This window comes from Plectrocnemia conspersa, unplaced genomic scaffold (genome assembly GCF_051122295.1).
Source record: "Plectrocnemia conspersa isolate PC_06_02 unplaced genomic scaffold, ASM5112229v1 ptg000010l, whole genome shotgun sequence".
In the NCBI taxonomy this organism is placed as follows: Eukaryota; Metazoa; Arthropoda; class Insecta; order Trichoptera; family Polycentropodidae; genus Plectrocnemia; species Plectrocnemia conspersa.
Genome location: NW_028277174.1, coordinates 15,802,488 through 16,090,845, shown reverse-complemented (window position 1 = coordinate 16,090,845; position 288,358 = coordinate 15,802,488). Strand labels below are relative to the sequence as shown.

The 288,358-nt window shown below is 28.9% G+C and overlaps 6 protein-coding genes and 1 long non-coding RNA gene across 11 annotated transcripts in view; 3 read left to right on the top strand and 4 right to left on the bottom strand.

Moving 5' to 3' along the window:
* LOC148230741 (facilitated trehalose transporter Tret1-like) overlaps nt 1–4,682 on the top strand; it is a 7,333-nt gene extending 2,651 nt beyond the window's left edge. The window contains exons 5-9 of the mRNA XM_088194413.1: nt 520–682; nt 797–978; nt 1,829–2,024; nt 3,441–3,624; nt 4,086–4,682. Coding sequence (XP_088050539.1) covers nt 520–682; nt 797–978; nt 1,829–2,024; nt 3,441–3,624; nt 4,086–4,283 — 923 coding nt within the window. The 3' untranslated portion in view covers nt 4,284–4,682. The remainder of the gene's footprint in view (nt 1–519; nt 683–796; nt 979–1,828; nt 2,025–3,440; nt 3,625–4,085) is intronic.
* A 23,632-nt stretch (nt 4,683–28,314) lies between these two features.
* Nucleotides 28,315–31,031, top strand: LOC148230740 (uncharacterized). Of its 2 annotated transcripts, none has more exons than XM_088194369.1 (5): nt 28,315–28,414; nt 28,490–29,827; nt 29,889–29,986; nt 30,296–30,321; nt 30,387–31,031. In XM_088194369.1, exons 1-5 carry the CDS (start codon nt 28,406–28,408, stop codon nt 30,824–30,826), a joined length of 1,911 nt encoding a protein of 636 aa, XP_088050495.1. In that variant the 5' UTR covers nt 28,315–28,405; the 3' UTR covers nt 30,827–31,031. The 2 variants fall into 2 exon arrangements, with proteins under 2 accessions (XP_088050495.1, XP_088050494.1); XM_088194368.1 differs by having other exon boundaries at nt 29,889–30,078; nt 30,295–30,321.
* Nucleotides 31,032–34,763: 3,732 nt separating this feature from the next.
* On the top strand, nt 34,764–35,493 carry LOC148230739 (uncharacterized). Its single transcript, XM_088195700.1, has 3 exons — nt 34,764–34,880; nt 34,951–35,127; nt 35,189–35,493. The coding sequence occupies exons 1-3, from the start codon at nt 34,764–34,766 to the stop codon at nt 35,330–35,332; spliced, it is 438 nt and encodes a 145-aa protein (XP_088051826.1). The 3' UTR covers nt 35,333–35,493.
* Nucleotides 35,494–35,620: 127 nt separating this feature from the next.
* LOC148230738 (uncharacterized) lies at nt 35,621–61,116 on the bottom strand. Of its 2 annotated transcripts, XM_088195094.1 has the most exons (14): nt 60,995–61,110; nt 58,548–58,783; nt 55,601–55,667; nt 52,532–52,822; nt 50,901–51,245; nt 49,142–49,236; nt 47,698–47,917; nt 45,671–45,884; nt 43,762–43,902; nt 43,487–43,701; nt 41,598–41,836; nt 39,651–40,014; nt 35,943–36,063; nt 35,621–35,875 (listed from the first exon to the last, which is right to left on the bottom strand). In XM_088195094.1, the coding sequence occupies exons 3-14, from the start codon at nt 55,656–55,658 to the stop codon at nt 35,740–35,742; spliced, it is 2,439 nt and encodes an 812-aa protein (XP_088051220.1). In that variant the 5' UTR covers nt 55,659–55,667; nt 58,548–58,783; nt 60,995–61,110; the 3' UTR covers nt 35,621–35,739. The 2 variants fall into 2 exon arrangements, with proteins under 2 accessions (XP_088051220.1, XP_088051219.1); XM_088195093.1 differs by lacking the exon at nt 58,548–58,783 and having other exon boundaries at nt 60,995–61,116.
* Nucleotides 61,117–77,100: 15,984 nt separating this feature from the next.
* LOC148230737 (leucine-rich repeat-containing protein 40-like) lies at nt 77,101–84,600 on the bottom strand. Of its 2 annotated transcripts, XM_088195359.1 has the most exons (11): nt 84,331–84,600; nt 80,939–81,126; nt 80,663–80,866; nt 80,073–80,196; nt 79,373–79,542; nt 79,128–79,270; nt 78,867–79,052; nt 78,657–78,800; nt 78,406–78,594; nt 78,150–78,341; nt 77,101–78,081 (listed from the first exon to the last, which is right to left on the bottom strand). In XM_088195359.1, exons 1-11 carry the CDS (start codon nt 84,497–84,499, stop codon nt 77,976–77,978), a joined length of 1,815 nt encoding a protein of 604 aa, XP_088051485.1. In that variant the 5' UTR covers nt 84,500–84,600; the 3' UTR covers nt 77,101–77,975. The 2 variants fall into 2 exon arrangements, with proteins under 2 accessions (XP_088051485.1, XP_088051486.1); XM_088195360.1 differs by lacking the exons at nt 80,073–80,196; nt 80,939–81,126; nt 84,331–84,600 and having other exon boundaries at nt 80,663–80,800.
* A 3,499-nt stretch (nt 84,601–88,099) lies between these two features.
* Nucleotides 88,100–220,624, bottom strand: LOC148230735 (uncharacterized). Its single transcript, XM_088194884.1, has 7 exons — nt 220,389–220,624; nt 208,830–209,162; nt 111,092–111,303; nt 108,266–108,401; nt 90,387–90,646; nt 90,178–90,313; nt 88,100–89,025 (listed from the first exon to the last, which is right to left on the bottom strand). The coding sequence occupies exons 2-7, from the start codon at nt 208,969–208,971 to the stop codon at nt 88,928–88,930; spliced, it is 984 nt and encodes a 327-aa protein (XP_088051010.1). The 5' UTR covers nt 208,972–209,162; nt 220,389–220,624; the 3' UTR covers nt 88,100–88,927.
* Nucleotides 169,517–171,900, bottom strand: LOC148230736 (uncharacterized). 2 transcript variants are annotated; one of them, XR_015811040.1, is made up of 3 exons: nt 171,225–171,900; nt 170,666–171,158; nt 169,517–170,594 (listed from the first exon to the last, which is right to left on the bottom strand). It is a non-coding gene; the product is annotated as an uncharacterized LOC148230736 (long non-coding RNA). The 2 variants fall into 2 exon arrangements; XR_015811041.1 differs by having other exon boundaries at nt 169,517–171,158; nt 171,225–171,293; nt 171,361–171,403.
* Nucleotides 220,625–288,358: the final 67,734 nt, after the last annotated feature.

Here is a 288,358-nt window from a genome sequence, read left to right as displayed (position 1 = left end):
CCATATTATTTTATAAAACTCTAAATGTATATGATCTATACTTCATTTTTGTTAGTAATAATTTAATATTTTTCCAAAAACGATTTCTAAACCATGAAAAAATTTTTTTTTATGTTTTTACTTTCTCTTTTTTTGTATCCATTAGCCTCAAGGACTTTATTAACAATTTTAAGCTCTTGAGTTATATTCTCTGCATCTGTCAGTTTTTCTACTCGTGTCGATGCAGTCACCGCTCTGATTCCAGTTGTGAAGGATGATGATGCGACTTGGCATGTAGTTATCTGTTTGTAAAAGTGATTTTCCTAAGAACTGTGTGTCCTAAGGAGCCATCTGGTTTGTGTGTATAACTATGAAAGTGAGAGATTTTTTTTTCTAGTTCTACAGTAAATTTTATAATAATATGTATGCTGGTAAAATATATCAGAAACGCGTTTATATACATAATCACGTTTTTTTAAAACTAATCTATTATTAAATTCATGGAAACCTTTGAATAAATATATGCATTACCTATTTCAGGTTTAATTTTCGTTTTCCTATTTCCGCTACCTGAGTCTCCAATATGGCTATATATGAAGCACAGGTATGTGGAAGCGGAAAACTCATTAAAGTGGTTAAAACTTCCTTCGAATCACGAGTCTATGGAATTGGAGCAGAGGAAAAATGACGCGGAAAAAAATTGGTAATTACTAAACTTTATTGTTTCATTGCTATAATACACATGCATATAACTCGATATTGAATCGTTACGTAGCTTAGTGTCTTTAGTTTAATTTTTAATTTTTTCTGAGCGCAGGACGGAAGGTCGCGGGGTGGAAAAGTCTGAGAAAAAGGAAAAAGGTCTCTTCACCCGAGAAGTTTTCTTCAGTTCGGCTGTGCTGAGACCCCTCGGTATAGGACTCGCCCTCTTGGCATTTCAACAGATCAGCGGAATAGATGCTGTAATCTTTTTCACTGTGGAAATTTTCAAAAGTTCAGGTAATGCATGCATTAAAAGTAATATAAGTTTTAATTTAAGTCGCGAGATTAACATCACTTTTGCCCAGCGCAACCTTTGACCACGAAGAAGCGCTCTTGTTTGATTTTCTTCAAGCCAATTACAAAAAAAAAATATTCGCCCCGGGCAAAACAAAGATGTAAGAGAAAAATGTAAATTAAAAAGAGCTCGGGTGTAATTATTTACAGTAATGAAGCTGAATTTATTCAACTTTCTGATTAAGGAAGTTACAATAAGTATTAATAATATTATATATTTGTATATACATTTTTATACATATTTATAATTAAATAGTAATAAGGTCATATAAAATGTTCACGGTTTGTTGCAATATAAACAGCTTTAGTAGATTAAATATTTAGATTGTTAAAATACATTTTTTTTAATTAAAATATATTTAATAAATAATTAGTTATGCAACTAAAATAAATATAGCAATGTTAATGTATTTCAAGAGAGCTTTTAAATCATACCATACACGTTTATATATAATGTTTCCAAAACTAGTTCAGTAATTATTCAAAACTATAGAGCCCTAAATAATGTAAATATATTCCAATAAGAGCATTTTTCATCAAGATAATGTACGTCCCAATACTAGTGTTCTTGCAATACCAAGTAAGATTTGCAGTCATAATTAATTGATATAATTTTAAGTGACTTTAGTAATATATTTAATGCCTAGAAGTACTAAAAGTTTAATAAATAATAATAAATAAAAGTAGTGTAATAATAAATAATAATTATTAATTTAATTATTAGGTCGCGAACCTTTCAAATTACTGAAGTATTTATTTAGGCATTACATCAGTGATTTCTGTTTAATTACAGGTAGTACATTGAACGACCATTTAGCTACAGTTATTGTCGGTGTAGTACAATTAGCTTCCAATAGCGTGGCTTTGCTATTAGTGGACAAAGCTGGTCGACGTCCTTTGCTTATGGCTTCTGGTGTTATCACCTGTATAGCAATGGCAGCTATGGGGGTTTCATTCCACATTGATCTCAAACAACATCCGCTACTTGGGTAAATACATAAATTACTTTATATACCATTTATGATATGTAATAAAATTTATTTATTTTTTAATTGATATTTGTATTCAGTGTTATAAATTAAAAAATCTATTGTCCTAAAATAAGAATTTTTAGGACAAAAATATACTAATAATACTTTTTACTAAAACTTATTAAACTTATTAAAATAATTAATTTAATTAATTTAAATTTAGACTGAATTGTGTTAGTTGTACTTTAATTATTAATAGAAAAATGCCCTTTATAATAAAAAGCTATGAGCTATATCTTTTATAAAATAATTGTTAAAAAATGTTTTACTTGTTAGGCAGTAGCTCTTAAATAATTATTAGAGTTAGCGCTACAAATTTTATTATAATAAATGCATTTTAGGGATGCTCAAGCTCAACATATACTTTAAAACTATCTTAGGTCATTGGTTATTTTCTCTACTTGAGTCATATGGGCAGCCAACTTAATGTTTCTCTTCTTTAGATATGTGTATGTATTGTAATGTAGTATTTTAATAAAAGCTATTAAATTAGTTTTTAAGACCAAGTTGAATATTTGATTATAAAGGCCAAGAATATAAATTACCGGCCAATAACATGACATCAAAACCAGACATATTTTTTGACTTTCTAATGACGTAGTTAATAAAATGCCGATCTAATAACTACGTCATTTTTGTTAATTGTTAATTAATAAATTGACCACATACAAGTCACGGGTTATGTTGTGAGATAAAAGGGTCTTACAAGTAGTAATAATTAACTAAAAGCCTTTTACATATATATATACAAAATCAATTACTCGTAAACATATTTTAATTAATTTTGCCAATAACAATTGTTGTATTTTAAAAAAAAACGGTTAAAATTATGCTAAATTGATTATGAAAATTAGTATTTTATCATAATTGCATAAATTATTTTATTATTACCATATTTGTACATATAAATATAAATGTGTTTGGATAAAAATTTAATATTAAGTAAGAGTATTTGTCTTTGTAACTAGAATAATTCAATATATTCAGTAATAACATAAGTTTCACATAAGTACGTTCAAATTTGTTTGAACTACAAGCTCAAATAAACAGAGCTATAAACCTAATATGTACTTCATTTCTAAATAAAACTATTTATAATACACTCATATTACTAATCTTAAATTATTATTGAAATGTACACTCCAACATGTACCTAATATATTATGATCAAAATTATAGGGAAAAAACACATTATTTATTTTAAACAGACAGATTATCACTTGTAATAATCCACTATTCTTAATAATGGGTAAATAAAACAAAAATAAAATATGTGTATATTCTCAATTATGTTTATATTATATCTCTATGTAACTAATAAGTTGGGTTCAAAACCTTTCATTTCCACATTAACGTGATATTATTTCATTTTAGTTATCTTCCGCTGACAAGCCTCATAGTGTTTATGATAGGATTTTCATTGGGTTTCGGATGTATTCCCTTTCTGCTCCTCGGTGAACTATTTGCTACGAAACAACGCGGAGCTTTAAGCGCCTTGGCTGGTTCTTTCAATTTACTCGTCATGTTCGTCGTGATCAAAACCTATCACACTTTACAGGTAATTAATTAAAATATTCGATCAAAATGTTGAAAACATAATCAAGGCAAGAGACGTACCTTTCGGATGTATACCGCCGAACCATTAATCTTAAGGCGTTGAAAATACGAACGCAGAAAAGCACAACATTACATGGACAAAAGAGATGTCATTTGCACTTTACGTAGAACTCCTTGTTAAATGACGTCTTTTGTGATAAAAAAAATACTATTATGTGTGTATAGGATGGGTAAAAAACGATACCAGGTTTTCCGGCTTTAATAATACAACAGTAAAATAAATAAAAGAGCTTATAGGTCACAGGTTAAAATTTACATAAAACTCGATTGCTTAATTATATATACATTAAATATATATTATTCTCAATTTAATGCTACTGAATTTATTTTAAAAAAATGTATTTTTATGTGTATATTTGACTAGATGTGCTAGTTGCTTTACTAAGTTTAGTCTTTTTTTAGGTTTTTCTTACGTCAGCTGGAACCTTTTGGATGTACTCATCGTTCTGCGCCGCTAGCGTCGTTTTCGTGGCTCTTTGGGTACCGGAAACAAAGGGAATACCCCTAGAGGAAATCGAAAGGCACTTTCAGAGTTCGACTCGAACTTCCGAGAGTAAAACTGTCGAAAAAAAAGGAAAAGATAACCTTGGTTTTCAATAAGTATTATAAAACTCTTTTTGAATTAATTTCCTTATTTAACATAATTAAAGTTTTATAGACGATTATGTGATATAGTACAAATTTAATTTCTGACAATTATTGTGCCTAAGACGAATAACAGTACATTTTAAAGAAAGCAAAATATTATACCAAATTAACGTAAAAGATTTCAACACTTATATAAGCCATTTACACTTAATAATATTAAAGAGATCACACAATACATACTCATATTAATACGACCTACGAATTTATAATATTTCAACGTTCAAATTCAGAATTAATCAAGATTTAATGCAAATGTTTACATTTTTATACTTTATGACTAAAGTTAATGTTGTTAAATGAAAATCTAAAATAAGATATTTTTATCGAATAAACATGACACATATAAAAGTTGTACTATTGTTGATTATTTTTACATTTTTTAAACTTATTATCAATTTTTAAGGTTTTATAAAAATTGTTTGCTTGTATTTAATGTTAAACAATATTTTTAGGCTATATTTTATGTGATATGTAAAATATGAAAAACTCAATAGAAAAAAAACATAACAGACATGATTGTAAACGTATTATTTATGTATCATATAAATAAACTTATTTTTATTATATATCATGGATCAACGTATATCATGAAATTTAATTTATTATATAATGTAATATAATGTTTTTTTTTTTTAATATTCCTTATTAACTGCAGGACAGTAAGATTGTAATAGAAAATAATAATATTAAATAAAATATTTCATGTGATAATTAAAGTATTTATATTTTTTGATAGATATGGCATATTTATTATTATTAAATAAAAAAAATCACTAAAAATTTTTATTTATGGTTTTGTGTTGTAAATATCTAGATATTAAATATTGGTCTAAAAAAACATTTTAGTGCAATCTACAACACAATCTGAACGATATATTAACCTAAGTGTAAAATTGTAATTAAACTAAAATTTAATGTTTTTAAATATTATAATTCTTAGGACAATAGTCAAAGAACAAAATGTAAAAAAATTGTGTTTAGAAAGCGTATTAAGAAAATTTAATGTTTGTAAAAAATATTCCGAATATTTTTTGTAAGATTCTATTTTTTGTTAAATAGTTAGTATGAAATATATTATTTTTTTGCGCACTTTCTTTAAAATTTAACTTGTAATAATATATCTACTTGTAAATTTTGTCTTTTTAAATATTACTTTAGTTATATAAATTATTTAAAAATAAAAAAAGATACTTATGTTCGTCCATCAATTTTCTGCCTAACTTTAAAGATTAGTATACAAAAAATGCTCGTAAACCTAGTGTTGAATGATTTTTATTTAAGGTTTAGTGGGTAGATATCTAGATATTAAACATTAGTCTGAAAAATAAAATATTTTGTCTTCGTTTAAACAAAATAAAACATAGATGCACGTGTGTACATATATCAACAAAAATAATCGACACATTACCCATACTAAATCCCATATTCAATGTCAGAGTTTAATAAACATATGTTTCAGAAGATATATACATATGTATATATTCATTAAATATAACTAATATCTTTAAAATGTTAAGATTAATTATTGTTATTTTTAATAACTGCCCACATATCTGAAAATATAAGAAAAAATCATCAATTCTAATAATTTGGTGTTGATTAATAATCCATATTCACATGTACAGTTTTTTTAAACAAAAACCATAATCTTTATTTAGGTTATTATTTTACATTGAAACTTAAATAAAAAAAATCATAATTTAAATGTAATTGTTTAAAATAATTCAAAAAAATCTTTTTTAAAAATTTATTTTAATTTTAATGATTAAAATACAATTTATTTTTTTATTATTTAACCACTTCCCAAATATTTTTTAAATTCAATTAGCAATAAATGTTTTGATGCAAAATAGTTCGAAAGCCCCTGTTTTACATTCTCTTCGTTTAGCTTTTTTTAACTAAGAAATGTTACATTAAACGAAATAAATGGTAGTCAGAAAAAGCAGAGTCTGAAGAATAGTGTGAATTCAATAAAATCTACCAGCCAAGTTCCTTGGTTTTATTGAGAGTCAACTTCGTCACATGGGGAAGCGCATTGTCGTGTTGTAGAACTATTCAACTTGTGTTTACAATTGCCGGCCTATTTTTTCACTTCCCTGTTAAAACAATCCAGCTGATCCTAATATAAGCTTGATGTTATTGTTTAGCAAAGCTTAGGAGTATTGAAATGTACAGTTTCACCATACACAAAAATTAGCAAATATTATAGTTTCAAAATCCAGAAGCTTTACACTGTTGAACCAGATTGGTCGAGTTCCTCAGCCAGTTTGTACAATAAACAGTTTTAGTAGGATATGCTTACATTACTTAGACAGGACAGGCTAGTCTCGCACATCTAAGATTATTTTTACATCATATTTTTCTGTTTAAATTTCTTAAAACCATCTTTGTCATTTACAGGTTTCTAATAAATCACCTAGATTTTCTTAAATGTTTTTTGTGGCAATTTTTTTCAAGAAATTCATATTAAATGCAATTTCTTATAAATTTTTCATTTGGTAAAAATTATGCCATCGTAAATTTTGTAGCCTATTTTTTGTAAATATCAGAATATAGAGTAAACACTTATTTAGGTTTCAAATGCCAAAGCACAAGGGACTGTTTAAAGCTGAATTGTGATTACCTAATATATAATATTTATTATTAATAATAAGCAAACAAATAGTTTTTCATTGAATATTTTTATTTACACATTTTTTTGTAAGAGATTAGAATAATACAAATGCAATAACATAAACTTTTTTAGCAAATTAATAAACTATATCTAACATAAAACATAGCTTAAATAAATATTATATGTATTGTAAATAGAATTAGAAGTGTGTTTTAATAAACAATTTCATAATTATGCGTTTTTTATATATTTATTTAAAAGATATATTGTAGAATTACAGTAAAATATTTAATGCCTAATATTAAAATTGAAGTTTTCGATAAAACAACCTTATAACATAATTTTGTAAAATATATTTAAAAAAACATACTAGTTTTATTTAAAAAAAATATAATTATAATATTTATGTTATTTTAAGATAAACATAAAAAATATTTATATATAATAAATATGAAATTAAAAAAGTATTAATTGTACCACATTGCTTCCACCATTATGATACACATTGTAAGAATATCTCACACTTAAAATGTAGCAATAAACATTAAAATCCATTTCAAGAAAAAGTGACAATTCCATTGTCACGAAAAGCAACATTTCGTTGTCTGACCTGTCAGAAAAGAACGAATTTTATCACTATAAAAAATAGCGGGATATATTAAATAACTATAGACAAGGCAAGGTTTTTATTTTATTGTTAACTCTTGAAAATCCAACTTCAACGTGAAGTGAGTTGTTAATTATAATTGTACGGTTTACAACACAATCCGAATGATATGTTAACCCAAGTGTTCAATTGTAATTGAAATAACAAAGTTTTCAAATTTTAATAGTTCCGAGGACAACCGTCAAAGTATACATTTTACGATGACAGTTAAATCTAATTTCTAGACTATTAGGACCCTCCGCAAGTTGGAGTGAAGTCGGTATTATTTACTAGACGGAAAACGTGGCAAGTTGTATTATTATACAGCTTGAACAAATAACAACAATAAAATTACTTTAAAACTCTATAGCTGTAGCCTGGGGCGTTCATATTTACTTTAATATTGACGGTATAAATAGATATTGTACATAAGATACACTTTAATTAATGCTATTTAGTTTTGTTGTTCATATAGTATTTATGACAAAAATAAATGTTTAGAAAGTTATAGTGTATACACAAAAATATATATTATAGGTTCGTGTAACGAATAAATTTTATTTCCTCCATATAATTCAAAGTATAAATCTTATCGAGTCAAGAAAACTTCGACCGTTGTTATTAATACGCCGTTTTTTCGGTTCACCTGCTTTTGTAAGTTCAAGGTCAAATGTCAGGGAAAACTTTGGTGTCAACGTACTCTTTTTTGTACCTTGGAGATTGAGAAATAACGTAAAAGAATTTAATTGATTTTATTTTAAAAAAAAAGTTTTAAAAGCTTAAACATATTTTAATATATGTTTTATCTAGAAGGGTTATTACGACAGGTTTTTATGTACATAAAAATAACAAATTATTAATTGCAATGATTCGTTGCTAATTGCAAACCATCTAAGAATAAATGATAAATTACCTTCCTGTATAAGAGTCACGACGTATATTATATAAATATATCAAACAAGATTTTATATTATAAAATACAAAAATATAACTTTCAAGTTGTACATAATGTCAATATTACATAAATATTTACTATAATAATAATACATTTTATTTGAACCATGTTTAAGTATGAATTATTTTTTTCACGGGCTTAAAGTTTTGAGCCTTAAACCGTTCATTTTCGATGCATTTTTTTAAAACAATGATTATCAAAATTAAAGACATTTATAGTAATTTTCTACATATCCTTAAATAACGTAGAATTAAATTTAAATCATTTCAATTTTAAAAATATAAAAATATAAGTATGTAATGGTTTTAAGTTTATTTTTCCTAATTGTATCATTCATTATAAGTAGAGAAATCAAAAATATATTTATTGTAAATAAATATTAAAATAATATATTAATATACAACCACATAGGGCGTGTTCGCGATATGCTTTCAATTTGTTCAAAATCTTAATTGAAGTGGAAAATTTCGATAAAGTATCATTAACATCTGGATAAGAAGGAAGCGGAAACAGAATTTCACGCGAAATGAGTTCGGAAATTAGCCTTTGGGCGATTCAATCGCTAATATTAAAAGGGAACACTTCGAACATAATTGAAATTTATTTTAGGCAATTTTCGCCTTTTGAATAATGATTTTAAGGCCAAGTTGAAATTTTACTACGTCGATTTTTACTACATAATACCAAATCGGCGAAACTCGATTATTATTTTAACGTTTTAGTTTCGCCACGTATTCTAGAATTAGGTTTATACCTTGCAAAAGAATAAGACGTACGACATATAAGTCTCTTAATTAATCCCTTCTACGGTTTTATTAAGATCGTTAACAAGACAAATCTAATTTCGTACACGCAACTCGAATGTTACTACATATACTATAAAAGCTTGTTTAGTTTCGTCTTCAAACTATCAACCTGAAACTTAGTATAATAATTGTGTAACTATGGCTTAAAAATAAAATGTTAAATACTCTTTTTGTTAGGATTATATGATATATCTTTATATATTACACAAACAAGCTTGTTTAATACGATGTTACCGATATGGTAAAATAAGATTTAAAATTTTACCCATTATCAATAATATTTTTTTACAAAATGGATATTTAAATATAATATAAATAAATTTATGATTTTAAATATATGGTATTCGTTGAAATTTATTTTTACTCGCAACATCAATAATCTATTATATTTTACCATAAAATTTATAAGAAACCTTTAAAGGCACATTTTAGAATCAACTGTACCACGAAGAAAACACTACAATATTTTTCTCTAAAAGTATTATAATATATCTAAATAAAATAAGTATTCTTTGAATCATATTAATATATTTTTAAAATACATTCAAAGCATTATTGTTCTTTTAATCGTACTTTTCTTAGAAAGTCGTTATTAAATTGCAAATAACCTTTGTTATTTGCAATTAAATGTATCTATTAAGTAATTCTAGTGTTTTTTGTATCTATTAAGTATGGTAAAAAAAAATCTGTTTGTTATTTCTTTATTTTCATTTTGTAGGGTTCACAATTTTTTAATACAATGACACGAGAAATGTTTGAAATATAACACGGCAGTATTAGAAAAATATATATGTGCTCAGCCACTTAAAATTTTAGTTTAACATTAAAATGGTCGTCAAATATTTGCGGATCACCAGAAAAATTCTATGGACTACCAGTGGTACGCAGACCACCGGTTGAGAAACACAGTGAAATGGACACAAAGGCAAACAAAATTTGCCAATCAATTCTAGATCAAGTGTGTTCACTATAATGTGTACAGAGATTTGCTCTATATTTTTATAAAAATCTACTTTATTATATCAATAACAACATTACTATTCATATAATAAATTCAAAACAACCTTGTTGCAATATTCTTAATTGCATTATCTAAAAAAATAGTTTAAATAGCGCATTCGTGAACAGTTTGACCGACTTATTTTAGTACTATGACTCAAACAAAAATTAATTGAAATATTAAGATGAATATTAGAAGTACTACTGTTACTGTGCAACACATTGCCGCTTTTCACACTGTGAAAAGCGGCAATATAAATCAGGGTTAATTAAACAATCAATTAAGAAGCATCCGCGAGTACGATTGCATCAATTCGCATTAAGAAGATGCACAATGAAGAAGCTGACGGTCCATTCCCACGCACACAGCCCAGAATCGCTTCTTCTTCTCTACTTCAGATTCGCACCGAACCCATTCTTCTATCACCATAAATTGATATTGCCCAACGATCGTGTTGCCGTTGAAAAGACATCTTCTCGAGATGTTACACAACGCCAACCCATGAGATATTGTCGGATGCACGTTCTCTTTGTCATCAATACGTAAGGTTGCTCCACATATCCTCGACGGGGACACGATTTTGCACACAAGAAACTCTTTATCTCTTTATTCTCAAAAATGGGCGCTAACAGCGCATATTAAAGGATGCTGCAGCCAAGATGTGGATCACGAACGCGCTAATTGATATTCGTCGCAATCACGCTTCTCTTCTCAACTCATGCGTGCATTAGATGATTTCATTCTTGAAAACCAAGGTCACTTGGTGGAAAACGAATTAGCAAACTTGCCATTTTGTTAACTATCAGGAGTGTTTTATTATATGAATTTTTTAGCCGGTGTCTAGACGAATATGATGCGACGCGACAGACTAGAAAGGATCTTCGTTATACATGATGGATGACTGGTTGTTAATAGTGTAGTTTAAACATTGTGACGCGAATGAGTAAGCAGTTTAAAAGATGGCAATTAATTAGAATTTTAACGCTAAGCAAACATAATATTAAAGCCACGATCTAATTAGTTTTTATAAAATATTAAAATAATAAAACATTATTAAACTAAGCATATTGCTCGTGATGTCTAAAAAAATAGCATTATATTTTTAATAAATTTGTTCAAGGTTATCTAGTTATTTTATAGCACTGATTATATCAGTAGCTTAATGTATAAATACTAATTTAAAAATAAAATAATATTTTTTTCCAATATACATACATATGTATATAGCTTATAGAAAACATGTATTTGCAATGCATCTAAAATATTAATGATCTGCAAGAAAATATGATGAGTTTTATTACAACAAAGACTCATAATTTATACAATTATGCGCATATATTTACATAATTACTCTCTAAATAAATATAAAAAAATCATTTTTAAACAGGTAAAAGAATAAATGCTATATATAAATACAATTAGTAATGTAGTGAAAGATAATATATTTATATAATAAAATTTAAAAAGTTAGACTGTTAACATATGATACAACAATGTTATTACTATATTTTGTAAAAATAGCCATACAAGAATATTTAATTTTATTATAATATTAATAATAACATTTCTTTGTAGGGTTGAATTACTAATTTATAAAGAATGCAACAATAATATTATTGTATGGCTCAGATAAAATTTATATATTCAACTATGATGTATAAAAATATTATGGTTGTATTATGTAAAAATATTGATTATGTTTTTTTATATGTATATATATTAACTGTCATTATATTTTAATATTGTTAGAAACTATTTATAGACATCTATTAACATAAATAGATAATCAATTTATACACTAAAAAATATTAAAAAAGAAAATTTATTAGTCTCTAATTAACTGTTAATGCACATGAAAAACTGTGTAAATATAAATATAATATTAATTCATAATATATACATTTTTATCTTAATATCAAGTTAAAGTATTTGTGTTTATAAATAAAAGCCTTTGATGTATTCAGTAATAACAGGAGCTTCAGATAAGTGTGTCTAAATTTATATGAGCTTCAAGCGCAAATGAACAATGTCCTTATACCGATATTGATTAAAATTTACAAATACAATAATTCACCTCCTTTCAGACTACCCTTAGAATTTATACGTTAATCTGTCGTTTTAAATAAAACAACATATTTATAAACTGTTTTTTATGGTTATCCAAAAATAAAGTAACAAAACCTACCACAACAAAAAAATTGTTTTTGGTGGGATTGCAAAGGAATTGTGTATTACGATACAGTAATTGTGATCATCTAGATCAGGGGTGGGGAACCTGCGGCCTTATGGTTCTTTTGGTGCGGCCCTTTTCAATAAAAATTCAATACACCTTTTTATAGTAATGAGATAAGTATAAACTGTGCTACTCCACGGTGGGTGTAATTAAATATTTATAAATTAAAATTTAATATTTTATAGCTGTATGCTCTTTTTATCAAATATCGGTCCTGGTTCCGCAATGGCGGCTAGCCCTTTAGAACGTAGTTCAAAAGTATGTTTATCGAATTTAAGCTTCGAGTTTAAGTGAAATTCTTTAGTTTTATATTTCATGTTACTGTCCCCTTCATTTAGGACAGATAAATATTGATTAAATTTGAATTTTTGTAAGCTCTAGATTAAATAATATTATTTTTTTAATCGTCATATTTGTTATTTTTATTTTGTTATTATTGTAGATAGGTATTTATTGAATCAAGGTATTTTTTAAGCTTTTGTTATTGAGTAGTCATTTTATTTTTATTGCATTACCATTCGAAGTGATTTAATTTTTATAATTCATATTAAGTGGTTAATACACCTGCCACGTGTCAATCAACTACCGCATAATTTGTTCCATTAGCCACCGATTAGGCACATATTATTTACTAGTAATAGAGTTTTAATTCATCCGCCTTCGTATCGCTTATCTTACGTAACGACGTGGGACATTTCTCGGTAACACGAGAGCATGCTTTCCATCTAATTCGAAAGCAATTAATCCATCGTTCTGATTGCAACACATAATCTCCCCCGATCGCCATTTTGCTTGATTGCTTTATCAAGTCAAGTGTGGAAGTTTAATTGTGAAGTCACGCCACTACGGTAGCCTAATATGACGTTAGGTCCGTTGGGTCGATTAACGAAGATGATCAGTGACCTTAATATAAAATACGTAAAAAAAATATATCTGGTTTATCAAACGTAATGGAAATTGCTATTATTGCTGATAGGATTTAATTAATCTTTATAAAACGCTTAAAGGCAATATATTATAGTTAAAATTTAGTTATAGCAAATCTATCAAATTTTACTTTAAACGCAATTTGATTTAAGCAATTTATCACCTTTTAAGTCTATTCACTTAACAACCAATGTAGTTGGATAAAAAACAGGTAGTAATACATTTAAAACTGCTCGTTTCTTGAAATATTAATTTTTGTATAGCTTAAATATTTATCTAGAATTAAAATAAATATGTACATCAAATTGAAATGTGTACTACATAGCATTGCTGGTTCTAAAAAAATATTCTGAAAACGAAAGTCTTGAAGGTAAACAAATTCGTGGACCTTGTTTTTTTTTATTTTAATCAGTCTCAGCCATTTAAGACCTTACACAAAAGTTAAACAGATCACTGTTACCAAGTTTTCTCTGCGCAACAGTAACAATCTATGTTTAAACGTATTCTTTATCGTACGCCCCAAAATAATTTGCGTAACCGAAATTACACCTTCATTAAATTATTCATAAAATGATGGTGCTGTTAGTCTGCACTTAAAATTTATTTCATTTTTAGAAACCGGGCAAAAACATTACAGCTGAGTGTTATTATCATAAAACTGAGATATCAGCTCCCTGCACTAAAGATTAAAATATCTTGCGTGACAATGCGTGACCAAATATTGCACGATAGACACTGTAAAAGTAAAATAAGTTGGGGTATAAAATATGGACTAATTAACATACTTGTCTAATAGCTTAAAAATAGATTTTTACAATTTAAAAATTTAAAATAAAATTTTACCACATGAACAGAAAAAAGCGAAATAAAAATAAATTAAAACTAAGAAAAACTAATTCAGAGATATGCAATTATTTATTTTTCAAGATTTTTATGTATATTATTACAAAATAAATGTAAAGCATATTTATTTAATAAATAAAATAATAAAAATCCAAGTCGAAGTAAATAAAAATCTCTTATGAAACACTTTTTTGTTCTACTAAGTGATTGTTTTCATCTTTCTTATAAGTCAAATATTACAGTTTTTTTTGGTTGCATTAAATTTGGCAAGAGTACTTAAAGATATATATATATATATATATATATATATATATATATATATATATATATATATATATGCTAAAAAAGTTCAATGTGTTTGAGCAATGAGTTCTATTGGTGTTTTTTTCCACGCTTTTTCTGAGTCATATATTACGGTTTTTATTGGCGACGTTAAATAAGACATAGCAGTACTTTAAAATATAAATATTAGTGCTAATTTGCGAAAAGATTGCAATATTTTTTTGCAAGATTTGACAGTTGAATGAGTTTTATAAGTGTTTGTTTTCATATTTTCTTACGTCACATTTTACAGTTATTGTTTACGGCGTTCTAATGTGACATAACAAATGCAAAATATATGTTAGTTAATGTTTAGTCTTCCTACGCATATTTGTATTAACAAATTTACTTTCGAGTATTAACATACTCAAAATGCATTACATATTTTGGAATCTTAGTGTCATTTACTAACGCTGGCAATGAATAAACGTAAGTTAACAAAAAAAAATTTAGAATAATAAATGAAATTAAATCGTGGACTTTGTTGCTTAAAAATACATATATAAATATAAAACATTGACCAGACCCATTTTGATTTATCGATATTGGATCACGACCCTCACCGAGTCTGACGAGCTATAAGTTGACATATTTAAGAAAAAGATTCTATAGATAATATTTGTCGCAACAAATAAAAGAAAATTTAATGGTACATATTGACAAACTAGGAGATATAAAATCTTCTTCAGAAAGAGACAGTCTTCACCGTCCTTAGATTTCGAAAACTCCAATGGGCAGCCCACGTTGCAGAATTGGAACCCACTTAACTACCTTGGCAACAACTTCATAATAAATAGGCTGCCAGAGACTATGGTTTTTGGATGATATAACGATAGATGCTATAGCAGCTTGAGTCAACAACTAGAAAACATCACGCTGGATCAAATCAATTAGAGAAAATTATTCGACGAGTCGAAGATTCATCTTGTGTTATTAGAACAACAATTATAAAAATAATAATTATTTATTATAGAAAATTTTAATAAATTACTTTCTTTATATCTTATAATCTAAAGCAAAGAACAGTAAACATTTATCGTTAAAATATTTTTTTAAATGATTTAAATTAGCTTATCATTAAAACGGATCTTTATCATAAACTTTAATTTTTTCCCAATAAATTTAATACTTTATTTTGCTATATTTTGCATGTTTATTTTTCCATTTCAATAAGTTTGAATTCTAACAACAAGTTACATAGTTTTTAGAATATAAAAAACTAATTAATTAATGAACCAAGTAACTATCATCTCGGAAATAACATTGACACAGGAATTTTAAAAACACATTGCAAGCACAACATTGCTTTGATTGATGTCTAGTAAGTTCTTCTAGGTTACACCCTAGTGTAATCATGTAAATTAGTCACTTCTTATTTTTGATAAAAATGTATTTCAACTGTTGCACACGTTTTGTAATTTTAGGTTTAATGAATTAATAATTAAAACAGTTTATATGCATATTTAATAATACAAAAATAAATAGAGTTTTTGTGTTTTTATAATAGGTGTATAAACATGTACATACATATATTCTTTGTATGCGCTTTTACAAATATAAGTTTTCAATAGTAAAGCGTCTTAAGGACCATCTGTATATAGCCTGCAATATCCTAAATAATATATAGGAATACTGCATTACTAATCCATTGAATTGCTTCATCAATTCTGCGCACGCGTCTGCATCATCTTCGATATACCTACCTCTTCGCTTTTGTGCACATTTTTTTATATCTCTCCAACTCATTTCTATAGATTTAGTTTTACTGTATAATAATGCACATTTGCCAGAACCGCATATGCGGCTATTGATAAGATTTGTGTGAAATCCGAATACAACAGTGTTTAATAAACTGGGACCACAGCTGCGTCTGCTTTATGCACACTTCCCTTTTGCATCGCCATTTTGTTGCCTCATCCCGCAGAATCCTTTTCCGTTTCCTTGCACAGACAGCAGTACTGCGAATCGTAAAATTCACTGAATAAATCCAATTATCCTTATTATGCATTACAAGCCTCCGTTGGTGCATTAAATCGCGCACCAGTTTGGTTCGCTCGTGATCCGCTTACCAGAGTTCAACAGACGATTCGTGATTTCCTCGGTGACTTACATTTCATTTTAAAATAATCTATACTAGACAACAGTTCCTAAATTTTATATAAAGTGCTACTACTTGCTTTATGAAAGTTTATGTATACTATAAAGCATTTATTGGCTCCGTCTTCGTCCACCTGTAAGTCATTAGTTGACAGTATGCCAAAAAGGGTTGCAGCAAAAATTAAAGCTATGGGTAGGTCTACTAAATTTTAAAAAGAAGCTGAAAAGAAATACTTTAACTACCTTGATCAGTTTTTTATTAATATTTATTATGCCCCATTATTATGGCCAAGCCTATATATTTGACTATGCGCGGGTGGACGTCGATTGTAGCAATATATTTATATTTTTTGCAATATATTTATATCAATATATTTTTTGAAATTGTTGTTACCGTACACGTTTTACTATCGACAATTATATTTTTAATTATTTTTTTCTATTACATATTAAAAACAGATTTTCAGACCTTTACGTAGTATTTTTTACATTTATTAAATAAAAATTATAGAACGAATCTGTGTTGTTATTATTTATATTTAAATTAGAATGATCTATAAAGTGCGACCTCTACTATTAAATTAACTTTTAAAAGGTCACTTTTTGATATATGCGTCTAGGTTTTAAAATACACAATGCTAGATGACCGACTGAAAAAATGGCATTCATTACTATAATACAAGTATACAAAGAAACACATTCACAGTAGCGTAATGACCACATAATGTCTTAAAAAAACTAATGTCAATTGTGATTGTAGATATAATGGTAAAATTTAGCGTTTAAAATAAACATAACCTATCTATTGAATGTAATTATAAATTTTATATACTTAAACTGATTTTTATATGTCACGGGATAAAATTGGATATAATTATTGTTCGTGTATTTCTAAATATAGATAATTTATCAATAACCGGTATCATTAAATATAAATATGAATAACATTTTCAATTACGTTCGAATATTTCAATCACCGTTTATAATTGATTTGTTAACACTGAATATTGAAATCGTAAAATAAAAATATATGCAATCGATTGCGCTGTATATTTTAATATTTTTTGTAGCATAACTGATTTTATGAATCCTGTTGTTGTAAAGGTTTCGATGTTAGTGAAGTATTTCAGAAAATTCAGCGACTTATTTCAGCTTCCAGGTTTAAAGTTTTCGCAGAAAGTTTCGGGAAGGGTTTGAGGTCTTACGATTTAGCTTCTTGCGTATTTATGAACTTAAAAGACACAATATAAAATATTCTGCAATCTGTACGAGCTAGCTGTGACTCAGATGAAGTTTGATATTATCAGTATTTTGACTGACAGTTTGGTACAAAATTGAATATGATTATGCTTTCGAAACAAAGTAAAATGACAATTAAGACATGTTCCAAGTAAATAGATGTTATTTTATCTTAAAAACTGTACAGTGCTTCGTTTTGATTAATTAAAATCGAGCTAGGTTGCACATATTATGTTTTAAAAATTAAGTACATAGAGGATATCAAACAGAAGTCCAATTTGACCAAAATTAATAACAGAACAAAAAAATATTAAGCCCCTCGCTTATCGAGTAATTCGCTTAACGACCTAGTCGTAGGAAAGAAACTCGGTCGATATGTGAGGAGTACCTGTACTCGTATGTTTTACAGTTCCAGAAAAAGTTAGTAATGCTTCATGCTAATTGTGTTTAAAGACCATTGATATCAATTTATATCACATATACAAAATGATACCCAAGTGTTTTTTGTATAAAATTTATTTCATATAGTATATATTGTTTTTGGTTCCTCATGTCTTGAAAATTTTATTTACCAGATTAAAGCTTGTATAATACTGCATGCATTTACGTACAACTTTGACACTTTCCCTATACTTTATACGACTAATTTTAATATTACACTAAAAATGTGAAAGTCTTATGTCATAAACACACAGCATATTAAAATGAAAGCCGTAAAAGTTCCATATTAAATTTTAATTTCATTATAAATTAAAACGCTCAACGCATTAAATGGAAATTAATATTTCTTAAATTATTTACGAAGGCAAATTGATATTTTATCGAATAAATAGGTGAATAAATAATTTGAGGCGAAACATTTATTCGCTCAATAAAATTACCAAAATAAATTATAAAGTTCATTTAAGAACGACTCTGTGAAAGGGACTAATAAAATAAATCAATTAAACTGAACGAGTACAATTAATGAAGCCGATTGAGTACGAAAAGGGCCTTGAACGAATTGAGTCTACCTTTTTTGTTATATGAAAAAAAATATACAACGATCATTATGGCTATAACTTTAATTAGGTTTGCGAAATTTAATGTTGCGGCTAAATTTATTTTGAACATCTTTATTTTTTGCACTTTGCAATAAACGCTCGCATTTGACATACCATTAATCTTTTCAATACGCGCACAACACCGTGTATTATTTGTTTGCTTGTATACTCATCATATGAATAATTTATCATAGTCTCCTCACGATGGTTGTATCAAGATTAAGTTATTACAATATACCAATTAGGGTTTTCACGGCTGCGCATAGTGGTGTAAAACGTGGTTCTAATTGAAAATATTACTAATTATTAAAATTAATAAAAATTACATAAATCGGCAATGTCACTATATGATTATGTTCTTGAAAATAGTGATGACTAAATATAATATTATATATACATGAATACCATATCTCATCTATAAATAGGCTGGTGGGTCATTAGACAGAAATTTATTCATTAAAAAATGTTTAACTGTCGTATTTATGTCTATATAAATAACATGAATAGCAGAGGACATAGGTAAGAACCTTGAGAAGCCCCTAAAGGTGGGTACTACTCTTTCGAAAATCGGCCGTTATAGGTTACAAAACGTCTACGACCGCTTCGATAACCGAGTTAAATCATCCGATGAACCGAGGTCCAAAATTTTTGTTCTAATAAGCTCATGAAAACATTTTTTAAAGTTCTCTTTAAAATCCGTATTTACGACGTTTACTTGTAGTATATATTTAAATATTATTTTTTTATTATTAATTCAAGTTTTTTTATAAAAAAATATTAATGAATATCGTACGTTTTCTGTATTTCTGTGTTTTATTTAATAGCATTTATAGCATTTTCATTAGAAACAATATTTTTTTTATAGCTACGCGTGACGCATAACGAATGTTACTATTTACCAAGATTTTACAGTTTTTGCCACACATATCTTATTTATATTGAAAATTATGCACTGATGCAAAGTCTGATATTTGCTCTATATCATATGTAACTTTTTTGCTTCCAAAAACTATATGAAAAAATTGTATATAATAGTAAAAATCTTTATAAAACTTCGCAAAAATATATGAACACACTAGAATATACCATTTATGCATTAATAAGCATTGTTCGCATGCGTAAAAATCCTACGATCGTTACTCTTACTTTCATACAATACCGATCCGGATCGTGCTCGGTTCATTCACGGTTTCATGGCTCTCCACTCTCGCTTTTTCTCACGATTCTAACCCTTCGGCGAGGTGTAATGATGATCCGTTGCATCTCGCGCCATTCATAATATTATTCAGACATTGTCAAAGATTGAGTACGTTCGAGGTCAATTTCGTATTTGACCCGATTTCGCCGAGATTTTTCACTACTACACATTACGAGAATTCGTGCAAGATTTTAGTTTTATCATAGGTAAAATAATGTTCTATGTAATACCTCACACAGTTCTTAATTGATGTTGATCCTGGTAAATCGAGATGTGACCCGTGATTGCGTAAGACAATATGTGCTCACTTATATATGTATGTATGTATGTACACTGCCACTAAACCACTCACGAAATTGAAATTATTGTTCTAGATGCTATGTACTTATAAGTTAAGGGAAAAGTATGAAATCGTGGCATTTTATTTAATATATGTCGAGTAATATATTATTTTTATTTATTTAGTTTTTCGACATTTTCTTTTTTTTCTTGCAAGAGCGCTTTATTGTCCTCAAAATCTACATATATTATGTATTAAAGATTGAATAACTTTATTATATTATTTTAATATTATAATTTTGTAGCAGAACAAACTATTTTTTTATATTGCAACAGCGTCGTTCACAAGGCGCTGAACTGATAATCCAGATTTTACGGGTTCCGGTGCCGCAGCAGACTCTTATTTTTTTTATAAAATAAACAAATAGTCTTTTCTAACCCAGCTTTAAAATATTTAAAGCTGTATTGTAAGCTGTAAATATATTTTTAAATCAATAAAATAATTGTCACTTATTTACAAACATTGTAATTTTTTATTATTTTGGATCGCGGCTATCGATTTACAATTAAAGAGTTAATAATTAAATATAAATATGTACCTCCAAAGTGTTTGATTTAAATTATATTATAAAGTAATACAACCCAATGTTTTTGATATAACTTCAAAGTATCTAGTTCTTTAGCGAAGCAAATTGCCATAATATTTGCTACATAGTAATAGTGTTTTATTTTACAAAATAGTTCAAATATTTTATCTAAGAAAATTTTCAAAAAATATTATAACGAATCAAAAATAAAATGAAAAACCGAAAAAGTTGAGGGTCTACTACACACACACTCACGAGCTGCGGTACCTCACGGTAGTGAGGTACCGACAGCTAGTAGGCTATACCTATTGCAATACATATTACACATCAATATGTTTTTAATGACTTACTTGCAAGTTGTGTTTTTATTATGTATAATTTGTTGCAAAATCATTTTTTAAGGCATTTTTGTCACCCATTTTCGTGCATTTTATGATTATTTTTACAAGTCTGTATATATGAACGTGTAGGCTTTTATAGTTGTAATTTAATATCAGCCGTTTAAATATTTTTCTAATCCACAATATAGTATATATGTTGAAATATTAAGCTTTATAGCATACCTATCCTAAATTACATAAATGTTAGTGTTAAGAATGACATTATTTTGCTCTTTATATACCCTGATGTTTTGATATAATATTTTTTGGGATTCAAGGCCACATGGTCAAACTTTGCAATTTAATAGGCACCAAAAAAGATGTTAAGTTTAGTATTACGAACGCGGTTATTAGTCTTTTTAAAATTTTTTTTATTAGTTTTACAAATTTGGCCATCATGACAGATTTCTTCAATGCGTATTGATGGCCAATTTAGCACCACCCCACATAATTTTTAACAAGTCCATAGCTATCGCCGAAAACATCTTTGTGTTTTCAAACTCATTGATACGCTAGATGTCTTGTGCAAAAGAAGCGTTTTCAAGCGCCAAAGTCCTGTGCGCAACTGGCAAGAATAAAGGACGCGATTGCGACTCTCTAGTAAATTATTTTTATTTAATGAGTTGTCAACAGTGACCATTAGCAACAACAAAGAATCACTAATAAAGTAGACGATATGCACAGAATGCGACGAATTGTATCACAACACTCCCAGAAAAAGTGACTAAGAATCGTATTTGTAGGGTGAGTCGCTGAGTGCTAGTAAAGTAAATAGGATTGTCGTCGGGATGTCGTGTTCTTGTTATGCTATCTGTACGACCTACTAAAGTCTCTCGTGTTGAACTACCTCTGCCGCTCCGTTGCTATACTAGTGTCTGCCCAAGTCTCTTCCAGACTTTTCGATGTCTCTCAAAAGTCTGCCCCGATGTAACGACGTGTCACATATTTTATATCGATCGTTCGAGACAACTCAGGTGAATCGCAGAAGATTGATACTTTTTATTATAAGAGATTTCTCTTTTCGTTGTTTAAGTAGTCGTTATGATAATTTATTAATTTGTGGTGTTTAATAAATAAGGCAAAAATTTACAAAAACAATAAATAATTATCATGTGATTAAAATTAGATTTTTTAATCAGGTCACCGGGAAAGTCAATTATTTTTATTAAATTTATATTTAATAAATAATTATATAAATATAAAAACTAAAAATTACATATTATATAGAAAACTTATAATTACTTAAATAAAAATAACTCTCTGAAAAATTTTGAATCAATTTTAATTGAACACAATTGCTTTTAAGTATGTTACAAAAAATAATTAAAAACAATTTTAACGTTTATTCTGAATAAGTTATTTTAAACTCTGTTACTCACGAGTAATAAATAAATAATTTAATTACGTAGCTTTGTAGTGGGATATACTGTCAAAATATATTATTTTTTTAAATTATGTATTGTCATAAGTTATTTTTCATTGTAAATTTAACTAATGGTATGAATATTATGTGATTATGTTTATACTTTTATAAGGCATTTTAAATAATATCTAAACATAACATAAGATTTCATACATTGCCGGTAACGTATTCATCGTACGAGAAAACGTTGGATATACACACAAACGAGATTACGATTATCTCGATTAACAATGAGAAATTTTACGATGCTATTTTCCTACTCTCGCGTTGTATTTTTTTTCTGTTCTCCCTTGCCGATTTAACTGCACGTAGTAATCCCCTAAATGGTTTCGAATCTCGCAATTCCGGCCGCATACACACACTACGAGCGTAATATAAAATTTGAAACGTAGATACAAATCTTTATTGCATCGGGGGCTGAGCATAAATTAAGAAATTTAATTTTAATCTGCGGCCCCGGGTTTAATGCGCCCTCGGAGACGAAAACGATATGAAAATTCTGCAAAGGGCGGTTAAATCCGATTTCATTCGCAGTATTTGTGTGTGGTTGCGCATTCAGTTTTAATCTAAATGTTTATATGAAAAAAAGTAATGAAATATAGTATGTATTTTTGCAAATTTTGAATTTAGTAGCTGTGGCATTTAGCTACGCCGGGGGCAAACTAAGTTTTTTACATTTATGAAGCGTTAATACAAGATTTAAGATGCAAAAATAATATGTCTTGTTTTTAAAATATCGTATATGTTATTATTATAACTTGGTACTGACTTTTTCTAAGCTGTACTATAATATAATACGGTGTGTAGTACATATTAAACTTAAACGCTATTGGCTCTACAGATTTCATAGTTCTATTTTTAAAGGTATGGAAAGGGCTATAAAAATATCGATTACAAATATTTACATTTTAGCTAAAAATACGTCATATGTAGTTTTAATGAATGCTTTTACTATTTATCAAATTAAATAATTTAAATAAAAATATTTTGCTTAAGAAATCGCTTTGTAAGTAAATACATAACTCAAAGACACTGTCTTGAAATCTTGCTTACAAAAAAACATATAAATCGAGTAATTTTATCTATGTGCCAAAAAATTGCATAATTATTTTACGGTTTAATTATGTACTATATCAGACAGAAGTTTCTCATGTAATAACAAAACAAAACATATATCAACTAGTAGCATGAGAACCTTCACCTCTCAGAATCATCATCAGTATCCAATGCGTACCGCACATTCACGCACGTGCGGATATTAGCATCATCATGTACACATAGCTACACCTTAATGACGAACCATTCCAGAACTATTTATTACACGCTTATGCTCGTTTATCAAGTCGCTGTTCTTCGACTCTAAATATTAAATTTCTCGCCTCTGTCTATGTAGTGAGTACGTACTTCATCTGAGGACAAAAACCGAGAGATGCAGCGAGAGTGTTACAGCATCCGTCGTCTCCGAGGCCATTATGTGCAATGTGATGCACGAAGTCTGCACGTAATCGGTCCACGGCGGCGTCATCAGCGATTCACGCCGTCCATGACGAGATTTATTACAATTTCGAGCCGAGTCTAAAATTGTAAAATAAATAATGGCTGTCTGTGAAAGACAAGGCGAGAAGGACAGGAGAGCCGCGTTCTGTTTTGTTCTCCGTCTTCATGGAGTTCATCTTTGAACTATATATTATACAATACATCCTGGAGGGTTGACAGTTATTCCGTGTCAATCAATGACAGGCGCATGTCTCTGTGTGGGTATGTTTGTTTTAACGGTACCTATGCGTACAGCCTGTCCCGTAAATATCTATATATGAATTGCGTCTATATATCAGTTTCCGGACGTGCACGACTATGAATTAACTTTAGTATTGAAAAAGCGTATATGCCTTATAATACAATATAGAACATACTGATGAAATTCATATTAAAAAAACATACATGTGTACGTAGAAAATTACATATCTATTATTACTAATAAAGCAATGTAAATAAAATAAAATTATTTTAAGCCCGTTCAAAAAATAAAAACAAAAGATTATGCCATTGCATGGAACCTAGAAACCATTTTTCTAGTACATTTTTAAAAATAAATTAAGGTGTAAAAATGTATTCAAAACTATGTGAGTCTGATTTAAGTCGGCTACCCTGGAGCTACGCGGTAAAATGGCAAGACTGATAAGCGGCAACAAAAAGAACCACCTGGCTTGACGACGAGATATAAAAATGCGTTAAAAATATTTTCTAGACGTTGTATTTATATTTTATTTACCTTGTGTAACATTATGATGTGAAATTAAATATTGTTTTTGGGGTTTAAATGCTCATATTTCGATATATTTTTAAAATTGTATAAGATAGAATTTTATTATTTTATAAGATAAACTTACATATAGTATAATAATAAATATACACTAATACAAAATAAGTATAGAATAAATAAATTATAATGTAAATAAAGAAATACATACACAAAACGAGATTATTATATAGTTGATTTAAAATAAGATCGTACACAAGTAATTTTTAGACAAGAACATTTTCTGAATTGAAATCATCAGTTAAATTTAACTCAAAGATTATCAATTTTCACCTTAAATTTTATCAAGTAATTATGTGTATTAAACCTTTATTTAAAACTCAGATACGAGCTTGACATAACTGTTTCTGATAAAAAATCACGATTTATTATATGTTACATTGAATGTGTGTTACGATTGATTTATAATTTCAGTGCTCAGTATCAATAAAACTGTATTTGTTCCCGAACAGATGATCTGGTACATATACGTACTTAAACATGATCAGAAATTCACAGAATTGTGCATTGTTCGACAAAATATGATATTACAATATTTCAAATAAATTTTAATATTCTATTAAAAGTTCAAAAACTATAGTTTGCTTTATAACTTTCATTAGAATTGAGTTGGGTCATCAAATTCAGTTTAATAGAAATTTTAGAGCAGCATATATTTTCAATAATGCCTATCAGTTAATTTATATTCTCGCTAGTTGAAATATATATCTACCAAAAGATTGTATTGAAACTTTTATTATCATTTAAAATTGAGAAAGAGATGTTTAGTTTGGGTATACGCCCCTGCTATTAGCTTTAAAGCACACGATACGGATATATGTTCGATATAATGATCATTCTGTTTATATTTTAGGCAAATTTATAGAAATTAAAATCATTAGTAGTTATCAATCAATCAGAGTAATAATAAATATATAAGCTTTAGAGCTAATAGTAGGGGCGCAAACCCAAACTTGCCATCTCTTTTTTAATTATGAATAATGATGAAATGTATAGCTCTCGAATTGACTGTGTTAACGCAAATATAGTATTGTAATATATACATATTCACGGTAACATTTTTGCATCCATAAATTTTATATTTATTTCAATGTCAAAAATGGTGAAATTACAAATTAAGATAAATGAGTTTGCCGAATTGAAAAAATTACCAACAAAAATATGTAAACTTGTACAACAAAATAAATAAAAAAAATTAACAAAAATTAAATTTTATTAATACAAAGTAATTATTGCCGGTAATTTAGTATTAAAAAAATGATCCGAATATGAAGATATCGAAATTAAAAGTTTGATTATTGTGCAAGATAAGAAGAATAAAAAAACTAAGATGATTTTAAATATACATATTTTGCCTTAATCTGATTAATATTTAATTTATTATTTGTGTATATAAATACATTTTGAAAAAATATTAAGAACGCACCTTGGCCCAACTCTGTGTTTTTATGACGATCGCCATCTTAAAAAGTAATTCATACATAAACGTCTAAACTTTTATATATATTAGATATATTGATTATTTTTTTAACCTGAAAACGCTAAAAAAATTATTTAATTTTACTTATTCTTAACTTGCGAACTGAAAACTGTATTGTCATGTTTTTTAGACAAATAATAAATGTACCAAAAAACTATTTAAATATTTTTTTTGATAGCAGTGAATTAAAAATATACAGAAATAAGGCAAAAATTACTCCTTGAAGTAATTTTTATTAAACTTTAACTTTTAACTATATTTTTTAATTTAATTTTTACTAATATTAAACATAAAATAAATAAAATACCATATTGAATGCAATTTAGGGTTAAGGTATGAATTCAAATAACTTATAATAAAAATATAACATAAATTTAATATAAAACCAAATGTATAAAATAAAAAAGTAGATTACCAGATCTGAATGAAAAAATATTTAATTATTTTACAATAATTACATATTAATATATATAATAAATAATGAACCAAAAAAATTGCAAATAATATTTTTATTTTTATATTTATTAACCATTTAACAAATCAGTAAAAACAATATAAAAGAAAATTTAATTTTTAATTACTTTTTTAATAAAATTTGATTACTTACAAAATATTTATTTAAAAATAAACTATTATTATTGTGAAATAAAATAAAGTAATACTTATTTATTAAGAATGCATTGTTTATAAAGAAACATTGCATAGAAAATGAACTAGTCTATACTACTCTATAATATAATCGAACTTAAATAGCAAATATTATATAATTACCAACTGTTTTTTAAAGCGTTTAATTAAACAAAAAACAAATTTAACCTATAAATATGTGTTAAGCATTTTTATATTTAAAATGGCTCCCAAGGATTTTTATGTAAAGATATAATTAACTGTCCTACTTACTAGTGAAATATTATATATCACATACTCGTGCAAGTTCTAATGATGTTGCATTGTAAAGTTTGCTTTTATTAAAATTTCTATATTCATATTATCTCCATAGTTCCAACCTTGATTTACGGAAAATGTAGGTATATTATAACGGGACATACTGTGTGCATAAAATACGTCTCTATGCGAATAAATTAATAACACGTACACAGCCCGCCGCACGAGAGTGAAATGCAACACTGTTTGATGCAGAGACTTTATTACATGAATATTCAGATTAATGTGGAAAAATACAAATCATCTCTCTTGCTTGTGTATCAAATAAATTAAAATATTATTTTTGTACAAAAATAAAAATACAATAATTATAAAACATTTGTTATATTTATATAGGGATGTATATTTACATATTTAAGTTATTGGTCATTTCCTAATTCACTACACAATTTTCTTATGGTTGTTTTTATTACGAATATATAATTGTGTTTAATTAAAATTATTATTGCAAATTTTTTAATCGCTTTCGTGATCGAGTAATAAAGTGACTGGCTTCGGATGATCAGTGCAAGAGTAATGTGTGTCGTATTTGGGGAAGTTGATGCAAGTACCAATATGAGTGCAAACTGAGGCATCACGTTCTACATTCAGATGGTGGGTATATAAAAGCCCCCTGCTGCTCCAAATCATTAACATTCGATAGTTGTCTTTAATTAGCTCAACACATCCACCTAGAGCTGAGCGAAGCTTGAAATTTTACAACAAACTTTAAGAAGATTTGCAAATAAAGGAATCGCCATGAACAGAGTACAATATAAAATAATATAAAATATTAAATTTAAAAGTTGTAGTATTACAGTTATTATTTATTTTAATTTTTAGTGGTGTATTCTCGCCTTGGCTGTAGCTTTAGCTCGCGCCGAACCACCTGTAAATTCTTATCTTCCACCATCAGGCGGCTCTAACAGACCATCTGCGGAATATGGAGTGCCTGGACAAGGACAAGGAAATCAGGGATTTGGGGGTAACGCTCCGAGTTCTTCTTATGGTGCACCAGGCGTAGGTGGCGGAGCACCTTCAGATTCTTATGGCGCACCAAACCAATTCGGACAGTCTCCATCAAGCCAGTATGGAGCTCCTGGGCAATCTAATGGAAAGCCATCGTCTTCCTATGGAGCTCCTGGCCAAGGAGGAAGCAGGCCATCATCTCAATATGGCGCTCCAGGAACTGGTGGTGGTAATGGTGCTGGTGGAAGACCGAGTTCTTCATATGGTGCCCCGTCGCAAGGATTCGGATCGTCACCAAGCTCATCTTACGGAGCTCCAGCTGCTGGAAATCAAGGTTTCGGTGGAAATACACCTAGTTCTTCTTACGGCGCTCCTGGTCAGAACGGTAATGGAGGAAGACCTAGTTCTTCTTATGGCGCTCCTGGACAAAACGGTAATGGAGGTAGACCAAGTTCATCTTATGGCGCTCCCGGTCAAAATGGAAATGGGGGTAAACCAAGTTCATCTTACGGCGCTCCCGGTCAAAACGGCAATGGAGGCAAACCAAGTTCATCTTATGGCGCTCCCGGTCAAAACGGCAATGGAGGTAAACCAAGTTCATCTTATGGTGCTCCTGGTCAAAACGGAAATGGAGGTAAGCCAAGTTCATCCTACGGTGCTCCCGGTCAAAACGGAAACGGAGGAAGACCAAGCTCTTCTTATGGTGCTCCTGGACAAAATGGAAACGGCGGCAGACCTAGTTCATCTTATGGCGCTCCTGGTCAAAACGGAAATGGTGGAAGACCAAGCTCTTCTTATGGTGCTCCCGGACAGAACGGAAACGGAGGAAGACCGAGCTCTTCTTATGGCGCTCCTGGACAAAATGGAAACGGAGGAAGGCCTAGCTCTTCATATGGTGCTCCAAATGCACAATCTGGTTTCGGAGGAGGTGCTCCAAGCTCGTCGTATGGAGCTCCAGGCGCTGGTGGTGCTGGAGGACGTCCGAGCTCAACATATGGTGCTCCTGGTGCTGGTTCTCAAGGTGGATTTGGAGGACAGGCCCCAAGCTCGTCGTATGGTGCTCCAGGACATGGCGGAAGTCAGCCAAGCTCTTCATACGGCGCTCCAGGTGCTGGAGGTTCTCCAAGCTCACAATATGGAGCACCAGGATTTGGTGGTCAAGGTGGAAATGGAAATAACGGTTATGGTGCTAACGCTGATGATGGTAGCAATGTAAGTAGATGTTTTCTTGAAATAGTTTTCGAATATACCAAATTCTTATCGATGTTGTCAGGAACCAGCTAAATACGAATTTAACTACGAAGTAAACGATCAGGAGAGCGGAGTCAGCTTTGGACACTCAGAACAGAGAGACGGTGACACAGCAACAGGGGAGTATAACGTCGTGTTACCCGACGGCAGGAAGCAGATTGTCGAGTACGAGGCTGGCACTGATGGATACAAACCCCAGATCAGATACGAGGGTCCGTTCAATCGTATGATACTAACCACTTGGTGAAAGTCGACAAGCTTTACGCGACTTAAGGCAATGCTTTGTAAAATTTCGTGGTAGAATTGAAAAAAATAATAAAAAAAATTGGCGTCGCTCTTATTCGACAATTTGCTTGCTTTAATGCATATGATAGAAAAGTTGCCTGATTGTTTTGAGTAATTAATTATGATATATTTATATTCCACAGGAGGCAACGGTAATGGCGGAAATGGAGGTATTCATCGTGTGATTATAATACGAATAGTGTTAGTTTTTACTATTAAGCAATCGAAATTTTAGGTTATCCATCTGGAAGACCCGGACAAGGTGGTCAAGGCGGTCACGGAGGGCAAGGTGGATACCCAAGTGGTGGACCACAAGGTGGACAAGGAGGGTATTCAAGCGGTGGATCACAAGGTGGACAAGGAGGATATTCGAGCGGTGGACAACAAGGAGGATACTCAAGCGGCGGACAAGGAGGATACTCGAGCGGTGGACCATCTCAGGGTGGAAACTCTGGATACCCAAAAGGAGGCCAAAATAGCGGTTCGGGAGGAAACGCAGGCTACCAAAATGGTGGTTCTGCTGGTGGTTACCCAAGTAACAATGGCAATTCTGGCTACTCGAGCGGAGGACCAAATGCTGGTGGCAATTCTGGTTATTCTAGCGGTGGTCCAGGTGGCAACGAAGAAGGATACCCAAGCGGAGTACCAAATGGACCAAGAGGCTCTGGATTTTAAAATATGTTTCGGATTTAGTTAAGTAATACGGGTACGACAAAATAATACGAATGGTCTTATATGATAATAATTTATTTATGTGCTATATGTTTTGCCATCAATGTGAATGATTTCCATGATCTTGATTTATGATATAAGCTTTATGAAAATTTATTGCCTATTTATGTTTTATTTTCATTTCGATCTAAACTACTATATAAATGTACAAGTCTAATAAATAATATGATGTAAAATAAAATATATTTAATAAATATTATATTAATAAAAAAATGATATTTGTCTTTCATTAACAGCTTTTAATAATACCATTATTAATATTACACTCAAGGAAATCAATTATAATTTAGACTATAGAGTTATTTAAATTTATGATTAATATATTATAATTAACGTTTATCACACTGCCTTTATTTAAAATATCTGGGTCAAATAATTAACGCATTCGAGAGTTTCCACAATAAAATTGTTGTGGTTTATAATAAAATATTTATTAATTTTGCGTACTTGCGTGAATCGAGAAATAGTATATGTTTTTTGACATTATAATGGGCTTTATATCTTTGTATCGGTGTTCTTTGTTAAACAAAATCCCTTTATAATTATTAAAAGCTCTATAAACCGAGCTCGTTATCTTTCCAACAACTTTTAATTAATTTTATACAGAAATATGTACACCCAAATTTAAATACTAGTGAAACTTATGCATACATATAATTATTTAAAATGAATATAATATGTAATGTTTACTATATATATTTAACCGCAAGAAGTAAAAATATCAATATTTTAAAATAAATAATATGCGTTACAATTCAATTCATTATTAAAATATAAAATAATTATTGAATTATTTTTCTCAAATAAGATTAGATATCAAAGAGTTTATGTAAAATAACATGACCATTCGTAAGAAATTAGTATCGAGTTTTACCTATAAAAATACGCTACTAATAGAAACTAGCTCCAGCTTTACATATGTTGACATATATTATTAAGATTTAGCAATTTATTTATATACATGTCAGTTATGTAAATACATAATGAAGTCAAATATATTTGAACCCTAACTTAATGAATTTTAGATATGTATGTAAATAAAAAATTCTCAACCTTTCCCTTATGGTGTAAAGAAATCCGCGCGCTCCGATAAGGTTCGTATTCAATATTTACATCCTCATAATCACTATCATCGCTTTACTTATTTTCTAGCTTTTTAATTTTATTGTAATATATCTTAAAATTTAATATAATTAGATATAACCTGATCTTTTAGTAATTGAGTGATACAAAAAATTTCTTTGCATTTTAATATAGTTCATATTTTTTTCAAAGTTTATCTGTGACATATGACCAATGTTTCTCGTAATCATTTAAAGAAGAAAAATTGTGCATTCTTTGAAAGAGGACGACATCAGAAGACACATGACTGACAACAGCCCTTAGATGGCGTGTCGCCAAGGGTGTGTACCCCTAGATAATGTGCTCCGTAACACCATAGAATTTGGTAAGCTTAGGAAGTTTAAAAGATACATGGGAAGTGATTTTCTCATGCCAACCTAAAATTCAATATTTCACGTTTTATTTAAATTTATTACCTTAACCATTTTTTTGTTTAATGACTTGTCTATATTATATATATATATATACTACTCACAGAAAGACTCGCTAATACAACATTTATGATATTTAAATACTTTATCAGTGCCACTTTATATAATTTTTTAGCACGAATCAAGCAATGTTTATAAAAAATAAATAATAATATTTTATAAATTAAATAATAAACTTTATTATTTATTTTAAGAATAAATTCACTATTACCAATTCACTTCGCAACATCACCACAGTTCTTGGCTGCAATCCTATAAGGCAAATTGCATTGTCAAGCACGACCTATTGCACCCTCTGCGGTTTGAGCGCCTCTCGGCGGCGAGACGAGTAACCAACCGTTTCGCTTTACGACATTGCCTAATTGGAATTTTAATTAAAAAAATAAAACGAAACATAAAATAAAAATACACATACATATACACATACACACACAACAGGCGAGAAGGCTCCTAGCGACGTGTCGGTCTTTGCGCCACTTTGACGCGCGAAATTTAATTTTAATTAATCCCCGCAGGTGACTTTGTCGCAACAAAAATTAGCCGAGTTTTTCTTTGGTGCTCTGCGATAAAAGAACTTAAGCGCCGCAGTACCTTAGAGGCGCTTAAGGCCTTTTATGTGCCGCTAGGAGGTGGCTGATGTTGGGCAAATGTTGGAAGCGTTATTTTTTCCATCCTCATCGTTTTACGACTATATAAAAGGCCTGAGTTTGGACTCTCTTTGTCGTCTTTTAGAAACACTTGGTTCTGGGCCTGTTTGCTTATATTATCTTAGATATGAGATCGCTCAATTCGTACGGAAATATTAAAAACGTGATGGTGAGTTGTAAAGAAAGCAAAATTGTTATAATGTATAACGGACGGTAGCAATAGTAAAAAGTAAATTCATAATAATATAATACGTAACGAACAAAGACTGCTTTCATCGTGAATAATTATTTAAAGCACTCCAAGTCTCAAAATATTTACATTATTAAATTTAAATATTTAAATACTAATTTGTTACATAATATTTTAACCAGCTCAACATATCAGTCGGAGACTAATACCTGAAAGACCTGGGTCTGACATATGAACCCTATTTTTTTAAATTATTATTGGGTCTGAGAGATCGTAATTGGTAATTATTATATTATTGTAGCTCCGAGAAAATGCTGTTTTACTTAATGGAATGGAAATTAATAATCTCTTTGTATCTTCATTCTCTAGATTCGCTAATCTTATTTTATTATAACCATCAGTGACTACATCAAACACGTGATGGTTAGGCGAAATCTTGCTATTGATGTTTTTTCTGCTTCTTATAAATCTATAAAAATAAGCTTTTATTTTAGGGAATTCAGTTCTTCGATAATATTTATCTCGTTGTCAATTCTTCAATAGAAAGTGTGATGTATCTGTAACATCAGTGCTTTGGAAATGGAAAAAATTGAAGTCTTCATAATAATTAAGTTCTTAACAGTATTGATACAAAAGCCGCATGAGGGAGTGTTGTGGGCCGCGAAATAGACACCTTTGATCTAAATGGGGAATAATATGGGCAACAAATACGTTTCTGCGATACGTGATATTGTATTTGTTTCGATGGACATTCCATTACAAAAAATGTCACTCGATGGCCCATCGATTAGTTTCATAAAATAAATACTAGGAAATACAATAAGCCTAATAATATAAACCTAGTGCAAACGTATCTCTTTTACTCTCAATTGATTTTAAAACACGCAGGGCAAATATTTTTGTAGAAAATTTAATTTAATATTCATTTAATATCTAAGTAATTTTTGAAGCTTTTAAAGTGAGAATTAAACTATTTTATTAAATATAAATGTATTAAAAGGTAATATTTTAAGCATAAATCGTGGATATCTAATAAACAATATATGCATGTAATTTTATGTATGATCTGAGTTATATTATCATTGTGTTAAGGATATTTTTTTGTTATATTGATAAAAATATGATATGAACATGTGTCTTATTTAAATTGATATATGTTTATTTTAAATATTTGCATTAAAATACTTGCATGCATCAGTATAACTGAGCTCTTCTGTGCGCTTACATAAGAAAGTCGATAAGGTAACCATATAAAACTCGGCATAATTTGCCGCAAAATAAAAGTGACGTTATCTATATCGTTAATACAACTTTTTTCTTAATAACATTTTTTCCTGTAAAAACTTATTTATGTCTATATTTTTAATAATAGATGTCTCTTGAAGTTATACGCGTATTTCGCGCGTAAAACTTTACGACTGGGCGACCATCAAAGTTTTTATGTTTTTTATTTTGCATCTACCGATTTTTTATATTATATTTTTTCTCAGATGTGGTTCATCCTGATGGCTTTAACTTTGAGTGGGGTATGTGCCTTTCCTCAAAGCAAGGATTATTTGCCACCAAAAGGAGGCAAAGGAGGTCGCGGTCAAGATGACGGACCTAGCGTAAGTGTTTATTTGACTATTAATAACATAAGATCTAGAGAGTTTTGCTATATCATAGTATTGATCATAGGAGCCGGCAAACTATAATTATTCGTATGAAGTGCAAGAGGCTGGAATTAATCTAGATTTCGGTCACAATGAAAAGAGGAATAACGACCAGGCGTCTGGATCTTATCATGTGTTACTGCCGGACGGACGGACCCAAATTGTCGATTATGAAGCGGGTCCTGAAGGATATCGCCCACAGGTTTGAATCTCATATATTTATGTAGAATAAATCGAAGGTATTTTTATAAATAAATTTATAGATAAGATACGAGGGCGAAGCCACCGTGGGCGACGGAAAAGGAGAGGGAGGATATAACTATAACGCAGCTTCGAATCAAGAACTAGTTAGGCAACCAGCTCCTGTGTCGTTATCATCAACTGCTAACAAAAACTCCCAAAATTAACCTTAATCGATCGTAATAAAATATCTAGATACAAAAGTCTGAAAATCTTAGCTAAATAGTTGTGTAAATATGAGTTGAAAAAATAAATATTTCATATTTAATATTGTTTATTATTATTAATGTTATAAATTATTATAAGAAATAATTTATAAATTATTGCTATATCATATAGATGTCTCCTTATTTGCATACGCGTCAAAAAGTAAATTATTTATAAAAAAATAAAATATTTCGCCCACAGATGGCAATACATACCAACATTGAGGTTATTCAATCAATTATATAAAATTGTTTTAAAAATATTTAATCGATATAAAAATATATAAAATTTGTACATTATTAACTAAATATAATATATGATTCAATGGTAACTATTATAAATATATTTTGGTATGTTTTTATTAACTTTAATTAGCATGTAATATATCGACGTTCTGATCTGGCCAATGCACTCTTCTGCTCGCAGATATCGAATCAAAGCCTAAATTATCGAAAGAATGATAGTTTTTTTGATATCTACTCTCTTCCGCAAAACTTCTATATCTATAAAAATATTTAAATGTTTAAAAATATTTTCAAATAATAATCAGATACAATTAAAATATTTTACCTCTTCACGACTATCATGCATCCAGCTAAAATCAATATCTGTACAATTAACCACACAAAGGTTATGGATATAAACAATGCCTCGTGTATGCAAATCATGCTTGGGTTACTTCTGGGTGATGCTGAAATTAAAATAAATATAAATAAACACATAAACGGTTATTTAGATTCGAAATTAACGATGGTTTATGCCGTTTAACAGTTCACGGTTATAAATTACGGGTTTAAGCCTTCGGGCGACGGTACACCATGCTGAAGATAAAATAAATAAGGAAATGGGAAAACAAGTGAAAACAGCCACGGATATTAGTGGGAAGAAAAACAACTATGACCGCATATATTTTACGGACTTTAAGGATTAAATTTACAACCGGCCGAAATGGGTTTTGCGGCCTCCGTACATGCAATGCAAACATCAACGGTTCGATGTCGGCTTTTCGGTATGTCGCTATAAATTTATATACGCAATATATATTATTTTAAATATTTAAATATAGTAAAATTTAATGTTTTGATACATGCGGCGTACCATAAACTATTAAGCAATACATTTAAATTTTTAAACCATGATAAAACATATTGATCTCGCATACATTTTATTAAGACATATATTAGCATACTACTTAAATTAGAGACATATGTATAAATCTCAACCCTTCTAACGCTAATAACTATTTATACGATAAAGACAAGATTCAGATGGGTTTACGTGTCAATAATACTTACATATAAATGTTAAGAATAGTAAGTGACTAAAAATATGTTAAAAATAATATTTATAGTAAACTAAAATAATTATATTGCAACGATTACTATAAACTTATATTATTGAATGGTTGCAATTAAATTTATAAATATGAAAGTAGGGAAAGTTAATTACAAAGAACGTTTTATGGCTTTATAGTTTTCTATAATTTAGATTATTGTAATTAATATTTCATAAATATCAAAGTATTATAATTTTTAAATGTCTACCTTTTATAAAATCACACTGTATTATGAACCGAAACAGCAATTAGCGTATTTTTTATTTATTATATCAAAATAATAAATATTAAAATACAATGATAATTAAACCATGCAATAAATTACTGCAAAAAAAAACATATAAAACAATACAATTTTTCTGTATGAGCACCGCCGCCCATTTGTAGCGAAAATTATAACATAAATTTTTGCACTAAGACGTTTTTAACCAACCGCAATTGTTCGTGGCTAGTTACGGGCTTCTTTCTTTTGTGTTAACGAGCTTTTTCCTTTGTTATGAAATTTTATTTTAAACGCTCACTCGAAACGATTAAGAAATTATTATTATGCTGCCTGACGCATGCACACCAGATTCGAATCGCACGAAACGTTTTATTTTATGCTTCACACAAAACCATCTACCGTGTGCGCCTGGCACTCGCATTATTTTTATTTTATACTTCCACTATGACATATTATATTTAAAGAATTTTTGTTTATAAATATTTTAAACGTGGTTCGCAAAAGTGTAGTGACTCCTCGCTTTTAGCTCCATCAATACACGAGCCACTAGCCGCGTTATACAACAGGTAAGGACTAGCAACACAGCAATGTGCACCAGGCGTCCGCCCCGCCACTGCCAGTGCCTACTGTCGCCAGAGCTGACTATAACTTTGAGACAAGTCAGTCTCAACCAAACAAAAGCAGTAACCTCCAGGGATGGCCTTTATCAGCAGCAAAATATAGTTGACTACCCGTCTGTGGACGCGACTCATAAGGATTGGGCGAACCCAGATGCCGTTGAGTTTTTGCTCACCGCCTAGAGACGCAGCCCCAGCATCAGCGTAAGCTGACGGCAGAGCACTGTGAACCTGTGCAATTTTTTGCACTTCGCGCATTTGGCTAGCGGACAATAAGCAGAACGGCATTTTTTATGTGAATTATAGCTATGTTTTAGCCGTCTGTTTTTTTTATTATAATCTCTTATGTCACGGCAATCAAATAACTTTATATATATATTTTATAACAAACGGGTAAATTAGATAAATAGAAAGCTTACCCTAGAGTCTTTCAATATATATATTTATTTGTGGCGACCACACAAATAGGCACATTTAGAAGGGCGATTGTCTCATTATTAATGACCGTGACCAAAAACGTTCATGCATTAACAATGAGACAAACATCATGTCACAAGAGGGATTTCCTTTGACCACACAACACGGGTCGTTAAGAGAATCCCTTTTGTGACAAAACGGTACGGACGCAATCAATCACCACAATGCAAACCCTTTCCGAAGAATTCGAAAGTCAAAAAACTTGTTTTCGAAAACGCAACATCTGATTTCTCGAATTCTAAGAAGCCACTGCAGCGATTGGCTAGGAGAAGAATGCACAATCGCGATTGACCAGCTAGCGTGCATCCCCCTAAATCAGTGGTCGGGGAACCGGGGTAAATTACCCCAAATGGGGTAAAAATGAAATTTTTTTGGGTACTAGGGAAATTTTTCTAATATATAAATTGCTATTGCATAAACGTGTTAGTGTATTTACAAACTTAAGCAATATGTAAATGTAAATTAATTTAATAAATAATGTTTATTTAAAATTTACATTGTTTGTTTTCTTTTCAGAATGGGAGGGGGAGGGGGTAATATCGACTTACGCAAAAATATTTTGGGGTAATGGTTCAAAAAGTTCCCCGACCACTGCCCTAAAGGATATAAGCCTGGACTCCAACGAGGAGAGGGCAGACGGTCCGAGATACGAGACGGCTGAGGCACGAGAAAAGAGACGGCCCAGAGAGCAGAGCCAGCGACGCAGACGGCCAGAGATCCAAGATCTACCAGCCGCCATCCGGAGAAACCAGCCACGCGCCCTCACCGACACCTGACACTCGTAATCATCCATAGTCAAAATTGTAATTATAACTTAATAAACAATCTAATAGGATTCACCGAAGAGTCTCATTGGCCGCGAGGTCAATCACCCCTAGGGCTACGCCCCCTAAATATTCTTTAAATATATTTATATTTTTTCAATGTCAATACATTAGCGACTTACACCTAAAAAACTAACTTGATATCAGTAATTATACTTTTATTTTACATTTTCTTTTAAAAAGATCTTATGACCCGTGTCTCCTAAAATTTTAGTTTAAACTTATGAGTGCGTTTGCATTTTTTAGTATCTGGACCCAATCTTGTAAACTTTTACCTAATTGAAGTTCACAGGATTGAGACAATCTTGATTTACAACACAAATCATAGTGTTTTTTTTATAAGTTACCCAATATTATCATCATTTTTTTTAAAATAACAACACAAATTCAAGTACTTAATAGGACTAAAGAATAAATTTTAGAACTGCTTTGTAATTTCTCAGTTACATATTCGCGATACAGACACTGTTATGACTTATAGATGTCAAAAACGTCACTAGTGTTATGAAACGTTTTGCTGTCAAACACGAAACGAGGTTCCGACAGCACGTCAACATCAAGCAGATGCAGCAGTCAATGTGATTAATTAAAAAAGAGAGGACTTAAGTATATTTTTACAAAATATTTTTGTAATATTATCCTTACATTAACATTTTAAAAACGTATAGAAATTAAAAAAAATACTTTGATTTTGTCTTATTGAATTCAAGTTATTATTTTTAAAACTCTAAAGGATAAAAAATCTCATGCATAATCCAACAACACTTCTCATGAAAGATTTATAATAAAATATATACTTACCAGTGCCAGCTACTAGTATCTTATCATTTTCACCATATATCAAACTATCCGACGTAAATACGTCGTTAGATGCCACAATAAGCGAAAGTTCCAGCGGTATTTTGCTCTCACGACTTTCGTTAATTTCCCTGCAAATTTCTCTAACTCTGCCTCCAGTTTCACTGGAAGCTACCACAACGTGCGCATTCCGCATCGACTTTTCTTTCATCATGAAGGGCTCCAAAAAAGACACTGTGGCATTTTCGTATAAATAATCTTCAGTGTTATTATTTTCCATTTTCTCCGAGGTATAGCTTTCCGTGCTACTCTTGAACAAAACTCTAGCACTTCTAATGTTTCTAGAATTTGGTGTATCGCAAGTAATCTGTAATTAAAATATCAATACAATAATACTATTTTAAACATTTTAAAATTAATTAAAAAATATCTGTGATTAATTCATTATTAGTAGAGGATCAGGGAGTAACGGTATCTATATTTTATGTATGATGCAATGTATATTTCGTGAAACAATCAATGAAATAATAGGGTTTATTTACGAAGGATGTGTTAAAGATTTATCTGAATCAGGCTATGTGGAACCGTGCACAGAATAAGTGTAATTTGATGAAAGGTAAGAATACGCCTTTAAGTTGTTGAATTTGAGCATTAAAATTCTACATTAGATTTATGGTTCAAACTTATAATAAATAAAACATTATTATTTGGTCACTAGACCTTTACTAATAATAATATCTAGCGTAAAACTCCCCAAGCCCTGAGTTATACAGGCTAAACATGAACACTGTTTTATAGTATACTATGCATTATGTTGGATACAGTTGTATTTCGCATTACATTTCACTCAAACTATCTCGAGCATACAATATAAAAACTTCTCTCGTATTTTCAATTTTGGCAATGATAAACTTTAGTAAAACTGCGAGAGACGAATACAGTAGTTCTAAAAAAACGTACACGAAAACACTCTCAGATGCACACAGGGTATAAAAAGCTCACAGTAAAAATATCACATAAACGAGCCTTGTAAAAGATTCGAGAAGAAGGGATTGTCTGCAATGCTAAGATGCAAGCAGCCAAGACACGCTTATAATTACAAAAGTTTCTTGCTCTATCCCCGAAAGTTTTTGTCTGGAGAGGAAGCAAGGCGCTGTACCAACACTGCTTGCTCTCTCGGGTTGACGCTACGTGCGGAAGCTAATTCACTGACGTCTATGAACAAACTCGGCTAAAGACACTCCTTAACCATTCCGCGGAGGAAGTTGGTGTCTTGCGAAGAAAAAAAAATAAGTGGCAACAAAAGCACGTTCCACTTAGACACCATCTCCTGTTTAAATTTTTGAAGGGGAAAAAAATGTGTAAAGTGGTAATTGGTTTTCAAAGGTTGGCGTTAAAGGCTAAAGCGAAGTTTTTCTTTGGCGCTTAATTAATTTAAAAAAGTTTAGTAGCAACCTGGTATCCAAAGAAATTACTTTATAAACAATCTGTTTGTTGACTTGCATTTACATGTAGTGGGGAAAGAGTTTGCAATTTGAGCGAGGGACAATGTTATAAAAACGAGTCCTTCAAAGTTGCAAAATAATTATACAACGGAAATCAAGTAGTATACCCTACTTGAAAAGTAACGGCAAACATCACTACATAATAAAAATTCGCCATAGAGATTAAATAGCCAAACTAAATATATTAAATTTTAATGTTTGTTTAAGTTAATCGGTGGTTTTATATCGTGGGTTAAAAATTAGGCCTTCTACTACAGGCGATATTGAATTTTATCCATTTTTAAACCACACTAAGATGATATTATTTTAACATATATTGAAAAATTAAACAAATATTTTAGTTAGGTCGCAAACTTTTGGTGTCCCAAGTATATAATAAACTTTGTTTATTTGATTAACTAGCGAAGTAATGATAGTGAAAGATAAACATTAAAGCATTACTCACTGGTCCACAGGATCCGGCGCAAAACTGAACCATCACGCTGAATTTGACGACGTGCGAATTGGGAAAGCGGAAGGCCTTAAAGCGGGAAGCCAACCGTATAATTCCATTTGATTCAGTTCGCCGAAGAGCTGGAAAATCCACTTGGCCGGTTGGGCACCCTCGGCCGTCCAGCAGTAGCACCGAACTGTCTCCCAGCTGTGAAGAGGCCACCAGATGGTACGCGTGGATGTCGATGGTATCTAAAAATCGAGAGTTGCAAACAAGTCTAGACAAAACATACAATGTAAAACTTGGTCATTATAATGGGGCACCTTAAAATGTTGCATAGTGCTATAATATAAACCATTTGATATATTTGTAAATCTCTTCATTTAAATAATTTAAAATAATATTTAAGTCTGGAATTAAATTAATTTAGTTGCGTAAAATTACGAAGTCATACAACATAAAAACTAGTTTCTGGAAACCTTTTAAACCCTTTTTTGGGGAATTTTTATCAGTTGCTAGTATTCTTATTGTATTCGCATTTTTTAAGTTTACGAAATATATAAATAATAAAAACAGAATTTGTAGGATAATTTCTAATGAAAATTAGATCTAAATCTTTTTTTTTATTGAAATAGACTTGCCCCGGTTTCAAAATCAACGGCTCATATAAAAATGTAAAAATATTTAGAAAGGCCGCAGATTCAACAACTATGTGACGAAGAACAATGATTACAAATTATTTAATTATTAAAAAAAAAACAGTCATAAATATTCTCTTATATTTCATTACAACTTGTGTGGAAATGTTAAAGCTATTTTTGCTTGTAAGTATATAACTGTTTGCAAAATTTTAAAATGTTTTAATAATTAATATATATAAAAAAAAAATAAACTGAATATTTGGAAGCAATATTTTTGTTACATTTAGATGGTTGCATTTAAACTTTTACCAATATGTGATCTGAATACAATTGATCATGGTCATAATTGCATATTGGAAAACAATATTCAGTCTTTTATCTCTAGAAATGTTGCTTACGATAATAATTTATTATACTATTATCCTTTCGATAAGCATTTGCAAAATTCAATAAAAAATAATTCTTACCCATCGTAAGTTTCTATTTAAAATCTTCTAAAATATTTTATTCATTAACATAGAAATAAATATTATTTATAATTAATTGGCAATCAACTGTAGTTATTAAAATTGTGCGCAATTATTAAGTATAATAATATTTGAAACATTTTTAAAAAAAATATTTTTTTAAATGTGCATAAATTATCGTGTGCGGAATATTCTATGTGCGGTCAATCGGTCAAATATTGACCTTTGGCAGATGCGTACAAAAAGGTTAAAATTACGTATATGATTAATAATAAAATACACGAAAATCTACTCTACTTTAATATTAAATAATGCGATCATTAAGTCAAAATGTATTAACGATACTATAGATTTTTAAGCATAGAACGCAAAAATACAATATATAAAATAGTTATTCAATACCACAGTATGTAACATTAAAGATATACTATTATTATTAAAAATGCTCTCGTGGATGGACAAGAGCATAGACTATCCTGAACCTTACCCACTTATTCATAAAAAAAATTATGCTTTGGAAAACATTAATGAATCACAACTATTTTTACAAATTTATATATAAGGTTCAGGTGTATTTTAATTTATGTATGATTGTATTTTAATTTATTTTTTCTGTAATTATTACGCAACTAAATAATGCTTATTTTGACTAAGATTATTTCTTAGTCTGGTTATTGGCTCACAGTCCGGAAGTCTCTGGATATATATTAAAGTTTTCAATAATCTATTAATTTGCACGTTTTTAATTTTTTAACATGTGACAACTTATATAAAAAATACCAACAAAACCTACCTGGCGCAATTGTATTAGCCTCAATCCTTAGCTCAATCGTTTCTCCTAGAGCGACTGCTCCTCCCGAGATTTGACCCATTTGCTCTCGCACGTCAGGTTCATTGATTATGTACATCTTTACTCTTGGGACGTGAGTTGCGCTCGTAGTGTTGATTATTGACGACGCGGGTATCGCTGATGAGCTGCTGCCGCTGCTGTCTTGTGTGTTTTCATCGCTAAACAACGGCACAATTAGATAACAGCTCACAAAATGATAAATTAATACCATCACACACCTATCGTTGCCGACGTTTATGTCGGTTCCCAATGTCACATTCATCGCAGGTACTGCCACACAGCCAGCTCTGATGAACCGGTCGCCTTGAGCTTGGATAATAGGATTGTTTTGAATCACAATCATCGTATACATCAACGTTCTATTTATATATAAAAACAACAATAAGTAAATTTTGAGAAGTAGAATTTATAAGGCAATGTGCCAAAAAGTTCTGCTTGGTTTTAATTGAGAGATCGACAAAAGTGCATTTATTAAGATAAAAGTCAGTGCGATGAAATCAATTATTATAGTTAAAAAAGTTTGTAAATATGAAGGAAAATCAAGTGTAAAGGGTTATAACCTTTTGTTCAATTGGTTATAATTGAGAGGTTACTCTAACGACAATTCAAACAAACAAAAAGAGAGATCATTCTGACTCTAAAGTGAAGCCACCAATAAAAAATATCTCGTGACTAAATAATTGCGTTAATATTTGGAAATATTGCACAGACCACCTAATAGCATATCTATCCCAAAACACTAATTACTCATAACTAAGGCCGAAACAACTAATCTGTATTTGGAAAGGACGCGCGCTATTTAATACATTCTATCCTGCACATAATACTATTGTTTTTCTACCTTTTGGTTTATCTTTTAAGACGTGAGCACATTTCATGTGTGTGTTTAAGAAGCGATGCAATTGGCTCGCGAACATCCTCATCTGCGTTTTGCCAGAGCTGTATCAAACCAGCATTATAAAATATGTTACATTTGGTCACATAGACAGACGACTCGGGAAAGAGCAAAATAACGGTGTAAAAATAACAGAAAAAAGCCAGGAGACTGCATCAACACAAGAGACATCAGTGCACTGTCTCAAGAGAAGCATGAGAACACATTACGATAGTTCACAAGCCGGCAATAATACAACTCAATACGCCAGCGAAAACTTTTCGACTTCCAAGACCTGACATTTCAATCCACTGCCTAACGGCGGCATATATATTTATTTATATTTCTGGTAGTTAATATATGTTTATAGAATAAACTATTACCAGCTTTTTGGCATATATTTGGATGAAAAGTTATATCTCTTCGACTTTTGTTTGAATGAAAAAAATATATGTACATTTAAGGTATTAATGATGGTGCTCATACTTAAAACAAAGGTTGTATGAAATAGTGCTTAAAATCAATAATTTAATTACAACCAAAGAGCAATAAAATACTTTTAAAACGATAGATAAAACTATTTGGTAATAATTGTGTGTGGCGGCCAACATGTGTAACATGGATAGGAAGAAAGAACGAAATTTCAATTACGCAAAATAGCAATAAGACGATTTTCAATCAATGGTAATTTTAATAATTCATCTCAAATAGGCAAATTTGAGTCCATTCTTGACAGATTTAGAAACCTGATCCTTTTCTCCTCAGTCGTCCAATGCCCACATAGCATATATAAATATACTATCTTAATAATTATATAAATAATATAGTGAAGTCATTGAACGAAAATATGATTGACATTGATGGTGGTTAAAAGTTAATAAAATAAAGTTAAGCATAAAAAAGCGAAAAAAATGCTTTGTAATTGATTTGATAATTAGGTGTATAAAAAGCAATTTACCATGGAGTATATTAGTTTATATAAAGGTAAAGAAAAGGTTGATTTATTAAGAAATATACTAAGGTTTATTCAAGAAAATTGTAATGCAATTATTTTCAAGGAAAACCTACTCTTTTAAATAATGTTGTTTATTCAGAACCATCTCATAAATACTTTTAATATACTATATCTTCGTTTGCTTGCTAAGTATATTAAAAATGATTTATATATACTACTATTTCAGTTCTTATATTGTTAGTCTTTTATATTAATTGATAATTTTTCATTTAACTCTGATTAAATAAATAAGACTCACCTGTTTTCGTTTATGTTCTCATCAGATAGGGCATACGCTTGGTTTACTCCACAGGCAGACTTGTTAAATGGTATGACAAGTCTAGTAGGAATATTTCGACCCTTTCCATTAATTGTACAAGTGTCTGAAAATCCATTGACGTACAGTCTGCCTCGAAAATCAGATTTGGGCCAATACGTCACTGTCATTGAATTTGGCGTACATTCCACGCTAACTGTAAAGAAGCCATATCAAATATTATTATCTATTTTTATTTAAAAAACTAAACAGATTCTTATAAAAAATATGTAGAACCATTCATCTAAATAAATTTCTTTTACAGTTCAGTTTGCAGATACTTACTGTGAGTTACCTGCAACAGATGGTTTCGCTAACGGATAAATTTTCTAAAACTCGAGTGCCATGTATTGCTTGAACGTTTTAAAATTCATGAGATGGAATTTATATTTATCATATTCAATAAGAAATTATATATGATATGGAACTTAAAAGATTTATTATATATTTTGAATACGAATAAATTGTCCCATCCTGTATTATGTTAATATAAATATGTGTGATATTAAATTACAGTATTCAATTAAATGATAAGTTAATACAGAAAACACAATTTAAAATAAAGAAAAAAATTATATAAATTGTATCATGAGCCACCAAGTATATTTCATGAGCGGACCATTTATTCAAGTACCTTGAGCCAACACTTGAATTAATAGCATGCGGTTTTTTGGATTGTGCACATAAAAAAAACCATTGAAACGTAAATTTAGTTTTAAACTGAAAATGTATATAAACCTTTCGCTCAATATGCAAAGCGACGCCACTCGTCTAATTACGATTCTGAAACGAGGCATTTCAATGCAAAATAATCACTAGTCAATTTCTGAACCATAATGTTTTTTTTAATAAAAATAAAATAAAAGTAATTTAACATTTTTCTATAATAAAATATTTTAGCTAATTTTTTATATGAATTAATAAAATTAAATTATTAAATACTAAAAAAATATATTTTCAACAGTTATTATTTAAAAAAAATATTTTCAAAACATTCATAAAATTTAAAGGAAAAAATATACCGTTGAAATGGCGACAGTTCTAACGCACTCTTAGCAACTTGTACATATATTTTAAAATGACATATATGTATCAATATTTTATATTTTAATATTAAATTTTTAATAATATTTTGCATTCTTTCATTTATTTTTCTAGCTTTGTTTTGGTTTCTACGTTATTTTAAAGATATTGCTAAAATAAATATACTAATGTTTGGGCTGTAATTATAGAAAGAACAAAATGTAAAAACCGATATCATTATTTTTCTCTTTTTATTTTAGACGTGTACACCTATGTATTGTATATAATCGTATAGGCTTTTATATTTAGTTTTTCAGTACCAAAAAAAATGTAAAGAAATACAAGAAAAAAATAGAATAATTACACACACTGGATGAACCTGTATTGATTTTAGTTATTCGTTTTGAGTCTGGTTTTATAAATTATAAATAAAAACATGGATGGATTCACAGGTATCAGAACAACAGCGTGACGGAAAACGGACGGAACGTGTCAGTTCCGGTTATCAAATATACACCGGGTTTACAATACATATGGGGTTAAAATATATTTTTTCATAACTGGAGTACACACTGTTCCACTAATAATATTTTTTATAACATCCAGACTTAAATCAGTCGCTGATACATAGTTATATAAAGCATTTTAAAATTAAAATCAGAACCTTGTAAAATATCTGTAGCAATTTAATGTGTCATTGTAAACTTTATTAATAACTACCGCATCGTCTTTAGAACATGTCAATTAAATTACGCTATTAATCACATCTATTGTTATTATGACCTCATACCAATCTCTACTCATCCCATATAATGTATATATAATTTATTAGCAAAACTACACACGTTCACGAGCGATTAAACCGGTCCGATTAAAAATGAAAGATACAACAACACCGTACACAACCGGCGTTATAAATCGACAAGATATAATAAATAATAACTCACTATTTAGACACGGCACCCTTCTATAATAAATGGCTTCGACCCTTTTGGTCAAAAGCCACGATCCTAAGCTAAGGGTATCTTCGCTGTGTAACAGGCATATTTTGACATCGGGCTCCGTAGTAGAACTGGTGGTGAAATGGTAATAAGGCCTACTTTCGTAAGGTATAGTGGTGAATCCCCGACAGTTGAAGCGGTACTCGTTCTCGCATCGGCGTTTGCACTGAAAATGTATTAAAAATATTCACAAAATAAAAAAATAAATACATAAAATATATTTAAATTTAAAACAAGCTTAAAACATATTAAATATAATATAAAACGCAATGGAAAATTATCCGTTAGATGTATTTACAAACATGTTCATAAAACAACCATACTTCAATTTTTAATTTACATAAGTACCTACATCAACAGTTTTTTTCTCAAATTGAACCATTTACTGCTGTCTGTCTTTCTAGGTTTCGACTATCTGTATGATCAATTTAGAAGTCATTATAACGACCATATAAAAACAAATAAAAAGAGAAACCATCTCGTCTCGAAAATAGGGCGTAACAACGATAATTAATATTTTTTTATTTTTCATGAATCAGATAATAGAACATCCGTCCTGAAAAGTTAATTACACGTAAGTACCGAAATAACTATAGTGTGTAAAAAAGACAATGCGTTCTTCAATGCAAAGAATACTATTGTTATTCTACCGCCTCTGTTAATGATCGCCGGGGTGGCCATCTGGTCATTTAATTTTTAACGCGTAAGTACATTTCATGTGTGTCTAAGAAGCGATGCATTTGACCCGCTAATTGTATCGCTTTTTGGACACACAGCGACTTACCAGAGCTGTGTCGAACCGACTATAAAATACACTTGGTCACAAAAAGGGCAGACGGAGGAAGATACGACCAGAGACGCGTAAATAAAGACGCAAAGGATCACCCAGCATTATCACAGGAATACAACATGACAAATTACAGCTGACAATAATTCAACTCGACACTTCAGCAAAAACCAGAGAATAAAAATAAATCGAAGGAATGGTTCAGACCTTATTATTTTACTTAAATTATTATTAACTATTTATATGCGATTCTGGTTATATTATTACCCACTGTTTTAGAGTTTCGGAAAATCATGAAACGCATCCCTAATTTTTCAACGTGAGTCGTGTTTTTTTTATGCGGTATCCTGTGAAACGCAGCTACCGTATAAAAACAGAGTGTTCTTATCATAATATAATATTTATATTTTACCTAACACTATATTATCATATAGTATAAACTTTTGTAAAGTGAGTAAAATTCCACTTTAATAAGCTTGTTTATTATTTGCTATACTTATGTAATATTATAATTTAATGCAGTGTGATTAGTTTATAAGATACACTAAGATAAATATATTTATACATCTGGGCTTTTATAAATATTATATAATAATTTATTACCTCATTTGTCGTAATACTGTGTACAATGACATCGTAGTGTTTAAGCGTCTGATTGTAGTATTCCTCGTACGAGCACCGATCAATATGTTTGGCATCTAAAATAAATAAAAGTATCAACTTGAAAAATGTTTCAAAGTGGTGATATAAATTCAAATTGGTATTCAGGCTATGTGTGAAATATAAAACGTGAAACGGTTGAAACTATAACAAGAATGTATGAAAAATGACATTATATCGAGGCCCAGCAAAAGACGAGTAACGACGGGTCTGGATTTTCGTCATATAAAATAAAATAAAATATGTTTATATTTATTAAAATAAAATATTAATGATTTTTAAATACTGTATGTATAAAATGCTATACAAGCATGAAATTCTAAATTGTCCCTTTTATCTAAGCTTGACTATAGTTCTATAAAAGCACGTCTAGACATCTATCTAGATGAAATGAAAAGGGGTTTCATTTTTTTTCTTGAATGGCTGACACAATGCTCGCTAGGAATACACGTGTTGAAGTATACCTCATCACAAACCTGACCTTTTATAGAAAACCTACCCCTCAAAACCTTCGAATGACAGACTATGCCATTCAATTTCATATTTTAAATGAAAAGCCACCACATTCTCTAGTGTTTGTCTTTTCCTTGTTACGAAGGGAACATTCACGAGCATCCTCAATGATAATGGATTTTTATCCTAATGAAAAATTCCCTTGCATTTTTACCTAAATACATGAACATATACATAGATTTTAAACGACTTATAAATGACGATCTATTTATTATACGTTATACAATTGTAAAAAATATTAACACTTATATCAAATATTTGTTTGTACAATAACGTGTTTAATTGTATTGTAAGGTACTTCTTCAAATCAGTTATTTAAATTAATATATATTTTAATTGTATTATTTTGGTGTAGTTTTAGTAATTTAATAGTAGAAAATCATAATTTTAAAATTAATTTAATACATAATACTTTGAAGAGAACACTAGATATTGAGATTTTTATTTTTTATAGTAACAGCTTTAATATTTTAAAACATACGTTTTCTTGAATTATTTAGTAGATATGATAGGCTGGAAGAAGGAAGAAAATACAATGTTTCGATTAATTTCGGGAATAGTTGATATTGATAAATTGTATTAACTTTTATAAATCAAATTTAAAAAATAAGTCTATTATTATTATTTACCATCACTGATTTATTGTTGTTAACTTGCTCGCTATCCATAGGTTGATGGTTAGCACCGCTAGCAAGAGATGTGAGCAGATTTTAAAATTATAAAGTCCCAGTTTACTTATTATTTGTACGTATATTAGCAATAAACTTACTTTTTGATGTGTTCAAGTCGGTTTAGAATGCTATGGATAAGTTGAAGTACTTCAAACACTTGCAAAATGCCGCGCGCAAACGCTCGTAAAAAATATGCATACCGCTTCTTTATTTCAGACGTACTTTATTTCCTTACAAGCTCTAACTTGAATAAAGACTACTTATATTAATCAGTGTCTGTATAAAAATACATTTAAATACTCTATATTTGTAAAATTACCAGAGACTCACATTTTTTTTGTAAAAATATCGTCTGTTTCATTTCATATTTAAACAACAATATACTTTCCTATAAGGTCTTATAATTAAATATTTTTAAAATTAGTAAATATTTTACTATTTAAAAATATTCAATAAATCATTTTAAATTACGTATTTACTGTGTAAATGTACTTTTAATAAAATGAGTTGATACTAACAATCTTCGATGCACTGGTTCTCCTTGTACTGGACAGCGCCATTGGCAACTCTGAACGACTCTGGCTGCGTGAATTTATTCTCGACGTTCAGGATGCACTTTCCTCTGTCGGTGGGAATATTTCCAATATCATTTCCATCGAAAATGTATCCGTTGGTATCCGCTTGAGGCAGCAGAAATTGCGACGATCTTATCGGTGTGCCGTCTTGGCGCTGCTTTGTGAGCAACCCGGAGCACTCTTGACTGGTCACGTTATAGACAGCCCCGACTTCGGAGTCACGGCTGATAAGATGGTATCCCGGCGTACTCTCCACGGTCCACAGCTTCGGTCGACAGCTATCTGAGACTAGAATATATAATGGTTATTTTTTAATTGATCGAACTCGGGTAGATTTACGTGGAGTGTGAGGGTGAGTCAAATAAAGATTATAAACACCGTTACATTGTCCAGTCAGTTGGCGGTATCCTACAGTACAAATGCAATAGGTGCATGGATTATTTTAGTGGTTTATTATTTTTTAGCCTTTTTACGGCTCTCAGTACGAAACTTCCAGCAACTTTAAGCCAAGAATATATTCATACAAGGGTATTACCGGTAACCCAAGAAGCGATTGAAGAACCAAAATTCGAGGAGATACATGGTATAATTGTTTCTTCAGTTATTAGCTAATTTAGATTATGGAAAAGTACACGTATGTATATAAAAAATCATTACCAAGCAAAAAAATTAAATTATACTGAATATTACTTAATGGAAATTCCTGCAAACATAACAATAAATAAGTACACTTTTGAATGATCTTCATACCTTAATTTCACTAACGACGAGTGTGTGAAAGCTTTTAGGGCTCGAGAAAAATGGCAATTCAACTAAACTAAAAACTGTAGTAACATTAAGAAAGACAGAAAAATTTGGAAATAATTATTTTAAGATAAACAATCGGTGATCAACAATTTAATGTTTATATTTATTTACTGTTCTTGAATGACTACACTAAAAACAGTTTCATAGTACACTATGTTGTTTACCAAATTGGGCTTTGCCGCAGTAAGGAAAAATCTATTATATACATATATGAAAATTTATGTTTTACGCCCATGGAATTTAATGGAACATTATTCATAGCTATCGAATAACTATATTATTTGATCAAAATATTTTATATAATAGAAAATAATTTCGAACCATGTTGCCTCTGGTTATTAATGGATTTGTGAATGTAAATGTATATTCGGAAGTATTTTTAAGTAGTACGTGTCACAAGCGTGGCTTATAATATCAATACAGTCGCTAAGGAAGTCTAATAAAATTATTACAACTTAAATCATTAAGAATATAGTATAATTATCATACTGTATATACATACATATGTACTATAAATTTGTAAACAGAAAAAATATAGCAAGAAACACTTATTTTTAGAATTTAATAAATGCTTTTAATTTGAGATAAATTTATTAATTTTTGTTTTTTTTAGTAAAAACTTAAATTATTATTATATAAAAAAAATGTATAACTAGATATAGACAGACAAAGTATTAAAAGCTTTTCGCACGCAGGTGTTTGCTTTTCATTCTTTTTATTTTCATATAACCTTTCGTATGATATTTTGTAGAATAAATTACCCTTACCTTCCATACAAATTTTGACGAAATAACTCGCGTCGTTATCGACTCTTAGAATTTTCACCTCACTCTCAGGCAAAGCTATACACTCCATAGCCTGATACAATATGAGCACTGAATGACAACTCTGTAGCATGTGACACTTTTTCACACATTCAATAGTCAGCCAGTCGGTGCTCGGTGATTCGCCAGGTCTGTATATGAACACTGGGTTGAGCAGTAAAGAAGTATTCGATGGTCGGACTCCTATTTTCTTTTCAAACGTCATATGTTCATGTAGCGGACATTGAAGAGCTCCTGAAATATGATAAAAATATGCTTATTCATATATTATGTATAGGTAAAGTCAGATAAATATATGCTTCCGACGTTTTCTATTGGCAATTAACGTAGTAAATGCGATAACCGATAGATAGCAAAATTCGCTTTCGTTTGCCCCACATGCGTTTCGCTATCGATGAAACCATTAAAGGTTGTGTTAGTCGGTCAAAGAGTCATTGTTTAAGAAGCGTTTTGTTTATGAAACATATTTAGGTGCCCGCATGAATATGGATAAGATATATGTGACAAATATGAATCATGAAACTTTCACATTAGATTTTTTCCATAAACTAGGAAAATGAAATTCAAGATTTACAATTTTACAAAAAAATTTAAATCGTTTTACAAATAAAAACATTATCTTTGTAATTTAAAAAATATTTAATAAAATTTATGTTTAAAAATTAAATATTTAATAACAATTAACTAAAATTAAAATAAACGATAAAAATAATAATGAATTGGAACAATCATCGTTTTCAGACAGTAAAAACTATAAAAAATACATAAAAAACCTACAAAATAAATATGTTTTTGTTTATTACTTGATGAACTTTACAAACCTCTACATATCTGTATTTTTATGTATTAAATTATGTTGTTATCAGAAGGCCTTTTTGAACGGTCTGTTTTTTGGTGAAACTCTTTGCTCCCCATAGGTGATAACAGAGTTTCTAGAAAGCACTTTAATAATATAAATTGTAATAAGACCTTTCTAAAAAATCTAGTGCTCGTTGAGTTATTGCTTGTTTCTAGAAGGTTCGGAAAAAATATTTTTTGCGAGCCATGCTAGAGTTGAACCAAAATAGACAGGACATCGCATTTTATTTTATTTGCCTTGAGGCAATGGTTTTTTAAGGTCTGATAGCATGTCAACACCGTAATAGTTCTCGTCCTTGGCCGGCTACCCCATTAAAGCACCCATCGAAGAGGGTCCACCAACGGTGCTCTTTGCTAAAACTGCAGATTTTCGAGTTGTTTTCATGGATCTAGGCGCTCTTTATAGAGCCAAGAGTGCGTCACCTCATCTTTCTGAGGATGACGACAGCAGAACGCACCCCGCCAACAACTAAATGACGCATCACCGTTTTTAAAGAAAATGGAAATATTTTAATTGATTTTGCTCTTGATGGTTACACTGTTCTTTTTTTAGTAATTATACATATATTTTTAAAGTGAACATTTTGTATATGTATACTTAACATGATGGTCAAAATATAATAAAAACTAAACGGTTATCTCATTGTTTTTATAGTAACTAGGTTATCAAATAGGTAAATAATGTATAAGCTTAAAAAATGAGTGCTAAATATTATATATGGCTTCCGTGAATTGCATATATGCAAATTTATTGAATAACAGTTTATCGGTGCATGGATTTTCATTTCGCATGCCAAATTTAATCATGATATGCAAATCAGAAACCGGTGTAAAGCTTCAAAGCGTCCATGCGAGTCCGATGCGCTTGCGTCAACTGAAGTTACTAAACTTTCCTAAAGCGAACTTTCCACCAAATCGTAAATTAATGTCAAAGGCAAAACTTGGCATAGATTGACGTCCGTTTATATTAAAAATGCACAAATGAAATTGCAAAAAACTATATGAAACAATCAATCAGTAAATACATCGCGTAAAATATTTTATTCATGAGTTTGTAATGATCGGTAAATAATTAACAACATTTGCCAGTAAAATAATAAAAACAATCAATAGTAATTATCGTTGGCAAATTCCCATGTTATTTTAATGTCATTGTAAGGTTTGTACATTAAGTCGACGTGAATCACGTTTATGCATATTAATATGATAGTAATTGATTCTCATACCGGGAGTTTCATTAAGAAACTCCTTTTTAAAATTACATAAAGTCCAAAACTAACTTCTACAAATTAATTTAAATAAATTAAAATAATTGAAAAAAGAGCACAATGAATTTTGCCATTTATTTATACCATTAGTATTATATTATCATGGACCTTAATGCGATTTTATGTGAGTTTCTTGATTCCCAATAAAGTATTTGATGGCGTTTATTATGTTCTTCGATTTTATTAATTAATTTTAATAATGAGTTCATCAGTGACAACGGACTCCTATCATCATCATAAATATAATTTATTTTTTTCTCAAATAACAACACGCGGACACTAACGAAAACGACAACATTGTCAGTACGGTTAATTCATCACTTTCATTTTTTCTTGCCTTACATCTGAACTTTCATTATATACATCGTATGCTAGTGCTCTATTTTCTGAATGGAATACACGTATATTCATTATTTTATATTACATCATATATCCGAAAACAATGATATTATTTGTAAATCTCGGAAACGTGACAAAACATAATAATTTTGAAAGATGACTGTAATTAAATTAGTTTCGCTACGATGCATCAGACCAAATGACATTGCAAGTGACACGTGACATGTTAAGCAATCTAGACCTTCATGAATTATCATGTTCAGACTGATAATCGCATAGTTAATAAAATACACATATAGCTTTAATTAAATGACTATCAATATATATATATATATATACATATATGTATAAAATACATATTCAATTTTATAGTTCAGTAACTTATTCTAAACAAATAATAAGTTTTCCTAATTGACTTATTTTATTTGCAAACTTATTAAATAAATAATAACTAATGTAATTCTGAAAATTAAATAATATATATTTTACTTCCCTAATGGTGTATATATTTATATTTTTTAGAAATGTGTATTTTTTTATTACTTACCCGTTGTAGAAAAAATGGCACCCAGCAGCGTCGCGACGAAATAAAGTTTATTTGTCATCTCCAGGCGCTGCACGACATCAAGCGCCGAATATTAAAATGAAGAAAAAATATATAAATGTGTATTTTTATATAAATATAAATTATATTGTACATAACTGTTCTGAGAATTATATAAAATAAATGTTTATAATTTGGCTTTTTGCTCTTCTCGGATTGAGTCTTTTGAGTTTACCGCAATACAGTTATGAAAATATGATTTTAAAACCATAAAATAATATATCCATTTTCATTTACGTATTATTATTATTTGCATACGTATTTTTACTATAACTTATACTTTTAATTTAATACTTTTGTAATATCCCACACGTGTATATTAAAATTTCAATAATGGTAATACCGCGGTGAACTATTTACTATAATAGTGAGATAAAGGAATAAAATTACATTTAATACACCAATTATTTAACCAGATAATATGTCTTTGGGTGCAAGGAAAAACAATTAAGAGCAAACTAATTTAAATATTATAAAGAGCAATCACATGAATTAAGTATTTATATAGATTAATTCATTACTAAAAGTTAGACACTCACATAAAATGAAATATTACGCGGTTTGGGCAAATTATCAGCCAATTACTAGAATAAGACAAAAGTAGATGTTTAATACATAATTATATTGTGAAAAAATATATTTTGATCTACTAGTTTTAAATTTTAATTAATTTTCAATATATATAGCAATAAGGTTTTAATTTTTTAATAATATAAAATATTTTTCATTTTATAAAATAAATAAATGATTTTATAAAGTTATATTATTTTCACACATCTTAATCGATTGGTAGGATTTTAAGTAACTTTTTTAACATGTTTTCTAATAAAAATACATATTCTATAAGTTTATATAGTATATATTTAGGAATAGTTTATAAATATTTTTTATATTTTTAAACTATTCCTAAATATATACTATATAAACTTATAGAATATGTATTTTTATATTTTTTAAACTCAGATATGTATTATAAAAAATAATATTTTCTATTAATAATAAATTTGTTTATATTCGTAACGTTCACTAAAATGTTAAATTACATCATGGATAGAATTAGTTAAAATAATAAAATATAACTTTAGTAAGCTTTAATAAGTTTACTGAAGTTATATTTTATCTTTTTTAATTTCACTATATGTAGTAAATAAAAAAATTGCAAGAAAATATAAATTAACTAAACATTTTTGGCACAGTGAAGGCTAAAACTATATTTATTGTATATTATATTTAAATGCTGCTAAATATCAACGGATAGTTGAACATTAATATATTTTTACAAACATTTGCCACTTGCCACTTCAATTGTGTTTTTGTAGTTAAATATATTTGTCTATCTGGGAATATAAAACTACTCAATTTATTCATTCAAAATTAGTGTTGAGGAGAAAATATTGCGCGAAACCGTCAGCAATATTTTGTTATCCGTACAGGTTGGGCAAAAATTTTTGCACTTTAAAAAAATAAATTTCAAAAATCTGTTTGAATTTTTATTTCACTGAAAGAACGCAATTGGAGAAATGTTGCCATCTAAATTTCCACCATACCGCCGCTGGTACTCCTCGACGCCCTTGACGATTATTTGCCTCAAGTTGGGTTATTGTGCTTGGTTTATTTAAGTGATACGACATTTGAGTAAACCCCATAAAAAAAATCAAGAAGTGTTAAATCTGGGCTGTAAAGGGGCCGTGGGGTTTCTCCTTTATTTGATATCACTTTGTTAGGAAACATTTCCTTCACCACCGAAAAGTCACATCGGATATATGGCAGGTTGCCCAATATTTCACGTCCAGTTTCCAAAATTCGACACAAAGTTGATCTTTGTATTGCTATAGCAGCAGAACATTTGAAAGTCGAGAAATCTGAATCTTTTCATACAGACTCGTAACTTGCGAGACATTTGCATCTCTTGCTCCGTGGCTGCCTGGTTCTGTTCTTATTTAGCGTTGAATCGGGGTCCTCGAACTACTGGAGCCACGATTGAATTTAATTAATATTCGGACAATTATTTATACTGTGTAGTCGGTAGTGAGCGTGAGGCGCAGAATAAACACTAAAGAATCGATGTTTTTGTAAAACTGTTTTATGCAGAACCCGCGTTGTTCTCCCATGAAGCAAGCCATTGCGATTAAATTTCCAAGAAGCAAACTCTTGCGCGACTCCCGCTCAAAAGAGATTTAAAAAGAACAAAAACTTATGGTCCACCCTCAATAAAAATGCTACAAAAATAATATAATGCTGTTTCAACCCATTACTTTGCTTTAATGTAACACTAGTTTTGCTTAAGTTAAAAATTTGACGGTAATTTGTAGTTTGTGTAAAATATTATTAATTACCAAAAGTGTAATTTTAATCTTGAATATTTATATTACTGTATTATAATAGACAAAATGTTATTTTATGTAAATATTTTTAAATTATTATTAATGAACTTTAAAGTGTTAAATTATATTAATATATGATAGATTAGGTTAAATTATTTATTAATTTTCTCGCTTCTAAATACAAAGATTTACAAATTCATTACAATAATGAATCGGGATCACAAAAAATAAATAAATGTTGAGAGCAGCGCTCCTTGTTCGCAATAATGATATATAATCGACGATATAGGAATAAAAGATCTAAACAAAGTTCTCTAATTATATGTCAAAGAAATAAAAGAAAATAACGAAAAATAGTATCATATTTTGGCTGGATCATTAAGAGTTTAAATGTCACTTAAAATGTCTAGTAAAAAATAACAGCAAAATACTTATTTTATTATTATTTAAATTTTAATCTAGGTAATAAGAACTTACACATTATTAAGCACCCCTTAGAAAATTTCATTAAATTTTCATTTCTCTCATAAATTTCCTTTGTTACTCTATTTATTATATATCCGTACCGTAAAAATGTATCTAAAGCGGCGATGCGCAGCGATCGCCAACAGCTGGCCGGCGAGCGTTGAAGGGTACTGTTTGCGAAATAATAATTAACGCTCAACGAATATTGGCACTATTCGCGAAAATTCCCTTATTTATTTAGCGCTTCTGCGCTAACTCCACACGGGTAGAATTCAATCGCAGTTTGATTTTTTCACAAGCACTGCACTGCGATAATTGTTTTTTTACCATTTCTACACTAAAATCACAACACATTATACTATATCCACAACGATTAAAATTGATATTATTTTTAATCTCACAATATAAATTATTATTTTTTTTAATCTCACAAAACATTTTTATACTTTGCACGTTTAGATATGTACACGCGTTAAAAATTACGGTAGTTTCTTGCGCCTATAAACTTCATTGAATGATAATATAATTATATATAATATAAAAGTTTATATATAATAAGTTGACCAGACGTGAAGTAATATCAACATTTTTTAAAGTGATCCGACTAAAGATATTATTTAATTAAATTTACTTGCACTCTAAAGTAGGTTTAAAAACCAATACCAGATTCCTAGATAGACATTTGAATAGGAAAAGGCATCGTAAAAAACTATATAAAGTGAGAAATAAATACTATTATTATTAATCTTATGATTAACAAACATAGCTTAATTTGCGTAAAAAATAAAAATTCTTCGCTGCGTAACTCTAAAAATATTTTCATGTTTTTTTGGTCTATTCAATTTTGAGTTTTTGTAAAAAACGTATTTTTTGGGCTAAATAATGCATTTAAATATTCGACAATAAATCTAAATAATACGAATAAAACCCAGAGTTGGATTTTTTAATTTAAAATTATCACTAGCACAATAAATAGTTGTTTTTTACCCTTGACATGGGTTCAAACCCCATATAGAACTTTGTGTATTTTAAATTCCTACCTTATCTGAGAGATTATTAAAAATTAAGTTTTCCTAAATTTTTCTAATCTTGTAAGTTAATAATTTGAATAAAATGAAACTAGGTTTTGCCAGTGACAGTTATTAATAGTTGTGATAAAAATTTTAAATCAAAAATGTACAGAATTTTTTTAACAAATGGTAAAAATATACAGAGATGATTTTACCGCCAGTCTAAAAATACATATATACGAATGCCTAGAACTGTGTTTTTTATATATTTTAATATAGCGGTTAATATATGTATACAAAATTTAAAATACCTAGCTGCTTGTACTGAAATATTTTAGAATTGACGAAATATGAATAATTAATTGTCTACTCCAAAAAAAGGTGATGTCTATAATGGGTCGTATCCTTTCAATTCACATTTAAAAGGAGTGATTGAATTGAATAAATATTCTAATATGGTACTACCAATAATGGTGGTATTAATGTCCAGAGATATTTTATGTAGTTTTATAAACTGTTAATGTTAAAGAAAAAATGCTATTTTTCGTTTACCCTCAGTTATTTTTATCAATGTTATTTTTAATAGAGCTAGATTTAGATGTCTTAATTAATTATACAAATATATGTACATAAATATCTTTTATGAAACATGAAATCAGTAGTTTATCAAATTTGTGTTTCGTCATTCTCCTTAATCCATAAATAATAATTATTTAAGCATCATATTTATCTTACCATTAGTAAAATATTAATTCAGGCGGTAGACAAAAAAATATAGGAAACATTTGCGATAAGAAGTCTAACATATAGTTACAAGTAAATGCGCCTTCATCGTTATCAGTCATGTATACGAAAGTGCTATACTTATTTCATAAGTAACTGCAGTAGCCCATTTATAAAATTAATATTTATCTTTATTCATAAACAATATTTTGTGATAAGGTGGTTCAAAATAAATCTAAAATTAAATTTGATCTTATCTATATAATATAATTATGATTTGAGGTCTACATAAATGTTATAAATTATACAGAAATAAAACAGCTTTTTTAAAAAAAAAGATATATCTAAATGTTTTTTTTTAATCCATGGGAAGAAACGTAAAAGAAACCTACATGTGTAATGTCATTCAATGTTTTAATATACTATATACAAAATTTTATAAAATAAATAGAACCACAATAATTATTCTTTCAATAAAAATAGTGAAATAATCATACAAATTTTAAGTTTATATTTAAAAAATATGTTTGATATTTTTCTAAACGAAATGACCTATCTAGGTTTTTTCATTGCGTTACATTGGAAGCCTTGGATAGCACTAACTTAAATTAATAATATAAACTTACATTGTTTTATATTTTATATTAAACAAATTCAAAACCAAAAACAGAATACACTTAAATACTTTAAATATTAAATTAGTTAATCTATTTCATAAAATATTAATTTTATATATTATCATCATATGAATAAAAGTTTTAAAATATATAAAAAAAAACTTATAATTTTTCAATTAATTTTAATATTTATATTACATTCGAATATCAACCGTCTAGATTCACATTTGTCTTAGTATGTTTAAGGGTGCGTTCACACCCCAAGAACAGTACAAGTTATGGCACGCGCGACTGCCCGCGGTCTATTACTGACTGACGATTGTTTGTACTGACTACCGCGAGACTCTTCTGTCATCGCAGGTGTTTCCCCAGCTGATACATTCACGTGAAATAATGAATAGGTGTGTTTTTTCTTGTGCAACGTCATTTGCGATACCGCAACCGATAGCACACACACGTACAATAGTAAATATAAAACTCTTTCAATAATGCCTTTGATGGGTAAAGAAAAATAGGTAACTAGATTGTGACGCGTGTGACATCGATTTGGCGGTTACGAAATACCCGATATTGTCAGATTTTTTTAGGATGTCAGACATTTTCAAATATGGCTTATGAAACGTGGGTTAGTTAATATTATGTGATACTAATATTTTGCATTACACAACATTATTTCAAGGAAGTTTATGACAAGCAAATTTATTTTTAAATTTTAAGCTTTTTTTAAATCAAACATGCACGAACTATTATTTGTTCATTCAAATATAATTAAATTTTAAGCTATCCTTTGTGTAATTAAAAACAATATATTGTGAAATATAAGAAAACAATTCAATTAATTACAATACAATTATAACATTACCATATAAAGAAGTAAATCGCAACGCATCTTAAATCGTTTTGTTAAACATCGAATCGCAGATGTAGATGTTTGCGATCCAATTGCATTGCGTTTTAGACACCAAATATGGTAACGCCTTTAAATGGAAATGATCTAGATGGTCACTACGGCGATCGGTAACCGAGGGTAAATTAACAATATTTTTATGCACACATTAAAATGTATTATTTAGCGTGCGTCCTTTCCAAACAAAAAGTATTTTTTTAACTATACTTTTTAATACAATAATTAACAATCCCTCGGGATGTATGTCCTATTCGATGGTTCGTGCAATATTTTTAATTAATAAAACAATTGTTTGGTTATGTGATCTCTATTCCGTTGTAAAAATACTGTTACTTTACTTTCGAAACGGTCGTTAAAATGACTTTTTAATTACAATAACAATTACAGGTGGTTAAAATCTCAAAATTTATACTTATATAGTATATTATAATTCTACACCATCATTTCCCATATAAATAAAATATTGGATAGTTACTCATTAGGACCCTGTTACACACATTGGTAGTAGTTTACCTATTGTGGCTCTCCCACCCCACTCTATTGCTCTTAAATATTAAATTAATTTAATTAAATGATTTAAATTTAACAATTTCTCCAATTGAATTTTAATAAATCCAAAATTAACATTTCGTTTTTCTTACCCACACTTACGCATCTCGTGCATATTTTACAGATTTTTTATTTTACCGTGTATCTATTTAAAGGTTAAATACAGACAAAAAAGATAAGGCTTTACTAATATAAATCGCTTTGAAGTCGAGTAAACTGTATTTGCTTATTTTTTTAAGCCCGTCTTTGAATCCGTGTATGTAAATATAACAAGAATGTCTTTCTCAGATTAATCACGGGTTTATTTGCGTTAAATCTTAATCCTGGGTAAAGTCGAATACGGACCGCTAGTTAGTGTGACAATATAATTTGTTTTAGGTGTGTGAATAAATTAATTTATATTGTAATTTAAGAGCATACAATGCTGTGTGACTCTTTAGAATATATTTAGATATATTTTTTTCTCTTAAATCAACATAGTTGAAATGCTTTTAAGTAATATCCAATTTAAGAGAAATATATGTAATACGAATGATTTATATTTAAATCACATTGATACATGATTAGTGTCACAATTCTTCGAATCAGAAAACGGACACGCGCGCAACCGATTGTTAGCAAAGTAAGCACCAACTGTAATAACACTTTTTGTTCGACGATCAATGAGCGGAAATGAGAACATTTTAGCAATAAAGAATACACATTCTTCTTATAACATTAGTCAACAGCTGTATGGATAAACCCAAAATCCATATTAATTCAAACCACAAATATAATAAGTACTTGGCATATCAATATCGACCTTCGTACATCGCAGTTTTGCACTGCACGTTACCTTAAACCGCACAATCACGGTTCAACTCGACTAACCCATTGTAGTTATTGTACAGTCACGGTCAGTTGGACCATCGCTGGGCACGGCATTGTTACAATTGTAACGTCAAGATAATGCTAGAATTTTTAATTAGCAGCTACCATAATAGGTCGTAGGTTACTCGGAAATAATAACTGTCTAAATAGACGAGTTCGCCCTTGACATTTTTTATCTGGAATTTCCGGGTCTTGTTGATACAATGAAAAAAGTACAACAAATCGATAAAATATCAATTTTCCCACGAACACTAACGCAAATGAGGGCCATTGAATTTATTCTATGACCGGGAGCCCGTTTGCATTTTTCATGTCGTTTTTCGCGCAAAAGCGAGTCCGCATAATAAATTTGTGTCTCTCGAACACAATAGAGGAATCTGACAGAGTGTATTATGCAAATTTGATATATTTATTATTATGTTATTATATCTATTATATTGGGAAAAAATAACGCGTTCAAACAGCGGACAAAGTGCCGGAATCTATTGACACTCGTCTTGATATGAAAGAGAAAAAATAATATAAAAATGTAAGAAATAATAATGTGTTACGCAAAAAAACAATCAAGTTGTTATTATAAAAAATATAACTAAATAATTTTTGATCTGAAACAACTTTATAATTTTCTGGGTACCCTTAAATTTTACCGGTATTTATTAAAATATTTATTAATAATATTATCTTAATATAAAAAGTTTGATTATCACTTTTGCATTTTAAATTCATGATAATTTATTTAATTATTTTAATAACTCAGAAATAAAAAAATCATAAAGAAGTAATTTGAGTAATCAGAAGTTCGTTCATTTAAATCGTAGAATTGATTTACTTATTTAAGTGATCGTTGGTTGTTGTCTGAGACTTTTAGTTTTGTGACATGCACTTAATATTTCAACCACAATTATATGTTTGCTTAAGGAGCAGTTTCGAGCTGGCACTCATTTTCAATTGAATATAAATTATCATAATAGTGTAATATGATATAAGGTTCATCCCCTATTATATCATGTTGCGCTCTGATGTTTTGAATTTCGGTTTAATTGATGTGGGAACGGGCATTTAGATGTGATTAAATCAAATACAAATTAATAAATATTAGCATTTAAAGTTAATGAACGTAAGTACTGTAAATCAATTTCTAATCAATGCAATCGGTCATTATTAGGGATTCCAATCCCGGGATCCCGAATTCCGGGATCCCGGGATCCCGAACGATTTTCAATACCCGATGAGTCCCGGGATTATAAAACATAATCCCGAATTTTTCGGATTGGTTGATTTATCAAGCACAATCGAATTATTATTGACAACATCGTTATATTTCGTGTACAAGCTTGCGCGAGCTGCACATGTCATCTGTGAATCTTTGAGGCTGTGAGTCTGAGCGTGCTTTTTCAGCAGCAGGCTGCTTAGGAACCATAATCAAATCAAGGCTAAATGATAAAACACTTGATGCTTTGATGTAACTTCGTGAGTTCTATTCAAAATAATGTTTTCAATTAATTGTGTCTATGAATGTACATACCTATGTACATTCATTGTCAAAAGTTCATTTTTTTCTTCTCAAATAAATATATAACCTTCCCTTTTTTATTTTTATTATATTATTTTTTATTTTAAGTCCAAGACTAAAATTATACGTACTTTATACATTGTACGTTATAAAAAAACAGATGTAAAAATATATTGTATTATTCATTTTAAATTATTTTTATCGATAAAATAACATGAAAATTATCCCGGGACTGGTCCCGGGATCCCGGGATCGACTAAATGCAATACCGAAATCCCGGGATCAAAATTTTGGCCCGGGATTGGAATCCCTAGTCATTATCATTATCTATACTATAAAACAGAAAATAAATGTTTGTCACAAAAACAGCAGCGACGTGACATTTGCATGTGTCATTCTGGCTGTCGTTTCTAGACAATGAAACAGCGTCGTGCTGACAACCGATTACGAGCTACTGCAGTACGGAAATATAATACGTACAATAAAAAAACATTGTAATAAAAGGATAAATACAATACTTGCAATAAAATGAATAAATAATCTCTGCAGAGTATTAAACCTAGTATACATATATGAGTATGTATGTATATGTCTTACTTTAAGCAAAGAGGATCTTTAAGTTCTGTCAATATATAGAGGTACATCACAATACAGGATCATCGTTTCGGTTCCTTTTGTGGCTTTTTTTATTCTAATAGTATTCTTCAGTTAAATGGCTCAGTAGTAATGTGACGATGAAGAACCGTGGGCGGATTGAGCCCAAAGCTTTACGTTAAAAACGGTCTACTTAAATGCAAGAATCTGTATTCTTTTCAGACTCATAAACTACAAATTTAGTTGAATTATATAATTAGCAAGGAATTCATTTTGCCAGTCTTATATTTTTAATTGTTTACATTGATTTGTCATTTTCCTATATGAAGATAAACTAATAGACAGCTAAAAAATTTACGAAGTTACATTAGTCAATTTATATTATAGTTTAATTAAATCACGAGATTTATTGGGATACAAAATGAGTTTTTCTTTTTTTTTTAAATATTAAAATTAGAATTAAAGCATGACGAAGTATTAAGCTGCGTCGCTCAATTTTTAGGATACTTATAAATTGATATTTTACTCAAAAGAAACTTCGAAGATCAATTAGTCGCGCAGTGTGAATTTTATAAAATGCTGTTATTTTACTTTTTAAGTATGCAAATGATTTTTTTATTGAATCTTTAATCTTTGATCAAGTTATTAAATTATAGTTCCATCAAAATTTTCACTCTCGTATTTTCTTGTACTATTTGCTGCTATTGAATAATACATTTCACGATTTTAAAAATTTAATATTCAGAGTATTGTTTTTAGTAGTTAGTTGCTTCTGTTGAGTAAATAATTTTGCGTCAATCATTACTTTAAAATTTGTTTTGTGTGAACTATATTAATTTAACGTTTCTAGCTGGTTGATGAAAGATAGAGTTGGCATTTTTACGTTTTCATTTCACTAAGTGAAAGAATAATATTAGGTAGTAAAATCCTAACCAGCGGAGCTACTTTTCAAAGTATACACGCCAGTGCGACTTTATTTTATTTCATAATAATTTTAAAAAAAAATCGTAGGTCAATAAAATTTTAGGAAATGTATACAATCTTATTAAATATACTGATGAAATCCGTAATCCCCATTATTTGTTTTTATTTTTTGTAAAAGCATATCAATGCGAATTAATTCCTCTCGAGTTGTTCTCAATGCATAAAATTACAATTTGTAATCAATAGATTATCGAATATATTTCACTGAATAAATTTAAATAATAACAGGCCCAGGTATGTACACCGCTAATTACAAATGTTGGTCACATATGGCCCCCATTTGTTGGCTTTCATCTCGACTTGGTTGTGTAATGTTAGCGTTGATAACACTTGTACAGGTATGCTTGGAACAATAACGCGCCGAAAAGAGGTTAACTCTATCTTCCCGTTAAACAAACTTTACATTATATTATATTATAACAAGTAATGTTAATCAAACCATGAATTAAAACGTAATCAGCTCACTAATTCAAACGAACCGAAAGCAATTAATTACGAAAACCGAAGATAATTCGGTCCTATCGAATTTCACAATTAATTTCAAGACGGTTCTATTCGAATCCGGCGAACGAGGTGTTTTCCACGCAAATATGTACAGTCGGTTCGCCATTGTGGATTGGAAAACTAAGTCGGGATCCGATTTTGGTATTTATCGAGGATAAACACGTAAATTGGTGTTAAATATTTTCACTCTTGCTTGTGTGTGTACGTAATCGTAAACCTTTATTATATACTACAGCTTTTTGATACACATTATTAATTTTGATAAATTGTTGACATGCTGATTGTAAACAATCTTGAATTTACACTCGAAAACATACTGGCGATTTTGTATTAAACCCTGAAAGGAACGCTAAATAGTAGATAATAATCACTTTTTGACACATAATTTGACATCATTATGTGTCAAATCATTTGACTATATGTATAACAAAAACATATCTAAAATATGTAGTTAGTCTTTTTCTAGTATATTATTTTGCTGATTTTTTTTTTCGCTATTTTTTGATGTAATACATTACATGAAAAATGATGATGAGTGGCTTTATGGATGCAGAATAGAGATTTTTTAAATACAGCTTAGACTTAAATACAGTTGGTAACGAAATATTTAAAGAAGCTAACATTTAATATTTACATGCTTTGAAATATCCCACAATCGAGATTGAACACTCCAAAGACTCAATTAAGTAGGAAGTGTAATAAAAGCCATAGATAACTAACTGTCAAATACAATATTGAAATAGAAAGCAAGTTACATCAGACTACAACTACTCTGGATAAAGTGGCGTCAAATTCTGCTATTGAGAATTAAGTTTGTGGAAAAATTCATGACTAGATAGGAAATTACATTTTATTCGGGTGGTCCATATAAATGTTTCAGCGCTACGACCATGTAAAATAAATATAAAAACTGTTTTAAGTTTTATAGTTATAATGAGTAAACACATTTAAGCTACGAATATAACGCAGGGTACCTAAATTGCAGCTTACTGACAGTATTTAACTGTATAAATGCTCTAAATTAACATTTTCCATACAGTGTTTTTTGCCACCCTATATCGGTATGCTAATATGTCACTAAATATATTCTCCTGTATATTAGTTCATACACGTGCGTGATCATAATTGGGTATTATACTCCCTGCGAGAGGTTTTAGGTTCGGTTTCGTATTAAACTGTTAAAAAAGGCAAATTTATATGCAAATTCCAAATTGTGAAATATGTTACAAAGAGATTCAAATTAAGCCCGAAAAAGCTCAGGACCACAGCGGCAACTTTCAACCTACTGTTTTCAGATTAAACGAGATGTAATTAATGTACCCATTTACGCATACCTATACGTATGAGCCCTATGGTATAATATATAGATACTTTAGAATTGAAGTTTTCCTAACAGAAATTGTTATTTTTTTTAAGTATAAGAGACCTACATATTTATTAAAAACACCAATATCTTTCTTTTTAAAAAATACTTTATGTTTAATAAAAAAGTATACATCAATTTTTATTTATTAAAAATCGACAAAATATAAAAAAAAATAGATAAAAAGTCGTATATTTTTAGATTTTTTTTATCGGTTGCACCCTTGTATTTTATTACATATGTATTTACTATCTGAATTATTTTTTTAAGCAAATATTACAAAATAAAATTTCTGAAATCCATTCAATATTATTCTATGCTTCGTGAGCATCCGTACATCGATCTTAATCACTCTAAAGATTATTATATATTTTTACTAGTTGGTTTAATACATTTGCCTATTATTAAAACAATGATATTACTCTATAATATAAGTAAAAGTCATAGCTTCATTACTTCATTATCTTTAAATGCATGTTTATTCCTAGATTTATTCCTGTTTGTTACATACTAATGTTAGAAGGGAAAGGATTGGTTTGAATGGGGTAGTGAAGGATTTGCAGATAAACTGTCCCGTATATTTCTAGATTATCTGTGAATTTGAAAAACTGTGGATGTCGTCATTAGGGTGGGCCAAAAAGTAATCCTTTATCCAAGAGCTTGGATCTTCCAGACCGCATTGCCTGAAAAAAGTTGTCATGAGCCTCATCTATATTATTAAATTCTATAACCTAATTTTTATTTTCTACAATGTAACCCATTATACTGTTTAAAACTTATTTTAAATACAAGATTGTTTTTTTTATATCAGTGTATCAATATCTGATTGAATAATGGAAACAATGATGCAAAGATTATTTTAAATATGTTTGTCTGAAATTTGGTTTTAACTTTACTTTTTGTAATCTTTAAACGTAGTATTCAAAAGAGATATCATTCAACATGGAAAATTCTTAGAGTGCAGGATATTTTTCATTATGCAGTTAAAAACTTATGTAAGTTAAATGTAAACACTTTAAATCTATACATAATATCTATTATATTTAAATACATAATATATATTATATTTAAAATCTATACATAATATCTGCAAATTCGCATGAAATATGTTTATTTGCAACCGATAATAAAGTAGCAAATACAGTTGCTGCTTTCTTAAATTTTAAAATCTGCTCTTAGTCATTTAATAAGACAGTAATTATAGCCCCATATTTTTCTGTTTACGTGGCTTTATTCAGAAGGTGTTTTAAAGTGAATATATTATTAATCCTATTTTTAGATAGTCACAACTTCAGTTTAATACAGATAAAATATTAAAATCATTAACTAATTTTTATTTCAGAGGCGTATGTTCAATTCATTTAAATGAGTCGTGATATACCCTTGAAATCTTTAATAAACCAAAATCAAATCCTAGTATAGTCTTTATTTTTAAGTTTTTAACTTTATCATTGCCATAGATAGTTTCCAGACGATTCTGAAACTTGAAATTAATGTCGATTTAATTATTTTGATTTTTAATAAATTTATTTATTACTTTTTAATATTGCTTTTTCTGATTAGTAAAAATCTGTGAAAAAACTTGGTTTTTAGTGAAACTAGGGAATGTTAAAATCATTGTAAATCTCTTGAAATAAATTGAACCATATCTGAAACGTCAGTGATTTTATTCAAACCTATGGAATAAGACTAAAAAGTATTTGTATGTTTTTAAAACAGATTATTTCTCTACGTTTTCAAAGTATCAAATTCATACTTTATAAAATTCATCGTCAGTTTGCAATTGGATTTGCTTTGTATATAAATTAAATTTGCTACCATATAACTTACCTTGACTCGAAATAATTATTGTTGAATTGTCAGATTTTTTCCGGATTTTTTTTTTTTTGTACATGGCACGTTTCTTGCAACTTATTCAATTTATATTTTGAAAGGAATAGAATATAATTCCTTTAAAAATTAGGTTTTATTGCATTGCAAAAATATTGATTTTTTTTTTAATAAAACGCTCTTTTGTCGTATATTAAGTTTTCGGAATCTAGAATCCAAATTAGACAGAATTGCGTGAATTTTCTATATTTGCTAAATAATTCTGTCACTGTTAAGCATAAAAAATGCGAGAAAAGATAGTTATATTTTAACTGGCTACAGTCTGATCAGTACAAACTGGCAAGAAATCACAGATATACATCCAGTTCCAAGCGTGCTTTCCGCAAGACTGTAACTACCTAATTGCCATAAAAAAGCCGTCAAATACTATTTGATCAGACCTGGATCATTCTTAAATAAAAAATACAGATTTTCTGATATAAATTACATATGAACAGCTTTATACGTGACGTTCAATTGTAGTATTTTTAGAATTGGTTAATTTAGTTAAGCTCTACTCTAATCGACGTTTGTGTGTATTTTCCTACAACAATGGCGCGAAACACGTTAACGACCTCGAACAAAATTTTATTACGTATTGACCCATTGACAATGGGATTGCGAGCGTATAAACGTAGCATTGCATGCTATAAAACGAGAATTACAAATGCATTATAATATTTAATGTCATATCATATAGTAAAATGTGCATAGAAGACGTGTCAACCGTCACACTACGCTAGATATCACATATTAACTGTAAATATATTAAAGGACAATGCAGACGAAGCGAATTTTTTTTTCTTACTCCCGGACCTACTAAACTTTGAAAGTCTTAAATTAAACATTCTAATTTTTCTGCTCCCCCAGTTTTTCACGCCGTAAAAGCTTCATTTTTTTGTCTCTACTCGAAAAAGCGAAGTTTAATTAAAAGTGTCTGCAATCGTAACGTTCAACTCAACCTTAGGAGTACAATTTTATTTGTATTCTTTATTTATGATTATTGTATGAAGCGGAAATGAAATCTTAGAATAATAATATTTAGTATTAATGTACAATATTATATTAAAAATATTTTATAATTATTTATGACGTTTTACAACTAAAAAATATAATAAATTTAAAATCCTAGTTTTATTTTAATATAAAATATAATATTATTAAAAAAATCAATGAGATTCTAGATACTTACTGAACTGGCGTACAAATTTACCATTATAAGGCTAAAATAAGTAGCGCTACACGCATTGCTAACACTGCTATAGGCTGTGTGGCCCATAATCTTGAGGTGAATATTCGTGATACTATTTTAGTTTGAAAAAAATGTTGAAAATGTAACCAAATAAAAATGAATCCAAATGTCAACATACCTTAGCTTTACTCACATCCCAAATACAAACCTCGTACAAAATACAAAACCTTAATAATCATATTATTATGATTATTATATACGTCATGGTTACATTAGGTACTTGGAGTAATAAATTAATAATTTTGCCAGCTGAGCGTGTCAAATGTATTAGCGTGAGTGGTTTCAACGCCGATCCGTCGTGACTTAGGTATTCGCTAACGATATTTTGATAAATATTCGTGACCACGCCACCTGACAGGGTCTTGTTTGTTTAGGCATAAAATAAGAATAATACAAAATTGTATTTCACTTCAAAACCCTTCGTGTGTATATGTACATAAATGTATGTAATATTTCGCGGCTAAAGGAAAAGTGGGTCGCCATGTTGCGACATTATTGATGATAGACGCCGGCGACGGCAAAAGATGTATGATGGACGATCGTTTCGTGGTTATCAATGTAGAAAATTGGGGATTTCCTTCACACAAAGATTATCGTGGCGGCTTTTAGGAAGCCTTTTCGGCCGGGGAGTCCACTTAAGTGAAAATCCTCGCACGCCCACGTCCACGGCTTACTGGCTCGGGATGGACTCAAATTTATGACCTCTTTGTGATTGGACGGAAAACGGAGGAATGGTATTTGAGGGTGTAAAATGATATTATGTACTGACGACGGATGACCCTTGGCGCTTTAAAAATCATTAGATTGCCTTAGACTAGTGAGGTTCCTATGATATTGTGCGTCCGGGAACGAACTACACAGATGCCCCTCCCCCCTCTATTTATATAATAATTATTAAATAACAAATACATAAAATTCTAGTATGAATTGAAATGATTATAAATTAAATTTAAAATCGCAACCTATTTTATAAGATTGTAATCATGATTTTTTAAATGAAAAAAACAATGAATAAAAAGTATATATTTTTTAGGTTATCATTTAAATTCTTAACTCTTAACAAGAGGGAAAACAATACCTAAATAAAATATAAAGCGATATAAAAGGGTGCAGTATATGTCCAGTCATCATAGCAGCGTTGTGACCTGTATGTTGCTGTGTAGTTTTCTGTATTATACATATGCATCTACGATTCGCTTTAGCTGTATCGAATCAGCATTATAAAATATGTCGGTTACAGAGGCAGAGACGCAGTAAGAGTCACATCAAAAGAGACAATCCAGGAAACTGCATTAGCACGAGAAACATAATCGGATCGCCCAGAAAGCATCTCAAGAACACATCACGACAATCCCAGCTGTTTTACGGAATCACAGGTGACAATAATTCAACTCGACATGCCAGCGAAGACTCTCCGACTTCCAGGACTCGAGATATCAACTCCACCGCTTGATAGTGGCATCTACATTTCCTTTTATACATGGTCATTTATATATGTTTATAAAATAAACTGATTTTGGCTGCAAATTCACATCCCTCTGGCCTCAAAACCAAAAAACACATCGGTTCTTTGCATACTAGAATATGAATATATAAGGTTTTAAAAACAATCACTTATTTTTTATTGAGTAAAAAAATATGTTATTTTTTATTTCCATTTGGAGGTTTTTAACAACAGTACAAGAGCATTTCATATTGTATTGGTTGTGGCGATCAAAGACCTTTTAAAAAAAATGAAATCTTTGGATTATCAATCTGTAAGTAAGTGACATATAAATATTTATTCGTGAGATTAAAATAATCTAGAAGAACCTTATATGTGATGGATAATCAGAAATTAAATTAAATGACTAAGTAAGATCTACGATAGAAATGGAGAAACAAAAGCGATCATCTGAGATTCGAACCCAGGTATTTCGTGTATTAGACACCGACAATATTAATGGTATATTGTGTCGGTCAAATACAATATTACCAAAATAAATAAATCTAGTTAAGCTACTAAAAATTAACATATTTGTTTTTAAAACTAGATACCACAAATAATGCATGCAAATAATTACTTCTGAAATTGAATTACATTTTAATGAATTAATTGTTGTAATTTCTGCATCCAAAAGTCAAGCTTCATGGATGCATAAGTTCCCGCATACCTTTTGCAAATCTCACAATTAACATTTGCGATCGGCGAATTATGTCTGCGATTGCGAAAAAGTTGATCGGCTCTCAGGTCGCAGTTTTCCAAATTATTAATCGTCTATTAAAATTTGCCGTCAGATTTGCGAACGGACTCGATTCCTCGCTTTTAATTAAAATTGATGAGACGTTCGACAAAATGTTTGCGAGGATAATTAAGTCTTTGCAGTTGTTCCAGTCGCCAAGTACGTACTTAAGTATCGAACGTCCGTAGAGTGCGGAGAAATTTCCTCGGCGGCGCTGTCTCCGATCGAACCGATCCCACCAGATGTTCCCTATCGGGATAACGTTGTGCTTAATTAAACAATTTTATGCCTAATGACGTAATAAAAATATATAGGGCGCGACTTCTCAAACTTTTGCCGAGCAAAAGCGGCGACAGAAGGTTGCGGAATATGTCACTAGACGTAATGTATAGTATGTGAAATGAAGTTTTTATTAGGTGTAACATAAAAACAATTATTGTTATTGAATAGTACAAAAGATACTGGCAATAAAAATATGGACAGCTATACACTTAGTTTGAAAAATGTTTTTGTTTTATTATTGTACAATATACGCATTTACATTCATCGTGGATTGATTATTAACGAGGAATTACTAAAATCTAAAGATGCAAATGTTTTATAAATATTTTATTTTAAGATTGACTTTATTTATTTTCAACAACGTCAGCATTACGGCTGGCCAGAAGATTGGTCGCTTTTAGAACTTGTGGGTTAAAAATAAATATATTCAAATTTTAATTATAAAAACTAGGGATTGCTTGCCTATATTTTTTTATCTTAAACAGCCATTTTCCGTGAAGTAAATGCTGAGATAGGATTTCTCTAAAATTAAATTTGGAGGCTTAATTGCAGTGCATTTTTTCAGGATATTTTTCTTAAATTCAGTTGCCTTAACAACTTATCATTCAAATACAATTTTAAATCCATTTATGTATGTTGTATTTTCGGCTTTTATTATTATTTGCATTAAGACTTTTATTATAACCAAAAAGTGTTGTTTATTAGCCAACAGTGAAATTTGTTTGATTCACCTGTTATATTTGATTCGCCGCTAAACTTTACAATATTTGATAAAATATATAAAATCCAATAAAATAATATTCCATGTCGTAAGGCGAACACAACAAAAACAAGTGCTTGTATGAAAAATCGTGTCGAAGAAAGATCAGAACCCCAGTTGTCAGCAATGAGTTCCAAAATCGCCCTATGTCGCATAAATCTGACTATACATAAAGGTCAGCAACCCTTTTTGGAACCCTACTGGAGTTTACCACTGATAGCAGTAAAAATAGGTATAACTAAAAATAAATTGTATCGCCGAGAAAACGGCCTTTTTGGCATTCAATAAATAATGTCCCCTTTCCAATCACTAGAGTCCTGGGTGCCTTGCATCTGATGAACCCCTTTCGTGGCAATTGTTGCTATGAACCTCATTGCATTTGGTAAGCCCCGTAATTTTGTTTGTTTTTATTCTAAGGTCATATACATTTTGCTCATGTCTTCTTGCAGCACCTAACGCGCGCAAATACCCTAGTAGTTGTTTTTTTTTGTTTTCATCAAAATTAATGGATTTGTAAGCATCCTGCAATTTTTTAATTATTATTATTTTGAATTAGCACATCAGTGACAATGTATGTACTTTCACTCATTTCTTTATCATATATGTCATTTGCTTGTTTTTCCAATCACACCATTTTCAAAAGTTTTTTTTTTGCACTGATAACACGAAACTATAAATAAAAAATTCAGATAATGCAGACCTTGATGACGGATACGACAATAAAGCAAGCTCAGTGAAAAACATATCTATCTGCATTACAAATTTCCCTACTACATAAATAAAATGACTAAATACACGTAAAATATATTTGACGTCTTGAATCAATATTGGACAAGTCCATATGTTTGATAATAACTTTTTTGACCTCGAGAACACTTCAATGTGTGTAATTTGTATACATAATTGCATGCATTATACAAAAATACAACTATAAAAATTTTGGAAACACTGGTTGGTTAAAACTAGTTTAAACATATGATATTAATTGAAATTCACAACAAATATTTTTTAAATATCAAATCTGATAAAGTTAATCTCGATGGGAGCCCTTTATGAAGGATGCTTAAAATGCTGCCTAGTATGAGGGCTGCAATGCTGGCCCGACAAGCTGAGGATTTTAAGAAACCCCGGCGTCGGGTCAATAATAAAAGAAAATGCGCGGCCCTCTCTTCACTGCCTAGCGACCCAAGATCAACTGTCCAGCGTGGCTCACAATTGTTGCTATTCCTGGCGCAAGTAATAGGACTTTCTTGGAAGCACTTAGAAATGTGTGATAAGCCAACGATTGCTATTTTGTTTTAGAAAAGTCTAAACATGCGTTCCTATCTCTCTCAAAAACACATTTCACGGTGGTTCTGAGAAACGTCATGCTTGCAAATGCTCGCTATATTTATTTATATATAAAAATTAAACATGACATGACAAATTATTTTATACAATCGTTCACTTTGGCGTTTCAATAGCATTGAAAACAAAATTTTGCTCACGTTTCACTAACAATAGTATACTACTTCTTTACTTATATTTTTTTCTACTTAATTATGTTGCACTTACGCCTTCATGGACAAGTGGGCAATGTTATGCTATTGTCCCTGCACCCTCTCATAGATTCAGTCCTGCAAAAGCAGCGTCTGGCGCCACTTTATCTAAGGCCTATTACGCACTGTCGACTAGTCGCCGGCGACTAGCCGCCTGGCGACTAGTTATGGTCTGCTACAATTAAGTTTCTACTTTATTAGTACCTTAGATTTTAGCTGCAAGGTTTTTGAACTTTGGCAATTATTACAATAAGAAAGAACGTAATCTGCTGTCATAAAATATAAAAAAAAATGTATGTGGGATAATCACAAGGAGCTTAGTTTGTCACAATACAACAAGGTTGGATCATAATAAAACATTAAATATTTTTAGCATTTTTTCTACAGTATATCAATGGTGCACAATTGAAGCTCTTTAGTGCTTAAAAAGTTCATGGATACAACTATAAAAAATATTTTGCTTGAATGCGCAGTTACCTGTACACCCTCTACTACAAATCTTGGTCGGACCTAAACCTCTTACCTCCATTCGCCTATTTAAACGATCCAACGATTGTCTAACCATATATGTAGTAGTCAATGTGGTGATCTATGGCTCATCTCTAGAAGTTCTTATTCGTCTGCCTTCGTCATTGTAAGTCATTACTTCCATACTCAAAAACGAATGATAGAGCACTATCTTTCCGAGGTGAATGTTGCAAGTGCGATGTCTATTTTAAGCTACTGTTGTGCCATCATGTTGCATGTCTGAATTGAATTTTGCTAATTTTAAAATCAATAGAGCGTTGCTTTGAATTTTTTCATTTTACTTTCATATTAAAAATTCAATTAGTAGTATTACAAAATATATAATATGTATTATAATTAATTTTAACACTTTTGGTTTGTTTGAGCTTAAGAAGGAAGAAAATTATCAAATATATGCATAATCCAGTTCCGTTCTCAATTGTCATAATTGATAATAAGATTCCGTTTGGTTTTAATAAGATACGAGTGTTTTTAGTCATAACTCCATTAATTTATGTTGTAAATACTTACCTATCTTCTATCATAACCTTATTGTTATTAAAAATTAATAGATAATAAATAAAATCACATTTTCAACTTCACACTTTTTTATTCATCCGAAAGCGTGCATTTACAATCAAAACAACAAGGTCCTAGAGATAAATACATAAATACTAATATATCATTTGTACGATTAAACTATAACTACGGTAACATTTCTTTAATAATTATAATCAAGTTTTAAAATAGTAACACCAAAACACCGATAACAAAAAATAAATATATAAAATAATACTGTGCTTATATAAAAATAATAATAAGAAACAGTAACAGGTACAAGAAAAAAATATTTTGTACTTATAAGTTTTGAACTAACATGGTGTTTATTATAAGAAAATATATAATAATTCCTCACAACCAATTTAATTAGTAATATATTTTCATAACTGTGTGTATATATAATACATAATATTTAAAATATATTGTAAATATAAAGATGAAAGCTATATGGCATAACAAAACATTAGTTTCAAAAAACATAACTAAAAAATCGTGACTAAATAAGCGACTAGAATTATTGATTTAATATATTAATTAAAAATATGTACTATAAATATATGACTCAATATGATCATATAAGCTTATAAAACATGGGTATGTTAATATAAATATAAATAATTAATTAGCAGCAAAAAATAATATCTGTCGAATATTAATAGGTTTATACTTAATTCAAAATTGTATATGTCAAAAAATGTTTATGTACATGGTATTTATATGTATAAATATAAATGTATATGATCTTACGATTTTTTGGCCACAAAGTTTTACATGCACTTGAATGTACATTTTTATATGGCACAATTTAGAAAAGCTGCTTTAGCGATTATAAAAAAGCAAATATATTATCTTATGTAGTTGTCAACTTAATTATACAATATATTTTATATAAAAATATGATAAATTAAGCTGGAATTCTATCTCTTAAATATGACAATATTGACGGAGTTCCTTTTTCCAAAATAGCATGCCGGGGTTGTTTGAACGGATTCCCAAATAGTTGTAGAGATCTTTTTTAAAAAACAAATTATCAGTAATACACAATATATTTAATAAATATATACTTAAATATACTTACTTCAATTGAGAGAAATTTCCCAATTCTGGAGGAACAGACATTATGTTATTGTTTGAGAGTTCAAACACTGTCAAAAATTTTAATTTTGAAAGAGCATCAGATGAGACGTTTATCTCGGTGATTTGGTTATCGGCTGCCAGTAATATCTCCAAATTTGACATATTGTAGATGCACGTCGGAATTTTAGTCAATCTGTAGAAATATTAATAAACCATTAAAAATAATAGTAATTTAAAAAGAATAATAATAACAATACCTATTAAACGAGATGACGAGCTCTCTCAAGAGTTTTAAAGAACCGAGTTCTATTGGCAAATCTGTGATCTGATTTTTGCTCAACTCTAAATACTGTAGATTTGAACATTGAGATAGTTCGGAAGGAATGTTCGTAAGTTGATTACAACATAATACTAATTCAGTCAAGTGATCGGACACTTTGATAATACTAAAATAATAAATCATACAATTTTATCATCTTTAAAAAAAACTGAAAAAAATAATTAGTACCTTAATGGAAATTGTTTAATCTTATTCTTCCCTAAATCAATGGAATGAACATTTTCTGAAGCAGCCGCTTCGAATACTTCGTCTGGAATGACTGTCAAATCTTTTCCGGCCAGTAGTATAGATTGATTTTTACGCATAGCGTATCTAAAATATGAATTAAAATTGATGCTCTTAAATATGATATTACGACATAATAAAGAAAAAATTTACTTGTCGGGCCATTTATTTTCCATTTCGTGATCAGGATCAGCTTCATCAGGCGATATCTTATCACGTAAAAATTTAAGCACTTTACTGGTGCCACCTTGCATAACACCTCTCCTCAGAGCCAGTACTTTATTGCCTTCCAATTGAAGGTTTTGCAAATGAGCCAATAGACCAAGATTACTCGGTAATCTAATATATAAAAAAAATGTTAAAATGATAGATTTATATAATCGATTATATAATAATAATACAAAAAAAACTGACGCAGATAAATTGTTGTTAGTTATGTCGAATCTAATCAAGTGTTGTAATAGAGAAATGTTATCGGGTAACTTTTCAATTTGGTTATCTCGCACATTCAAAATTTTCAAATTTTGCATCTGTTCGCAAAATTCATCAGTTACCTCCTATGGTAAAATAAAATGATTGTAAATTCAGGGCCTTTTTATACAAAAATACTTATTATAAATTGAAAAATTGGGTATTTGTACATATAAAAAGATTCAAACCTTCAAAAAATTATTAGCCATATGTATTTCCCTCAAAGCTGTGCATCCGTAAAAATCTGGCAATTCTTCAATATTGTTATGATTGCAATGCAAAGCAACCATTCTTCTCAATTCGCTCATTGGTGGTAAACATTTTAATTCATTGTGTGTTACGTCCAGTTTTAACAAATCTAATATAAATATTCATATTTAAAATATTTATTTGCTATTTTTATATTATATATGAATACTCTAGTTAATCTAAGAATGTATCATATTAAATGAAAAATTAACTCCTGCAAATGACTCACATATCTATTACGTCATCACAATGAAGTGACTACTCACAAGTCACTACAAAAATAATTCACTTTTACTGGTGAAGAAAAATAAAAAATGTAAAGCTAAATGTAATGTAATAATTATTGTGAGGATACATGAGATGTTATTTTACGCGAATAATAATACATTCTTAGAACAATTAGTGTATGTACATAAAGAATAATTCACCAATGATATTACAAATAATGTGAATATTTCCTTATTGTTTAATTATGTGTTAAACATTGTTACTAATATATATATATTTTTAAATGCTACTTCATAAAAAAACAAAAAAGATATTAACATTTATTTTGTAGAAATATTTGTTGAATAATCTTCACATTAAATAAAAAATATTATTTATTATTATATACAAATTTAATTAAGCAATACAAACCTCTCTGATTCACAATGTCTGGCGGTAACTCAGTTAGTTTGTTATGAGAGATATCTATCTCAGTTAGACGTACCAAGTAACCCAAGCCAGGTGGTAGCAAAGTCAAATTATTGTGAGAAAGATCCTGAATCCACATACATAGTGCTTATTATTATTATTCTTACGAAGAATATAATTAAGCTTTCGTTAACTACATTATGTATATAATATAAATTATCAAAACTAATTATAAATGTAAATATATGGCATTAAGTAATAAAGAAGATCTAGTTTACTTTTTTTAATATAATTACACAATAACTACAGTATAATTATAAAAGTGACCGAATCCGAGATAAATTGTTGATGAATTAAAATGAGTGTACAGAGAGGTACATATGAGCAACACTAAATGGACATCAAGGACAATTGTGAAACAACATACTATATATAGTACATAGATCCAATCACTTTATAAATTATAAATGAAATGTACCACCTCTATCTTTAAACAGATACTTTTAAAATAAATTAAATTACATACTATAAATAAATATAAGCGTATTTTAAATATATACAATAGATATCCAACACCACATTATCAATATTACCAGTTTATTCAACATAATCAAATCTCCAATGTCCGGCTCGAGACTTTCAATCTCGTTATGGCTTAAAATGAGCGTTCTCAATTCGATCATTTTGAAAAGTTCTTTAGGTAGAGTTGTCAGTTTGTTGTGACTCAAATTGAGCATTTTCAACATTCTCAATTCGCCAAATTCGGCCGGCAGTTGCGTTAATGAGTTGTTTTGCAACTGAAATATAATATATAATAAATTAAAATATAATGCAGAAATAAATAATAAAAGCGTTGAATCAAAGCTCACCATTAAAGTGGTTAAGTCTCCGAGATTTTTGATGTCCGGAGACAGGTCCAAGATGGAATTTGAGCTTAGGTCTAAATAACATAGTGGCTCGGTATGCCACCATGGCTTATCGCTTGAAGTTCGATTAAAATCTAACTCAATGTTATTTTCAATAGGTATTTCGTTGATTTTCCATACTCGCTCGGGTACTTTAAAAAATAAATTTTGTTTATATTATTTTAGAACGATACAAGCTTTTTTATTTAAAATTGTATAATTTTATAATCCTTTAAGCATTTTACTATGGTGTTTGAAGAATATAGAAAAAATAAACCTATTAAAGTATTGTATTAAATTTAATTACAATTCATATAATTGTTTTCTGTAATTATTATAAAAATATTGATGTATTGAATTATATAAAAATATTTCTTAGAATGATGTATTAAATTCAATTGTACATATTTCAAAGCATGATTTTGATTGCTGTTATTAATAACTTTAAAATAATTAAAAACATTTATTTAAATTAAATAAAAATATAATTTTTTTAACTATTTAGCAAGAGAATATTTTACCTATATTTTAAATTCTAATTTCACATTGAGGGTGCAATTTTGATACCGCATTTGCAACTCAAATTTTTTTGATACCAAAAGAGCTGCTAAGTTACTTCTTTGGTGTCAAAAGATTGAAAGAGGCAATCTCAATTTTGCTTCATTTGAAGAGATAGTTGATATTGTATACATAACTTCTTCTGTATGCGAAGATTTTGTGACTCTTTTTAAAATGCTATTAGGATCGTTTGATGGATATTAAAAAAAAGTATCGTGTAGCAGAGCTGAATTAGCGAGTCTTGAAAATTCGTCAGTTCGAGAGTCTTCGTCGAGCAAGTGGTGATCTATCGATGATGAGTAATTATCGACCAAGAGTAAATTTACTGAAGTCATTGAAAGCTTAGATTGGTGGTGAGTGACTGCCATCCGTCGAACGATTAGTAATGGATTCATGTTGATCGACTGATTGTCAGTGATCCTTGTCCATCAAGTGAGACGATTAATAATGGGACGCAGTGTCACATATTTTATAAGTCATTGGACGCATGGATGGTAAGCAAGAATGAAAACCAGTCCCATTAGTTTTAGCTCCACCTTCAAATCACCCCGTTCAATAAAAGCTAGTTTAAAGTGGTTGTATGATAATTACGAAGAATATTTCAAACAATGATGATTCAATGCAAGACCATTGGTGTTTTTTATAGACTAATTTCAAAGCTTATAAATAAATTGGTTTAAAGAGTTTTTGTGATAATTGATGGCTTTCGAAAGACTTCGTGGCTATTGTGCAATCCTGGTTGATTTCTAATATTTCATTATTTCTAAAGCGATTGTTGAAACTCTCACAATCATATTTTTCTTCGCCATTATGGCTTTCCCCAATGCCAACTGAATCTGTCACATAACATTGGTGAACAGGGGTAAGTCAAATGAAAACCTCAAAAATTTGTTATCTCATATTTTATTGAATAGAAAAGTTATACAATAACAATTATCTACGTAATCCCCAGAGTTTAATATAAGTTTTCCATTGTTTAGAAGGTGCATATAAACTTATAAAAAGCAAATATTTCAGTTGATTGTGCAGCCAATCGTACACTATCTACTGCACCTTTTTGTCAAATCTATATGTCTTTGAAGGGATTGAAGATGTGAAAAATCACTGAGTACATATTCAAGACACTCAATCATTGCAACCATCAAACAGGAAGTATAGGGCTGAGCATTATCATGTGTCTACAAAATACCTGTATTCAAAATCTATAGTCGTTTTGATTTGATTGAAAATTATTGAGAAATTATGAGTGTAGCACTAGTACTGGCGTTTCCCTTGGGGATCATGTGCTCCAAAATAACAATTACTGGTAGCAATAAGTCATTTGTAAATTTTTTTGATCAATTCAGAGGCTCTCAATATTTTTTATAAAATTAATAATAAATATATTTTATTGTGTTCATTTATTTTATACTTTTTAATTTATTGGTAATATTTTATATAGAAATCATTTACATTAAATTAAATTTAAAAAAATATTGTATAAATATAATGTTTTTTATTTATAATTTTTTCAGTTATATATGAAAATATATAACCATCTGAGGTACCACAAAACAGTGAAAGATTGGCCACCGTACATGTACGGCGATACCGCTCAAAGGGTTAAGGCATACTAACATTAATCTTCAACCAGCTAGGTATTTTTAGGAACATATCTAAATGGTATATGTTATGGGAGTGTCGTAGATAAAGCATTGCACGTGGTGTTAAAGAGCAATAAATTATTTTTTTAGTTCATAAAAAAACGTTTAAAAGTGACTGGAAGCGTGGACTTTTTAATTATTTTTCAGATAAATATTTTAGGATTGTAAAATAATTTTTAGTCTTGCTTATACAGAATATAAAATCATTTAAGACGTAGCTTGTGACTTGCACATGTCTGCGAAATTTCGTTCAATAAAATAAGCCGGCCTGTGTCAGGCACAAGGCTGTGCGTTAAGCAGTTAATGCTATATAAAATCCTACAAAATTCTTCATTAATAAATGCACTAGATATAAAATAAATCATTAGATTAAAAATTAGTTTCTTAATGATAATATACAAATGTAATTTTAAATATTAAAATAGAAACAATATGGTAAAAACAATTTTTTTTATACACACCTGCTAACCCTTTCAACAACAACAGTCTAAGCATCCTAACGTAATAAAGAGTGGTTGGACTCATTCAAATCAATAGATAATACTATTATTTATCGCCACTAAGTCATTATGGCTGACTACACCTGAGAAGTCTCCTTAAATAAAATACAGTATATAGAAATATTCTATATACTTTCTTCGGAAGTTGAATAATAAATAAAAAAATTATGCCTTGTTAAGTTCACCCTTAATATCCTATGCACGCTATTTGTCTCACCCTCGTATATTTTACATGTATTGCGCTACATTTTTTTAAATATTAAATAAACCGACATATTGCTAGGTAATATATAAAACTAAGAATTAGTAGAAAAAATGTACTAAATCTTTTAAATATCTAACTTTTGATGCAAAAATGCAGTTAAATAATACCAATAATAAAAATAAATTTTTAAGCCATACAATTTAAAATAATTCACCGCTTGCGTCGTTATATTATATTTTATTAATATATTTGTTTACATTGTCTCATATCATTTAATAAAAAAGGATGTCAATCGTTAATTGTATATATCAAAAAATACATTCATAGATTAGAGTAGAGACGATATATACAATATGCCATTCGAACCAAAACAACAATACAAACAACCCCATAAAATCAATATCCTGTATGAAAGTACTCGCTACTAGTAGTAAAATCGATAGACAATACCTCTCCCAAGGTTTCTCGCCGCCAAGTTTAGCTGCCCTGTCCTTTTGGCCGATTTAAGCAGCGAAGGTGACAGCTCGTCCTCGACCGCTTGTTTGTCCTGTGCGTGAAACACAGGATTGCATTTTTGCTCCCTATACCTCGATTTGATTTTCGTCTTTGTTGTGCTCATTTTTTTATATCTCACATGTGTGCTATTTGCGCAATTAATTGCGACGCAAATCGCGAACGTCCGCTCCGCGGCGGAGCAAAAGTGACATTAGCGCTAGGCGTTACGTCGGCCTAGCGGAGACCTGTTTTATCGACTACAACTGTCATGGCCAAAAGTGAAAACGCTATTGTAGATAGACGATAGTAACACTGTTATAACTGAAACAAAAATCGGACCATTTACAGATAAAAAGGATAAAACGTCATTCTATGGGACACTTTAATAATAGTAAAAAGTATTGTAGATATTTAAGATGGTTAAATTAAATGGTAGTTGATAAATAAGGTCTTCTCAAAATTTTTGTCTTCTTTTTGTCCTTCTTTTTCCTAATAAAACAAAAAATTTCGAAAAGATCTTCCTTTTTTGAGCTTCTGAAGCATTTTGTCCTCCGCAGTTTTTGAACAATAAAATTCCGTGATGACTTTTTTATAGCTCTCTCAGGAATTGTCATCCAAGAAATTCGATAGCCATTGAACAATAATTTTCGAAACCACATTTTTTTTAGAGTTCTTTGATATTTATAATCTGGTAACCTTATGTTAATTAGTATGGCGCTACGCTCAAAAACCACCAGTTTTACTCCCCACAGCGTTACCCGTGACACTCGGTGTGGAATATGAACATATTTTATAGTTATCAAATTGACAGTTGCGAAACGTTCATTTACTTTTTAAACCCAAACCTAATCTAAACGAATATGATGATTCATTTGTTTAAGTTATGTTTGGATTTGAACAGCTCGGAAAACGCAGTGGGGATTTGTTTTCATACCATATAATAAATTCAAAACGCTCGAACGCCGTGGCCTCACTGCAGGCGCGCATGTGGACAGTGCGCGCAGTGTTGTAAATGCGTATATTCTTTACCTATTATATATTCTTTAGTGTATTAATTGTATTTGTTGAAATAGTATTGTTTCACAAACGTATATGTTATATCAGACTCTGCAATTATATTCACATTAATATATTTGTATTAAAAATACTACATTATTGAAACATAAATACAATGAAAATAATTTAAAGTATTTTAATGTACATAAACATAAACAATAACATGTTAAAGTAAACATCTCAGTAAGAAAATTAATTAATAATGCTTGTTTTATTTAACTTCTAAGCTGTTTGTTTAGGGCTATGATATATTGAGTATGTTAAAAGAGCTAATGAATTATAAAAAACTGTTAAACTAAAGTTAAAAATTGAAAATTAGGACACCATAACCGCGGCCAATAGATTGGAATGTTTCCTAAGCAATTTTTTTAAACGGTAATGAATTATATACAAATATAACTTCTAAAAAAATGTGGTAAAAAGAGATATTATTGAAGTAATTAAAATCGTTAATACATGTACTGCGATTATATTTTCAATAAAAAAACTTGTCTAACTTTATGAAAATACACTATGAATAGAATTTATATTATCTTTAATCTTATCCTAATATAATAGATCAACAATGACAAATAAATATATTTTTAGGAAATCGCGATAACACTGGAGGGATTAAGGAAAACATTTCACTTTTGGGTCTAAATGGCTAAAGGAAAAGGTTATTTCCCAGATCGGCAACTACGTAAAGAAACCGTGGAAACTTGCACAGGTGTTCTTATCAAGATAGGGGCTAAAGCTCACTCGCAATATCATATAACCGTAACATGCTAATCGATGATATTTAATTTCATGAGTTCTATTTTATTTTTTCAGTTACAACACTACTATTCGACGAGGGAAAGTTTTTATTGCAGATCCACTTCATAAAAAATAACTATGTTGAAAAACCAGTAATAGCTATAAAAAATAAATTGCAGATTACATCATTCAGTATTTGTGTAAGAGTTTTTGCAATAAAAACGAATTTTAGCCGTATAGTTTATTACTGCAAATTCATGAGCATAACTGAGCGTTGTAAACCTATTGTTTTTATTATCAACTTGTGTTAAGTTAAAGTTCTGTAAGAAAACGGATAGCAGCAATAATAACACTAAGAATACTGTTAGCGTTTGTGTTTTGTGTTTGCATTTTAACTACGGTAATAAAAATGAGCGTTTTTACTTTAAAAATAAAATGGACCTACCTAGCTCTGTGTTCCGGCTTCAACTTACTTGATAGTATGATCTGTACTTTGCATACAGGATGGTAAAATATATTTGTTTAACACTCACATTTATTTTATGCACTAATATAGATAAAATAATACCATATTATTAGGAAAAATTTTAACCAGAATATAAAAAAATGCTATTATATAAAAAGTTGTCGTAGACATCCAATGCGGTCGTAGCTTTATATCAAACTCTGCATTGTAGTTATTTTTACCTTAATTCTATATTTAGAACTGTCCCTGGAGTTATAGTAGTCTAATTATGCTACAGTTAATATTTTTTTTTGTTTTGAAGCCGAAGGAGTGTGCTTTTTGTCTTGTACTATGATTCCATGGCGTCCCTCCTGGTACGTCTTCCTCCGTGTGCCTGTCTCTGTAATAAAGTGTCACATATTTTATATTGCTAGTTCGAACAGCCCGGCCAATCTCAAATGAGGATGACGACATGTTGTTTCCTTTTTGGAAACACTCATGAAATGTGTTTGTGCTTGAAAAATGTATCTGCACTCCAGCGATCGTTAACAAAGGAGTGGAAAAACAATAGTATTTTCCGCAGGGTAGAAGGCATTGTTTATTACTCATATTTTTCAATCCAATGGTATTTTTTCCCGGTACTTACAAGTGATTATTATGTTGTTACAGATTTGCTAATTGACGGTCTGTGACATGTTAACAATTATTAACGCAATTTTTCTATGATTACTCTTCCCAGTGTTGCCCTTAATTTCGTTGTTAGAAATAGTCGTTTGTGCAGGTGGTCGAAACCTCCACAATTTCTACATAGGAAGTCTAAAAAGCTGCTTACAATCCAAATGAAACACATTTTTTGCGCATCCATGTAGATCTGAATATTTTTTTTAATTAGCATTAATTTTGCGCTGCGCCACTAATTAAATCAAATGACATTTAATAGGTTGAATATACCAAAATTCTGTACTACGCGGGTAATTAAATCTTAAGAATCAATGCATAATTTATTTATAGATAAAATGTACTACACGGCTTAATGCGCCCTTTCTTAGGACATAGCAATTTATAAATATACAATATACACACTGCATGTCCAATTAAATCTCAGCATTTTATTTCGATATATTTCAGCATTTTTGATTTATTCAATTTATTAGTAGAATATCATTTTCAATGTTGATTAAGTGGCTGAGATAAGTTGAAAAATATTTACATTTTATATTAATTTTAGTTTTTAGAGGCAAGAGCAAAAATTATTATTTAGGCTATTTAAAATTTTTTAAATGATATATTTAAGATTTTTATATAATATATAATAATATATTTTCACAAGTAGACGATGAATAAAAAATACATATATTCAATAGAATTGATTTATTTTTATGATTCTTACATTATTCACATAAGAGGATCGGAATAATCGATTTATGAAGAATACAATTCAATGCGTTTTATATACCTAATAATAATACATATAAGCGGGGAAAATACATATATCATATTTACAAAAGCCAAAAACGAATTAAATAAAAAATAAAGGGTATATCGTATTGTTTGTAATATATTTCTACATATATTTATTTACAATTTTTCGTATATTTATAGCACATTTTACATTCATAAAATTAATTAACAAACATATGTAATACTTAACAATATATTATATGTTATTTTTTGGAATATATAAATCATGTATTTTATAATAAAACATTCATACGAAAAAGACACACACACATTTATATATATTATATATATCTATATATAATTTAATATAAAAGCTATTTATCACATTTCTTCACTTCCCCTTTTAACCAGAAACCTTTCATAAGAATGAAGAAAAATGCTTAATATTTTTTTAACAAAACCTTGCAAGTGACTAAAAGAAATTAATGGTTTTATCTGTCACGTGTAATTTTCAACGAGAAATGATTAATGATTACATCCGATGAAAAAAAAACAGATTTTATAAATTACATGATTGCGTTCTAGTTTGTTTTACGCTTAATAAATTTTTATACATTTATATATATTTTCATAATAAGGTTTTACCTAACAATAATCACAGTTACTGTCAAATCAGCTTTGTTTAAAATGCAATTATACAATTTAATATAAAATTTTCTTTATATTTTAATTAAATTATAATTAATTTACAACGAATTAATTATGTACACAATGTTTCGTTCGTTTAATTTGTGACTTAATTTAAGTCATATAAAATTAAATGTTCAATCGATACTCCAATTAACAATGTAATAAATAATAATAACGCTCCGAACTATTTTTGGCAATGCACTATTTTTAACAGTTTATTGGTTATCTGACGTTATCGTTGCCAATTGTGAAGAATATCCTACAAACTATTGACAGGACTATCAACCATCCGCTGATCGACGCTTTCACGTTGCTACCGGCTGTAAAATAATAAATAAAATATAAATATGGTAGCTAATGGCTAATTATGTTTTGTGAATAAAGGCAAAATGAAAGTTGGATATAAGGTTTCCCCTTTCTTTGTTGAGCTCTATGATAAATGTCCCAAGTTCCTTAAAGCGCGTTGGATTTCTTCCTGCTAAGATTCAGACCACATGCACAAGGAGAAATATATTGGTAAAATTTTTATTATAGTATGAGGATATGCCGAAACTTGCCTCCATACTTTGCGTCGTTTATCAACTCCGGGATTTTCTTCCTTTTCTGGTTGTGCGCTTTTTTGTCGAAATTATGCGGTAAATATTTATACGGGCTTAATACTTTTTGTGTATTTCCTTTGTTATTTATCCGTATCGTCCATTGAATACTTAATGCTTCGTTTAAACTTGTTACCCTTCCTTTCAGGATTTACGTTCAAATATAAATAATAAGTGTTTTATAATATTATATTATTTTTGTGTTTTATGGGATGTATATTATATACTATATATAAAATTTATATTTATAATGTTAAAGGATACTTTGTGTAAAAAAGAAGTTTTAATTATTGTGTCACAATATTAGAATTATATTTATATTTTATTTTTGTCTTCAAACAATAAATTATAAACCTTTAATTTTAACTAATTTTTAATATTTTTAGATTAGCAAAACAATAATTAATATAGAAAAAAAAATTAAATAGTAAAAAAAAACATACGATTTGCTATTTTTAATGATATATATATTACTGTGCAAAAGAAAGAAACCACTTGCTCCGGTAACCTTATTTGAATAATGACATCACAAGTGTAATTTAAAAGTGAACTTGATAGAATTAAGTACGTATTACAGGGCAAATGGTAGATATTCGCGATTTTAGTTTTAGTTGTGATTTATATCCCTTAAAAGTATAAAAGTTTTGTAATTTAGGGGTTGTACTAATATTAAGTAATCCCTAAATTAATTTTATTTTATTTAATTACACAGAAAAAACACATATTTATTTTAATTTTAATGATTTACAATATGATATCATTCTCAGGACTTTCTCTCACTTCATGGTAAACATATTAATATTACTTACTTTATTTTATTTTTGCTTACAATACTGTGCAGATAATTTAATACGTAATGTATACATGTTTACTAACCTTGTACTCTATCTGCTCTTGTGTCTCCTACCACCGCGCTATCCCTGCTTTCTAAAGCTGGAGGACGAGATAGCCTCTCTCCTTCGATACTCTCTTCTTTGGTACGGTTATACATTGAGGCAATAGTGGCGATACACTACATTAAAATAAAAACATAATCAATAAAAATACTTTATAATTAAAATATCAAAACAAAGTTCAAAACCTACCTTTATTTTCATATCGCCGTTCTTAAAGTGTTTCTGCTGAGCCTTGAACTCAACTCCCAAACTAGCCACGAACAACCCATCCTCGCTTTCTTCTTCGTTGGGTCCTCTCAAATATTTGTCATCGACTTCTTCTCCGTTCACCAGCCAAATCAGATTGGCAGCCGGCCTCGACTTTCCGAAAGAACAGTTCAACTTTACTGGCTCGTTTATGTGATATCGCCTCCTGCCCCCGATTATTTTCGGACTTTCATTGGGTATATCTGAGGAAAAATAAATAAATGGTTGTATTATAATGATGAATCAAAATTCTCCGTGTTCGCGTTTATTAATCGTGTTATGAGTCACGGGGTATTCGTGTGTGAAATTACAGGGGTGAATTAATATTTGCGTGACTCATTTCAAAATTGCATGTATTGCATATTTGTACTAATCAACGTCATGTTAAAAGTAATATAGTTGCGAAAATGTATAACATATAAATATAGAGTGATCGTTTTTTTAAATGTAATGTAATATAGGCCATGTTTAAAATTAAACGGCGATAGAATTAAGACCCCTATTATATTAAACGAGATTGTAAATATAATATATAGATTTTTTAATACAAATTAATATAAATCTATACATAAAAACCAGCAGTGAATTGGAAATAGAATTGGTACATATATTTTTTGGTAAAAGTTTTATTAATAAACTAGTTTCAGACAGATAAAAATCAACAAAAATTAGGGTTCATATGAGATTTGAACTAGGGTCCTTCAGGTATTACTCACCTACTAATACATGAAGACCATTAATTATTCTGCTAAATTATTTGAATCCATCAATGAGAGCATCTAATTGATTTCTAGCGATTCGCCTTTTTGTTTCAGATAACATTTTTCCCAATTCGCCTTGCATTCGCCACAATAATAAAAAGTCTCTACAGGTGAAATGATTGATTCTCTTATGGTTTGTCTTATGTCACCTTCGAACACCAAAGGCCCTATGGATATTAGCAAATGCGATATTACTGAATACGAAATATTATCTCCATGTCCAAAACAAACGCATGCTTTACGGATTCAATTTAATGGAAATCCGACAACAAATAATTCACAGTTCAAAGCTTAAACCACGAGATTACACCATCTGCTGAAAATATTATGAATATTAAGATATCTCATTTTTTAATTTTACCACTAAATTATATAAAATTCATTATTAAAAATAGCCAAATATTTTTTGCCCTTGCTCTGTTTTACAAAATTTTCTAATGTAAACCAATCCATATCCGCCGGCTTATTTAATTATGAATTCCGAAAGTTTATTTGTACGACAAACTTTGAAATGGCACTCGGCGAGTTCTTTGTGTTCGAGGCTCATTTTTTGTATCTCCGCCGCGGTATCAAAGGGAAACCTTAATGTTTCCTGTATGACGGTTTTCCAAATACTCACAAAGAAAACTTGTGCTTGTCAAAGAGCGAATTCTCCGAGGTGAAATCTTCGCTTGTGTCGTTGAGTTAACTTTCGCGCAAGAACTCTCCCCGTCTCTCGTTGTGAATATAACGCTTTCAAAAGATTTCATTGTACGCTCCTACACAGCGGGGATTAAGTTTGCAAATTAGCCGACACAATTAAAAAATTAAAACCTGCCATAAGTATAAATAACAAAATGGAAAACACAAAATTCAGAGAATTTTGAGAACAAATACTCGTTGAAAAAAGAATGAAAGATAAACAAATACATAGGCATGGGTAATGCGCTGTAACAAACATAATGTTAATTTTAACTTGAGTTTTTTTTTAAATTATGTAATTATTTTATTTGATTAAACACAAAGATTTACAAATCTGCTTGTAAAATAAAGTATATGAAATATGCAATTGATCTTTAATTTAGTTAGGCATAAATGTTTTTCAGCACAATAAATATAAGTTCATTGTTACTTAGGTATACACTATCTAACATTTCGATAATTCAGAAATATTATTGCAGTGTATCAACATATGTAACTTATGCTTAATATTAATTTTATTCTTAACATTGAAAGCAGTTCAATTTAAATAAAAAACAAAAACGATGATTGGGCTTTTTATTTTATTTTTAAAAAACTTTGCAGCTGCAAGTAAAATTGATTTTTCCCTGAAAAATATTGTAGATTTCCTCAAATTTATTACCAATAATTTTTTCACTGCTGCAAATATATTTCTACTGAAATGGTGCACATTTTTTATGCTTATGTTACAAAAAATAATTGTAAAGTCCAGAAAACACTTCTCAATCATTTTATTTTAAATAAGAAATTTTATATTATTGTGACATTACCGCATTTAATAAGGTTAGTAATAAGTTTTAGAAATTTTGCACCTACTCTTTCATATTATATGATTATCGTTAAATTTTTTATACATTATCTTAGGCTTTAACGCATGTAACTATTTTGAAAAATATTGGTGTGTCTTTTGATATTAAGCTGGGCTAAGTCATTAATATGTCAAATTAAGAAAACCGCAATATTTATAAGCTACTCCAAGTTGAAAAACTTAAATTAGTTCGATTGCAGAACTAAATCAATATTAAAAGCAGCAGCTAAAAATAAAATAACCATAAAGATTTTCAATTTTAAGGAGAATTTTGGTCAAACAATAGGATTGACATCAGTAAGTTTGATAATAAACAAATTTTATGAAAAATAAAATAGCTCAAAAATACGAGAGAATTCGTCTGTGTGCTTCGTTTTATTGAAATTTCCTGCTAAATAAATAGCGGCCATCAATATATATTGGTATCTCTATATACATGCACACACGAATGGGACGTATAACCACTTATCATGTTATAAAGAGTACATGCAGCTATCTAGTATCATATTATATGAGATATGTTTCAGCACACGTGACATATTTACGAACAAGAGAGAAATGCCTTGCTGGGGTAGGAGCTTTTGCGATATTGCAATACTCGCTGTTAGACGATTACGCAATCTTGTAAACGCGATGTTAACCCTAAGGAATAGTTTATTTTTTACAATTTAGATAAATGATTTATTATGTATTACAGAATAAAATTTAAATAATTACCAATGAAATATGCGTATTCATAAAAATATTCAGATCAAACAAATTTTATCTTAGTAGTGTATTTGGAAAACATTTGCAAGAAATAAATCATATATTTTGCTGTTCAAATATTGATTGTTCTAGTGCTGGTATTCTTTAAAGGAGGAAGTGTATTATGGAGAACCATTCGAGACATTTCGTATACAATTTTTTTAGTTATCTTTCAGTTGTCTAATATTAATGTTTTTAGCGAGAGCTATGATGAGCTAGAGCAATGCACCACAGTTATTTTTTTTAAATATATAAATTCATTTTTAATAATAATTTATGTGTTTAGGTGTTGGTGTATGTATGCATATTTATTTAAATGCATGTTTGAGTTGATACATAGTATTTGCTTTTGTGTATATTGGCCATCATGATGCACTTGTGAAACCTGTCATTATGGTCAGATTTATAAGAAAAAAATAAGTAAAAATAAGGTAGAGCTAATTTTATTTTTGAAATAGATAATTAATATTTTTTAATTAAAGTTTATTTGCAGCTTGATTAAAATATTTTTTGTTTTATAAATAAATATGGTAATAGTTTTCAGTGGATAATTATGTAAGGTATTTTGTAAATATATTATAGATTAAACCATACGTTATTTATGCGTATAACGAAGAAAAACCATATTATTTGTAAACTATACCAAACTAGAAAAACGCTTTCAGTATAGTGCTTTCCATCATCGTATTGGGACGAGATGAAAAATATGCTGACCGAAATTTCGCTAGTGGCGCACATTTTTCATGAAAATTCGCCCTCCAGTTCGGGGGGTCACGAGGTGAAAGCTTTGCCATTTTCAAAGTTTTCTTTTTTCTCGTGTTTTACAGCGAGTTTCTGGATTGCGATTTTAACTAGATACCTCGCCCTGGATTAGGAAAGTAATCAAGAATCTTGGGTTTGTTAGGGGTAAAAGAAAGAAGAGGGAAAAACTGGCGAAATAGCGCAAGGTCGTTTTCGCTACCTATTATATCGGTATGCGATACCACTTACAAGTAAATTACTAATAAAATTACAAGAATCTGCTAAAAAATATGAAATAAATTAATAAAATATACGTAATTCATTAAACCGTAAATAGTTCTACACAATTTAATTCCGTTTCTCAAAAACAATTCAATATTGATTAATATTTTTTCTGTGCAATATAAGGTTTAAAAAAATGGAAGATTGTAATCTAACATTTCAAAACACTTTTTGCATCAGAATTATTCGTATTTCTTGACTTTATAAAATCCAATATTATGTAAAAAGTTATTTTATTTGCTTGTTTAACAATACGATAAAACATTAGATTCTCGAATTAAAATTCAGAATAAAAACTATATATGTTCCATAATTTAATAACACAAATGGATATGGATAGGTTCGAGTTTTTTTAGCCTATGATTGATTAAAAAATGTTTTTACCACAGCTGGTATAATTTTTTTTTTAATTAATATTTTTCTCAATTCTTTTTAAAAAATAAAAGTATTTTTTTATTAGCAATAATTGACAATTAATTTAAGCACAATTTACTGAACCTTTAACTTAATTCTGACCATATGTTTTTTAACATCAACAATTGTCCTTTATAGCAATAATTTATTTTTTAAATATTACTTTATGAACTTGCTGGGATAAAATAAAATAAAATAATAACATACATTATTAGCCTTGCAAACATTTATTTATTTATTTTTAACAATACGTCAAATTTGCTTTTTCGTATATATTGTATACAATGTCAACAAGGCACTTCGGCTTACCCTTTGCGACCTAGAAGGCCGTCGCAATGCAGATTCTGCAATCAATATCTTTCAAGCCCCGGTTTTGAGTCATTAGTGATTCTCAGATGATTTATACTAATAATTGTAATTTGTGAATTCTCAAATTCAACTGACAAATATTTAATAATTTATTACATTTAAAAATTCAGATATTATTTATTAATGTCACGTATTAGAATTGAATAATTAATTTTAAGAAAAATTACATCATAATTATTTATTCTTGAAAATGTCTCGACATTAATCAAGCAAACAAGGTTATTTTTAACGAGAAGCAGTCTCTAAGTAAAATTTATTTCTTTATGATAATAATTTTCTTCGTATCTAAATTCGTTAATTTTACCAACAACAAAAAAATATAGATATTTTTTATATAATTAAATATTCTTATAAAGTTTGTGCTAAAATACATTTAAGCTATGTATGCAAAAAGTATTTTAATAAAATACTATTTTACGAAAGTATGACTTTCAAAATGTTCAAATGTATGTACACATGAATGTATTTACATTTTGTAAACGAGTGCAAATAATAAATTTTCACTGATACAATGTAGCTTGGATTTCCATTATGTAATTTTTATTAACTTTATGCTAATCGAAAATATAAGCGTATTAACATACTGTATTGTGTAAAATATAAAATGTTATATGTTTCATAATTTTTTAATCATTTAAATTATTTAAAGTATATCAAATGTATTTAAATAAATTTACATACTGATATTCGCTTTTTCATATAAGTTGTGGAAGCAAAGTTTTCCTATCATATTTACTATCTAAATATATAAAAGAGTTACAAATATTTTTTGATAACCATAACTTATCACTTAGTTTAATATTATTGGTTTTCAAATTATCATGAAAATACATTGGTCAAAATTTCTCTTAATTATACACTAATAACCAGTTCTATGAAATTATGGTTATAATAACATTTTAATTTAATTAAAATAAATTTATTATTATACGTCGCAAAATATATTATTCATTAGAATTTTGTTTGCGTGGCTAAGCTGAGTGCACACCTACATCAAGTTACTTAATATAATTTTAGGCTATACAAATTAATAGCGAAGCTTATTTCATAACTAAGACGTACGCGTCAAAATTGAGATTGCGGTCGTAAATGTTATTACCTATATAAGGTAAACCTAAGGAAAACAGACACAGTATATTAAAATCGATTTTTAAATTATTTTCTAATATATATATCGTTTTTTTCTTATACATATCTTAAAACTACACTAAAACCTATTTTACAGAAAAGCTTATATTCAATTAGCCAACCATTTAAATATTAGGTTAAAGAGTTATTTCAAAATTTGTTTAAATATAAAGAGCGCGTTGCTGACTTCACTGATATGAGCTGTGTGGCACATATTTTATTTTTGTTCAATAAAATAATAATATACAAAAGTGTGTCGATAGTATATGTGAACAAACAAATATAAATTTAGTAAACATGCAAAAAATGCGTCGCGGTGAAAATGTTAAAAAAAATGTTTCTAAGTTGGTGTGATATACTTATAAACTTTTAAACTTTAAATTAAAGAAAAAACGTTTTATTAATTTTTTTTAGCCCCTCAAGTAATATTAGTAAGGAGAAATATTTCCATATTGGAAAATTCCGCTCTTGTGGGTTCCCATATTTTTTATGAAAAATACAAGTAAACTTGTACGTTTGCCGCAAATCTATTTTCTTATTTAATACTTAATAAGGTATTTTATTCAATATTTAATAAGGTACATATATTTTTGTTAATACGTTAAGATACATACGTAATTATTGTAAAAAGCAAGTCCGCACATTCAGCGACCGTCTAAATCGGAGAGATTAAAGCGCTTCAGCGCTGCTGGTGTTATCGCAAAAAGAATGACTACAGCAACCTACTCATCTCTACGTTTTGGTTGTCACTCTCTTCGTTTCTTCGTCTCCCTCTATTTGCTTCCTCTACTTCCTCTGCCCCTCATAATTAAATATACATACAAATGGTAGCGGTAGTGTGCTTTTAACGAAAGCCCCAACGTTCGCCCAACTTCCGCCTTATTTATTAATCAAAAGTGCAATTTCCTTATCGTTCTTGTGTTGAATTTCGGAACGAGGAATATTATTATCAGTGCTCGAGTATTTGCAGGAAGTGGCTCGGCGCTAACGCTATTAGGTAACAATCGAGCAAATGGAAACCGTTCTGCGATATAATTTCGCGGTGAAGTTGTAAATGTTATGACACGGTATGTATATAAATTTATAATTATTTCGATATTATCATATACACTTTAAGGAAGAGCTAAATAAATATAGAAAAAAATAAACATGCACATACATATATTATATATGATACATGATCCATGGGTATGTCAGGAACAAGTCATTAAAAATACACAGTATGTTGTACTGTTTGCATAATAGTATGTAGTTCAAATGCCAATTTACTTGGTTGACAAATTCATTAAGTGCTTCTCTACAAGAAAAATGTGTATACAATCTATCACAAATATTGCTTTTGTGAAGTTTAATTTTTACAAAACACCTGTTCAATTTTATCCTATTATTTTTTTCTTTAATTGCAAAGATTGATCACTTCTACTATGAATAAATCAATCAGATCTTGTTGTTTCCATGGAAAGCGGCTGTTAAAAACATTCATGATAAAATATTTATTTATGTTAAGTTTCGCTTAACACACCTTTCTAAGTGCTTCTGAGAAGTCACCCCTATTTTCCGCCAAGCATCAGGAATTTCAACATTACTAAGCCAAACGTCAATTGACATCAACAGAGCACTCTTATTATTGGCCTGACATGAGGGTTTCTTTGAAACCTCATAAAAATCCAGCACCCCGTGGGCCGCCATTTTGCCAAGGTTGTTCTTGGCCAACGACCCTATAGAAGACCTCGCCTTCGTCGATACACCTTATGATGTATCTAAGACGAGTCCCCGCCAGAAGTCTGCGCTACCTCGTCTTTCTAAGGATGACGACAGCAGACGCACCCCGCCAGCAAAGCCCCTAAATGGCGCGTCGCCGAGGGTTTGCGTCCCCAGATAACGTGATACGAATCTTCAGTGATGTGTTCATTTGTATTTTTCTTATATTGTATGTATATAGTGTAATGGTGTATTTTTAATAAAAAAAAATAATTAAGTTTAATGAACAATATCAATAAATTGAATATTATTTGATTCACCGGCATAGTTAAATATTTTGGCCAGGATCCTCACAGTTAAAACTAATTTTTAAAATAAAATACTGACATTACCATCGCTTCTTTTCACCACATATTATACTAATCATACATGTATGTTTTGTTAAGTCTGGTAAATAATAATTAATTATTGTTAAATATGTTAGCCACCCTGTACACGAATAAAACTATGCCAAACACATTCCTACACAAATAGACCAACAGCAGCTACAGTGTCGCGTATTAAAATTGCTCTTTCTCCTCATCCCTGTTCGGAGAGAGTGCGAGAGAGGGTGTCTTATAATTTCGTCCATGCTCCGACGATTAGCAAATAAGAGGCTTAATTTAAAACGCCACATCCCTTAAGGGTGAGTCCATGCCCGCATTCAGAGGTGTGGGAAGGTGAGCAGATGTTCGGCCACGGCGCGGGCCTTCAGATTAAGGGTAGCAAACGTTTCACTTGCGGAAAACCTGGGCAGAAGGGAAAATTTATTGTGATACCTCTCTGGCTCTGTTTAGGGGTCTTAACCGGTGAAAATATGCGTTTTTGCCCGAAATTCGTGTAGCCCAAAACACTAGGCACATACAAACCCACGCTCGTCACTCGGCCACCTTTGAATGTTTAAACACACATACCCTCAATTTATGATTATGTTTTTTTTGTTAGAAAAGCGTGACGATACTGAAACGGGATGACAGTTATTAACATTCTGAAACGCAAACTCTGATGCAAAATGTTTAAAATAAACTGAACACTACGATTATAATTAACGCTCTTAAAACTCTGTGGAATCTGAGTCTACGCAGCGTTGACAACTATGGCAAAAGCATTTCAATAGTTAACTTAAACAAAAGACAACCCAAATTCTCACTATCCAAATATTTTATGGTTTTTCAACATCACGATACGATTTTTACAATAATGAATTTTTAGCATCACGATATGATTATTTTTATTGACAACTACCTAAGCTTAGGATGCACACTGCATTTTAACTGTTTATCACATTCATATGGAACAATATATCTATATATAATATTCATATTGACTTTTGAAGAGAACGCTTGATTTACTTTTCCTAAACTGTCACGCTGTTGTAGCACAGCACAAGTTAAATATAATATGTTCATGTCGGTTTTATGATTAGGATTTGCTTGTTTTATTAATATATTGTTGTTGAAAATCAAGGAGTTGGAAAGTTGTCATCTGATTCTCAGCTATTTTAACTCTTTCTAGTCAACTATACTTGTTCATTGTAATTGTAAATAGATATGTTGTTCATCAGTCGCTTCTTCATTATTCTCTGCCATAAATCTGGTTCTTAAAAATATATACTACTTTATTTAGTATGTTGAACCAATTATCATCTTCCTACATCTTGACAAGTTTCAATTTTCATAAAGTGAAGGTATAAATATTTGACAAAAATGCTATTATGCGACTCATGGGCTATTTAAAAACGCTTTCCAAATGATCTGTGTATATGCATATAAGCTTTTTTATTATTACTTTTAATATTGGCTTTTATTTAAAAATAAATAAATAGTATATTTCTTATTGGTTAATTTTCGTTTATAATTCATTATTGGTTCATTATAAAGATAGATAGTAAATATGTTCTTAGTTGCATGTTCAATGCAGTTTATTTTTGTATATTTGGTCCGTCAAACGACTGACAATATAGATAAGTTGATAAATACATTTATGTCGTTTCTATAAAGTTCATCAATAAACCTGGAAGCTGTATAGCAGTATTTTTATTAAAATACCTTAAGCACTACTCTTTAAATCTGTAAGCTGAGAATATTAGCCATGTGCTATATAAGATTTTAGATTTTCTTCGAAACCTTCACAATAACAGAAATCATCAAAATATACGTTTCTGGCATTATTAGGCTTCATAAAGAACCGCAAAAATTTATAACAATATTGTAAAATATATTAGGCTAATGAGATTTAAGCAATTTATAAAGTTAATGGTAAATAAACATAACGTAGTTAATTATTCCAAAATCTTAATCTTAAATATACAAAAATCAGCAAAAAACTATTTTTTAAAACAATACCTTTTATTATTACTATAATATTAACTTAATGGAAAAAATAAGGCGGAAGACCTACGCATATAAAGTATGTTCCTGGAATTTCAATTATATTAAAATACAATTTCAGAACAAATGTATATATAAAGTTTTAACCATGGGTCGGCAACCCGCGAGTTGTTATTTTCATGTATTACATTATGTATCTGGATCTAGTGAGGGTCATATTAAGAAAAGCTTTGAATGGATTTTTTTTGATATATTTATTTATTTAAGAAAGCAATAATATTAATTATATTCTTTGCATTGCAATAGTGGCAGAATTTCATCGTCTTACGAAAATAAATTAATTTAGATTAAGACAATCAAAACAAACTTCAAAAAACACCATCTAATTATCTTATTTTTTTCTATAAAAAAGTAATAAGTTATTTGATTGCAATGATTGATATTTTCTTAAAAGTTTGATTGTTTATTATTTATAAATAACCATTCAACTAAAAAACAATTAGTAGTACTAAATTTTGCAGCAAGAATGTCTTCTAAACTTTGCTTATTAATTATTATGGATTGCCTCAAGTGTCACAAATATATTCAATACACTAAATTGGCAAAGTAGCACCACAATTTATTTTAACACAATATTTAAATTATTGTGTTTGATGTTCTTAGTGATGGTCTGACATTCAATTATAACGCCATTTTTATTGTTTTACTATTAGCAAAATATTAAATATTTTGCGTGTATAAGTGTTATCGAGTTTTTAGATGACCCAATGAGATATTTTTCGAATCTAAGTTGAAAATCGTCAACAATTTATTGTTTGTCATTCGCACTATTCATAAGAATACCTCTCTAACTTTGGAGTGCCACGAAAAATTTTTTTTGTGTCCATTGCTGTATATGATGTTTATAAATGACATAAAATGACATATTTTAATCAATTAGAGTGATTATTGATTTATTATCAATACAATATATTATTATTATTTAAATTTTAAGTAGTGATATATTTTGGTTTGGATTGATTGTGTGGTAGACTATTAATAAATGTCATGTTTAAACATATTTTAAAAGCTTGAGATTTACGCAGACAAATATTTCTCAATATTCTAATTAGTAAATTTGCGAAATAAACTTATTAAAACACGCGATTCACTGATTAATTAGGTACAAAGTGATCTACGAGTCTAAAAAATTTGTCACTCTCTGCTTTAAATTGCTTACTGTGAATAGTAAGAAGAGGTACACAATTAATATATATAATTATTTCATATATAATACTGTGAAAGCAACTAGAGCATAACAAATTGCTTACTAAGAAATTTAGTAAAGAATATTTTTATAAATTGCATGTAAAATGTGTGTTAATATAGTATTATATCATAAGTATTGTATATTATTATTATATTATATATTATGAATATGTATATCCGAAAATTTTGCATTGGTAAAAATGTACCTAGTTTTAAATTAAAAGTTTACCAAAATATTTTTTTTCTGTGCATGTAGGTATAAGTGAAACATGTATGTATATATATATTTATATGTTTTAAATATTTTATAATTTAAAATAATATATGTATAAACATATACAATATTAATATTCGAATAGGGCAGCGGTAAGATTATTTCTTTATTATCGAATCTGTCAAATATTTCAGAGATGCTATCCGGTCCGGTTTTAAAACAATTTGGAGATTTATAATCAAATGAAAAAAATCTTCTTTAAAGGATTTTAATTATATCATTGTCAAAGACGTAAAAAAATAAAGTATTTGGTTAAGGCACAGGTGTTGAATGAGCGACATATTTTTATGATGACAACGATCAAACAATTCCCAACTATAAACTTTAATTTAAAAATAATCTATTTCTCTAAATTTACCAATCATAAATAAATCAGATTAAACATCACCTATTTTACACTTGAGCATGATTTTATCTCGCTCGTTAACTGCTATAGGGCGTTGCAATTGACCGACGACATTTACACGTCATTAATTATCTCCGGCTATCCATCACCGTGGACGAATCAAATGAATTGTTCAAGGGTCAAACACTGCCATTTCTCGATCTTTTAGATCAAGAATAATAAATTGTCCACGTCATAAATTTGATAGATACCCAGACAGGGCCGAACTGAGAAATTAAATTTAAAAAAGCGCGTGGGAATCGAGTGGGCCGCGGTGGAATCGTGTAATTAACTATATGTCATTTGAACTTATTTATTACGTTTCGCTTATATACGCTTTGTGCTTACTACGTAATACAAAATAACGAAAAAAAGGCAAAATACAAAAAAATCGTAAAACGAATGCTTTAAACGGCTTTTAAACCTTACAAATTCGTCGGCGGTAAAGGGATATTTATTTTGTTGGAATTAATGACTCTTGCGGTTTTTTAAGTTTTTTTCTACACATTATTTGTTCAAATACAATAATTTGTAATAGTCGTAATTTCACATAGGTCAGGAATTTTATTCAGAAAGCTGAAATGGCATATTTTGAACGTTGATTCTATTGAATTTTCAAAGCTACAGAAAATGACTATATAAATTTGTTATATGTTAAAAACAAATAAAAATAATTAAACATAAAAAGCCCTTAATTATTATGTAAAAATACAAACAGCTGTTCTGCAAAATAAGGCGTTTCTAAGACCTTAAAATTAATGCAATAATAACATTTTTAAGTATTTTAAGGAATAAAAATTCGTTGTTTGGTCAACTTATATACCAGTTTCTTAAATAATAATTTGATGGTATAAAAACACATTGTTTTATTATTAGTATTAGTATAATTCATATTCATATTTATTATTATTTCATAAATATCCGTTTAGTTTTCTGTCCAGGCCATACAATATGTGTGAAATTAAATTTGACGCGTTAAGCAGAACAAGCACGACAAGGCTTTTATTAAGCTTTTATTATCTGGAACAAAGGGTCTTAAAGTAAATTCTTAATATTTAATGTTTGTATTTTTTCTGGCAGACTTTTTGTTCACCCCGGAAGGACTGAGCCCCATTATACTGATAGGGCGGTGGGTCGGACAACAATGGCGCTATGGGTTGATAAAAGTTTAACTTAATCCATCCACGAAAAATAGCAGAATTCCGGCTATAAAGTGCGAATGAATTTTTAACACCCTCCCTTAAAATTATCACCCATGAAGAAGAGAAATATGTGTTGGAGCGGATACTATTAATGTTGGCTAAATTAGCGAAAGAACCATCTTGCTCTCGACGATGCTGTTAATTAGCAGCGTTTCATATTTCATATTTTATGTTTGTTTAAATTTAACATTATATATAAAGTATTATTTAAATTATATATATATATAAACGAGAAAATATTATTAAAGAATACTAAAAACATTTTAAAAAATTGCAATATTTTTTTATGTTATGTAATCATTTAAAAATTGTTGCAAACATTTGAAGATCTAAGAAGATGAAAAGTAATTAGTATACAATTAAACTAATATATTCAAATGATCATGTTGTTCACCATTTGACAAATAATTCTATATCAGTCAAACTATATATATAGCAATCGTATTAAAAAATATTTACTTAATCAATTGGCACTGACACAACATCAGTGAATGAACGTGAAATCTTCTTTGAAATCGGACTTTAGTCTATCAAGTTATCTATGCTATGCTATTTTTAGTTGGAGATTATAGCAAACTCTTTAATCACATATTATAAATATATTACTAATATTTTTAATTTTGACTGATTTTTTGCAGTGTCAAAAACTTTCTCTAACTGCGTCTGTTTGGATATAGACAATTGGTAATGTGTTATCTGTCAGTCACCAAGTTTCTCTAGCATAAGAATCAAGAAAAAGAGGCTAATAAAATGAATTAAAATTTGTAGTAAATATATAAAAAATACTAAATTGATTCAAAAATAATTTCAAGATCTTAGTAATATTATATATCTTGTATTTTGTTTTAAGCGAAGCAATGCTCAACCTTATTTATTTGGTCAGATAGCTCAAATGAATAAAAGGATTCTGTTAGATATTGCTACTATATCTACGTCATCTGTACAGTCGTACACCTTATATTATATGGTGTATTCGCAATTTTCAAGAATGTTTTCGTAAATTACTATAATAAGGAACATCCAATGATCCAAACAATAAGAATCTCCGTCAAACTTAGATTGCCAAGCGCATGGCTCGCATCAAAGCTGAAATTTTAGAAACAGTCTCGAGATTGATGCGGCATCGTCGACGACTCCATTGTTGTTCCGCGTGTAATGGCGGACCGACAATGAGCTGCGAGACAACAATGCGCTCTAGATAAAGGATAACGATCTAGTCCACATTATGTGTATGTATATAATTACCACTGCCTAAATAAGGGTGGAACCAGCCGGCGTCAATCAGTTTCGCTTATCGGCTAAACGACCCGCCGTTTCGCCGGCACGAAGCTTTAAATACGAACGCGAGCAGAACAAACGCGGCGAGATCCTATTAAGCTTTCATCGCTGGGTATAAGGGGTTCTTTAGCTACAACAAGCAAATTGTTAATATTTAATGTGTGCACGTTTTTATTGCGGAGGAGTTTGTGTAAAGGCGAATATCTGTGATTTTAAGCTGAGAATCAAGACTACACACTTAAATATCAGACATCTAAAATAATAATAATATTAACAATGTAAAAAGTACAAAAAACTACAGGTACTAATGTATATAAAAATTATCCTAGGGTTTTTTTGCAAGAATCAGATTTTTTGTAAAATACAGAAAAATAGTTAGCTCCATAAAACAAATGAATAATCAATACACTATGTACTTTATAATACAATCTATTTGTCAATATATTTTACTGAAACATTATTTTATTTAATAGCTTGATATTTAACACATGTTATTGTTTTATATTATATTCATAAATAATATGATATGTATTACACATACGTATCAGCATATATACGAATTTATGTATAGAATATTGATTAAATAAATGCCAAGTGAACTTTGCCACGTGTTAGCGTTAATAATAGTCAGCGTTAAGTCTAGCATGACAAAACTCGCTAGTTATTAATTTATTATGAAAGTATGCACTAGTCAACAAGGTATTGTTAAGCCTTTAGAAAAATACACTAGTACTTTATATGCACGACGGAAAAAAACATTTATGAATTTAAATTACGCCACTTATGCATTTGCGATAAACTGCAAAAATATAAATATTTTAACTAACGGCAAGTGCTTTTCTATGAATCGATGTGTGTATACTATTTATATGACTGCTATGATTTAAACTTTAATGAAATAAAATTTTTGATACAAATAACCATTTATAAAATGCATGACTTTATAACTGGTCTAAACAAACTAATATCACGCACATATATCATAATTTAATTTATTAGTATTATATATTAATACGATGTTTCATTATTGTAATATTTTTCGAACACGCGTTTTTCAATACATCTAATTATGAAGCAGTAATAAAGATAATAAATATTTTCTCTATCAATTAGCTTAATAATTTTAAAGGGAAAACAATAACTACTTGTCATTTGTGTACTATTTCTACGTAATTTCAAGTGAAAAGCTCGCCTTAATAAATTCGTCAAGTAGCATGACGTGACATTGACAATGTAATTATGTAGGCTGTACGTTACTGCTTTGTGTGTATACATTGAAGAGTGAATTTTATGTTAGAATGTTTGTAACTCAAGAACTGAATTGATAATGTAACACGACGATTTTTTTCACTACAAAACGTTTCCATTAATAAATTTATTTGGTTAACTTAAACACGAAAATCCCTTAATATTAAGTCTGTTTGATATAATACAATAGTTCTTGACAAAAATATATTTTTTATTTAATATAACAAAGTGTTTAAGATGACGATATCAATAATATATTATATTCCTAATAAACAAAAATGTATTTTATGATATCTACAATTTACATATAGACCACTTGCTTATAAAATGCATTAAAAATGGGTTCTAAAAAACAGCGTAACAGTAATATTGCATAAGTAAGTTGAAATAAAACAAAAATGGAATACTAAAATTTAAAATATATAAAAAAATCACACTTTGTATATTCATTATATCCCTATGCAAAGTATAATACAATATGTAATTATACATATTTATGTAATATGAGAACAATCTATATAGCAAATAAATTTATCTGTCTATATGAATATGAATATGAGGGATGGTAAAATGATAACATTGCTTATTTAATTCATAATAAGAAAAAATATGTAAAAGTTCATATCTTCTTTCATTGTGTTCAATATATATTTTTCAGCATTTTTAATGTGCGTTTTATTTAAATAAATTACTAGCTTTTTTGAAAAAATCATAGATTTTGCGCTACTAAATGAATCGTGGCATTTCCTACCTACAAAAATGAATTTTTGATTATTTTAATTTTATCTGTGTCAAGTATATAATGATACATAACTCAAGGGTAGCAAGCCTTTATCATATAGAATTTAATATTTATCTCTACAATGTTACATTATTACCAATAGGTTAATTAAAACAATTTTTACACAAAACATAGTAACCTAATATTCTTAATGTGGACACTGAGCTTGTTTTTCGATAACAGTACATTAATATCTGGTTTAACAATAGAATTAGCAATGCAAAAAGTATTATAAAATAATGTAAGCTTAAGAAACACTATTACATAATTTTCTTTAATTATGAAAATTTACTTTCATACATAATTTTCATTAATTATGAAAATTATGTATGAAATATAGTTGCTGTTTTCTGAAATTTTAAATCTTCTCTTTAAGTCATGTGATAATATAATAATTATAGCAGCATATATTTTATGCTATTTACGTGGCTTTGTTCAAATAGTATCTCAAAAGTGGTTTATCTCTTAGTTCTTATATGCTCAAATAGTCACAATTTCAGCTTCGTTGATGTGAACTAGAAATATTAAATCAGCTATTCTTAAATTTAAGTGCAGGTTTTTATTTTGAGATTATGACTTTACTACAGTAAAGTATCTATATATGTAGTTTATTCATAGTTAGTTTCCATAGGATTCAGAAACTTAAAATGACTATTAATTCATTCCTTTTGATTTTTATTAAATTTATTTCGTTATTGTCGACGTTTGTAATAGTGTCCATTTTTACCGTCATACTTCATAAAATGGAAATTATAATATTTGTATTATTAGGAATATTAAAGAAAGTTTAAAATATTTATAAATATAAATATATAAAACAAAAGGCTAGTTATAATAATAATTACTATTTCATTGTTCTATAAATAGAATTAGAGCAACTCTTGTTTTCCTGTTTTTTTTTTCTTTTTGCGAATGTATGAACGTAGTTTTTCTGATATGCGGCGGATCTCATATAGAGTAATGGAAAATTTAAGAATTCTAAATTATCCGCGGTAATTTCGGCGCTCTCACGAAGTAGTGCCCGGAAAGAAAGGGCTTTTACGAGAGTGACAAAGTGAAAGGACGTGTTTCTCTGCCTTAAGGCTTCTGGCGGTAAACAAAGCGTCTCAGTGTGTGCATTATTCAAAGCAATACTGTTTTTTTTTTGTTTTCTTCTTAGGCCACGACCTTATTTTCAGACCTAACCGATGTACTGCGGCGGAAAGTGAAAAATCTGACGCAAGCTTCAGATTTTCCCGTCTAATGTCCCCGCGGGACTGCGAGAAAATGTCTCTTTCCGGCGATACGCAACATGATGTGTGTATGCATATTACTTACACTTTTTATCTTGAAAAAAAAATAGAAAATAGAAAATGGTTTTACTCACGAACAACAACCATGTCTCGATGTTGAGAAACCGTTTGGAAGAGTGGTGCTTCCCCGGATACTTCACAGCGATATCTGCCAGACGATAAGAATGTGATGGGACCAATTGTTACCGAGTTCTCGGTGCAATTTGTTTCCTGAAACAGAGAAATCTTTCACTGAAACTTTTGTTGAGTTATATTAAATGTTATGTAATGCATGCTACTGTTTTATATAGTATGTCTTTATGATATATAAATATATTTCAGTATAAATTTATATTTTCAATCATTCCATAAAAAATATTAATTTTTAATATCAAATAAGTTACTTAAGCATAATTTTACCATACGATTTAAATAATATGTATTATGTATATTACATCCAATGTGTCTTTAGAGATATGTTTTTAATGTTTAAATTATAAAATAAAAAGCAAAAATATCTACATATTCAAAATATGTGTCAAGGGCTATCCAAAATTTATAAGGTCGATTTTGAGAGAAAAGGCACTTGAATTGATAAAAAATTATTTACATATTTTTCTAATTTAATTTTCTAAATGTTTTCGTGTATTTTAAATAAGCTTCTCAGTAGACCACGCTGTATAATCTATAGAATACATAGGGAAACGTAAATCAATATCTTAATAAGAGGCTAAGCGTTTAATTAAATAGAGGCTTGAAATGATTTTAATTAAAGGTAACGATTTAAATTTATGAAGAAGATATTTAGTCAATTATGCCATTAGTGCTAATTTATAATAATTAAGAAAATAATGTTTTCTTTTTATTAAAAATCTTTTTTTCATGTTTTTTTCGGCCTCTTTTAAATTCAAGTGGAAGAAATCCCAAAATATCTTTTCACTCGAATTGTTATTTTCGCTTTAGCGAATATATTATTACTATCTCAAAACCATGTTATTATTAGGGTTCGAAATATGTTTATTATATTTTTACACAAAATATCGAAGGGTTCATATTTCAAGATTCAACCACTGATATGTAAGAATTTAAAACTGAAAAGTCAATAACTATGTAGATTAAATAAGATTATACTAAACTATCAAGAATATATTGAATCAAGCTTATTATATATAATTGTTTATTAGAATTAAATTTTATTTTAAAACCAGAAAAGGTAATGGAATAACATTTTTGATGGTAAATAGTAATATATTAGCATATGACCGCATTGATTTTCAACGTCATATTAAGGTTTTCTACAATCCTCAATGAAAACTATTGTAAATAATACTTCAATGTCATCAGTAAGAACATGGAATTAAAAATTGTTTATTAATATCAATGAAATACTGGTGAAGCAATAATGGGTTCAGATTAAAATATTTTAAAATTATTTGCAAATTTGCAAATGTTGTGTTGGTATGGGTAGCAACAGCATCTTTATCAAAATAATAATCAAACACTATAAACGTGGTATAAGTGTATGACTATTGCCCTGAAAGACCTAAGTTCAAATCCTATTTAGTATTCTGAAATTTCTATCGTGTCTGTGAGATTATAATTAGTGATTATTATATAATTTAATTCCAATCGATCATCATAGATTAGGTTTACCTAAATTATCCTAATCTCACTAATGAATATCGTAATAATTAATTAAAGTTAAGCTATATCGCACGTATTATGTATTAAAAGTTTTTAATAATGAGCTACTTTAGTTTATAAAGAATATCTTGTATGTATTAAAAAAATGAAAATCGATTTACTTAATTACCTTTATATGATTTTACTTGAATAGTAGATATAATATTTAAAAATGATGTAGTAAATTCAATGATGTGAGAAAATAGTGATTTTTTAAAGAATTTCTCAAAAGAAATGCCAAATCAGGCATTTTCAATTTGCTGATATCTTGAAAATTTTCATAGAGCCTTTTTATGGTAAAAATTAAATTTGTGCGAATATTTTTCACGATTTTTTTCTACTACTCTAATTGTTATTATCATACCTTATCGCTAATTTTTGCTTGAAATCAGCAAATTAAAAAAAGGTATGGGACTTGTGTTTCTTTATCTTTTTGAATAAAGGAATTTATAAATTTCTCCTTTTCTACAATTTAAATAAGATAAAAAATAACTAAAGTGTTGATATGTGCCACACAATCCATAGTAGTAAAGTCAGTAATTCGTGTGCTTATATTAACAGGCTCACTGCATATATTAACAGGCTTATATTTTTTATTTTATTTCGAATTTATACGTAATTCTATCAAGCTTCTTTGCCAAGTAAATCCATGATTTTATTTTAAAAAGACTAGACCAATACGTTTAGTTTGAATATAGTAAACAAGTGTATAAGCAGAATTACAAGGGGACGGCGTCGACAACTCGTCGAGTTCCCTAAAGAGTCACGATTGCATCCTTTTTTCCTGTCGGTTGCAGCCTCAACACCTGTGTTCAAAAATGCTCATCAAATGCGTGACATACCGCTTTTTAGTGATCTTAACAGATAAATTGATATTTTGATTCAAAGCTACATTTAGCTGGCCTAATTCATAAAATGGGGTATACATATTATTAGGTGTGCGTCAAAATTTTGTTTTTATCATTTTAAAATTTAATATGTACCTAAATCACATAATAGGTGTTTGTATAATATGTGTATGATATAAGTGATGTATGTATATAATACATTTGTAGTGAATAAGTGTTCAATGTGTATAAGCCATCATGACTCATAAAGAAAACCTGTCGTCATGATTGTTTGATTTCCAATAAATAAATTAGTAAGTTTACAATATTCTATTTTTTTTACATATTACAATGGTACACTTCAAATGAAGACATACTTTAAAAAAGTGAACAATTTGTGTATTGACTTACGTCAATGTCAACTCCGGGCAGCTCGAAAGCCTGCGCCGGAGGCAGATCCTTCGGGACGTATCTATAGAATTCGTTTCCGTCCTTGTACCACTTGACTGAATAGAGCGACTCTCCCGGTTCCAGCTTGTATTTGCACTGCAGCCTGAGGTAGCTGTCCTTTGGGGCACTAGCCGGTATGGCCACCGTTTCCAGCTGAAGACACGTGACTTGACCTGAAACGGAATACATATATACATTTAAAGGACTTTCTTAGAACTTTGCAACACAGTCGGTGAGGCCTAATCAAAATTTACAATCCCCTCGAGATGTTTGTTTTTGACGTTTGAGGTATTTTTTTAAGCATAAGTATGTACATATATATCATTACTATGTATGCATCGTTTCATTTTCAAGGTATTAATACAATGTAACGAAATAATAAATTATATAATAAATATGAAACGCGTTCTCATGCCGGGAATACCATCACTAGCATTTTGCCAAATTAAAATGTATGATACTATTGCTATTCAGTAATGTATAATTGTAACATATATTAGTTTTGCCACATTGTATAATATATTAGTTATGCCACAAATATAAAATAACTCGATTGATTCATACAATTTCACGATGACTTAAGCTGTATCATTAGTTATTATATAACAACAATTTTGCTTCGACATAATAAATATTATATTAGATAGTATATATTAAATTTGTTTGAAGTTTAGTTTCGTAATATTTTATACTTTAGATATTAAAAGTAAAAAAATAATTTATTACATGGTATATATTATATTGATTTAAAGCTGGGTTTTGTATTATATTATACTCAAGATATTAAAAGTACAAAAATAACTACAAAATTCGCTACGAAAAACACTTACTTTACATTATTTTACAACTATAAATTACTAGGGATGCAAATATCGCAAAGCTATGGATATTTTTAGGTATGACACGAGACCCAAATTATATGAAAATTTATCACTGGTATAGTTAAATGTTATCAATAAAAAATAAAAAAATTCTTGAAATAAAGAAATGCATAAAAATGATTATTAAAAAAGTGAGATAAATGTCTAATTTAAGATTTAAATCTTCGCTGTCAACACCTTGAACAGTGTAATAAAATGTTACGTTTAGTTTTCTTTATGAAAATAAATCGAATCGAGATAATTGCATTGTCTAATTCTACTCCTATTATTTTCTACTTGAATAACCTAATTTAATTGGCTCGTTAGTAATACTTCTAATTAAGCTTTTTATTTGTTTACTAATTACTGTTGTAAAATGTAATGCTGTTAACTAATTATCTAAAACGGCAAAAAGTATATTTAATGTTGCTCTTTGAGTTTCTTATAGATTATTATTTTCATATACGTATTATATATAAGATATAACATCAAAGTCAAATTAACGCAGATAAAAATAAATCGCTTCAAATAAGAAGTTGTTTATGAACGAGATAAGGACGCGATTCCTAATATTTATTTTTAATTATAAAAATATAATATAAATATTAATATATATATATATATATATATATATATATATATATATATATATATATATATATATATATATATATATATATATATATATATATATTATAAATTAGCTTTTTTATTTGCTTCATAGTGATTTAATTAATCTGTCTACAGAATTATTATTTGTATCTTAATATAGTTAAACGAAAAATTACAAATTTGAGCTCTGCGTTTTGTATTAACTGTATTTAAGACCAATGGAATTATACTTCTATTTTTTAATTTAACATTTATATTTACTGTAAAAAAAGTTTTTATAATAAATAAATATAGGCTAAATAAACACTTTATTAAATATTAAACAAAAAAATCACGATCCTTATGGATTATTTCATATTATATTGTCAGAATATTTTATAGATGAATTAGTACGATATCTCTTGAAGCGACGTTATCAAATTACCGAGTCAAACTCATATGCTATTCTCTCCATCGAATGCTTCTAAGCAAAGATATGAAATGGTTGTATATTCACCGAAAAGGAGCCACTATTAGCGAAGGGATAACTATGCTAATATTTGCTACAAAACCGCAAGCTCCAATTAAATATTCGCAGCTCCCTTGTATACGAATCGAAGCGATATGTTGAACAACGCCATTGATTAGCTACACAATGCATATGTAACAACTTAATATTGCAATCAGCTCACAGTACAGTGTCAATGGCCATGAATAAAGCAAGGTTGATATACTGACACGCTTCCATGGGCTACTGGACGAACAAAAAACAACACTGTGTTTATAGCTGTGTTGAAATAACATAAAACTTAGATCAAGCGAACTATGATGGGAGAGAAACTTCTACTATGTTGTGTTAATGTTGATGATAATAAAACTTAAAATTATGTGTAAACCGTATTTAATCATTGGGGTTATTAATTGAAATTAATTTAATTTATAATAATAATAACGATTACACAGTAATAAAAATAATAAAATTATATATTTGTTAATACTATTGTATCACGTATTTTAATTTTATTATAGTTTTTAAATATATAGAAAAATATGTATATATTTAGAAATAACAATGTAAGGTTTATATATATGAAATCAGAATTATTGAGTTTTGAGTTTTGGCAAACTAAAAAAAAAATGTTGCATATAATTTATCTAAGATCTGAGATTGAGATCAAAATAATATTAATATAAAATTGTGTCATAATATATCGCAAGTTTTTTGACAAGCGATAAGTGTGAAAAAACGAAAACTAAAAATTGTTTATGTCTGAACGAATATTTTAAATACAGTTTTTTATTTGATAATAAAGAGGAATTAAACTAACAATATATTCAGGTATGCTTTCCAATTAAATTTAATTAAAAACTGTAAACATTTATAATAAAAGACTGTTATATTGCATTGTATGTATCTAATAAAAAAGTCTTTACTTTTACATTTGATATATTATGTTTGACTTTACTCCTGTCCTCATAAGCAATGCTACAATAACCCAATAAATTGTATACAGTGTTATAGTAAACACTAAGATTTGTCTGAAGAAAACAATAAATATAAATACGAAAGCGTTTATTTTCCCTCCGGCAGAATCGCATACTTTAGCAAGCAATAAGAAAGCGCTTTCACACACAATTCGGCAAATTGTGCCATATTCCCAAAATCAACAACGTGTTACGCATTCTTTCGACTCTACTCGCTTGTCCATAATCACAAAGAGGCATTCTCATGGCTGAACACTAAATCTTTCGCTGGGTATTAAAGAGAAATATACACCGGAGACACGGCGCGAATACGCAAAGGGCGACCGTCTGCTTAAAGGGCTATTATCGACGCGCCGAATTATATCCCGGTCGCATTTTTTGCGCCCATTACACACACTCATATTCGGGAATTTATACAAATGCCAGTTTTTTTATTGGATCGTTATGCTAATGCCGCCACCCTCACAGTTCACTTTTTCGCCAAATAACTTCCCTAAAACGGCTCGAGGCGCAGTACGTACGACACTTACGCGAGACGGCGCCGCGAGCTTTTGTCTCTCCGGCTCGTGAGCTTTTCTGCAAACGTTTTTATTTATTTCGTTTTTTTATATTATTTTTTGAAAAGGCGGAAAATTTGCAGTATGAGACGCTCTTTACGACACTTCTTTATATGTAAAATTGAATATTTAAATTGTACATATCTTGTGCTAATTTGCTTAGTTCTACATAAATAAAAGTGGTTTTTACCCCCTAATAATTGATCCGAAATAAAACATTATTTCTTGTCTGATTGTAAAATATGTTTATTGCTCTATTACCGTGACATTAAAATAAAAAAGAACTGCTTATAATATATTAAGTTGTTTTGTTGCTCTGTGTAATGACAGGTCAGGTCGGAGAGGGCCAGATACACTTATAGGCTGACGTTCGAAGTCGATCGGGCTCTGGCAGCTGTTCATTCTCTGAAGATTTAGTTGCATTTATGGTTGGGTGTTGAAAAATTTAATTTGAATATTATGCATATTATATTTTAAAACCTGAAGAAAGTGAATAAAGAGCTGTAGATGGTCTACGATTTTTGTTTTGTCTTGGTTTCAAGAAATAATAACACTACAGAATATAGAAACTGCATCTTATATTATTATTACCTGCGGTTCATTTTAATTTAATTCTAAAATATATAACTAATACTACTTTAATATTATTTAAAAAGAACAACTTTTTGTAAAATTACATGTATTTTGCCAATTTATATTTAAGGCCATCGATAGATATATCTCTGCCACACTCCTGATTGATTAAGAGCTAATTAAAAAAAAATTATAAATAAATTTTATCTACGACTGATACTGCATTTGTTAACATTACACGAATGCAGCGTGTGTGTAGCTTAATATAAATTGACTCATTAAGCGAATTGGTGCAGTGTTAACGTTTTCTATGGAGAGCTTATTCTGGAAAGCTTTCGCGGGTTAACCTCCGCGGTTACATCCGAAAGGCGGTTTCGAACTTATTCAAAGAAGGCAATAAGTTAGCGTATCTGCCAGTAGGCGACGGCTCGTACATCCCTTGGATGAATAATGTGCCTAAATATACCTACACACAGCCGAGTACATTGACTAATATCCTTTCATTGCTCTTTGTGCTTAATTGCAAGCGAATGCGGAACATTCTCAAATAAACTGTTGCCATTCAAGAGGAAAGTCACTCGTATCGATATATGTATAATCAACTTTTAATAACATTTAAATTTGCATATCGTCGACTAAGATCCAACTTTGTTAAAGTAATATGATTAAAGTATACATATAAATTTACATATATAATTAAAAATTAAAGTGCTATTGAGATTGATTTAAACTTATTTTAAGCAATCTATTCATTATTATTTTATTTTATTTTAAAACGTTATTTAATATTTAAAATACCATTTTTTCTTTATATATTTATTATTAAACTATTTATATAATTCATAATCACATGTAATATGCAGAATGCATTTTAATGGCTATAAGTAATTTATTTTCCTAGAAGCTCTAATAGTTTTAAGCCGTGTGTATATATAATAATAATGAAACACATTTGAAACATCAATTATAAATCATATGGAATTGCTTTACACTTATATTGTATTTATGGTATTGTGGGTAAACATTTTCCGGATAAATTCGCGCTTTATGAGAATGAAGGAAAATTCGTATTTGCAAAAGCAAACACGGGGAATAGAAAAATCAACGTAAACAGTTGAAATGGTTGTTTGAAAGAATTGAGGGTCAAAAAAGCGAGAGAGCTTAAGTCGAGTAAGTAAAATTAGGTAAAGGTGTCGAGATATATAATGCGGATTGTTTCTACTCTTAGCGTTATTATGCACAGGATAAAAACAAGTTGATATACGTAAAATATGTTAATGATATTTAAGTTCTTGTAGCATATCTTTTAATTAACAATAATTATATTTAAAATAAACAGAGAGTTGTTTTAGAATTAAGAAAAAAATGTGCACTACAATGAATAATATTGACTTGTAAATATTTTCAAGCTTTGCTTCATCGTATTGTTTCATTCAAAACTCAAGTTAAGATGTTCATTGTATCCTAATAATAGAGAATGAAATAAACTTCTCGGTAAAGTTAGTATCTAGTTATATCTATCTAGTTGTATATATATTATTTGGGAATAATGCATTTTAGTTAATTTATTGCTTTGTGTATATAACTAAAATTTAGTTTTAATAAAACTATTAGCTTAAATTGTACCTAATAAATAATGTTTTAACCACATCACATGTTAATAAACAAAAAGCATATTTGGAAATAAATAATGAATTATGTCGATAAAATTAAAAATATGTGTTATACAAAACTAACACATTCTGACATTATGTTTTATAATTAAAATATATTTTTTTAGTAAATATAAAATTAGTATTTGTAGAATTTTTATTTATAAAATAAAAACAACGTTCAGTTAGCTAATCAAGTTAAGCTTAAATTTCAGTTAGATATTTTTACATGCTAGACAAGGAACTTATCGGCGATATCTGGAATCGAACATAACACCAGAAGAATATATATATAAGATTTTACTAGTAAAACGATAAATTTACCAAAATATTAACGGGAAATATTTAAAACAATTAATAAAAAGTGTTGCAGTAAGATTTAAAAGTTCATTAATTAGTATTTAATTATTTTAAATTATAATATTGCTGCTTAAATATAAATCTAACCCTTTGTGCCATAACAGCAGCATTTATCTTCTGATTAAATTAGGGTTTAATGCTAATTTTCCGATAATTTGTTCTACAGCCTCATGATTCACATACACACGCATAGACACCTCCGTGACGTTATGCAATCATGTAACGTGATACCTGATAGATTACCTGTCGTCGAGAGTGTCACGACGACACGAGGCCCTAGTACTCGACAACAGTGTGACAAGAAAAGTGTTTGTAATAGGTGAACGTGCGTGTGTGCGCCGTCGGGAGCTTACACAAACATACGCCTTAGCCATTAAGCCTTTTTACGGAAAAGCTCACACGCGTATATGTTACGTGCAAAGGAAATGACTGGTTCGTGAAAAGCGACCAGGATAATGCGATAAGCGTATCAATAAATATTATATATGTATGTTTAAAAAATGTATAAAACGTAAAACGCCTTTAACATCGATTTTCCGTTAGGTGTAAATAAAGATTGCTTTACATATAGGGTATTATATGCATTGGAATTATTTATATGATGAAGGGCAAGTAATCTTCTCAAAGAAGGCAATCAGTTTGTATGGAACGTATGTGTTATACATATACATATGTATGTACATATATACAGAAAGCTCTATAAGTTGTGTGGTAACCATTTGCGGCTTATATTTTCAATTCAAAGTTCAGTGCAAATAAATGTATTATAAAACAATAGGTGTAGATGCACTACAAATTTATTATTTAATATAAATCTTAAGTGTTTAAACAATATTTTTGAATCAAACTGTACCATATATGAGACAGCAAGTTTAAAAAGGTTTTACCGTGAAATCTCTTTTCGAAAATATTATTTAAATATGCTTAACGTTATCTTAAAAGCTGCGTGTATTTTTGTATATTTAAAAAAAATATCTCTTACTTCTTAGAAATCTTTATATCTCTTTCATCAAGATTTTCATCATAAATTTAAAGAAATTCTTTAATTTCAAAAAAAGATTAGTTTTTATTTTATTTATCCTTCTTTGTAAATGTTTTTATATACTAGTATGTCACTAAATACTTCAACTTATCCATGAATTAAATTTGAACGATGAAGCATATTCTATAGGTATTCGTTTTTTCTGATTAACCCAGCACGTTGCAAATCATCGATCCTTGTTGCTGGAAATGTCTAAGCCAGTGAAGGATCGCTTTTTAAGTGAGCTGATTTCTGACACGTTACAGAAATGTTGCAGTGATTTAGCATCAATGATTATATTGCAGTTTACTGTTGTAAATTTAAAATATATTTTTTAAAAATAATATAAAAATACGTTGTTTCTTTAAACGGTGAAAAAAGTGGCTTATGTACTAACTGTACTAATAATGTTTCCGATATCGTAACATAGCGTGACCAACGATTGAGCTGTGCACATATATACTTGTTGAATAAAACATACATACAAGATGGCCCTTTCATGACCCTTTCGACTGTTGTAAAGGTATCAGGAGAGTTATAAAACCTGCCGAGCCAATAAAAACTTCCACTTCGTGCTATTTTTGCACTATAACAATATAAATGTATCACTAATGTCGGACATCGATGTCGAATCAAATAGATACGAATTCCTTTGAACACTTAACTATTAATAGACAAGTGTTTTTTTGCAAGATTAAAAAAATGCAAGAATAATATCGATTCGTTTTAAATTTATATCCGTCTATAAAAAAGATGACACATGGAAAAATTATGTAAATATTTTTTTCATACGCATTTGGAATATTTATATCGCGTGTTGATATTCGTGCGAACGAATGTTTCGACCGTTTGGGGAAAAATACGGTACATTGTTCAGAAGGCGTTCTTCCCAGGGACATTTTTCATTTTCCGGGTCAATAAATCATTTTTTTTAATTAGTGACCTCGAGCTTATCCAGCGACATCACCCGAAAGCCGGAGGCCGGTCCCTTGAATTTCGCAGAAATTTGAAAGTGGCGTTGTGCATTTGAAATTGCGTCCAAAATTATATCCAAGGGACCTTTGCGTGATATATAATATACATATTTTTTAGAAAAAATGTCACACTTTAATCATTTGTTTAAAAAGCATAAAGCGTGTTACACTTGAGCTATTTAATTATTATATGATCGATATCAAAGAGTTGCTGAATGAAAATATTTAATTAAATACTTTAGTATTATATAACACATACGTATGTATGTATAATAGATAAAACTGTTTTCATGCTTTTATACAAAGTAAACAACACGGGCGTAAGTGTATTTAATATTTGCGTTAGTAATATTTTTGAAAAGAAATCTGTTAAATTAATTAATTTGATTGTACTAACATTATGCAATTGCAGTATCTGCATAATATGTGTTGCTATTACATCATATTTTATAAAAAAAATCATTGAGTATATCTTGTTCTAAAAAATAATATCTAACAATAATATAACTAAATAAATAATAAAATAAATGTCTTTAGTAAAGATTGGATATTTGAGCGCTAAAAATGGGTAAAAAAAACAATAAAAATGCCAAATTTTACACATTATTTATACACGCAAAAATGACGGATTAAAAACTTCATTATCTTGTTATTATTTGTTGAGCTTCTGCATAATATTTTTAACTCCTGGAATATTATAGTATCTCGAAATATAATCATGGCACTTTACTGATACACTATTATGAGTTTGGTTCTAATATTAGTATGATAAGTAATGTAGTAGTTTAATAGTATGCAGTTATGTTTAAATATGTAAATATCAAACGGACACTTTGCTACCGTAGATGTTAATGTTGTGTTTTGTAATAAATTAAGGCGAGATAAATCTGCAGAGCGAAAAATATGAATTTTTATGGCTTGTTAAATTTTCCGTAGTGAATTTAGCTCCCTTTTAGTCGGCAGGATCCGTTGCAATCAAGTTGCACGGAGCTTACGGCCCAAAAGCTCATTAGCATCCGAAGTGAGGTTAAAAGCTCGCATTTTCGCATCAAAGCGCCCACCGCCTGTCCGCGAGAAAAAAATGAACTTACTTTTATAAATCTACGAAAGAATATTTTACGTAAATACGCATTATAATATATAAACACAGACCATTTTTCTGAAATTATTCCAAATGGAGGGCATCACCAACCAGCGGCTTGATTCGTCGACGAAAAAAAACATATTTTTCTTTCATAAACTCACTTTTCACACAGAGCTTTATGCAAATAGATTCCGCCACGCGTGTCAGAATATATAATGGTGCTCCTTTATTTCTACGCATCATCTCCCTTTGATGTGATGTTTTTTTTTGTATGAAAAATGTATTATTCATTAGATTTGTCTGCGAGGCGAAACGTGGTAGGACTCGTTTTTTGCGTTATTTTATTGAAGAAAATAAATGGTTGTTTATTCGATTTAAATGACTTTTCGAGGCTGTTGAATGTTTCAAAGTTGTCACTTCCAGCATCAATATTTTTATTCATTTTTGTGATAGACATATCTTTTTTCTGCGGGTTTTGGGAAATAATCCAGTAGCTTTTGCATGTCAACTAGACGTCTTTTTGTTAATATCTTCGAAAAAATAAAATATATACATTTAAATAGATATTTACATCAAACTACTAAAAAAATCATAAGTGACTTAATCATTTTCCTTTTAACAAGATTTATGACATAAAAAAATGGGTTGTGCTTCTGCATATAAAACTAAGCATAATATATTTAAAACAAATTTTATTAAATAAACTTATCAAGAGTTGTTAAATAAAATGAAATAAATAATTTGGCGTCTCTAAATAATTATTATTTGAATTAAGTTCTTCAGCTTCTTTTAGTAAATATATACCGTAAAAAAAGAAAAAAATTAGTTCATCAGTAATAAATCATTTATACTAGCAAATTAATTTATTTACTAAGTTTTCATTTTAAAACAATATATCCAAAATCAAAATAAACTAAATTGGCTCACTGATTATTAGAAAGTAAATTCTAAAATATAGTTTAAACATTTAATTCAATTACTGTGATCGTACTTTTTAACATGATTTTAATAATGCTCGAAATCAATAAATTAGGGCTTATTAAAAAACTAATTAAAAAAAACATAAATTTTAATTATAGTTCAGTTACCGATTGCTGTATTTTTACAGCTAGTTAGTCGCCGGAAAAGTTGCTTAATTCGCAGTTAATTGCACACGAACATATATAATTTATAGCGATATATTGTACATACATACGTAAAATAAAAATTGAGCTGTCAGTATTGAACAGCTGTTTTAAATAAGGAAGAGTTATAGTGACTTGTAATTAGTTTTTTGAGAATCTGTTGAGTCGTCAGCGGTCTGAGAGTATTTTTTAAATAAGTTCGAGAGCTAATTCGTCTTGTTAATGCGAGAATGATTCGCGATTAATTATTGATGTGACGCGTATGCGATTCATACTTTTGTATGCGATTTATACTTTTACGCCACTTTTACGTCAACTGTGCTATTTTCAGCATTCAACTTTTAAATTGAAAGTTAAAAGTGGAACTCAACAAGGACATGCTGACGACCGATAACGTGCTACTGCAATACGTCAAGACAATAGACTAAAAATGTTGTATATAAGGAATAAAATTTTTGGATGAATCTATAAGCTAGTTTTTGTATATATATTTTTTACTAAATATTTAATTTTAATATATTATGTTCTTATAACAATTTGTATTTAATATTCTTAAACAATATTTATCTTAAAGTTATTACTTTTAATTACTAGAATTATATGTTTTAATATTTTCTATAATCCATATATAAGTATAAGTTATTTCCTTAAATTTATGCGATTTTGGTTAACATTTATGTTGCATGTATATATTATTTTGTTAATTGAAATATTAAATCTGCAAGTTTAATAAATTATTTTTATGATAATAAAAAATCGTCAGAGAGGTAATTTTTCATGGCAATAATAAATACCTACAATAAAAAGTCACTTACATATAAGCAATGCTAACAATATATTATTAAAAGCAATTTATACTAAAGCTTGCTAACGTTCATACCTAATTATACTAATAATATATTTATTTAGATTTCTAATTATTTACTATCATGAAATTTAATAACAATGTGATTTTGTCATAGGTATTTTTAAAGTTTTTTAATAACAAATATCTGAAAAATCTTATTGTAATCTAACTCGCCAAATACAACTTTTTCAGAGTGATATGTTTGTATTTAGTAAGATTTCGTTGAAAAAATTACCAATTAAGAGCTAATTATTTAATGAAATTTACTGCTTAAATTGTCTCAAAGTATAACTGAGGCAACATCTTTTTTAAAGCAAAATATTGTCTTTGTAAAAAGACAGTGAAAGAAAAACTGCGAATAACATTTAAAAAAGCTATTTTGGGCTCCATAAACTGCAGCTAAACCATAAGTACATACAATGAAGTTTTCATTCCAATTCAATCTTTTTACATTAAAAATAAAAACACTTAATAAAATACATTGTTATTTGTTTGCAAAATGATTTGTTACACCTGGATATCGTGCATTAACCATGAGTTGAGTTACTTAACAATATAAGTGGATTCTTCATGCGAATTTTAAAATAACAAGAGTTTATTTAACTGTAATTATTTGTACTTTGTTATTTTAAAACTAATATCTGACTGTTGCCCTTTTAACAAGTTTATTTTTGTATGTGATACGTATTATATACATAGAAGCTGGATTAATAGGATTTTTCCTAATGGTATAAGACTTCTTTTGCTTTGCAATCCGCCAAGCAACATAATAGGAAGCAAATGTAGCTTGCCGAGTTTAATGTACAATGCTGTTGTTTGGAGCATCGAAACGCTTTCTTTCGACTAAAAAGAAAATGGCGATGTATAATAGTAAATGTCAATGTTTTGTGTTTCTTTTCAAAATATATTATATATTAAAAGTTTATTCCATTTAATGACTTCAGAACGAAGTACACAATGTGATATATCCACTGCAATCATAAATTCGTGTTAATCCAGTCTTTAAAAATTATTTTTAATTTTGAAGCTTTGCCATTATGTATGATTAAATTTAATAAATTAAATGCTGAACATAAAACTAAATAGAATGCCGAGCGCCAACTGATCCCATTAACGGTTACATTGGTTACACAGTAATTGTATCAGATCGCTTCCAATATATAAGCGCTCTCTAACAGTGTTGCTATTATCCCTGAAATATTGATTTTGTTGCCAATATGTTAATAACTTCCGAGTTAATATTATAATTTTAATGAATATAAAGAAAGTGTCAAGATCCAAATAATCATTAAGAGATTTGAGATATTTCACTTTTAAACTATTATGAGCATAAAATAAAATGACGAGATCTAATTATCAATGCAGTGTCAATAACAATATTTAATATAAGCTGTTATTTTAATTTTAAGTAAAAACTTTATTTCAGTAAATATTCTAAATTAAGGAAAGAACAGATATCCTTTTGGCAGAACACTCAGAATTTTTTTTATAACTGCAATTTTAATAAAATAAAATATAAATGCCTAATTAAACACAAAGTGAGTTTTTCTGTGAATTTTACTAATAAATTTAATATTTATTATTCTGATATAAACGTGTTTTTTTTTAATAAAACGATACATCACTTTAAAATATATACTTTTATTTTAATGATTAAAAATATAATTTCCTTTTTCCATCTCTCGGTCAGGAAATCCAACTCTACTCATTATTTTTTACCTAATAGAAAGATAGGTAGCTAGTTGTTGACATTTATACTGTATTCGTATTTTTGCTGTTAAAACGTCAAAGATTCACTTGTATTGATAAGAACATCATTGCTTTGTCATTAAAAACACATACTTATTTATAAACATATGTGTAACATTCAAAATCATAAATTCTAAATACATATTCAAGCCAAGGTCCAAGAATATAAACTATCAGTCATTCCCAATTAGAAATTATTTAATTTTATTCAATTTGATTACAAAAATAATTTTGTTTATTATTGCACTATCAATTTACACGTGTTTTTATAGTACTAGTATAAGTAATTCGGTAATATTTAAAAAGTAAACTTTATTAGCCAAATACCAGGAAGATTAATGTTTAGGTTTTAATATACACAGCACATCCGATTATACAAGAAAATTTTGACATTTAATTATAAGGCTATGGTTTAACGAAGGCTTCAGACCCGCGGTGTATATAAATGTTAATTATGTTCTTATATTGTGTTGAGTAATTTTCTCTCAGAAAGCCTCGTTGAATTTTCTCGTTAGCTGATGCGTATCCAGTTTCATCGTTCTTATCCTGATTAAATACGCGTCTGCAAAGAAACCGATCTTTTCGATATTCTCATACGATTATAACGAAGATAATTTAATGATGGCTTATATAATATTCATAAAAAAACGTTATTATAATATAATAACGACTATGGAGTCTTACGCAGCTAAGTAAAAAAATATTGTCAGCGTCAGCTTTTAGCTTGTTAAAATATAGTATACTTCACCCTACTTATGTCGCATTATCCCGGCGAACGTATTAAATATAAAGGTATGAAATTACCGTATTATGTTCCGCCCCCGACTTTCTAAGGGTTGCGCACTGTTATCACGTATGATAAAGATCGTAATTTTACCTCGAAAAATGTGAGTTATTTTTCGTGATAAGGGTAATATGTATAAGAGGACAAGTAGTAATGTCTCGCAGCGCGTTCAAGGTGACGCTTTTATAAATCTTATTTATGTAGAGTATTTAATATATGTAAATATGCATACCTATTAGGGGTCATTCCATTTACATCATATGTTGTATAATGTAATGTGTGTAATGACACATTTAATATAACCCCTAATGGAGAAAATTACCCTGTACGACAAGCTTTTTGTCAAAAATATAAAGCAACTCGACTCACATGTAAAATTACGAATAAATCAGTTACTCATGTTAAGATTTAGATATTGATATTGTAGATATATAATTAATGAATTTTATTTTCTTTCAACTTTTATTTATTTTATTTAGAAATATGTTTCTACAATCATCAAGTAATTTTTTAGTGATATTTCACTTAATTGTCTTATAAAAAACACGAATCGTCTTCAGCAAGTCTTAAAAACACTATAAACATTTCCAAAACTTATATGTCTTACAAAACAGTAAATTTGACGCTGTTGAAAATTCACTTTGTGATCATACGTTATTTGAAGAACGTTTATTTGAAGAAATAAGTTTCTAAGAGTAAAACATATGTATGTATATATACGTATAAAATGTACTAAATATTCTTTGAAAATGCCAGGGATTATTTGTTTAAAATATCAGTTGTTTAGAAAAAAAAATTATTTTCCTCTAATAAGTTAGCACATGATACATGAGTTATTATTTTTTAATTATTACAGTGATATATTAGATCACTAATCTAGTTTGATACGTCAAAATTGTCATGATTAACGGTCACCCTCAAAACTTTTAATTTTCGTAATAGTTTCGCACGGCAGAAGGGTATAAACCTATCAGAGAGGGAATTAACGTCAGGGCGTTTTCGGGTTACCCCCAAAACTTAATTGGGTGGGTTGGAAAATTTCGGAAAATCCAATTTAATATCGATATAGCCGTGTTATAATTATGGGTTGCGCATGAAAGAAGGAACTGCCGTTTTGTGCCAGACGATAGGTATTATTTATGTGTGGCAACAACCGGCGATTAAAATCGCCATTAAGACTTAGATAACTTTTGACGGTAGCTGGGTAATATTTCAATTTTTCCAGTTAAACCCGACCGTAAACATTTTACGCTTTGGAAAAGCGATTGGAAATATAAATTATAACTGTCACTAAAAAAATCATACTTCCCAAACTAATGACAATAAATTTTTGTATTTATATTCTAGTTTCAGATGAAACTTTACTTTTAAACGCTCTAATTAGCATTTAACTAGCAAAATTAGCAAAATAGATTATATAAACACTAATATCAAAAGAAATAAAAAATCTACGAAAAGCGAACCTAACATGCAATGAAATAGTTACCATAAAATAACTATTAACCTTATATTTTAATTATATAAAATCAACATATATAAACAGCCAACCTAATTATTATTATACAATTAAATTTTAAAGCAAAATAAATTATTTTATTACTTTAGATATTTTAAATACAAATATTTAAAGTAATTTCGTGTTTTACAAATATTTAATTTCAATCTTCCGATCCTGATTTTAGCTAGATAAAAAATATAAATACAAAATACACTAGTAGATCTTATCTTATAAAATACAACAATATTATTTTAGTGCGTCACAATTGATTAGACAGAATTTATATAAAAGCATATTTGGTATTATAATTACATTTTAATATATCTTTCGTGGTTTATAAATGTAGGTAACATATGGTTGATACTAGTTGTGTGGCTTCTATTTTTACAATATTATATCTAATATATTTATTATTTATATTATATGTAACCTTAAATAATTCAGTGAAAAAGTGTCTCTTATATTCGGATTTGTATTTAATGGATCAAACCAAAATTTGTCTGTCAGATAGTGAACTTCTTCAAGCATAAACCAACTTTGACACGCGAATGTGAATTAATGTAGACGTCGAACGACAGGATACGTTCTATCGTATAAACAAAGTTATGTCAGCGAACCTCGCTTTGTGCAATATACATATACATATACATACATATATAATACAATATATCAAAGGGAGTGAGCCTTATAATTTATTTAAAATGTATATACGTATAAATGTATATAACTCCGTCAATATATCAACTTAACGCCGCATCTACGATAGTATCAGTGTAAATGTATCGGCTCAACGTTGATAGTGATTGATAGCATATCTATCACTAATAAACGAGCCGATTCTGCCCTTAAGGTCCCCTAGCCGTGGAAGATATTACCGAGACCCTCGTCCCATCTTCACAATAAGGTTAGTCGAGCGTTCTACGACACCGGGCAATGTTAGTGATATATTTATGAAGGTTGAAAGAAAAAGGACGTGATGGAAAATTTTGCTATACCGCGCCAAGGAGGAAAGCTTTTTTTCAGAGAGTTTGACTCAAATCCTAGGGGAGATGCTCAGTGGCGAGGAGGGAATATTTTATAATTAAAATTATTAAAGTTTAGAGTTCTGTGTGATCTATTAAAATTTTAAATAATAAAAAACTAATACAATCAGTTTATATAAAGAAAAATAAATTAGGTTTTTAATTATTAATTAATGACGCTAATCAATTATTACTTGCATATAAAAAATAGATCAATAATAACGTGTCCCAAATAATAAGTTTTAGCATATATCACAAAAATTAATTTTCTCGAAAGAAAGGGATATTTCTTTGAAGAAATTTAATTATACATTATCATCTTATAACCATTATTATAAATTATTTAAAACAATATTTTATAAGCAACAGTTTAACAAATTGAAAGTTATTCATGCGTATAAGATATTCTAAATATATTTTCACTGAAATTATTTATTTTTAATTTTAATTGTCTTCAATATAATAAATGCTTACATTTCTAGTGCAAAATCAACAAGCAAGCAAAAATAAGCCTGCTTGTTATTTTTAGCAGTGGTAGGAGAAAATTGTGTTATCAAAAGCTGCGCCTAAAATATACATATATACATACATACATTCTTTGAATTTATAAATTCGATTTACTCGTACCAAAAAAGACAGATTTAACTTAATATATATCACGTAAATGATATTATTATAATTTGTATTTGCCCTAAGCAACTTTTTATTATTACACGATTTTTATATAATTGGAAAAATCAATAGGTTATAGTATATACAAATTGAACTACATATCAAAAATATACATATACATATATATAATTTATATAATTTTGGAAAACTTCGAACGCTCTGATTTAACTTGATCTAATTTAACAGACAATATATCACGTATATGAAATTATTATGTTTTTAATTGGTCCTAGCCGACATTTTATTACTTTGAAATTTAAAGTAAACAACAATTTCTATATAATTGTTAAAATATATACAATTTATACTACATCCATAAAAATACCTTTTTTTGGATGTAGTATAATAAAAACCTTTACCGAACTGATTTAACTCAAACTAAAATAACTGACAATATACCAAGTTAGTGAAATGAATATAAATTTAATTTTACATAATTGACTTTTTATTACTTCATGTTTTTAAGTGATCCTCATTTTAATAATATAATTTTAACGATCAATAAATCAAAATAATATATATACAACTTATACCACATTCCAAATAATTATATATTTTTTTGTAAGTTGTAAGGGTTAAATTATACCACACTCTAAGAAATTATATATTTTTTTGTAAATTGAAAGGGTTGGAATGCTTTGATTTGCCTTTACCAAATACAATCAATAATATACCATGTAAGGGAAATTATTATAATTTTTATTTTACCTTACAAAATTTTATTACTTCACTATTTAGTGTAATCCACAATTTCTATATAATTGAAACAATCAATTGGTTAAAATATATACAAAATATACTATATAGTAATTTACAATAATACATGTTATATATAAAATAATTTAATGTATGCAATTATATTTTAATTTAAAAATAAAAATAACTTAAAACCTTTGTTTTGCTCCTTAAAACATATCCTTTCACGTAAAATTACTTGTATTACTTTGTAATTAAATAAACGTAGTTTTTCAATAATGCACGATAATAAACAAAATAATATGTAACAACTTTTATATACGACTAAAATTTAAAGTGTATAAGTAACACTTGTTTACAGCGATTTTGACCCATGACATTAGTTGTTTATTTCTTATTTAAAATTGTATACTTTAGCTCAAAAATCAAAAAAGTAGTACAATTTTCTAGATATTGCTATATTGTAGGATTTTTTATTCTATTTTTTTTTTATTAATTTCAAATATTTCTAGTTCTAGTTACCTGATTGAAAATTATTTTAAGTAATATAAAATATAAACAACAGTTTATACAATAATTTACAATAATATATTAGTCTAGGCACTATTTATAAATTTATGGATCATATGGCAAAATTTATTTAAGAAAAAATTTGACATTTCTGTGATTTACACAAAGAAAAAATGTTTGGTCGCGGTTTCTTTAATAAATATTGAAGATCTATCACTAAGAAAATAAGCGCCTGTTTATCAAAATCAAAAAGAAAATATAAGATATAAGCTTTTGAAATAAAATACAGAAATTAAATTTTACCTATTTTTATGATCAAATAATATCAAAAAAGTCAAATTTGCTAAGTTTTGTCCATTTCTCGAATGAAAAACTCACTATAGTCACCTAGCTAACTATAGTCACCAAACTAACTATAGCCATAGCTTCGTCCTAAAACCATTGATAGCGACCTTCCATGGTCTTTATTTGCTGTTGAAAATGTTCTCCATGCGCATCACTTTCATCGCCAATCAAAATGAGGGTGGAGAAAATGAATCTTTAAAGACATATATTCTTTAGAATAAAATATATGAAAATTTAGCAATATCTCGAAAACTGATTTACTATATTATATTTATTGATTTTTTAAGCCAGTGTAATTAAATATAATAATTATAAGCATTTAATATAAATATTGTATTAATAACGATTTTTAAGTTCAAACTAAAATAAGTTTTAAAATCACGTATTAGATTTTAAGATTTTTTGTATATCTATTTTGTATTGCCATTTTTAAATATTATACATAAAATTGTAATGTAATAATAATAATAAGGGTTAAGTTGGGTTAAAAAACCCAATGTTAGTTTCATTTAAATATGTTTTATTACATCAAAATATCTATATTATTTTTTTATCTTTAATAAAACATCAGTTTTATTCAATATTTCACGATTGTAAGGATAAAGTTCGGGTGTTTCACCGAAATATTTCACTAATGTCAGCAGCGCTTTGTTCGTTAACCGAACGGTCATGTTCAATTCAAACTTTGAAGGTCGATTTTCGGTACACGTGAGATGTTACAAGTTATGGTTAAATTTAATTTAAACTCGAAAGTTGCCGGTGTTCAATTTGGTACGGCCAAAATTAATATTAATAAACTATGCAACCCAGCTTCCCAAGTACTAAACCTTACCTGGACTTTAAATTAAACGTGAAGATTGAAGTTTAGCTATCGACTTATTTTTTTTACTATATATTATATTTCATTATCGGACGCCTTTGAAGCAATTTCATTATTAAAAGCCATTTCTGTTGAACCTTCAAAGTTCGGACGCATATTTCATACAGAATTTAATATAACGAGGCCATTAAAGTATGCCTATTTTTTAAGTGAAAGTGGATTGTTAAACTTTCGAATCACCCCATGGGGCGAAAAATCGGGATGAGCACGGTAAAAAACGAGTTTTTGATAAGGTCATAATGTACAATCAAAAAAGGGCAAGTGGAGCGAAACGAGCGTCGGTATAAAAGTGTTCAGACACACCTTTGCTGTGTCAGAAATTCATAACTTGTTGCTGTCCACAAAATCCTCTAAACAATTTAAGATCGTATATAAAACGTTTAGTGGTAAAATTGAAGCTCATCGATAAATTTAACTAGATTAAATATATAATACAAAACACGTTTCGGTTCGAGTGACTCTATACTACAAATTCACTTTATCTACTACAAATCCCACAAAATTATACATTCGAGCAATAAAATAAATGTACAAACAAGTGGTTTATATAAACTCAAGTACATATTCGCCTCTCGTGTTGTTTTAAATAAAATATGCAAGGATATATAAAATAATATGTGTATATAAATATATGTAAATGGGAGCAGTTAAAATTTTAATATTACGTTTCCAAACCCAAGCCTCGTTGCTTATAAATTAAACGAAAGTATCTTTATGTCATTATTATTCAATTAAGCCCAGTCTGTATACTCATATGTATTTGTAATAATAATCCGTATGTCAATGAGGATTACGAAATCGTGGGGGTGAATATTTAATATTTCGGCGGTAATGATTTTGCCGCATCCAGTGGCGTATTGTACATATATGTAAAATAATATTATGTAAAGTAAATATATTCGCATAATGGATTTGGCTGGGTTAATAATATAATACTGAATTTAAATTTATTATCAAATACAGAATCTCTTTTGAAATGTAGACTTATCAGATTATAATATATTGCAATATTGATCATGGAGCAAATATACGTATCTTTTGATTGACTTGCAAATATAATTATTTAAAAAAGTAGTGTATATTATTGTAATAAATTAAAAGAGTCAATGATGATTTACCATACATCTGCAATTAAACTTATAATCTTATTTAAAATTAAGTTAATCGTAATTGATGCAATAATTTTCTACTAAAACAGCGCAAATCACGACATTCAGCCAAAATCTGCTCAATTATCAAATAACAACACGCGGTTTATGTTAATGCAAGTTAATTTTATGCGGTTTCAACACGAACCCATAAGTATAAAAGGTGTAACACTAAACTCAGCGCCAATTTATAAATAATTAAAATTACTTGCTAACTTGTGTAGTTTTTTTACATGTAAATTTTGCGCTTTTGTGAGTTTGCAATAATTTAGTGCTGTGTTTTGCGTTTCCCCGGAGAAAACGTAGCAAGCTTTGGCAAGCGGGTCACGTTTAAAAAAGCTCCGTGTTTTCATCTTTGGAAAACGAAATGTGTAAAACTAAAAACTGGATGAAATAATAATGCTTGCACAATCCCAGCTTTTTAAACACCGACACAGTGCTGGGGTCGCTTGGTACCCCCTGTCTCAAAAGCGCGCGAGCAAAATGTGTACCAGTTTTCCCTCGCAGATGTCTCCGCATTTTAATGAATACGAATGTTTTGCCTACCCCGTAGAGTTTACACGAAAAGGCTTTTTTGTCTAATGCTGAAACTCAAATCCTGCCATCCAAATTTTTATATTTATACTCATGCAACCAACCTATGGATGTATCTATCTACGTTTACATGAGTGATACGGATGTACCGTTGGCACACAATACATATGCATAAATAATCTTATTTAAATCACACTAACTATAAATTTGTAAACTAAACTTCTACTGCCGTCATTTTAATACATTTATGTATGTTATTGCTATGTTTTTGTCACTTGAGTTAAATCTGGAAATAAATAACTACACATCGTATATATGTGTACATATATACATATATTAAATATTCATGAAAATATTTTATGGATAAAATATAAAAGAACCTTCGCATTATTTGCGCGTGCAATTGAATAGCTCAGCAGGATTCATCAGAGGATTTAGATCTATCAAGTTAAGCGGTGGTTAGATTATGTGTCAGATTGTGTGTACGTGTGCGATTTGGCGTTTATTACACTCATTGCTGATCAGTTTCGGGATTTTGGTCGCACGCTCCAATTCGTGCTTATCGCCCTGAATCAATGATGTGGTCGCTAGCCGAAATTTACGGTTATTGGCCCTTAGATTACGAAGCGTAAATCTAGACATTTTTGTAGTCCGAAAGATTATGAAAGGTCAACTATTAATTATTTATCAGCTAGCCATAACAACTGTACAAGTTCATTGTTGACAACACAAACCGAGTTTTCATTAATTATTTTCATGTGCGGTGAAATTGAATAACATACTCTAAATAATTACATGTCAATTTTTTCAATATATGTATTTTATATGCAGACATGTAAGGTAAATAAATAAATTTCACATTCTAATATTAAAGAATATTCATAGGAAGTATATTATTAAAAGTTATATAAAATTCAGACAAATAAAAACAATCAATTAGATGTCAACAATCATCTACCACAGAGAGAGATCATCAATAAAACTAATAAAACATCAAATAAAAAGTAAACAACTCAAACAATCAGGTTTAATAACCGAAAAAGACAAAGAATGTTATGTAAATCTACACAGAGAAGCTTAGAAAAACTGTATACATGACAAAAACAAATACATAAATGATATCTGTGCCAAAATTGCAATGCAAATACAAATCAAACAAGAGATCTATTTAAAACGATAAAATTACTGAGTTGTGAGTCTCATTCAAAACCATGGACTATTGAGGATAGCTCAGGAAGCCTCATTATGGATCTCGATAAAGTTTTACAAATATGAAAAGAACATTGCTTGAGATTCGTAGGGAGTGTAACTTCGTAATCAGTAAGACTCGGGGTATAAGCTAGTTAGAGTTTTATTACATTTTATTTACATATGTTGCGACAGACGATAAATATAGCGAGATTTTTTTCTTAGAGTGGTGGTGGAGAAGCTGGCGGAGGGATGATGTTAGTGGACGATCCTCAGAATTCTGATTAGTGTAGCAGTGACAGTATATTCTCCGAGCAGTGGTGGAGAAGCTGGCGGCGGGATGTGTGAGTCCACGATCGTATGTCGCCCGAGGGCGGCGGGCGTCTGCTAGTCTCTTCGAGTGTCTGCCTGAGTTTTCGAGTGGTTTCTGATGCCTGCTGCTGGTGCTGGTGACTGCCTTATTTTCATCAGAGTCCAGGGCTGCAAATCTTGTTAATCAATCGCAATTATGCAGAAATGATCCAGCCAATCGCTGCAGTCGCCTCTTAGAACGGCGAAATAGGTACGCCTTTAGAAAGCGACATTCGCATGATGGGCATTGTCCAAAGTCGAATTGAATTGCAACAAGAATCTTGGATGCGGTGATTTATTATATGATCATTTTGCAACAAATAAATTTTCTCTCAATAACTGAGAATATTTACAGTAAGAACAAAACTAGTGTTATTTATATGGTCGTAAAGAGGACTGTGTGGTTCAAATCCTTAACGGTTTTGTCTTGTTTTCTTGTTGATGGATAATTATTTGGTCACAGTATATTAACGCTAGTTTTGAGACAAATACCCTTTCAAATTGTGTGTGGTCGCCACTCAGCACTTTAAACAATTTCAGTTTTGTACCAAATATCTTACATATATGTAGAAAATTTTTAAGCAATTAAAAAACTTAAAATGCACTAATTACTAGGTATCAATAAAGTTCTAGCAAAAATGATAAATTAACTTGAACTGACATGCAATAAAATATGAAAAATTGCGGAATCCAAATTTATTTCCTTGTACTAAAAAGAATCCAACAAAAATTGCACAAATTATAAAACAATTGCGCTTATATCCCACATCAGTAAAAAATATTAAATTCAACAAAATAAAGATTGCACTATATATTATGACAAATAACAATAAAAAAATCTGGATTTGTTACAGGAAAATGAGCTAGAGAGGAAATAATTATTATTCACCAAATTATTGAAAAATGTCAGGAATTCAATAATCCGGCAGCTTTTTGCTTCGTATACTATACAAAGGCATTTGATTGTGTGCAGTGGGAACGCCTATAGGACATATTGTCATGTATGAGAGTCCCAACATACCTTGTCTACATATTTCAAAGCTAATACCACAGCAGTACTGCAATAGTACGAGAAAACTCGATAGCAAATATGATAGGTTCGAAATTGGAAAAGGAGTAAAACAAGGGTATATCTTATCACCTGACCTATTTATTATTTACAGATAATATTTAATAAGAATGGTACTGAATGAATATAATTGTGGCATATCATTGAAGGAGAAAAACGGTTGAACTTGAGATACGCCGATGACAACGCATTAATAATGAAAACTACAGACGAAATGGCTTAGTTATCAAATTGCCTGTAAATATAGAGCAATCTCCTAGGCTTAAAAATGAACAGGTACATGACCAAAGTCATAATTATTGATAAAAGTAATGTTCCATGCAGGGCTGGTCCTGAGCAAGCTAACTTTTCGCCGCCCTCTTATTTCGTTAAAATAAATTTTGTGAAAATGCAAAAATACTCATATTTCATGTTGGATAGGACGAACAAATATTTTAATATTAAAATGTATTGTTTGTACAAAAATCTGTTTATTTATATAATATTTACATACACATACAATCGTCAAAAATAATAATAATCTTTTTATCTTTTTTAAATATTATACAATTAAAATAAACAATTATTACAACAATATTTTTTTAAAAACTCCTCTGAGTTTTGATAAATCTATACTTTCTGATATATTATATTCAAAGGATATTAGTGCTAGACTAGTTAAGCTTTCCTAAAACATCGTAGATCGGAGATAATTTTTAATTAATTTGTGTTTTGAAAAACGTTTTGGCAACGGAAACGTATAAGAAAAATCGAAGGGCAACGGTAAAATTTGGTAAACTTGCTATTTTATCTACTTTTACTATATATCATATAGATACAATGTTTGTAAATGATTGTTTGATAACGAGGAATCAGAGAAAATTTCCCGGTAATACAGTATTTAATTTAGTAACTAGATACTATCCAGATCTTTCTTTAAAATATTTGTTTTGTCTGATTGTAAGTGATATAACGATTATAAATAGTTTTATATGACTATTTTACTTCGTTTGAAAACATAAAATATTCACAAAAACTCTACATGATGAAAGCATTACCATGCTAATTAAGAGAAGACGAGATAGGGCAGTACTTTATGATATTAGCTTCTAAAATGCAGCAATTTTACGGCTTTAAATCAAAAATTACACGAAAAGGGTCAAATAGAAATTTTTAAGAGCACATATACGAAACTGTACAATAAAATTTGTTTGGCGAATATGTGCGTCAATTTCTAAGAAACGAAAATATGACGATTTAGATATCTTCAAAAGCATATGGTTTTGGTACTAATTGCATCAAAGAAAATATAAGTTCAGTTACAAAAAATACCATTTTATTGTAATTTGGTTTCAAATTAAAATCAATAAGATAAAATTCTTTATTAAAAAAAGCAATAATCTTGTATATTTAATGTTTCTTATAAGTTTTGTAACAATACTATTTTTGATTACACTTTTATGATTTATTAAATAAGTCTCACAATCATGACTTGACAGGTTTCCTCAATGCATCGTGATGGCTTTCATTCAAAATAGTTTCATTCAATATTCCATACACATACATACATACTATGTATGCTATCCATCAACTCAAATATACGCTCATATACATATAATACACACTTTTACACGCTTATTTTTATCAAAATAAACACAAAATATTAGAATATATAATATTAAAAAGTATTTAAAAAAATATTGTGGCGCACACGATTGTGTAAAGGCCATCCTGATGCACTGAAAGGGGTGGGGGAGGATCAATCTTGTCACGGTAATCAGATTTGAATTAAAAATATATATTTTAATGCATATGTGAATATTACGCTATTAAAACGACATTCAACCTACTCCTAATGTATAAAGTAATATTTTTTTTATTAATTTGTGTACTCTAGTTTAAGAAAGACTAAAACGAGAATTGACTTAGTTTATTTTCTGGTCAACATACATACATATATAAACGCAAGTTGTGAAAAATTAGTGTGATACGTCTAATTGCGTTTGGGAATGGCAATGGAATTTTATCACCGGCATTCCTGACAAACACCGCCAGTGGCGTGGGCTATCGCCGCTAATTACATAAATCTCGCCAGGAAGTATATAGTGGATGTGAGCAAGCCAGTAAAATGGATTACCCAATATCACGACATGTTGTGCGAAGCTTTTATCTGGAAATCCGTAAGCAAACAACGAACCACCGTGAGCCGTTACAATGAGTCCTTTCTTCTTTAATGTTCTAGCGGGTGCGAAATTCGAGATAACGCCTAGCCGAATATAATGTGGGGGAAGATCTGTTAGAACATAATAAATTTCGCGGATAGTTTAGCCCAGAAAGTTGGTATAGTTAATCAGATGGGCTTGAAAATTTCAATAGGGTCGAGTATTTAGTGGTTTATATCAAAATTTAATGTATTGTTATTATATTAATATAATATATGTAAAGGGATTCCACCATTACTTTTTATTTGCAGTCTAATATTCCGCCACAGCAGTAAAGAATGCAATTTTATTTATTTATTTATTTAAATAAAATTATGCCAAACGTAACATAACAGGTAACCCCAAATCATCACCATTATCAAACTAGAATTCATAGTATCATATTATCTCAAAACACAAAAAAATTATAATAATAAAAATAATACACAAAAATGTAATATATTGTGAATTAATAAAAAAAAACTCTTAGAATTTTTTTAATAAAATCAAATAAAATAAACTGGAACAGCTCCTCGTAGCTGACATTAATTATATCAATGTGCAATGCCAGCGTATTAAGGAGTCAGATGGCGACAATTAAAGGCGAGTCTGCTAGTGCAGACGTCCTGGTCCTAACGGGAATCAAAAGAGAAAACAGTCGTGATTTTTTAAGATATTCCGAAACCAAAAAGTAGAATTTCTCATGAATAGTTTTATTGGTAGCACACTTCAGTAGTTTGAAAAAATGCTTAGCGACATATAAATTTCTGCAAGAATCGTATCCCGATGCTCCTAAAAGAAAGGCGCTGGCTTACAAGAACGGATAATTAGCAAATATTCTTTTATAAAGGTATTTTAAGAACATTTGTATAAACTTTATCGGATATAAAAAAAAGTATTTCGATATTCATGGATTCCAAATTATAGATCCTTATTCAAAAACGATGCGAATTAGTGTCATAGATGAAGCGGAGAACTGACGGATCGTTGAAGTGAAATACGTTTCTCATAACAAAGCTGAGCATCTTGGAAGATTTATTACAGATGTCGTTTACGTGTAGAGCGAACCTACAGTTGCTCTCAAAAGTGAATTCGAGATCTTTAGTGAAAGTTTCTTTAGCCAAAATTTTCCCACCGAGATCGTAGGAATAAATTGATGGTGAACGGGATCAAGAAAATGACACAGTATACCACTTTCCGACACTAAAAACAGACGATTTTGCGGATGATTATCTCCATAGAGAATCCCAATCACTCTGCCAAAGAAAAGAAGTCCGCAACACACAAAGGAAACTTAATTTTTTAACTGCTGTAATGCCTATCTACGTGTTTGATCATCTTCGGTAACTTCTGTTAATTTTGTTTTTTATTTGTCGTTTTAACTTCATTTATGGATTATATTAGTAGTTATAACGTGTTCAATGTTTAACTCTTGATAAGGGTCTTATTGTTTTTAATTATTTTTCAGAAGCAACGGTAGAACAATTTGATGACCTATATGACGACAACGTAGAATTGTTATATGTAAACAAATAGTTAAAGTCACTGTCAGCAAGTATTATCTTTTTATAAAGAACATACTACATAAATTTGATGTAACTTAATATCTTAAATTTGGGTGTTTCAAAAGAGAAATGATTACACAGAAGAAAAATTGATAAAATACCATGACGTAGATACATATTTTGCTACATCGAAATTAAAAATAAGCCACTGTTAGATATTTTGACTATCGATTTTTTCAGGTATGCAATTGCATATTTATAATCATTGTATAATATCGTTTATTAGATAACATCCAAGAGACTACACATTTATAAGCGTTCCCACTGCGATCGACATTAACTTTCAATCCTCGTACATATTAAGTACCTAGTTTAATTCTCATATATACCTGGTTTATTTGCAATTCGAGAAATTATAATTTGTCAAAGCTAACGAATATGTGCATTAAATTAGAAGCAATGATAATATTTATGTATTATAAAAGTAAAAACTCACTTTTCGGCCTCGGAGCCCGTCGACGGTAATTCAAAATTTGAAGATTTCATTAGGAAGATTGTTTTTTGATTGTTTATCTAGTTTAATCAATGTATTTTTATAATCCTTAACATTATGTATATATTTCATTTTCATAGTTATAACATACCTAGTTAATTTGCAATCCGAATATTTATATCCAGTCAAATCGAACAACGCACATGACGAGTTAATGAAAATGATTGTCGCGTAGCAAAATGTTATTAATAAATAATAATTATTTTAAACGGTTGTCACGTTGATGTCAGCCATCTTGTTTCATATTTTTCATTGGTCGACAACAAATGAATACATTAACGGAGGCTCAAAAATCATCGTGGCAACTCTATTTTTATTTTTATTAAATAAAATTAGTATTTGCTTTGTTTACGTGTATTATTATATACCGTTCATACAAAGCGATTAGATTTACAAAGTAGAAGATTGAGCATATAAAGTTTCATTTTAAAGCGTGCGCGTCCGGAAGCGGAAGCAATGGCTTAGAACAATTATATATTAGATTAATAAAATAAATAATAAATAAAATGAAAAAAAGTATTATATTTTGTAAAGTTTTAATTGCCATCAATATTTATCACTATTTTCAATGCACATCTAATATTTTTAAGCGTTTAATCATCGCACTGTCTCAAATCTAGACATTTACAAAGTCCACGAGGATTATGTATGGCGAACCATTAATTATTTATAAGGGCGGCGAGCCATAAAAACCACCACAGGGCCGTTGCGTTGTCGCCAATACAAACATGTCCCTTTTTTATTTTACCATGACGGCGTGTTTGCGCGCCGCTAAAAAAACAGCGGTACAGAAAGCTCGATGGATTAGGTGAATTTGTGTTGTTTGCCTTGCCCGGTCAAAGGGCCGATGGGCATCGGATGGGATTAAGGGCAACGGCGTCGTTTAAAACGATGCTTTTGTGATTTCGGTCAACGAAACGGACGTTGTGACTTTTTAAGTATTCAATTTTATTTATTAACTATTATCTATAATTATTACCTATAAATAATTTATTTTATTTATAGTACACAATTTAATTTAAAATGTATGTATATGAATGAACTGCTCAAACAATCTGTTTTATCTTATTAAAATAGAATTTGCGTTAAAAATATAAATACATTTATATAACGAGCGATCTTGTATTATACTTAACGTGACCTCTCGCAGATTTGCGCGTCTAATCTTTCAAAGTTTAGAAATTGTCCCATTTGCTTTCGAATAGCAATTCAACAGCTACGGGAATATTTGTAATAGCGGCTTAGCCCAAGCTTAGGTTTACCAAACATTGTACACAGGTCTGGGAAATGAGGTGGGTGGGTAGAAGTACCTCTGTCAGAATATGTCGTGGAATGTGTACAAGTGTATGCTGAAACATCTAAGAGATCATCACGCTTTGTATATTTATAAAATATAGTATTTCACTAAATCCTAGACATATGTTTAACACAAAAAAAGATTAAAGTTACAGCAATCATAAATCAGAATATATTATTTGGTACAAATTTTGCAGTCATAGATTATAAAATTATTATTATTTTTGCAAAAGTTTTAAAATCACACGATTTGCATAATAATATAGATACGTGTTTTTATCAAATCCTTGTCTGCGTTTTGTAGATTATTATCGTAATTATGAATTTAGCTAATTTAAAATTATTAATGCTGCTCAGTCGCTTCCTTGTCAACGTACTTTTAAGAAATTTAAGCACTCAGATTTTAGTTATGGCTTTAAGAAGTTGAAGAAGGGACGTTTTTTGGTCCTGATTTATCTGAAAGGTTGTGGAATTATTTTTACTGCTCCTCTAAAGCGTACTTTCGATTAAGACATTATTTCCTTATCTTTGAAAATTAATTTTAGTTACTCCTATTTATAAAATGTGTTAAAAATTGTTCATCATGTACTGAATTGTCACCGATTGTCGAAAAATATTTTTATAATAATTATTATCTGTACTGTTATTTTGCTCTTCTATGGAAATGGCCTTCTGTCAACAGTCTGCCCTTTAGTGTCGTAAAATGCCACATTGGGTCATTTTATTGATCCCGATCGCAATCACATTATTTCCACGATCTTGGTGGGAAGTTTTTGGCTAAAGAAACTTCCAATAAAGACATAAAAACCCCTTTTAAAAGCACATCTACACATAAACAACGTCTGCAAAAATCTTTCAAAATGCTCTGCTTTATAAGGAATGCGTTTTAATTTGACAAATTAACAGTTTTTATGGTACTCTTGGTACATTAGTTTGAAGCATTCTTGAATTGATATCTGTAATTTAGAATCCCCGAATAACCAAGTAATTTCTTTTAATCTAAAAATTTCAAAAAATATTTAAATTTCCTCATATTTTCTAAATAAAAATAAAAATATTTACTAAAATAAATAATTATCTTTCAATTTAGAAAATAAAAAGTTATATAGTTAAATTCTCACAGAAAGTCGTATGTCGCTAAGCATTTCTTTTAACTATTAAAGGGTGCAGTTGACAATCTAACTATTGTCAAAGAGTTCCAGTTTTTGTTCCAGAACGTCTTCAAGAGTCATGATTGCGTCCTCTTCTGAAGCCCGTTAGAGCCAGAACTTGCTTATGGCTGTAGCCAACCGGCTCCTTTATACGCTAGTATTGCACATTAATTTATTTAATATCAGCTAGGAGAAGTTGGACTAGTTCGTTACATTTTATTTTAATATTTCATTTTTCTCTTTTTTACACTAAGCTTTGCTAGAACATTCCTACAACTAAAGGTTATGTACTTTTAGGATTAGGAAGGTGAGGTTTTAGAATAAAAGTGCATAGAAATATTCTTTATGACCAGATCACATAATTTTGTATTCTAAATGCATCTTCGCGTATTGTTTTTTTAAGTGTAAATATTGTTAATTTTTATTTTTGTTATCCCTCTAACGTGAACTCCTGTAACGTGATGTTTCACTACAAATACCTATAATTAGTTGTATAACTATTATTAGTCCTACTTGATGTTTATATACGCAATTCCATGAATGTTTCAGTGTCTCTAGAGATCGTATGACTGTAAAGTGATATCTAGAGATTTTTATGATTATCATTATCGTTTAGAAGAGGGCTACTGCTTTTCTGACCGCTCTGCAATAAAGAGAGGGTGTTTTATGGAGACGCTTTCGTCTGCGGCTAAAAGAGCGCTTTCCGTTGGCGTGTTCACCAACTATTAGCACGTTATTTAAAGCTCATTATCCGACATTAAGCACTGCCAGCTGGAGCACGACGAGAAAACGAAATTTTCTTAGGCGCAAAATGAATTCGGGGACGTTTACAAATACGGTGCGCCCATTTTTGAAGGGCGCCATAAATATTGTGCGGCGGGAAAACTGCCGGTTAATGTCTATGTATGCAGGGTCGAGAAGCTACAGGGGAGCGCAATTTGTTTTTAATTTGATTTAGATTCTGCAGAAATAATTGAGGTTTTTTTTGAGAAAAAATATGTTGTGTTTTTTGAGAAATATATATGTAATAAACGTATTTTGTATGAAAGAAACCAATTTTTATTCAGACGTAGAGCGTCAAAACCAAATAATAAAAATGAGTGAGTATGGTGAGATAATATTCTTTTGCTGTTTCCTGGAAGAACCAAGTAGGTACTTGTTTAAATAATAAAATGATTTTGTAATATAATATACTCGCTGGTTATTTAAAAATTAATATGAAATAAAAAATTAAGCTTTGTTATTTTTATGTAGTAAACCTGTCAATTATAATACACAAATTGTTACTTTATAGGTTTTATTTTTTCTTATCATTAATAATGTTTTGCAATCTGTTGTTGTAATCAGAAAAGCGTAAGCTAAATGCGTTACATCTAAGTCAATAATGAATACATATTAATTAGGAATTAACCAGCAAACTTTTTAGTCTGGGGATCAGTGACATCTATATAAATAATAATAAATTATATTATAATTAATAGCTGTATCCTTGTAGCTGAGACTGGTCTTACAAACTATTCTATTTTTACTTTAATAATGACCTAAAGAATGAATTTTAAAAGCTTGTAACTATTTTGTGAGCATTGTTCTTTCTTCTTTCTCTGTTACATTTTATTTTTGTTTTTGTTAGTGGTCTGGTTTTAAAAGAAAAACCTGAAACTTTCTTGTCTTAAAATGATGTATCAAGCTCATAATATGATTCAGTAACTGAACAATTTTGCTAAGGAAATGCAGATGGTTTCACATTCAACTCGAACTTGACATGCGGTGAATCAAGTTCGCGTGCAAACTTTTGCCCCACCGCTATATATAAACTCTTACCCCATGGGAAAATTTCATAGTAGTTGAGAAAAGCTACCGTATTAAGGGAACATATTAAATACACTAACACGAATTTACTCAGCTTTATTGATTATTATTTACTTAAGCCGTTGACTGCATTTAAAAATCTACTCATCAAAATCGTCACATATATCGTTCATGCCACAACAATCATATCACTGTAATATCCATAAATTTGTGTGCTTTTTAAAAAAAAATCGGAAACTGAAAATGAATTATCCTTTATAACTCTACTTTGCTCTTTTACTTCAGTATACAAATTAATCTATAGGGTTGATTTATAAAGTAATGATCAATCAACCATATTGTAATAAAAAAATCCAAATACATCTTATTGCAACGTTTTATTAAAATACTAAAGACGATAATTAAAAGTTCTTGAGGTATAATATCGTTTGTTTATTAAGGCATGTGAATTTAATGATAGCAAATTATTATTGAGTGGTAATATAGTTTTATTACATTCAAAAACTTTTCAATATTTTCAAGAAGTTATTTATAAACCAATTTAATAAAACACGACGGGAATAAATGATAGGCAGCCGAAATAAGACAGCTCTGAAAAAACGGAGAGAGTACGAATGAAAACAGTAATCGTTTCTTATCTCGAAAACATATATATTAAAATATTTTTTTCAAATAGAATTAGGGGTTATTTTTGTAAAAAATATATTATAAATTTACATTAGAGACACCTTAAGCTGAAATAGTAATATAAGAGTCGAAGGAAAATAAATTATAAATTTTAAAGATAATACACACAAACCCCAACAAAAATAAAAATATGACATTAACTATGAGTTATTGTAATATTTTTGCATTTAATTAATTAATTATTAATTAATAATTAAATAAATGCTAATTAGCAGTCAAATGATAAAGATAGATTTAAACATTTTGTCATTATTGAAAATATGAGCAGTCAAATGATAAACATTTGGTAAATGCAGGCTTTTTTATTGAAAAATATTATATTTTTATATTTATTTTACAAAATATAACCACAAGCTAATTAAGAGTGAAATTGCTTTTAAAAACTCCCATCGGCCCTTTTTTACAACAAAAGAGATCAGAATCGATAACCTTACGTTAAAATGCCTCACCTGATTATCAATTAGCAACGTTCGAGAGCACCGTTCCCGCGGGGTCTCGGCGTCAGTTATAAACAACCTTTTAGCGCGTGGATCCGCCTAGTTGAATTTCGTGTGTGTCGTGGATGGGCTGCAATGGAGGCACGTAACGCACGTTTCATGTTTCGTTTTACAGGATTTGTTAGATAAGTTTAAGGGTCTGAATTAGTTTAATTAACTACAAACATTTGTACGTGTGCAATAATTCTTAAGAGCTATTGTTTTTTTGCACTATCGTTTTATAAAATATTTATATTTTTTATATATATTAATATTATATATTTTTTCATCGACTCATCTAGAGAGTCAGCTGATCCAGTTGTTATAAATGGACTGAAATTTATGGACAATTGTTATTCACAGTGATACTTTGTACATGTTGATGCTACTTTTGGCTTGGCCAACTAAGGGCACTGCCTTTCCCTAATATCGACGCACATAATTCGACATCAGCTTGTAGGGGAAGTCAAGAAACCGTCGACCTCTACGACCCCATGGGTTTGACATGGTTTTGGACTTTGTCAACGTTTGAAAGACGCAACCATTATGCTACAAATTTAATGTGATGAACGACAAACTATCAATATCCGATTCTGCTACTGGCCATTAATTTGTATGACGATTCATTATATTCGTATGCAGCAATAAAATTATATAATATTTCATCACACATCTTCTTTAAATCATTCTTAGCTTTAAGTAGTTAAGATTATAATATTAATCTTTACACTAAAATAAATGCTGTTATATTATCATTTGGCAAAACATAAAGTTTGTAAAGACAAAGGAAAAATATTTTTATATCTTGACGTATCCACTAATATATTGATGACGTAAGTGCTAATCAATCATCGTTCCCGGGAATAAACCACGAGTCATAAAACATTGCCCCAAAAAGATACATGTATCTATGAAAGTCTTAAAACAAAATTTAATTTAAAAAATAGTGGTAAAAAGCAAAAGGTGTTTATTTATGTTTTATTACTTTAATTTAAATAAATATAAATAAAAATAATGAACTTTTTTTCGTGTTTTAAATTTAAAAATATATATGGGTAAAAAACACTATAGATTATAAGTCAAAAATAAAGAACAATATTCTCAATTTCTCTACCACCATTCTGATACATATAATATGAAAACCTATAAAATAATTTATCCGTCACGGATCTGTAAAAAAAGAAAGTTTTGCTAAATGAATTAATGCATGCTTCTATGATCAATCTGTCCAAGCTTAACATATCTTGGGCGAAGCGGGGGACGTTAGTACCCCAATCAATATATTTTTTATGTTTTGAATTTTTAATATTATTCAAATTACATTTTATGTAATCCTGTAATAAAGGGTTAATATGTAATGGTTTTAGTAAATTATTTCTGATTTAAAAAAAGAAGCGAAAATCCCACTTGCATATTCAAAAACATTAAACTTTCAACAAAATTTAATTTTTCATTTGTAGATCATAAATGCCTTAATATTTTTTTGAATCTTGAAAAATCTGAATCCCATATAACAGATCATAGTTAAAAATCAATATTCTTAATAATAATATATATGTTGCCAGTTTCCTTAAAAAAAATATACACTTATTTTTTAACAATTGACCAACATTCTCGATATACGGAATAACTCTTTTTTTAACCCAAAAAAGGTAAAGCGAGCACGATTTACCTGCATATATAACACATTGTAGCAAAACTAAATCCATCCCCGTATCCAAGAAGGCCGCCATTGTGCAAATATATGGTCAGGAAAGTTTCCAACCAAAGATGGATATTTGCTACTCTTGGGCGGTTTCGCGTTTCAACAGACAAGATAATGTCCGTGGGGCACGAGACCTCGACCTTTTGCGCTCGGGGTGTATCTCTTCTGTTCTAACGATTAATTCATATAATTAAGCCGTCGATATTGTAAGAAAGATCATTTATAATGAATAATATCAACTCGAGCTCCATTGCTACTAGAGAGCGCTTACGCCCAACCTTCGATGCCTATCTCAGATATTAGACGATGAACACGATTAAAACGTGAAGAGTGTACACTCTAACGGCCAAAATGTACTCTACTCGTTGCTTTAATTAGAATTTCAGATCAGGATGGTTATTACAATTTTATTAAGCACGACTGAGCACTCTAAAGCTCTGTTAACATAACAATATTTTCGTATTTTGGAGAATAATATTTTTTAAATTAAAATAAAACTGATATTTAGAATTATGTTCTTTTTGAGTTTAGTACCCAAATCTTGAACAAGCAATTTTAAATACGGGAAATATTTTATGATTGCAAAAATATCACATAATTTATTATAAAACAGTGCTTTTCAATAATAATATTTAATTTCTTTATTTAAATTTGTGAAAAATCATTTAGGAAACACAATATTGGAAGAAAGTAAGAAAATGGGTTTGGTGCCTAAACTTTTAGAAGCTTTTAAATAATTTTATAACTTGGTAATGATTATGCCACATATTCATATAAAAAAGTACATTTCTTGATATTTAAGTGATAAAAAGTAATGCGTTTTATATTTTCATGCAAGACAACATATTTTTATTTTATATAATTTAATATATAATGTAAAATAAAAATATATTTATTGCTTTTTTTGTGTTTGTTAAAAACGCAAATTATGCTTTTTTAACAAAGACAGTAAAATCAGTTTAAACATTAAAATTTGTTATTTACTGATTTATTATGTTCAATTTGAAATTACATCGCCGTTTTAAAAGCGTTTTTGTAGCAATAAATAAATTTTATTTTTGGTAAATGGCTGTACCGAATAAAGGTCTCTAATATACCACTGAAGAAATGCTGATTATGAGGAACGAAAAGCGTTTAGGAGTGAAAATATCGTTTATCGTAAACATAAACAAATTGATCCTGTCAAAGAAAATGATTAATTATACAATAAATAACATGACGTAAGAATCATGGTTTACAAACATTTACAAACCATGTTTTTTAAATCCTGTTTTTTTTTTGAAATCCACAAAAATATTAATATTTTAGACACGACTTGACTAAAACATGTAAATATACAACAATATATGGTACAATGTATTAACTAGATTAATACAAAGGATACATGCAAAAAATAACTGTAGAGATCGTACATATTATAACAGCTAATATAATTCAGCTCTAAATATAATAATTAGTATTTACAATTACCAGTAAGAAATTCAAGGTATTTTACAAATAAATTAGAAGAAAAAAGACAGCATGTATCAAAAAAAAATAACAACTAACAATAAATATTCATCCCAATAAATTGTTAACTCTATGTTGAGCAAGAAAAAATTTCATAACTTTACGAGCAAATAAATATTACTCATATCTCTAAAATTAAGAAATCACCTCAAAGACAATTGGTAAATATACTTAGTAGATGCGTACTAGATTTTAAATAGGTAGATCCTAGCGGAAACAGCAAAAATCAAGCCAAATATCGTTATTTAATAATGTCTTGCATTTAAACACGTTCAATATTTTATAAAATATTGTAATATATTATATTCTTAGTTATATTTAAAATACACCTTATGCAACAATAATTATAGATTTGTTACTAGCGTTCTCGTAATTAGTAAAGTATGATTTGCTAATTTGTGTTAGTACAAAACGTCCGGAGAAAGTTTTATAATGTAATTGCCAAAACTTTATGAATTACCAAAATACGGTTAGGCAACAAAAGGGGACAATTAGTTAGTTTTCCGTATACAAATCGCCTAGGTAGAATTCGTGTCATGCTTAGGATTATCGATGGTCAATCGTCCATTAGGCAGGGTTCACATTTCGTGTTAATTGTAAACTTTTTTTACGTTCGAATATCGTGATCGTACCCCACAACATTGTTCCCTAAAGTGCCTTGCGTAATATTTTTTATGTACATATTTTATTAGGCAATATGATCCGATATTGATGGCGAATTAATATTGGGTTTTTATGGCTAATTATGTAAAGTTTTTAAGAGCCGCCTTGTCTTCGGACTAAATGAAAACAAATATAGGTTTTGTATTTAGACGACGGTATACACAAAATGTATATTTAGGCTTTGAACACGTACTCCGAGGAACCGTGAAAAGGTTTCACCCGTAAAGCTAGCCCTCCGAATTGAATCTAAATATTTGCAAAACCAAATGGGTTAGATTTTACGTATTGAATCATAAATGGGAAAAGTTAAATTGAACGACTTACGTTGCGCAAATAAATGCCTTAACTTGGTTTTAAGTTTGTGCGAATGCGCGATAGATTTGAACATTTTTATAAAACCACATATGCGGTAGAGATTGGCTTGAATTTTCAAAGAGTTTTCCTTGAAGAAATCTGATAAATGCAATATAAATCATTTCGTCTGTACGTATGCATTTTTCGCACTTTCAACGTAAGATTTTAACAAAACTTTATAAAGCAAAAAATGTATGTTAGTTTAAGATTAATTATTATTATCTTGAGTTTTTAAGTACATCACATATTAAACCTCAATTAAAAAAATAATATCTTAAACTTTCGCTTCAATTACCATTTTGTTTTCGACGTAATATACAAAAGTTTAATTTAAATTAAAATCAAGCGACACTGAATCGATACAGAAGACTTGTGCCTGGCTTATCAATCGAACCCCTCTAGTTGAAGAAATTAACTCATGTTATTGAATAATAAACAATTGCAGTTTGGATTGTTATAAACCGTTTTAACACTCTTAATTTCTTAGTGAAAATGTGACATCACCCTGGGGAACATTTTAACAGCTTAAGTCACAAAGTACCCAGCATAAATCAGAAATTAAAATATTCATTGCCCCCAAAACAGCCGTTCATAATTTTCCATTAAAAAGCCAATGGATATTTTATAAAAACATGAACGCAGGCAACCACGAATCACTTTCTCTTAGACATTTCCTCTGAGAACTTATATGAGATTTATTTTACTTGCATTTACACTTAAGAATCCAGTTCAGAGTTCAGGGCTTCGAATATTTAAGATCTATCTAACTTGGTCCAACTCGAAATTTATACAAATGCATTCACGAAAAACATATATTAATTTTTGCACAAGGATTTAAAAAATTAACCGTCTGACTAGATGCTTAAAGCACTGCAAAATCTAGAGAAAAGCAGGCGTTTCTACTTCGATCATCCGATATGATTCAGCCAAGCAGTCACCTTAAATCTCTGAAAGCCAACTTGATCTTTAAAGCGACTTGAAGACTTATATGATGCATCACCATGGCACACAAATATATAGCTCGTATATATATCACAACGGCTGTACAACTTAAAACGATTAATTAAATCCTAGATTTTTTTGAGAAATTTTTAGTTTATAAGTATGTAGTAACTGTTCGCCAAAACACGATAACGACATTTTCATGACAAAAATAACTGTTTTTAAGCGATTAACAAAACCACAAACCAACAAAAGTGTTTTAAAAAAATTAAATAAGCATTAGCGTATCTAGAAAAAAATTGTTACTCACATGTTTATAAGTGCTTCCGAAAACCCCTTGCTCTTGCCAGGCGCCAGGGATAGCAATAGTTTTAATATACGCCAAAGGGTTAATCATGGGTTGTTGACCAGAGAAGAGAGAACAGCGCACTTTTTCTTAGCCTGTCGTAAGGATTTATTTTGGCTTTTCGAGTTGCCTTTGCAGTTCTCATAGCTGTTTCGCACTACAGCCTACGATGCCACCTCAGAGTGAGGCTTTCCTTAAAGTCAACCAGGTCAGTCAATTTATCTTTTTAATGACAACGTCCTCTTAATATAAGTAAAATAAACAAAAGATTTTCATTGCATAAGTAATTATATTTTAATTTTTCCCTAACGAGAAAAACAAATGCACAAAAAAAACTGCTGCCAAGCAATGGCAATTGTTATTTTATTAATTAAAAGCTCGTGTGTAACAGATGTAAGTTGTTTTCTTAAACGTCATTAATAATTTTAGTAGCTGTTTTTCAGCATGTCCATGAAGTTTTCCTTTGATCTACACACTTTGATAATACATTAATATTTAATTAAAAGCATTACTTTTAATAATGAATAAAAATAAATGCATATAAATTTAAATTCTGAATAAATAAAACTTATATGTGTTATTTGATATACTTTGTAAGAATATTATTATAAAAATATATAGTGCTCGCTTAACTAATCAAATATTTGTTTTTTACGGTAACAAATAAATTAAAGTGGATATGAAAAACTTGAACTATGGTGTTTTTCAACTCCAGGCCATTATCACCGGTTTAATTAGCTGTTCATATATTATTTTTTACTTTTTCTAACGCGCTTTTCTGGTTAAATATCGGTCTTGGAGATGAAATTTTATTGTTGACTTTTAAGAGGTCGAGGCAAGGAAATGTCTCTGACGGATTACTTCAATACGCTCGCGAAAGTAATAAAAATACCATTCTAATTGTAATAATTTGTTTGTTGTTAGCTAGCTAATTATTGTCATTAAAACATTATTTTTATATATAATATTTTGATATTATTGTAATATTTATCAACAAACAAATGTTTTTTGTTTGTTGATAATTATTGTTTATAATATATTTTTATATTTATTATAAACTTGATACCCCATAAATTACATAGAATGTTCTATATGAAGTAAAATGAGTGGGATGATTCGATTGACACCATATTTAATTATAATCCAATTTAATTATACTAGGAAGTGGCTCTTATCATATTATGAAGCTTTGATGTTATTACGTTTGGCATTTCGCATATTTTACATTGTCCGCGGATAGTTTCGGATTTAACCCGTCGCTGTGGCGAATTTAATACGCTATTACTGCCGGCTAGGAAACGTTTAACCGAAAAAATGGATATTAGGCCGAATTTAAATTGTTAATGCGCCGAGCCGGGGCGGTTATTTTTTCTTTGATTTATGCGCTCCATTAAAATTATATTTACGGCCACGATTCCGCCGCGTCGGAATTTTTATTTATTTACATTTTCGCCCCGGTTTTGTTTTCGCCCCCGGATCCGGACCTGGGGCCAGTTAACTGTAGTTTAATGAACGTGCAAAATTTTCCGCCCGCGGGCGCGAGGTTTTCTCTCGCTTACAGAGAGAGAGAGAGAAGTCAGTGTTTGCCGAAATTCTGACCTGGCTCGCCGGGCAATGGTTTGTCCGAGCCATTAGGCAAATTGATATTTTCCGGCCATTGTGCCTTCTTGGCCTGTTGGACCCGCACAATGGCTGCGTAATGCGCTCGGACCTCTGCGACCGCACGGACCTGAGGACCTCGAGTGATGTGGGTTAAACTTTAACCAAAACTCCGGTTCGTTGTCGGCCTGAGTTGACACATTTTGAAACATGGCGGTACGCGTGATTTAATTTTTCAGCTTACCAATTCCATAATAAAATAGACGCATAATTCATTATGAAATATATTAGGGTAATATCGTGGAGTATTGATGGGGTTTTACACTGGTTTTATCGCCACGTTGATCGTCCATTATTACGGGAGCATGCATTTCAAGTATAAAATTACGGAATAAAATGGCGTACTTTATATTCACATCGTTAATTAATAGTTTATTAGAGAATATATCATTTAGCCAATAGTTATTTTTTAAAGTATAAACCTGATAACAATAATTGTACCAGCTCCTCGTAACTATCGCCAAAAACTTACTTTTTTTATTTAATATTTTTTTACGTAATTTCGCATAAATAACAAATTACTTATTTGCTACAATAAAATTAACAAATTTATACGTATACATAAAGAAAAATATAATAAGTACACTTAAAATATATACTAATAAATTTTAAAAGTACAAATAAGAAAAATTAAAAGCATTAAAAAAATAACCATTATATAGCGATATGTCATATGTATTATTTATTAACTAATTTAACTTTAATAAAATTGCATGAATTCATTAGAAAAATATTTTTTAATTTATTTGCAAATATTTCAAGTTGATTTTAGTAAATCATTAAAGGTTTTAAATATAATATATTTCATAAAATTTCTATCAAACTTTACAGAAAATGTGTAAGGGGTGTGTAAATCATCGGCAGATGTAATTTCATAATTATGTAGCTGTTTTCTAAGTTTAAATTTAGTATTAATAATCGATTTTCCCTCTAGCATATTTTTGATTACCATTATTCGTTCATATTTTGATAGAATAGTTATAGGCAAAATTTTAATTTGCATATGTCTTGCGTGTGAGCATCGAAATGCAAATTTAACATTTATTTATAAATCCCCAAACGCTAGACTAATGTATATGTTAGATAACCATGAATATGTGCATAATAAATGTTTAATCTAGTTTAATACGATAATATGTTTTGAAACTTGTATAAAAATTTTGCCATTGGTAATATTTATTTTATTATATAATTAATATTGGTATAAAAATTTAATTTCTTATCTCAAAGTAGCTTTTATTGAATTTTACAAATCTAACAATTATTTTTTGGCACGTTTCTCAAATGTGTCATGATGATAATGATAATAACAAATAAAAGAAAAACAGTTATCGTACACACTTAAAGTAAATGAGCACTAACCCAAATTTTTTTATTTTCTCATAGCCATCGCCAAAGACATCCTTATTGTTAGGAAGCTTATAGAAAAGGATCTTGCAAGAGAAGCGTTCTCAAGCGCTGACGTCATGGCCGTTCCAGGAAAAAATAAGGTACCTGATCGCGATTTTAGGGCATTCTAAAACTCGTATCCGAATGTCACCAAGCATTGCCGGGTTGCCGACACCGCCCCTTAACAACTTTAGAAAGTACTTAATTTGTTGAGAATAATAATAATTGTACTCAGACGCTCATAAAAACGTTCTATTATAGTTTACAAATACGATTATAATCTGAAATTTAATTGCTTATCGCAAACCATGTTGATGTGTATACTAAATCTCTATTCTTTATTGTACGTCACTCGGTGAATCTGCCAGAATAATTATAAATGGAAAAAATAATGATATGACACTTTAAGTTGCTAAAATGTAGACGGTTATCGGTCGACCACTTCCACAGTGACTTTTGCTACTTTTTTTTGCCAATCTTAAATCACTACCTTTTTGTATATAGAAATAATTTACAAGTAATACACTACCACTGAAAAATGTGAAGTTAAAAATATTACGTCTATGATGTATATAACTTTAGCTCCTTGTAATAGTAAAAGTTATCTAATGAGCTGCGGTTGACGCTATTCTTGACTAATCTCAGAGTAAAGTCATGTCTATAAAATGACAAGTATTCTACTTGTATTCCCCGACAAATGTCGTAGAATACGATGCATCATCCGAACCCTTTTTATCAAACATAAATAGTACTTTACATAAGAATTATACTGTGACCTTTTAAATACGGCTTAATTTTTTTTCCTTTAGTATATTGTAATATATGATATACTTTTGCTAGAACTTCTAAATTTTATATAAATAATCGTGTTGATATATATATAAATATCATAAACAAGTAAACCAGAAGTGAAATCCTAAGCGTCGAGCTCGAGCTCGCCGTATTAACAGTTTAATTTTGTCCTAATATCCATTTTTTGGTTAAACGTTTTCGAGCCGGCGGTAATAGCCCATTAAATTTGCCCAAGTGGACAGCGGCCCGGGGTTAAATCCCATACTATCCCTAGACTAGCAATATTAGCCAAACGCTATATACTCGCGGATTAGCCGCCCTCATTCCGAAATACGCTCCAAAACTTCATTTTTACGGTCGCAATCGGATCAATTTGAAATAATGCCGATTAACACCATACATACTATGATTTTACACAATTAACAACAGCATAAACTAAAAAGAATTAAATGAATTCGCTTTATACAAAAGCTCATATAAAATATTGCATTCGTTAGGTTTTACCACTTTATTAACTAGTTCGTCTATGATAGATTTCATCACATAACATATTTTTTCACCTATAGTTGACCTAAAATGTCAACAGTTTTTATTCTATGTATATCAAAAAATGTTTTTTAGAATCATTTTTAAGACATATGGTTGTCTAACAGAGAAATGATTCAGGAAATTCATAACGTAAAGATATTGATTTTTTGACCATTAAAATGCATTCTCTTGTATCAAGATTCTCTTATTCAAAGTAGATTCTTTGTTCTGATATTCTTCAACTTTAAAACATTTACATAGGGACGCAATCATAATCTTAACAACTTATCTAAGCAGATATTATGCCTTAAAAGTAGCTTTTTGAAAGAAAAAAACTTATAATAAAATTAATTATTTATTGCAGAATTATATTGATTAGCTAAAAAAATACTATAAGCTTTTACACATGAGATGTCATTTTCATGTCATGTTTATATTTCAATTTTTTTAATTAGTATACACGTTGAATTTAATTAATCGGATATTGCAAATTTTAATTTAATTTACCGGGTTTTGCAAGTTAAAACTCACAAGCATGCCTACAAGTGGTAAATATACCGATGGTAGTGTTTGTGAATAATTAAAGTTTTTTAGAAATGGGATTTTCAATATTTAATTTTAATTCGTAATAAATTCGTGGTCTAATGATTGACAATGTTTTTTCTCTTTAATTAAAAGTCTGGTATTATCTACGACTTAACCATAACTGTAAACTGAATTTGCTACATTTATTTATTGAAATATCCATTATTTTAAATGCGCACTGATAAATATTGACAATGGAAAAAAACCCAGAAAAAATATGCTTTAACAACTATTAGTACTTATATAACATTTTGTATTAATATATACATACATATGTTTCAGTAAAAAAATCATTAATTGCTGGCAAATATTTTTTGTTGCTTTTTTATTAATTTGTTTTGTAATTTCTCTTTTAATAAAAGCAAATAAAAATTGCTCAATGACCTTAAAATATAACGAAGAAAAAATATTAATTTAATTAATTTTTTTGTATCCATTTATTTTCAATATACTTTTAGGTTGTATTTTTAATTTATTTAATATTTTAACCCTAATAATTGCTCAGTTTTCTCTACGTAGAAAACAATTATCAATATACATATTGTATCGACGTTATAAGAAGTCATTCAAATCATTATTATGAGTATGCAATTATAATAAGTCTGAATTTTCTTACGTTTCACGGAACACCATTTGTATAGAATCATTAAATTCCAGCAGGTTTTCTCAAGCCGTTTCTCTTTATCTTGTATAAAAATGAAATTCCAAAAAAATACGTGTTTATCAATATAAGCCGACGATACATTTTATTGATAAGCGCATTTAACGAGTTTTTACCATCACAATTGTATTGCTTGTAAGTGATTTGTAAAAATCACATATTTTAATAAAATACATAGGTGATTTTTCAGTGAAAAACCAATGATGTATTTATTAATAATCTGTTTTAATATGACCCCCACTCATTTAATGCGTTAAAACGATAAAAACAACCAACAAATACACGTAGGTATTATGACGTGATTTTGGAAATCAGTGACATACTTTTATTAATAATTTTAAACGAAGGAAATAACGCTTTAAAATACTAGATTAATTCATTACGGAAACGTGCTTGTATTTCAAAACACTCGCAGCCAGTAAGACGCAAGTGGAAACTAGTGAGAATTTTATTAGATTATATTACATAAATTGTGGCTACTATGAATAGTGAGATGTTTTCTCCAAGCAGTGGTGGAGAAGCTAGTGCAGTGATGATGTCCGTGTAAGATCCTCATGGGTCTTGTGGGTGCCTGTAGCGAGAATGTCTGCTGCAATGATCAGATCATATCTTCGCGTCTGTCAGGCGGGATGAATCTGCTAGTCTCTTCGAGTGTCTGCCGGAGTCCAGGCCTGCAAAGCTTGCTGATCATGCAGTGATCATTCAACCAATCACTGTACTCGCTTCTTACAATGAATGAAAATAGTATACGTCTCTTTAAAGTGACATTTGCTTGATGTATATCTCCGAGGTTTATATTCTGTATATGTAACAGGAAATATTGTGACATAACGGTGCTTTTTTGTCTTCCGGTAATATATTGCTTCCCATGACCATTTCACAACAAACAAATATTCATTAAATGCACCAGAGAATCCTTGCGTGTTATTTTTGAGAGAGTTTAGGTCGTAACGAGAGTCTGTGCGAGAGTCGCACTATTATTAAATACTCACTTTTGGCCACAGTAATTACGCGAGTTTCAAGGATATGGTACAAACGTGGCTCTGTGTGGTCCCCACAATGTTAAATTAGAAATAGCAATTTATATATGTATGTTACTATTATAATAAAATATCATATGTCAAATTAAATAAATTTATGGTAATAATTATTGAAAAGCTTAGATCGAAATATAAATAAACATAACTAACAATATTTGCTAACTTTCGATACAATTTACTATTCGGTATGTTCAGAAACGGGTCAAAAATAACTACTTATGTTGTATAAATGCCATTTTGATGGAAATTACGTATAAAGTTTGCAAGTGGCACACAAGTTATATCGGCATTCACGGACCCATGGTGGTCAACTTCAATTTATACATCAAACGTGTCCCGGCATTCAGATGCGTTCATTCGACTAGCTAGTTCAACGGCGTTTCGTTGCAGTGGTTAGCAAACTTTTCAACTATTCGACGTGAGGATATCGATTTTTGCCTTTAGAGTATTATTCAAGGAAAATATTATTTAGAATATTAAATTGGATTTAATAATATAAATTCTTGTTTTTCAATATTTTTGTATGGCTCAGAGACTATGAATCATAGTTTATGAAATTTGATGTTATATCTATGTATAATCAGTGTCTCTTTGGCATAGGGTAAAACGAATTAATGTGTCCATAGAACAAGTCAAAATTCTAAGAACGGCTTTCAGTGATTTGAATTCACAAGTTTTAGGAGGTAAAGCGCTAACATTTAAGTCACTGAAAATGAGAAAGAGGAAATATATAATCTCCTACAAGACGGAGCAAAAGCGCTCAACTTTGTGTAGCAAGAGTTGGAGAAGAATTGTGTAATATATAGATTGTGGTTTTTGATCTTTATCAATGAGTATTTTTTATTATTATTTTATTAGACCAATCTAAACATCGTTTTAGTGTGATTTAAATATTTTTTACTGTTTCTGGTGTATTTATTTTAAGCGAAATTTGCTTCAGTAGAAGAAGCAAAATTTAATACATAAAATGTATTTCAAACAAGAAGAAAATTTTAGTTAATTGAAAACATCAAAGTTTATGGATTTTAAAATCCTGTTTTTTTATAATCGTGATATATGGTATCATATTTAGGATCACAATAGGAGCGTAAATTTACCTTACGCTACAAATAAATTCAAGTTGACTAAAAAAATAAGCTGATATTGAAACTAATTGTTCAATCTAATCAATAGTCTTAATTTTTTATATTGATAAAACCATTCCAAAGATTTGATCATTAAAAACAGCTTTGCCTTTTATTCATTACCCTGCATTAAACAACTGTTCAACGCTATGTTTTAATTTAATTTGTATTTGTCGAGAACCCCAGGTTGACAGCATCACGATGACATGGCACGAGCCAAATAATAAAACACGAAACCGACCTGTCTATCACACGTGTTTGTTTTTCTATCAAACGACCCTCCATAAAATATTATCGACATACTTTTTTTCCGCCATTCACCGTCAGTCATTTGTTCGCTGATAAAATAAAGTGATACGTCATGGCGTATGTCGATGGCGTGCGCAATATCGGGTTGCAATTTCTTTTATTTATTTTACCCAAGTTTGTATGGAAATATTGGGACGGCGTGTCGCGGAATCTTCGAAAAAGGAGGCAAGGCACATCAAGGAAGTTCTTTGATATGACAAAAAGGGAAGAGTCCCTTTTGGATGAGTGCCATAATATCTTGTAATTTGTAATACATATTTCATTAAGGACAAAAATATATATGTACATATGACATTACGCGTGTTTAAAAACATCGCCAGAAAAGCTTTTCCATTTTCTGAAAATTAGTATTTTTGCACTCAATAATTAATAAAAATCTAAAACCATTTTCTTTTAATTAAAAACAAATATTATTTATGTGCTAAGGTCTAATAAACAGTTTATTATATAAACACAAACAAATTAAGTTTAATATAAACTATTACGGCGCGGCGGTAGTTTTAAAAAGTTTCTTAGAAATGCCTAACAAGATTACACGCAATGTTTGAAAAATAATGATACACGGCTAGTTACATATTATAGAAGGGATTTTTTACTTAGTCGGCAGCGTTGCAGTACATGTTTAAGATATATAAAACCTAGCGTCATTCCTAGCTGACCGCGCTGCTTTTAATACATACTGAAGCAGAAATGCTGCTGGGCTATTAAAGCTCAGATGTTTTTTCTGAAGATGAGTAGACTTTAATTGTAACAATCGTGCTGTAATAACATTTTGTAAATATCGATTCTTATCAGATATAAATAAAACGCCGTTTGTATAGATACGGTTTTCTTTGTTATCAACATATTCTACCGGAACCCGTTTATTTTTCTATGACCGGCATTTATAGATATGGTCCAAAAATACGCTATTTAAAACACATCAACATTGAGTTGTTTGTTTGATGTATATCGATTATATCTAAGAAAATACATTGCTTTTTACTTCTATGGTAAGCCAACTGGCGTTAACCTAATGCATTACAATGGAGTAAGCAAATCAAATATAATGAATATTTACAAGAAAGTATAAACTACCAGACTTGTGAGTCTGAGAATCGGTATCATTATTGTAATTAAATATTAATTACTATATGTAATAAAATTTACATTCAATTAATGCCACTTTACCAGCTTAGGTTTTCATTTTTAATAATAGCTCATTAATATAAATAAAAAGCTATTCTAAAACGCTATTCTGACCTAATCAAATTTGGCTCTATTAAGGCTCTGCAAAATAATTTTTATGTTAGTGATCTTTTATTATATTATTGGACGTATACATATATTGTCGTCACAGCATGAAATCGTATGAAAAAAAGGAAAGTAAAGGCATCCTTAATATCTTATATAAATACTTAATTTGATGTATCACGCATTTTTTATAAGGATAATAAAAAAATAATTCGCCGTTATCAGTTTTTCCGCCAATTTACCTAATGCAAAAACTATACTACTCGGCCACCAATCTGAAAAATATTTTTTATAAAAGTGTAAATTCTTAAATATAAAATTATGTAAAAAGCTTAATACAATTTTTATAATATCGTAAAGTGAATTAAAAACTAATAATAAAAATACTCTTTGATTATATCAAATTATGTGTATTAATAGCATTTATTTTAGTTGTCTATCTTGTATAGATTTTCTTTATAATTTATGCAAAACATGCTATAATTTAATATAATCTAATCTCTACTTACCTTATTTTAAATATTAATGGACCTCCTTTGTTAAATAAAATCAATAGCTGATTAAAAATGTGAACGTCCTTATTATGTAGGCGTAAATTTTCAATGTATAAAAAACGTTTAAATCATTATTAATTATTTATAAATACAATCTAGTGCAAAGTATTTAATCTTTATTAACATAACTTTTGATTGTAGTTGAAGCAACACCAATTAATTTAGACCCACCACACATCGTTTCTAAAGAGGTAATTTCAGATTTGAATATATAAATTAAGCTACTTGTATTGCTCACTATATTTGATAATCCACGTTAATAGAACGTTTATAGTAATTTACTTGCGCGCTTCAATAATAATTTGTCATTAATATCCAATTTAATATTGTAAATTCACTGATCCACTTAAATAAATACAGTAAACTAAACAGTTTATCTTGTATATTTAAGATGTACAATTTAATAATTCATTATATTTATATTGAATATTTAAATATTTTGTTGTATAAAAATATATGTTTTATTAATCACTTAACTTATTTATAATCAATATTATATTAACAAAAGGTTTATTTTTTATAACTTATAAATAAAAATCGTAGCCAATATGTTTAAATGTTTCTCGGTTTAAAATTGTTTTTTTAGGTCAATTAACTTCTCTTGTACTGTTTAATATATTTAAAAAAACGTTTACTTTACAATACACAATTCTAGTCAACGCCCATCAGATAGAAAACAGCTAAAAAGGTTTTTAAATTCACCTGAATGTAGTTTATTTATCCAAAAATACATAGACTGTTATTTTTTAAATCTAAAAGTGTATAAGTAAATAGAATATGATTTTAAACAAGATGGTTTAAAAACATATATAGACATTAAAAAATACGTATACTACTATTTAATAATTAATAATTGTATTATTAAGTATTTTAAATTTTATATGAATTATACTTAAATAAGCAAATTTTTATCTTTTTCTGATGCTTTTATTCAATGGAACTCACAGATTCCATGCAATATTTTAAGTGTAAAAATTGTGTATTTATTTAAATTAAAATTAAAAAAATATTTTTAAATTTGTCACTTATTTAAAAATAATCTTAGCTTATATTTTACTTATATAACAGACAACAAAATATAAAGTAGTAGGCTCATAAAACCAACATAAGGCTTAAAAAGCTTGTTTCACCTTTTGTGTAGTGTTAAAGGAGCCTAAAAGATAGATAAAATTGTCTGTTTCCCGGCTTGTCTGCACCGCAGAGGGGCGTTGATGAGCCCGCACCCGCTTCTATCACTTACAATATATGAATTTATTAGTGTGTATAACGTTGACATATGTTGTGTTGTAATTATTATATTATTATAAGCATAGGTAATTTGTATATATTATGATGAATAAATTTGTTGTAAAAAGTTGTAATTATTTTAATTACAAAGTGATTTTAATATTTTTTATGAAGGCCATATATTTTAATAAACATAAGTAAAAATGCTTCATATTTCTTTTAAGGAATATTTTCATGTTTCTATCTAACTTAATTATATAAATATATTTTGTCGTAAAAAACCTATATTGTATTATTTATTAGATGTTTAATTTAATACTTTTTTTGCCTTTGGTTCATTTTAGTAAACCAAATGACAAAGAAAACAAATCATGTTATAGAAATGTACCTAAGAAATGTACCTTTAATAAATAATTTAATTTGAATCAATATTTTTTAATAGCTGTGAAAGCTAAATTGTAATTTTTCAATAAACACATTTAATAGATTTATTATTATAAAAAAAAATCATACGTTAAACATTAATTGTTTAAGTTTCTCATAGTTTGTGCTGAAAGCATGTTTTTATTAGCAAGCTCATTGAGAAGCTAAGTAAAGAGAGAGTTCTTAAGCGCTGACGTCTTTGCCGCGATGGTAAAGAATAAGGGACGCAATCATGACTCTCTAAGACACTATCCCGCAACTGAAAACCATTGCTAGATTATCGACATTACTTCATAACAACTTAAAAAAATGCTTTAATAAATAAATGTAACGCTGAGAATGCAATTTTTTATATACAACTGCTCCTACCAAAAAGGAACTACTAGATACAACTACTGATATGACTCCGTACTTCCTCATGTAAAGATTTCTAAGAAATTTTCTTTGAATTCTCTCCAACGACAAGTATTTTGCTTCGCTTAAATTTTAGACAAAAGAGCCATTTATAGGACGCTTTGAACTAGCGTATGGTACAGAATTCAAAATGGCAATACATTATTTAAGTATTCCGCATAAGAAAGCCCAGCATCCTCGACGTCTTATTGCTTGTGACGAAATGTGCATATATTATTATATTCATTTCTACTTGACGCAATGTGCATATATTATTATATTCATTTATAATTGACTATTTTTTAATTAGGATTTTTTTATATGATATAGTAGATCAACTGTCATAGTAGTCTGCCGTGTCGCATACCATCTCTGTGGAGCTGAAGTTTTAGCGTATACATTTCTGCCTTTCTATTATTACTGCAGATTACGCACCTGCGTATTTTCAAATTTGTCGCTCTTAATAGTCTGCCGCGTATGATTCTTAGATAAAATTTGGTACTCTAGTACTTGTCTTACGAAATAAGATTGATTAATAACACCGTAATTATGCAAAGCCACGTGTGGCGTAATACGAATGTGCTCCGGCCGGAAACCGCATATTGCGAGCTACGTACGAGATTGTTTCGCGCCAGTCAGCACATCCCATTCTTTGACGTCTTCATCACGAAATTTCATCAAAGCGAGATACTCCGCAGCCATTTTGGAAAACTCAAAATTCAAATTTGATTAAGCGACAACGCGCCGCAGCGCCACCTTAACGAGCTAATTTAATAATTCAACAAAACTCTCGCAGGTTATTTGCATTTCGTCGTCGGTTGGCTGTTTTATTAAGTCGCCCCTGGGGCGCCCAGATTACAGGGTCGCGGATTCGGTTTAAACATTTCGGCCTATTAATTTCCGTTTTGGGCTGCCTAGTAATCCCTCTAAGAGTATCTCTTTGCGAACGCTTATCCGTTTTGCGTGTATCATCAATCCGGTGAGATCGAAGGCGCCGCAACAATGCGAACAAACAAAACTTGCTGGTCATTAAATCGCAACGGGATATAAATCACGAAAGAATAACATAAATACGCTCCGGTGTTTGTGCGTTATATTATTGCTCGGTGAAAATTGATATTTAGCTGTTTGCCGAGTTATCTAAACAAGGTTTTGCGCGGTTGAGCGGAACGTTATTGGGCCAAATTAAATAATAATTTGTACGATTTCTTTGTAACTGCGTCATTGCGGCAAGCTTTCGCGTAAAAGCAAAAAGAACAATAAAAATGTATGTTCTTTAGTTAGAGTGCGAGGTACAAATATTGTTACAAAATAATGTAAATATCTCTGAAATATTTTTTATTATAGTATTCAGAGAAATATTTTCCTTAGCAAACAGAATTTTTACACAGCAAAAAAATATACTTATATATAGCTTAAATCTAAAATTTTGAGAGACGGAGAAACAAAGCTTTTAGTTGCTAGAAAAGCTTAGTGCATTTGATCAAAAATTGAATTGATACAACATTTTAAGCGCTGTAGTAGCTACACCATTAAAATCTTTAGTGGGAAAAAAAACTTTGTAAGAACTAGTTTTATGTATTAGAGTGAAAGACTTTGGTTTTGCGCTTCAGTTTTTTATCTTAATCATAAATTCACGGACAAGAATTTACGATATTTTGTAGTCTTGGCCTTCATATTTCCACAAACTTCCTTACCCCCCCCCCCCACTCTCAAAACCAAACTGTTTTGGAACTTTTAAGGGACAGAACATATAAAATGTATAGAATATCGCGAAAAGTGCACGAAGCAGAACCTCGAATTATCCTATATAACCTCGAAATATCCAGCTCGATAGACGACTGGTATAAGTCCCTGACTATTGGCTTGAATTCCATACGGATCCTTGTATATTTTGAATTGAATAGTTAGTATTTAATAATTATAATTTCGATCGATCATTACAGGTTTGGTTAGCCTAGATTTTCATAATAAATTGATTATTTAAATCCAAGCTTACATATTCGCAGAAGTGTATATATAATTAAACACTTCTGGAAATTGCTCAAAGGCATCGCACCCTTCCGAGCAGCTGAAAATGTGGGCTCCGGAAGGTGGTTATAGTTCTCGGTCGCGTCCACTGTTCTTGCCTGTAAAGTCTAGAACTGGAACACTTGCCAACTCTTCTCTGGCAAAGGCCATTCGTCTACTCAATACTGTGCACAGAGAAATTGACATATTCTCGTGCAAATATGGGGTTTTGTGTCTGTTCTTTTATCTTGTTTTCGTGTTTTTACTTATTATAAAAAATAACTTCATTCAAAAATAACTACAGTACGTAGAAACCGTTACGCTGACTTATTTCAAACAATCAAAGATTAAAAGCATATTAAATACGTTGGTTACTCACAAGAAACACTAGCAGAAGTTCGTTATAATCTAGCATGAGATGTTCATTATATAAGACACGTAAAAATAAAAAAATATACTAGTATATATGTATGCTTTTTTACATACAAGATAGATACAAACAAAAAATAGCATATAAAACAAATTGCGGTTACTTTTTTGTCTCTTTTTCAATCTGAAAGCATAGCTTTTTTAAAAGCATTAACAAGACATACGAGCTCGGCATGTAAATGTAATAACGTCTTAAGGGATGGCAAACGGCGCTTGCACCGCCCGTTCATATTCGCAGAATCGTTACGCCTCAATCACCCCGTCCACGAAATATATTCTGTGGAATTATGCATAAATAGGCATCTTGGAACCGGGCTATCCGATCTAGGGGGGCATAAAAGAGAAATATTTCCGCGAGGCAGAATGCAAAACGGCCACCGTTTACGAGGCGCGCGGCGGCCGTAAACGCGAAAATAAAAAGTCACTTTAAAATTCGGCGAAATTGCCGCGGTGCACTCGTGTAACTACCATAACTATCAAATATAAAGAAGGCAATTTGGTGCGGCAATTGTTGCTGTATGGCGTTTTTGGTGCGCTGCCCTGCGGGACCCATAGCCGGTGCGAAATCTCCGGAATGACTTTGAGAGCGAGGCACCGTTACTAACCCATTCTTTTTCTGTTGTATTCGGAGTAAAACTTTCGTATGATGGTAAATAAGACAAAAACATTGTGTATCAAAAATGTAATTCAAAAGTCTATGTTTATCAACCAAAAAATTTGTGGATTCGAATCAAAATATGTGGATTGTATTTTCAAAAATAAAAAAAAACGTTGGATGATGAATTTTTTGTTTCTGCTTCCTACTTATTTTAAGAAATATAATACAATATAAGTCAGCATATGCATGAAATTAAATTGTACATTTTATACTACAAAATAAAATTTATTATATAGATATAGTAAATACAGAGCCCGCATTTTGTGCATTCCCAATATTATTTTATCCAAACGTTTGGGATATTCAAGTGATTTTTTATGTGTGTATGTATGTAGAAATCTGATTAATATAAAAATGGGCAAAAATTTAATATGTTTGGGTACGGAATTTTTTTGTATGAAAATACATACATAAATACCTATATAATAAACAGTATGAATTATATTTTTATTATTACAGTATATATTTTTGAATTACAATATATTATCAGATATTCCTCATTGCTGTTTAATAGTTTGAAACGTGAATTTTTAATGCTTAAAAATTTTGGTTATAATATAAAAGCACCATTAGAAATACAAATATATATTAATTAGTAGCAAATAAAAAATAGCAAATGTTTTCCATACAGGTATGTACGATTCAATTCTCATTTATTCCGAGAAAAAACATCATATTTTTTATTCAGGTTTTAGTATGTAAACTTTGCATGAAACTGCATATGTATATATAAAATATTTATCAAATTCCATAGTAAACACTAGACCGTGGCCATTATGCGCGGACGTACAAGTTTGGAAACTATCACAGGCAAACTTCACCACCGTTGTGAATCCGCGAACCCACTGGATCGTACGCGGTTCAAAAAGGTTTCACACAGCTGAACGTGTTAAGATGGGGTTGCTCTGGCGCTTGCAAAATAATACCGGTGTTGTTATTTTTATATTTTAATAAAAAAAAAGATTTATTTCAAATAAATTTTATTCTTGTTAGATACCTAGATTTTTTTTATTATATAATAATAACTGTGATTAAGAAAAAAAAATATTAAAAGCTAAGAAAAAGTTTTAATATGCTTTTAATGGTTTCTTCACTAAGGTACTAGCGAATTAACTATTTGTCGAATAAATTAGAAAAACCTTTTTATATGTAGAAAATGAATGGTTACACATAATATTACTTATTATTATTTATAAGATCTAAATATATAAATTAAATATAACATTAAATATTGAATAAAAGTCAATCAAATCCTTAAATGTTTTTGTGTTAATTTAAAATAAATATTGTTTCAAAATAATCAAAATAATATATCAGTACCTTAAATTCTATACACAAAAAATAATGTATTAAGTTATATTAACATGTAGCAAAATAATAAAAAATAGAAAATTAATGAGTATCTAACAATATATGATCATCGTTACTGTAAAAAAAATTTCTTGGCCTATTTTAAGAATGTGGAAATGTAGTGAAGATCACAAATAATATTACATTTTTTTTTTAATAATAATTGATTGATGATAGTACGTTGATATATTTGCTTATGCGTTTTAAAACATTTTTTTATGATATAGGAAAAAGCATTTAAATCCACAGTTTGTGAGATATTAAAATTTAAAGCATTTGGTTTATTAATATTTGTTTTTAATAAGTACACAAACTATTCCTCTTTTGAGAGATTCATCATTCGTTTGATAACATTTTCAACGATGCAATATCAAACGTACAATCGCTACAAACATTTACAGCTTTACAAAATTGTTAATATTACATTTTCAGGAATTTCGCCAAAGTCAAAGACTTAACTGCAATGATAAATTAATATCCATTATTAAAAAACCAATGCATAAAATTTTAATAAAATATATTTCTTATTAAACTAATTAAAACTGCAGAGTAATAGTTAATTTAAAAAGATCGTTACCTTCATCGACTGATGGCAAAACTTTTTCAGTTAATTTGCATGCAAATAGCTGCCGATTTGACGAAACCAGATTCACGAAGTTCAATTCGTGATTTTTTTTGTAACCAAAACTACATCGAGTAATGGCCATGCGAATCGTGCATGCCTTTTGAAAGCCCCTTTGGCATATAAAATAAATAAAATCATCTAAATTTTTCGTATAAAAGCATTGACTTTGAAACAATGCATCTTAGAGCTTCCAAACTTAGATTCGCCATTCATTTATTATTAAATTATATGCGGTTGACCCTTTTCATGCGGACGTTTTAAGAAATATAATTAATATATGCTATACATACATGAAATGCGATTAATTATCATTCGGGTTACGTTTGCCGAAAGCCGCACGAGGCCCGTTGTATATAAATCATTTGACCTGCGTTAAAAATTAATGACTCGCATATTCCGCATGTGCTGAAGACAAACGAAAACGTTACTTATGTATGTAATGTTATATGTAGTGAAAAGCCACATTTTTTGATTTGGAATTGGATAAATTTAATGATGTGCGCATGGATTTATTAGAAATAAAATTATTACTACAGTTTTTTTCTAAATTAAAGTATTTTATTAATAAAATAATATGTTTTAATATTTAAACGTATCTAAAATATTAAATAAGCGCAAAAACTATGGAAGAAAAATAGCGTCAGGATCAATATATAGATTCTACTCACGTAGCATTCGCAATCGAAAGAAAAACATACCCTTTGGTAACCCTAAATAAACAAGTCCTCCCGTAAAGTAAAGAGTTAAAAATCTAGGCATACACTTTGACAAAAGTTAAACGCAATACATTCATATATAAAAGCTAGCCAATAAAACTTGTGTTATGTAAATTCTACTGACTGGTAGTGGCAACGTTTTTTGTTACATATATAACATATATGTAACAGTTGGAGTATTTTTATCTGTCAACGCATACATCAAGTAAGCAATGTATACATTGACGGGAAGTTTTAATAAAAATTTACATTATAACAAATAATGTATACTTAAGATAAGAACAAATCAATGGTCCCTGATCCTGAGCACTTGATCCATTTTATTTAAAAACAAAATTCTTTCCCTTAATTTGTAAGTAGTTTTAATTTTTTTTACCTTGAATTGTAACTAGTTATGTTTCATTTTGTATTATATTTTAGCCTATATTAAGCCAGTGAACATAAAAATGGTTATAAACTAGTAACATATATTGTATACATTGATATGTTTGTAAAATTAATTATAATATATTTATATTGTATACTATGTCCATTTAGAAAGTGCATACTTTGCCTAGTCAGTAACTACGTGTTCACTTTGACTGTAGCATTTACACATATTTACAAAAAATATTGATTATTAAGATGTAATCTTTTATAATAAACTAATTTAAATTAGAGTAATTTAAGTGCTTTTTACACTCCAGGCAGGGATTAATCGTAATCTGTGAAAGTTACCATTAATGTATTGGACCTGCTAGTTGCACTTCTAAGGCGTAAATATATTTCGTGGCTGTGTCTAATTAATGATGCAATTGGCTCACCCACATCCGCATCTGAAATTCGATAGAGCTGTCTTGAATCAGTCATATAAAAAGTGCGACACTTGGTGATACCAAGCAGATGGGAAGGAATAGAAAGAGAGAGAGAGAGGCTAATAAAAGAAAACGCTTCTGAGTCTCACTTGATTTTATAGCTGCAATGTAACAACATGTTTTAAATTATTATGTCTCATTTAAAATTGCCATTATATTTTTTTGTTGTATATCAAAGAAACGCTCATTTCACATAATTAATTTAATGATAATACTTAAGTGTATACCTTTTTATTATATTTATTACTGAAAAATCCTGAATGATAAAAAACATGCACGCTGGCGTGACGCCAGCGATACTGTGTACCCGCTCTCTATCTAAAACACATAGCAAACCTATTTATTTTGACATATTTTTTCCAATTTTCCACACAAACATTTTAGCTATTTTTCACACAAGTTTCATTTTTTGCACACACTATCACCGTAAATGTGACAAAAATTGTATATTGTTTGATCTAGTTCCTTGACAAGTATTTATCGAATGCAGATTTTTTTCCGCGCTGAATGATGAATGTTTGGCGTAAACTTTTATAACGCAATTTTTCACAACATAATTTCAGTTGCATGTCAACAGTTTGTTGAATAGTACGCGACATGTTTACGGCAAAAAAACATACCGAAATTAAATTAAATTTCACGGATAGAAAGCACGGTGGAAAAAATGTGTTATATGGTGAATATTACATTTCCATCCGACAAATCGATGCGAATGAAAAAAAACTGTTCATCGTTCACTTAGTTGTAAGCGATATTAAAGAATGAATAAATTATTAACATTGCGTGCTGGTCTACGTATAATGTAGCATATGTGATGTATTATTCAAGATTCTTACTATTTACGTGGAAATATGTAATTTATTATCTCGCACGCTTTTCTTCACGTTTTTCAAAAGTATACATATATGTAACTATTTACCCCCACGAGATTACGAATAGTAAAGTAACAAAAAATATTATCTGCGTGGTTGATGTATTTTACCTTTAGATATATTTTTTTATCAGAATGTAATTTTAATAATATAAATATATATATAGCCGTATTGCCTACATTTGTATATATATAGAGGTATCTTATATATAATTGTTCTAAGCCGCTTCCGCTTCCGGACGCGCATAACTTTAAACGAAACATTCTCCGTTCAATTATCTACTCTGTAAATCGTATCGCTTTGTATTAACAGTGTGTAACAATACACGTAAACAAAGGAAATATATTTAATTATAATAATAAATAATAATAAAAATTAAAATTGAATTTGTTCCGATTGATTTTCGAGCCGCCGGTAATGCGTTCTGTTGTTTCGACCAATCAAAAATAAGCATTCAAATATTCAAATAGCGTCGACCAATGAAAAATAAGCATTCAAATTCAAATAGATAGTACCGTGACAACACTTTTAAATAATTATTATTTTAAAATAAAATTTTGCTACGCGACAATAATTTTCATTAATTCGTCATTTGACTGAATAAAAATGAAATATATACATAATGTGTTAAGGATTAGAAGAATACATTGATTAAACTAGATAAACAATCATAAAATAATCTTCGTAATGAAATTTTCAAATTTTGAATTCCCGGCGACGGGCTCCGAGGCCTAAAAGTGAGTTTTTGCTTTTATAAATAATCGGATTGCAAATTAACTAGGTGTGTTATAACTATGAAAATTAAATATATACATAATGTGTTGAAGATAAGAAGAATACATTGATTAAATTAGATAAACAATCATAAAACAATCTTTGTAATGAAATCTTCAAATTTTGAAATCCCGTCGCCGGGCTCCGAGGCCGAAAAGTGAGTTTTACTTTTATATTACATAAACATTATCATTGCTTTCCGATTTAATACATATATACGTTAGATTTTAAGAATTTTAAATTAACCAGTTATGTTTTAAACATGAATGTGTAATATATCCTTAGTATGTGAGGATTGAAAGTTAATGTCGATCAAATCGGCGCTGTCGGACAGCTTATAAATGTGTAGTTTCTTGGATGTTATCTAATAAACGACATTTTACAATGATTATAAATATGTGATTGCATACCTGGAATAATCGATAGCCAAAATATCTAAGAGTGGGTTATTTTTAATTCCGATGTGGCAAAATATGTACAATTTTTGTTCTGTGCCATCATTCCTCTTTCTGAATAGCCAAATTTAAGATATTCAGTTACATCAAACTTATGTAGTATGTTCTTTATAAAAAGATAATACTTGCTGACAGTGACTTCAACATGAGAAGATTAACTCTTTGTTTATATATACCAATTCTACGTTGTAGCCATTTAGGTCATCAAATTGTTCCATCATTGCTTCTGAAAAGTAATTAAAAAATAATAAGAGTAAGCATTGAACACATTATTACTACTATTATAATCCATAAATTAAATTTGAACGACAAACGAAGAACAAAATTAACGGAAATTACTGTAGAGGATTAAACACGTAGATTGACATATCTTCATCTTCTTCAAAATAGTCGGAATATGTCATACATTCATTGTTTGCCATACGTAAATGTTATTAGATCTTTCATTGATTCTGAAAATTGACTGTAAACGATACTATATATTGGGTAAAAAGTAACTTTTTGTTTACACTAATATGAGATTTTTCATTATTACTACCATTGTAATATGTTTAATTAACTTTGGCATGTATATCTTCAATTGCCAAATCACTGCTGTTTGTCTTTTAATATTAGATCCTAGAAAGTCAATTGTAATTTTGTTAGAATAACCGTGATATAGTATTCATATAACCAAACACTTACTGGCACACTCATAATTGATAATTTCGATTATAAAGTCTATAATTCCAATGGTAAATCACTTTGAATCATCTACAATTGTAACTTTTTAAGAAAAATGCTGTGATTATAACATATTTCACTGTTTATTTAATCGCACTAAGCTGTATCCCGGCGCGCGCTTGACCGATGACAGAAGAACTGTCACATATAAGAAATTCCGGGGAATACCGGTAATGGTATTTCCCCGGCGCGCTTGAGAACGAACTACGAAATTGATTTTATCGATTTAAATTGTAAAACACTTATCAATATATGTATAAAAATCATCAAATTCTAAAAAAAATATTTTTTTAAAATATGTTAAGTTTATACGGTATTTAAAATATAATATAAATAATGTAAATTTTTTATTAGCTTCTCTTAACAGAAAAAATGTGTACTTAAATTTTGGCGAACGTTGCCAATTTAAAGTAATAGTTTTTAGAGAATTTTTAAAATTTCCTTTGAAAAAACATTTTTAACAAAAAAGGGCAAAGTTTAAAAATAAGTACTATTCGTTAACAACCAACTACTAAACACATAGTGTTGCAAAAATCCCTCTTACTGACACCTTTGAAAGGAAACTACACAAAATTGTATAACACTAATTTAAATATTTTTTAAATTATAAAGTTTCAGAATAAAATTTCAATATTTATTCAAAATATTTTTTTCAACTTTAAAAATATTTTTTATTTTTTTATGGATTTTAAATATTCTTTATTTTTTATAGATTGTAAAAAAATTTAATTTATTATTAATTTTAAATAACGTCAAAACTTTTTGCATTTATTAATTATTAAAATATATAATACTGCGCAGAAAAAACATTTAGTTTAAAAAATATATAAATCAAAATAAGTCAAAGTATTTTTTAATAAAAATAGACAAAGGTCTCAAAATTATTAATATTTTTAAAGTGCATTTTTGGTCTAAAGTAACATATTAGGTGCTTGATATTTTCAGTTTCTTATATCTTTCTAATTGGCTTTTATATTTACACATAAAACATATAAACATATTTTTTTAATTATAAAGTAGCTTATGGTGTAACTAAAAAACGTTCTTATTACTGAAATTTTAATTTATGTTATATACAGCGTTAAAACGAGCCGCGAATTCTCAAAACACTCGCGTTAGAGCGCCATAGTGACGTCACGATGAAGTTTTACGCCGGCGTCAAAATCAGTTCCACAAATACTCACAGGCGTCGCTTCATACGCCGCTGCGATCGCGGGATCGGTTAGTCATAGATTGGATGATTCTGGACAATTACAAAATATACCGAAATGAGAACAAATCAATACAATATCATTAAAAAAAGGTTAGGTTGTTTGGTTTAGATTTATCATTAAATATGTAAGTTTCAATATAACGATAAAATCTAACGTTGTAAATCTAATAAATAATATAAAATGTTTTCTTCTTTAAATATTTAGTCAAGTTGTAAACCTATTTTCAAATGAATTGAAAATGTTAAGTAGTTTTTTATAGATTGAACTATTTTGTCTATCATTGAAAATCCTAAATAGTAATGTCCAATTTGAACCATTAAATTTTAAAAAATATTTTAAAAAATCAGAACGAAGCAAAAATTATATTTAAAACCCAAAAAGTTGAGGGTCCGGTATTCGCACACTCGCTAGCTATCGGTACCTCACGATAGTGAGGTACCGACAGCTAGTCTAGATAATTGTGTCCTTGGGATTTTACTTAGCAAATTGCTTCATTTTAAAGCAATTAAAAAATCATCTGGAAAAAATATCAAATCATCTGAAATCAATACATTTGCGTATTGGAAGTATGCAAATACTATACAAGTTTTTAATTAGAAAAATATGATTTAATTTTAAACACATTTTCGAAAAAAAATATTTTGTATTTTTACATCTAAGAATAAAACTAGCCTAACTAAGATTTGTGTGTATGCCGCCTTATGCCATTTTCTATTTATAAGTATATATATATACTTGTGTCCATAAATCACTTATAATATAGTGTCCTTAAATGAGATTTTGTGCGATCATAAAATTTTCTCTATTAGTTTTGTTGTTTTGATTTAAGACTCAATGTTATTAATATTTAAAACTAAAATAAAACTGGATGCTAAGATTTCTGTTATGTATTATATTATAAAACATCAGATAAAAATATTTCATAGAAAGACAGAAGTAGTGCTTAAATACTAAAATAGTACGCATTTTATATCATTAAATGATAAAAAATATACCATTCGGAAATGAAATACAAATTATATAAAAATATTAGTTGTTTTATATAACTTTCTAAAGTAACTAGAGTCCAGAATATGCCCTAATTTTCAGAGTATGAAGTCTTATTAAAAAATATCCCTAACAGCAAGAATATTGTTCAAGTTTATAAATCTTCCTGCTAGGTATACTTTATTACATTTATATTACTCTGTGATTTCAAGTAATTTATTGTATCTTTATGTTGTAGATGGATTTGGCCTAAACATGAATGAGAGAAATTACTTATCTTAGAAATAGAGAAATAATTATTTTTGTCAATTTGTATTATTAAACCAATATGACTAAAAATATACCTGATTTTAGAATGTCTGAATTCTAAATAGAAATATTAATTCGACTTTCTACAACAAAAATAAAATCGGTGATCAAAAATCTATTTTTAAATAAGTAGACACTTTCACAACATAAAAATAATTAAATCTAGCAATAAAATTAGATATAATATTGATTTGATTTATATTTTAATTTAATATCAAAAGTTTTTAATAATCTTAAAAGGAATGAACTTAAGGTTTATTTTAACGTTTAATTAAGAAAAATATTGTTTGTTGTTTTTTTAACATTGTTTGTTGTTGTAAGTTTATTTTATTTTTTTTAAATTTAGTATATTATTTTATTTAGATCATATTGATATAGATACAAATATAATAAACTTTATATTAATAATTAATTTATTGTATTTGATTTAGTTAAGCTAAGCTTTGTATAATAGCGGTAATACTTAACCCTTTATATACCTATGTATATATAAAAAAGTAGCGAATCAAAATTTTAATTTATTTATTTGCATATTTAAAGAGGACACAAAGCGGAAATTTCGAGACTGCAAGACCATAAATTTTTCTCACACGATCTCATAAGCCAACGTCGAGTCTCGACAGAAACGTAAAGCATTTCATTCGTCTTCTTGACACTTTTATACGGAATTAAAACCATATTCGAATGCAACAAACTTCAATGTAATATTACATCAACACCGACATCACACATTACATTATTATCATTTTGTGATATGTGGAAATTTCAATCAACCCCGAACGACGAACTACTACATAAATATATTATAGTATATAGCGTAATAAATATATTAGTATTGTTCGCTCGTGAAACTTTTATGAGAGTGCGTCAAAAAGGAGGGTCTTGATGGATGAACTGTATCCTGTACAGATCATGACCTTTACAGCGTGAACAATCAGGACATTTACAAATTGTGTGTCTATTTGTTTAGGAAAAACTCCTATCTACTAAGAGAAGTTTACACGTGTTGGAAGATACAAATCAAGGTAACGTATCATTCAAGAATGACAGTTAATTTTTATTTTAGCATTTTTTATTTTTTCTAGTACAATAAATAGTTTTAGTAAAAATACATGTCTAGCATTAACATCTATTGTATTGTACATACATATTTATGTACATTATTCATTGTTCTATATTTTAATTGTTTATCGATTCAAACGCTTAATGGGTTTGTTTGCGTTCCATGTAAATTCATATTTGATGAAATTCGTTGTGTATATTGTCGAGTATTATTTAATAATGATTCCAAGAAAAATCTCCCGATTTATTTTATATAACGTATTTTACCTTGAATGTTTATCGTTTTTATGTTAAACCCCAAATCGTAACAAATAAAAACTGGTTTAATAAATATTAATATTACTTTATTATTACAAAAACATTAAAAAAACAAGGTGCACGTTTTTACATATAATTCAGTACAAATAACATAATATGATTCTTTAAGGTAAAATATGTAAGTAATTTTTTCGTAAATTTTTTTTAAGAAGAAATAATATGTGGTACTGAGAATTAGTTATTGTATTAAAACTTTTATTTATGTAGAATATAATTCGTTGAAGAAAAATGGCATCTTTCTTGAGTTTTGCATAACCTATATATGTTTATTAAAAACGTATAATTAAAATGAACAGTAATAGTTGTTTAAAAAACACTTTTTGTTTATATATGCGTAATTATATTCTCAACGGAGGTTTTATGAACTTTTTCTCGTATAATACAATTAAGTAGAAGTTTGCTTAATTAGTTTCTCATATTCAGCGTATATCTATGAAAATAAACTTAGCCTATTACTTTAATAATATTTTTATTAAATAGGTAATATGTATATTACTTAGTCAGTTTTTGTTATATTGTTGCATTCATATTTTAGGTATTGTATTAATTATATAAAATCTACAAATTTCAAGAATAAGCTTTCCGGAAATATTAATTATACTATGGTTGCAAACTCTTTCATACTTGATAATTAAAAAATTTTAGATAATTCATACGAAAATCAAAGATTTATTCATAAATTGTCTTAACCAAGTTGTCAGCGTGTATTTTAATATAAGACAAATTTAAATTATTACATAAAAATTATATTCATGTAAAATTCGTTTTAAATAATGTGTATAAGTTATGTTATCATGGCCTTGTCTGTATTACATAAGATATAGTCAATCTTGATGATCAGATTAAACTTCAAAATATGGGACCTGGGTGAACGTGAAGAGGGAAGCGGTAGGTCTTGTCTTCAAGAAGACTTTAAGTAAGTTTTGGGCAATGTTCGGTATAGCTCCACTTAATACAAGCTTGAATTGCCCGTTTTTGAATGTTACAAATCAAAAGCAACTGGTAAAATTTATTGAAAAACATATTTGTCAGAAGTGAATTTAGAATGAAAGTAAACGATATGTGCTATGTTTGCGCTTATATATAATTGATATAGATGGAACAGATTTATATCTTCTTACATCTTTCGACGCTTTTTGTGATAGAAATATATTTATTTATTTCAATCATCTTTCTTATAAGAATTGTTGCATGACCGTTGGAGTTTGAACAGGTGGAGATTTGGCAACACTGCATTAATCGTTCCAGTAAGGCTTATTTTTTCTCAAGCTCTCCACATTGTCATTATTTTGTGTTCATGAATGCACTGAAAAGCTATGTTTATGCAATCTCTGAACGTCACATAAAGTGCTTATTGGTAAGATTTTCATAAAATGTCTAATCAAAAAAGATTATTTTTCGAAAAATTTCATCAAACCATTTTTTGGTAAAAAAATAATATTTTACAATTACTGCATAAGAAAGAGTTGATCCGTTTCAGATGTTTAAAAATATGCATGCTTTCTTAAAAGCTTTTGATTAAGGTCAGAAGTATTTAAAGGACAAAAATTTTTTCGGTTTTTATTTACTATTCTTATCAGCTATTTTTTTGCTCTGGTAATTTATAAACTATATAAATAATCAGATAAACCGCAAATTAAAAAATGTGTAGGGGCCTTCCATACAGCTACGTGATAAAATTTGTCTGTCGGCGAATTTATATCTTATTTTTTCAATAATTTAAAGAAGCTTTTCATCTTTATCCTGTACAGAATATGAAAAATATAAGTAGCAACGCTGTTGACATTTTTATCTATGATACGGAAGCCCGAAATTCATAAGGACTGAATAGCGTAGTCCGTAACATCTTAGACTAGTAACTTTGAGGTTGCGGGTTCGAGCCTCTGCAGCGGCACTCGAACTTTTATTTATTAAAATGCACTATTAATAAAAGATAACCATTCCCAGCTACAGTGACATCTACTGATTATAAATTATATAGCACATAATAATTTATAATTAGTAATTAAAATGTCATTGATTATTCGACTTTCAGTCTGGTTGTTAACACTTACTTGTATGTATTCATTATATTTGATTGACTTACTCAGTTGGTACAGATTATACTGTTCTAACGCATTGAGTCAGATTACAACGCAAAGCTTAATACAAAATATAAAAAAATATTTGTAACTTGACGCTGTATAATAAATCAAAGTAAATCGACCCGTTTCCTTTTGAAGTTGCTTCTCTTCAACGATCATCTAGTTCTCTGTTTATTAATATTTTAAATACATTTTAAATAATAAACTGTATTTTTTGTATCATTCATCACTTATAATACATTTTTTTTAAATTCTCGAAGAAATCGAGAAGTAAAAATGAAAATTTCATTTCTTGAAAAAGCAGAATGCCTAATTACACACAAATTTACTTGTCAATATAACGGTTGCACACGTCGAAGAGTCGTAAATACTAATACCATTTTGGTTTATTGCGCTTTTAACGCTTGTGTGCGATAAGTTCTTTCTCAGTGCGTTTTTGCGTCAAGTACATTTTACTTGGCCGGGTGCTCCTCACAAAAAATATGTATATTAATCTCATTTCTGAATAATCAATGCTAATCCAGGATAGTTTGAAAATCTATTTATATCACATTAAGCGATCAGAATGTTGAGTAATAAAGTAAAACAGCTATTAATAATTTAGAGTAGATAAAAAACAGATCTAATATTATTAGGTATTTAATTAAAGCAACGCATATCATGGCTAAGGAAGTTGGTAGTAGTAGAAAATGCGTGGTAGATACTATAATTTTTTTATTATTATTTATATTTGTGTGGCTTATATATTATATAAATCATCTGGTTTTACTATTGTGCATTGCCAAGACGTCGACTGCGAAGACATTAAGTAACCCGCGGGAGTAATATCGTCGAATATGCCATAAAAATACAGCATGCAAGTTCACATTTAGAATGTGAAATATTAACTGTTCTTAATAATAATATTATACATTTTTTGAAACTATATCTTATGAAATAAATACTGCAGAAAAATCATTATCTTTAAGAATAGACAGATATTTTTTTTATTACACCTATGTATATATAAAATAGATTTCAATCAATATGGAACATTTTAAAGATTTAAACGTTTTAAGAGCAGTGAAGGCTACTATTGACATTTAATATACCAATGACTTGTGAGACAGAATAGAAAACCCTTTTAGACTAACAATTTGAATGATTGTTTTTTTGCAAATTGATAACTAATATCAACTTTAGCACTATCATAATTGCAAAAAAAAAATATTTTTGCTGGTAACTTGTTAACCATTTTTAAATATTGCTACATGAAACCATATTAAAATATTATTTATAAACTTAAATTTAAAACCTTATCTATATTGCTGCTTAATTTAACTAAAATTAGTATTTTTTTATAAACCTTGAGAAGCTAACAATTATAAAAAATAAAAAATGTCAATGGATTAAATAGACAAAAATTGGCCTTTTTTTCGATAATGTTTTACCATTCATAATATTTTAATTAAAAAAGTTGAACATATATTAGTTTATTATTTAAATTAAGAACTGTACATTATCATTGAAAGTTTAGACTCCTACAATTATCATTAAATTCTATTTACAAAGCATTAAAGTTGCAATTATTTAATCGCACTACAACAATAATCTCTGGTAACAAAAAGGTTTCATAAGTATACTTCTTCAAATGACGCGATAGAAATAATAATTACGAGTATATCTATATTTCTATAGAATTCCTGACTTTAAAATTATTTTAAAGAACGTTAAAATTTATTAGGCATGAACCAGCACGTCAAAATGTATTTTATATAAACAAAGTATACCAATTTATATAAAACAATATTCATTTTGACATATTTAATATTCTTGAAATGCCACTTTACTATTACTATTACACGTACAAAAGCATTTATATTGAAATATGATAGTTAACAACCCTCTCGGGGACAATTTATATCAACAAATATCAAAATGTAAAGCATAATACATGCCTTGGGTTCCACGTAAAAAAATGTATATATTTCCATTACATTTATTCGTCGAGATACCGCTTTGTCACAGTAGTGTATGTACATTTTCATATCTACTGATATATATCCTGTCAGGACGTACCAGGATTCCACTACACCACATCACCTTTACCCGGGACGGTTCTAAATATTCATTAGGTTATTTTTTCAGGAGTGCCCGCGACGCTCCCCTGGGCTCACTCATCCATCATAAAAGCCCTGAAAGGACATGTTATTCGCTTCAAAATACGATCATGCACCCCTGTCATGCACCACTTTTTTCCATACATTTTTAACTCCCCCTTTATCTTACCCCAATCAATATACCTCTCAAAAATGATGATATGTTGCTTTACGTTATTTTGATTTTTACGTTGGTAAATTTAAAGACTTTTTATATCATGTTGTTCTCTTGCAGACAACTAAACAAAGGATCCGTAAAGAGCAACCCCCAAGGGGTTGTTGTGGTCTTAAGTGTAGGCAAAATTCATAACATATTTACCATGCTCCGAAGAGAGCGTCTTGTTTTTTTATAGATTTATTTATAAAAAAATATGTTTTTAGAAAAAAAGTCATATGTGAGCTTTTTATTGAATGTATAACTGATGTTCGAATATTTGTCTCTCTAAGGAATACACTATTTGCTATTTCGCCAGTCGCATTTTCCATAACAGTTACGATCAAATTATTTATTGATAATAAGAATCTTGAAACTCTTGAATACGTGATTTTTATTTAGATAAAAAATAAATACAAAGTTTATTTGTATAATAATACGTAAAGTATGATTTTTTTGTAAATTTTGCAGGTATTACAAGTTATTAAAAGGCAAGTTAACAAACTCTTAGATACTATTGAAGAAATAGTGATGAAGTTATAAAATAAAATTTTAAAATATTGTGTTGGTTATTTATGATTAAAGGGATTAACTTATGCTATTATATTATTAAAAATATGGTCAGACTTGTAATAAAGCGTTTTAACCGTCTAAGACACCACCGTGGGAAGCTTTTAATAGATTTATTCAGAAAGTACCGTCATAAATCAGAAAAGATTAAAGATAACCTTATTATAATTTGGTATAGCAGCCATCGGCAATTTATATCAAAAAATTTGCCACCCTTTTATAATTGGCCAACAAACCATAAAAGGGGACGACAGCAAAATCTTTTTATTTAAATCAGGAATCGACTTATTTTACTGACATTCACACTTTAACGTCTACTTTGGATTTTAAGGAAGTAGATCTTCAAGAGCTCTTTAACTTGGGCTTCAACCAAGAGAAGACCGACGCAATTTCAGACCAACAAACATTCCGAAAGCCATCGCTTCTCTCTTCGCATCCACTGGTCCAGCTCGACGTCCGGGATTCAGTGTGAAACTTTTTCGAAGTCGCCTGGAAGATTTCTCAACTGTTGCATAACTTAAGAATTAAATAATAACAAATAACTTTATCTTAATAAAAATATAATCATTTGACCTAAATATTAGGAAAGCTTAAGAAATGGTTATATTTAAAAAAATACAAGTAATATTATTTCCTAACTTGTATGGTTGAGAAATGTATTTTGGCTCAGTTTCACTTTCAATCATCTTCTCTGCCTCGTGGATATTTCATCCTTATTTTCTGTTATAAGTATATATTAAATACATATATATAAAATACCATTAATTAAATTTTTTTCTCGGTTGCGTTCCAAGTCGATGCAATCCATTTCATTCCTCTCACCACACCCTTTTCTTATCAGAAAGTAATTTAATAAGTTTGCTATTCTTAATTGCTGCTTTGAAACTAATGCAAAACTTATACGAGTAAGTTATGTTTCTGTACCCATTATGTAAACTGTTCTTTTATCTATGTATTTAAATATAAAGAAAATTCGCTTAAACTACTTAACTACAATCATAATTAAATTTATAAGTTTAGTATTGTTTACACTATCAGAAACATTTTAGAATTTACCTAATATTTAAACCCAACTTTTTGATATATTATTGCGTTTTAATCAACTTTATCAAAAATAATAAAATTAAATATGTATTCGATTTTGTAACGATTTAATATGTACCTCATATTTTCGCTAAATATATTATATATCATTTTTTAACCACGTTTACATGTATCTATAAAAGTAACTGTAATTTGAATTTGTTTTTTTATAATTTTATTTTTTATAAAATATTGTCATTAATATTGACAGTCATTTTTATTGATGGATATTGAGTTTAATACGAATTATTTTTTTAAAGATACGATTACATGGAAACATTTATAGATCTGTGAGCTTAACGAGCTTTGAACCACGGCTGCATCCTCAATAAGCGTTCTGAAATTCTACATTTACTATCTGTTTTCGCGAACTTTAGCGAATTCTACTTATTCTCTTGGGTTTGCCATTTGAGATAGAACTGTATTTGATATAAAGCATTGTTCAACCTTTCTCCGACTTATAGATTTCTATAATTGCAGATAAGTATACAAATAATTCAATATATAACTTTAGATTAATAATTCATTATCATACAAAGGGGAAAAACAGTATTTTTTACAATAACAGTTTATGCAATTTATTTAATTTAAATCTGAAATATAATAAAATATTACATCATAATATCATATCAAATCATAATATTGTTTAAGCTCCCGTCTTTTTACATTAATGTTCAAAACAAACTCAGTGAAACATTTGATTTGGTTCAAAGATCCAAAATGTTTTTAGCGAAATTATTATATATTTTTACTTTACCTTTGTTGAACAGTCTTAATCCTCCCATAGCCCAAATCATCAGTGAAACAAAAGGAGCTATTCAAAACATTTCTTTCGCTCTGGTATTCCATCCCCCTTTGATCGCGCTTTCTTTGAGCTCTCTTTTTTTAATCATCGGTCTTTCCGCCTGCTAACATAATGCCCGCATTACATATATATTAACCTTTTTTTGCCCTCTTAATTCAATATACATACACTTTATCTCATTTCGCTCGCTACGTAACGTATTGTGCGTATTTTTTTTTGTAAATCGCAATTTCCACGATCAAGGAAACCAGAACACGTTTAATATTCATGACGTAAATACGAGAAAAATGCGTTACAATTCAATGTAAAAAATGGATAGCAGAATTTTTAGTAGTTTTTTTATTGTGTTTTTTTTAATACAATATTCCATATATTTGTTTACCGTTTGGTTGTCGAATACGCATATGCTTTTGATGTTATTATCGGTTCGTCGAATATAAAAGCTTTCACAATTTCAACATGTTTTACAGCAAACAAGCGAAATACTCTTAAATCGTTATATAAAATATTTCAAGCGTGTAAAATTGCTTTTTTATATTTTTGTTAACACCCTGCATGTGAGATTTTTTGCTGCATAATAAAGGGAGTAAGTATACATATAAAAAAAATCGGATGCTTCAAAATAAGAAAGTCTTGAGTTTATCTTTATCGATTATGTTCAATAGATACATTTATATCTGAGACCGTAGTTATACACTAACATATTTATAAATTTGGTTTCGACTTGCTGTTACATCTACGACTAAATATGCATACTTACTTGATTTTTTATTCGTGTATTTAATAAATACAAAAGCTTTAAAGCTCAATAAATTTTTGTTCATAACTGTGTAAGCATGTAATGTACTCTAATTGTATTATACACATGGCATATTAATATATGTACAATATATTAAAACATACAGATATTTTATAAAATACAAACATTTATTGAAGCATTTCAGAAATATTTACGATATTAATAATTCTATTAAATTTAATTATATTTTACATGCGTTATAAATATATTGTATAGCAAAAATGTATTAAAACCTTTATTTATTATGTTAGTAATTTCGTTTGATTTTTCTCCATATTTGAATAATTATCAGTTGCTTAATAATTCGTGAATATATTAAATTTTGGTAATTATAAGGTACGTTTTTTTATATTAACAGAGAGAAATATTATATATTGATGTACTTTAAATGGCTCTGTAATTTTGGAATTTACATGTAATAAATAAAATGATACTTTTGTTTTCACTATGACTAGTCAAAAACCACGATAAAATAAAGACTTACCAATCATTAAAAAATTCTGATCGTTTGATTAAAAAGCTACCAATTATTAGTTTCCATTCGAATGTGCCCATATATTTATATATGTACATTGCAAATTTAATACATAAAGCAAATTAAGCAAAAAAGCAAGTAAAATAAGGATATTATTTCCTCGCATAAAACTACTTATGTATACCATGTATGTGCTGCCATACAGTTTGAAAATCAAGGATGAAAAAAACATTGTTTCACATATTTGAGGTAAAAGTTATCTGCATGATATATGGCGATATAAGAGAGGCAACGAGTGAAAAAAAACAGGAGCTTTACAATCTCTTTAAACGGAAGAATATGATGATTCCGGTCATCAAAATTGGATGATTCCGATCGCCAGGTAATTTATGGTAGAACTTCTACTGTGTTTTTCGCTAGAATTAAAAATATAGAAATACTTTCATTTATAAAATAAAAAAAAATATAATTTTTTTGATAAGCAAACTTTAAAATAATAAAATACCATTTTGAATGTATATTTATGAATCGGTAAATTAAACTAGAATCAGGCTAATAAATATATTCACACCCCATACATCCATCCTATATAATGGAAACTGGCTCCAATGTCATGTAAATCTTATCGTGCCATTAGGCAGATTGACTGTGCGATTCGATAGTTAAACTAAAGGCGAGCATGATTGATGTGCTCACCTGTCTCGCAGCAGCAGCCCACGCGGTTTCGACAATGAATTGTGTCTCCCCGAATAACCCCCAAAACAGATGCCGGCACTGGCGTTATCAGCGAAAGATGTAAATCACCACCAGACGTATGGTGTGTAGTTATATCGTTTAGCAGGTGGCCGTAGTGACACGGCCCGGGCCAATCTGCGCTATTACTTGATTTTCCGGCCCATATAACTTGAAGCGCTGCCCTTTTACCGCCTCGAGGATATAATCGAACCCCCTCGAGATTCCGGGGGTTGTAGGAGATGAAGCTCGGACGGGATACCGGGGAAAAAGTTATCTGTCTCGGGCATCTCCCGGATAAAACTTTTCATCTGGGCAAACACTGCGCCATTTTTCGACGACGTTCGCTGAAAGTTTTGCAAGCTATTGTTCGAACTACGGATTTCCTACTTTAATAGAATTATTATCACTATCGTTGAACGCCCAAACTGAAAGCTCTGTATATAACACATACGCCGATTGAACATGTTCAATTAAATTGTTGAATATATATTTACAAATACATTAAAAGTACAAAAAATAGGAGTTCAGAAAATATTTGTAAAATAGTTTATATTGATCGTCATAAAAGTCATATACCTGCTATCTTTTTAATTGTAAATAGCATAGTGTTTCATTTACCGTTTAAAAAATAATAACTCTGCACACATTTTAACAATGTTAATAAAAATTATTGATTCTTAAAGATCACCTTCCAAACCTTTACCCACCATGAAGTATACTTTTTCTTGCTAAATTCTCTTCAGCATTTTACATATTTATTACGTTATTGCTATTTTAAAGATTTGGTTAAGTTTTGCCAGCGGGGTAAAATAATGTTTGCTTTCATTTTCACAAATCTTTACTGTTTGAAAGTCTCTCGTAGTATGTATTATATAAGATAAAAACATTTTTCTTGTGTACTGAGGATAATAACTGGAATATCAGTTTTCTTGGAAAACTTATATAGTTATATTGGTTTATTTTGCCCTCCACCATATTCCGGATACAATGTTTCAATGTTTGTATATTATATAAAACTCACAAATGGAACACCCAAAAGATACAAAGAAATCCCATAACTATTAAAGGTACTTATCGTAAATATTAGTTAATTTAGATCAACTAAAGTTGTGCAAAAGGCATTCAAAGTGTATGTAATTCAAGCAACGATCTAGATTGTCGATAATATGTTCTATTAATTCCAAACTGCTTTAATTTTCAATGCACATTACTTTTAATCTAACAATTTATAAGTCACAAGGACAGTCGCTTAATGTAACAGTAATTAATTTAAAAGATGAATGCTTTAGAATTTCAATATCTGGAAATAAACCTAATTAGCGTAAAAATAACATTACTACTTGTACAAATATATTTTCACTAATATAATAACAAATATATTTTTTAACTTTCATAATTAAAATATATCATGTCTGATTGTAAAATATATTCATTAAAAAAATAAAATAAAAATTTGCGCAAAAATTAGAATAAAATCAAAGCATAATAAAACCTCGAAAGTTTTCGGACGGTCGAGCTTTTTCGCAATTCTGCTCGCCGTTCGTTCGTTCCATTATTCTCTTCACTCTTCTAAAAATGTAAATATTCGTGTTAATGTTTACGTGAAAATTTATTCATTATTCATTTACGGTAGCGGGTAGCATCGGGAGCGATTTGCATTTCATACAGGGGAAACGAGCGTCGCTCTGCCTCTACCCTGAATGAGACATTAATTACTGCTCGTTCATAAAAGCATTTTTAAATTAATTTACATCTAGATTACCGCTAAGGGAGGAAAAAAATACACCGCTATATGAAAATGTTAAATTTGCAGAACGGCGTGTGTATGAAGCGCATGATCGTAGGTACCACCTGCACGTTTTACGAGGGAAGTTTCAAATGTATTTGCCCTTAATATGAAAGAAGTGTGATGCAGTAAAAAAATCTTGCATTATACATATATGAGCTTTTTCTTAAGTCGTTGCAGTTTTCACGTCTTTTTATTTGCAAGTCTCTATTCTACAAATATCCTAAGCGCAGCTAGAAGATTTGTACTGAGAATGCATCAAAATAGTCTGGCTTAAAATCACTTTAACGAATCAATTAAAATTTTTGAGATGGTATAATAAGATTTCGATTGCATATATTTCACATTTTAGGGATTAGAGAGCAAATGAGTGTGACTTTTGCAACCACATAGACGCCGTAAAAGATAGTGACAGTTTATTTTATAAGGCGATGGAGTGAAAATGACAAGCTGTGATTTTTGTAGAGTAGCTCTATCGTGTCGATGCAATCTCAGATAAAGATGTTTTCAAATCAATTGCATTACTTCTTGAGCACCTTTCCCTCCATCCTCCAAATAGTGTTTGAGAAACGGTCTAGTTGATCACTCCAGCGATCGGTAACTGAATAGTGGAAGAACAATAGTAATGTGCGCATGATAGAATGTATTACCTAGGGCGCGTTCTGTTTTTTTCGATGGTAATTATAGATGAATAACGTCTCGGAAAGGATGTGCTATGAGGTAGTCTTTGAAATATTTAATATTTGACACAAAAATTCAGTTACAAGATCTCTCTTTCATTGTATGAGAATATATTGTGTGTATGTGCAATTTATTTTTTCGTGTACTTAAACGGCTGCTAGGATGACCTTTAAATTGTAACAAATTATGCAGGTGGTTAAAACCTTTACAATATTTAATTACATAGGGGAAAGCATAAACTATGTTGTCATGCAACTATTTATGTATTTTGAAACAAAATTTTAACACTAATTTATAATTAAAATTTTAATCATCTGCATGTATAAGTATCATACAAAAAGAGCTTTACGAAAAATAAATAATTATTATCTGAAGAAAAAATTTAATGATTACTTTACATAAATGCACCAACATTTTTCTTATAAAACAAAGTTCTTCTAAAACTTAATCGAAATTAAAATTTATTGGAAAAAACTAAAAGTCTTTTTCAATTCGACTGAAAGCAAAAAGAAAAAAATCAATTAGGTATATTTAGCTAAATCACTTAAATGTTTTCTTAAGTTTTTAAAGCAATATGTGCATTGGTAATTTGCCCTTAATTTATAATTAAATGTTGTTTTTATAATAAAATCCGACACATAAGATGTGCGTAGGCGAAATATTTATGTAGCATTTTCTGATATGAAAATGACAATGGTATGTGATGGGTTATTTTAATGTTCGTGTAAAAATATATATAGTATTTTAATTTTATAACTTTATTACATGCAATTTAAAAATTTTAGTATTGCTTGTGGTACTTCACACCTCTGTTAAAATAATTGATTTATACTAAGATTTTATTTTTTGCTTAGTGTGCTCTTTACATTAAATATATAAGCAGCAAACTCTTTAGAGCGAAGTTCTAAAATAGATTTATTCAAGTTTAGCTTGGAGTCTAAGTGTAAGCTTAGGTATTTAACGCCTAATTTTGATTCTACAGTACTGCCATGTTTTCTTTATATGGGCAGTGGCAAAATTTGTCTGCGTTTCGTAAATATAATTTAATTTTTAATATTCTAGATGATTTTAATTTAACACCACTGTAAAATAATTATCTTAACTTGCTTGGAAAAGTAAGGGAGAAACATTTTTCTAATTTTTAAAATAGGTATTTTTAAAATAGTATTTGCATTACATTGTAAGCTCTGCTTCAGACATTGTTCATTACCGTTATAAATGTGGATCGGAGTATTGCTTTAATAACGGCCCTTATTGGTGCTTTCAGAACCTTATTGCGTGACCTAGATTTGTACACCTCTTGCCTGCAAAATCCTCATAAATAAGAGCCAGGAGCAGAGAGTTCGGGCGATATTGCTGCTGAAGATGCGTGGTTTAAATGTTATTTGTTGAGCAATTTTTTTTCAATTAATTTCTAGTAGCCGTAAGTTATCTATGCTTGGGAGATTTGAAAATAGATTAATGTCTTAAGTATTTACTGTTTGCGAAACATAAAAGTACTAATGTAAATCAAATATCTATAAACTATGGATGATTTTTTAAGTATAAAATATTTCCTTAGTTGTACTTATCTTTTTATTCTAAGCTACTCATAATTTATATCTACAGTATTGCATATATTTTATATATTGTACCATTATATTATATATTATTAATAAAATAGAAACACGAACATATTTTTTCTTAACTTTTATTCAATCATTTCCACAATTCGCATACAATCCACTGTCTAATAGTATGGAATTTTACTGGCCAATTAAATGTGAATTGTCATGTTGACAAGCATGTAAAATATTACATATATATAAGTAAAATTTGTAAAAAAAATTATAAATATGCTCTAAAGAGTATAAATAATGTCCGTATAGTCCATATTTTTACAATAACCATTTTTATACTTATACCTAAATAGCTATAATATCAACTCCATAAAATAATAGTTTATGGACAACAAAATTTTATACTGTTGAGGATCATTTTTCATGATAAAAAAGCATCTCATTTCGCCGTCCCCATATATTCGTTTTATATCAAATTATGCAAATGCCTGGTATAGGTTTACGACAGTAGTGCTCTAAAAACCATAAAAATATAGAATACATTTTGAATTGTCTATAGCCTTTACGTTCTGTTTGTTTTTCTTTTTCTCTTCCTATCCGATGCGTTTTAGCTTAACATTAGAAGCGATTCTATTGATGGATTGTCTAAGCGAGACGCGTATTTGTGTGTGCGTGTATAAAAAATTGTTTCGGCGTAAACATACACTATTTCATACTAGCTCCTATAATAAATATATTGATTGATTACTACTACTGAAAATAATAATAAATATTTTTTCCTCCCGCAGCTCACCTAGTAGCTACATATACGTGTAAAACTGTATAACAAATATTTTATTAATATATTTATTACACTCCTTTGTATATTCGGACGGCGAGTTTTCCATCGATCAATCACACGTTGTAATTTTGACGGGCGAGATAATAATAAATGTATTATGTGTAAATAGCAAAGGAAGCCAAAACATTATATTTTGCGTAAGTGTTTAACGCTATTTTAATATCGTTGCTTTGTTGTGATTATTAAACATGTTTACGTATATTTAACTTGATTGTAAATATTAATATATATTTTAATTTGTATGCAAATACAGAATAATACGCTGTAGAGTATCTCGATGGTTTTTGATTTATTTACTTTTCATCCGTTAAATAATCAATGCCGCAGAAATGATTTAGTTTATATAATATTTATGGTTAGGAAGACAATAATTGCTACAATGGTGTACATTTTATATTAATAGTAAATATATAATTTTTATTATTTAAAACATCTTTAAGACAAATTCACAGGTGCGCTAAATTGAATGAGAAACTGTGCCAGTCGGTCGCTTGGTAATATTTTTTTTAACTAAACACCGATATTAAATCTAAATTGAAATGATTTTTAATATTGTTTTAAAAATTGATTATATCTACGGCTATGAATATAGCATTATCATATAGTTGTACACTTTGCAGAATGAATCATATATTATAATAAAATAAAATAATTATTGTAAAACTTATCAATTAGTTACCGAAAAGAAAATATAGTCACTGTATGTATTAATACCATTAAATAGCTTAACTACTTATTAGCTGAATTGACAGTAAGATTATAATATAAAAAATAGCAAATAATTAATGAATATATTTATATTTAACAATTAGTTAACAATTATTTTTTTATGATTAAGTAATGAAATCAAAAAAATATTTTTTGATTTCATTACTAACACTTTATTTAATATGTCTTGTATACAATAACTATAATTTCATTATAAATAAATCGATAGTTCGTAAACCTTTTTCTTCATTTATCAACGGGCTCGATGAATTGAACTATTATGAATTGATTCATGTTTGTGATAGTGAATATGTGTCGTGACGTAAAGTGTGACGTCACTGACGTAGCTTCGTAACTTATATAATTACGAATGCCTTGACGCGGTAGATTTTCAAGTAAAGGATACTGGAGACCGTAGAAACAAGAGGGTGGTAAAAACAGGTTTGTATAGTAAACAAATTAACAATCAAAGCATCTCTGACCTTCTCTTCACTTTTCCGTCGCTCGCTGAGCCTAATCAAAATTGAGCGTTTATTTATAGCACAATAATAATAAACAAATTGCGAAACATATTGCAGTCTAAAAAATACGAAAAATGTAGTTGATTAAAATGAGACTTTAAGAATTGTAACTAATATTGTATTATAGTATATATTATAGATATTATGAAATATATTTAAAAAATAAATAAATGTGTGTATGTTATATTTTTATCATTTAGTTGTGTTTCAAAATCATTCTAATATAGTTTGCGGCTAAAATATTAGGAAACACTGATTTAAAACCATATGGAGAAAATAAATATATTGCCTTAAATGTCACAATTAGATCCACAATATTGAACATTAATTTACTATATAAGAGGATGAGATAAATAAAAATCTTAAAATTGTTATAAAAATTTAAAACTTCTTTATTATTCGGTTAATAAGCATCGTATAGTTTGAAGAGTGGGAGATAGATAACAGTACAAATCAGATATGCAACATGATGTCACAGCAGTAGACTGAAACCCTTATAAGATCAGTTTTTATAATCGTCTTTTTAATAAGGCATATGTGAGAATTTTTAATTTCATGTGAAGACGAAAATCAAGTCATTTTAATTTTTAACTGAACATTGATATTGTAAAATGACATTAAAAAAACTATTGTACACACAAAAAATCAGTGATAAAACGCAGATAAAAACGCCACTAGGGAGAAGGCTTACAAAGCGTAGACCCTCGGCAACGCGCCTTTTAAGAGATATTATTCGGCGGAAAACATAGTAAAGGCGCAGATTCCTGGTTGATTATTTAAGGAAGACCTCACTTCGTGGAAGCAACTTTGTATAAAGGGGGTTGTTAAGGGTGAAGGATTCTTTAAATACAGCTTGACTGAGAAAAGTAAAAATAAATGGCATCGGGCCATATGGGTTCATAAATGGGCGCGTCCGGCTAAGGGCGAAAGCTTAGCGAATGGCACTTTGCTACAGCATTGTCCTGTTAAACGGCCTTTAAAATGCGCAGTTCTCTAAAAAGTCATATCCTTTAAAAACGTTATATTTCACATTAAAATGTATTTTTAAGAAACGTCGTTATCTTGCTTAAAAAATGTTCGCCACACTGGGGTAAACATTATTTAAATTCATTGACTAATTAAAACACAGTACGGTGATGCATGCATGCTGCTCCAGTAAATATACGAGGGGACTGAAAATTCTAAAGGAGCGTGAATTCTCTAGCACCAGACTCTTCAGGTAGTGCAGTGAAAGAAACTTTTTAAAAAATGTGATTTTTCACACCATCACCTAAAAGTCTAGAGAAGCAAAACCAAAGAAAGTCCAAATACAACAATTTATAAACACTCTTTAAAATTAACTAATGATTTTGGAGCACTTCGCAGATTTTCTTAAGACACATCTTCGATATGCAATCAAGTAAACATGACATTTTTAATATGTTTGTTTTATTGCAATTATATTGCCTTTGTTCAGGGTTTTTTTATTTAAGTAGTTGTGCAGCAATTGAGAAGTGTTTTCCGTAGGCTGCAGGAGTTTATCTCAAAAGTGGTTTGCTCTGGATTCCGCACGTAAAGTTAGTGGATACGAAGAGAGAAGCAGCGGCTTCTACGATATTCAATAGGTTGAAGTTTAAGTGTGAATGCTAGTAGAAAAAGTCTCAGAGGGGTTCTCAGATGAAGTGCCTGAGGGGAATGGATTTTCGTTTGCCTGCGTTCCTGTATTTATAATAATGACCCATTTAATGAGAGATTTTCTTGTCTGTCCCTTTTTGCTGGACGACCAATTACAGAAGAGTAGCGTATTATTTTTTAAATTGCAGTAAAGTGGTAGATTACAAACGGTCATTTTAATTATTTGAGCGGTATCACCGTAACTTTTTTATTTATTTAAAACTAAAATGGTGTTGGCATTCGTCGAAAGTGATACGTCAAAAGAGCAATTAAAACTAATTGTTATTAATATTTGCTACTAATAAATCGACATAAATAAAAAACAATCGGTGTTACTACTGAAAAAAAATTTAGCCAGAAGATCGGTGTAATGTCGGATTACAAAGCCAAATTTACTAAGAAATAGTCCATTTCCATCCCAAACTTTAGCATTATTAGAATGTTTGAGTTAGAAAAGAGCTTAAGCATCTTCCCAATCTTAAAGGGTGAACATAATATACTTATGACACTTAAATCAACTTTTCAGAATACACTTCCATCAGAATATTTTATCTATAACCTCAGAAGCTAGAACTTGATTTTTTTACTATTTCATCTAAACTTGTAACAAACATTGCTGCGCCGAGTACCGACAGACTGAGAATGCTTTTAAATTTACGTCAAACCTGGTCTGAAATTCAAGAACTTAATCCGATATACTCAGAGAAGACAATTGGAAATAATGTGAAGGCTACAATAATAACACCTAATTAACTACTGAGCAAATCATACGTAGTTTCAAAAATTTTACAAAAACAATCGAAAAATTTGAATTCTATAAAAATATACGTGCAACCACAAGGTTCACGAAATATATATAATACACTGTCAGCATATATACAACCTTTTATTTTAGAATATTATTTTACCTCATAAAATAAATTCAAAATGTTTCTATTATCCCAAGTTTCCTTTATAAAAGCACCCTCGGAAAAAGTTGTCCCTGCAAAATTAAAGAAGGTAGTCCATACAGTTTTTCATGTGACGAATTGATACACATTTTCTTCTCCGCCACAATGATATTACATACATTCAACTGGTTTTCTTTTGTCTCGTTCCCGGGAATTCCCCCGAGTTTATCCGCTACTTTGTGCGGTCACGGTCATAACACATCCTCTCGGCGCTGACGTGGCGTGACCGACGACGGTAGCGTGAATCGTAAACGCGAAAAAGTTAATTGAAACATCTTTTTTTGTAGAGTCTCTCTCCTCTCGCCTTTTTGCTCTCTCGGCATGGACCCTTGACGCGCGTGGCGCACGAGTTATGACTTTGCACACGCGGACTTGCCATTTTCAAGAACTACCGCGGCATATATTGCGGTCGTAAAATTTTACTCATATGACTTGGTATATGGTACATGTATATTCGCACATGTGTGATGTAATAATAACAACAGTTGCATGCAACATCGTATTATGCCGTAAATTTAACGTTATTAGGTCAGTAAAAATGCGGCGTGAAGATGATTTCAGGCGGTAATTTTACGGAGCAGTATTTTTTATATTCATTATACAATATAATATTTTTAAATAATTAATTTAGTATATTTTATTATATTAGAAAACGCGAACCGTTTAAAAAGTTTTAGCGCCTGCAATTGTAATACTTTCGACCCATTTTCCCCATCTGGAATAAAATTCCAAGAACGGAGGATGAGAAAACTCAAACATTTGCAAGCACATCTAAAATAAAATTTTATTCATCAGCTGCGTAAAACCCTTTGAGGGTTAGTTTTCTTCATTTACATCGCACGTACTGATCAAGAAAGATAAGCTTTTTATGTATAGTATACTGAGGAATAATTATGTTGATATTTGTTTTGTTTTATTTTATTGTGTTCTTGTCAAATATAAATAATATTTATTTGTACTATTGGAAAATTAAATACTGTTTAATTTGTCCCTAATATATGTTTGTCATTTGAAACATTTTAAAAAAAAATCCACTTAAAATATAATATATAGATTGAGAATATTTTCCGTATCCACAAATAATCCATTATTTTAAGTATCTTCTATAAATAAAATCCTTTCCTCCAAAATTAATTCGTGTTTAAAATATTACATGCATTATTCACTGAAAATTATTTTTGCTACATAAATTAATGTAAGAATCACTTCGATCGCGAATAAAATAATGCATATTTAATTATGGGTTTTAAACTTGACTAAATTAATATATCGTTTATATAAGTATTTTTTTTATTTATAGATGTCAGTGCTTACAAATAATACAATATAAGAAATAAAGTATATTTTGGATTGATAATACACATCGAAAGGGTACGTTAATTTAAATAACTATTTTGCACTGGTTTTGAACAGATTTATAAAAAAGTATACTTGCAATAGGTAAGGAAATTTGTAATTACCGTATAAATTTAAATAGTCATATAAACATTAAATGCAATAATCATAAAAAACATATGTTTTTAATATCTCACTGTATTACATAAATTTAGGCGTAAAACGGATGCATTGGGGGTTTATTGTGAAAGAAGCTAAAAATGTACCTCCATCTTCTTGATAACATTTGATAATTTCAGATTTCACCACTTTTTAAAGACAAGTGCTTATTTACTTTGTAAAATTTATCATGTAATTTTTCTTAGTACACTTGTCTCGCAATTGCATGAAAAATTGATAATAAATAGCATAAGATGCAATCTTTAATCTTAAATTTAAATATTAGGATAATGTCATGTGAATCAAGTAGAAATTCAAATAAGACAATGAAACGTTTTTCCTATAGATTTTTCACGAATATACGCGATTAAAATAAGTTTAGAAACATTCTACAGTCTACGTATATATAATATCACTTATTAGAAAATATAATCCCAGTCTCGTAAAATGCATAAGTCATAGTAATATTATTGAGTAAATCGCCAAATAAAATTCCTTAAACAATTTTCCGGACTTGTATATTTAGTTTCCGAATATTACGTAGTACACATGTTTATTAAGTTTCAAAGTTTCATTCTTTTCAATTTCATGTCACAGTCCGTATATTTTTAATGGTATGTTTTTTTGTATTTTATTAAACCATATTTAAAGATATTTTACTTTTAAAGTTACAAAATGTATTCGAAAAGTTAAAATGTGCATCATAAATTTAAATTATTGTATCATATAAAAATAAACACATAAACGCTTTTTTGTGCCTCAACTTTACTAATGCCCATTTGAATTTTTAACAACCCAAATATGTTTTTATACATGCCGCTAATGGAATTTTTTCATTGTGTGCCAACTCGAAATGTTTTTATTATATATAATAATAATACACTTTATATGTAAAGAATTAGCAATCTTATTTGTTATGTATTATAGTAATTCATTTATATAGTACTTTTACTTATCTATTATAGAGAAAGAACTCCATTTACATTAAAAATAAATTTATCAAATAGTAAATGCACAATCCCATTCCGCAGGGAAATTTTAAAGCTTCTGAAATCGCATAAATTTTTATAGTCGATGAATTTATATAGTAAAGCAATATTCACATTTTTGCTGTAAGTTTAAGTTTTATATTACAATAATGAAGCGGTTAAATTCGCTTTACCGACGTTATATACTTTCAACCTCTTTCCAATGACCGATAAATATAATTGCGTTCAAAGACCCATTTAAACTTCCAAGAATTACTCTAGAAATTATTTTCATTTTATTCATATTTTTAAGGGAACGGTATTTTTATTAATGGGATCTTTAGCTCTCAAAAGCGAACGCTAGAAAGAGCTGGTCTTAGCCCCTTAAACCGATGACATTTTTCTGAGGGTCGAAAGGAGAGCGCACAGGATAAAATGAATCTTCATGACACATAAATCATCCTGGAAAAGTGACGCGAGCCTCATGTGTGAAGCGGCCCTTACTTTTGATTACATGTCTACAAATTTGCGCTACTGTCATTCACGTTCACACTTTACGGCCTCGCGCCAGAGATGGCCAATCTTTTTTTTTCGCGCTAAGATCGTATGACGCATACAAACATATGCGCTAACATGAGAAAAACAAAAACGTTAAATTTAATAACATATTTTGTAATAAATAAGTAAAACATGTACGAAGGAAAATCGAATATTTACAGACTTATGTATACCAGTGCTTTCACACGTATTTTTAAATTAAAAATTTAAATTAAAGTCTCCGTTGCTAAACAAACATTAAAACCAGAAATATGACACGTAAATTAACTGCCAAATTTATTAATCTTCGTATGTTTAATATTATTCATTGATTGTATTCTTGATGCAAAGCCAAAACTAAGCTAATAGAAGATATATTTAAATTGTGGATGTTTTCAACGATCTGCGCTATTAGTCACAATTTTGAGATTACCATAATGACCACTTGAACAACAAAACGAGAGATCTCTCACACTTCATCAATGTACAGCGAAAGAGATATCTTGTTACAACAAAAAAAGAGCGTTAATAACCGGAAATATAGCATGGACCAACAAATAGCATAATCCGTCCAAAGACGTTAACCACCCATTATTAACGCTAATAAAAACTACCATTTGTATGATAAGACGCGCGCTAGACAATACAGATATTACTAAACTTCGTGGTTACTGTTCGTAAAAATAGCCATCTAGATGGCTATTTTTTAAGACGTGAAAAGATTTTGGAGGTGTGTTCCAAAATCGATAATATTAGTTTGTGAACATACTTATATGCGACTCGCCAGAGCTGTCTCTAACGAGCAATATAAATAATAGAAATATTATTAGGCCAGAAAAATACAGTTTCTCCAAGAAAATAGTGAAACAATACAAATGCCAATGTTGCCGGATCTACGCAACTCAGGACTCATAAATCTAATTACCAGCTAGAAATCAATATGATGAATTTACAGATTTGATTTTAATAATTGTTAAATGCAGATTAAAAATAAATTCATAAATAAATTCGACACGACTCATTTTAAATATTCCATTTTACTAATTAAACATTAAGAGAAATTATTAAATGGGATATTTGGATTTTTAAAAATCTTTTAGAGTTTAAACACATCAAATCACATCATTTTCTCTATAAACTATATTTGTTTGTCAGTTATGAAAAAAAGATTATATACAGTTTTAGTTATTAGCAAACATATTAAATAAACATTTTTTGCTATTATTGTATTCCCTGTTTCAACACGAAAATGCTTTTACAAGTAATTTACCTTATAAATTGTAATTGATGTTAATTTATTTAAATCACCTAAAGGTGTTGATAATTTGAAATAGTATTAATATTCATAACATATTATTTTATACACTAAAGCTATATCTATAAAATATTAACTGTGAAAATATCGACCTTTCGACACAAAGAAAATTATGATATAGGCTCTTTGAGTTAAAGGTTAAAACATTGTTTTCCGCTCCGGTAAACTCGCTGCAAACTCAACGCGATATTTAAGAGTTAAGCCTAAACATTGATGAGAAAAGTATCGGTGGGGTGAAAGGAAAAAAATAGTGTGTGTAAGAAGGGAAAAGAAGTTGAAATCGCACGATAGGATGAAAAGTTCCATTGAATAAGGATTGCGCAAGGGGAAGATTTGAAGTACCGATTCCTATGTCAAGTCGTTACTTTTAAAACAGAAGCGCTTTCTTTGTGGTGAAGCAAGCAGATAGAAAGAAACGATTTTTCAAGTGAGTGAACCCAAATGACGGGAACAGGATGGATGCAAAAAGAACGAAGCCTCTCGCGGTAATGTGCACGTGAAACGTAAGGGTGCAAAAAAATATAGTAAAATATTGATTTGATATTTATGAACAACAATTATTATTTTTAGAAATAAAGCTCAAATATTTGCCGTTAAATATTAGAGAAAAAAATTAACCTTAATATTAACTACATAGTTTTTTTATGAAGTTTATATGTAAATCAATAAAACAGAATTTTGTGAACAATTAATTATTTTAAATATTTTATAATAAGTATTGAAATTATTCAGAAATACTTGAGAAATGGTTCAGTAAACATGTAACATTTAAAATTAGTCCAGGATCTGAAAAATATTGTAATATGTTTATGTATTAAAATACTAATTTCATAGAACGACTATATTATTTTATCTTTGTAATGTTTATTTCATAATTTTAAATTTAGCGCGTCAGGTAACTCCTTGTAATATCACTTTGTGAATACCTTATGAAACGAAGAACAACCTTTTAGTTTATAACGTATAAATTGGTATTTTATAAATGCATAAAGAAAACGCTCGTGCAATTTACTTTGTAGTGTTAATACAGAATTCGCAAATGTCATTATTTACTCCGTCCAGGTGCTACAATAATTTATGTCATTTCAATTATAAAAAAGTTTCACAGTAATACAATTCAAGTCGGCGTTTAATTTAATAACCGTAGTTGAATTTCAGGTTAACCGAGGGGAGTTGACCCGCCGCCGTCTGATAACGCTGTATTTATCGTTCTAATTAAGCGGTAAAATAGTCACGGATATAAATCAAAATTATTCGCTCAGCCGAATTCATATTCTGAAATCGTTTACATCATTAAGCAATGTTGATGAAATCGCACTCAAATGTACCGTGAGCGAAGATCGTCATTGTTTAACGCTCGTGCGTTGGCCCCGGGTCGACCCGCACTATGTGATGTTAATAAATTTTCATATAACTTGATGTGCTAAGTTTTAATGAATACGTATTTGCCCTCGTTTGTATAATAGTATGAAACAGTGACTGCATCCGCTGTGAGAATAAGTAAAGTGAGGGAAATACATCCACGTATTCTATGGTACGAGGGATATTCTGAAAGTAAAGATATAAGACTATTAACAATGGAGGTGCTTTTAAATAGGTTGTCAACACTGCCATTTCTGCTAGAGTTCAAGTAATGCAACAGAGTTATTAACCTCAATGGTAGCACTTTGTGCTTGATGTATGTGCTTAAAATAACTGTAACAATTTCAAATATTGTCAAGTGCAAGGATCTTTATCGCGAACATTTTTTTATATTTATGACAATAACGTTTTTAACAGCTAAATCTAAAACAACCTTTACGATGAAGAAAGGAGTCGAAATTCATATTTAATATATTGTACTCAACCGGTCTAAGGGCTTTTGACGCACCGACCGTGAGAAAATCAAACTACTATGGCGTTAGGAAGTCATAAAAAAATTAAGTCATTATAATAAATGTAAAAATTAGCTATTAGGTTGAATAAAATGATAAAATAAATAAATTATAAATAATAATATTACGCCTTAAAATAAAGAACTTTGGAATGTTAAAAAAATATCACTGATAGTTTGGCACAATATTTTCGTTCTGTTTTCGATGAATCTTTTTTGCCTTCCGCCCATTTGCTTCCATCTTTTTGTAATTGATATTTAGTACTGATCATCAATGAAAATGAGCGCTCAGATTTTAAATACAGATTTGAAAAGTCAAAGACAGAGCGTTCTTCTGGGCGTGATTTGGTTTCCGTTTTAATTTTAAAGAGTTATGAAGTCTCACTGTTCCTCTAAAACTTATTTTTAATCTAATTCTCAAAACATCATAATTTCCTGACCCCCAAAATTGCACAGAAGTCACGCTTATTTATAAATGGGTGAACAACTATAGACCAGACGCAGTGTTGTCAATTTCTACTAAATTGTTCAAAAAAATTAAAATACACAGTGCTTAAATGATATTTTGCACAAACACTATCGGAAAAACATCATCAAAAACATACACCAGAAGCTAAACTTGAGCTAACGACGGATAAGTTTGAAAAAGCAGCTGCTTCTCTTTTCACGTCAACCCTAATCCAGAAATCTATAGTTCAAACCGCTTCAAAAATAATATCGCTTATACAACTCTACGTACATGTGACTTAAATTGTTACAAAAAATACTAAGTTCAATATAAAAATAAACACATTGATTTTACGAAATGTTTTAGGTCTATATCCATTATTTATTACACGTTTTTTCACGAATTTAGTGGTGAATGAGCATAATGGAGACACCCTTTGAAATTCAATATATGGCTATTATTAAATAAATTGCTGTTTCAAATTAGTGTACATTAATCTAAAGATTTTATCAAAAAGTCTTTGTTGAATATTTTTATAAATTATTCGAATTTGTTTATAAAAATAATAATTTATGGCATTGAAGCAATTTAAAGAAATTATTTACAATTTTGTATTTTTGCAAGATATAAATATGACTATTTAATTCATACTAAACTTCCAGCATCAACAAAAGTTATAAAAAGTAAATAAAAATTGGTAAAAATTATGCCTAAATAAAAAACATATTCTGACATTTACTGCAAAATACAGAGAGAGATATTTTTTTAACAAATGGAAGCTCAGTGAAGTTTCGAATGGAGTTTCGAATATGGTTAATTTTGAATGGAGTCGTGTAGTAATTTACTACTATTTAACATATTAAAGTTTGGTTTAAGTTTTACTTTATCATACCGAAGTACGGTAGTTTTCTCACATAATGGTTTTTAAAGTAACATAATAACTAAAAAATAAACTTTGCATCTCTCTTAATGACAAAAAATCGATCCTTCTACTTACTTTAGTAGCAACATATAGATATGTTATGACTAATATTTAATGTATTTTATTGACAAATTATGATTAGTAAGTGAAAAAATATCTTAATTTTTAAAATGAAGCTTTTGAAGCAAAACTCAATTAAAAATGTAGTGCGCTGCAGCTGTAATAAATTAGATAAAATATAGTTTAATTAAAATTTACTTATAAGTAACTATAAAATAGGTCTGATTCATCTAATTAAAAATCTAGTGCATTAAGTACTACTTGTTTATTTTACCAACCAAACGTAAAGTTTTTAAGCAAACACTTAAGCAATAATATTATGGTAGCTTGCAGTGGTAATAAATAATAATAATTTATATCTTTTTTTTATTTTACTACTAAAAAATAATTATTCCTAATAAAAATGCACTTACATATTTAGCGGTGCATAACTAATAATTATTTTAAAGACCTAATTTTTACAGATCTTTGAAGTCGTTATATAAAATATATTTGATATCACTAATATGCATAGAAGGCAATCTTAAAATTAAAAATCTAGATTTATTTAATTTATTCAAAAAAAAATTCCTTATTGTTTTTAGAATTACGAGATTTAATACTACTAATACTAAATTAATAAGTCTAGTAATTGTAAGAGTTTGAATTTATAAGTATGGAATATTAGCAAAAGAATGAATAAGTGTTTATTTTTAATGTATATGAATAAATTTGCAAGAAAATGTTAATTTCTTTTAGTATACAAAAATCTATATATCTTAAATACTAATATATAGTGATTTTATATAAATAAATATAATTTTCCTATTTTGTGTTTTAATGTTTAAATACAAATTAAATATGTTGTACGCCTTAAAAACCTTTCATTATTAAAATGCATTAAACAATGTATTTACTAGTATATATTTATTTTTTGTAATTAATATTTCTGCTCTAGAAAATAAAAGTTCATATTTTGAATTTGTAGTTGTTAGAAATGTTTGTTAAAAGTATATTTTTTTTATTCTTATTTACTATGTTGTAATCGTTCGCCATATAATTGCATAAGATTATTATTAGTTTATTTAAAAAAAAAATATTTATATTAAAAATTAAAATCTCTTCAAACATACATATTTAGTAAGACAAACGTAGCTGCAATAATTATAAACCCACTTTGCGTTTTAGTTTGTGTAAGAAAAATAGGGTACATAAAATATGTGTTTTGAATTATATTGCCACTTCTGTACAAACGACCGAGTGGAGAAAACAATACTCCATAAATTGTAAAACAATAAAGAATAAACTAGTAGAAAAGGAAAAAGCTATTTAATCATAATGAATAACGAGAGTTCACCACAAAAATAGAATGGCCGATTAGAAAGCTCTCTAGCCACTCATGAAAAAAAATATATACATGCATCTTCGAAGACTAGACTGAAATCACTTTTATCAAGGCGAGAATAAAACATAGATATGCTTAAGTAGATGTAGAATTAAAGTAAGAATAGCAAAATAAATTAATATTTTAGTTCTCACAAGAGAATAAAAAAAGTATTTACAAAAATACCATATTTTGTAAAGTAAAATTTTTAAAATGTTTTTGAGTTATCAATTTTTAAATCTTCCCTCTCCATTAATAAAAATGTAAAGCATTTTTAGATGTAGTTTTTTACTGACATCTTTTCTATTGAAGCAATTTAAAAATACAAAAAAAGCATTAATTTTTATTTTAGAATATTACTAAATCTTATGAAAAAAATATTGTTCTTAGCTTGAAGAAGTAAGCATATTAATGATATAGTTTTATATATTAATTTACTTTAGTATGTTTTAATAATGTTGAAATTTTTTTCTTTTAATATTTGTAAGCATAATTGGACGCTTATTTTTATACGTCAAATCTATTAAAATGCTGCTATCAAAATGAAGAATCGAGCCAAATCCCGTGAAAACGGTCGCAATCAATCAAAGCAGGTTAACGACGCGGAACAACAAAACTGTACAGAGTATCGCTACTACTTTTTTCCCCTTTCGCGCAGTAGGTACCTCGGCGATAAATCTAAGCCTCCTCCTCTCTCTATTAATTACCAGCCGGTATACCGTCCGGAGAAACACATCCCGGGAGAAGAAGGGATCTCGGTCTACTGCCGAAACGTCGAGTTTCCTTTTGTCGGTCGGCCGCAAAGTATCCGCAAAACTCTGCTGCCGGCTGTCGTAAAGGGGCAAAACTATAAAAGTGCGAAACTTGCCTCAAAACATGTAACGTGTTTCTGGTTGCCGTGCAGAAAGTTTTGCTCGCTTTAAAAATTATCATAATAAAAAAGTTTCGACCGGAATATATTTACGGTTGGCGTTTAATTTAATAAGTTAAGTGGAATTTCAGGTTAACCGGGCGCAGTTAACCCTCCGCCGTGATAACGCTGTATTTATAGTTCTAATTAAGCGATATTGTAATCTATGGCGGGACATAATACAGCGCCATCTAGATTTGATAGATACTCATTGCATCCATTATGATCTTAATATATTGATAATGTTTTTATAACAGGATACGCTATTAAAAGATAAATTCGAATTTGCATTGTTCATATCAATCAGCATTATTAATCAGAATGATATTAATCTACAGATGTGAAGAGGATAAGCTAAGCTAAGTATAGATAAGTATAATAGTATGAAGCCAATATTACTCACATATAATCACTGAACTATATAAAAAATAATAAAAAATAAAAACTATTAGTTTCTATAAAAATATTTCTATAATGTTCTAAAAAATAAAAATAGCGTATAAAGTTAGGCTTTAAAACTAGACATATTATATTTTTGCGGCCTACTGTGTATGTATATAATAGCAAATAACTAAAAGCCTCATACTATTTAATATCCCTATTTATATTGTCCGAGCTATTAGATAAAGGGATTTATTTATCTTAAGAGAAAGTTCTTTATTTAATACTCAATACTTTGACCAACAATTAAAAAGAGTTGTCTGTGAATGCGTCCGTAGGCACCTGGCTTAGGGAGTCCTACAAGTTCACCACCAGAACGATAAGCTGGACCAGTTGATGCGAAAAGAAAAGCGTCGATTTTTGCGTTCTTCGCTGGTCTAAAATAAAGTCGATCTTCTCTTGGTTTCAGTCCAAGTTAAAGGGGCTTTTAAAGAAATGATGATTTGTACTTCGACCCCCCTCCCTCTATACGAGTTTTTCGCCTCTTTTTGACGGGAAAACAATTACAGAAGATTTGATAACGCTCCTTTTGCACGAGCCATCACAAGGATGTCTTCTGCAAAAAGTATGAGGAGTTAAAAACTAGTATTTCTTAAAATCATAATGCACATTTAAAATAATATATTTTGATACTTTACAGACATGCACCTGCTTATAAATTTATGCAATGGTCAGTATAATGGTTATTATTTAATAAACTCTTAATTCTAATATTTTCTTTTATTGATTGTACACGTGAATACGGTTGAATTTATATAATACACAGTTGTAAACTGTAGCTATACAACCACTTAGATAAATATACGGTCTACCTTTATTTAATATGTATTGAAAAGAAAACACTTTGATCTGTTATATAAGCATAAATTATATATTTAAAAATTTAAGCTTCAAATATAAACATCATATTTATGACAAGGTTATATTAAATTTTAATTACTTTGTAAAATTGCAATTACAAATACGCCCGAAAATATCCTAAACCAATACACCCTGGGAAAACAGACAGACCACCAGCCAGCGTTGGCGATTTTAATTAACGCGCTTAACTGGACATACCCAATTTTGAAGGGCGCCCTTCTAATTATTTTAAAAGCGTCGTTATCCCTTTTTGTTAATAAAGAAAATTATATTAAATTCGATTTTTTACATAATAATACAGCGAGAGTCGTCGGTATAAAAGGCGTTAAATTTTGTCAAGCTGTCTCCTCGTTCACTCGCCCTGCACATCAACCAAACTAAACCTTATTTAATTAAATTTAATACGCTTCCCTTATTCTCTTCTCCCTTATATACATATATATGGTGGTACGTCTGTAACTTTAATTTTGCCATTGAAACTCTAAATGCTTTGTTGTGTTCGCATATTTAATTTTAAAAACAAATTTCAATAATTTTTGTATATTATTTAGAAATGGATTATAAAATGAAAAAAAAAATACAATCAGAAATAATTAAAATCTTATATACATAAATACTTAATAAGATACCTTTTCTAGTGTATTTTTAAATTTCGTTAATAACTCTAAAAATATGGATATTGTTTCAGGTTTTGTATTCAACTTTTAGTGCGTTATTTATGGATTAGCATTGGTACAATAGTCAATGGTTAACTTTTAATTTTATTCAAATAAACATTTTTTCAAGGCGCTTCTTTAGAAAAATACCTATATTATTTTTAATCTTACTAGTGTTTCTGACATAAAAACCAAGTGAAAATGCGAATTAAAAAAACTATCTGTGCGAAGAAAAAAAAGTATATAAAAAATCAAAATCTCCTGATAATGCCAAAAACATTTTGGCGAATTATATATAGACAAAAATATTTAAAAAAATAATTAAATACGTGCTTTAAATCGCGTTTTTTCTTGGATTTTTAGTCTCTATATTTCGCCAAAATATTTTTGGCATCATTAAGAAAAAAAAATATATTTTAAAATAAAAAAATTATATATTAAAAATACACTTTTTTTACATCGCACAGATAGTCTTAGAATTAGAACTTCCACTAATTAATTTATTTTTATGTCAAAAACACTTCAGTAAAGATTGATAAAAATATATTAATACCGAATCCTGGTGGTTTCTACGTGCCCAAGAAAAGCTATGACGACTAAACCAGATTAAGCCCACGGACTTATTTGCTTCATAAAACAAAGCTTGGAAATACTCATAAATGGTTATTTTTTGGTAATTCAGTATGTATGTATCATATATAATGTGTATATATACACTATTGTAACAACAATAATAAATTATAATTAGGTTTATATATTTAAAATATATGTCTAAATATAAAATATTATAGTTCGGTATATTTCTGAAATGAAACCCTTTACGTATCTTTATTCCACTATTTATAATGTCAATAGAACGCATTTTTTATGGCTCTATGATTTCTCACTTGTGTAATACTAAAGTGAAGGATTCATCCGATATAAGACTCGCCATACTTACAGAGATTATTGACGTAGAAGTAATTCGATATCTTTTAGTTTTTTTTTCTTTATATACGTATATTTATATATTATATATTATATATATTCTTCGAATCTTTTCTTACATACCATATTCCGTGCTGCCAATACATCGTCAGCGCTCACGTTCATCCCATATATCTATAGTAGTGTAATCCAATCAAAGTCGAGTCCCTTTCATATGAGCGGCCGCTTCATATTTTTATATTGAATTACGTGTACAGTCGGGGCGTAATGAAAACCGGAATCAAAGACCGAAAGTCTTTTCTCCACTTATTGAACCGTCAGTTTTTATCTTGTCCCTCGGCTTTTTTCATCCTATCGTATCCTATAGTATACCCTAGCTTTCATGATATAATTTTTCGATATTTCCGCTTAACTTGTTCATAAATCATCGGTTAACGTTAAAATGACTTTGTGTTTTATATATTGTTATATATGTTTTACTATAGGTATACCATAGCAATCAAAACACTAGACAGCGAACTGCTTTCGATACAATTAAAATTGTTATTATATGAAGCTTTTAGGTCTAGAGATTTTTGGGACCTTTTTTAGTAATAAAATATTTTCAAAAGGTAATCAAGGAATAATTGTTTTATATGAAGTTTTCCAACCGATTACTTGAGATAATCTTGAAGTAAAATGGAGAGCACTCAGAAGGCCAAGTCTACGGTGAAACCCTGCTCCTACGAAACTTAGTCGATAGGAGGATCTGTAGAGGGCTGGTTGAGCTATAAAACATTGTTAATTTAAAGTAAACTATACAAAGTTACACAAAAATAACTCGGTAATTCAAGAGTCAAAGCTATAACAAATATACTATATATTAGTCCTATTTTTCTCCTTAATGTGATTCGGTTTTCTATTTTAAAAAGACTACAGAGTTTTACTAAACGAGTTATATTATCGCGCTTTAATTAACATTCTAAAATTATTTAATTTTCTTGCATACGACCACTAAAATTTGACTCTTTATGTAACGACACATTAAATATTATTGCGAGAATTACCAATTAAATATAATTGTAGTTTCTAAACAAAATTGTGTAAAAATGAATTATAACATTGCTAATTAAAAAAATAATTTAGGGCACATTACGCCTATTATTTTGTATTACTAAAAAAAATAATATATTTTTAGTTTCCATTACAACGAAGTTTTAACATGTATAATAGAGTACTAGAATCAAAAGGGTTTGAATTCAATTATTATTATGTGTTTTTATCTTTATCGTTTTCTGAAATGTACTAACCACAATTTCAATGCCGATTTCTAGTGAATTGCTCATTCCACAGAAAAAAATTAATGGAACGCATTTTTATTATAATACGTATTGTGCGTAGTACTTTTTTTGGGAGGGTTCAGAAAAAAATTCTCAGAAATTTCTGCAAGTACGGATCGTGTCTGTTTTTATATCATAACCTTTTATGAATTTATTAAAAAAATAGAATATTTCAATAAATATTTTATATTATATCATACGGTTCAATATTTACATATGTTTCGTTTTGTTGAAGTTACTGATTAATACGTAATATTTTTAAGTCTTTAAAAAGGAGTTATTTTTAGTTGTTAGGATATGTATTTTTTTTAAATAAAAACATTCAAAATTATGTCTTATAAAACGATTACATATTTTAAAAAATTGTAGTTGTAAAAATAAAAAAAAGTTAAAAAAAGCGCGGTTGTAACATAAAAAATCTACTCATCAACAAACCGACGTAGAAAGTATGTTTTTCAAAAGCTATTACACGTTGGTAAATACTTTTATTGCAAATAAAGTAATGTGCGAATTTTATTTACACCCATCAACTACTTTTGATGTAGTAGGAAGAGCGTGGATTACCAAATGAGTTTTTTTTCCCATTCGGAACGGCCAAGATATGATATATAAATACAATACTCTGCGTCAGGATACTGCTAGAGTTTCGCTCCATAATTAGTTTCGGCACACCCAGAGATTGCGCCCCAGAGCTTCTGCGACTTGATCCAAAAAACGAGAATACTTTAAGGTTTGACCCCGAAATAAAAGATTTTACCTAAAACTTACATTTGTAATTAATTAATGTTTTCCTAACATGTCATTAACTATTCTTTCAGTAAGACATTATGCATACGGCTCGACTTTGTTTTTTAAGATAGACCAGTGAGTACCAAACATTTTACGCATCTAGCAATCAACAATCTTTTTCAAAGTGCAATATTTCGGGTTTTGAGGCCGGAGGGATGTGACTGTAGCCAAAAAGACGCCGAAAAAGATGATGATGACAATTTATTCAGCTTAAGGTACAATTTATCATGTATGTTGAGGTATAGGGCTAGTGAAGTAGCTGGGATTGTCGTCGTAATGTCATGTTTTCATGATATTCTCTAGACGTCTTTCGTGTCAATCTGCATCTGCTACTCTATGGTTCTGCTTGTGTCTGTCAGAATCTTTTGAGCGTCTTACTCGATTTTTCCGAATGGCACATCTTTTATATTGATCGTTTGAGGCTGTACTGAAAAATCCCAGATAAGAATATTTACAAAGATATTGCATTGCTTGTTAAACACACCTCGAAAATGTGTCTACTGTCTAGATGGCCAGGGAGTTCAAAAAACAATAGTAATAGCCGCAAAGTCTAACGTTTTGTTCGGCACACGTCTTTTCGTACAAAGGGTTAATGCCGATGATAATGGGTTGGTAACGTCTTTGGATGAATTGTGCTATTTGGTGTCCGTAAAATATTTCATTTGCTGACGCTGGTCTTTTGTGGTACGTAAATTTCTCTTTCGTTATGTGATGTGTGACGCATTCATTTTTGTGAATGGGTTGACAATTTTGTATTGTGAGAGATTTTTCTCTTCGTTGTTTCAGTGGCTGTTAAGGTGACCTCTAAATTGTGACTAATATCGCATGTGATTGAGCTCTCCATAAATATATTATTCTTTCTAATTTAATAAAAGTAGTGTGAAGCACAAGATACAGTTACCCATCTGCGATATTTTAATTAAGCTTTTATCTCACTGATTTTATTATTTTATGTGGAGAATAAGGTTCATGAAATATCAGATTTTAAATTAATGGTCGTATTTTTACATTCTCTGTATATATATATATATGAAGTTTTGAATTCATCAAACTCGTTTTTGCTTATGTGAAAAAAATATCATAAATCTGAGCTCATTCAAGAGCGAAATCCACGCGCTTGGAACGATTCTCATTTCGCTCGGTCAAACCGTGCATAATTAATGAAAACTCGGTCACGACTCGTGAAATCGTTCTAATGCCTCTCCGTATTACAACATTAATAACGGCATGTAAAATTCACATTTCACTTACTTGTCACAATGGCCAGCAGCGACATCGTGCACAGCCACGCCCTCGTCAAATCCGAAGCTCTCATCCGCGAGGGCACCACCGCGGCGCAAAAGTGACGCACCGGCGATGATGACATGACCCCCGAATCGGCTCCCGGTGGCATTTTCTCGCTTCGCTCTCTACGCCATTAAAATCACATTAGCGGCGTGTTAATTCCAATCCGGCCCTTCTGTGTTTTTATTTATTTTTTGTTCACTGTCCGGCCACAGCCACCATTGTGTCCTTAATCATTTTTAATTGTATAATTAATGCAGTCGTCTCTGAGTGTTGTCGCTGGTTCGCGGTGACGTCACACTGTAATTTTAATTTAAATCACATTACCACTTGAGCACTCTTATTAAATTTATGTTAAAAAGCGGCATCTGCTCTGCTTCGAATAAGCGGCGGCTTTGCGCGGGCATAAATTGTTGTGTCGCTTTATCGCACAAATTTTCATGCATTATTCATGTGTAACTTATTTTTTACATTTTTTTATGAATAAAAGTTACAACTTCAACGCCAAATACATATGTGTGTAATAAGCAAATATGTTTGAGGTTTGAGAAAAATGCGCATCTACACGTGAGGATAACTAAATTTTTCTGCAATGACTAACATAATTTTATGACATTCATTAGTTCCATTGAAATTAGTTTTATAGTAAATTATACGGTCTAGAATATGGATTATAAAAGGTGAAAGGTAAAAAATGTAAAAAATGGAGGAGGGGATTTGTTGCAGCTTATTTTTATTTCTAATACATATGTCTGTGTATATAAAAATTTTGCTGCTATTTGACGACCTGGTTTATGATCAGCCACAAGACCTTCCGTGTCTTAAACGCTTATGTTTCAGTTACTACTCAAACAGACACTGAAACCATGACCATGTGTCATTCTTATAGCTAGAGGGTGAATGAGACGAGCTTCACGCTTTGCTCGAGATGAAGGCGAGCCACTTCATGGGCAAAAGGAAAATGTTAGTGGCCTCGAGGGGGTACCTTACGTAGGAAAAACGATTTTTAGGGCTTCCGGGCGCATTTCTTTCAAGAGTACCGCAAATTGGGTTAAAGTATAGAACCAATGCTTCGGATTGCGTTACATAATTTCTCTTTTATAGAGAACCTAAAGTTATGACCGACTGTAAGAACAGGACATTCGCTTGGTGACCACGACGGGGATAACGACGACACATAATAAACATTTAACTACAAAATTTCATTTGTAGTGACCAAAATGTGTTCTACTTTTATCCGTTATCATACGTCTGCTAAACTAATACATGCAGTGTGTAATTTAAAAGTAAAGTTCAAGAAATTCCTTTACAAACCATTCAAACCATTCAGGATTATTTTTTCACGTGAATGTGAAAATGACATGACTGAGAATTTTGTCTTATGCAAGTGAAGCAATATGACTTTTTTTATTTTTTTTTGCAAAGATATATTTTTTTAATTTTGCTAATATTTTAATAACACAAAGTTTTAACCAACCTGCATTTTTTTAAATCTCATTTCTTGTAATTCACCTTGGTTCCAAAACCCCTGGTCTACATCGAGGGAATCAGGGCTGGATTAACCTATACGTTAATTAAGCCTAAGCTTAGGGTATAAAGCGAAAGGGTGCACGACAAAGTCGCCGTAATAGTTGACATTTTATATTTTTCGGAAACTAAAGAGACTTGCTAAGTAATACAAGGTGCTGATTTATTTTTAAAAATATATTTTATTTATAGTTATTAAAGTATTAAATATTATGAGCTAAAATATTTGAAATCTATGCGACATTTTATTTATAAATAATAACAATTTATGACTGCATTTCAGATTTTGTAGAAGATTGACTAAATTTTTGATCCTGAAAAATTACCAAATAATTTGTTTTTAGGAAAGGTTCTATTGTTTAAATAATGCTTTTTGTATAAAAAATCAAAATTTAAGTTTAGGTGAATCGTAATATTTTAATACACTATTACGTTGCAGTTAACTATATAAAAAATAAAATTTATTGAGTAGCCTTTATTGTCAACGCCTTATATGTTTATATTATAAATTAAATAAGTAAATAACTATTTTATATTTTTATTTAACTATTTTTTAATCTAAGATATTTGCTGAAAATAAGTTAAAATTTATAACCAAATATTTTCAGAACAAAGTTAGTATGTTTTATTAAATTATACTGCAAAATGTTTATTAATAAATGGTATGGTAGTCTTAAGACAGTCACAGAAATATTTATTTTAAATAAGCGCAAATATTTTATAATCAATACAACCATATAATCTGAAAACAGTTAAGAGTGCAAGAGTGCGAACGCTCGACCTTGCTCAATCGGTATTGAGCAGGTTCGCAGATAGTATAGCAATATTATTATTTACTCATTATTTATATTATGTTACCAAATATAAATGCTCTTATTTTTTATTTACATTTAGTTTTAAATTTATATATACGTGCTTACACTTTCTTTAACTATAATATTTACCTTTATTGAAACTAGCAATAAAATCTAATTAATTACAGAAATAACTAAGCTTTCACCGCCGTATACGCTATTTTATATTTTAATGAAGTTTTCACTGTTTTTAGGGGCCAAAATAAAAATAATAGGCGTAATGATTTGTATATCAACACGCACTGCTACCAGTATATACCTCTCGTATACGACTTTTACTGCCCGATTTAAATAAAATTATGTGTTATATAAAATATAGGATATATCATGCGTTATTTAGCAGTCTGTATTTTTAATTTGCCACTTAATATTACAATAAATGCAATGTTTTTAAAGTAAAAATGATTATTCAAATAACTGTTACAAAAACCCACTCAAATTTATTTCTACCTCAACCCACCTCAATAATCTATTTATCCCATGCTTACAAAAATCTTTGAGCTTATGAAGGAAAATCCATAGATTTTTCTAATATTAAGTTATTTTTAAAGAGCGATATAATCGCTAGATCAAAATCCAGTGATCTTGGAGGATGTACAATTTCTAATTACAAGTCAATATTTTTTGTGGGATAAATGGTACATTTTCAAGGTGTAAAATAATACCCATTTTGTTCACAAAATGCCAGGTATAAATTATACAATTGTTCGCAATAAATATTGGCATTTATTGCTTTGTTAGATTTCAAAAGCTTATTATACACTACACCTTTAATATCCCATAACAAATTTTCTGGGGCAATTTTCGTTTGGGGTTGAAATGGGGCGCTGCTACGGGGGTTGATCAGTGCCGTTTTCGTGTAACATTATTATTCACAGCCCACATTTTATCATCTGTTTTAATACTATACAAAAATGGCTCATACGTACAAATGCACCCTACTCATTTAATTATTTTGTGAAAAAACTGAGCCTTGATATTATTCCCAGTGAATTCAATGTTTGGCTAGTTAATATTAAATTTTACTTAAATTTCTTTTGGGGTCATTCGGGGGTTTGCATTCACTACTTCTTTCACCATATACTAAACATATATTAGCTGTAGTTCTACTATTTTATTTTAAATTTATATACCTTTTTACATTGTAGATTAATTGTATTATATAATCAGCAACTAATTAATTTGTATTTGCTATTATTACACGAATACGAAACAAAACTGGCTCGTCGTTGGGTAGAAAGTGCCCCTTAAAAATAAAAAAAAATGCTTCCTAAACAAGATTCGACTTGAATTTCTTACAATAAAGAAGATCCACATAAACCCAATTTAATATGTACGCTAAACCATGTGTATTATCTATGAATTGCGAAACACTGTTTCCAAAATTAAAATTTAGTCAATCAAAATAAATACAATATTGAACGTTTTAATAAAATCTTACACGAAGCCTAATTTAGATATTAAAAAAAAATGTAGTAGAAAAGCATATATTAACATTTTTTCTACTTTAATGAAATCAAGGTTTAAAAACAAGATGACATTTAATTGCTTTGATGTGAGAAATATTCTTGTCGTTTTGGTGGATAAGATGCAGCGCTGCAAATTTATGATCGTCCAGTTTAACAAATTTTACACCTAGACTGTTATAGCATACAATGACAAAATATTATGTAACAAATCATCTACTTAATAATTTCATTATTTATAAAATCTATTGTATTTTTGTTAAGTCCTATATCAAGTTATACAATTAAAACTATATTATAATTAGGAAAGTAAAATAAAATGGCTCATATTTGACGTTTATTTGATCTACTTATTCATCCCTAATAAATAGCATATTGTAAAAGTATTGTTTTTTATTTTTATCAAAACATTAAATTATAAAATGGTATTGATATACATATCAAGTTAAAATCGTTGATATATTGATATTCTATATAGTATATATTGTATGTGTTTAATATGTATGTATACATTATTCGAAAATATTTTTTTTCTTTGGAGCCGTTAAGAATGCCTAAACCGAACGACTGCTTGAAATGCAAATGTAAAAACACTGAAGTTGAGTCAACACCGTCGACTTTATTGGCAAATTTAAATGCGAAACCTAAAACCAATAAATATTCCGTGAACCATTCCGTTAAAAATTTATTTTATTATAGACTTAAATTTTCTCTGTATATATTAAATATTAATATATAAAAAATACATCATTTTATCACCGTCAATCGACGCTAAAATATATATTTATTAAATTCCTTAAGTGGTTTGTTAATGCAAATAAAAATATCGACTCATTACAAATATTAAAATTAAACGTTTTTCGATTTTATGCGAGTGAATTTATCATTTGAAGTTAAAAATAAATTCTAAAATTGACTATTTAGATTTGAATAAATCCCAGAATGTGAAAACATTTATATGCTGTTTGAATAAGGCTACTTTCAATATATGTATATTGTGCATTATATACGAGAAAAGTTGTTTTTATTACATTTGCCTTTTTCAGCTCATATTCTTATTGAAATTCAGAAATCTATTTTTTTTCTCCTATTATTAATGTATTTACATTATCATGTATAAACTTCGACAACTATATTTTTGGTTAACGAGACTATTATATTATATATACAATTTAAGTAAAGACAAAAATGATGATTAGAAGCTTGTCAAAGTATTCGTCGTAAATTATTACGTAATAAACACAAACGACTCTTTTAATTGGGTTATTTTGTATACATACACGCTTGCAAAATTCCGCGCAATTAAATTTAACGTTATGGTAAATGTCGTGTGTATTTGTCTCATCATATTTGTTGAAGAAAAAAAAGTAAATAAAAAAATAATTTTATAGAAATATTTTGATTATTTATCTACGATTCTACTTGTTAAAAAAATAACAATAATTTATTAACACAACAATAAAGCATTATGTAATATTAAAAATAATGCAAAATTAGCAGCTGATCCTTAAAAGACTTCTCAACAGGGACAGGAAAATAAAAAGAAAAATACTTTTTTCGAGTTCACTGAATATCGTTGGTTGCCGCATTACATTAAGTAAACAGCATCGCGAAACCCTTTCAGGATTAGGATTATACAGCCTATTGATACAAATGTATGCTTTGAAAATTGTGCTGTATAAAAAACAGTGAGTTATCGAGCTGTTATCTGAAGGATATTACGAACTAGCAACTTGAAAGCAATATGTAAATTTGCCTATGTGGTATGAGTTTATAAAATATGCGCGCAGATATTTTTCTAAAGAAAACAATATAACGCTTTATTGTAAGGTAAAACTATTAAATTAAAATAATTATTAACAGTGTTAATGAAAACTAAACCAAAATATCAGTATTAGAAATATACCCTACGTATTATACATACATATGTATATAACTTTGTAATCAAAATTAACTATTTTCGTGGTGAGTTAATAAAAAAATAGTCAATCCTTATATAGACAGATGCTCAAGTATATAAATTTATCTATGTTAGTACATGTATTTTGTTTTTATTTTCTCTAGGTCGAACGATATATGAGCAACAAAGGTAAAAGGTTCCCTTTTGAACGTTACAGTGAACGCCCTGCACTTTACGTACATTATTGCCCCTGGAAAAAGTTTTTACCACTAAGAACAACTCAAAGAGAATAATCAAAGGTTTTACCTTACCAAAACTATTATGCCGAATTCAAGGGCGTATTGTGTTTTACTAGAAATTACACACATCTGCCGGAGTATTTTCAATTTTGACTAGATAATTAGATACATGTTGGTTATCTCGGTAATAAAGAGAGCAAGGAGCAAGCCATTCAAGCACAAAAGCATTCCAGGGTGCTTAACAAAATTTTGTATAATACTAATTAAATCAAATGTTAATGTTATATAATATAGGCTACCAAGCAAAACATAATTAATCGCATTAAGTATGAACACAGCCCACGCCGCTTATTTTCACCTTGGCAATCAAGATTTATATCTACGTTTATATACGTAAGTAGATATTAAAATTAGTGCGTTTAAGGTGAAGAATATACGTAAAAGCCGTAGATGTTCTTCACGTATATGGCGACAACATAGTTTAAATTGTATTAATTTGCTATTTAACTTAATGGGTTTCATATTTAAACAATGAATAAACAATTTACATTATAGAACGATGTTAGCTCAGTTATGGTGGAAGTACTTCTACTATATTTAATAATAAGACGAAGCGTAGGCGGTCCTTTAATTGTAGAATAGTTCAAGAGTTCAAATCTCAAATTAAAGAAAAATTAACTTCAACGTCAATTTCCATTAATCTCGACTATGAGTTGTTCATCAAATCTGAATCACTAAGAAAATTCCTACACGCGAATTCAGTTCCAAGCAAAATAAATTGCTCAATATAGTATCGTATAACATAAACTGCGGTCTAACTTAAAACGATCCTTTTGATATATAGCTTATTTTCGTACGTATAAAATTATTCGAAGGACGATTCGCTGAATATTTGAGTGCAAAATATATGTGCTTATATAAATGGAGTAATATAATATAATAAATCTTTATACTTTTATTGCCCTTCTGACCCAGATGATATGCTTGCTTTTATAAATGAGAGCTACACAAAAGTTCGATTTTTTACGTATTGAAATGATTAGACTATATTGTGCATACATATTAAGTGCATGCTTATTAAAAGAGAAAATTGTGCATTTGATAAAAAGGTGTTTGGTACATATTATTAAAATAAAATATTTTATGTATTGCATATATTAAATACAGTTTACTTATGAATCGCATATATTAAAAAAAATATTCTGAATTTACTAACAGTAAGTTTACATTAAAATATCATGTATATTGCAAAAGCTTGGTGTGATATATAACCCTGAAGGATATCTCCTTTTAATAAAAACATTTTTTGTTTTTAATTTAAACTATACATGGCATTACAAAAAATAGTTGCGTTGCAGAGCCATTAAAACGAAGCATATATATGTATATTTTTTTAAAAAGGTCTTCGTTTACAGACTTAAATACACATGTTTCATATACATATGTATATACATACATAGTCTGTGTTTTTTTTATCTAAATTATTAAAAGTATGGTCCTGTTCCTCTGGTTTAAAGTCAAAATGTAGAGAAGATGTTTTAAATTACTGAACAACAAATATGAATTTAATAAAATATACTTGAAAAATAAAACCAGATTGGTAAAAATCGTCAAAAATTATCATTTAGTCCTAATGATTTTTTTCCTTAAGGATCATACTCGAGTCGAGTGTTGTTTTTTTATGATTAATAAGTGATATATTTACAATCTTAAGTAAAATTAAAATATTGTTTTATGCTGATAAATTAAAACGACAAAGTAACTCTTAAACTAATTTTACTAGTTCAAGTACGTGGTGTGTACAAATTAAATAAATTTTAGTATATATTTTTTTGTAAAATTAATCATATATATTGACAAATAAATTCTTTAGTCCTTTTATTTTGTACTACAGTAATATCTACATCATTTAGTTTGTGAATTATTATTTACAAATTTACAAGTAGCTTAAAATATAATTTGCTTTTGAAGCTTAGTATTTTTTTTAATTTGTAATTTATTATTTCCCCAATAATTATGTTCCTTGTAATATTAATTATTTAACTTAATTTATAAAATAATATGTTTATGTAGGATAAATAAAAAAAATCCTCTTTTAAATTTCTTTCCACTATATATTAGCACGGGTTTTTTTAGAAGTTAATTAATTAATTTTTGGGCTTTTAAAAATCAGTTATAAAGTAAAAATATTAAGGAGATGTTTTAAATTACTGAGCTTCAAATATGCATTTAATGAAATATATTAAAAAAAAACTGTAATGCTGTTAATAACAATAATCTATATTAACAAATAATTTATTTTTATTATACTGTTATTTTTTACGATTAAATATTTTATAATATATTATAAATTAAATACGTTGTTTTTATAGAAATAATTGTACATAAACAAATTCACTAGATATTTTGTTTGTTTTGTTAACATACGATAATATAACAATGTAATGAAATAGGAAAATTATATAGGTTGATAATATTGTATTAGTATGAAGTATAAAGAGAATGTTATATATACATACCCTTTATGAAAAATACAATTCCAGGGAAAAGGTTAAGTTGCTTAATAAAATAATTATTTGAGATGTACCGTATTTATCATTTTCAAGACTTGAATTAAATAAATTCATGATGAAACGGTTTTGTAAATAAATTAAATATGAAAGGTCCAAAATAAACCAATGCGTTCTATTTGATATTTCAAAATTTTTTATAATAAAATGTTACATTTATTACCAATTATAAATTTCGATAAATTTTAATTTTATCAAATAATAAACATGTATTATAGGTTCATAAATTACTTTAAATATTTGATAGTATTTAAAAGATCGAAATTATGTGATTATTATAAAATTATAATTTCAATAGGTCATCATAGATTTGATTTTTTAGATTTTCCCAATCTCACGGATGAATATCGTGATGAATAATTAAAATTAAATCTAGCTATGTAATGATATATTTAGGTTGTGTTACAGTTTATCAGTAATGAAATGTATATATGTCACTAATTTACTTTTTGACAAATACTGATTTCAGTATTTGTCATGTTACAAGATTTAAAATAAATATATGTTTATGTTCCATGAAAAAATATTATTTAATATGCGATTTTTATTTTAGCTAGTTTCTCGAAATAAATGATTTTTTTTCTTTTACTAGAAAATATTACAGCGATACTTTTCCAGTTACTCTCTAGTTTGTTATACAATTTTAAATTAATTTAAATTTTACCTTGAAGTATATCTACCGTTTAATGGTGATTTTTATAGGAGCATAAAATATTTGTGTCATCAGCGAATAAGGCGGTTTAGTCGGGAAATCCTTCATGAATATAAGTATAGCAATAGTCCTAAGATTGAACATTGATATGTACGTACTTTTTGGTTTAAATTTAAAACGAGTTTTAAAAGTGAATTTGAGCTACTGGTTTATTTAATTTACCCAAAACGCGATCAAAATCTCTAGCAATGTCCAAGAACACTGAATAACTAATATAACATTAAATATGTTTTTAAAAATAATATATTAAGTTCGTATTAAAGCATCAAAGTGTTCCAAGAAAATGTTTAAGTATTTAATATATTAATATAAAGTGTGTTTAACTCTTTCCTATAATTAATGCATCGCTAAAAATTATCTCCGTGCGAGTTTTGGACATGTTCCAAAAATGTAGCGTATAAATCTCTCTATTAATTAATTTTATATGTTATACATACATATTATGTAATTTATTACTTTCGACCGAAGCTAAATTGAAACATTGTACCTGCCGAGCATACCAAACGTTAAACGGAAACCCGAAAAGGTTATATTATGATCATCACACGGTAGAGTACAGTGTACTACAGCAGTTAGGCGTGTTTCATCATTAAAATTAGTGCCGTGATCATGCAGGTACAAAGCGAGCTACAAAATCTAATAATGTAACTCAGCTGAGTCCAACCTTTGTGTGGAAAAAGGCCGCATTTAGATTTACGACAGAGCGGCCCAAATTTATGGCCGCAATTTCGTCCAATAAAACGACGAACGAATATAATGTAACTATTAAGTTATCTAGGAAAAATTGGCAATTCGATTGAATGCGGCGGTGATTTGTACAGGCTTTGTAATTGAAAGGGTAGTAAATTTAAATATTCAATCGACATTATTAAAAAGGGTAGTTTTTTAAAGTTTGTAACGTGCTTATAAATTGTTATAGTCGCGCGGGTTATGATTAAAGGATATTATGATTCTATTAAATACACATTATTCAAATTTATGCGTTGTGTTAATATGTTAAGCACAAAATTCTGCATGATATTATTATGGTAAGTTTATAAGCTTTATATGTTTAATACATCTTATTATTAAACTAGTTATTTATACATTATTTTTTTAAATATCAAATAAATATTCAATTTTTGTATAATATATAATAGGTAAGTATTTTTTAATATTTTGCATGACTGCTTTCAGTGATAATGGATTTTTTTAAGGCTTTGTTATATGATTAGTTGCGATGTGAGAATTTCATAGGATAAAAGTAGCTTAATTCAGTCATTTTCAAAAAAAATATATAACACTAACGATATTTTGTGTCAATCTTACTCCTACAACTTTTATACATAAAAATAATTGTTTAATATATGATATAATACATAAAAAGTTGAATATTTAAAAGATTTCTAAGAATTATTGCTGAATTTTAAGAGGAATGAAAGTATATATTTTTAAAACCTAATTTATTTTAGTTATATAAAAGTCCACCCTACTATTTTTTAGAATTGGTTCTGAGTAGGTTTATAAATTATTTACTCAAAATTATATTTGCCGTTTTAAACTCATTGGCAGCAATCAATACAAATTAATATTATTATATATTTAATGAAAATAAATAAATTAGGGCAAATTAAATATGGTAATACAATATTATATATTTATAATATTATTAAAATGAATATTAATTACATAGCTCGTTACCTTAAATATACCCAAGAATCCTGAAAGTACTTTTCAAAGCAACTCGAATAACAATTTGTTAAAGTTACATTAAACTTTTTATACTCGTTACAAATAGATTTATTTATCAACAAATAAGTATTTATTTATGCTTGAATGAATTAAATATATATAATATATAAATTAAACATTATTTTTTCTAATTAATTAATAAATTACGACAATATTTTCTCTTATATGCATACTGATGGAAGTAAATAGAAAAGAACGACAAACCACTACACCTAATAAATGAAATTAGACGAGTAATCTTTAATTTTTTTAATTTTCAACAAAGTAACACAACTCGTAAAGTAGTTTAGTATCTGTATATATTAAGAACGCTAGTATTTTTCTCCGTTAAAAGTCATTTGTTGGTCGCAACTGTATAATAACTTCAAAAACTACCTTCAAGTTTTTTTTCATACATTACAATTTTCTTTCAATGATGCGATACAATGAAAAATCATCTTGTATGTAAATATTTTTCTCATTTCTCAAACACATTTGCCCACTTGAATTTACAGCTATCTAATAATACATTAACAATAAATACATACACGAAGCAATAAACAAATCTCCAAGTTAGTTTCACACACTAAAATTGTTAAACTCGAATAAAATCATAAGGCTCCAGTCACACGCGCGTGCGTCGCGCACCTTTCGCACGTGCGGACGTAAATAATGGGGTGCGTATTTATGCGGCCCACATGCAACACGGTATACGGCACACCGTGTGTACCGATCCTGGTACCGCACTGGTACGTCGCACGTGGCCGAGCCGCGTTCGCAGACTGACTGAAGGTTGGCCAAGTGGCGCTAACCCTCGCACACGCTTAGCGCTGGCTGCTCGCACCGGCGGCCCACGTTCCCGCTCTAGTCCGCGGCCCATGCTTCGGCGCCCCTGACTCGTGCAGGCTGCGGTACCCCTGCCGCCTCCAAGTGCATCGGGGATCTTATCTGCGGTGACCTATTAACGAAGAATACAAATCTGCACGTTTAGTCGCCGGTGTCCAGTGTGATAGATAATGGGTTCGTGGGAGCTACTTATGTACTAGTTAATTAAATATCGATACATCTATATCTTGGATTGATCAGTAAGCTTAAGGACGATCTGGTGCTAAGATGACATTACATTGATTAAATTGTTTTAAGCTTTGATTTAGCATACTCATAAAGAGTCTTCTCAGCCTTCCAGTTAATTTGATTGTAAGCGTATTACACACACTAATTCAGATTTTTTAAAATACTATGGTACTGCTAGTATGATTTGTTTTAATACATACTGTTACCAACCTTTTGTATTTCATCAAAACGATGACAAAATCAAGTAATGCAGAATATATGGATTTTGAAAAAAATTTAGACCAGGTCTATCATTGGTTATTCTTAAAAAAATTGTCAAATTTCTATAGCTCTGATGATTTAACTCGGTTATTCTCGAGTTATTTGAGCGATCGTAAACAGTTTGTTACGTACGCCAATTCACTCATTCGGGAGTTTCTCAAGGATCCAACATGAACCCTCTTCTCTTTACGTTATTTATTAATGACATAAATACGGTAGTTACAAATTCAAGTTTTCATCTATATGTAGATAATTTAAAATTGTTTGAATGCATTAGATATGTTGCGGACTCCTTTTCTTTCCACAAAACAATTTAGACTTTTGTCAACCGTCTGCCATTAAATGTCATTTTCTCAAACCCGTTTATCATCAGATTATTCCTACGATTTCTGTGGGAACGTTTTGGATAGAAAAACTTCCACTAAATATCTCAGAATCACTTTTGCATTTCGGCAAGTACAGGTTTTCTCTACAAGTTAACTACGTCTGCCAAAATCTTCTAAGATTCTTCACTTTTTATAGAGGAACGCATTTCATTTTGATAACAAAATACTCCCTCCTAATCTAAAAAGTTCTTAAGATACATAAGATAAATAGAAGGATATTTATTTATTATCCATTATTATATCCCAGAGCTTTTATCTTAGGAGCGTTACGATACGATTCGCTGAGTTTTCCAAAAAAGTTGCATTGTATGTATCAAACCGGCAAAGGCTCTGTTGACAGTCAAACTATTCTTAAGAAAATCCAATTTTCCGAGCGCGTCCTCTTTCAATACCCATTTGAGCGAGGCCGTCCGCACTAGCCGACTCGTCTATAACTGTCACCATCCGGCACCTTAATACGCTGGCATTGTATATTGATGGTTCGGTTCGTATAATTTAGTTTTAGTATTATTATTATATATATTACACTTTGTATTAATTTTGTCCATCATTACGCATTAAAGTAATCGATAAGGTCACAATGATCTTAATTTTAATAAGTAAATATTAATATGTACTTGCTGACTTTATTTATGTATATTAAATATGTGTTAATGAGCAATTTTATTTCTTAAAAGTTTGAATCATTTTAAAGGCTTACAACTCCCTAAAATAATCTAATTAATAATTTAATACAATAAACTTAAAAATACACGTTCCTTTAAAAAGTTTCGATTATTTATCTAAAATATTAAAAGTATACTTTTAGAATATTCTCACTAAATGGTAACAATTACATCCATTTAATAGAAAAACATTCCGATCAATAATCATCTCACTAGCATATTGTATTCACTCAAAAAACAACATTATTACATTTAATTTTTTTTTCTGTTCTACACTATCATAATATATACATCAGTAATAGTATATGCATACCAGTAATAATAACTATAAATACAGTTTTTTGTAGTAAAATTAATAACCAGCGATTTAGTTTTCGCAGAATCAATTCAACAGTTTAACAGGCTAACGGAACAGAAAACCTTTAATTTTAATTGTGAAAAAGTATTGAATAATTGATTCTCGATATTGGAAAGCTGTAGCACAAAGGTCTTACATATAAATTATTTAAATACAAAGCCTTCAATTAAAATATCTATATAATACGATCTCGTCTGAAATAAATATTAAATAGTGAATTCCCGATAGCCTAAAATTCCAGCAGTATCCTCAAAACGTCCCTCTTCAGAATATACACAAATGGTATTCCTTTATAAACTAATCTACGCTAACGATAAACCGCTATAACTAGTAATAACAGTATTAAACAAAATGCAATTAAATTTTAAATAAATATTTTATTAAATAGACACAAGTTCCAACATTCCTTACATCTAAAAAAATATTTTTTTTTTAAATTAAGTACGTCAACGACTCTATGTTTATATTTACTAAACATCTTATGATATTCAGGTCTTAAAAACTTGCTGGCATTACAGCTTTTAACTTTATATTTAACAACAAAAAAGCGCGTTATTAGTCTTAAATAATATTTTAATACATAATTACTTTATTTGCTAAAACATGAATAAGCATCTTTAGTGTATTATTCTTTATAATTAATATTCAGATACCACTGCAATAATTTGATTAAACAATACTATAAAAATATTATGTCGAAAACCCATGATTACAATGAGAAAAAAATATGTATATGATATACAGACATAGAATATTTGTTATATACACTAGTTAAGTAAAAAAATCAGATATTTTCCTCAAATTTTATATATTCTTAAAATAATAATTAACGTATTTTTCCTTAGTTTAACTATTTATATTGTATTTTTTATTTATAATATATAATTTTTTTTGTGAACTAAAAATGTTTATAAATAAGGATTTAATTGTAAAAGATTTATTTCTCAGCATTATCTATTCTTATGATAAACGTTTTTTTTTATGAAAGTAAAAAAATATATGGTTTTTTCTACTATTCAGGTATGTTACACTTCGTCGGTATGAGAAATGTTAAATGTATTAAACTGCTATTATTATATTAAAAATATATACATACATACATTTATTATTAATAACAAGTTGTAGTGACTCGTATATTCTATGAAGTATTTACATAGTATAAAATATAATATAATATTATTAAAAATATATTTTCAATTTTAATATTTATATTATACATCTACAGTATAAGAAATATGATTACATCATAGCGACGTTTATATAAAAAAAATATCAAACACAAAAAAACACTATTCAGTTATGTTACTCTTTGCCAGCATAGAAGAAAGGCGTTGAAGGTTTCAGATCTCTTATTCATGTAAATATATTACTAATGAAAAAGTGTAACTAGTTGAAACTTGAGAACATCAAACTCCTTTCCAGCCCTTAAAATACTATTACTACACCGATACACAAATACATATTATTTTAAGTATTTTTACTATTATTATTCAATAATCAATAATATTCCATGTTGTAATTTAATATAATATTTTAATTTAAATCGAAACAAAATTCATGAACATTATATTGTGACAAAAGGGTAATATATTCATTGATATTATAAGATATATGTATTATAAAAAATATAATAGCTTTACAGAGAAGAGGTTAAAAAACTGTAAAACTGCTACACTGTTTCTAACCATTAAAAAGCATAAAATTCAATTGTAGTCAGATTTTACACAACACATTCTTAGTTTATAGGTCATAAAGAAGCGTTCATTATAGTATTAAGCTATTATATAGTTCCTCTTTTAACTATAAATAATCATATACATTTACAAAATAAAGTAAATATTTTCCAGCATTCAAATACAATTATAAAGAGTGACATAATTTAAAACTCTACGCTGTGGTTTATGAACTATATAATTTCGTATTATTAATATAAATAATAAACATGAAGTTTATTTTATAATACTAAAAGTAGTTTTCCGGAATATATTATTTTATAATAAATTATAGCACAATAACGAATGTGAGACCAGCTGGTAGTCATCTGGCTAAGAGACTACTTGCTCTCGAGTGTGGATATGTTATAGTTTTACGTTGAATAATGCTTGGAAATATATAAAATATATAGTTCAAAACAATATATTTGATGCTATATTATGTTGCTGCTATAATTCATATGAATGTTTATTAGATAACATCGCCTTATTAACGAGGAATATATTAATCGCAATTATTGCTTTAAGTTTCATAATGGATATTTTTCACAATATCAGTTAGAATATAAATTATAATTTAAATATTATAAAATAAAGATAGTCATTGAAAGTTTTATTAGTCGTTATTAAAATAACAATATATTTATAATTATGCAAAATTTCACTGCACTTAGTTTGCAAAATCTAAAAACACTTAAACTTCTTCAAAACATTGGCTATGTGTTATAAGGTGGTAGACGGCATGTCACTTTGAAAGTCTCGACAGACTTCGGCAAACTCCTCGCGTTGAGTTGCAAAATATATTACAATCGAAACAGTGGCAAAGTTGCAATTGGGTCACAAAGTTATTGGATATCAAAGAGACACCCTTATTAATAGGTAATTTTTAGATGAAAAATCAACCATTATTTACGAGTAATTTCATCTAAGATACCGTAAATATAACCCATATTTATAAATAATATTTAATTGAGATAGCTTTGATTAAACTTTTTTATTATATAAAAAGATATTATTTTATTTTATAATAATGAAATCGGAGCTTTGTAATTCTTTAGAGCTTTAAACTGTGGCGATCAAACATTTTTTGCATTATATACATTTAATTTTAAATTATTTATGTAATAATAATAAATAATACTAAGCTAAGTTGTTTTTTATTTATGAAAAAATAGAAGTAATTTTTTAGACGAATATCGTGCCGTTTCAATGTATGCATATAAAGTTACTGAGCTTTCAAACTCCCATCTCCTGGACCATACAACATTGAATACTGAATAATTATTAGCACATCAGTACATGTGTATACGTTATACCCAGAGGGGGAGGGAGCAAGAAGGGCGGCTGCCTTGTGCCTCACAATATTAGGCGCCTAAACTTCGTAAATCAATATATTAAAAATATCAGCGAATTGGAATTTATAAATGAAGAATGTTTAAGAGCTCTAATATTTTTTTTAAAAGATGGATTAAGATATTTCTAGCGGACTCTTAAATTTGTTACCGGAATTAAAATTAAGCTTAAAAACTGTGTGGGACAAGGCTACGATAGCGAAGCCAAAGAAAGTAAAAAAGTGTCATGGTGTGCAACCAGTTATTTTGCGTGAAAATAGCAATTGTTCATTTTCTGGTTGTGGAAACCATACTTAAAATTTTGATGCAGTGGATTTATTAGTATCTCGCAAAGAAGCAATAACTCTCTGTGGTGGATTTTTTTAGTGGAATTGCAAAAAGATAAGAGATTTAAAAAAAATATTTAGCCCACTATTTCTCAGACAACGTTCAAAAGATAAGATAGTCAGAAAGACTAGAAGCAGTTAAATTAGTGGCTTTAAATTTATTTTCATTTTGCATTGATTGAAATCGATTTTAGAAGCCATTGAAAAGCCGTTGATGAATAGCCAGATGTTTACAGTTAATAATGTTATTACATTAATTAAATATCATTATTAAATCCACTTAGTTAATACTGAATGTATAAAAATAAATAATAAAAAACCTAACTGAATATATAGAGTAACTTATGAAAATATGGAAGTCAGTTGTTAATGAGTTTACAAAAATTACAACTGAAAATGAAAGCACTACAAAATGTTCAATAAGCATTCTATTAAAATACAAAAATATCTGCTGAAGAATATTTTAATTTAAACGTTACTGATGAAGTTATCAATTTAATATTTATTGCACTTACGCGTCAATTTCAATAAGTTTCTTTGAATTGCAATATTTTGTAGTTTTATGAAAATGTATTTAAATGGATCGAGAGAATACAGTTTCTGAGGCAAAATTATCGCTAGAGAAATATGAAAATAAAATAAGTGACAAAATTGTAGAGGAACTAATACTGCTGAAGCGTTTTGCATATTCTCTACTTTTATTATTACTAAAACTGATATTGGCGTTTATAAGCTATCTTAATAATCACTGAATTATATATATTTCAGACATGAAAACTTTAATTTATATTTGATTATGAACAAAACCATTACTAAGATCACCCACAGTCTCAATTATTATCGCATATAATCCGATTCATATCGCTTTACTTGAAAGCTGAATTACCACACCGCCTCGCAGACGGGCTAAAAGGTAATTTAGTTAATTCATAATGGCTTATGGTATATGTGACGATGCTCCATTATGCATATACGGAGTCAATTAACCTCTCGAAATCAACGTTCCACGGAGACCATTGTTGAGATTAAATAAGCGGCAGGGTTGCAGTGTGTTTCTGCGGTTTCAAATTGGCCATGAAACGGAATATCGTAGGCCGGGGATCTCGAAAAATCCGGTCGCTGAAAATAAATCCGCGCAAAGCGATCCGTTAAATGGTGCAATCGGACCTCATTGCACCAGAGAGAAGAACCGAGAAGGACGACAAGCCAAACAAATGGGCGAGAGGAGGAGAATTCATGGTAACTGTAATCCCGCCCTGGTAATTATAGGGGCCAAAGTGAGGCAATTAGTAAATGCGGTGCGCTGAGACGACCAGCGTGGAGAATCGTTGCCCAAAGTGACGATGTAGCTATGTAGAGCGGGGCTGTGAAATTAGGGTTGTTTTTTCTCCCTTTTCGTGATAGTACTATACTGTGCTTCTTCTTCTTTGGCGAAATGAAAAAGTTAATTTTGCAGAAATCGCCGCAGCTCTCTTTCGCCTCTCTGTGCGCATTCGTTGTCCTACACAAGTTTAATGAAACGACTTCCCTTGCAGATAAAAAGCCATCTTCAATTACGAGAAAAATTCTTCATGGACGTTTCACTTAATTATGCGAAATTTGCGGCAGTGGCTAATGACTGCCGTTGAAAATATTCATATTGGCTGGGCTTGTAAAAATATACAGGATGCATTAAATATTGCTTAATATTTTTTTTAAATATACGTAAACTACAATAAAAAAATGATGAGCAATTAAAAATTTAGAAATCGTTACTAAAAAACACAATAAAGTAATGAAAACAAATACATCTAATATATTAACAATACTGTCTATGTAAAAATAAATAAAATAAGACTCATTAATATCGTTACCATATAGTCAAATAGCTTTTTTACATATAGGTTTCATGAGATATTTTATAAACGATTCTTAATTTTACCAAAATGAAAAATATACAAAAAATGCACAAAAGAGATAATTCTACAATTGAGGAAAAAAAGTTAATGAAAAAAAATAATTGTTTTAAGCAGTTTTTTTTATTAAATAAAAAATTATTTAGTAATTAGAAAATAACACGTGCACGTAAACAACTTCAGTTTTACTCTCTAATAAATATTATATATTGTTGACTTAAAAATATATTATATTGATATTATCTAAATTGTATGTGTTGATTAAAAACAATATGATTTTTGTTAAATATATGTTTGTTTCAACGTTTTAGGGGAGTAACTTTAAAAAATAAATATGATTTTAATAAATTGTAGTTTTATGTAGATTTAGAAATATCTATAGTACATATTACAAAAAAGTATATACTATTAGTATAATAGTGCTACCTCGTTTCACACATTAAGATATAGGATTAGCAATACTAAGAAACAGATGGATTGAGTAAAAATAGGGTGGATTTCAAGTGTATGGAAATATTGATATTTAAATCAACTAATCAGTTTTTTTATATATATTTATAAAAATATTATTATCTACGTATAATAAATATTTAATAATGACAAAATAAACGTCATTTGCAAGGATACAATACCAGAAAGAAAAGGAATTTGCGAACGGAAAACATAGAAAAGGAAATAATAGAGATATAATTTTATACATTTACATTGTATAATATTATACTTTTTAATAAATTACTTAATCAAATAAAGCATAAAAAATAAAATAAGCTAATTATAACAATACTTAAATTATAAATAATAAAATTATTGATTTATTATGATAGCTTGCAGATTTAATATAATAATTAATAAATAATATTTTTTAGATTTTCTAAAACAATTTACATAATAACTAATCAACATCTTACTGAAATATTCTTTCTTTTCAATCGTTACATAACTTTACTAATTTCGTTAGCCAATATATCAGAATGGTTTTCCAGCATTTTATTTTTATGTTGTCACTTATATTTCCTATCTGACTTTTTTTCTCCGTAGTAATATTCTTTTAAAATATGTTAAATATTTGCCAGTGAAATTAGTCTATGATGCAACATTATTGTAGAATGTTTATTGTTATGTAAACAGATTATTTTTTTGTTTAATATACAAATTTGCAGCTATTTTTTTAATATACTTTAATATATTTGTTTTTATAATTTGCATTGTAACAAAATGATACTTAAACACTACGATAAAAAATATTTTATAAGAAAAATATATCAGTATATAATGAAGACTTTATTAAAATATAAAGGCGAAAATTTATTAAAACAATTAATATTATTTATTATAAAATTATTTTTATAAAAGTTTATATTTGCATACAAAATTAGACAAAGAATAATAATTACGACTTTATATTAATTTAACTCACTATAATTTAAACATTACTTGTTTGGTGTTTTGTGTTACTTTCGTTGTATCAAAGGAAAAAATATTTTCATTAAAGCGATACGTTGTTGAGAGCAAAGTTTATAAGTATGAATTGTTGACGATAATTTTTCGTGATCTTAAAAACATAACAACAAAATTAAAATTAGAAGACCTAGCCTTAAACCGAAAATAATGATGAAAAAAAAACAACTTAGAAAACTAACTAATAATCCCGTTATTGAAAATGTTATTTTGAGATTTTAGATTTTTAGGCTTTTGCAGTTAATCGTGTGATCATCTTGTCTAAATTGCATTATGTAAAGAAACTATTGTTATAATGATTTACTAGAATGACATTTTTTAATAGCAAATGATAAGTTTAACGCGTAAATATATAGTATTAACAAATAAAAATAATGTGCTTTTAAATTATAGGTAGGCAATGTATTTAATCGTTATGCGAAATTGTTTAACAATGTTAATAACTAACTAGTAATTAATGGGTAAAATATGGATAAATATTATGCAAAAGTTAATAAGTAAATAATTAACACTAGTGAATATTATGTATTTATTTGTATGATACTCAAAATATGTTTGAAATACAAATAACTTAATCGTTTGATTTTACATGAAATATAAAAATTCATCCATTCACTGAATAAGTATATAAATAATAAATTATACAATACAAAGCTAATTATTTTACAGAAAAGGCAAACAAATTATTACGTTTTATTACAAAAAAGAGCTTTTTAAAGCGCGGAGTCATAGTATTACTGAAAGTTCTATTAAATGTTATTAAAAAAGTATATACCTTTGAATGTAAAGTTGTTTCCTTTTTCGCTAAAAATATAATATACTCTTGTAAAACGAATATATGTTTGAACAAACTACATACATATACTACGTGTAGCTGCAATATTTTGTTAATATATGGCAAAGTTATATTGAACAATATACAATATTTACAGCGTAGCTCACAGCAATAGTAGCCTACAATATTATACTGTATATTATATACACAAATATGATAAATATGTACATTATTAGTATACTATATAAAGTATATAATAAAGTCATAAATTTGTTTTATTCGGATTCGAGGTTTTGATATTTTTGGTATTTGGTTCAGAATGATTTATGACACAATTTCAAAAATGAAACTATTCCTCAAAGATGTTTTGATAATATGTAAATTCGATATTAGTAGAACTGTAGCTTTCAAACTCATACAAAATAAATACGTAGAAACTTTATTTATATTTCAAAGTTTTATTAAGAGAAACCCTAAGACTATTATTTTAATAATATACATGTCCATTCTTACTATTAGCAACAATTATCGTTCTAATTTATTAATCCGTTATTAATAGAATAATTAACATTGCCCACGTTAGAAATGTGTTCGGCACGAAAAGGCTTCGTTATAGAACTGCGACCTCACGAACGATTTTAATATCAGGAACAATTATTTTTTATGATGTAATTACGTAACGAATTGCGTCGTTATCGTGCATACAAAACCAATATTCGTCATATTTAAATGACACATTAAATTTGTATTTAAAATATATACGAATGTATATTGTATAATAAAGTGTTACCGATAAAACGTTTTTGCATTTAATCAATTTCCTACGTTGTTTAATAATGCATCTATTACGTATGCTTATAAATATATATTTTTAACGTTTACGTAGTTTATTGCGCTAAAATGGCTAAAATGTACACTGGCTTTTGAAGGCGGTTGAGAGCTTTCACGTATACTTTCTCAGACTTATTCATGCGAAATAACGTGTGCATAACAGTCGCCCAAAGTGGTTCCTTTTATTACATGCATGCATATTTACATACACACATACATACATAGCGACATTATACAAAATATTTGGTTAGAATTCAGTCATAATTATAAGCATCCAAATTTAAACAAGTACATGAATCACACTATATATTTTTATAAATATTGTTGATTGCTGTTAGTTTTTATTTATATTTCCAATAATTATTTTTTTTAATTAAAAACGTAGTGTAGCTAAAGGGGATATCGGTGTTTCAAAGTGCCTCCACATTAAACGACATCCACTGACACGTTCTGTTTGGTTAAAGCTAAAACAAACTTTAGCTTAAACGTTTCCGTAGGTGGGATTTGTTAGTGGTACAATGAAAACAGCTAAATGTCTTCGATCCGAGTTTCCATTTTATTTTACCCTTGTAAATAATTAAATTGCATATTTTATTAACTTCGGACTATGATAATAAATTCTCTGCCAACATGGCGCAATAAATAAAGAATGGTTTAAATTACCAGTTTAATAGCGAAAACTTACATGAAATATATTCATAGTTAATTATTAAGATGTTTAACATCATATTTAAAAGGTCATCGAGATATTTATAATATCGCTGAAATAAACCTTTGTTACTCATGTCTTCCTTAACCTTGTATTTAAACAAGTTATACGACCTTAAAATTTTACTAATTTAGTCAAATCTATTTCAAGATTATAAAACAAAACTAACCCATATGTAACATATCAAATTTATATCTACAGCTAAACAATGTATGTATGTCTTAAAATAATGTAGATGTATTTAGATAAAAATACCTATTAAAATGTAAGTATCATAATAATTTAATTTTGTTAATAAATGGGTAATTATTATAAAAAAATATAATTAAAAAATAAGCAAAAGAGTATAGCTGACTACAGAAAACCAATTATAACTAATTGTGTATTAAGCTTAAAAGTATAATTTCATAATTTTCGCCATAAGAAATATTAGTAATCTTAGTTTAATTACTAGCACCGAAACTGTGTGTAAAATTATAATTATTAAATAATATACTAAACTTATAATAATTTAGTTTTGATGATAAAATTTGAATAAAAAAACAATTGAAGAAGCACTGACAAACTTGCTGAATTTCATATAATATATTTTGATAAGTTTAACTGGGCATATACACAATATTACGTATATATATATTCTATTATTTCAGTACTACAAAAATCCAATCTGGGTTATCTGCTCTTTATCAAAGATATATATGCGGCAATTGCTAACTCGAAATATTTATTTTATGCTGATGACATAAAAGTGATCTTTACAGAAAGACCAGGAGTCGAGTATTCTCGGCTTGGTTATGCGGAGCGCGTGTCACTTCAATAGTTGCTTGTCGATTTGTATTCTGAATGATATACTAGTTCATAGCGTCCTTAAATATTGATTCATTATCTGAAATTCGAGCTAAGTACTCCTTGTTTTCAGAGAGACTTCAAAGAAAAAATCTGTGATATATATACACGAGAGCGCATGGGGTGTATCCGTATTTGTATACAAGTGCCTTTTTTCAAGAATCGTTGCGATACAATTCATTGCATTCTTGGCGTAGCGTCTACTGAATAAAGCAGTTTTTTAAAGCAGACTTTCGTCTGCGAGCTATAGTGTCCTAGAAGGTCGAGGTCGGGTCCCTTATTTTTGTCCGTTGTGGCTAGGATGTCAGCGCTTGAAAACGCTTCTCTTGCACGAGCAATCCAGCTTCCCAGCGAGCTTGTTTTAACAAAATTATGTTTTCTGCAATAGCTATTAGAAGCTAAAAATATGTAGGATGGCCCTCTAGGTGTGCACCATAATTGTTTTTAAAATTATTATATGTATAATATCCATCGTGACGCATTGGGGAAACCTGTCAAATTATGATGTTCAGATTTGTAATAAAAAATAAAAATAAATGCAAGAAAATATATTGAGTCTATATTTAGTCAAATATAGGCAAAATTTAATTTTTACGAATGATTTTTGCGCATGATTTTTTTTGACACCCAGCTCGTGTAAAATTTTCAATGAACTAATCTTTTGGTAATCACCTAATAATCAAAACACGTATGTTTTTTTCTTAATACTACTCATTAAGTAGATCGATACTTTAATTTTATTATAAATATTACTATGCATGTAGTTCGAATTTATTTTAACTATTCATAACGATATTTATTTATGAGACTATGAAAATCTCAAGAAATCTAATCTGTGATGATCGATCAAAATTATAATTATATAATAATCACTAATTTCGATCTCCCAGACACGATAGAAATTTATAAACTCTAGAGTCCATATTGGATTAAAATCCAGGTATATTCGGATATCAGTCACTAACTTATATAATATTATACCACTGATCAATCTTGCTAGTATAAGCATGGTAATATTAGAATTAAAACATAAAAAAATATAGTAATTTATAATATAAATTATTTTATCTAGCTGTGAAAATTAATTTTACGTGAAATATGTGTAGCTGACTGTTTTGAATCTCGGTATGGATCTGGCTTTTATGGTTTGTTTTATTATACCTTGCTTAGGTTATATTATATAGCTATTTTAACGTATGTATTTTCAGATATGCATTTGTATAGTATATACAAGAGATATATGTAATGTAAAAATACAACCCTAATAATAAATCCTTTACAGTGATCCAAAACTATTGAGAAAAATGTGTATTTTCCAACTTGTTTTTGATAAAGAAAGTTATGTTTTACTTAAAAATATGTGTAATTTGTTATGTAGAAAGTATAATAATAAAATTTTATTTGTAATCAGTAATGAAATCTTTGAAACAATTAATGAAAAATTTTGATCGAGGGACTATGTTTACGAAATTATCCTGATTAAAATTCTTATTTGTAAAAATGTTGCCAAAATATTATGCTAAAGAAAACTGAGTTTTACGAGACTTGTTTCCAGATTATCAATGAATATTTTGCAAACATACGATAATATAGTTCTAAAGGTTAACTACATATGTAAAATGTGTTTAACAAAAAGTATTTATTTATCGAAAATAACTTTAACAAATATTTAAAAGTTAATTAATATTACATTTGATAATTATCTTGGTGACATTGACTATGTGGTAACTAATCTATAACCATTTATTGATTAACCCATATATTAAAATAATTTAAATTTCATATAAACATAATTCAAAATAAAATTTGAAGGCACATACATATTTTTAAATACTTTATTTATTAGTAATTAATGGTTTGTTATAAACCAAGTATTTCATGATTTAATCCGATCGTGCAAACACAAATTGTTGCTTATTTATGACTCAATCATTAAACATACGTAAATTGGTTATAATTTTAACTTTCCGTGTCAAATATTTCTTGTATTTTATGCTTTCACATTGTGTATGATTTACATGCTTTATAAATTTCAGTCTAAATATGCTAAAAATTTTCACGTACTTTCTAGTCAAAGGCACACAAAACAGAATTCACGCTCGAGGTACGGATTTGCAACAAATGATTGAACGCGCACAATCAAACCTCAAAATACAGACATTTTGTATGTGAGAAGAGAAATATTCTTTAAAAAAAATTCGAGAAAATCACGTCGCCTATATATACGGCAAGATGTTTTGAAATAAGTGGAAATAAGGAATATGGAATGATATGTGATGTTTACAGGAGCAAAAGCAATCAACGCGATGCCACATTCAGGAGGAGCATGATTAAATACGTCACTCCCGTTAACTCTTCGTATATAATCTGATTGTCAATCAAACAGTTGGTTAAAACGTAATTCGAATTTTGGATCAAGCTTTGACTCGACGAAGCGAATATCGATATTTTGCCGAAACGCACCGCTATTAATTTAAATACCTGGAATTATTTCTGTTATTTTTACCTCTCGATAACGAAGTACATATAAGAATCGAGGTGAAAAATTGAATATGATCAGCTTTTGATAAATCGTGCTCCGATGCCGTTTTGCAATTTAATTGAACTAATATTTTTACAAAAATATTAACGTTGTTTTTTTTTAATTTATATATTTGTGTCGTTGTTTAAACCAGAATTGTGATAATTTCAGTTTAATAAAATAGGCGTTATTCAGATTTATTATTAAATCGCTATATAATCCGACCTTTATTCTGGTTTAATACGGTATTTGTTTATAACATTTCCTATTAGTAAAAATCGGAAAAAAGAAGTTCAATGATTTTAGGGGCAAACAAAGATTCTATGTTTTAAATATTAATAAAATACTATTATATGCTACACTCGGTTTCTTGGCCATTCTTTAATTAGAGAAATTAAAAATATGACAGGAAATATATTTAAAAAGAATAACATTTATTATAGTCGTAAAGCTTTCTTGATTTAATTTAGAAGCTTATACATCTAAATTAAAATTGTATAAATTTTTAAGCTAATATTTCAAAAATTTGGTGAATTTTGAGATGCTTATGCATCTCACTAAAAGCATTACTTCTAAATGTCTAAAAGTTTTGCAATAAATATTAAAAATGTAATAAATAAATATAGATATTATAACTATATTTTTTCAAAGATTAAAAGTAAACATTATCGTTATCTGTCCCACCTGTAATGTTGACAATTACGGAAGTAAACGACTTACACTTAAGGGTATTGATATGCCATTCTGCTTTAGCAATAAATATATAATAATATACTTAAACATTTAATCTAATCATAAAAATTACTCGCATGACATCACTTCATTGCGATTCATCAAAAATTGACTTAAGTAACAATGACTCACGTTCCACTGGGGGTTGATCAAGTCACGCGATTTTCGTTCGCAAAAAAATAATTAGTCACAGCTGCTTTGATAATATCAAAATATCCATTACAAACAACAAATGACGATGATTAATTTTTCATCAATTTTATGGTTAGTGGGTAAAAACCATATACTCATAATTAAGTGTTCCGATGCCCTGCGGTATAGGATTTCGATTTTCCGCGTCATAAGCTCGTTTTTTACCTCCTTCCGTGTAATCTTTGCTCGGGGTATGCGCCCTCAGTAAAATCTCGTTAGCAAGTCCCGAGTTTAAACGAGGTATCCCGTAGTAAGTGCAGCGTCAAAGCCTTCGATCGGTTTCGTAACGAGAAAGAACGGCCTCTTCAGTCTTCTTGCTTGATTAAAATAAAGCGATACGATGCCCTATTGTCTTCCAGCGATAGAATAAACAAAGACGCTTTTAACATTGTGCTCTGAGGAAAGAAAAAAAGAACTCTTTTCTAACACAATATCCGCTTGTGACTATCGAATGGAATTTATTACGTGAATGTCGCTAGATTTATAAGTCGGAATTTTATTTAGCGAAAAGTAGAAGAAAATGGCCTGAAAAACGTTAACCGTAATAATATGAGAAGACACTTTCTAAAACATAACCCTAATAAATAATATTTAATAAAAAAATATATTATTGTAGGCAATACATTTTAAAATCTACTCAATTGATTTAAACATGTGCAAATATTATTTTTAAACTTTTAAAAGCAAACTGTAGCGATTTATACATAAGTCCCGCGAACTGTGCCCACGAACCTAGCAGCTGTCGAGAGGAACGTCGCATTTTTAATAAATATTTAATAGTAAAATTGTTGATAATATTCATATACAAGAAACATTAACTTAATGTCAAACTATGCTACAATTTGCTCAAAGCAATAAGGTTAATGTTATATTATAAATATTAAGGTATATATAAGTTCAGATAAATTTAATAAATTCTATGTATATATCTAGAATTTCATATCGTAAAACAATTATTACGTGTTATTTAATGTAGCACCGAAGTAATTTATAGTTTGCTGTAGGGGTATAAATGTTTAGTATTAAAGTGCCACATTTATTATATAAGAGATACTTTTCATTTTTATACAATAATGTTTATACCCCCGGGCCGGCATCTAAAATTGGTAATTCTTATAACATATCGTGACCTTATTTATCATAACCATTTGGTATTCAAGCCGACACCTTTCAGCCGATACGCCCTCCCTTCCCGAAGGATTTCCGAGATCGTCCCCCAAATTGACATTTTTTGTGCGACTCTTCAAAAGCATTTCCTCAATAATCTCAAGAATTGCGTGGAAATTTACGAATGTCGAGTCAGAGGCGATCGAGCACGAACCCAAAAATATACCTCGCTGATTGCTACGACAGACGATTCTACAAGTATAAGTAGTTATTAACATACCTTTTCAGGTATGTTAATAATTAAATCTTTTTTAAATATAAATTTATTTGATGTATTCTATTTTGTAGCAAGCTATAAATCAAAACTTTTATACCAGCGTATTGTGCCCGGTGTTTTGTAATCAACGTGTCGGTAACACGTTTCGTGTATAAATTAAATTTTGTATCGAAATTTTTAAAATAATGGAATTCGATCGTGGCGTAGACATAACAGTATTTTCGGTCCATTGTTTTGGCCCCCGTTATTGCGGGTATTTTTAGCGCTCCATATCTATATGCATGAGAGGAAAAAATGACCTTTTGTATCGTCCAAATCATCGCGTAACGCAAAATGAGCTTTAAAAGCTCGCACATCGTTATTAATGTTATTATTCAGAAATTCATTTTAAATATTTACAACAAACTGAGTTTAACCCGATTTATATAATTAAGCAATTTTAACCCTAAGGCAATAACATTGTATTTTATTTTATAACATCGAATATAATCTACGAGAAAATATAAAGGATTTATTACATACAATCATCCAACTAGTATTAAAACATATCCCTATATAAAAATTCCTCACATCCACGAAGAATGTACACATGACTGATGTCTTTACCATGTTTTGTAAAATAATTAATATTTATTATGAATTCTTGCAAATAATTATGCGTCAATATTTTGTGTAATTAAATATACACTCAAGTACCGTTACATATAAGCATCTGGTATACTCTGAAAGTCATATGATTTAGGACGATCCTGTTTAAGTTATATAGTAATTATATTAAACTACGTTTAAATCCAATAAAAGGTTGTATTAATTAGAATTTTACTAAAACTAGTTGAAGAACAAGACAATATTGCCACAAACAGATTATTACCAATTATGTCCAAAATAATATAAACTGATAAAGAGTGAATGCTAATAGAAAAACGTAATCAATTTATCTTTAAAAATAGCCATTTAACAAAAAACCAAGTGTATAGGTTGAAAAATATATCAATGAAAACTTGTAAAGTAAAAACACGGCTCAAACGTATTTTTAGATATTAACCAGGATTTTAACAAACTGTTGCACCCTAAACTACAATAAAAAATTAAGATACATTTTAATTAATCATATGTTCTTAAATAAATGTTTAAAGCCTAAAAAGTCACATATGTGAGGCTATAATTTTGTAGCTTTTAATGCGTTTTTGCGCTCATAACGCCGGAAAAAAACATCAAAATGGTTAAAAACGTAAATAATAGTTGCGAAAATAAAAAAGTTGGTTGTATAGCTACTGATTCTACATAAGTTTTAAAGTTTATAGCACAAGTAATAGGTCTCAAAAATTTGCAAAAACGGTGAAAATAAGCATTAAATGTTCTAAAAATAGCTAAAAATTTATAAACAATAAAAAGTTTATGGTTTTTGGGTTTAAAAAACCAATATTATACAAAAAATTGTGCATTTTGATTGCTTTTTAAGCTATTCACACTCGCCAAAGATCTGACACATGTTTAGAAACATCAGAAATAGACACAAAAAGTGAGAAAAAAGTCTACACAATTGTTGCTTTTAATAAAAATAACACCCTCTAAACCAAAAATAACCTCTGAATTTTTTCAATTATACAACTTCATACTCCTTTTATTAGTTGAAATGTGCGAATAACTAATTAATTTCTTTAAAAAAAGCGCAAAAAACCATGTAAAATTTGCATTTAAAAATTTATTTTATCATTTTTAGGCTTTTTTACTCGTTTTTTAAGCCTTTTAAGTCACGTGAAATGAAAAAACTCTATGACAGCTGATCATTTTTAAAGCTTATATTGAACACAAAATACCATAGAAATATCCAGAAACGAAAAAAGTAGGTACGAAAAGCTAATTAGAGTTTACACAATTGTGTTTACTACAGTTTTTGTGCTTATAACACTAATTAAAAACCTACAATAACAACAAAAATGACCACAAAATATATATATATATATATATATATATATATATATATATAATAGCTAATAATTTGGGACGAGGTCTTGAAGCGTTAGCCTAAAAAGTCATATACATAAGGCTATAGTTTTATATCTTTTAATGCGATTTGGGGTCATAACACCGCAAAAGACTAATAAAATATTCTAAAACGTCTAAAATGAGCTGCAAAAGTAAAAAAATTAGTTGTCTAACTGTTGATTTTACAGAAATTTTATAGTTTAAAACATTCGTAATAGGTCTCAAATTGTGCAAGAATGGCAAAAATGAGCATAAAATTGTCCTAAAACCGCTAAAAATTCGTAATCAAAGAAAAAATTAGGGGTTTGTGAGGTTTTTAAGGCAAATAAAATACAAAAATCGTACATTTTAATTGCTTTCTGAGCTTGTAACACTCTCAAAAGACTTTACACGTGTTAAGAAACATAAAAAATGAGATAAAATCTATACATGTTTTGCTTTTAATACAGTTTTTGCACTCATCACACCCTTAAAACCCAAAAATAATCTCTTAATTATTTTATATGGTCCAACTTTATTACCCTTTAATAAATTGAAAAGTGCTACTCACTAGTTAAATTTGTTTAAATCTAGCCTAAAAAAAGACAAGACTATAATTTTTCACCAAAGAATTTATTTAAAGATTTTTAAGCTTTTAAATAAATTCACTTGGATGAAAAACATTTGTGACCACTGATAATTTTTAAAGTTTAAAATAAACGCAAGAGACCTTTACAATGTTCAGAAAGATAAAAGTAGGTACGACAAGCTAATCAGAGAATATACAATTGTTACTTTTACTAATAGCGTATTTTTATAAATAATAATTCGAGTGCCGCTGCCAGGGCTTGTACATGCAATCTAAGAGTTACTAATCTTAGACGTTACGGAATACACTAATAACTCATGAAGAAAGAATGACTACCAGAAGCTTTACATGTGTCGCTTATATTGACTTAAATACCTCATTTCATGTGTTAATAAGTAGAGGTTAGATTTAATGTAGGATACATAAAAGTTTTAATAATACGTATGATTATGTTGAATAATGAAAAATAAATATATTACCTGTAATAATATTTTTTAAAATCTGCAACCTGATATCACTTAAGAAACTTACCATACAATTAAGGAAATGGTAGAAGTAAATACTAATATATTATATTATATTATTAGTAATAAAAATAAACTTTATATATGTATGTAGTGTGATTTACATGCCGTGGTAAAATTGGGGTAATAACATTTATAGTTCCATATAGATAGCACGAAGAAATTTATATCGCTAGCTCTTCGGACAGAATAATAATTGTGCTTTTTACCTCTTTAATTTTTATACATGTCCCTCTCGCCTATTCTTTGTCTCTCTCTTCCTTTTGCAATTTTCTCGGTCGCCCAACTTTTCATTCCGCATCTTTAAACTTTTTTCCCTTTAATATCCATTACTTATGAACTTTCAGTAGCTTTCATAAAGTAAGGCAGACTAATGATATTTTAACTCGTCTTTGAGAAATGATTAAAAAAATGGACGCGGAATGTCTAACTTTCAAGCATGCCCTGAAAGGTAACTTGCGCAATGAATACTTGATGATATCTCGAGGATTATGGGTATGATGTATTTTAAAATCTCTCAACTAATCACTATCATGGCGTGACGGCACTCTGCCGTATCAAATATTAACTTTTAATAATTTAACGTTCATGAAACTCGTGTCGCTTTGTTTAGCAACAAAAGTAATTTAATAAATTTAACAGTAGACGTGCAAACAACCTTGTTGATATATTACTAATATTTAATATTTAATCGTTTATGTAAATAGTATAATACTTTAACGATAGATTACATATTAAAACAAATATTTAAATCTTTATAGATTTAAATATTTGTATCAATATGTAATTTGTATTATTATTATTACACACCGATATTATTATCGGTGTGTAATATTAAATATTCATAACATAGATAAGATACATTATATTTTTTGAAAACATCAAAATATGTTAAATATTAACAATTAAGCAAAAATAATTGTTGAAAACAAAAAGCATCCGTCCTGGATATGACTTACGACCTAGATATTCTTTTTTGAAAAATTTCGCAGCTTTTCATGTTGCTTATTATCAATGAAATATCATTTTTGTCTCAATGATACGATAAAATTTTAAAAGATATTTTCGAAATAATGCAATTAATATTATGATTATTCTAAAAATATGCTGTGAATATATGTATCATAAAAATATATGTAAAAACTAAATCGACCAAAATATATTTAAATAAGGTAATGTTTTTTAAATAACACTAAAAAGAAACACAGTAACTAGCTACATAAAATATATTTTTATATTATTATTATTATTAATTGAACTAATATATTATCAAAATAAAAAGTTTTTTTTCAATATCAAATCATTAAAATCGTTCAAAAACACTTTTGTAGTACTATATTTTGCATTAAAAGTAATTCAATTCATTTTTAACTAACGACAATTGTTTTTATATTGTATATAAGTGATAATAATATTTGTGTATACAGTAATTTTTCCCTAAATACAAGAATACGTAAAATGTAAAAATGTATCTAAATCGCTTCATTATTTAGGTTTCTTCGTGACATAAAAATACAATTATACACGAAGTGAAATATATTGTAATTTTATACTAACGTAATTTAATTTCATTTTAATAATATATTGGTTATCTAACATATTAACTGCTATTTTATTACAAAAAGCTGCAAGTTTAATATACAACTTTATAAATAAAATACAAAATTATCAGAGCAAGCAAATCAGTAATAAATTGCATTAGAAATCAAATATTTACAAATAAAATCAAATCTAAGAATTAAAAAAAAATATTTTTATTTCAACTTAGTTACTCTTTGAAATAACCGTTTATTTTTAGCTACTTTACTGATAAAATTAAAGCTTTTTTGTTTCTCAGAAATTTGAAAATGTTTTTCTAGAATTTCAAGTGTTTTTTTTTAATCTTGTTCTGACATAAACAATATGGTACAACTGGTTTATTGCAAATTTTAAAAACAACTTAATTTTAAAAACAACTTAAAAAAATTAATTTGCAAATCATGTTTAGTAATATATTTTGCCTTAATTCCATAACTAATTAAATAGTTCTGTATCAATCATCCATAATATTCGTAATTTTCTTGAATAAGATTTGTTGAAAAATACAATAAGACTTGCATTTTTAAAGAAAAAGCGTTTTAGCAGCTTACGTTCAATTAAAAAAAGGCAAGAGATCAGCAAAGTATCTTTAATAATTAGGATTATAAAAGTGAACAGTCACAAAAAGAAAGAATGCGTCACCGGTGCGTCCTTTGATTATTTTTTTTTAGCAAGTTATTTTTTTAAAACAAGTACAACAACAAATTATTTTAAAAATATTATTAAAGAATATTGTACTAGCTTTATTATTCAGTAAGCCAAGTATTTTATATTTATTTAAAGAAAAAGATACAGACACGCGAAGATAATAACTGATGACTCACAAAAAGTCGCTGGCGTTAAAAGAGTTAATCAATGGTTTTTGTCTCACTTTGTTGTACATTAGCGTGTATATAACTATTTCTTTACTTTTTAACGTTTATTTGAATTTATTTAGTTGTCTAATAATTCATAACGTTTTTCAGACAACGTAATGTTTATTAGTATACACTAAAATTTCATACTGCAAACAACCCTGAATGGACGAATACCGAAACCATATCTTATTTTTTAATTCATTTTTTATCAAAGAAAAGTAACACACAACACTGGTTATCAAGAAGAACATACCCGAGCAGTTTATATAATAAGATAATGATTCATTCACGCATGCACCAATTTGCAGCAGCGTCTAAGGTCAAAAGTGACGTGGGGAGTTTTCCCCAACAACTGTTACCCCTATTCTACTCGATCCACCACCCTCAATTCCCAGTAATGAGAGGTGAAACACGCGACGAGTTCACGCACGAACCGCTCGTCTGGAATATTGAAATGGTCCGAACAGTATCGAATTACTACCACCTCTAGGGGTTGAACTTTTTTTTTTATGACGGGGATAACCGGGAATTAGGCTTTTCCGACAAACACCCTCAACCCTGTTTCTTTTCTTCTTGTTACACTAACAACCAGCCAGCGGAACCATAAATTAGCGGCTTAAATTGTTTATAAAACGCAAACACATATATCACGGCTTTGTTTATATATTTTTTTTGTGTGTGTTGTCGTTAAATGCAGACCTAATTTAGCGCACGAGCCCTTCGAGTTGCGTCACGTAACGATTTAAATAATGTATAAAACGAAAGCTGTAAAGCGAAAGCTCCGGATCGTATTATACAATACGCGGTATGCAAATCGTATGCATGTGTGTATATCATTTGTCGTATACTGTCGGGATGATGTAGTATAATATTATTTTATTCGGTATTCTAAATCACTTTAACTGTGTGTAATGCAAATCATTGCTGTATGTCCAAAAGTACTGTTCCACGAAATATTTTTATATAAGGAAAGATCAACAGCAGATGTGTATATTTCGTACAAGTAGCAAAACCTCGAAAGTTTAATTTATGAACACGCTCCAAGATATCGATTAAAGTGACATACTTTAATATTTAATTTAGAAAACTAATTTGATTTTAAGTTAAACGAGTAACATGTAAAAAATTCTGATTCATATATTTTTCAGAGATTCTTGAAGTGAATATATTATAAAGACGCGTTCCAAGTGACTCGCTGCCATTTGACATTGAGTGGTGTGGAATGTTACTTGGTATTTTAACTAAAGTTTTAGTTTTTTTCAACACGTTTTGACTTCTAATATATATTGATTTATAATTTTTCTTGAATTAATTTAAATGCAATATAAAATAAATTAATTTTTTTATTGGAAAAAAGATTTAGACTTAACGTCTCTATGTCATCGAACTTTACTTGCCTTTGAAAGGTAAATATATTAATATATTTATTAAAAATATTTTTAAAATACATTTAAATTTATTATTATACCTCAAAACTTACAACAAAACATTATCACTCATAATATTTTCTTGGAAAATAAATATTTTATTACTATTCTTAGTGGTAAAATTTTAATATTTAATTGGAGATGCCAGACAATCTAATTTTAAATTGTTCGAATAAATCTAAGATGGTATTCTAATTAGATAATGCTATCATATTATATTTAATATTTATATATCCACTTGACTTTTGTATGATTAAACACCTTATAAATTCACCAACACACCACCGATATTATTTGATATTGTGTTAGTCAAGAGTAACTCTCTGATCTCGTGGATGAATTGCATTAAGGCTTTGTCGCCGGATAATCTGCCTGTGCATTTATATTGAAAGATAAGCTCGGCATCATTTGTGTAATCAAATTTTATTTCAAGATGGCTGATTAGAAAAGTTTTAGAAGTTATGGTTAGTCATATACTGTATGAATATATTTTATAGAATAAAAACATTAAAAAGTCTACCATGAAGTTATTTGACATTCTTAATTTAACAACCAAAATTTTGATCATAAGAACGCCAAAATATATAACCAATACAAATTTTAACTTTAATTCTGCCAATTTTTGAATACCTTAACTTGAAAATAAAATTAAAACTATGATATAAGCATACAAGTTTACCTTTGTTAAAAACAATTATAAATAAACTCACGATATTCACGTATGAGGTAGTATAGAAACAACGTGGCAAATAACAATCAGAAGAAAACTTATATTTTTGCTAATGCAAAAAGACGAAACAGTGCAGCATATTAGTTTGATACATAAACAATATTTAAATAATAAATTTCCTATAAACTTCTATATTTAAATAATTTGTTTATAAATATGTTGTTTCGCTAAGTAATTAACTATATAATATACCTCGTAAAACTATAACTGAAAGTATGTTCGGTTATTTTATTTTCATATTATATACAAATGATATTTTTATTGTATATAAAAAAATCACTTCTATTATATATGTATGTATATACACATTTTGCCTAGTTTTTTGTATTCAAACTAATGTCAATAAAATTATATAGATCTCTACAGAACCCTAATAAGTATTACAAAAAAAGGACTAGATATAAAATTAAATACGTAAGATATTTTTTCTAAATAAGGCTTATACTTTTATCTCTGACGTAGGATAAAGAGATGAATCAAGAAAAATAAAATAAATAATAAGAAAAATCAACTGAGTTGGGTCCATATATATATATTCTTTACTCTATGGTTGGGTCTATGAATCTATATGAGCACCTCTTGCTAGCATATGCAAATGTGGTGAATGTAATCGAAAAAATAAAATAGTGCTTTAATATTTCAGACAAACTGTAAATTTACAATATAAAATATAATATAAGAAATACTTCTAGCAACGCATTGATAAAAATAAACTTAAAATTAATATTTTATATATACTAATCTTTTCACAGTTAGACATCAACCTATATATTTAACTATAAAAAGGCCAGGATGACTTGCTATCAAGCGTTTTAACCGTTTGAGAAAAATAAAAAATAAAATTTAAGTAAGACCTTTAGTTACAAAGTACACGCTATAAATCAGAAAGGATTAAAATATCCGTCGCCTTGAGAAGATACAACCTGTGCATTCGGGTTTATTCTCAAAACAGCCGTTTATAATTTGTTTATCGGGCAATGGCAATTAGTTTAAAACAAAAACTCGCTACTTTTATGCAACTAGTCCTTATTTATCCATACCACCGAAAATGAGCAAACAACAAAGTTATCATGAAAGGGGGTCATGGGTAAAATACGGGGAATCAAAAATTCTTTCCTTGACATTTTGTCTTAAGACTTCTCCGACACTTCGTCTAAGATACTTGTATTCAAACTTTAACATTTAGTATAAGCCCTCTATAAGAGGCGTTCAACCTGGACTGTAACTAAGAGGAGACGGACTTACCTTCAGATCAGCAAATATCGCAGGAGCCACCGCTTCTCTCTTTGCTTCCACTGGTCCAGTTCGACGTCCAGTGATGCACTCGAGAACAACACTTTTCAATCGTTACGCAACACATTTAATATTTAATAACAAACTTAGTTTTAAAAAAAATAAACACGTGAAAGATGAAACCTTTTTGGATATTTTTAAGACGCGTTGTGTGATTTTGAATATAGTGATATGTTCAAAAGTGATTCTAATTCAAGTGTCCGTTAACATAGACCGTTGAAATTAATTTACTTTCATTCAGTGATGGTGAGTATGATAGGAATATTATCCCAGAAGATCGGAGTGAATTTGATCCAACAAGCGGTAATCAAAATTTCGAAGGTATTCCAAAAGAACAAGTTTTTCGCAATAATAGTAAAAGCATCGAACAAGTGGCCAATTTATTTATTCGCGATGTTTTGTTCAAAATAATACTTTCAGAAACAAATTTATATCATCGGCAAACATCTCACAAATACAAAAATATAGAAAAAAACGCACAATAGATCGATGTGACAGTAAGTGAACTGAAAAAGTGATTTAGTTTACTACTTATTATAATGAGTATAGTTCATAATTTCAACAAACCGCATAATTGAGACGCCGATACTTAAAAATAAAATATGCTAAGAAAAAAATTTAGACTAATTTTAACTTTTTTGCATGCTAGCGAAATTCAAAGTCAAAGCAAAACCTTTCCCTGGATGAGGGAATTATTTAATGGTTAGGTAGACTTAACCAAATATGGAATGTTGAATAAAAGGGTTTGCGAATCAGATACCGGTTATATTTGTAATTTAAAATTATACACCGGAAATGCAAAAATAAAGTACTTAACCCATATCTGTTGGTTAAGTGGCATTGTGTTTATTCTGTTAATTTTTAAAACAGCATTTTACTCTCAAAATATTTATTTTTACGGAAAACAGTACTTTGTGAAACAATTCGAAAAAATAGGGAGTCTGCCAGAATCTCAAAAATATAAAATTAAAGCCCCTGCAGATGAAACATGGCAAAAAAGATAAAACGCTTACCCAAATTTGAGATACAAAAAAGAAAAGATAGTTCAGAGTGATATCTACTTTTTATAACAGCCAGATGATAGACACGGGAAAAAAACCAAAACGATCTTCCTTATAATATATAAGCTCCAATGGACTGTAATAATTATATGCGGTGTTTAATCGCGACGATTAATACATAGTTACGTACATAATATTTCGAAAAAACAATTGAATAAACAAAAAAAATGTTATTCATTTATTTCAATCCGGATTCTTTTATTTGTTCAGTGTATATTAAAATTTGAATCGTAACAGCGGAATTAAATTAAAAGATTTTCTTTTGAGTAAGGCTAAGAAATGGATGCAGAATTCAGTAGAATCTATCGATTCTAAAGACATTTCACTAGTTTCTACAACATATTACCGTGCCTGTGCTGTCGATCCACTAGAAAGACTTTCGGATTAGCTGAAAAATCATCAGCTAATAAAAATAAAAACTGTGGAGAAATATGTGAGAAGAAGATGTCGTGCTTGTTCCGCACATCGATTAAGGAAAGCTACAGCATACATGTGCAGAACTTGTGAAATTTCTCTTCATATTGACGAATGTTTTTATACGTATTAAAAATAAATATAAAAGTGTAAATAATAAAAATAAATATAAATAGTGATATAGTGTGGTTTATAAGTGTAATGATAAAAATAAATTAATAGATATAAAAGTGTAAATATTAAAAATAAATTAAATTAATGATATAGTGTGGTTTATAAGTGTAATGATGAAAATAAATGTGTCTGCGCCAGTTGTTAGCAGAAAAAGGACGCTGAAAATTTTGGTGAGTGCATATTTTATTATATTATAAACGGATTTTTATTATAAATCGTTTATACAAAAATCTAGTATATATAAGCATTTAAACGTACATATTATTAAATTATAAGTAACTGGTTTTCAACTATTGCAACCATCTACAATTCCCATAAAATATTAGGAATGAAAAATACAGATTTATTCATTTATGATTTATTCCTCAGAGATTTTTTTAAGCGCAATAATATTATTTTTTCTTAATTATTTCATATAATGACGGAAATAAACTAAAACTTAAATTGTAGCTTTTCCCCCTGGTTTCTTAATTTGTGAACCATTGCGGTTTTCAAATAGTGAGGAAATTTCAAAATAACAAACACCTGGTAAAAATGTTGTTAAGTTAATGGATGATATTCTTTGGAAGCTCTTGGATTACTGTGTTATCTAATTTATCTACATTTACCGTAACGATTTTACTACTTAATTTTGCAATAACATACAGAATCTTAGGTTGAAACACTTTGTTAATTTATGTACTATCAACCGGGATGTTTCAATTTCTTTTGATTAGATTAGTTTTATGTTAACCTAGCCAGACAGTTTGATCCTGAAATTTATTTGTGTTTAAGAAATTTAACATAAAATAATATTATTTATATGAAATAAATAATTATGGTTCATACATTTTAATAAAAAATTCACGTGCCCCAAAAAGGCGATTTCTCATTGCATTGTGTCGCAAAAAACTGAAGTAAAATATAATTTATTTTTCATTTAATAGTACGTATAAATAGTATATTACTATCTCTGATTATCATATATAGGCAAACTTGATGGTATCCTAGTATTGTTGCAATAAAAGAAAACTCATGACGTAGGACTCATGCCTGAATTCACGGCCACTAAACAATGTTCTTTCAAGACTCGTGTACGAGTCCTCGGACGTTAAGCTGTTAATACATTATTAAAATGTCTTTTCTATTTATTGAAAAAGTCGCTGTTTATGGTATTTTATATTGCATTTTTCTTACTTTGTGTTAGGGTGTTCTTTTCGTTACATTTTCTAGAGCTCAAAGGCTCAAATCGATGGGATATGGAAATAATAGAGAACAGCTGATAACTTAAAACGCTATTGAAGTAAAACAAAAAGAGTTATATCAGACCACCCGAATGACTTGATTGTGGCTTGTCCATGTTGCTATGTACATATGTCTCAGATGGAAACTTAGTAAGTACACATGTATTCTAAATGTCGCATTTATATCGAACACTCAGAAATCCTTCACATCGTAAACACAGCCAATACTGGCAATAGACCATAAATCTCGGTATAACAATATTTCAGGAGCGGCCGAGCGCTGCGTTTGATCTCCGGCCGTTTACCCCTGCGCTATGTTTTATAGTTTTCATAAAAGTTCGAATTGACAAATGCCGCGAAGTAAATCACCCTACACCGTCGTGTTTATTCCGTATTCAGCGGCGCTGCTGCTACTATGCGACGCCAAGACTTGAGTAATGGTGCATCTTGCCACCGAGAGAGATATGTGCGCGATTAACCCAGATCGGCAAGTGGGCCGTTTGTTTTGGTATACGAAGAAGAAGAATTCACGACAACCGACCGATTGTTTTATTTTTTTCGTTTTTCAACCAGGAGCAAAAAAATCGAATCAATGCCGGGCACGGCGCGTCCCATCCATCAGGTGTACGTTGACTAATGGTCCAACCTGAACCTTTAGCTCCGTCACGCCACGTGGACACGTCCAAGTCACGCTTTAGTGACGCTAAATGGATAGACAGACTGGGTGTCGTCATTGTGGCTGTCAAGGGCGCTGGCACAGCTTAAGAGCTCTTCCGATTCGGATAGATCACTTGGCTAATCGGTGGATGCTTTGCCTATTGTTTACCTTAAAAGTTTCTTGCCTAGTAATAGGTCTGTTTGATACAAATTCTAATGCATCAATAGTATCAGCACTAAACTATAAATTAAATGAATACCTTCCACCAAAAGTCGCCTCTAGTCTATAATTTTAAAATAGCAGCAAATGTACATTCAAAAGAAATACCCATCCAAATGAAAAATATATACCATGTAGAAATTAAAATCTTAAACTATCAGATGCACAGACAATACGGCAAGTATTGCAGAAAGTACAGAGTTTCTTTATTTCTATAGAGATTTTTTAAACTGAAAAAAAACATACTGAAAACCAAGCCATAGATGTCCCTTAAAAATCATCTCTCTTTTACTAACAGTAAAAGTTTGCTTGAAAGAACCATTATGTATAATAAATACCACTTTTTAAAATATATAAAAAATTACGTGTATGAGATACATATTTTATCGCCCTCGTATCGCTTTAAAAAAAAACACTATACCCAACAAAAGCCCTACGGCAAGTGTTCAATATTCGTTTTTCACGAGAAACTTTCATCAATTGATAAGAACTCGTACATATATAAATATATTACATTTTTTTATCCTCTCTCTATAGAGAATTATTAACATTTAAGAAACTGTAATTTTACAATATAATTCATTAACATTGAATTTACAATAAGCCATAAAAATATATTATTAATACAATTTAATTAAATATTACTTTTAATGGCTCTTAATTAATTAATGACTTAATCGTGTTTTGAAAATTAACAATATCTTTGGTTACATAATACGGAACACGGCAGCCGCAAAGTTTGGAATTAGAACATGACAGCAGAACAAGGTTATCTATTAAATTTTGATAAAGTTGTGTATTCGATCTTTGATAATAGATACTATTCAATTTAATCCATTAACCATGATTTTACAATAATACACCATTTATAAAATAGTATGTATTATACTTAACATGTTTCATTTATGAATCACATTTAAAATGTAATTATTATGAACGTTTATGATGACGTATTTTTACTTGTTAAAATATGAAAATTTAATGATTATAAATTTATACTTTTACATAAATAAAATACAAAATTGTGGGTTTCGTAAATTTAATAATTTATTAAATTTATCTTTAGAAAATCATTGCTTATGATATTATCGTCTTGTTGCAAAATTAATTACGTACGAACAATTTTGAGATGTTAAGATTTTGCTTATGATGTTTGATCTAAAAATAAGACAAATTAATAACGTCGTCATAAAATGTTTGTTATGAGCTTCAATAAATATTAAGTAGCCACAGATACTTGAATAATAAAAATTTCACAATGAAATATATTAACAGTTAAATATATTTATAATAATTGTTTTATTATTAAAAATTGCTTTAAAGTCCAACTTATTAGTAACAATACAACAGATACAAGTTTGCGATAAATTTAAATGGTAGTTAATTTTTTCCTATACAAGAACCATGTAAAAGAAACTTATTTTCTTTTACTTGCCTTGTATCTACTTTCCGAAGATATCTCACAATTAAAAAGAAAATACCATCATCCTCTTAAAATGCCATATATTTGCACGGACAAAAAGAAAGCGCGGCTTAATCAGATTATATGCATCACACAAAACGTTTCCGGCGGAAGTTAAAAAGTCGATAGTGGGTTAGGTGGACGGTCGCACTTCTGAGAACAACTTTTCCCATTTCGGCGCCACTAATGGCCACTAAGTATCGCATTTCCCACCGACACGGTTTTACGTAACCCGTTACAATTTTCATGTTTTATCAGGCCCCGGAACAAAGGGACCTTAATGTAATAAGCCAATTCATTCGGACGACACTTGAGAACAATTTCAGTCGAAACGACCGCCGGACTATTGAGGATTTGCGCAAACATTAACACTGGACCCGTGAATCATATTAGACTACTTGCACGGTACAATTTATTCAAATTGACCGAACTTAAAATTTACTATATTGAACATTGTAAATATTTTTTAAATAATTTAATTGAAATATACTCCTTAGAGATGTCATCTGATGGTAAACTAGTCCTTTATAACTGTATACTAGACTGGGGTAAACGTGTGTAATATAGATGTAATTAAACTTTCATTGACACCCAAATACTAAAAAAATTGTAGGGGAAAGAGTAACGATTAGGAGTAGATGTAATATTTAATGTTTCTATAAACGGGGGTGTTGTTAGCGGAGTGAGAAATAAGTTGGGAAAATTGGAAAGATCCAAAATATCAATATATAATTTCATATTTAAAGATTATTAGTTATTAGGATTATAATAACTTATTTATAATACTATTCTTCAAGAAATGTATAAAATAAACATAAAAAAATCTAATCCCAACCATCACGCTCCGTTAAGCAACCAGAGTGGCAAACACCTCAGAGGACACGAGTACACCACATTAAAACTCTGAAACGTGCTACCAATTACCGTTGAAAATCGTCCGTGGTGTGTCATGTGACAGGTCATCTTGCACGTTATGATTTAAAGTCGCCGCACTTAGAGTCAGTTAACACCGGCAACGGAAATAATCTAATTTCTACCTTTCTTTGTAACGTTAAATGAGTCGATTATTAACCGTGAAGTCGAGACGGGCTCATAAATCTTCGGGTTCAAACGACTTCAGACGGGTATTTTTAATATTGTAACATCGGCAAGATAGATCTGAGGAATAAGTCATTATCTACACATAAAGGGTCGTGAGATTAAGTCTCAAAAACGCTGCGAAGGCACAGAACCCTCAAATTAAATTAAAATAATTGTATTAAAATGTATTTAGAATCGCTGTGCGCTCACTAAATGGTTTACTTAATTTAAAATGAATTTACTCCATAAGACTGTGGCTAAACTGAAATATAATGCAACTCCAGACCTTGTTTTAAATATATAAATTGTATTTATACTCGGCAATCCCAGAATATTAGTATTAAAATAAAATAAAAATTTGTTGCATTAAAAGTTGAGCGTAGATCGTTAAAAAAAATATTCTTTATAATGCTATTATTCTTACAAAACTAACTAAATGTTTCTATACTTTGGATCAAATTAATTTGTATTTGATTGACCAAGTATAGCACATTGGTATAAGTAAATATATAAATATTCTTGAACAAAAGTTGAAAATATCAAAGAAAATACATAAGCGTCCAAAAAACAAGCACAAGTTTTGACATAGTATCCTCATCAAACACCAATAGAATCATACAAAAAATCTATCGACGACCGAAACTTGCAAATTTTCCCTAGTCACTCTGCCGATCTGAATAAATATCGCTTGAATATTCCCTCAGGGGATCCGATCGCTTTCAAGGTCGTTTCAATATCATTATCATACTTTCTCATTCTCCGGCAACATCATCCCACTATTGATCTTTCATTTATCTTCCTCGACTGGCAGGCAGTCGCCTCTGTGTCACATAGGCAGCGAATGCCGTCACATTTCAGTATAAAACAGACGTCTCATTTTTTTAACGAGGAGCGAGTCACTCACTTCAGGGGTGGCAAAAGCTCATTCCAATAAAGGGCGTAATTAATTTCAGACCCGAAAGCACGAGTCGTGTGATGTTATATAGTATGTATGGTGGAATACACGACAAACGACGTGCGAAATGATTGATTTCAAATTAATCATAATGAACGACATCGACATGGAGTCGCGTACTCATTGGCACATAACACAAATCCCAGACGTGTAACCCATTAATAATCGATCACAAAAGTATGTTAAATATGTAGGTATATATTATGGGCATAAACTAGACCATGCGGAAATGCATATCTTTTGTGCCAAGTAATTTTTAAATGGCAAATAGTAATGCAAAGTTGCTCGTAGTATAAATAAAAAATATTTTTTTTTATTATAAATAAAAATATCTTAAGTATTACTGCGATATCTGAGGTTATTAAAATATACTGTAAGTAAATAATTATAGAACAGACGCCACAGTTCCAAGTATTTGCTATCTTTCTTAGATATCGTAATTTCAATTTTGTATCAACAACATTTTTTAAAATATTTTTATAGATTGAAATACTAATTATTACTTATCATTAAAAATAATACATACTACTTAATATATCTGTTGTTAAAGCAAAATAATAGATTTTAAAGCAGAATACATATTTGATTTATTTTTAAAGTCCTAATATTTTTATTTTAATACAAACTATTATATATATTTTTTATTGATATATGTAGTTGTTACATTAATACGTTATAATTACACTTTTAAAGATGTTTCTTGTAACAAAGATTTAATTCATTATTTATATGAAAAGTTGGGCTCTGAAAATAAATTAATAATTAGCGTTGACAATGTAAGGATCTTTAACGATTTTTAAACCTTATATAGAGCTTTAAAAATATCCAATTAATAAAACAAATCAGGAACAGGACTTATATAAAATATAAATATAGAATCACATTTCCAAACTCACTAAATTCCTTGAGATGTTAGGTGACTATATAATTACTTCGATAAATATTTAATTATACTTTGCGAATATTCTTTGTACGAGTACATATAAAGTCTCATTTTACTAGGTGATGTTTCGCAAATGAAATGTTAATTAATTAAATACTTAGATCTTTGCTTATAAACTACAACAAATCCTACTAATGAAAAAAGTAAAAGTAATTTTTATCTACGATTCAATAACATTTAAATTTAAATAAAATACATATATAGTTTGTGACTATAAGTCGTTTTTCATTTACTTTTATTTGCTATTAGTGAACGAATTAGTCATCCCAAAATCAATCTTTATTTCAATTTAGCATTCTGAGTTTAAACTCTATTTTTTTCTGGTTTGTAATTCGCTAGCTCGAGCTATCTAAAAACACCACACGACACAAAAGCAACCATAAAACGTCTACGTATTTTTTAAAAGCACAAACAAAAATTTAATCTAAAGTCTGCGTTTGCAAACAGTCTGTGCATTTAAATTGTCAAGACTGATTCAATTCCAGCCACGTTTACGTTAACATGTAAACTAACTCGCTGTCATTATTTGCATATGTAAACCGCATTCAATCGTTGTAGTGCACAGTCGAGACGGACGAACTATCGCATAAATTAAACATATAATGTATTTACATATTATAATATATATGTACATTAAAAAATACTACTAGACAATTTAAAAAATCAATAAATGTTTACCATGTCGGTTGGACACCACTGGTCTATCGATAAATTAATGCTTTATAATATTTTATTATATAAAATTATGGTATAGAGGTAGTATGTACATTATTTGTAGGCCTTGATATGCCTTTCTTGTCGCATTCAAAGGCACCAAAGGAGATGCGCCGCATACGGGGCGCTCGCGAGTAATGTATTAGCTCTCATTAAGTGAAAATATTAGGTCATAATTATAATAAAAGGCTGGCAACCCCTGACATTCCGCATCCTCATAGCTCGGATGCCGAAATAAAACCTCAGGATATATATGACATAAATTATTCGTCAGCACATGAGGCGTGTGTTTGCAGCGCGGGCCCCCTTTGTAAACATTAACATTTTCCGTATTTTACGTTGCCAGCGAGACAAGGCATAGTGATTAATGCGATACTGAAGATGACACGTCTCATCTTCGAGCTTTATGATGATGACGTTAATATAAATCACCAGAACCGCGCTGAAAAGTGACGGCGACTGCGTGGCATGGCCGGGTTTAACCCTTTTGGGCCACGAAAAGGATTCATATTTATATGTTTAACTGATTGGTATCGAATCTTCGAGTGTAATTAAATATTATCCGTCTTTTTTTTTTCTTTTTTTTTTTTGTGAGGAGAGGAAATCTTCTAAAGACTTCACCAGCGTCCAGATTGCTAGTGATTGTGCCGGATTCCGCTGCAAGCAGCGACCTACCGTCTAAAACCTCTCCCCAGCCCTCTCCTGGACGGCCGGTACTATCTTCCGATATTGCACTTTGGCTCGTCCAGTTTAGAGACTCTGTCCCGTTAGGGCCGCTGTCTTGAGCTGAAAATTATCCGTCTATATTAAGTTGAAGCAAACTATATTCGATACTCTGCAGGTGAACTAGAAATCTCGAAATATGAGAATATACATAGAATTCAATTGATAATTTTGAACTATCTTAGATTTAGTTATGTGCACAATATTAATAATTTTAAACGATTTTCCTGACTACACTATTAAAAATTTTAAACGATTTTCCTGATTAAGTGTCAAAATAATAATTATAGTTCACATGTGAGAGGTAAAACATGAAAGTGTATTAAAAAAATATATCTAATGTAAAATATCAGATGTTTGAAATTAAAAAAAAACTATATTAGAAATTATTCCTGTAGCTTGAGTGAGTCTGCTAAAATTAAATCAAATCTGATTTACCATCGAAATAATCACATGAGACCTCCCGTTGCCTTAGGTATAAACTGCTCAATAGAAAGTCTATGATCTATTCATGTTAGGTATACGTAATTTTAAACCAAATATACCATATATTATTTTATTTGATATAGTTATTAATTTAAAGCAAAATAAGATAAAATGTGTATGCACAAGACATGTCCGAATAGTAAAAATTATTAGCTGTATTATTTTTGCCATTTTTAAATTCAGCAATAAAAAAATCAGGCCAGGGCATACCGAGAAAATACTGAGTAGTATCCATTAATGTAATTTATGATTTACATATTATCAATGCAATGTGAATATTGGATATCATATTATTAAAAACCGTTTACATATGAAAACATAACTATGTTTGGTCACGCCACGTATTTTTTTATATTAAAATATTGAAATACATATATATTTTTAAAAAATATTTAGGATTATATTTATACTTTTTTTAGTTAATTATACTAATTTTATTTAATCTTTATTGATTTTTCACTGATAATACAACACATAATATAGAATATTGATTTAAATAATTGTATATAAATATGTATCTATATTCAAAATAATATAGTAAATATGTATACTATATAATGATAATAATATAATATATATATGTATATTCTAAATTATCAGAAAATGGTCTGTTTTTGCTAATATTGTGTTATATGCAAAAATGTAGTATTGGTGAAATGTTGTATTTAAATTGTATAGGAATAATACTGTAAGTCAAAGCTATATCTATTATATATTGACTCGAAATTTTAAATAGAAAAACCACTAATGTAAATAGAATAGAATTAATTGTTAAAAAATGAGAACTAGGGTTTTTGTCGCAATTAAAATGTATATTTTATTTATTTTCTTCTCTTGTGCAATGTGGTAGATATACTTGGGATCAAATAAATAGTTCTCCTTTGTCATCAGCATCTCTTGCTTATCTTTCAAAACGGATTGACTTGGTATGTCTTAGGTAGTGAATAAATAAATTTAATTCGCCTAGTCTTTGTGAAAAATAAAATAATACAATACCTAGTACTATGCTCACTATCTTGCAGTAGTAAATACATACATACACATTCTTAAGATACCGCATGAGAATAAAGCACCCCTATTGTTATTCTGCGCCTGTATTGCGATCTTCCCTGCGACCCAAAAAAGCATTGCACAGAAACCAATCTTTGAGAACGACTGGTCGTCCAAATGTGCCGACGAGTGTTTACATTAGCGGTGTGTGCGACTATTAATTCGACCGCGACAGCCGTGTATTTCATTATTATGTATCCGAGGGGTGGGCGAGTTCGCTATCATCAAACTTGCACATGTTCTATTCTGTATTTATTTTTAATCGCGGGGGTTGTTTTTGTTCCACGCCAACACGTACTGGATATTGTTTTTACCTTCGGGGGTGAGTCAGTATTTCGTAGGGGGCTACAACACAATATATATTCTATCGGTGATTTTGATTATTTTCTTCGGCGCGAGATCGTTCAATTAACGCATCCCCCGCGGCCGATTTCCATCTATCTATTTTATTTTATACCCCATTTATTCACACGGAGGGAAATCTCTCAAACGCTGCCGTGTATGTGTGTCAAAACCCTCATACGACCATTGTGCGATAAATCGACCCCGCTCACGCTAAACCGAACGGACAACGGAGCCCATCAATTCTCAGATCAAATTCGCCATAAGAACGAACGCGGTGGATTTATTGTTTATATACTTTGTAAATCAAAGCGAAACATCGCGAGACCTTCGGGTATCTACGCGAAAAATATAATGTAACATTTTTAACAGTAAATACACGTATATACAGTATATATATTATATATACAATATATAAACACAATAACGTACTATATATTTATATTAAACTAAATTAATATTTTAAATTATATTATATAATCTTGACTATAAAGTTTTATAAGTAGGTTCTATTCTTGTAAGTACTATACAGCATGTAACGTACCAAGGTAGATGCAAAAATTACAATAAACATAGATTATTTCCATATAATTGCAAATGTAATTTATTTTTTATTTAATAAGTTTATTTACCTTTGAATACTAGTTACATTATAAATCACTTATTTTTAAACATTTATTATTTTTAACATTATTAGGTAAGAAAATGACATTTATTTTGTTTATTAGGTAATGAAAAACACTTTGATACCAGTTGTTGTCTGGATTTTTCCATTAAAATTATTGTTTTTATAATCGTAACATTTTAAGCACTCTTATTTTGATAACATTATGAAAAATATTTTTAATTTCATTTATTAATAAATTGTATAAAATAGTATATATATTTATATTTGCGGAGTGAATAATATAAATAAAATTAATTAGAAAATAACAGAGTTGCGATATTCATAAAATATTGCATAAACACTATTGGCCTAAAAACTTTTAAACAAAAAAACATAAAGATAAGATAATAATTGTCCAGAATGTGCGTTCACGTGTTGCAATATCGATGCTGTGTTTGGACCTTAATGTGAATCAAGCGAAGATTTTAACGCTAGACACATGCATTGGAACTGTTCCGGTGCAAATACATTCGAGATGACACTTTTTCAGCTAAACGTACCTCAATTAGCGCTAAATCTCTTTTTTTCTTACATTTAAATTCGGAAAGTTTTTTATTTTTCTGTCCCAATGTGCATCAACCAACGTTTTTATTTTATAGTCTTATTTTATTAATATTGTAGCCAATATTAAAATCATGAAAATAATTTTAAATTAATAAAATATATATTTGACCGGAACATGTACAAAAATATGCAGGAGTGAATGTCGTACAGCAATTGCGAAAACTGAGTGGTTCTGGTCTTTGGTTCCATTTTTGGCGACTAAGTCGGTTCGACGAGTTTTAAAAATCCGTATAGTATTTATCAGCTTCAGAGTCGTGCAAGCATTTGATTAAAAATGAGTGATTGACAAAGTGACCATGTTTCACATATTATAAAACGAAAAAATATTGAGAAATTTAGGACGAATGCAAATGAAAGCAAATTGAGAACCAATCGTAGTGTTTAACTCCATTTCCAATCGTCTCTTTGTGCAAGTTTGATTTGTAAAATGGCCGTCTGATAATTACGAATGATAGTTTGAACAATGCGTATTAGACGCAAGGCCATTAGTGCCTTACTTAGACGTGTTTTGAAGCTTATAAATAAAAAGGTTTAAAGAATTATTTTAGTAATTAATTAATGCTAGCTTAGAAAAGTCTGCGTTGGTATTGTGGAATTTTAGACATTCTGTTTTGTTAAGTCAGCCTATTGTTGTTGTGCATATTTCTAATGATTATTGTTAAGACCCCAACACCTACATAAACTTAGTGTTTCGAAGCTAATAAGTATAAAGTGAACGCGAGAATAAATATCAAAATGATACTATATGTTTCGCGAGTGAAGCGTGTTATGATTAACATAAATATACAAGTTTTTGCTTATTTTAATTAAAGGTGTTTGTCAAATTAAAATTGCTATCTTTAAGACAAGAATCTTGCTGTAAGATGTGAACAAAATAATATGAAAAATTGACAAAAATTCATTAGTATTTTTGAATGACAGTCGTTGCGTTCAAGCCAGAAGCTCTTCATAAATTATTGTGCGAGCAACAGCCAAACCTCTGGTCTGGTAATGAATTATGTAAGTGTCGGCTATACCGTTGGGCCGGAGCAGAGTGAAGTGAAATAGAACGCAGTGTCCGGCAAGTTACAAATTGGACTTAGCGTCGCCGGGAAAACTGGATTTACGCTCAGGGTCTGGAAGCCGACCCGTACCCATCCAAACTGCAATAAATGACCGGGTAATAAACAAGTAATACATCTCTGGCGAGTTCCGTCAGAGATTACCGCCTACAATGTACCAAGCTTCGCCTTAGCATCCTTCCTCCTTGAGATGGGTCCATTTTCCCCCTTCAAATAGGTGTGTCCACGGTCGAAAGCGTCTGATTGATCTTCGGCGTTTGCCGGACACATTTTCGGCTCAATGTTCAAGATGTTGGTTTGCGAGACAGAAGACAGGAGAAGGTTGAATTAAGGTTCTTAGAGAATGGATATTAATTTGGACAGCAATTTACTTATTATTTTCTTCTTTTTGTTTCCTAATCTATAAGTATCTATTATTTTATTGACAGCATAAGTATATTTTATCGAGTTGGACAATTATTTTTAAATGTTAAAAAAAAATTTCGATTATTTTAATTCTTATTGTATTTTTTTATGCAATCTGTTTTTTTTTGACAATAAGCATTTTTTATTATATATTGATTCTTTCTCACGGAAATTATATACTTGTGGAAAAAATAAAAATAACATGTTGAAAGTCTCACATTAAAGGCTTCCTTTAAATAATTACATTATAGTTTGTTTAATTCGGAAAAAGAATAGTCTTATCTCTATATTATTATATGTTATTAGCTAGTATTTTTGTTAATCGTAGTGTAATCGACAAATGTAGAAATTCTTGTTGAGTTCGTCTTAAGAAGATCTATCGTGTATAGCAAATTCAGCATCGGTCTAAGAACACTGCCTTGGGGCACATCCGATGATATTTAGTACAGTCTTTTATTCCAAAAAGTCTCTTAATTTTGAAGAGCAGTCCATGGCGCCAAACTTTGGCAAAAGCCTAGGTGATATCTAAGAATATTCATGTCAACCTTTGTACTTGCTCTTTTGTAAAATGTTTATTTCAAAGGCTAAATTGATTATTTGGTAGAATATTAGGTTCTCGAATTACCGTTTTTTTTAGGTAATTATTGTTGGTCTGTAAATAAAAAATATACAGTATATACATATTGTGTTATGTATATATTGTATATTTGTTATTTACCTATAATCAAACTCGTTTAGAAGCACAAATGCCTAAATATAATAATTTAATATTTAAAATAGATTGAAATACAAATATTATATTATAACACTAACTGATTTTATAAAATACAACAATGTATAAATCATACATATTTTTTTTAATTTTACATGTTTTTAAATAAATTGTATTTTTTATAGCTTATAAATATAGAAATCTCATGATTTGTTAATATCGCTTTATGTACACTCCATGAATTTTTGAACGAATTGGATTTTACTATATTATAATTTAATTAATTATTCTGTATTATATATTCTATGTACCTACTAATTTTCGTCATGATTTAATAATAAAAAAGTTGCTAGAATTATATTATTAGATATATTTAGATTTTTAAAAACCTTTATTTATAATATTACAATTAGTTAAATATAACATTTTTTATTTAATTTTCACGTTTTATAATGGTCTATTAATAATACTTAAATATAAATATTATACTTTTACCCGAATGAAATATGTGCCAAAAAAAATATTTTACTACCAAAATATAAAAATAGCCTACACACTATAGACGCATTCATACGCATATGATTTAATAATATGATAACATCACAAGGGTTGTAAGGATGAAAGAAAAACATTATAATGGACAATAGTGATATCTCAAAACACCACATATTCAATAGAAAAGAGCTCGATGACATGTAAAAGCTTTTATTTAGTCAACTGTTGACATGATGGGCATATATATTTATTTTGTTAAAACATTTCACCCACTTATAAATAATTTCATATGAATATTTTATATGGCTCAAATGTGCTGAATGTTTTAATGTATTCCTAACAATATAGCAAAAATATAGAAATTCTAATAAAATATGCATATCGAGCGATATTGCTTCTAAAACACGTCATTCATAATTTATTGACTAAAATAGAATTTTGTAATTTACCAGGCAACAAATCTTGATTAAAAATATTAAATGTATTTTTCTACACATGTGACGAAGTACTTAAAGTTTGTGTATTGAATTTTCGATAAAAAATATTGCTAAATAAACTAGAAAATCACTTATTGTTAAATGACTGAAACGCTTTCTTTTAGCAAGATTTCCCAATATTATATGTGCTTATAAATTAAAACATAACAATTTCCTTAATATTTTGAGGGCACAAACTCAAATGCAAAAGCAAATTGTAGTGATTTATTTTCGTTAAATTCTTTTCATGGATTTTTTGCGTTTCGAGCTTCGCGTAATATAAAGTGCTCTTGGTTTAAAGCGTTGTCAAATCTATAGCTTATATATTATATTAAGGTTGTAGATATTTGTAGATTTAGAAGTTGTCCTTGCACTGTATCATATGATGTATTTTGGGATCTTTTATATTCCCTATTTATATAAACCAAATAAAAATGTACTAAGATATTCTATCGATATTACAGTAATATTTTTAATGTTATTTTGACAAGCTTTTTGTAATATAAGAAAGTAAATGTTTATCCAATTAAAATATAATAAAATATAAACTATATTTTTTATTATAAAAAATAATATAAGAATATTTTATAGAGCGAAAGTACATAATACAATACCAATCGGCGGACTTTTATTAGTATATTGATCTCATACAATATAATAAATAGTATATGAGCAAAATTATACTACCACAATTTAAAATTCTAAACCGATTTCAATGTATAATAAGGCCATATTTTATTTCATATATCAAGTATTGAATAATATTGCAGTAAATAATAGAAGCACTATCAAATGTAATTTAAAGCCAAATTATACAATTTCTATAGTAAATTTTTAATAATTTTTCATATAAAATATTATGAGCAGTACATTTTATTATAATTATAATAAAGTGGCATATTTATGATTTTAAAAAATCATAAATATTTTTTTCACCAGATGTTGGTTTGCCTAATTATATTATCGATAACCTTCCACACATAAATACATACATACAATCAAATCCGACGATGCGTGAAAGAATTTTTATACATCATCATGTTACGTTGATACCTCCCAATCGATAATCGACTTCCATGAAATAAAATATCTAAGTATCTACGTGTAATATAATGGATATTTTTGTGCTTTTTCACGAAAACAATTGCTCGTCCCTGGCGACATTTTTCGCACATTGTCCGGAGCCGGCAGTGATGTACGATGGCTTTTACCCGGACAAAAGGAGGATATCCTTTTTAATATATAAAGCAAGAAGCGGGTAAACACAAAGGTCCATTACACGCGCGTAAATCATTAACACGTTCCCATGTCCGCGTTAATGCTAACAAATCAAGTACCACTGTACGAGTGCTCATGAGCAGGTAAAGTATTGCAAGAGTGGAAGTAAATGCACAAAACTACAATAATAGCTTAAAAAAAATCGTTATTGGAATATTTTTTATAATTAACTTATGTTAAAGTGACGAATAACTAAACGATTATAGTTGATTTATATATAAAGGAAAGAATGTAAAAAGGGTTAATATCAAGATTATATTTGGGTATGTTAATATGCAAAATTTATGCATATGAATTGAAGAAAATTTTCATGTGATTCACTTGACCATTACATACCACAAAAGTGCCATTGTGGACAAGCGGCGTCATTGAGCCTTACTTATTTAAAAACAATGATGGTTGGTCTGTAACAGTCAATGATGAGCTCTATAGGCGCATAATAACTGATTATTTTTGGCCAAAATTAAAGATATTGGTTCAAGACGGCGCAACTTGCAACATATCGGGTACAACGTTGGATGTTCCCATGTCACATTATTTCAAGTTTTGGTGACGTCAACTGGCTGTCAAGATTGTGTGATTTACCATTGTTGGATTATTATTTGGTGAAGTTACGCTAAGAGTCGTATCTACGCCGTCAAATTGAAGCACCTAAAAACTAACATTCGGCAAATTATAGCCCAGATACCGCCAGAAATGTACGAAAAGTCATCGAAAATTCCATCGAAAGGATCTGCTGCTGCAGAAGATCCAAAGGCGGCTATTTAATTGATTTTATTTTTTATAATCAACGAAATACATAAAATGTTCAAATAATAATAAAAAATCCGAAGATATCCTTAAATTTGTGTGTTTTTTTTAAAAGTTCAGAAACCGAAGTTGGATCAACCTTTATATGATATTAGTGTATCTTACAAAATTATTCATACAATATTTTTTGTCATTTATATACAATATAACATTAACTACAATGTATTGTTCTTAATTTAAAACCAAGAAACATTCTTTAATGAAACGGTCTTATTTACTAATAGTATATTTATTCTAAGCCTGTCTAATAATTTTGAATGCCTTTTAAAAATCTTAAAATATTTTGCTTTCATAGAATGTCGTTGCCTTCATAGAATGATATGACAACTTATTTTAAAATCTTTATTTAGGGTTTTAATTTATTGAGCCTTATCTCACAAGCCTTCCGATAAACTTAGTATAAACAATTTTGTAGATATCTTAAATTTGCTTGCGACAAACTCTTTTTGCATAAAATAATTTTAAATTCAACATTATTCTCTCATGTGCAATATTCTAAATAGAAATTAGTAACTCTCTGTTTACTATTATTTTGAGTTTTTAAATACAATAATGTTATATGTTTTTATTCTATTTTTGTGAATTCACAATCACTAAAAATCTGTGCTTTATTACATTAATTAAACTCACCTCAACACACTGGCAAGTAATCTGCTAAAAGACAATGTTATAACTAAACGAAGACTTGAGCGCAAATGTTAAAACAAATAGATTTAATTTACATAAGAAATATTAAAAACTCTCACAAAAAATTACCAATTAACCTATATTAAAATAAAACAAAGACTATAATTAAATATAATTAAACATACGATAATTTATTGTTAATTATTTAGAGACTTCCCATGTGTTATTTTTTTATTTTTCCGTCCCTATGTTGTCCGTTCGTCTGTCCCTAGTTACTGAAATATATGTTTATATAATATATATAAATATTATAGGATTTTTTGTGTATATTATAGAAAAAAATATCGTTTAAAAATTTATATTTACATTTTAATTTTTACCAGCGTAATTTTCTGTTAAATTAAATTTCATGATAAAATACTTTAAAATATTTTAAAAATATTTGAATTTTGTAACAAATTTTTTTAAACTTCCTTTTACTATTATTATGGTAAAGCTAGATTAAAATAACGCTAAATAACTTTACTAAAAGCGTCATTATCGATTTACAAAATGTGCATAGATATTACCGCTATTGCTTGTACTTATTTTAATTTCACAAATATTATTCAATAAACTTGTGATTGTTTTCTATTTTAAACCGCAATTGTAACCCTCATTGTAGTCACATTATCAAAATAATTATTTCACGAGACCAGGCGAGTTAATCCTACCATTTAACCTCCAGAGCTTATTTCACGACGTTCCGACAATTCCCCTACCCGAATTGGTACCATTTGTCCTTAACGTCGGTATTGTATCTGAAATATTAATTCTCGGCACACATGCACACAAATAGGCCAAAGGTTATCGCGGATGGCTAGGAATGTCGTGATTCGGCCCAGATTTATTCGCTTGCCTCGATTTCAATGGAATCGGAACCGTTCGAAACGATGCTCTCTATTCAAATCCGCGTTTAGAACGGCTGACTTGAGCCGATACTATTCCCTTTGTAAGATAAAACACTAAAACATGACTAGTCTAGTACAAAATCGATAATAAGTGATGTGTATAAAAGCGTATTTGCGTAATTGAGCAACACACAAAGAGGCAGTAGGATTTATTTGTAATTAAACTTAATACGTTATTGTGTACAATAAACTTTGTCACCATAACCGGTAAACATTATAAATTTAAAATAAATCAATGAATCTGTTATAATAATCGCAACCTAGATTACCTTGTATTTTTACAGAAAAAAATAAATAAAGGACTTATTCTTAGTCTTTGTCTATATATCCTATAAACAAAACTTTGATATACTAATTATAAGAAAATTTAATATGTAAAAGTTAATATTAAGCAATAATATTTATTTCTATGTTTACAAAAATTTAAATTATTTTTTTATAATATTGCGGTATATTTTTAACTTAAAGAAAACTTTGCATATATGTATATCTGTTTTATGTAATCTTTTTTCTTAGAAAAAAATGAAATAATAATATTAATCTGGAATAGGTATTTATATGTAGATATATCAGTAAGTTGTACGATATATACAATTTTATTATTTTTAAAGCACTTTGAAACGACATGATAAGAAATATATTTTCATTAAATGATGTATCATTTTATTTTTTTATTTTTATTTATTAATATCATAGTTATAATAATTTCTATGTTATCGTGTTTTTTAATTTTATTTTTGTAAAATTAATATTACTTAAATGCAAATATTAATCAATATATATTTTGCGTGTAAGAAATATTCGTGTGCACTTGATAATAACATCTCAAACAGTTTTTTGTTAAAACATCATCGCTACATGTGGTTAAACATTAAATTAACGAGAGACAAACACTTTTTTGTCTAATATTTTGGATATGTTATTTTAAGGGTCAATGTTTTATTTATAACTTTTCAAGCAAAGCATTACCAATTTATTAAAAATCTTAGTGGATTTTGTCAGTGTATGCACAATCTTTTTTTATGTTAAATTGTTATATAATAATAATTTTTCCCAACCAGAATCGATTCAGAAGGCTAAAATTTTTTTCAATTTAATTATAAACGCAAACGTCATATCTTTAAAATGAACACCGTGTGATTGAGAAATCTCAAAACTTTTAATTGGTCCTATATTTTTATTATCTTATATTTTAAATAAAAAAATAACATCCTTAAAACAGAATTTAAAAAATTACATATCAATATTCATGGTTGACTTACTACCTATAGAAAAATGTTAAATTAATTTTCAATACAGATACATAAAAATACAAAGGTTTTCTACTTTTTGTAGCTAGCCAAAGCTAAATACATAGTGAAAATAAATAGATCTTTAGAGTTAAACTTTTTTATTGTTTTAAATTTATTTAATACGTGATATATTTATTAGTACTGAAAAATATTAATTATTGCTACCTTATAGTTTTAACCAATATTCTAGTATTTCTGAAACAATAAATAACACTTACACTAATATATTTAAATAACATTTTAAATTTAGTTTGACATTTTAGAAAACAGTTAAAATTTAAAAAGTAGTAGTATATATATTATTTTACTTTGAAGCAAATAAAATGGCAATTTAAAACCCACTAAATAATGTTTGCCTGACCTTCATCCGTCCCTCGTGTATTTTTCGACCTATAACGATGTTTTTTACCAATAACTTTTTAAATACTCATTCTACGGATATGTAATATAAAAACAGTTTATGTTGCAAAGCTGTATTTTTTTTAATATAAAATAAATATAAATTATAGTATTGCCTGAAAAAATTCAGCCCTTCAGTCCCTTGAATTAAAACAAAACTACAGGAGTCACTGAATAAATTGTGGCCTACTTTTAAAAATTATATGTATATTTCTGTGATTGTGGGAGTGTTCACTTCTTTTTCTGCTCTAATTGGAATTTATTTTTCTTTAATTTTTTATTTTAATTTTTCTTAACTTGAATAGTAAGTTGTGAGTTAGGAATATTCTTTTGGTATTTTCTTTGCTGCTCAAGGCCAAAGCTTTAATAAGGAGCAGCTGCTTCTGGGGAGAGGGTGGTCAAGGAAGTAGCCCTAACGGTAGGCCCACTGCCATAAGTAATATAGGTTATCGAGTCGAAAGTGACTGATTTTTCAAATTATATACGGTATATCGGATATTATAAATACTTATTAAATACAAATTTTATTAACCATGTAGCGGTTGCCTTTGAGTATCATCCCCTATATGCGTAACATAATAAACATGCAAGTTTTGTTTTGTTTGCAATTCATATCCCTTAAGGTAATCGTCAAATTTGCTTATCAAATTGCTATATTTTTTATTTGTCATAATTAAATATTATAAATATTACATAATTAAATATTATAAATATTTGCTGTGCATCGACTTATGATAGTTTCCATAGGAAAAAAATTAGTACATCAACAAAAAAAATATAATTTGGTCCATATTTGGGGTAGTCAAGATATCGAACGTGAAGATATTTTATTCAGCTCACAGAAAAATATCTGTTCTATAAGTCTGACAGCCGATAAATAAGATGCAAAGTGCATTTAAAATTCATGATATGAACTGTATAAAAAAATTAAGTGAAGCGCAGATTTCAAAAGTTTGAGTGTATCTGATATATATCATATATAATCTTTCATCAAAACATCAGAAAACATTATTGTGCTTCAAGGTACGCAATATATACCTCGAATATTATTAATAGATTTTTCCGATTTCGACAAACGCTTCATTTTGCTTTATTTATTTGGGTCAGGTCATTTTACGACGATCTGAACAGAAGATGAGATTATATAGCGCGATCATAAATAGTTTTATAACTCGCCGAGGCCGCGATTTAACGGTTGTGTAATAATGTGAAAATTTTATTGCCTTACAACCCCAGCGTCACAAAAGGGGCATTGATTTAAAATCAATGTCAGGAAAACTAGCTAGCAGTAATCTGAAAAAACTCTCGTTTTAAAATGAAAATGAATTCAGTCGGATGTTGTATTATATAATAGAGTGCAAAAGTATGACTGTCACTTTAATTATGAACTGATCTTTATTTATAAGGTCGTCGGTGAGTTTTGCATAACTCAGTCGTTATTTCAGTTAACTCCGCGAACTGTAAATTATGCAGTAGATGAGAAAAGTTTTAATATTTTGTTGAATGTATATATTCAATCAATGCGTATTTGTATAAAAGTCAGTCTAAATAAAAATTAAATTGTTGGGAATGGTTTATGCTATGATCAATTTTTTTTATAAATGATTTTTTAATGAAACTTTTAAAAAACAGAAAAAGGCGTTTGAGAAAACAATTTTCTCAGAAACTGCAATGATAGATATGCGCAAAAAACAATAATCTAAAGAAGACTTTTAGACTGATTTAAATTGATATAATAAAAAGCGGTTTGTGATAGAAAATTCAATGTACTTAATCTGCGCAACAAGTAGGAATATTCAGAATAAAAAAATATATAGCGACATCATTACGTCAAAAGTCATTGAAAACATTTAAAGAAAATACATTTTCTTAGGTCAATGTAAGCCAGGGGTAAATTGAACTTACTATTTTCAACAAAATATTTTGTAGCTTGATTTTATTTAATATTACTAGCTAAAAATATTATGAAAGGTGAAAGTTTATTTAACAAATAAAACTGAACTTAAGTTATGTTTTCAGGCTATTAAAAATAAATTAACTTATAGAATATATTTCTTAGCATAAAATATATTTTAATCCTTTAGTATGAGAAAGATTCAAGCAACGTTTTAGGTTAAAATAATATTCGTGCAGCTATTATTTTATTTAGTTGTGTTGTGCTCAATTGCGACTTCTTAAATATTAATCACGTATGTATTACCTGTTTGTGATTTTAAGACCATAATATTACTATATTGTTTCTTATTACAAATATATTTCAAAACGTATATTTTTTATAGCAATTGTCTAAAAGTTTTGTATACCTAAAATTTAAAAGAGTGATTGCAATTTTCAGTTTTATGTTTTTTATTTATTTAGCAATGCAAATTATTACCAAAATTATGAAATGCATTTTTACTTTTATAATATTTAAAATTTAATACAACTTATTCTGTTTCAAAGAAATTATTATGCTTACATATTTTTATGTAAAACTACCTAGAATGCAATTATGTTCTCTCGCATGTAAAATAACTCATATTCGTTAATGAATGTTTTATCGAAAAATATTATAACTGAAACTTAAAAGTTAAATGTTAAAATTTACTTTATTTGCTTAATTAAATTTAAATTTATTCTCTGATTCAACCATTCTTGATTTACGTAGGATATATGAAAAGCTAAGATACAAAGTGTAGTGAAACGTATTTTTATTTCAACGACAAAGTAGTCTCGCACCTTTATTTGGCAATCAATGCTTGCAGTTTCACAATGTTTATATACATAGACATACCCTTATTGACATTTTTATGTTAAATTAAAACTCGTATCAATTTATTTTTATTTTCAGTGACTTCATTAGTGACAACAAAAACAAACGTTTTTTGCTAAATTTTACCATTTCACTATTTCTCTTGTTTTCTGAATAATAGTAGTTGTCAGAATTAGGAATTGACACAGTTTTTATTTTTGTAACTACTGTTCTATTACTATCATAATTTGACGGATCGTAGGGTTAATTAAACATATCATATATCCACCTCCCTAAATAAATAATTGATACTGAAGACCATTATTAGTATTGTGTCTGGCTTAGCCTGGTTGCGACTAAGGTCAGATTAACTTTACTACATACACAACCCCTAGACTCAATAAATACTTTTTTGGTATTTCAACGCTATATTTTGTTATCTTGTTTTTTAAATAAAAACTTTTTTATAATCATACTGTATAAATCGTGATTTTGACTTTATCAGATGTATCTCATGTAAAACGGGTAAAATATGTACATAAGGAAATCAAAAATATCCCTCGAGGGACAAAGGGCACATTGGATAATATTTCTAAATAGAAAGCAAAGAGAATTTCAAAGAAAAGACGGCTGAAAATACGCGATTTGTAAGTGAAATTTTATGATTCCAAGCATACAATTTTAAAACAGAAATAAATTATAATGTAAAAGTAAGTATAAAGATAAATTTATATGTATATTTATATATTTTTAAATACGTTTTACACAATAATTTATTGTATTTGTATTTTTATTATTAGTTTGTTTTTAACTTTTATCGATAAATTTAACAATTTTTAATTTAATTAGTTAAATAATATTAACAAGAATTTTGCATTTTAAATATATTTATGTAAGAATTTATTTCAGTTAATAATTTATATAAAGCTTGAACAGATTTTGAGTTATTGTAAATATGTAAACAACACACGTGCAACTTACAATAGTAATTTGGGTTTAAAATTGTACTATACATTGGTATTTGTTTATGTAGCATTAGCGGTTTACGAGATATAAGAATTTAAAAAAGAAGACTAGGTAATTGTTAGAATTCTTGAAGTTTTAAAACACATAATTTTTCATGCTAACTCTATCTATTTCGCTATAAAAACGCATGTAAGAAACGAAGGTGACTAGATTAAATTGATACTATATTCTAATTCATATATTGTCAACAGTAGTAAGGTTTCTCATAACAACTCGTAAATTATCTTTGCCAAACTATAAAACATGGGCAATGTTGATTTCTCTTTTATTTAGTTTTAATAACTCAGAATATTCAGATTTTTTAATAGCGAAAAAGATAAAGAAGCTGTTGCTGAAATATTGAGGGCAAAAGTAAAGATGTAAGTAGAAGGTCAAGTGATACATAAAAGTTATAGTGAAAGTGTCTCCTTGCATGGAACTAGAATCTCTGTTTTTATCTATTCTTTTTTAAGATATTTGATAGGTGTTTTCCGTCTGGTAATGTATCAATCCAGATATAATGGAACTAAGATATATGATACTTGGTCGTAGTATGGTTCATTTCGGAGAACCTTTTTAATCCTTAACATTTACGATCGGTTATATTATATAAGATTATCTAATATACGCGGTACATTTTTTCGTTATTTGTGCACATTTATAACAGATCCCGTTTTTCTTTAAAATAAAATACGCCGTTTTTTCTGTACTTGCAGAAGACAAGTTTTTATGATTCGTTGTAAAGATCTTGTTAAAGTTACATGCAATTGACTTTGATAGTCCCCATATTTTAAAATAAAAAATGATCGCAAATAGTTACTCAAAAATCTTGAAACAATTACCTAAACAAATATGGAAACTAAGCTGTCTGTTTAGCAGGATGTTTCTATAATGCCAAAATTAAATCATGATTAGATAACGAAACACTAAATGCTTCGATATTACTTTAGGCATATTATTCATAATATAATAATTACCATTTCAAATTGTAATTTGTCCATATTATATTATTATACACTTCATTTATGGTCCAAACATTCCTTATTTACTTATAAACAAATATCTTACATACATTTTATTTATTATTTATATTTATGATATTTAAAATATATTAACAAATAGACTTTTTAGTCCTGGGATCCAGGGATCTAAGGATATATAGAATATAGAATAAATATACCTAGTTAATTATTTTTTGCAGTATTAATATTTTATTAATATGATATAAAATTTTTATATAAATTTAATATGATTACAGTTTTAGAATATATTTATTTGAAAGGTATATTATTGTTTATATATAAAAATGTATTTTCACACAACAAAGAAAAGCAAATGTAAAATGTCTTGATGTAAAATGCTATAGGCATTGATCACTAATTAACGGAAGCAGTGATTCAATTTAAGAGAAAGAAATATATATTCTAAATGCTGTTTTTTGTATAATATTATTCAATAATATAAATTTGTATATTATTTATTTTTATTGAATCAAAATGACGAAAATTTAAACAAACTGATGATTCACCCGTCTCAAAAGCTTCGCGTAATAAATTGTCTGTAATTTTGTCGTTTTGACAGTTGCCATGTTGTGCCCTTATTTTATAATTTTGCCCTCTCGTATATTGTATTCAAGGAGGAAAGAGTGAGGATAATTTGAAATATTTTAAGCTCATCTCGATTCGGCTAAGGCAGATTTATGCGCCCTCCACTTTTATGATTACACAATCAATAATGTCCCGCCGGGTCGGCATAAAGGAATCGCTGTGATAAAAAACAGATTAAGAGATCCTTGCTTTCAAGGGAGTAAAAGAAAAAAAACTTCATATTTATTACTTTGCTCTCCGCGCATTGTTTGCTGAAAGCTTCGGGGGTTAAAAATATACAATAATATAATATGACTATATACAGGTGGCCCAAACATAAGGAACGACATTTTAAATGCTGATATGTAGCGAACCTTAGTACTACAAAATAACTCGATTCAATTTCACTTTTTTTTTGTTTTAACTTTTCATATAGCATTAAAAGGTTACGAAAAAATGTGATTATAAATATTATTCAACAAATGTTTTTATTAAAAATAAAAAAATAACTTAACGTTCTAAGCAAACTTGTTTCAAGCCTTTACTTTCATAATTTAATTGTTCGAATGTTTTGAAAATATAAGCAGTTTTAAATTAACTATTTTTTTTAAAGAATTGTTATTAATAGACTACCTGTAAAAATATTTTTATGTGATGTTTTTCGTTAACTTAATATCGGATTTGATAGTAAGATTTGTGTAAAGAGAATTTTCATTAGGGTATTAAGATTTTTAATATCTTAAACGTATCTTTTGTGCACTATTTCTTTAAATTTGTTTTTATAATTTTAATTGTCAAATACATGTTTTTAATTTATTATTCAGAGCACCCTTGTAAAAAATAATAAATAACTTATTTTTTTGCCAGAAGCGTTTAAAAAGTAAATGGAAAAATGATATAATTTCTTAAGTTAGCACACCTGTAAACGGGCATTTTATCTAACAGAGCGTAACCTTGTTCGGCAGTCTATGTGCCTCCTTGATTAACGCGAATTAAATACCACAAAAATATATTTTTTTAAAAACTTAAATATATCAGACCAGATATCGACTGGTGTAATTCTCAACTACACCTTCACAGATCTAATTTAAATATCACTATAAATTGTCCCTCTAATTCTATACAATCTAATAATTCACAATCATTGATCTTATGTTTGTGTGTGTTGTTAAAAACTTATGAATCACTAGCAATATAACTTTTTAAGCAAAAGTGATATTGCTAGTTTAATATAGTTTTTAAATTTGATAAAAACTATTTAAAACACATATTTAAGAATATAAGGATTTCAAAAATAATTAACAATAAATGCGCCAATAAATGTAAAGGTAAATAAAATTAATATGTTGGTTCAAGATATGATGTTACCTTAAACACGTTAGATGTATTAAATTGATATGATAATGGAAATAAATAAAGTTGAGTAATTAAATTTCCCTAATCAATCTCTATTATTTGGATCTACCCAAACTTTTCAATGTAACTTAATTAATTGTGAAGTTATTGAACGCATAGATTGCTTTAAGTGTAAATTGGTTAATTCTATTATTAGTTACTGTATCTGAATTTTCGTGTTAGGGAGCTTATTTTGTTAAAGCAAAGTTTAGTGTTATTGTTAATATTTAATTTATGATGCAATAATTAAGGATTTTTGATGGATGTGTTTGTAGGCTACAGGCGTCAATAAAACAGGTTTGCTTTGGATTTTGTATATTGAGCTGGATAAGTGAAAGTCCCGAGAAGAAGTGTTAAACGTTTTATTTTCTCAATTTCTTTATGATTTATAACTTATACTTTGTGACTTATGCTGGTAAAAGGTTTTCCACGGTGGTGTCCAATTTCATCGAATAATCCGATTTTTTCTTAGACGGTTAAAAAGCTTTATTATATTTATTAAAATAAGTTGAACTCTCAAATTGTAAATAAAAGAGTTTTAGAACTGATAGGCTAAACAACCGTATAATTTTTAATGGCGTTTTATGCTCTTTGGATTGTTAAAAAAAATCGTATAAATATTTTTACAGAAACTCAATTCTTAAAATAATTTAATTCGGATATTAAACATAGTAAATTGTTAACTGCAAAATATCGGCATCATTGGTATTTTAAGACTAATTATTGTTCATAATTGTCAATTATAGAACAAAAAAATATGAGTTTTGCTCTAACCCATCAAAATGAAGTAATAGTCAAATGACTTGATATGTCTAGGTATTTGTACATTTGTATGAAGGATAATAGTGTCATTATCAGGGTTAAGACCAATGATTTCCATCCAGCGCTTTGAACTTTCACTATTTAAGAAAATAATTTAATTCGCATATTCTATTCCTAATAAAATCTTATCAAAACTTTTTAATTAAGTACGAAAAGCCTTTATCTTAGAAGGGTTATTAGTCAATAATTTATTATTAAAAACAATTTACCTGAATTTGTCGCACAAGGGAGAACAAACTAGCAATGAATTTTATAAGCTATGTATTCTTTTACACAAAAAAATACTTATATTAAAAATAACAGTGGGCATTTTAAGAACAGGCGTACATTTTAGATGTGTTAAACTATACAACGTCACGCGGACCTCAGCAAAAATAAAAGTCTCATCACTAAGTAACAATTTTTCTTAAATTTTCACAAGCTTTGTAACTCTTTTTTACTAATATTTTTCATATTACATATATATTATATATATCATATTTTTGATTATATTTTTGAATCAGCCTATAGATAATTTTTCCAGTGATTTGATTTTTAAATTTATTTTCCCCAGTTCCATTTATCACCATCAGGTGCACAAGTTGGGCCAAGAAGAAGAACACCGAAGTCGTAAAAAGCGCCAAAGCTTTTGCGGGTTAGTTATGCAATTGTACTCTCGGTGAAATAGTCCGTAGAGAAAGAAGTGGCACAAGCGTTTTCTTGACGGCTTCTCGATTCATTAGCGGCCTGTCGCATAAGATTCAATTTATTATTGTCCCTACTATTAATTATAAATTCAATTAACAATAATAATATGTTCGGTCTTCAAAGGCGTCGTCGATAATCCTTCGAGTGCCATATTGTAAGACTAATGGGACCCGGGGACCGTTCGGACCCTATCTCCTAAGGATTTCGCAGACCGGAACTGAATTCGTATTAACCGCGACAATCTACCCTGAATCGGACGGTGACGTTAATAAATTATCTTGTATTATATTCATAATGTTTGAGACCCTAAAATAAATCCTGTCCGTTTCACCGCTCGCCGTTTAATTTTGCTTAATCTTTCTAATTTCGAGCGAGAACGCCTTTGTTATTTCAATAAAGTATGGTAAATATCAGACCATTTAATATTAAATATATATAAAGGTAAAAATATTCAGGTTACAGGATGCTTATCATACTGAACAAGCAGCATCTTCACAACAAACTGAGATAATAATCATATCACAAGTACTTCAAGCAATAGCTATAAATGAGTTCAAAAAGATTTTTTGAGTAATTTTCGCATATTATACGATATTTTTGTGATCATTAGAATATTAAATACCATGGTATTGCGGTAAATTATTATTATATATTAATAGTGTTTATTTTGCAATTATCAATGTACTAATTTATATTGGCATACAAGGTTCTATCATGACTTTAATTATTAACGATTTTAATTATTTCATTGTTTGTTTTTCAATATGATGTAAAATGTTTTTATTTTTAATGCAAAATTTTCAGCTAATTGCTTACAAGTAGGGATTCCAATCCCGGGATCCCGAATCCCGGGATCCCGAATCCCGGGATCCCGGGATCCCGGATGATTTTCAATACCCGATGAGTCCCGGGATTATGAAACATAATCCCGAATTTTTCGGATTGGTTGATTTATCAAGCACAATCGAATTATTATTGACAACATCGTTATATTTCGTGTACAAACTTGCGCGAGTTGCACGTGTCATCTGTGAATCTTTGAGGCTGTGAGTCTGAACGTGCTTTTCAGCAGCAGGCTGCATAGGAACCAAAATCAGATCAAGGCTAAATGATAAAACACTTGATGCTTTGATGTTACTTCGTGAGTTTTATTCAAAATAATGTTTTCAATTAATTGTGTCTATGAATGTACATAGTATGTACATACATTGTCAAAAGTTCATTTTTTTCTTCTTAAATAAATATATAAGACCTTCCCTTTTTTATTTTTATTATATTATTTTCTATTTTAAGTCCAAGACTAAAATTATACGTACTGTATACATTGTACGTTATAAAAAACAGATGTAAAAATATATTGTATTATTCATTTTAAATTATTTTTATCGATAAAATAACATGAAAAATATCCCGGGACTGGTCCCGGGATCCCGGGATCGACTAATTGCAATACCGAAATCCCGGGATCAAAATTTTGGCCCGGGATTGGAATCCCTACTTACAAGTATATATAGTATAATAATTAAGTTGAGTGTAAATTTATTAAATATTTTTTTAATAATAAGTTAAACCATAAATTGTACCTTTGCATTCTGATTTCTCGATGTTTTCCATTTCTCAAAAAATAAGAATTCTAATTTTCACTTCTCGATTTTCTCGAAAATTCTCGATAAATTATACTTACCCAGAAAATCTTCAGATAAAAATGTATAAACCTTTTAGTTGGCTTCTAATTAAGTATTTGAAAATCGCTTCTGAGTAAAATTAATTCGTAATTAAAACAAGTTACTACCAATAGGCAGCAACGTTAATTATTATAGATTCAGAGAGATGTTAGGATGATTTATAAAAATGTAGATAAAAAAAGGTACGCTGCATTTATTGATATCTCGCAAGCATATGATAAGTGTGGCATAATATTTAACCACTTAAAGTAAAAAAAAGCTTACTGTTTAATTATTTTATCCTCGAGTCATACTTAAAAAAATTATGTTTGAAAATCAGTAACATATTTACGATACTTTTCAGTGCACCCGCTTATTATTTGGTAACACATAGTTTTTATCATTAATCAATTTTTCAATTCACTGTTTAAATGAACCTGATCTGACGCGGAAGTTATTTGCTTTCTCAGCCTTCTAATGATAGTCTCGGTCGATACTCAGCGTAGCTCTCCTAGTTGTTTTTAGGAGTTTTTAGGAAAAGTAACATAGCGTAACTATTTTTTTATTTTAATTAATATTTATTATTGAATTTCAATTATGAAAACAGTAATTATTATATATTAAGTAATAAAAGTACCCGTGGATCGATACGGACGACAGTCAATTGCATTTCCTGACCGAGAGGATGCAAGAGGGTAAAAACGTAAATCGGATATGTAAGAGAAGGCGCTGAACGATTTTCTAATCATAAAAGACGAGGGAAGTCAAATGGGGATTTTCCTCTAAAGCGAATAAGGCGACGGCGATGAAAAATCTTTTGTCAGAGTTCGCATGAAAAACGACAAAAAGGAAAAAATGTATATCGAAAATGTCGGTTTAGGGAAATTTTATACGACAATGAAATTTAAAATTTTGGTAACTTAGAAATACATAGGTTTTATCGATTGTGAACATAATAAGTTAACATTTATTACTTAATTAAATGTTTAATAGCATATTCATTTTGAAACTTTGCTCTTTAAAAAATAATTAATTAATATATTATTTAGATTAATTGCTTTCAGATCATTTCTATTAACAAAAAATATTTACTAATCAACTAGAAAAATGGAAAAGTCAACCGTTTTGCTACTGGCAATAAAACGCCTCAATATGTATTGTATAGAATTGCAATTTATGAAGGAATATGATTATGATTTAATCTGCTTATTATGCTACACATTGTATCTGAAAATCTTTACAAAAAAATCTAGATGTTGAAACCTCTTAAAATTGCTGTCCTTTTTATTTAATATATTTTTATTTTTATTAAAATTTATTTAGACTATAGAAACTTTAGCGCGCGTATAGTGCCAAGAATGAGAGCTAGAGCAGGACTTTTATGGCATTGGAATCGAGAAACTCGTTCCTAAGCTCCCTAAATGCATTAAGATCTATGTCGACTATGTTTAAATAATTTTAAAATATTTAAAGGTGTAATTAGGCAATAATACAAAAATATTTGTACGAGGACTTATTTTTTTGACCTTTAAATACAGATGTTAAATCGTTTTATTTTTATAGTTTAAATGATTTTTAAGATCCACTTACTTCAAATACATATATCTAATGTTAAGGACAATATAAATGATTAATTTTGACATACGATCGGCACATCCCTATCCCAGCTCCAGCGTGATATATAATCTGTCCCAAAGGTCTGTTCGCGCAGTCCGAACAGTCGAGATCATAATTATTGTTAAAATTTAATCGTACGTATAAACGACAGCGGTGCCGGAAGCGGTCGGGTCGGTATAAAATTTTGCTGCGATGCCCGGGGGCCGGAGCCCCAATTTCGGGGCCCCTGGGCGGCGCAGGCCCCCCGCAGCTATCCGGGAATCCAATATCCGCCTTAATTTGTCAAGCAGTGGGGAGGCCGACACGATTATTAGCAGATCCGAGCCCGGATTGTCAGAAACCCTCCACAATTATGCATGCTAATGGACAGGAGCGCCCCTGAATATAATTTAAATATCACATGTTGGAAAATCCTCGGAGGAAATTCATACGTCGACGTCTATGGGTACACTTTGGCTGCCTGTAAAAAAGCTTAAACTTTGCCGTGATTTTACGTGATTGATATGTCAAAACTTTAACGTGATGAATTATGTTGTTCAAATTCTCATCGTTACTATGTTCAATTAGTCTTATAGCTTTGTTAGTACATGTTTTTTAATCTAATCTATAGGTACACATTGCTGTGCATTTTTTATTACCATATTTCAATAAATATTCTTTACCTATAAATTTATTATTAGACACATATTTATTTATATAAAATATAATACAAATACTGCTTATTTATATTGGGATTGCCCAAATTATGTTGACGTAATAAATATATTTAAAATATTTTACATACTAATTTTGGGTTTGAAAATTGCTAAACATTTACATATTAACTATTTTAATTTCGTAGTTGGGTGTAAAATCACAATGCAAAGTAATAAGAAAAAATCTAGTAACGTTCAACATATGCAATATAATAAAAGTTTAAATTAAAGGAGGTGCACATATGATGTAGGGGGGGGGTCGATTTAGCAACACTATTCTTTGGATGACCACAACATTTAATAACTAATATTTATAAACATCAACTAATAAAACTGCAGCGGCCGAATCTGTATTAAATTGCCAACTGTCACCATCCGTCCGCCATAGTAAAAAGTTTTATTATATTTCACTTTAAAAGCTAGCTAATTTTCGGGTAATTTTACTATTTTAGATAAATATTTCATATAAAATTAATGACACAAGAAAATATAATTACAATAAAGTATATGTTAGTAACCATTCTCTAGTTTATGGGAGAAAATTAGAAAGATAAAATAAGACTTATTATTTTAAAACAAGCTGCTGCTTTAAAAATATACCTAATAGAAAACATAAAACATGTGGATATAATAACTAGCTGTAGAAGTGTGTGAATTATAATACCATAGGATTTTAGATATTTTAAAGTAAAATGTATCGGTGTTTTATAGTGTTTTGGTATTAATAGATTGCAATGTGGTATAAAATATTCACTTTGACTACTTATAAAAAAACATTAGTTTCTAAATATAAACTCAGTACCCGAAAAATAAGTAAAATTGTAATCCATAATATATGACGACAGAGTGTACAATAATCCGTGCATAAAAAACACAAACCCACGCGAAACGACATCGAGCGTATTTTTGATCGAGTTTCCCAACTTTGGCGTTATGTGTACTTAAATATTCAGGAGCGATGATAAATATGGTTTTGGCGAACCAAGCGAATGCTTAACTCAAATTCATTGATGAAATTAAAAAGCAATCATAACACAGCCAAGAATTTTCCCAGCCTATTTTCCCCATTAATTTTCTCCTGTGTACCATTACACGGCTTACCTGCAATATCCGGAAGAAAAAAGGGGAGGCTCTGGGGTCCGCCGGAGGGCCCCAGACCACAAGACCGTTCTCACCTCCTGACCACACCGGCCAGGACCGTAAAAATGGTTAATTTATTGCGTGGCCAAGTATTAAACCGAATAATTTGAAGGTTTCTAAGAAAAGGCCAGCCCTGTTCCGCCCCATAGTGTTTATTGCCTGGACCCTGAATGCGCGTTCAGGTTTGTTTTTTAAATCGCCTGATTTTTCTTGGACCCATGATTTTTTAAAATCACAAATAACACCGAACAAATAAAACGCAATGGTTTATTGCAACGTGCTCAGCGTTTTACAGGCAACGTATGCCCACAAAGTATAAGATATGAAATTTATGTAAAATACAAAACTGAATAATAGTATATTTTCAGCGACTGATTAAACGATGTAAAAATAGTGCGATCAGTGTTTTTGGATAACGGATAACTTAGGGTGGTATTGTTTAACTGCGCTTATTCTGGACCAAGATAATATTTTCTATACATATTTCAAATATAATTGTGATTCTATAGATAAGTATTTTATTTATCTCGTGTTATTTTTATCAAATTGTATTCATTATTAAAAAAAAAATTATATTTAAACCTAGATGAGTTTTAATTTAGTTTATTATCAATTAATTTTAATTAAATCAAAGTGTACTAAAACAATTTGTTTAAAAAACAATTATCGAGCAGAATAATTAAAAATTTTTTGTAATAAGTTTAAAGTATAATAAATATCTTTTAAAAATACCTAATAATTTAAATTGCTATATATTTTACCAACCTAATAACTCTAACGTTGAGCTAATCTCTCAAATTATTTTTTTAATGATTAAATCTGTAAAAAATTTTTTTTTATTATGTACTTTTTCAGTCGTTTCAAATATTGTATTATAAAATCTTTAATAGGAGTTTAAATAATCAATATTACTAGATTGAAATAAACATATTAGTTTATCCTAAAAATCATTATAATGGTTTGTTTTATACAACATTTTCTATATTTGTATAACATTTTCTTATTCTTTGATGAAATCATATATTGTTACTCTCAAGATTCTGTTAAAATATTGTCTTATTTTGGTTATTCAATATTAAATTGTTATATATTATTCAATTGCAAAAAAATATATTTTTGCAATACAACGTAGAATATAAATTTTGCGTTAAATACCTGGAATTACACTTGGTCTTCAAGCTTAAACTCATTAAATATATTTTAAAACTTTTATAGGGTTACCTGGTATTTAGACACTTGGACCGACATTTGATATCTATAGAACGCACTTACTACAAAAAATAAAATCCTAATCTACAAACAACTAATTGAACCCATCTTAACAAATGCCTTCCAGGTGTAAAGTAACACCAGTATTTGTAGCAAAAAACTTTTTTTATATACTTTTACAATTTTCTGATCACCTGTAATTGTGACTTAATAAAAATCGTATTTGTACATTTCTATAGTATCAAAATCAGATAATATTCGAAATTCAAACTGTTATAGTTCATTTTTAGTATTACTAGAATCATTAAATTATTAATCTAAATTATGTCATATTATTAACTTTGTGATAAAATTTTGCTATGGTTCTTCCAAAATATTTTCTGTTAGTAATATATAAAACACGTTGTTATTAGTTAATATTTTTATTTAATGTAAAATTATTATAATTATATAGAAACTACTTTTGCTATAAAAAGCAATTTACAAATAAAAAATTATATTCCTTAATAACAAATAAATAAGGATGTAAATAATAATGGAAAATAATTGTATGGTAATATCATATTTACATAAATTTTAGACTACAAACAATTAATAGGCACGCGTGTCAAATATATCACACACAACTATAAACACAACACGATCCAAATTTATTTAATTAATTTTATAGCAGAAACATATAGATAAAAAAACTACAAAGGCAATAACATATACATTAAATAAATAGAACCAAAATAAGAGTGATCAGTTTTATAATAATACATTTTGACTGAGAGATCAGAAATAATGCATGGGCAGTTGTTGCAAACAAAGTAAGGGTTTTTTGTATAAATTCCAATCCGGAAATAGTTGTGTCAACAGCCGAACTAGGATTTGTCGCATACCCTGTCGACAACCCCTCCGTAAAAGGGCACCGGCCTTTTTTAAATAATGTTTCGGGACCGTTTCCACTCATTCTTCATTACATAGCCTCAGACGATTCTCCAACAGCATCCTATGCTGCCTAATTTTCAATAAAGAAAATTTACAATACAAAGTTGTTGAATACACGCTAGTAGACATCGTTAAGGCTTGTAAAAGTAGAAAAACGATTCGCGCAAGTCAGAGTGTTTCCAAGTTATCTTGTTTCAAGGGTTGAATATATAACGAACGTTCCAAAAATACCTCTGGTGTTTATTTCGGATAGCTCTGATGCCAATTTATAATTTATGAAGTATAAAATCTGAGAATATACAAAATTTAATGGATACTCATTAATATACTAATATTAGAATATACGATATAATGTTTCAAAAAACGAAATCACTTCAAATATTTTTTTATTATCGTATTACTCTTATGCTTATAAAATAATATTAAAAAATTACGTTTGATTCTCTATTACTACTTCAAATCTAGTTTTGAAATCATTGTGCAATCGTTTAAATCCATGTTGTTCCAAATTTCTTTAATAATCCAGATATTGCTGCAACCAGCTTACATAAAAAATAATATGCTATTGTTTTTTGTGTAAAAAATTTGTAATCGACACATTGTAGTCAAAAATAAATATTAATTTTTAAATGCAGTCTAATATGCTTTAAATTAAGGAAAGAGCATTCCCTTTTTCCTACTTTTGACTCTTGGGCCTATGCGAATATTTGAGGCCGGGGCAGATCATATTATTGTGTGTTACTTTTTTCGTAAAAATGATATTTTACATACCAGTCATAATTTAAGCAGCTGGATATTTAGTAACGCTGTCACTAACTTTTCGGCTCGTATTATTTCCTTTTTATTGTATATACTGTAAAACAATACCATAAGACAGTCGGTGCATAATACACCGACTGTCCTTTGGTCAGACAAATGAACCCTTATTTAATTGTTTCAGTTTGTTCAAGGTGTTTTTAAAGTTCAAGGTCACACAACACAATTTGTTTAAAAATTTTAGAAGAAAAATATAAAAAAAATTTGGACAAAAAATAATTACGTCATAAAAGTTACTACAAAATAGTTTTTATTATATCCAAAAGTTAATTTTTAGATCTGTTCTATGATATTAAAAAAAGCTTAGCTTAAAATTGTATTTGTGTGGATGGAGCTTTAATCAAAGAAGTGTTCATAACACTTACGTTTTTTAATTCTGTAATTTGCAGTAAAGCAGCATTTGGTTCATCCCACGAGAAGCCTAAGAAAATATTTGTTAACTTTTAAGTCCATGATTTTAAAATATGGATGTTTTGACCTTCAAATAATCTACTGTTTCCAGATATCACATTTAACATGTTTTTCTCATAATTGACACTAATTTCAAAAACCTCTCTGTGAAACATCTGTTATAATATATTCAAATTGATCTGTTGGCTTCGGTGTTGCGAATCAAACGTGCCACATCCCTCATACATTGTAGATATCAAGAAGAGAGAAAGAGAGAGCTCAGCAGCGGCAGATAAGCAAAATTAAAAATTCATAACACGCCGCGAACAAAAATGAGCTCCCGGCCCCGGCATTGAGAGCATTTCAACATTTTATCATTAGGGTCGGCAATATTTTAAGTCACTCAAGAGATATCTCGCTCTCGTTTAAAATCGTTTCCCTTTGACACGAGCGTGGGATGGGAGCGAAGCGAAAAAAAACATCAAAGTGTCCGTACGTGATCTGCTCGTTTTTTCCCCGGCACACACACATACACACTACACACATAGGGCTTTCGGATGGAAAGATTGTAATTTCATAACGAAAATTTCCAGGTCGTGATTTAGCTACATAGAGCTTCAGAGATACAAATTGCTCGTGAAATTGGCGTATCTTCGGCCGTGATTAGTCTCCGCGAGAATGATGCGAGAGCCGTGCCTGGGAAAATTTACGATATAGACGTGCGTCCAAATTTTAGCCAATTATGCATAAACTTTCAAATTAGCGGAGGAACATCCACATGTTTCACTTTCTTGTATAGTATGGGGGTGGGTAAATTTGTGAGTGTTGTTTAAATCGATGAGCAAGAACTTCAAGAAAAAAGTCTGTTAATTGAAAATTAATAGATCAAAATATAAACTAGAAAAACTTTTTGGCGTACTACTTTGAATTATTGCTAACTAATTCATATTAGATACGTTTGTCATCATTAATATTACGAAGATAAACCTAATCCAGATCTTTAATGACTAGCGTTGCTGGATCTTATATCGATAAGTGGGTCGTCATTGACAAACTTAGTAATTATATAATATTATTTGTGATCTATATTTAAAACTAAATTTTTTTTTTTGCTCGGCCAGGGGTTTTTTATTTTGTTTTTATACAAAGCTAGTTTTTTTTTTATTTTTTATTGTGAAATTTATTTTTTAAATAGTATAATTTAAAACATATCCAGCTAAACACTGTGAGATAGGAATTGATGATTTTTTAAATTATAATTTGAGTTTTCATAAATATTGAGGTTATTAAATAAAACTAAGATAGGTTACTAGGCTTTGAATAAATAAATGCTAAAGAAAAACTCATTTAATAGCTAGAAAATAGTACGCTGTAATCTAATAACTCAATGATAAAATTATTCAAAATACATTATAATCCATTCCCTGGAAAGCTGTAATTGTTGGTGTCAAGTTGCCTACCACATGGTGACGGGTGACGGCACTTTAAGAAGACGTGTATCCAAATTTTAGCCAATTATGCATAAACTTTAATATTAGCGTAGGAACATCCATGTGGGTGTAAGTATGGGTAAATTTGTGGCAAATGTCAAGATTTGCTCGTATCGTTGAATGTATGTAAACTGCGCTGCTCCTACGCCAAGACGTTGCGCACAATAAACGTTTGGCTTTCTCATATCGTTGCCTAAATATTAAGTTCAAATATTTGATTCCGTTTAATTTGACTCGGCGGAATGGCTGAACAAACGTTAAAATTTGCTTTATTTGTATTTTTTATCTCGATGCAAAGATCAAATTCTTATTCGAGTAGAGAACACGCCAAATACCAAAAGATCAATCTTATTTATTAATGACGTTTTCATTTATAGGTTAAACGTATTACCAATCAAAAAATAAATTATAAGATAAGTCATTGCAATATTAATAACAATAAAATTTACAAAATATGTAGTCAGTTTAGTTGCAATGAAACGTCAATTATATATCAGTCGATTCTTACGTTCAATTGCTTGCTATGCATGAAAGTAATAAATTTAGATGTTTTTTTCAATGCTCTTACTTCGCTTATCAAGTTATTAAATCTAAGGAAAATTTAATTTAAAATACTTAAGATACACTTAAATGTAGATATTTAAGTTTTTACAATTAATAGGGTATATTTAATATCTTTTTTTTTTTTAATTATTATGAAAAGCTTGAAATCTTATAAATTTTAATTTAAAAGTATATTATGTTTTAGACAAATATATTTTTATAAATATATATTGTATTCAATGTTTGAAATAAACCAACATTAGCTATTACATTTATTTATAATCCTTATAAAATAAAAATAAAACGAATTGATATGAATTGATTATTAATGTATAATATTTATTTATTATATATTATATTAACGTTAAAAACAAATACTTTTTTAATATTCAATTTATTAACCTCACAGTTTATTGTATAGTAATATTTTAGCAACAAATATAAGAAAGCCATCTTTAAATGTATTATAAAACTTTATTATTATTATATATTAGTTTATTTCCACATTAGCCATGTTTTTTATTGCAACTTTCTGAAAAATTCATTGTTTTTAAGGTTGTATTCAAAAATTTTTTTTTTATAAATCATTTAAATGATTTTACACCAGTGTTTTCGTATCTACTCTTAAATAATTAGTTAATTACAAAATTATTTTAATTTATACATAAAATTAGAAAGTATCTTATTAAAATTTAAATATATTTGTTGTAATAGTAAGTATATTTATATAGTCAGTTTCTTGCTAGTTTGTGCATTTTATTTGTTGTAGTAATTTTTACGGCTAAGTATGTCACGTATCACATTATTTTTCTGATATTAATTTGAATAAAATTGTGTGCCACAAACATATATGCATAATTTTAAAACTGTTTATACAGTCAATTCCGCTTAATTGGACCACTGGTTTATCGGAACAGCGGGTTATTTGGGCCAAGTCCCAAGGATGAGAAACCAAATAATGAAACTATGGTAATTTACTTCGGTAATCCCAAACACCATTCCGTTCAATTAGTACAGTAAATTAAAATAATTTGGAGGTTTTACAACCGATTTTTCTAAAACAAATTGCAATTTAGTATGTTATAATGAAAATAAAAACTGTGTCAATAATTCAAAGCATTAAACAATAAGCAAAGATGATGATTGCATTGATAAAGAATATCTCCTAGCTCGTGTGTTTAACCAAGATGCAAAAATGCAGTGATATTTTATGTAAGTAGGCAATGACTAGAGCTTAACATCTACACTGAATACCTGTGGCGATTTTGTAAAATTTCAGTTCTACAAAAACACTTTTAGGAGTGGAGATTTCCCCCCCCCCCCCACCCCCTTGAATTTGTCATTATTTATTTAATTAAATAATATAAACTATAATGAAATAGAAATATTAAAAAAACTGAAATAACATATCCAAATCTAAACCAGAAATTCTCCGGTCATCCCTCACTTAACTTAACTTGAACGCCGTCGCGTACCCATTGCGACTGGGACGACACGATTTTATTGCTTTTGATGTGGATTTTTGACTTATGAAAAGGGTTAATTGTTTTTTGCGCTCTCCTACTGGGCAAAATTTGGTTTAGATATGCTACATTCAAGTCTATTTATAGCAATATTACGTAACAAGTTACGCAATATTGTTATAAAAAGTCTTATTATATAAAAGTCTAAATAACCGAAGAAAGTCACCCTTAATTTTAACTAAAAAAATAAATGTTATTTAATGAAATACTATAAATCTTAATGTAATGGAAATGCAAAAAAAACGACCACTTTCTAGCCAACTTTTGCCCTCCCCTAAAAATAAGCTGAAATAACGTCCTCTACGCTTTAAAAAATCTGTCTACAATTGATGAATTCTTGTAGAAATATTTTTGTTTTAGTTCAAACGTAATATTTACATTTTATTTTTCTGTAATTTAATATTTTATTCAGTAATTCAATAAGTTTAAGAAATCATATTATTTTTTTATTTTACCTAAAAATTTGCTTATTAGAGCTGCTTATTTGGGACAATATTTTTAGCGGAATCGACTGTATATGTAGTACGAACAAGTTGATAGAATAGGTTTGGGTTTAGAATTAAGCGAATAATTATAGAATAGTTCAATT

What these genes read in the sequence shown, in the direction of transcription:
- LOC148230740 (XM_088194368.1), top strand. An exon ending in ACGCTGATGATGGTAGCAAT is followed by an intron (nt 29,828 to 29,888) that starts GTAAGTAGATGT and finishes CGATGTTGTCAG; the next exon opens with GAACCAGCTAAATACGAATT. An exon ending in ACCCCAGATCAGATACGAGG is followed by an intron (nt 30,079 to 30,294) that starts GTCCGTTCAATC and finishes TATATTCCACAG; the next exon opens with GAGGCAACGGTAATGGCGGA.
- LOC148230739 (XM_088195700.1), top strand. Translation starts at nt 34,764, where the DNA reads ATGTGGTTCATCCTGATGGCTTTAACTTTGAGTGGGGTATGTGCCTTT. An exon ending in GTCAAGATGACGGACCTAGC is followed by an intron (nt 34,881 to 34,950) that starts GTAAGTGTTTAT and finishes TATTGATCATAG; the next exon opens with GAGCCGGCAAACTATAATTA. An exon ending in CTGAAGGATATCGCCCACAG is followed by an intron (nt 35,128 to 35,188) that starts GTTTGAATCTCA and finishes ATAAATTTATAG; the next exon opens with ATAAGATACGAGGGCGAAGC.
- LOC148230738 (XM_088195093.1), bottom strand. Translation starts at nt 55,658, where the DNA reads ATGACAAATAAACTTTATTTCGTCGCGACGCTGCTGGGTGCCATTTTT. An exon ending in GAACCAGTGCATCGAAGATT is followed by an intron (nt 49,237 to 50,900) that starts GTTAGTATCAAC and finishes TATTTATTTTAG; the next exon opens with ATGCCAAACATATTGATCGG. An exon ending in AAGGGTGCCGTGTCTAAATA is followed by an intron (nt 45,885 to 47,697) that starts GTGAGTTATTAT and finishes GCTTCTTTACAG; the next exon opens with TTAGCGTGGAATGTACGCCA.
- LOC148230737 (XM_088195359.1), bottom strand. Translation starts at nt 84,499, where the DNA reads ATGAGCACAACAAAGACGAAAATCAAATCGAGGTATAGGGAGCAAAAA. An exon ending in TGGCTAATAATTTTTTGAAG is followed by an intron (nt 79,271 to 79,372) that starts GTTTGAATCTTT and finishes ATTTTACCATAG; the next exon opens with GAGGTAACTGATGAATTTTG. An exon ending in ACTAACAACAATTTATCTGC is followed by an intron (nt 79,053 to 79,127) that starts GTCAGTTTTTTT and finishes TTTATATATTAG; the next exon opens with ATTACCGAGTAATCTTGGTC.
- LOC148230735 (XM_088194884.1), bottom strand. Translation starts at nt 208,971, where the DNA reads ATGCCACCGGGAGCCGATTCGGGGGTCATGTCATCATCGCCGGTGCGT. An exon ending in GCTGCTGGCCATTGTGACAA is followed by an intron (nt 111,304 to 208,829) that starts GTAAGTGAAATG and finishes ATTCCGTTTCAG; the next exon opens with GTCAAGTCACGTGTCTTCAG. An exon ending in AAGAGCAGATAGAGTACAAG is followed by an intron (nt 89,026 to 90,177) that starts GTTAGTAAACAT and finishes ATTATTTTACAG; the next exon opens with CCGGTAGCAACGTGAAAGCG.